This window comes from Gnatocerus cornutus, chromosome 10, assembly GCF_029298725.1.
Source record: "Gnatocerus cornutus isolate USDA-ARS CGAHR chromosome 10, icGnaCorn1.1, whole genome shotgun sequence".
Classification (NCBI taxonomy): domain Eukaryota; kingdom Metazoa; phylum Arthropoda; class Insecta; order Coleoptera; family Tenebrionidae; genus Gnatocerus; species Gnatocerus cornutus.
The window spans coordinates 4,214,403-4,492,503 of NC_142242.1; the positions used below are offsets into that span (position 1 = coordinate 4,214,403).

Below are 278,101 nucleotides of genomic sequence, written 5' to 3' on the forward strand. Positions count from 1 at the left end.
GACTCGTCCTGTCATGAATAATTATGAAGTACGTTCAAATTATTAAAGTTAATGTGATTAGATCGTTTATATTTTTTCGAATTTGTTTTTGATTTGTCAAAACCCGTTTTTTTATTCTATATTCTAACGTAAAGCATGTCTGCATCCAAAGCCATTAAGAAGAAAGTTACCTTGAAGTTTAGATCTTTCACATTTTGATAAACCGTTTGTACCCAGGTGTTAAAGTAAGAGTCAGCTTGTTGGACGTTTACAGTATTTTGTTGTGTTGTTTGTTATCACTTGTGCAGATTTTCTGTGAATTCTGATATTTTGAAAACTGTTTATTGATTTCCACAAAATCAGATGTGAGTGAGGAGTTACTAATGTTTCTTTGATCGCTAAGATATTTTTAGAGACAGCCCCTAACCAATTTATAGTACTCTTATAAGAAAGTTATAAAAAAGTGGAAGTAGAACTCGTGGGATGCGACGTTTCAGTAAATCTAATTTAAGTAAAACGTAATAAAATTTTATGTTTTTCCTGTGTCCTCTGCGCGAGAGATGTGGTATTCGTAATATTTGTCTTAATTTGAGCAATAGTGTTGAAAGAAGATTAGAAAAACGACGTGATTCGTACGGCCTCAAAGCATAAACGCAACAGGTCTAGTCTGGGGATGTAAAAGCCACGACGTCGCCGTCTTGTCTGTCGTGCAAGTTGACCGAGTCTTTTGCGAGTCGTTATTACAAATCTAAAAGTACAAGAACATTTTCGTTATAGATGTGAATTTGAGTGACAAGAGGCATACGCATGCGCAGTTGTCGCATCTTGTAACCAGGTGGCGCGCTCGCGAATCCCTGCATCCTGGAGCCACCCCCGCAACAACACTAGTTCTCTGTCGGCTTTGCAATCGCTCGGACGCGCCACCCCTGCAAGCAGACGCGGTCAAATTACGCTACGAAAAAGAGACTTTCCGAACTTTTTTCTTTCGAGTTGATTTTTGCAGATTAGACTACGATGGCTTTTCTGAATCAGTTTTAAGAAGGTTGCTAATTTTTCAAGTGGATGTGGACTGTTTATTATGTAAATTATGCGTAGGGGTAGCATGAATGTATCTTTGTTGTTGCTGCTGTTGGTTGTCGGAGATGCTGTCGGGCTCGACCTCCAGGCAAATATTAGACATAGTCGGTCTAGAATGAAGTTGTTGAGAGGTCGAAGACATGGGGAGGAAAATCATGATAATGTTACCTCCGATAATGTCTTGGAGGCTCCAATTATTACTAATAGTACCATCGTGGTGGAGGATGTGGGAAAAAGTAAGAAAAATAAGAGCAGTGAAGAGGCGGTCAATGGGACCAAGTCTGGACGGAAAGTGACCGTGGGATCGAACTTCAACAGCAGTTGGCAGCATGTGGATCGCAGCATGTTATACATGGGCGAACGGGCACTTAATCAAATCGATAACAAAAAGAAAAATAAGACTGTCAGTGGTAAAGAGAAGGAATCGAAGAAAGGAAGCCCTGGAGAGTCGCAAGGACACGACATAAACGCGCACGGTTCACTCGAAGAAGGAGATTTTGAAGAAGAGGTGGAAATATCATCGGAAAAGGCAGCCACCGAAAGTGCTCGCAGCGGCCACGTAGACATCGTTACTCGTTTTTTACGCATCGTGGAATCTCAGCATTTGTTGGGAGAGAACTGTACGGCCGGCACTGACTTGAACTTGGGTGAAGGAGTAGTTGATCGTTATGCACAAGAAAGATTTCGCGTTGAGGCGGATGTAGCCGTAAATAGGGCTAATATGTTGACTCGTATATGGAAATATGCCGACCCCGATGTCGTTATGTCAGAGTATTTATTACACGCTTCCGTTTTTTCTATGGTCGAGTTCGATAATGACATCTTTGCCGCGGGGAACTGCTATGACCAGTATCAGTACAAAGACTATTGGCTATTCTGCCCGTATGCTTATCGCTTGCCCGAAGGGACTATCCTTGTGAAAGATTTAGCCGTCGAGTACAAATATCTCAGCAACACATCCGAATGGTTTTACATCGCAAGAAAAAACGCCGAGAACGTCATCAGAAACTACAACCAATTCAGCAAAGGTAACATTTTTTAACAATTTCCAACGTCTAATAAAAATACAAATTCCATCTTTGAAAACACGTAATCAATTCTACAGATCTATTGGATTTCCAATCCACTGAAAAGTTATTTATATTAATTTGAATACTGCTGGTTTTGTTATAATTTCTACTAAAAACATTTTACTGCAAATTGCGTTTGATAACTCAGAACTAATGTTTCTAAAGACTGTTCGGAAAGATTTGGACTGATGTCGTTCAGTTGTCCGGAGATCAATATAAGGACCGGCTTACTGTGAGTTACAGCTAAGTCCTATTTAAATTTTATTGTAATCGACACCAATATTTTATACAAGCGGAATCACCCTATAAACATACCTTTCTTATAACATTTTCCATCCATCAAGGCGACTCTAATAACACCAAACTTATAAATAATTTACACATGTTTACGTCCGCGTTCTTTGAAATATAACGCCACTTATATCCATTCTTTTCCCTTAACAATAATTGAATTGTATTATTTTAATGCGAACCTAGACATACTCAGAAGTGAATTTACCAAAAAAATAAGAAAACACAGCGACCTAGATCTAACTGCGCTAGTTTTATAAAACATTATTAAGGTAAATTACTAAGGTAACTGTAGTTTAGTAACCTGAGTAGTTTATCGAAGTAAATTACTTCTATAATCGACCAATTTAATTTATGTTGCACTTATTGATTTTTAATTTTTCCATGGTAGCGATGCTAACGTTCATTTCCAAATTTTTGAAACGTTTTTGTATTGCTACGGAACCCGCATAAAACGCTAAATTTGGTTTTAATTTTCTTTAGTTTCGTCTGCATCTTATTAATTTAATTGCCGCCAATTTGTTCTCGCCCCGTCTAATTTAAAAGCTTCAAACTAGTCGGGTTATCTAAAATTGGGCTGTTAAAGAAGATGTGATAACGATAGAGTTGATTGTAGTTAGCACTATTAGGGTTTTTCCTTGGTAGTTTTGGCATGCGTGTAATGGAAATTCAAATTTGAATGGAAATTTTGGGCTTTAGTAACGATTTTCTTATGCAGAACGAGCCGCATCTATATTCATTCGGTTCGAAAACTGAACGGGTGTTTACGCTTAATGACAATATTATGGTTGCTGTAAATAAGATAAGGCGGCTATTAAAACATCGAAAAACAGTAAAAGTTTACGTTTTCATTCAAGCCCAAGTTATATTCAATCTCAATTAATATTTGTGTGATTTTTGGGTGTTTTTTATGTTTGATAGGCGAATTGCGTCGTTCACTTATGTCATCCATGGTTAATGCTTCGATCTTTAATCTTTCGGCAAAATTATTCCATGTTTTCGAGATTATATATTTTACACAGTTTGTTATATGTTTGAGAAAGCGAGTTCTTGTGGTTTTAAGATACACCGACTCGATAACTTTGAAATTTCTTTCTCCCAAACATCTTTTCAAATATGAATAACTTCCATTTTGGGCAGCGAAATAAATCAGCCGTGTTGCAAATCCAAACAAATCGTAAAATAAAACTTTGCCAATTTAAAGACTCTTAGATATTTGAGTTTTTTCTTGTTTATTTAGGCGGCAAAGTTCGTTCAGAGTCGAGAATATGTCTCAACAATTCATAACTAATTATCCTCTCTGATTTACGCCGAAACCCTAGCAATTAAGTAATCTTGTAACTTAAATGTTAACTGAAATATGCGGTAATCTAATAACGAGTCGTTACAAAAACACTTTGAAAATTCCTCCGTGAAGCCATATCAACGTAGATTCCCACATTCTTTCTTGATTTGATAATTGGAGACACTTGGTAGTCGGCATATGTAAATTGGCTTGAAATCGAAATCGGATAAGGGTGTGCATTATTTTAAATCGCGTTGAAGCATCTTCTCATTATCGCTTTGGCATACAAGGGAGTTTTTACAATGTTGGAAAATATCCGCAAAAAATAAAGCAATGAATAAAAAGTTATACAAAATGAGGCAAGCTGTTCTTAAACTTTTTTAATTGTTTTGACAAGCGTTAATAAAAACTAAATAAAGAATTCTGTTAGAAAAGTTACAATGGAGAGTAGTTCACAAAGAAATCTTGCGTGCTGTAAATATTGACTTTGCAATCAGTAATTTCTAGGCTTTAGTGGCTGTTACGAAAAGAAAATTTAATGTGGGCCAAGCATTTATCAAAGCACACTTCACTTTCAAACTAAATTAGAATCAAAAATACCATAATAACTACGGTCAGAAAATATCAAGAATCCAATGGTAGACACAAAGAATCTAAGAAATTGTCCTGATGATCTAATGCGCTCAAGGATGCAGTTAAGCTGAATTACTTATAATATTTGAATAACACTAGTTTTCAGCAGTTTTCGGTGAAAGAAGATAAGTAGCGTTTATAGAATTAGATTTTTTATCATTACTGATTTTCAGTTTCCATCCACTTTTCTTATAACATAACATAAAAAATACAGTAATGTACGCCTAATTCGTACCTTGAATAATCGGGCAATCTCTGCAATCGGACACATCCACTGTGTAAAGTTGATTGAACGAAATGTAGGCTTTGTACATATCGTGTCAAGTACAGCTGAATGAGTTTTTGAATTTTTGAAGTTTGAAAGGAAATATTGCGGAAACGGTAGCTCTCACACAATTTCCATCTATGACAAAAAGATGCGTCTTAAAAAGTACGATCCAAATAACAAAAAAAGTGTTGATTGCATTCCACCTCCTCTAAATCGAAATACTTTTTTATAGTTTATATTGAATAAAATTCAAACTAATTGAAAAAACTATAAGATATTACACATTCTCTAAATCTGCTTTTAATTCAAATTTGATATACAACATGTCAATTTAAAAAAAACCAAAAACTATCCCTAATTAATTTTTTTAAAATAGATACTTCAAATCTTGTGTAAACAATAAACGGAACATTTTCTTTAATTCTATAAAGCTAGCAATTTTTTTTCGGTATTGGTTGTGGATAAAAGCATGATGAAATTCGGTCATTTTCAAAACCTTTAGAATTAAGCGAATATTTTTGTTAATATAGTGCGCATATAATCTAATAGATTTTTTTTTAAGACTTGTGTGGTCACAAAGTTAATGGAATTTCCACCCGACCAAAAACTCGAATACTGCATCTTTGTTTGTTCGAATTCCAAACCCACCACTTTTTTACGAAATAGGGCATTATTATATCGTGCGTTTGAGTAAAATCTTGGGCTGGGAAGGCGTTGGAAACTAATCCTAAATAATGGCTACTTTTGTGTCCGATTATCCATACCTAAAAATTAAACGGATCTGCAGAATCAAAATTATGTCGAAAATTTAAAGAGACCCTTCGAATAATAATAATCGATGAAGACAAACATGTTAACATATTTTCCGCTTTCGGTGTTATATATATATTATATAAAATTAAAATTAAACGTTCCAACATATATGTAAACCAATTTCGAGCTTAAAAGCTTTATTGATGGTGGATGTTGATCAAACAATTTTACCGTTAATTGTTTATGAATTTGAAAAGCATTGTTTTTCACGTTACAAATAATACCATCAGACCATCGCATTCAATCGTAAGTGAACATTGAAAAATGTTTTTTAATTCCTTCACAAATAGAAATAAAATACATAACAACAGCTCCGGGAATACTATAAATGTTACATTAGTTTTCAAGACTGTTTTATCTTAAGCTTTCATCATCAATAAAAAAAATATTAAGACGAGTGTTTTCACTATAAAACTCTAATTCCACTATTATATTGTTCATGTTATTCGTATTAATTGAGTCTATCAAAAGTTTTCTAATCAGAACAATGTTTATTCAGCGTAAGTTTGGATTTATTTCTAGACCTTGTTAGTTCTAAAACGTATGAAGGCATTAATAAAATATTCCATTCCGTTTCTGAGACGAGATGAAATCATTTCATATTTTAAAACTTTATAACTAGATAAAAGGTGCAAGTGTAACGCGAAAAATTTATGACAAAATCTAGAGATTTATACATGGAATATCTTTGTCGTAAGTTGGAGATATCTCGCGAATAGTCTAGATTTGTATTATATTATCTTAACGAATCAAACTTCTAACTTTTGACGAGTAGCTAAAAACAATAAAAGTCCAATTTACCAAGTTAGTGTTTTTGCATTGAAATTTAAGTTAACGGGATTCGCTTGTGTTTACAACATCGAAAAAAATAGTATGTTTTAAATATGAAATGTAATTTGTGATTTATATACGATTGGAATTTAATTAGTGTCAAAATTTATATTGTTCTTAGTTTTTATTGACGGAAATTGCCATAATAACTAAATGGTTTTGCCTTTTTGAAAGCCGGCACAAATATTTGTTCAGTGGAATATTAGTAATCTATTTAGTTATTTCCTGATTGCCAAGGGGGAAAACACCAGCGTAGTATTGACATGTTCTGATAAAAGTTTCCCAGCAATTACTCGCTTCATGAATAAAACTTGTAATTATAAAAATGTGTCAACAATTTCAACGACTTTTTTTTTAAATAATTAGTCGCTTTGACGTGGTTGTTTAACGATGAAATAAATGAAAACAAAATGTAATATAGTAAGTTTTTAACTGTGCCGTTATAGATGATAAAGTCTTTGTAATCTTACCAGAGAAAAAATTATTGTAAACATTGTGACTGACAGCTGCGTCTACATTTCATTTCGCCATGTTCAAACTGAACAGCGATTGAGACATCTTAATAAGATTTGGTAAACATAATCTTTTCCCTCAAGGAACATTTTATTTTTGAGATTTCAAAAGTATTTTTCCAAACTGTATATTTTAGACATGTCAACGCCTTCCTTCCATTTTTATCGATTAACTTAAAAGAAATTCTTACGATTAGTACTGTTTTTTCTAATCAATAATGCTTGCGAAGATAGAAATCTTTACTCGGGTCAGGGAGCTTTAAAGGAAAAAATCATGCAATGCAAATCACACATTAAAATGCAAAGTAGAGACTTTCTAACTTATAAACACGTTAGAAGTAATTTTTTCTCTGTCAGTTTGTAATTTTATTTATGTTTTATACCTTTCGACAAAAAACTTAAGTAAGTATGCGACAATTCGTGTAGATGGAATTTGCATTAATGCTTCTTAAATGAGAATAATTAATCCGGAAAACTGTTGCAATTTATGAATTTAAATTGCAAATTCTTGTTATTACAATGCTGCTCCGGCTTGATTTTTTTCAGAGAACCGAATTAGGTTCACTTTTACTCGTCGGGCTGCTTCAAATAAAGCTGCTAATTTAAAAACAATCATAAATTGACTTCGAAACTTTTGACAATAATAACACTAGTCAACAAATTTTTAACGAAATTTGTACAAGAGCATTGGAAAGTTATTTCTAAAGTAGAATTTTCTCTTGATTGTAAATGCAAAACCCGTTTCGCTCCATCAGGTCCGGACTCGGAAATATTTGTAATTTTTGTTGACTACCCCACGTTTGTTGTTTTCAGTTTTGCTTAACAATTTAAAAATTCATGAAGCTTTATAATATGTATGTCAACTGAAGCATGCGCCAAGAAAGTTAGTTTTTGCCAAGATATTTGAGAAAAACTGATGAGAACTTTGAAAAATTGGTGACTTTTTTTGCATAGAACTCTTAAATTGATACTTTGATTTTGTATTGCAATACGGCATTATAAAGGTTGAGATCTCTGCTTTCTAACGCCGCGTTAAACAAGTTATTTTCTCTTGCCATTTAGAAGTTACATGACAAACAAAATAGAGTGATCTTCATAAAAAATTATGTTTTATTGACTTTCAAAGCTTTGGTAAAAATTTTAATTTGAATACCCACAAAATTGTAAATTATACACTAAAACAGCGTTTAGTTTGGGACATACATGTATTTTTTTAAAATCTTATTGAAAGTATCTATTTACCCTAGCGATGAGTTTTATAAATTGTTTAAAAACTTATTAAATTAGCTTTCCAAAATTTTGTCAAGCAGTCTTATAATTTTGCAAGTTTTCAAGAGAAGGTGAAGAAAATAAAATTTTGTACAGTAGAGTCTAAAAAAATATTTTTTAAAAAATATCTCTGAACCCGGCTCTAGAGCAAAACGAACTTTAGATTCAGAATTAGAAAACCATTCCACTTTAGAAATGATTTTGTATTTCTTCACTACAATAAATAGGTATAAACAATAATTTCTATATGGCCTATGTTGAAAATGATAGCAAATCATGGCTACGGGTTCTTTTATCTTTGAGAGTACACTGGTTGTTATATTCTTTTTTAGAAACTCTGTATTTTTTTTTTGATTAAATATTGAATTAAACGCCACACATTTCTGATACACTTGGTTAAATAAAATAGATGATAGCTACTTGATTTATTTATACCTACGCTTAGTTTTAAAAAATACCGTTTTAAATTCACGTGTTTGCATATTTTTATGATTTAATTACAATCCCAGCCATTTTGTTTTATAAAAATTACGGAATACTCTTTTGCTGTTATATAACTTTTTGATAAGATTTTTGCATATAATTAGACTTTTAGTTTATCAAACAAATTTACATTTTGCTTTTCACAACTTCCAAATGTTTGAAGAACTGGTTAAATTATTTTGAGGAAGAGAAAATACAGGAAGGCAGACCAGCAGAACGCGAAAAATAGACAAAAATAGGAGAATCTGCAGAGATTATTAAAAAAAAATGTAACGTGATAACAATTTAAAACGAGTACTGAACAACATAACTTATGTATTTTTAAGCAAGTTGCGTAGTGTTAATTATATTTCTTCTAAGGCGATAAACCTTTTTAAAACTTTGCTGTTTTGTGACCGGAAATTTATTACACATCGGTTGCGAAGATATATGACGCGGTGACGTATAATATAAGAGTATATCTGAAAAGTTTTTTATATTTACTACAGCATTATATTTATGAAAACAAACAGCTTCTTTATTTACAGTCTGATAAATTTTTCATGAATAATAAACTGGTGAACTGATTTATTCATGAAAGATGCAGTTTCTGAATACTAGTAGTAAACTAGAAATTGGAGATAATGTGGTTAATGAAGAAGGCCATTTTAGAGTTTATGTCTGTTTAAAGTTCCACTTGATATGAAATAAAATCATATTGTAGTGGCAACATAGTGTTAAAATGCGGCTGAAACACACTGAACCGCAGAGACAAGTGTGCACAGGCTTTGGACATTAAAAATGTCGAGATGAAAATGACACTGATTTGCAAGTCAAATTTTTTAATGTGCATTTCAATCTACGAATTCTTGTAGACCCTCATTCTGTATTAAACATTAAACATTAATTGTAACAAAAAATAAATTTACTGCTAATTAAAAAGACGTAGCTTTGTCACTAATTGCTCATTGTCCCAAAGAAAGTAAAATATTAGTTGCCAATAAAACATTAAATGCTATTATAAAAAGTTTCTTTTCTCTATATTCTTCATAACTTAATAAAATGACATAATTGGGCTCTTTAGTATTTTGCTCAGTGAAAATATATCCGCACTTGCATTAAAACTTTTATCGTCAAATTAAATTACGGTTTATTAGAACGCGCATAGCGCACTAAAATAACACAGAGGTAAGATTTCTATGTATATTTGTGCTTCAGAGTTTAAAAAAAAAGTAAAATGTTGGATTGGAATTTATGAGACCAAACTTCAAAAGAAAGCGCATTCTCCAAGAAAGAGAAAATCGTAGTTGGGAACTATTTGATAGTTTATGAGAGGAAGTTTCGATATGATGTCGCTCACAGAATTTTAATATGTTTGTTAGTAATTAAATACACTCTCAAGTTTTAATAAGAATTCGGTTCCAGGAAATAATTTTTGCGAGAGGTGTGAGCAGACTTTAAAATTTGCAGAGAAAGCGGTTTAACTAAATTATCTATATAAAGAATGAGATAAAATAGTGTGAAAAGTCATGTTGAGCTTTTGTACTACCTCTTCCTCCTAAAAGTGCTTCTCGTTTAGTTTTAAGACAGACAAATATATGCAAGTAGTTTAAAAGTCAGAAGTTTATGTTATATCATATCCCTAGATGTCGTTCTAGCACTTACTATCTACATAAAACATAATATCTGGATACTTAAAACTTAGCATATTAAGTATTTCACCACTTTTGAAAGTGTCTTTATACTGACGACTCTGTAAAGTGCATCGAGGTATGAAACTAGTTTTTGGTTATGACAGTTTTTAATAGTCAAAAACGTGTTTTATAGATCCTAGACAATATTGAAGCAGTTATTTTAATTGAATGGTCTCTACCACTTTTTTATTATTGTGGAGAGTTCTGTCGGAACGAGGCGAAAAATGTGATGAAGTTAATGGATTAGGGAGAAATTATCGTGATAACACCGAAACTTGTGCGAGTTGGACGTCAGACTTCAAGATACTTGTTCTCTTGATTGAGTTATGTTAGCTTTCAAGAAATATTTGCTGTCATTTTCAGGTGTTTTCACACCTGACTTAATTCTTGAGAAATCTACAAAGAAACTCTGTTGTTTATAAATGAAATACCAACTACTAAGACAATTCTGGGATGGATTGGCCATCTGCTCCCATAATGTCAAGCGAGATTAGTTGAGGAGCTGAACCATTAGAAACGGATATACTTTGACTTATCAAAAACTTAATACAACCTTCTTTTCTAAAGCACTTGCACGATATATTTAACTCAAGTTTTATTTACGACAGGTAGAAACACATTTCCCTCTAAATTTTCAATGCAACAACAGAAGGTACTATCGATTAGAGTTGTGTGGTGAAAAATTCGGAGCGATATTGATTCAACTAGAACAAAACGTAATTAATTACAGATTTTTAATTATTACACACGTGACTATTATTTCGTGCGTGAGCAAAAACATTTTCCAGAGCGATTTTTTTAATCTAGCATGATCTATAAGCAAAATGACAACCAAATCTGGTTAAACCTGTGTAGAGGATTTTTAAAAGGAACGTCAAGACAATTTTAAATGTACTCTTTGTTATATTTTTTGTCTCAGATTTAAGTGACAGGTCTTCCGGGCTAATTTGGTCTCGGAAAATCGATTTCAGATATCAATTCCTTGTTGTTGGCTCTTGCACCGATGTTGTTAAAGTTGCAGCTGAAATTAAATGTGCATTTCAGACTCGGATTTTATGAGCATGCAGTAATATTTTAGAATAATTTTAAATTAAAGGGATATACAGACACCATTAAGATTTTAGTTTTTTTTACACGGAAAAAGCTGTCTTAAAACAAACGTTTAACTTAATAGATTTTAAAGTGTTTTTAAGGGAGGAATATTAAAAAGCAGGAAATATACTTGATTTTTTTTCTGAACCTCCGGGCATTTTTTGAATATATTAAAGTAAAATAAACATCCTCTTTATGATCATAAATTTTCTACAGATTTGTACTTTCAGTTTATCGGTAACGCGGTTGTTATGTTATAATTATAGAACTAATGATTCGTTTAGATTTTTTTGTATTAAGTTCTTATAGTTAGCTATCCAATTTGATTTGTACAAAGAAACTTGAAAAAGTTTGAAGTTAAAACCTTTTATAATTGTATCCTCGGTTTTTAAAGGGTTGGCGAGTTTTGAAGCCATGGTCATGTTGTGGATGCATTATCATGCAAATTTTAAATCTATGTTCTTTCACTTTTTAGGTTTTCGATACATACAGACAATTTATGGCTCAGGTATTGGCTAGGAAGAAATATGACACTGTGACGTGTAGCACAATAGCAAATGTGAAAAGTTGAAGCGTTTATTTATGAATACTGATATCAATATTACAGTTTTTCGTTTGTAGCTTTAAAAAGAAATGTCTTTTAAATTTTATTTTGGTTTGTTGGTGAGTTAGTAAGATTTCGTTAGACCATTTGTTCTCACCGGACTTTTATTTGTGGACAGATAGAGTAGCACCGTAGAATCAACAAATGGGGCTATTAAATTAAACATGTGATTGTCGTCAAGATTACATTTGGGGAACCCAAAACTTTAGAGCTAGAAATTGTTATCAGAATGTGGGTTTTAGTTGTTTTACAACGGGCGTGTTTGCTTATAAAATGGTTTAAGCTTTGTGCCACAAGTAGCATAAATACGCCTTTATTTCCAATAAAAGGAATTTATATGAAACTGCTTCAGAGAGCAACGGTAAACGCTCCAAGAAATAATTGTTTGGATTAGATAGTTCCTTCTGTTGCCACTAAAACTGTAAAATCTTAAAATAAATTTTTCACACATAACGCCTCGATAAGTCCAACGCTTTTAAAACTAGTAAAAGCTCTTAATGGATAGATTTGATTAATGCAGCTTTTTATAGGAAGCTTGAGTGCACCATAAAAATATGATAACTTCTTTTGGTAAAGGAAATTCTAAATTAATTGGTGAAAGTAATAGAAATTTTTACTGCTTCCTTATAGACATTTAAATTAGCGTTGAGTTTAAAGTTAGTATATAAATGTCGCAATGAAATCATTTGGTTTATCGCCATATAAGGAAAACCACTGTAAGGGTTGTTGTGTTGCAATAAAATTGCCGCATTTATATGAAATTATTTATGCCCGTTTCGTCGTAATAATAAAATTAATGTCGTTCAGGAAATTACGTACACCCATTTAAACGTCTTTTGAATGTTGCAATAATTTAGCCACAGATACTCCTAGAAGATTGTAAGGGTTGGGGGTTAAAAATGTTATCGTCAGGAAATAAACATAAGGGCAAAATTATACCAATTCAAAACGACTAGTCGGAAACTATCGAAAAGCCATAAAGTAGTAAAAGTTAGGAGAAAGCTCGAGTAGAAGATCTTCATCGTAACAACGTTAAAGTTTATAATCTGTTGATATGAAATGAATTTAGTTTAGCATCTGAAACCAGAAGTTTAACTCAAGGTTTTACCGTTCAAACCATTTTCGCGCTCAGTTAGTGATCACGACTGTAACTTCTGAAACCTTTAAACTAAAAATTCTACACTTAACTAAATATGTTTCTAACATGCAATTTTTTCGCTAAACAAAATTTTTTGCTTCAACACTTTGCAAATCAATTTCTTTTATGTTACGTTTAATCGGTCGAAGAATTGTGAATGCTATTATTCCCGGTCTTCTTTCCTCCTGCCTGGCAGAGTCCCTATCACGTATGCATTTCTCTTTCATTCTGTTTCATTACTTTTATCTCTACACTGCACTTTTATCCTCCATAAATTGTATGTTTATCACCTGGCAACACTTTCTCTTGCCACTGCTCGTCATCATCAATCTTTTTTTACATAAAGTTTAAAGTTTTTTCATCTTTTCTTTAATAAATGTCACGATTTTTAACTTAATGTTCCTAGAATTTTAATGTTCTTTTTTCTCTGTTTAGCTAGTTTTCCATAATTTATGAATTTTCATTTTTTTTTGTTATTAGTTTTCTGTCTTAGCTTTAAAACTGAAAATAAAAATGAAGAAACCTCAGCGTTAATTTTTGTTTAAAATGGTGGACGATGCATTTGATTGTTTGATGTTTGCTTAAAGGACAAAATAAAGGTCAAATTAATAATAGCTTGAGTGTCCAAGGTGGTTTTTTGGGCGTTGATACATTGCGGACAGAAATAAACTTAAATCGTTGATTCTCTTATAGTGCTCGAGGTATCCTTACCATTTCCGTTCGTGCTGCGAGTTTGTAAAAATTTGAAAGCGTAAAAATGGTGGAAATTATTCTTTGTCACAGTTTCTTTGCTCAACGTATTCCATTACGAAGCATCAGTAGTCCAGCCGAGACCAGTGCCCCACTTTTCCTTCGCCATCCTGTATCTGATAATCCTGCAGAGTACTTCTGTTGTACTTATAATTGTGTTTACGGCCACAGTTTCGTCCTGCATTCTCACTGTTATTTATGCTGCGTATTTTCCCTCGTCTAAATTGTGATGAATTGGAGTTGGTAAAGTTCACAAGACGCAGATTAAGCATCTGTCAATATATCTGACCCAAATTTTTCCCAACAAGTCTGAAACTTAATTGTTATTAATTCACGAAGAAACCGCAGAAATAGGTTTAAATTATGAAACAATCATTATTTCACGCTATCAAGACCTGGCCGCTGCAAGGAAAGTAATAAATAATAACCCTTCCGCAATTACAAGTGCTGGGGCTGTTTCGAATTTATTGAGGTGTCGGATTACACGAATGTCAAAGTCGAAATTACAACTAATCTTTGATACGATCGGGAAACTCAATTTTAACTCTCGTCAAGTTGAGCCAAAAACTCGTAGCCGTTGTTCATGCCGCAGTGTTAAATTATGGACCACAAAATTATATCATATTTATATTAAAAGTCGCCTTTAAATTGACGTGTACAGAAAAATAAAAATGCCAAAATACTTTTTTTTAAAAGTGCAATGCAACGAGCTTTAAGTACTAACGTGCGTTCAAATAAATTCCTTGGCGCATTTGTTTTTGGTAAAAGTACACCGTTTGTAACAGAATAAAATTTAAAATTCTAACCAACACTTAAGAACGAACTATCAACAATTTATCGAATTTGTCATGCTTCCATTCTAGTCGATTTGCTGTGTATTTTGAGTCTTTTAAGTCCGCACTTGGCGCTTCGCTCTCAACCTCACTTTTGCTACTACCAAGATTCTCTTCGTTTGACTTGTCAAATTTTCAGCAAGTTGTCACTACATTTGTCAATGTACATTATAAAAAAGAAAAACTGTTAAAAGTTTTCAACGTTTCCTCAGCCTAGGTTTTTAGTTGAACGCACGATATTTTCTGTTACGGGTTTTATTTTTCTGTTTCAAAAGTCAACCTAGCATCTAAGTTGACACATAACCTTGATTTGCTAACAATTTTTAGTGATTTTTTTATTCTGACACCAATAATGGTGCTGAAATGAGCCTAAACTATTTCTAAATGATTTTTAATGATTTTTCATTTCAGCACAATTTTTGGTGTGTATATTCATAATACATCTCCAAAATTAACCTTGTAGTATGGTTGAACATCGATTTTTTTTCTAACTGTACCTATGACTTCTTTGCTAGCAGTGCAACTTTAAAAAAAAAGTGGTTAGCCCCTCTACGCTTCCGTAGAAGTGCTTCTCTTGTGTCATGATGTAAAATCCTTTTACATCTGATTGTCCCTTTCAGTCGCCAATGTCCTTAGATTTGACAATTTATTTTTTAGAGTGACTAAAATAACAAGTGTATTTTAGAATAGAAATATAGAAGTTTAAATGCATGACAATACACGAATTAAAGAATGAAATTGGTTTATCACCAATGTTTATTTAACAATTGGGTTACTAATAAGTCCCAGTATTAACCTAATCTGAATGTGAAAATGGCGCTTTCAATATCTAATTGCAGGTATTAAAATTTGTAAGCACGATTGGGTCCTCCGAATTGAGTAAATGAAAATAAAAACGTTATATACCGTCATTCGAACAAAATTTATGGAACTGACTCGGGATAAAATATGGTTTATTCAACATTCATGTTTAGTTTTTACATTAATTATCCACTACTAAATGCGCAAGTATTTACGATCCGTAATAACAATAAATCATTTTTTCTGACGCAGGAAAGTTGATTAATTAGAAATTTATTTCTAAACTTTCGTTCGTTAGTAGTCAGCTTTTAAGTTTTTCTCATTTATTCATATGAAAACCTCGGAACCTACTCATCCTACTTCTTCCTGCTTCAAAATAGCAGCCAGCAGGATGAACACTTTTAATTCCGGAAGTGAACGCAGTTTACTCCATTATGCGAGATGCCGTGCGTAACAGTTGGCTTTAATTGTTTTCAATAAAAGCAGATCCCTTTCTTGCTTATATTAATTGGTTTTAAACAACAAAATTTTGCGAAAAAAGTATGATTTTTAAAATGGATATAAATCAATGAGTTTTAAACGAGCTAAATGAACGTGGATGCGCTTAGACAAATTTGAACTTTTCAACTTTAATTTTGTGCATGGCAAAGAGAATAGGGTAATCAGATATCTGTCGATCTTTTAATACGCAACATTTCTGCTTGTTTTTAGTTCGCTTTTAACATTGCTGTAAAACGATTCATGAAAATTTTAGTTGACACTGCATCATTTCATTTTATTCTTTACCACAACAAAACTGTTTTTTGTTGACGGCGCTATTTGTATGCGCAAATAAAGTTCTTTTTGTTTTTAAGGGACAGAACTAAAAATGGAATACTTCAGGATCTAAAATGAAAATATCCAGACGTGATGACATGAACAAAATACATTTCGGTAGAAATGTTTGTCGCTTTTCATTATTAAAGTTGTTTGTGTACGTAGAAGAGTGGAGACATGTTCAAATTTATCGCGTATTTGAGGTAAAATCGAGAATTATAGCAAGTTTTAATATATATGACTTTATCTGATGGGACTATAAATTTTGTACGATTGTATTATCTCTGTATAAGGACTATACAACTCTATAAATATTAACCAAGACTCGTGGAGGATAAGACGCTTGATAAGACTTTTATTATTAAAAATAAAGATTTAGATTTATTTACTTGAGAAAATCTCAAAGACATTCGAATTGTGTCACAGTATTAAATTTTATACTTTATTGTGTCGAAATGATGTTTCAAGTTAAATATGAGTGTCATAATTTAAACCATTGGTCAGAAATGGCGATAAACTAGAATTGCCTTTATCCATCAAACTTGAAATATCACGGTGTTAAATGTTACAGTGGCAAATGTTTCCTGTTGATTTGATGAATGTGCGGTTTTATTACATTTTCCCGGTCGTAGCGTTATTAATTTATTTTAGCGACAAATATATAAAATTACACGTGGTCTTAAAAATTATAGTTGGTATTCTGTGGAGCGTTCAGTTACATGTCAACCCACATCACAAGTTAGTTTAGTTTAAACTAAAAATGTATTTCGTCTCAACTCTACAACATACATAATTTAATTGTCTGAGATTTCAACAAAGCCGTAACAGGAAGTTGATGACGTTATTATTTCCACTGTGTTATGCATTTTCAAAATGCGGGAGAGAGGGATTCGTTGCTTTCTCGCTGAAATGATTCGTATATGTGAAAATGTTTCACTGCACCTAACTAATTATGTATGCAGAAACTGGAGGATTCCGCTACTGAGACACTAATTTAAAGATTTGCGGACAGTTCGTTCCCGGCCAATTCGTCTCCCGGTTAATTCGTCTCCTTGAAAATTGGTTTCTGAAAGTTCGATTTGATTTCTATAATCTATTATTTGCACATTTGCGGCCATCCCTAAAATTGTCTTTAATTTGCAAATTTGTTTTTGTCATTGGTAGTTTAACTAGGTAGTATTTATTTTACCGTAATTGCGATTAACTAATGCGCTTATTTAAAGCTAATTTTTTATATGTTCTCTGTATCTGATTATTGAATGTTTTTCTCATATTACGAATTTACTACTTTTATGTGTCTTTTTACTGGGGTGTCCGCCGGACACGGTTAGTAGTAGTGTTGACGGCCTTCACGGCCGGCGAGTTCTTCCACAATCTTAAATCTTTAAATGCCTCTTGGCGATCTTCTTCAAGAAATCTCCAATGTGTGGGATCTTCAGATGGTTGTGAATTTGTTCGTTCTTCATGTTCCGTCATTGTGGGTCTAATGACAGATGTGTAAATACTGATTTTTAATTAATAATTAATTTTGGATTATATTTGAACTATAATGGCTTCAAATATTGCTAATGAAAATAATAAAATAGTGATAGAAAGTCGGAAAATGCTTTTTTTGAAAGTATAAGTGAAATTGTGAAGACTAAACTGAGACAAGTTAGTAGCAATACGAAAACTTCTATAAGAAGTATTTTTTAGGTCATATTATAAAAATAAAAATACTTTTTTTCTTAGCTACATTTGAATATGAATTGTTTTTTGATTGCAATGTTTTTCGCATTTTTATTTCATTTCAGTAAAACTGCAAATAAAAAAGTAATCTGCACTTTGCTGCGATTAAATCTTTAGGGAAATTACCATTTGTACAGTGCGAGTTAAATTTTGGCATTTGTTTCAATTATTTAAAAATTGTGAAAATTTATTATTTTTTGGTTGTAAATAGCTGAAATGTAAAGTAAATTGTTTTTTAAATCTTTAAAATAAATTTGATTTAGAGTTTTAAAATTTATAGTTACTGGTTTCGCGCTTGAAAGTTTCAATAGTGACAAAGCCGTGGAGCAGATTATGACATGACAGTGCTATACCAACCGCTAAACAAAAAAATTTCTAGTGTTCTTTTCAAGGCTTAGACTGCCAAATGTCGTTTTCCGGCTTATTTAAATGCTTCCAAACACGTTAATAAAGAACGACGAGGTAAAAACAACTATTTTAGGCCACCGTCCATTTTTAACGTTTTTGGAGACATGTAAATAGACCGGATAACGGCGTTTGGCGGCCTAGGCCTCCAAAAGGAAACTAGAAACTAGGAATTTTACTCAGACTTCCAAAGAGCATTTTTTGGCCTTGTGACCCAAATTACTTGAATATTGAAAGATGGATAAAAAAATGACATTTGTTTCATAAGGCTGAAAAATGTATTTTTGAAAATGCAAGGAAAATGTTGAAATCCGAGCATTTTCAAACAATTGTCGAGACGTGTGAAACACAAAATTTTGTGCGCCGATAAAAATAAATTAATAGTCATTTATTTTTACTTTTGGTATGAATTTAAACTTTTATTCACTCATTTCGAAATGTCACGTTTGACTGATGAATAAGTATCACAAATGTCATGAAAAATGACAAATATTATTGTCTATGGGCACGATTTTATAACTAGAATTATGGTCATACGAAATCGACGTCAAAACAAAAACTTTTCTAAAACAAAAAACGGTTTATTTAACGGTAACTCTAATTAATTAGTCATTAAAAAACGAAAAAAATATCTTGGAGACAGGAACAACATTATATAGACATTTTTGTTTTTGGATATTTTTAGTACGCACTACATATGCAAACGTTAACACTCTTTTGTAATGAGTCTGCAGCACTCTATTTACCGTTGTGCAGAAAATGTGTTGCGGTTTGTTGACAACTGAACTAAACTTGTTCAGGTTTGTGGCTAGCGATACAACTACTATAAACTCACTTTTATTACTTCGTAGAACATGGTTTAAAAATTTAGATTTTAAAGCGTATGAACGGGCAATTTTATCTCATGATTCTCATTGATTCCACTCCGGAACTCCTTCAGTTAGTAAGAAGTTTTTCTCCTGGCTAATTATCTGCTTAACTTTTGTTTATGTTAATTAAAAGGTAAAAAAGTTTTACCTCTTATAGAGAAAATGAGTACAAGTTCACGTATTAAGAATATCAGTTTCCGTTTTTAGATGACTCTCCTCACTAGAACTTTGAGAAACTAAAGTCATTTTTATGGTTTGAATGTTTGGCGCAAATTTCATTACTTTTCTTGTTCGAAAACTTGAAGGAAGGATGTGACAAGTTTTTTTTATAACATATGAGATAATGTTTGTAATTAAATATGATGTTAAGGGTCGAAAAACGTGCCTGCTTTTCAAAAGTTGTTTAAAAAATTCAAATAAATAAAATCTGTTTGTTTTGTTATTTTGAATGTTGTTTTCCCAATTACGGGATGTTTTACACTAATTAATGTTTAGTAGGAACTAAACAAAAATTGATTGTTTATTATTATTTCCAAATTAAATCGTTTTAAAAAACGGGACTAGTAAATTTTTAGATCATCGATCACCGTCAATAGAAGTATTTATTAACAAAAATTTTTGATGTAGGTAAACGTGGCCTTATGACAACCAGATTAATTATTAGATGTCTTTTTTTAACACGTGTTTGACAATAGTAGTGATGTCAGAATATTTAGATAACATATTTTCGTGTTCCATTTTTCATTTTACGAATCAAGTCTGAATAGCGTCTGCTTGCTCGTGACATGAAAGAAAGTTGCGGGTTTACGTTTGCGCTGTATATGTATACTTTTTAGTTTTAGTGTAAAATTTTCAGGTCACATTCAGCGTGTTTGAGTTCTTGATTTTTTTAAATTTTAACTTCTCTATTTTCAGTTAATTATAACTCGTTGGTCGGTTCGTAAAGCTCGCAATATGTGCTTTTTGGAAGTTTAATGTGGCAGATTGAATTTGCTTTATTAAGCTCCGGTTTTATTTCATTTTTGTTTAAACAAAGCTTGCCACAGTTGGTTAGCTTTTCTCACTAAAGAATATTGAATATTGAATGAGTTTCGATTTATTTTTAATTTGGGTTATTATACTTTGGGTAATTTCTGGAAGTTTTCACACAGATAACTTCCTCCTATGGGGAACCGGCATTGAAATATTTTGAATAAATTTCAATTATTGGCTAGCTGTCAAGGTGGAAAAATCCGCCGCTATTAAATCTGCCGGCAATTTGCATTTGTATCGTTTCATTTAATAACATTTCCGTTTTGCAGCAGTGAAATTGAATATTTGCGATTTCTTTGGTTTTGTAATTAAATTTGCAGTATAATTAGTTTTAAATTAAATGTTTGCTGAGAGCTCTTTTGATTTATTTTTAATCTGGCTTCTTATACAAGTGATGACTTCTGTGGACATTTGATCTAACATTTTTAGCTAATTGGCTGTCCTTTCGGCGTAATGTATTAAAGGTTTGGCCTAAAAACCCTCTGAAAATCTCTCAATTTCCTGTGAGCGTATATTAGTGTTCGTTGGGAAAAAGCAGCAGTAAAGAAATCCTCGTTATTATACTGTGGACTTGACCAAACTTATCAGACTTTTCTTTCACACGTTTTCAATGCAAAATCGATATCCCGATGCTTGTAAAAATACGATAATTAATGTTTTACACGCTCTCTAAAGCCGCGATGTGTGATGTCGTTTTTTAAAAAGTTTCTGATAAAAATTATTTACCAAGTCAAGCTTTCAAACTATTCCCGTGCTTTATAGTACAATCTAGAACAGGTGGTGCTGATAATTCAACTCTTAAGCTGAGTAATAAATCTCTAAACAACGTTCATGACATGCGTAATCTTGAAAAATAATCACGAACACTCATACACTTAAGAACATATCAATCTTATCATTCACTTTTTCCGATGGAACGCAAAATCGATCTAATGCCAAGTTATTGAAATTGAAATGCTTGTATCCAAATGTTAAAATTTCTCTTAAATATTGTAAATCTAAAGGTGATTTATCAGTTTTCTAAATTTCCCAACATTTCGTCTTATTTCAACTTGGAAAGCGAGAGAGAAGGAATTGTGATCTAAGATAATACAAATCAAGCTTGCAATAAACAGCAGGGCGATTCCACTTAACAACCGCAATTTGTATCAACGTTCCGAAGATTGATTGCCAAAATATTACAAAATATACCCTGGTAAGACTTTGATTGCTGCAGGGTTAAAGTCAGACAGCTGTGCTATTGAAAGCCTCACGAATAAATTTCAGAGACGTAAAGGTAATGGAAATAAATTTTTCTTGAAGTACTCAAAACTCTGTGTGTCTCTATCTTCAGACTTTAAGGCTTTCCACATTAAATTGAAATAAACGAAGTTTAATTTAAGTGTTACAGCGATATTTAAATATGTTTTGAGGGCAATTATTTTTTAGCCCTTAAGGGGATTCTGTTCGAAAGATAACGGTAACATTGAAAACACAAATCTCGGTCAACCGTAGCATAAAAATTATAACAAACTCTCGGGTCAATAAGACCCACATTTGAGTCATAAAAGATGTGGAAACATCAACACAACTTTCCTGCAGCGTTTCTAGGTTTCTATTTTTCACCGATTTGAAAGATTTGTTGGTTAAAATAGCCAAATCGTATATATTTATAACTAAAATATTCTAAATAAGTATGCAGATATAAATTGGAGTAAAGTATAGTATTTCCGACTATTATCAAAATGATACAATTTTTAATAATAATTAATTAACTTTTTAATATTTTTTTAATACAGGATAATTGAATTTTTGAATTCGGAATATGTAGATAAAGCGAATTCTTAGAAAAAAACGTGCGGGAAAAACGAAGGCAAAAACCGCATTTTTCTGTCAGAAGATTGAAAATTTCTAATCTCTGGCGATAACCTAAAACTTCAGTCGCTTCTAATTCAGTTACTTGTTGGGGTACGGAAAAAATTAGCATAGTTTTAGATTCTGCGTAAAATTCTGCGTGAAATGAGTACCCAGACAACTCAGGTTTGCTTCACAAATAAATTTTCCGAGGATTTTTATTTTTGGTCATTTTAAAGGAGCTCTTTTGGGGCCAATATCATTTTAAATTTCTTTGAGTTATACATATATCAATCAAACTCAAGATCTATCACCTGGCAAAATTTCATATTGTTAGGACAAGTAGTTTACTAGGGACAGACAGTCAAAACAACAAAAATTAAATTTTTTTTACGTTAACTTTTTTTTTTGAACAAAAACTTTTTATTTGGAATAAGTAGGACCGGATTGTTAGCAACACATCTGTCGTAGTTCCGGAGATATGGGGCCTAGCAAATTCCGGAATAAAAATTGCAAAAAAAATTTATTGCAAATTGATAAAAATTAAAATTTGAGTTAATTAATTGAGGATTATTGAAATTATTGAGTGTTCTTCAAAGGGCCTTGCTTTAATATGATAAAAAAGTAATTATAAAACTAAACAAAATCTTTAAAATAAAGCTTCTCTGTAGAATACTTACAGATTTCGTTTAAAAACATTAGCAAAAAAGTCCACTTGCTTCTAGAGATCTCTTTACATGCAATTCCCATAAGCGAAATTCCGCTGGACCTCTTTAATAAAGGTCGGGACAGTGATTCGTTCACATCCTACAGGAACTAGTGCAATACATTTTAGCATATAATTGGTTGACGTGTGTCCTAAATCATTCGTAAAACTGAAATAGCCAGAGGGCTGTGTGCAGAAATGATTTTACAAGCGTTTCGAACAGTTGCATAGTTTTGAAATCATTAAAGAAGTAAAAAATGAGCAGTGTTCGTTGTTATGATTTTTTGTCATGCATCTGTCGGGCGCTGAAACGTAGCTGAAATGGCTTCATAATAACAAAACGTGTTGCTGATTTTTTTGTTTAAAACGTTTTATGTCTGCGTTGAAAATATTAACGCCTGCTTTGTAGATGTGTCATAAGTTGAAGCTGGTGCCATAAATTTAATATAAATTGTAGTTTACAACTTGAATTTATTTCTCTATTAGCTATCGTGTTCCGGATCTTTCAGGATTTGTTCATACAATTCAATCTTAGCATTGCTATAAATCTTGTACGGCTCATTGTATATCGACCTGAGTTCACGACCGAATCTTAGGCTTGCTCTACTAATGTTCCAGTACATAAGAATGACATCCATCGTAACTAGTTGTCTTTCAAGATGCCATTTATAACAAAAAATGTTTTCATTGCTTTCGTGATTAGTGGTGATTAATAGCAAAATTTAATCAGTTTAATGATGTTCCGTGAAAGTTTCTAAGTCCATAAATTTGAAAGGCAATTTTTTCTATTTTTTTTATACGTCTTATAAATATTTGCATGGAGTCATTTTCCTAATCTTGAGAAGTTATTAATTAATCACCACTGTTTGTACGTCCTTTGACACTTTATCCTAAGATTCTGTAGAAACTTTTTGTTCCTTCGTCATCATTATTTATGATGCCTGAAGGGAGTTCTCCTTTGCACATGAAAATTATTCATGCAAATAAAGCAAAAAAATGTATGTAGAATAGAACTGTTTTGACCCACACACTATCAAAGGCAACAATGATAATTTGAATTACTGTGAAAAATGATGAAACGAGAAAAAGTTGCTGTCTAAACAACGTCTGTAATAAGGTGTTCTCTAATATTATCACAGCTCCTTCCAAGTTTCAGCTATCAGACATTTCGTGTCGATAAGTGAAAATGTATACAAAAAGTATACAAATTGCGCTTCCAAACCGCTGTGTATGCATGTTTATGCACATTAAAGGAGAAATTGATTGATGTTATTAATAATGTACCCACAGGCATTGGTTAAAAATAATTACACCAGCTCAAACCGGCAATTTTTCCGGGAAAATGGAAAGTTTAAAATTATAATAGACAGATTGTATTTAGTTGAGTTGAAGGGTGGTCTCTGGATACTCCACAAAGCTGGACTGAGCTCCGATACAGTTGTAGCACGTTTCTAGTTTTATTTCTTATTTTCCGTGTTGCAGAATTAAAGATGCCGGGGTTGCTTTTATAAATATTTTAAAAGTTGTTTTTTGGAGTGTTCAGTACGACTTTTTGGTTCCAAACCTCAATATTTATCTAAATTTCGTTTTTACATTATTTTCTTTATGTTCGATTTTCTTTTTCCTCCTGCTAAAGCCAAGAATTCGAATGAGCAGGAAATGGCACAGACACAGCTGTATGCAGGATGATTTGGTTGGCGGTTACCAAACTTCGAGAGTTGATGAAGGAGTTCAAAATAAGATATAAACTTTCAGATAAATATGTCGCCGCAAATGCGTATGTTAGTAGCTCTACTCAAATTACGCCGAGAGAATATAAAAATTTCATCTTAATATTTACCACGTCTAAGAAGTGTTGTTATGTACAGAAACCACAATCTCAATTTAGTTTTCACGCTATACCTATTTAAACTAGTTGTTTCGAGCGAATGGAATATTTTACGTGACTGAGTTCGAATGTCGGTGGCAATTACATTTTGATCGATTGTAATGACATAATACATATGTATGTTTTCTAAATAAAGATTCGAAATATGTGTATCATGGGTAATACTAGCATTCACTGTAGAGTTGCACAGGATTTTATTTCCTGAAATGAAATTACTATTAATGAGGTTTAGCACGGTGCGATTGTATTCTATCAATTCTATCAACACCCCACTTCTCCCAAGTCCTCCCACCACTTTCTCCGGAGGTGGGGAGAGTATTAATACCGCAACTCGCGTCATCATCTTTAGTTCATCCTAAGATTTGCACAATATGTAAATATCAATTTCTTCCATTTATGTGGAGTCTTTCCGTTGTTATAAGTTGAATTTAATAAATTATTTAGTAGCTGTGTTTGTGGATTTAGTTGGGATAGGTACCACTTTTTATCTTGCATATTTTGCGTCTAGTTTTGCAATTTTGTATGTTCTTCTTCGTTATATTAGCATCTTGTTATTGAGTTTAATATAAGGTGCTTTATTACTTTTTAATACTTGGTCCTATCTCGTTTCGGTAAGTCTTAGAGCATGTCAAAGCGTTTCCTAACAATCTCATTAACACCTTATTTCACGCGAAATTTATGAAAACAGTTTCTGGTGTCACGGTAAATGGATACCTGATTTTATAAATCAATTTTGTTGTTCAGAAGACTTCCATGGCCAGAAGATCAAGTTGGTATATTCTTTTAATACAACATAGGGATTTAAATTGAAATTGAAATATCCTACAAAAACCTCATTAACACGAGTTTATACCATGTTGCATTAGCAAAAAATTTACTATTATCCATAGCTAGAACTCTGAAGTTGTAATTTGTCAAAGATATTAGAGGCTTAAGATGTAACTGAGAAGTCTGTAGTACAATTCAACTGTGACCACTTTGAGTACATAGCGCGTGGTTGTCATACAAGCCACTATAAAACTTTAAATTTAATTAGTGCTGGAATCTTTTACAAAATGTTTACATGACGTGAAAGTCTTCGTCTCGATTTTCCACCGGTCTAGTTTCATGTATACAAAGAATCAAAGGCCAGATTAACGATTTTTTAGTCCCTACTAAATAATAAAATATTTGTTTTTTTTTGGGGAGACTGGGAGTGGTCCCCTGGCGACTGTGATGTGCGTCCATCGTTCAAAAGTTACCTGAACAAGGTTGCGCTAGAATTTGCTGAAACACGTGTTGGATTTCGTTTTTTATGTGAAATGACCGATACATATTCGGCTTGCGTTCCTTTCCGACATTTAAGGCATCTAATATTCTAAAGTAGGGGAGCTATAAGATTAAAATTGGTGGATCTATTCGCGAAGGAGTGTAATTCCAGGCGAGTTTTTTGTTTGATAAATGCCAAAAAACTGTTCTTGTAAGTATAACTATTTTAGCAGTTTTACAAACAGGGAAGCATTATTGGTATCAAAGACCTTATTTTGTACCATACTTTTTGTTCGAAATTTGTACTAGAGAGTGGAAACCCATTTCTAAAATAGAATTAACTTCTGATTCTAAATCCAAAACACGTTTTGCTTCATCAGGTCAGAACTCAGACATATTTGTAAAATAAGTTTTTTTGAGTATCCCGTATTAATTTAAAACTTAATATGTGTCAATAATTTAGATTTTTTTTAAGCAATGGCATTGTTTTTTTTATGAAATCGGCAAAAACTAAAAAAAAGTTTAAATTTTTTGAAAACTTTACAATGTTTTTTGTCTCGCAACTTTTAAACAATAAGAGATAGCAATGCATTTGTAAGTACGTCAAAAAGGTAATATCTCAGCCTTTTCTATGATGCATTACAATAAAAAACCGTTGTGAAAATTCTTGATTTATATGCAAAATTGCATATAAAAATTACTAAAAACTGCGGTTTTAGAGACGAAAACAGTTTTTCAAAAATATCATAGAAAATACCTATAGCGATGAGTTTTATAGGTCGTTGGAAATCCATCAAAAACACAGCCGAGCAATCTTGTAACTTTGCTAAGTTTTCAAGAAAAGTGAAGAAAATAAATTTTTGTACCATAGAACCTAAAAAAATATCTTTTCAAGAATATTTCTGTATCCGCAATTAATGAAGCAAATCGGACTTTGTTCTATGTTTACTTCATTCAGTTATGTTTTGAATTACAAAACTTGCTTCTGATTTGTTATATACCATTATTACTGCTTGTTTATATTTTGTTTAGAAACTTCTGCATCTAAATAGTATGAATGAGATGTAATTTATAATAAAACCTAATAATAAAGCGCTTTAAATTTTCTACCTAAGCGTATTATTGGTGATTTAGCCGCAGGAAACTTTATTTTTGATAAAGCGAATTACTCTACTCATTAAAGTTTATAGAAATTTGTTGTGTCCGATATGGTTAAAAAAAATTGAATTTTTCTACGTTTTAGTTGTGTTAATTTAAAATTTAATTTTATTAAGGTTTATTCTGTTAATTAACATAATTAAATAAGTGTCTATGGATTTTCCAGTGACTTGTCATTCGTTACTGATTAAAGTTTCGTCATCCGGTTTAACGAGGCACTTTACATTTAAATTTTTTATGGAGTTTGTTTAATTCTACAATCTGCATTCGTAAAAACATTTTCATTTATACATTTGTCCATACATAGTTAATGTTACAAATGCGCTCGTATGTAAATATAAGAGATACTCGCATAGTTAATTTTCCACGGTGTGAAAGCAATATCATTTTCGTGACAGTAAAGTGTGAAAATTCAAAGTGAAGCTTATATTTTAACAGGTTTTTATATTAAGATTATGTTCTCAGGTTGAACAGATTTGTGAAAATATTCCTGCGCGAATAATTGGAATAAAGTGTTATTAAATAATATTGATTTGTGATCAAGAGGTACTGGAAAGTGTAGGAAACGTGACCCTTAGCATATTACGATGAAATTCTATAAGCAAGTTTAAAGACGAAGCGAATATAGTCTAGATGTCAGCTTATTCACTCGAGTGCTTTAATCTCATTTATTGTGAATTCATGCTTTTGTGCGAAAATTCACTATTTAAATTTGTAATGCATGAGTCATCCTTACAAATATATTCATCAGTAAGAAGCCTAATGGGTATGCCGCAACTTTAGTATACAAAATGCATTTTTATTATATTAAATCAGACGTATTTATGTCTCTACAGTAGTAATTTATTAATTCTGATACATTTCTCCGGTTCAAATATTTAATCAGATTTGTTTCGCTCTGTGTGAAACTCGACAACATTGCGAATTTATGATTTCTGCTCTAATTAAGAAAAACAATCTTTACTGAATTTGCAGCTTATGATTATTATGCCCTTTTACCTTCTTAATGTTTTCCTAATTGAGTTAAATGTTTGGTGCAATTAGTTACTGTTGACAGCCACGAGCTTGATTTTCATTTTGATACGCTTGGGAAATAACATTCTCCACACATTTTTATTGTGACTATATTATTACAGTCGCTGCTACAAAAAGGCTCTAAAATATATGTATAAAATGTGTATTTTTTTATGTAAATTGACAGAACTGAGACAAAGCGATATGGAAGCGGAAAAGTCTTTGAAGGGCTCACCTTTTGACTCATAACTACCAGAATGTTTGTTAAATAATTGATAATACAATTCATTTTACATTTTACATGTGCGACGACATCAAAAGAATGTGAAATCTTGTTTTGACGAAATGCGGTGTCAGTTCTCACGCAACAATTTTATGTTCTAAAAAATTCAAGTTGTTAAGTTTAGTAAGGATTATAAATATGTCTGTAGCGAGCACTTTGTGTCGAGCGTCAGTTGACTCATTATTTTACAGATTTCGCAGAGCTTCCAATAATGCCATTTACTTTTCATTAATTTTGATGTTTACTTAATTTTGATACAAAGGCGGCTTTTGTAATTGAATAAACTTTGCTTATGTTAATCTTTTTACTTTTTCATGGATATAAATAAGCAAGATTCGGAAGTAAAATCCGTTTTTTTGCTGACTTTGAAATATGCAACCGGTACGTTTATAATCGGAACAAATTTCTTATATTAGAGATGATTTTTTGTTATAGAAGCGATATTGTAGGCAAAATTTATTGAGGTAGAGGCGATTTAACGGACCTTTCCTATTATCAGAGGAAATATTAATCTTATTTGATAAAAGGTTGATATATCAATATGGCCCAGACTGTAGTGGATTCTTAAAATCTAATAAATCAAACAAGACAAGGTAATAGAAAGATCGGATGCAGCGTTTGGACAGAATATTTTTGGTGGACTTTTCTAGACGTTGGATTTGACTCAAGGCTGGAAAAATACAGTCGATCAGATGACTTTATCGCTTGGAGAGAAAATCTGTCCCTTGGGTTTTAACAATATCAGTTTGTAAACAAGGTGTTGGTTTTCAAAGGATTTTGTAAAATGATTGCTTGTGTGGAAATTGAGGGTAATATTGGACGAGCCGCTCACTGTGCGGTCATTCTAAAGTCACAAAATATAAATACAAAATCAAGATTCAAACTGGTGCAAACAAAATCTCAGTGTCTATAACAGACACGAGTTTCCAGGAAAAATGTAGGCGAGGGTTTAGCGAAAATATTACATCAGGTATTTACATATTATCTTAGAAAGTATAGATTACTGTCAACAAAATACAACGCGTTTGAAACACTATAATTTGCATAACTACAGATTATTTTTGTGCCCCAATCAATTGACACAGATAAATGAACCAATTTGGTTTTGAAAATGTGCTACACTGGCTAAATTACCAGCAAGTAATTAATAGCTGCGCATCCAAACTTTGTTTATTTTACCTATTTTACAACGTTACTGCAACCAAATTTTAGCATTACGTTGACAGTGCCATTATTTATAATTAACATGATTTAAATACATTACTACTAAATCAGTGAACATCAAACACGTAAGATCGACCCGGAAATAAAATCTTTCTCGAAGTCGCTGAACGTCTGGAATAATACGTGAGAATCTTTTTGTGTAGATATGTTTATGCGAACATATTCTGTCACTTGTTATATTTTTTTCCTCCAGCGTGGCCTGGCTGAATACAGTTATGATAACCTTAATAACAGTAAAATACAAATCTCTGAGTTTCATTGGGGTTGTTTTTACCACACTTTTTTAAGGATGTCGGCAAGATTTAATTGAAAATTGTTTATTTCTATTTGATTTTTAAGGTTACTCGAACATACTGAAACCAACAATACAGAAATTTTAGATTTGATTTGCATTAGAACAAACACGGTTATGTTCCCAGACGGTAGCATTTCTTCGGTTGTATAAAAATAGCTTTTAGAAAGCTCTTAGCGTACGTTCCGGTTTAATGCTGAAATAATTCCTCTTCGACAGATAGTTTCCGAAAAACTTGATCTAGGGTTCGATTTTTTGAAAAAAAAGAACAAATCATTTTTAGTTACTAATGGAGTAGGTTTTCCCTTTTTATACATTTCGAACTCTGGCCGAAAGCTAATTTTTTATATCATGCACATGTCCCTTGCTCGGGATATTTGTTCATACAAAGAAAAGAAAAAAAACAATTGATGAAATATGGGGATTATATTTCATCCGGGGTAATATCTACATGTAGAACTCTTTTATTTGGATTCATTGATGAATTAATGGCACGGAAATGGCAGAATATCACATTCATGAATTTCAGGAGGTTTGATTGAGAGCAGTTGAAAGTTTTATGGAATAATAATCGTAACAAGGGCCATAATAAAATAATAAAAGTTCATGAAAACGGTTTCTATTATCGAAGTATTTATTTTACTTTTCGGGGATTATAAAAATCAAGAATACTTTAGTCGAAGTAGTTAAATATTCGTAAAGGAAGTCTCGTCGACTAATTGGATTTTAAAGATTTTAAAGTGTTGGTTATTACCTGCGAATTTAATTTACGTTAAGCTATCAGCACCACCAGGTAAAATAAACTTCGTTAATAAGAGTAGGATTTAGAATAGATTAAAGTCCATTGTCGTCATTATCTAAGAAAACTTTCAAACAGATTTGTCACAGCCAAAGATAATACATACACCTATACTGGAGAGCTGGTTTTATTCAGATAATATCCACTTAAAAATGCACTTTTATGTGAACCAACTTCTAAATATTTAATAAGCTTTGGTAACTCCTTATTGCAGACTATTTGAAATTCTATTCATTTCTGGGTAAAGTTTGCAATAAACCCAAGTTATTTCAAAAGAGATTTTGTGTAAAAAATTTAAACGTGTATTTTTATCATGACAGATTCTCCAATTTGATTCAAACACAATACACTGTAGAACAGTTGTTAAAATGCAGAAACGTTGGTTGCTTTCCACTTTAACTGAAACTATAACATCGAGATATAACTCAACCTGAATAAAATCCTTTAAAATAGCAATGCTGAACCGTTCTCAAAGTCTTTTCGCTCATAAAACTTTTGTAGTCGTTCAAATTGCTAGGTGTAAATTTGTAGAGGACTTTTCACTGAGGTCGAATATAAACAATAAAAAAACATAACACGTCTCAAATAAAGAAACAAAACATTATGAACAGTGAGAGTATAAGTACACCTTTAAATGTTCAGACGCAAGCAAAGTTTTGTTTTGAGGTCACATCAAAACTTTTACAAATAAAAAATAAATCTTGCGCAGGTAGTTTAAACCTAGTCTATAACTTTTCACTTCTCAAAGACGAGTTTTTAGGGTGCTTTCACGAACAACTTTCGGGTAGCTATTAGTGGGACACTAATTCGTCTTTGCATCCGACTAAAAAAATTCAAGCTTGCCCGGCTTTGACAGTTATTTGTGTTTTTTTATTTGTCACGCCAAGAGAAAGTGTTTTCTATATGAAATCAATATAAAATTTCAAGGTCAGGAATATTGGGTTTTCCATTTAATTTAGTATCGATGACTCGCCGATGGAGGCAATTTGAATTTACATAAAGTAAATTTAAGAACAGACCCTGTGGGATAATTAGGTTCTTATTTTTCTATTTATGTAGACCAACTGAAATATGGTAATATTTCATCTTTATTGAGCTTAAATTTTTAAGAATTTAATTAAAATTGACATCTTGCTAAAATGGCGCTTTCGCTCAAATTAAACATTTCATGTTACAATGCTTGCTTACCTTATCTGCATACCTGAAACTCTAAGGAAGTTGTTCAAAATACTTTTCTTTATGTTGAGGCTGTTGGCTCAACTGCGGCTTTACTTTACGTACTTTGTCATTACCGAATGAAAATATGTCACAAAATTTAGGATAATTTAGGATTCTTAGAATATTCAAATTAAATTTTATAATCGCTCTAAATTTTGCTTATTGTTAGATGTCCTTAAACTGTTTGCGGGTCTTGAACGATTTATATTTAAAATTCACACTTTTACATCCTTTAATTTCTCTAGAGTCTCAATTCTCCCAAATTAAAATAAAATGAAAAATGCATATATGCCCCAACTTTTGCATAAATCCGCTCTTCATACATAATAAAATAAAATCCCCTGGTCCACTTCACATTACATGAAAATGTCATTTATCTAACTTTAAATTGAAGCTTATTCAAGTGATTCCTCTACTTAAGCCACAATCTTTTTGTCACAGTAAAAGCTCTTTAAATTTGTTGAAATGTGAAGGAACGAACTTGAACAAAGTTATAATTATGAATTAATTTATAAAATGTTCTGAAGAAAAACTTTTTAGAACACGTTAAAGCGTGATACGGAAAATTGATTATACGGCTTTTCTGATTATAATTTGTCAAATTTAGGATTGTTTTCCTCACACCTTAAACAAGCAAGTGATCATTTACATGAAGCTGCAATAAAATTAAACGTGTTCGACAATTAAATCTCTACAACAGAGATCTCGTATGTGTTGGAATTGCGACGGGAAAATGAAGATTTCTTGTAAAGCGTGACCAAATCACTCAGATATTTTTCTTTTCAAGTACGGAAAGAAAATAGTTTTAAAGTAGGTATATTGAGCAGAAAAACTCATTTTTTACAATTTAAAGAAATTGTTGCAAGAACCTTTATTTCCGGGAATTTATGTATGCACAGTTGAAAATGAGGGCGTCGTAAATCAGAGCGGCAAAACATTTTTTTGAATCTCTATCATAAATTCTGGACACGTGAGATGGAAAAAGTTCACGTTAATATGAACTAGTATTGTTTTCAAATAACTTGTTTGTTTCGATGTGGTACTAGCGCTGAGTAAAGTAATATAATGACACTGAGAGCTCTCTTTTCAACATCTTTTTTCGATAAAAATTAAAGTACATATTCAATAAAATTCGAAGTAACAGAACGAAAGCTTGTAAACGACAGCTTGTGGAACCTTAAACTCTTGGAGTTAAAGTAGCTGAGTCTGCGATTTTAGAAAGCCAGTCTTGTGTTCAGTGGGTAGTTCTATCTCTGTATAACATGCCTTTGTTATTAAAGATCTCTTGAAGCGTAAAGTGTTTTAATTTTGAGAAATGAGACCAATCAGTTTTATGAATATTGATTCAGTTACTATTGAAATTGTCAAGAAAAAGACTTTTACCGTGCTTGACGTGGATTGAGGTCAATAAAACCCTGTAACGTACAGTTCCATCAAAGTAAAACAAAGAAAATAATTTGTTGGGATACAACGAGCCATTCGACACTTATTTAGCCGAAACATAATTTCCCAAGTTAATTGGTATTCACCTTGTGACTTTCGCCTCGCAACAAAAACTTACTTGGTATTTAGAGCGTTGTTTTTTCCCGAGGAAAGTTATGAAAATTATCCTATACGTGCACACTTTTTGTCTCATGAAGTCATGAATGTTACATCTCCTTGGAAAAAGCGCTATTTTACAAATATTTATATTTAAGTAAGCTGCAGGAATGTAGAAACCACAATGTGTGTAATATTGTTATGCTTTCCCTGTTCATGACATATTTATTATCTCCTCTTTTTGCTACTACACTATTTGTAAGATCTATTTACTCGCTCTTTCATATTAGAAAACTAAAATATAATAATGAAAGCTAAAAACTTTGGAAAATTCTGTAATAAAATTTGACGGCCTGTCGATGTCAAAGTTCCTAGATAATATAGTTTGCAACTTGACTACATTTGCGAATTTTGGTATTAAAATTTCTAGCAGCAAATTAAAAGTACGTGAAAAATGATGCATTATGCGCTAAGTTAATTAGGCGGACGTAACTTGCATACAACCTAAGAAAAATTGCTCAAAGAAAATTTAATTACAGATTCATATCATCACTCTGTAATTAATTATGGAAATGGTTTAATGTATTTAGGGCATGATTCCGAGAGTAAGATGATTGGACGATCGTAAAATGAGAGAAATTTAATAATTTTCCGTTAATAAAGGAAAAGTGTTTTAAGAGATAGAAATAGGGATTCTTTTAGCTTAGTTCTTTGGACACCAATGATTTCCACAAGATTGGATGGAAATTATTTCCTGGAGCTTAATAAAGTTTATATCAAAACCGTGTGGTAACATTTTTAAATTTGTCGCGAAAATTGATCTAAATGCACTTAACCAAATTATAAAACGTTATATGTTGAGCTTTTAATTAAGCTTTCGCATTAGGAGAATTAGAAGATTTACTTGTACGGATCAAGCAATGACCACCCTTGTTAGAATGCATGAGGTTTCATGTACTCACTAATTTTCAATGATCCTTTAGGATGTTTTCAAGGTGTGCTTAAATAGAGAAAACGTCCCGAGAGTTTACCTAAAAGATAGTTAGGAAAATAGATGACCTTTCAGCCACACTTTTGCTAATTGAAATAGTGAACGGGATACTCATCCGTGTTGTTTTGATGCTTGTTATTAATTATAGCGGTTTGTACGACTTGCGTAATTATGATGTTAGTCTTGAGGTGGTGCAAAGATGAAGAAAATCACATTAATCTTAGCATCGGCTTAGCTCCCTCTCTTGACTAAGCGCTCATTTAATATAATTAATTATCTTGAGGAGGAAAAAGATCAAAACAGTACGAATCTAATGAACGAATAAAAGTTCCAACATGCCACTTCATTTATGCGCAATAAAAATTACAGAAACTTTCACCAAACTACATATATTAAAGTAGAAAGAACTAAAAGCACCGAGAACGGAATATGTGATTGAAAAACGCAAAACGAATAACATTTTAGTATTGAAAGCGTACACAAAAACAGTTGCATTAAAAAACTTTGTAAAAAATTTACACGTTTTGTTGCGACGACATACGTCGACTAAAAAAATAGTCAAATGGTTTAATTATTTGGCAGAATTTTGCTCCGGCTGTCGTGGATGAGTCAAAATTGCAAGACTCAGCCATACGTACATATTATATGTTATTGAATCAATGAAAGCAACTCGTTTTCTCTGAAAATATGATTGATTGTTAAAGTTTGATTCCATATTTTTATTAATATTTTTTTCTTGGTTGAATTTAGTTAGTTTCATTTCAACTAAATCATGTCCAAATGAATTGATTTATGTTTATTGCGACCATTGCGACAATATGAATCCCACTTTGCACTTTTTGCCAGATCTGAGCGAACAACTTGGTATGTAATTCAGTATTAAGTTCCACTTAAACAAAAATCTAATTTATTTGAGAATTACTCTCAGCATGGTATTGATTGAATTTGCATTACCCAATCTGTGCGAAAACAGATTCTAGCTTGGAAAGATTTTATTGAGGTAGCGACACAGAGGTTTTATTAGTGTCAGTGAGATCAAGGCTATGAAGGTTACGTGTTGGATTTCCTATTGATTCGATCCAACCAGGTTTACACTTTAAAAATAGACTAGATCACGCTGTTTAATATCTATAATTGCTGTTCCGGACGGTAGAAACGCTGAAGAGGAAACAGATATCCTGTTTGGAAAATCTGGTGAAGTGTTTTTCCGAGTATTTCCTGAGATCCGTCCAAGCAAGGAAAGATATAATTAAGATCGTCAATTGATTTTCTGTCCAGACCAGAATGTGGGCTGAAATAAAACTCTGATTTTGAATAAATGTGGCAGAAAAATCCCAAGATCAAATATTTTTGTGTAATTGCAGTTGGGATAAAAACTCAGTTTCCACTTAAATTTATTTCATTCCTTTTCAAAATAATTTAACCCAACGCAATGCTTTGATTTACAGCGTCGTTTTAAGATCCGGACACTGAGCTCATTAGCTCGAAAATAAAAACTGTTCGAAATTTTTAGTACTTTCCTTTAACGTTTCGATAATAAAGTCCTAAACCATTTTACTAATATTATAGCGCACCTGATAATTTATTAATCCGAAAGTGAAGTTTATGGCGACGTTTAGGGTTGTATTAAACGATTATGTTCTTTCGAAACTCCGAATTAAGTTTGGCGTGTTTTTTTAACGAGTTAGTTTGTGATCTGAATAAAGAATCCACTTTAGCAAGGTTTTGTTTTTCATAATTAAAAAAGCGTGATGAGCATACTGATCTCGTTACAAATGAGAAAATCAAGTGGCGGAAATTTTTTAATCAAACTAAAGAACTGTTGACTAATCGCTTTAATGGGCTTAATACAAAATCAATTCGTTTAGGCTTATATTTATGAATTATTTCGTGGCGAAAACATCTTGAGCGAGAAATTCCAGCTTGTTCTTTTATTACAACAAAGATATATGCACGATATTTTAGTATTCTTTCTCTTTATAAAGTAGATAATACAAGATTTTATATAACATCCATTGTCGGCCCTACTATTTTACACCGAAATATCAAAGATTTTTTTATAACGGTATTATTCCATATATCCTTCTTTAAGTTATCAAGATATATGAAAAAGATCTTTTGATGTGACAATATAGCGTGGCTGCGATAAAAATAGAAAAACTTCATTTGTAAACAATTCTTGATCATGTAAAAACTCCTCATAAAACCAAATTGTTTCAGAGACATTTCAAACGAATCGTTCAACTGACAGGTATTTGATTATATTCATAGCTATTACATGTTTTTTCGAGCGAATTTATGCCGTGTAAATGATGAATGGTGTGGCGAGGGTCGATCGGACAAATTATAAACTCACACGAAGAAGTTATGTTAATCATAATTTTTGAAATTCGTGCAAAATCTTGAAAAGTTCACCGACGACATTAATAAGTGAGAAGATAATGTACTATTATTAATCACTTTCAGCAAGTCGGTCCTGAAATCTTTCTTTTTTGTTGTGTCTTTCGTGTGGGTAAGAAGTTGAGTTATTTTCTGAAGCATCTGAGAGTGAAGGATTAAATTAATACAATAACTTCAGTAATATATATTTCTAACAGCAACCAACTTAACATTTGTTTAATGTCGGACAGATTCGGTATTCTGCATCACTTCCTTTCCTAGTTATTTGTAGACTTAGCTATCACTGGAGACCCTTAATCTCTCTATTCTAACCTTCATTACCAACATGTTGGACAACATTAGAGTTGTCTCATTTTCTCAACTTTGAACAGTTAATTGAATTTAGGTAAGTGTGCGATAAGAATAATGATTGAGCAAATGTTTGTAAACAAGATCTGTGCGGAATAACTTGGGTCTAGTTATTGTAAATAATACCTGCCATTTACCGTACCCGGTATCCACGCATTGCTGAACATTCAAATTTTAGTTTTTTTCCTTCGTACTTCCAAATAAAATTCGGTTGATGGTGGATGATGCTTTAGCATATTCCTAATCTGTGAGCTGTTTTTGTTACTGCAGATGTGCCGTCCCAAAGCAATTTGATGGTCAAGTTTGCTTTTGGCACTTTTCATAAACAGGTAACTTTTTAAACAGTTTCAACGCAAAGCTACAAAACTTTTGAATTCTCTTCAGTGGATTTAAATTCATTTAAAATGCAGAGGTATTGTAGTCAATTGGAGAGTTCGAATAGAGAACAAAATTGTACATGAATTGGAAAAAATCCATTAGTAAAAATAAGACAACACTAAGTAGTCAGGAACGAAAATTTGACTGTATTTTTGGATGCACTAATATTTTCACATGGTCAAATTTTGGCATTTTAGACACATTTTTTGTTAAATAATAAATTTCTTGTTTAAATTCTTTGATTCTTTTTACTACTTTGGTTTCTACAAAATTTACAATGTTCTAAATGTCTTTTAACATCCTTTTGGATTTTTAAAAACTTCGAAGTTTTTGAAATTTAGAAATTATAAGCGTCGTTCAAAGGGTAATGGATTCAAAGAACAAAAACATTCCAAAAGAACCCACAAATTTGCTAGTTTCCAAATTTAGAAAAAATGATTGTTTATAAATCAAATACGAATTGTTTCCATGCTGTTTTAGAAGTTTCATTTATACTTTTTTTGCTTTCTGTGTCCAGTCTGCGGGCGAATTTTTGCTTAATTTAGTAATTATTCAGACATGAGAAACATTTAATTGTTTTTCTGTTACGCGGAAAGTATCGATCAGTGCGTGCAAATATCTTTGCTACAATCTGGGATATTGTTTGGTTACCTTTGACACAAAATGTTGGACAGAGACTGTGTTATTCAAATCGATTTAGTTTCCCTTGAATATTAGGTTTTTCGTTTTGAACTATTTCGTCTTATTACCATCATAATTACTTTCTTCCCTACCAGTCAATTGGCAATTATGAGTTGGAATGTGATTGTTTTACTTTAGTAGTTTGTCTGTTATATAATTAGCAGTTTTGTGAGTACTTACTACTAATTGTTTAATACTAAATGCAGGCTTTGTTTATATAAATAAACTGGTTTCTTGTTTTTGTTGAGAGCGGGAATAAAAAGGAAGTTGCAGAAAGGATTTAAGAGAGTTTTAAGGCATGGTGTTGATAGTTTAGTTTAGCATGTAAATATATATCGGTAATACGTATGCTCTGTGAACGTTTATGGTCCTATTTAAAGTTTGTGCTGACTGGCAGGATCCCAGTTAAATTTGAACCAAGCTCTGAAATCGTCTCTATATTTTCCACTTTGTTTTGACACGGACAGAATTTAAGGAACATTGAAAGAATCATTCTTGCAATAACTTAAATTCCTAAGTTCCACAAGGTGCTGGTAGATTTTGTCTTTTTAGCGACAAGAAAATGTATATTTAATTCCAACGAGCAATCTTGTATTTCTTATTGCCGAAACGAATAGTCCTTCAGGACCCTAACCCATTATACTAATGTTCTTCTTCTACTTATCAAAGGATCGATAAGATGACCCATTCTATCACACTCAAAAGTGTCCACTACCGAAAAATTACAATGTTGTACTTAATGGCCTTCATTTCTATTCTAACAACGCCGTAAAAATTAACTGCCTTTCTAATCTATCTTCGGAACTGCCATGACACTTAAAATGACTTTTGGCGTTTTCAAAGCCGATACTTGATAACAGTTTACAACCTGCCTTTCAGAATAAAAATGAAACTTTCATATCTTATAAAAGGAAATTGCAATGACGGCATAAATAGGCAACAGTTGCTTATTGAAAATCCTCTAATGTTGTCATCATGCTTTTACGACGATCTTAATGTTCATTTACATTGTATAACGTTAAATATTATTTTCAACAAGTTAGTGCTAACAGTGGAACGTTATATTATTTATTTTCTTTGAAAACAACAGATTCACTTCAAGCGCTGTACGCTGCTTATACATATTTCAAAATTCAAATTCTCTACGTTGTTGCTATCATAGAACAGTAAACACACAATTTCATGTTATTGAAGGTGTTTAAACAAACATTAAAAACAATTTTGTTTATGTTAAAAATTCAAACTCAAAAGTGATTTTATAAAATTCAATTTCAAATATTTTTCCAGTTTTCTTCTTTAAAAGACAGATTTCGTTACGTATCGCATTCGTTGTTGATTTACGCTGTCGGGAATAGTAGTTTCGACATTTTCTTAGTGCACTACACTGATTTTAGTAGTGGAATCTAGGTGGGTACTTCGTAATTCGGTGAAGTGACCAAGCCGCTTTAGGAAACGAGATATCTCTTTTAGGGTGAAACTTTAGATTTTAGTGGAAACTTTGCCTTCAACGTAATTTCGGTCCGTTTAACTTAAGATTGTGTTATTAACCAACAATTTTTAATAAAAGTTACAATTTTTAAAACTAAAAGAATTCTGATATGTGTATTAAATAAGAAAACATGCCGGAGAATTTCTCATAATTAGTGTGATCGAACATTGTTCAAGACTTTGCATGTAGTTTCTCCATCATAAAATCTTGGCATCTTGCCTGCTTATATGCAATTACTTTTTTAGATATATTAGCTTACCGATAAAATTTTTAAGCAAAACTGTAGTATTCAAGCATTACGGAAACAAGCGTGACTCGCGATCACGATTTATTGTAGCTTTTGGTTAATATTTGGGGCAAAAAAAGTAATAACTATGTAAAAAGTTTTACAAAGCTATGCCACAATGTTTTGCTGATTCTCTTGAATCACTTTATATTCGTAGCAGCTTTCGGCACTACTACGGTTTTGACAGTTATATAATTTGCAGTGTTAGTGGGATAAGCTTAAGTTTTTGCTGCATTCTATGTAACCGACAACCTGCGAGTATTCTCACATTAGTAATACTGATAATATTTACTTGTACTAAGTTTGAACTTGAACTGCAGTTCTATTATTGCAAAGTTTCCACAGAATAGCTAAAAAGATGGGCGAACTAATTGTCTGTAAATGTTCATATTGAGTCAAAAGTTGCTTTTTTTTAAGTTTCATGTAAAATTTGTCAAAGTTAAAACTACCCTTGTATAGAAATTCCGCTCCACATATTTCGATGACAGAATTTTGCGCCGAAATATGAAAGTTCTCATTTCTCTTGTCAATACTGCAACCGTGAAACGGAAAAATGTTTGAAACTATTCACAAAAGCATTGTTACATTTAATGCCAGAAATGCTATTTGTATCAGAACTTCTCCTAATTTTGAATGTAGGAATTTAATTGGTAGCATTAAGGTACATATCTTACTAATTTAATCGCTTTGTTGTGTCTATCAACACTGCACTTTAACACCTAATTAAATTTGTTGTCAGTAAAAACTGACAAACTTTGTAACATATGATGAATATTTTAGGGGTTAGAACGGATAAGAATATGAAGATTACGTCATCAATAAATAAACCGGAAATATTGTCCGTTGAGAATTTACCATAAAAAGCAATTTGGATCATCGTTTATACCGTGAAAAACTGTAATACAAAGTGAGATTACTTTAATCAAAAATATACGTTTACGTGCATTTCTTTTTGATAAGAAATTTCTCATTTCCATGGTTATTTACGCAAATGGATTGATTCACCAAATCTTTGATCTTTTAAGGAACGTTATATTATATACGGGAAATTGTAACTATTTACATTTAATATATACTTATTAATTAAACCATCATTTAATTTAATGCGTTTTTTATCTTTGTGCGATATTAAACTTATCACTCTGTTCTGTAACAGACTACAGTACAACCTCGATTTAAGTCTTTTATTTGTTCCTTTTTGGTCTCAAAATTTTTTCTCAAACTTGATTTTTCAGTTTTATTACTTATTTTTTGCACCTACCGTTACTCGTAAAATTTTAAATTTTAAGTTTTCTTGTATCAGAGCTGAAATAGAGATTGGTAGGTTTTCGATTTGTGTGTTTCTTGAAGTGCACGGATGATCGAGACACGGTTAATCGAGCGAATGTCCTTGCACGGATAATCCGAAACTTTCTTGTATATTAAACTTAAACACAAAATTTACGACTCGTTCAACGATATTAGAAGTGTTAAAAATGGCGGATGCGCCGGGTCAAGCAATTAAATAAAATATTTTTTGTACGCTCCTGAGAGCCGAGGTGTGTTTTGCTGCAATAAATTGTTTGTTTGCTAGTTGCTCGCTTAAAAAATAAATCACAGGAATACCAAGAATCCGTTAACAATGTTAATTAGAAATGTTATGAAAACACCAATCGTGGATGAATTCTGGTAATTCGATGTCGTAATAATTTGTCGACACATACAAACAAGTTTTTCCTTGATACAAGAGAAAATGAGATTTCGCTACAAAACAAAATGAAAAAATGGTAAGTATAAAGTAGTATGCATGCTTTGAGGTGCACTTGAAATTTGACTACATTCAGACACAGGCAGCGACTCTATAAAGTTCTTGTTTGAGAATGTTTAACCATTCGTATATAATCTTATAATAATTAATTAACTTCTGAATATAACTGCTTATTATGTGCCTTTAGGAAATTATCAGTCGATTTACACGTGAGGAAAATTGGCTGTAATTATGGAGTACCTCGCCCGGAGCTCTAAATAGTATACCACAGAGCACGTTTTACCTGCTCAACCACAACGTACAATTCGTACAGTTAAAACTGCAAATTTCCAAGAAATCACATGCAGTCAAACCAATAAAAAGCAAATTTTAATGACTTTGTGACAAGATTTTCTTCTGTCGCTTTCTATCGTCTGTTATTTAACAGGAAACCTCGGTTAACTAAACTCGATATATGTATGTGCATATCCTGCAAACTTAGTTGTGAAGCAAATTTCAACCAGCTCTTGTCAGAATGAAGCAGGAATTGGCCGTCCTTGAAGTTCACTTTAAGTTTGAAAGTATTATGAGATCGGTGCAGAGGAAACGTGAAATTGTAAGGAAAGCTCAATTTGGAATACTTTAAAATTTGTGTGCTAGCTGTAGATGCATCATTCTGTTAAAACCTTGTTTTATGGTAAAAAAGTTAAAAGCGCAAGGCGATCAATTTCAGGAAAATGGTTTTCTTCAATCTCGGCTCCCAAAGAAGTCTAATTAACACAAACGAAAATATGAAAACTAGTTAGTGGAACAAGTTTTCTGGTTTCTAGCAGCTATTGATTACTTTGTCTCTCCTTTCTGTTAATTGAATCCGGGCGTTCTTATTGTTACGAGTTTAGGTCAATACATTTATTCGTTCCGTTGAGAGTTATTGTTTCTTCAAAGACGATCAAATTAAGTTTTAACGACACACAGGTCTTGTTTTAGGAATTAACATCAATTTTCTTGTGTGTGCTCTTATCCGAGTTGACCCGTGCTTTTATCGCCATCCACCTTGGACAAAACTAAACGATGGTTGAATATCAATAAGTTCGATATCCGTAAAACCCTCGCAATGAAGTTGACGACTTTTGAATGTTATGTATCGCCAGTTGAAGTATTTTGACATTGCGTTAAACGTCCATATTGTTCAACTAGTTAACGTCACGTTTCTCTACAATGGAGCAACTAGCAACGTTATACAGAGATTACGTAGGTTTTGCTTAATAACACGTACATGCTTAGCAACTGATCTAACAACCCTGTCTTCATTTCAGAGAGCACGGAACACTAGAAAAAATTCTCGGTCTTAATCTAAATTAAAAAAAAAAACGAGCTTTCGCATTTTTATGATGAAATCATGATAAATATTTAGACAACTAAAATTAATTTAATTTGGAGCTGCCACCGCAAGTACACAAAATATAATTCGTATTCAATGCGGCGTTTGTGGGCCAGCAAATTTAATTAAGAATGTAGATATTGTTTTTACCAAAATTTAAAAACCTCACGTAATTTTGACAAAAGTATGCACCCCAAAATCAGCAGTGTAATTTGTAGCATTGCAAGCATACCTATTTCAACAAAGCACTTGTGCTTTTCGACATTATATTGTTGTTCAAATTGGATGACACCAATTTATCTCTGGGAATTTATATTTTGTTAATTCGGGCTTAGGTTAGAATCCATTAATTGTAAAGCAAAAGCGAGATCGCATTTAATAGCCTATCGATTACAACCCCTTTTATGATATATTGCCATTTATGCGAGTTTTTAGTGGAAAGAACTGTGCAAAAAGGAAGTTAAAGGTTAATAAAAAAATTAATTGCTTCCGGGAAGTGACGTATATTTTTGTGGATTGGTCATGTTCGGTTTTAATATTGTCAGGTGCAGCATATTTACTTCTTGTTTTGTCTTTAAGGCGAGCTAAATATGAACTAATATCCCTCCTGGGATGAGACGTAAAATATTTCCTTGTAGGTAAGACCAGAATTTTCTGAAAAATAAAAATATATTTTTCAAGCATAGTTGTTCAATATTGATTTATTGGGGAGACTATTATTAATTGAATATCGCTCATACCTCGTTATTCCTATTGTGCTCATCAATAGAGGGAATCACAAAAACATTCTAAGCGCACCATCGTAAAAAATGAATTAATTTTCCCTTCTTTCGAGCTCTGATGGAATTCTTGCTAAACAATAATCGCACATTTTATAAATACAAAAATGGAAGATTATGATCGCCTTTTATTTATATTATTGGATTAGAGAATAATGGTATGTGACTCAAACTTCTACAGACCCTTTTGTCTGATAAATAAAAGAAAATTTGAGAAAGAAAACACTTCGCAAATTAAGATACGAGTAAATAGTGTAAAAAATATAAATTGGAGGTGTTTTTAACGACGAAAAATAAAACAGACCGTTCTAGTTATTTTTTTGGTATTTATTGATTGTTTTTTGTTCCCAAGGATAAAGTCGCCAATTTATTTGTAATGTCGTTAATCGAACTAAGCCCAAATGAACTCAAACTTTTTACAAAGGTTGCTGCTTCTGTTCTCATTAATACAAGTGTGCAGGGTGAGTCAAACTTGGGTAGTCCTTGTGTAACACTTAAATAAATAATTATTTTATGATTTTAAAAAGGTGAAGTTATTTAATAAAATGCATATTTAAAAATTAATTTTAGCAGAAGTGCACTTTTTCTGCAGAGCCGCTTTGAACTTTATTTTAAACGCAATCCACCAAAAATTAAGTTCTGGCCATTTGTAACTCCTGAAAATTAAAGTTGTTTGTTTTTTACATTTAAGCATAAAATTCATTTTCGGTCAAATCAGGAAAAAACATTGATTAGTTATTAAACGTACCAAATTTTATCTTTATGTCTCGAAAGATAATGGTGCTATAACTGTTTGAGTCAGACACTACAACTTCAAAAATAAAAAAAAACATAACTTGCCAATGCTGCGATCAAAACTTTAAAACTTAAAACTCATCACTAATAGTGCATTTAGACAAAAAAAATATGCACTTCCGGCAACGGAAATTAGTTTTAAAATATGCATTTTATTTCGACATTTACATTTAACTTCTTAAAAATACAAAATAGTTATTTATAAAGCTACTTTTTACTGCTATTATTCAAATTATCCACTTCATCTTGTATGTAGAAGATTCTTTTAATATTGCAGCAAGGTCTGATAAAACCGAAATTATTGTATTCGTTAGACCAAAGTTTTATTGAATATTACTTCCAACTTATTTATCTCAATTTTACCCAGTTATTAAATCCAAGTTGCAAACTTTTTACACAAGAAAATACGTCATGCTTTATAACTTTATGTAACTTTGGAGCTTAGAAGGGTGCTGAAAATTTTAAAATTGAAAAAAACAGGTTTGTTGCTAAACTTTAAAGTCAGATATAATAATTGAAACATTTTAAGTCTCGGATTTGATCTTGGAGTTGACAGTCAATGTTTGCAAAACAGCATAATCACAATTTTTAGCCACGACGAACGCAAAACTAGTACCCTTTAATGTGTACCAATTAATATGCTAATATTTGCACACTAATGGTTCACAAAAATTATTACAATTCTGTGTTCGTACTCGGTAATAATATGCTGAACTTCGTGTGTGCTCTATTACAGGTTTAGATATGTTGTATACACACAACCGTATTTGATGTTAAATCCTTTGGAAGTCAAAATTGTGGCAACGTTGTAACAGATCTAGTTCAGAAATTATCGTTTGCATCAGTCTTGAAATTGCACTTTCTTTCCGTAATAAAAAAATGAATTTATACAGTGCACAAACTGTTGACTCGTCTGTTAATCCCATTAGTATCTGCTCATGTGCGTGGAGTGCACGCATCCTTGCACTTTAGAATGTATGCTGTTACTGGGTGCAGCTCTCATAACCGAGTACTGACGTTTCAGTTAACAATACCAATTGACAAAGGGATTCCTGCACAAGATTATCGTTTTTGGAATAACATTTCTTTGCTTTCTAGTTTCCTTAAGTTGAATTCATTTTCGTTTGTGATAAGTTGATTAGTCATGTCTTCTGATCCTTAAATTAGAATGTTCAAATACTTTAACAGACTTATCATAGCAAAAGAAAAACAAATTTTTTGTCAGAATCTAGAACCTTGTCAACTATAAGCGTATGCAAATATTCAAAATTTTATTTTTAAAATTAAAGACGATTTTGAGGGTGAACACAAGCATTGTGTACTTCAAATAATAAAAAGCTTTTGAACTGCAGAATACTGAAAAAATTAAATTTACAATACTCCAGACAGTCAGTGAAGCGATTGCAATTTATGCTGGTTACATCGATGCAAAACTTCACTTTATCATCGTCTAGAAATAACATATAATCTCAATTTTCTAATACTGTCACCATAATGTCACCTTATAATATTAAAATTAATGGCGTAATTTAGACATGAAACGGTTACAGAAGCGCGTCATAATTATATTAAGTGCAGGTTAGACAAACTAATAATTTAATAATAATGGTCAGTGAAATCTGTTAACATTTAAAGAATTATGGGTTCAAGGGTTGCGAGCTCGGTACTAAGTTCATTAGTTGTGAAATCTATTCGTGTCATAATTTATTGCTGGATTTTGTACTAATACTTGGGTTTTAATTAAAGCCTTCTCCAGATATTTCGCTTTTATTCGATCCAAATTAAAATCATAACTTAAACAAAATAACGGTTTTGCATTGTTTTCCATCTACTTTACATAGTTTTTGTTTAACTTTTCAATCACTTGTGCTTGGCTAAAGTAGCCAATAAGCTCATTCTGTCTCCATTTTTAGTTTTTTATTTACTTTCTAGAGTCTTGTTCGTTAATGAAAGCAAATCCCTTGTCTTTGGTATTTTAATAAGCGCTCTTTCTTGACATACAATATATTTCTAATTTTCTGAAAGCTGCAATCATTTTAATCGCTTTAATAAATTGTCGTTTTCGACGGAATTGAGGTCGGACGAACGCATTTTAGATGATTACCACAAGTTTTTATTGACATTGATTCATATCTAACATGAATCGCATTTACAAATGCATTAAATAGAACGTTTTACTTACACTGGTCAATAGCAGCAACCGAAGAAATTTTCGTTTTTATTTATGTATCTATTCATGCCTGTTCATGTTTAATGTAATTATAATTAATTAAAAATAATAACTCTCTTCCTATTTTTATGTGCATATTTACTTGACAATTAGAGCATATAATTTAGTTGTTTACAAAATCATTTAAAAGCACAAACAAAAAAGATTAGGGATTCTCTGTTGACCAGTGTTCTTCATGTTTACATTTGGATAGAGATGCTAAAGTTAGAAGACATCAATTTGTCGCCACAGCAATTCTAAACTCCACTGCCTCTTACAATTTGATTAATTAACTAATTGGCAAAGTGGACTGCCATTTCTATTGTAAATTAAATCCTGATTCTGCCCGTTTTACTCTAGAAATAAAAAGATGTTTCTTAAGATTATCACATAAATATCTATTTTTCCTGAATCGTATTTGCATTTAAAAAAATTCTAACTTTATTGTTAGAAGAAATTAAAGTAATAAATAAATAGTTTTGTGTTTTCTGTGCGACTAAAGAGTTTACACCTAAACCGTGTGTGGCAAGAGCATACGGGAATAATTATCATAAAAAGAAAACAATAACGAAAGAAGAAATAGAAAATAAAATTTTATTCCTCGTCGTAATAAATTCTGTTATATTTGGAGCGATTGTTTTATTAATTAGGTCCAGAAAATTTAACCACTAAAGAATTTTACTGAATGTTGGAGTAAATGAAAGGCAAGGAGAGTAAATTAAATTTCGTTTAAAACGAAAAACAATGACATACGGGACCACATTGAAATTGAAATTTGATTTAGAGTAAAATGAGTTTCTCATTAGTGGTTATATGAAAGTCTGTACGTGAAAAATGTTAAACAAATTTTTGTTCTAATTTGGAGCTGTTGCGAACCGTTGTGAGCGCAGACCTCATATGAAACAGCAGGGCTGTTTTTCAGTGTGTAATCGTGCGAAAGACGAACTTGCTTCTTTTCAACTTGATGTTGTTTTGCAAGTGGTGTGGTAAACTGTTAGTAGTTCCGGAAGCACGCACAAAAGGTAAAAATTGAGTTCTTCAATATTTGGCAAAATTGTGGGTTCGATAAAATCCTCTTTAAAAATGGATGCACTAATGTCTGCACAAAGCAGGGGCTTATTTATGGCTGCAGTCGTATGTATTAACCCTGAAATATTGGTTTTTCAGGCAATAAGCTTTTCTGTTTTATTTATTAAAATCTATCGCGAATGCACTTCTCGAACTTGGACCATCTGAACCCATCTGCTACTTAACATAATTGTGCTAACAAAGGTTTCGTGTTCCATTGTGGTTTGATTTCGTAGTCGGTTTGAAACTATTCTCTTTGTTAAACCTCCTTTCCAGTTCCAGGATTCAATTACCGTTATTAATATTACGCGTTTTATGTGTGAAACTACCGAATTCTTGTTTCGAGTCTGTTTACAATTTATCCGTTTATAAAACCATTAGAATGTGTCGAATAAGAATCAGTTAGTCTGACAGTTGAGAGTTTATCGAGGTCAATCGATTCAACTTCTGACCGCGGGTGTTCTAAACTACTTAATAACTTCCAAGGTATTCGTTTCAGTTAGAATTCCCTATCAAGTAGCTTGAGAGTACTTTGTTTCCTGTCCCAAATGGGCGTCCAGGAACTAAATTCAGACATTGTGAGTTTACATTTAAGCACTTATTTCCGAATCAAAGCCACCCTTCACTTGTTATAAATCAATTCCGAACTAGTAGTGCTTTTTTACTCCAAATTCAAAGCTTAAAGTCACAACTGTGTTTTCATTTGTCTCAAGTTTCTACGCAAAACTGTAATGCTGTGTGCTCAAACCAAAACAACAATTTAGGAAGCTTCATAAATAGTATTAACTTTGTCGTGTACAGGGTGTAATCAAAATGCGAGCCAACATTTTAACTAACAAATTTTAACTTGTTCAAATTTTGTCAAGGAAAACTTTGTTGGTTTCTTAAAACGGCAGTGTCCTATTCCTCTAATCCCAAACATGTTCAGTAGAGTTCGAAAAAAGAAAATTTTTATTTTGTAATTTTTAAGTTTTCAATTGTAATAGTAATTGTGTATGACGTCTAGATCCACCACTTAAAATATTCACACGCATTTGCAGTGCTTCTTAACCGAGGTGCCTGCAGGAAGGTATTTTTGGAGGTGCGGGAGAAGTCCCTAACAACATAAATTATTAAATATTATTTATTAAACTTTTATAACCTTTAAAAAGAATGAATAACAGGTAATCCGGGTGGGGTTTTGCCCCATTCGAATTTCAATTTTTTTGCAGAATCATTATCTACATCGGTGTCTAATATTGTGGTTAAAATGTTTTACTTCCAGAAGGCAAAACAGAATATGTGGTTTACAGGTCCGTCGCCAGTATTAAATCTCCTTATAACTCAGAGAACTTTCTGAATTTATTTCATCGGAAAATTCTTTTTCGGAAATCTCGCATTGACAAGCACTTGAGTTTGCATTATTTTAATAGAATATTTTAAAAAGCTAAACAATAAATACTTCACTGTACAAAAATAATATTATTTAATAAACATTTACTTTGTCATGAAAATTATTTGTAGTTTCTCACGAGTTTTCGGCGAGTTTCCCTTAAATCTTAACATGAGCGTGGCTAATCTGAGTTATGCGTCTGGGACAAACACTTGAGAGAGTGTGAGGGTGACCTCCATTGTTTTAAAATGCATTCAGTTTAGCCAAATGCGTTGTTTGCAGTACAACAATGTACGTAAAAAGTTGCAATTTAAAAGTGCAAGTAGGTGAGTGAACACTGAGCAATCAGCCTATCTGTTGGTGTGATAGTTTGTTGATGTGTGAATTGATGAACTATAATCCGAGTTGGCAAAAACATCAATTGGTGAGTCCTTTCCATTTATTTTGGTTGTCAAAGAGTTAAGATGACTCAGGGACTCATTCAAATCAAAGCAGATTTCATGTGTTAGTAAAAAATGTACTGTTCAATTCAATGGGTAAAAATGAAAGCTACGGCCAAAGTAAAATTAAAAAGTAGGACTAGTTTATGAAATTTTAATTGCCATTCTTGCCTAACGGTGAAAAAAAACAAAGTTTAGTGGCACTTTTTGGTGTTTGATCAACTATTAAGCGTGTGCAAAATTTGCAAATTTTTATCTTTAAAATAAAGACGATTTTAGTGGTGACCATAAATGTTGCCGGACCCTTTTATAAGCATGTGTTTTCTTTAATATCATTATCATATTAGGGACATATTAAGGTTCATTAAGAATCATTTTACAATATTAAAAACTCAAACAAAAATCGCGTCGTCCTTTCATCATTTCATATATTAAATGCGAAAACCCTCGCGAAAACCATTTTCTGATATTTTGCTGGAAAAGCGCTCAGCGAGGTAAATAATCTTAATTAGAATGTGACTGCGTGCAAGTTATACGTGGGCATTTGTATAATTTTCTGTAATATTTCACATTCATGCGTGGGTGACTTTATCTGATAATTACAAGACGGAGTACAAAAATGCATACGCTTATAAAATAAATTTAAATACTTTTGTGTCTCGACTAAATTAAAGGCCTTGTCATAAAATTATTTGATATTTCAGAGAATGTCTCGATACAAGACTTTAATTATTTAGGTAGTCGTTTCTCATTCTTGACGTGGAATTTTTTGGAATAAACTGCTTTGTAAAATTGGAAGCTTGTTGATTATCGCCTGTAGCAAATGTGTCTTGTTACAATCTGTAATCAGAATATGCTTTTGATGAAACAATTATAATTTTATTGTGCGTGCTTATAATTACGCTTAATTTTATTTCTCGGTTCAATTGAAGGACATATCCTGGCACAATATTGGAACTCTGAAATGTTAAATTAACTTCGTTGTGACGAGAACTGATTTAAGAAAATTCTTATCTAATTATAATCAAACGAAATTAGCTACTTAAACGCTTTTAATCATTAACGGTAATAAGAAAAGCAGAAATACTAACATTTTAGCTAAAAGCACGCTATAGTTACACAATTATTAAAGCATTGGCGACTGAATTCTATTCACTTAATTTTTAATAAAACTTGGTTTAGGACCAAACTTATAAGCTTTGTTTATTAACATGTAAAATTTAGACGTTAATTTGGGTTATAAATTATTCTCACTTGATTTCTAAAGTGGACAGAATAAAGACATGGTGACCGAAACCATTCATAAGTTTACCACGCCTAAACTGTGTTGATACGACGAGAAATGACGTTCAATTCATGATAAAAGATCTTGGTATTGGAATGAGCGACGGATTATTTATGAGCCAATAGCGGCGTATCATATATTTATGTATAAAGACCAGAATAAGTACATGAAAATACAAAAGATCTAAGGATTTCAGAGGATTGAATCTAGGTAATCGAAAAGATGTAGAAATTTAAAGAAAATGAATCATTTTAGGATAAGGCGAGAGTACAAAAGTTGAAACATCATATTTTTAGTAATTTGTTTTGCCTTTTTAATAGAAAAATGTAACACATAATTCCACACAAGACAATAAATTGATTTAAACTGCCATCACAAACAAAGCCCACCATTAATTTAAATGTCCACAATACCCGTCACTACAATATTACGTTTCATACAATAATAGCAAGTGTCCTGTTATTGCCAAGTTAGTTCGCCTGCTACGAATTCATCGAACTAACAACATCATTATAAACTTCCTGATTGAATAAACACTAGATTTACTCCTTGTAATTTTGTATTTATTAGCGGCGTTATTAGATCTGGCCAAATAAATATCGATAAACCTCAAACGTTCTGTAATTAATTAATTAATTATAACAACTGTACTTGAAAGAATAACACCCACAAGTACAAAAAAGTTTCTAACAAGAACTAATTTTCTAACAAAGTTTCACTAGAATTTCTATAAGCTTAATTAACACCCGGCATAGTAAATTTTAATTACTACATATATGAAAAGTTTAATAGACTTGATTCTGGAAGTAATTTGACATAAAATCATTAATTGTGACATGAAAAGTCTCATTATGCTCTTAAAATTTTGGCAAGAAATGTTCGCAAAAATAAACTCGTTTTTTTAAATTGGACAAGTAAATCTTCAATAAAACGCAACGAAAATAAAAGGTTCTAAACTCCATTCACGTTGGCCTACTTAGAGTTTCTAAGTGATTTAAAGTTTTTATGTTTTGTAGAATTTCTAAACGGGTCAGTTGTTTATCACATGGTTAAAATCAGTTGCTTCGTGCTACAGTTACAAAGAGTGATTACTTTAGTTTTAATCGATGTTTCATGATTGTCGTAATTATTAATATTATTATATACAGTTATCAATCAATCATTTGTAGAAATAAAATCGAACCACCTCTTTGGTTGTAAATTCGGGTACGAAAGAAATCTACATTTTGAAGGGTAAAGTCATAAATTGTAATATTTTCTCCCTTTACCATAGCAAAGTTTTCTCCTAGAAATATTTTATTAGTCGGAAAAGTTGTTGGTGTTTCCTTGTAGTATTTTTTCAAATATATGTCATCTTAAAATGGTAGTATCTGACATCTTGAGATTCTATTCAAAATGAAATTATACTTTTAAATAAGTCTTTATCGCGATCCTTGGCAGAAAAAATTGGGGAACAAGCGCAAATTGTTATTCAAACAAGTGGCTGCTGTTTATTTTTGTTTATGTATTGAACTGGAGTAACACCTCGTTTGAGCAAAACATCCCAAGCGTAAATTTTCTTTATTATTTGGAAACATATAACCTTGTGATCAACACCTGAAGTTTATTGCTTGTCGAAGTTTATAGTAGTTGTGTCATGGTTATAGAGATGAGTTTTCTTTGTCAAAATTCATGATAAAATTACAGAAATGTCGTTACTCGTGGTTAAACTTCTACAACAAATTTATAATGCTTCGCTACATTTAAAGAGCGTTGCATAAAGTAGTTGGGGATTATTTGCATATAAAATACTATTTGACCTAAATCAGAACCCTAATAAAACATTTAGTCACCTTCCTTTAAAACCCCAAATTATGATTCATTTATTTATATTTATGAATATGTAATCTTAAATCGGACAAGAACCCCAACTTTTGAGATCCTCTCAAGACAATCGAGCTAAGAAGACTAATTCTGTCATAATACAAACCACTGTCTAATTTTCGAATAAATCTTCCTAATCTGGGGCTAATATTCTCACCATTCACACCACTCAATCCGGAAATCCGGATTAATTTCAAGTTAGACACATAAAAATAAAACATTTTTTACATTCAACGCAAAAATAATTTTAATTAACTTTGTGATTACCTTGCTTTATTTTTTTTACTTCTTTAGCCAATTAGTTGCTTGAAAAGCTGACAATACGTCTTTAATAACAAGTATTTTTAATTGCCTCATCGATCAAAATTTGCAAACACTTTGGTTATAATCTTGAAATAATCCCGCTATTTTTTAAAATTACACAAAGATTTATAGCTTAATTTTGTACGTTGAGTCGCTACCAGAATAAACGTTAAAAGCGCCACTGGGGACAAAAGTTGAAGTGTTTTGGTGACAAAATGAGATTTTGAAAGTGTCTCGTGGAATAATGAACTGGTTATTGGTAATTATTTAGTATAATGGAAAAGTAAGAATGCAAGTCAACACTCAGAGTTTTTTTTACCCGGCGCATCCACCATTTTTAAACGCTCAAATTTAGTTTTAGTTGAATTTAGTAGAATAGTTTCTTCATTAATTGGAATCGGTATTTAAATATTTGACATTTTGATGAGATTACTTTAATATAAATCTGAGTGCAATTTGCACGGGAGGTTTCTGTCTCAAGAGAATTTCAGTTAATTTGTTCCAACTATGTATTTTTAAATTACATTGTATTTGTGGTTTTATTTACATTTTTACGTTTAGTGGTAAGTTTTTTATTTTGATTACTTCCGAGTACTTGGAATATCCGTCAAGTTTATGAGAACCATAAAATTTATAGAGAATACAAAACAGTCCGTGGAAAATTGATTTTTATGGAAACCGATATTCTAGAGTTTTTAAAAATACCAAATGTCGATCTTAATTTGAAAATTATTTATCAACTTTCGTTACTGCACGACATGAAAGGATAAAGTCCAGTACAACGTAAGGTTTTATTTTCCACAAGGATTTTCAGCGAAAAATTTATGTAACTGCAATAACAGAACTGCAGACATTTTAAAGAGAAATTGTGACCACAAGTATATCTAATCACTGTTTGAAAATTATGTATTGTTTCCGCAAGGGAGGCATTTACCGATATATTAAACCTTGTTGGAGGAAAAGTGAATAAGGAAATCGTCTTATATTATTACTTGTCTTGAACAACCTTCAAAATCTTATTTTCGAGTGAATTTTGATGGAATTAAAGTTCCTAAAGGGTTCTTATGTTGGAACAAACTCTATGGCCTAGCGCATTAAAGAGCTATATAGTTGATTTAACTCGAAAAAACTCAGTCGTGTGGATATTTTAAAACAGATACGATAGCCGCACACTGCATCGTAATAAAAATTTAATAATTTCGTATAGAAATTATAAATGCTGCTTCGGTCGCATTACATTCGCGGTTATAACGAGATAGAAAAAAACTGATTTTCAAAAATATGTCTGAATTAATATTCCCTTGAATTCAAGCCAACTCAGTGGAACTTTTTTAATCTAAATTCTTAACGTAAATCTAACACCGAGTCTGAAAATCATCGAATTTCGTTACCGACGCCTTTCATTTCATGCCTGATATTCCGGTAATAAATTATCGAAATTAATTTTGCGTTATTATATTTAGAAAGCTGTCACCTACTTGAGTTGAAAATGTTTGCTTCAGTTATGCAAACATGACGTAGTGTTTTATATAAACGAGTTTAATCTTAAGCACTACCTATCAATATCAACGCCTCCAGAATTTGCCGGCTGCTTTTAACTTGAGAAGGAAACGGAAAGGACGCGTTCTGGATTTTAGATTATAAATGGAGGTTCGCAGTATTAGAAGCACTTAAGCCACAAGACTATGCCTACCATAGCCTTACTGAACCAACATTACATTCTTTTCCAGCTCGGGCGCTTTCAGGGTGTTGGGTTACAGATGTCCTGGAATGAATCTTCTTGTCGCACTGACTATCAGACAATGACAAATTTCCTTGCTGCAATATTAAACTCACTAATAACTGCAACGAGCAAAATCAAAAATGCAGTGCAAAATATTCGGTTTGCTTGAATGGAAAGTGCACTTCAATTTAATTTATGTGGAATCTTCCGGTGAATGTATTTTTACAGGAACGTCTAATTTTTTATCCGGGCATTTTCAATTTGAATTTAATTAACTTGGCTTCTTTATCATCACTTTGCTCTCTTACAATAATTAATTTAACACTCTAAAGTTAATACATATCTGTTAATGAAACCACACTGCTTCACTGAACATACAGTTCAAATATTTTTGTACATTTATTTTAGTCTGACAGTTTAAAAGTAAATGGGTTTGGTTGTTTTTGTAAGAAACTTTTCACAAGGCGAAAAACATTACGTTTTGGTTGAATTTTCTTCAGAATAATTTATAAACTTTTCAGCGTGTCGTTCTCAACACATAAATCTTCCTGGACAGTGTCTAATCTGGCCACAACTCTGACATCAAAATTCGAAACGGATTGATTCGTTTGGATTTTTTTACGACTTCTCTTTATCGCGTGATATAAACAAAAGAGATGGTCGAATTCCTCCGCGATTTGACGCCGTGGCGACGCGTCTTAAAAATTAATTTTTAATAAAATAAAAAATACGATTTTGAGAGAAAGAATTGCGTTTCGATTGTGTGTAAATGATGTATGCGAAAAAATTAATTTGAATATGTAACTGCATCTCATGTTGATGTGATAAAACTGTGACTAGAAATTAACATCCTGAATCATAAATAACGTGGCGAACGACGGCGACAAAAGAACTCATAAATCAAAAATATTATCAGACTGGTATTGTGCTGCTAATGAAACAAAGCTTAATATTTAATTTAAAACAGATTTTAGATTTATGAATGACTTTTTGCTTTGAAAAGTGAAGTGACTGGTAATCCATTGTTCTAGTTGAACACTTAACATATCGTTCTATGGTTTACTTATTAATAAAGGCGTTAATTGCTAATGTGTCAAGTGATTTACATATCAGTAATTATTACCAAGGTATAATTACACAGTCAGACGATAGTTACCGCAACTCTGTGGAATAATAATAAACTAAGAGCTGATTACAGTAGAGGAACTTAGTTCCGATAAAAATGATATACCCGACTCACTATATTGTAAAAAGCGTCGAGCTATTGAATTTTAGCCGGTTTTTTAATTTATTTCTCAGTTAAATGTGACGATTAAAGCACACGTTTTTGTTTTCCCCTCGTGTATATTGGCCAGTTTTAAAAACTCTTCCGCTGAGTGTTCTTATTCTCTTTGTTTAAATTTTATTTTATAGCTTGAGTTTAAGAAAGCGACACTTGAAACCGCTTATACTTGAAGCGACAGCGTACAAAACGTTTATTTACAATGTTAAAACTACGAAAAAGTGCCGGAAACAGAAACAATAGCTATTTATCCTAGAGATGCGAATAAGCGGTAAAAGTAAGGATTTATGGGAAACACTCATGCTCATGAGAAACAAACCACTCATTTGTAGGACTTCCGTCTTGTCTCTGAGGAAATTATCTGTCATTATAGTAATGACATTTGCTTCGCTTTAGTAAACTGCGGTAATATTGTGATGTTTGAACGTAATTTGTAGCATGTATCGAGTTATTACAATTGTTGTCCCTTCTGTTGCACCACAAAAAGCATTTTTATGAGTTACGAGATACACAATTTTCTTTGAATGCTTCTGAAATGAGGGGGTAATAAAACTGCCGTGCTATATAAACATTTTGTAATAGAGACACAGTGTGAAAGAATACACATTCATATATAAAAACGCACAAGTTTTGTCTTAATACATTCTTTAAGTGCTCTTTTTATTATGCAGCAACTTTATTAAATTTTGGATTCGTTTATTTACACTTGGTTTCTGTAATAAATCCCATTTGATGAAATTTTTTGCGAATATTTTTAAATATGGGAAATATCACATTTTATTAAAAGCCTGGGAAACGGGATTATGCATATATTGAAATCCGGCTTCATTTTATAAAATATTAACTGTATACAGTGAATAAGTTAAGAATGAAGAATATAACCCCTCTGCGATTTTTATAAAAAATTTTCATCTTAGCCAACAGGCCAGAGTAAATAAACTATATCAAAAGTTTTCGAACCGCTTTTATGCCTTTATCGTTTTAATAATTTACTGTGAATGTGGTTATGACGGATCTAAATGCGACGCTAAGAAAAAACTTTAGTTCTACTGCTTTAGTTTTTTATTATTACCATAATGCGCTTGGTAATAAAATAGTTTTAACTATTGACTATTTCATAAAATATGACGCCACAATTTTTACCACTGTTTTGTCAACAAATTATAATTTAGATATTAGATCTACAAGCCATTATTTTAGAAGGTCAAATCTTAATTTTGTTGTAGTCGAGTTTCTAATTGTGATACTGAACGATTTTGTGTATTGGAAAACACAGATGGATATCGGACTAGTTTTGTAGTTTGAACTCTTTTATGATTTCGATGAATAATAATAACAGTCTTAATTATCAGCATAAAAATGTTTTTTAAAAGCTTTCATCGAATTGATTTTCCATTATAAACTGTAACATCGTAAAATCAAATAAAAACACATTCTCAGTTACCTTTGAAATCCAACAACGTGTGTTTAATTGTCACTTTGACAGCTGCCGATTCTGAGGTTATTAGATGAAAACTGCATAGAAATACAAAAAAACTAAAGCAAGAATACGTGTTGTGATTAACTTTTCATAAGAAAAGTTTTTGCAATATGATTCAAACATGACAACTTTGTGAAAATCTTTCTTTACAATTGTCACAAAATTTCCAGTTTGACGTCAAATTACTTGACATAAACAAAAGATTTTTTTTTCAATTAAAGACTTCACTTGAAATTTTCAATCCAACTGAGTTTTTTTATCGCACAATACAACATGTGACATTCTAAAAAACTATAATTAATCTGTTTTTATAGTATGTTTAATAGCAAGCAGGACTCAATGTACGGATAGTCGGACACGAAAGTAGCCTCCCGGTAGATTGGGCAAAAATCTCGATTATAGATAATATCTAGACTTCTATGTAATATTAACTTAAAACGCCAATCTATAAACATAAATATACAATGAATTCTAATGCAAAATATTAAAAAAAAAACATAAAATGCGAGTACAGACTATACAGGTAGAGGATAACTGAAAACTCCCCTAGAATGCAAAAAATATGTTAAAAAATCTTTGTTTTTGCGGTAGAACCAAAACAACATAAGAAAAACATTGCTGTACTGTGCATTTAATCATTTAAATTTCTTGTATTCCGTACATTGTTTTACACAACATCTTTTATGTCACAAATGCATTGAAACGTGAAGTAGTTGTACAAAAATCTTCAATTTCGCCATTATATTTTTACTTTTCAATTAATTATATCTTAAAACACAGAGAGTTTTGTTTTAACATTATTTTTGTGGTCTTCGGCATAATCTAATAATGCAGTGTCAAGGTGGTGCGCGATTTTTCAGACACTCTGTATACTATGTACATGGTCATTTAATAACATAATAATCCATAACATTATTTATTTTATTATTTTTACGGTAAAGTGCGGATTACATACATCAACATGGAATCAACTTTACACAATGGATGTGTCCGATTACAGAGGTTGCCCAATTATCCAAAGTGCAAATTAGGCATACATTACTGTACTTTGTAAAAGTTGAAACATTTAGGTTTGTGTCTGGGCACATGAATTTAAAAAGAATTATTATTACATAAGAGGTTTTAGGTGAGTTTTATTTCTTAATACGAGTTTTTTTGTGAGACGAGAAAAGTATTTCTGTTCTTAATATAATGTTGATTGTACTTTTATTTGATGTTTATAGCTTTCAGAGTATAACGTAAAGAATTTAGCTTGAAAGAAGTACAAACAATGGCTAAAATTATTTTTTGTATGTAGGTGGGTTAAATATTAAAGGAAAGTGTGTTCACAATAACATTTACCCGACAACGTTCCAATTGTAACTGAACAAAAGTTTCAATTTAATCTGAATCTCACAATAAATTTTATAGGTAGGAAAAATGAAATGTGTCTTGTGATTTTTTATAAAAGGGGAATCATAAAAGGCTGCGTTCTAAAAGCATAGTTTGTTATAGTCTATTTCAAGGCCCACAAAATTTATGGAAATTATGTGTTTAAAATGTATTTATTTGCAGCAATCCTATCACTATTTCCGTTATCTGTTTAATTTAATTAGGACACGTCGGAAAAATATATTTTGTTCCAATAATCCGGAGATCCCCATAAACCGCAGATAAGAAAAAACTAAAAATTAATCTCAAACGTGTGCATTGAAAATGCGGAGTACTTAAATAAACAATTATAATTTATATAAAAAACAAACAAAATGCCAACGAAATTTAAAACCTATACTAAGCGCGTGGAGTGCGATCTCTTTTTTGGGTCGTAAATTTTGTTGTTGTTTAAATTTTGGTTCTCAAAACATGCGTAGTTTCAGTTTTAAAGACGACAAATTTTACTGATATTTTTTTATAAAACACCTCAACAAAACTGTTTTTTTCAATTATCCGGAGTGCCAATTAAACGGAGTCGACTGTATAATTACAACCTATATAATTCAAACCGTGGTTGAAATTTGATGAAAATGGCGTGAAATGTTGGTTTTTGTATTTGTAGTTATGGAGTTATGAGCAGTGCTTCGCAAGATACTTAAAACAAGTCTTTTACATAAATATTCAAACTGGACGCGGGCCAAGCTTAAGGAATTTTGTTTTAAAATTTATATCACATACGAAATAGCAAGCGAAAACAGATTTAGCAGAGATTCATGAAAATGTTTACTAAATTAAACTCACGTGCAACAGCGTAAATGTAATTCGTAGTTGCTATTGTTTTGCCTAAATGAACTAAGTGTAGGGAATTTTAACCACACATTTTCGCTTGGAAGTGAAAATAAAAATTTCGGCATGTAAACGTCATGTAGTCTAAACTCTTCAACACTGTGGGTGAAATTAATCAAAATTCTTTGTCGGTTGTTGTTTATTTCTCCAGTTTAAAATTAAATTTCGAATTGAATGTGTGGTGTCTGGAATAAAAAATAACCTTAAAACAAGTAAAATCGAAATGTGGAAAAACGCAGCAAAGGCTTTTTTGACAAGCTGTGTTGTGGCGGTTGTTAGCTCCACCACTTGGCATGTAATCGATTAAGGCAAATGGGAGGTGGAGGCCTGCTAACTTTGTAGAAAGCTTCGTCACCCATCAGCAGCTGGTCACACACTTGCCCTGCGGATGTTGTAAAGAACTTCGACCGGAGTAGTTAATCTGAGAAGTGCTCAAGCGGGTGCATTTTGCAGATGCTGTTGCAGTAGCAATTGAGAAGATATCTGTTCGTTTGACGGAATATGTGTCTTTTGTAAGAAATATCTTGCAAGTATCGACTCAGTTAACAATTAGTTCGAAAAAAGCAAAACTCTGTCTTTTACTTTTATTTCAACGACTTTAAGGAAAGTCCAAATTTATACCTGCAAAGTAAACAGGAGTATGTTAAAATTTTGAGTTTGTTGTTTCTGCTTTCACTGAGCTCAGGGCGCCGATGAATTGTGGCTAAAGTTTGCGTATATTGTGATTTTGGGATAGCGTAGGCCTATGGTTATTCTTTGAATTCTGCGACCGTAAACCTCGGATATTGTGTTTGTGATAAATGAATTGGGGCAGAGATATTGCCCATAATTCATGTTTCGGATCCGTTGATTATTGTAGTTTATACAACTTAGAACCGAGTTTTGTGAAGTGTTAAAACGAAATTCAAACAAATTTCAATCATATTTAAAACTACATGGAAAAAGTAAATTAAAACCAAATATTTGCTTGCCAAGAAATATTTATTCAATTTCTATCTAATTAAAATTCAACCAGAAATTCCACAATAAAAATAAGCTACGATATTAATTTGACATTTCCGGATTTTCGGAGACTTCACGAAGACGAAAAATCGGTTATATTTGAATACGTACTGTTATTCTTTGCGTGAAATATTCAAAAGAGTGTAAACCCGCAAAGATTTTTGCTTAATTTAATTAAAACTCGACGAGCCATCAGTCAGAAGTTCTCAAAGTAAAAAACACATTTCAATTACATTCAAAGAGTTTTAATTATATTAAAGTCAGACCTGTGTTATTTATAAATCCTGTTACGTAAAAAGATGATCTAGGGACAAAGATAAATAAAAAGATAATAACTTTAATTAATTCCAACTTTCTTCGGGAAACACTGACAGAAACGCATACGTCAGCTTCCGCTAAAGTCACATTGATTTGTTATTAAAAAAGTTTTGAGGAACAATTATGTCTTTGGATGTAATTAGTTTCCTATAAAACGACACTTTTAAAACCGTTAATATCACTTTTATTGCGTAATAAACTTAAAAGTGATCAGCTCCCTAAGTTTAAATTGAAGATTTCTATAAAAATAAACTTTAAGTTTCAAAGAAATTGATATTTATGAAGGGGAAGTGAACATTTACCGGGATATCAAATTTTACTTTACAATTTTCAGCGTAAAATAGCCACATTAATATTTCCTTTATAGAAGTTTGTGAGTTGATTGAATGACTTGTACCATTCGAAGGCTTAATTTATTGTAAAATATCACATCAAAAGTTCCCCCTACAAAAACATTTCAAAGGCTATTACGCAAGATTTATGCCAGATTAAGCGTTCAAAGGCTTTCGATATTCAGAGACTCGCATCCTCTATTTTCTATTTTCAAATGGTCAAATCAAATATTTGTAAAAAAGCAGGTTTTACTTTGATGATTTATTTACAGGGTCTTTGACAATCACTGACATCCTAATACGAGAATTATTTAAGTTCCTGCTCACAATTTAAAATCACAGGAAGAAAATCTCATATCTGATTTTAATTTCTTCCGGGTTCGGATTTTTATGCCTTTGATATTATACATGCGATTCAATTTTTGGGGTCCCGTCTTGTTAAATCGTGTTTAGCGATATATCGAACATATTTTTCAATTGAACTGAACCTGAATAAAATTTCAGAATAACGCGAAAATGAATGGATAAGAAATCTGTTTGTTTTGTGGGTTATCCTTCATAACGTCCTCTGAATAAAATATTTTCTGAAAAGTGAGCTTAGGCCACGCGATGTCATTCCATTCTTGATCTGAGCAGAGTTCCGCTTTTAGGATTTTTAAGCAGCTGCTTGAGAATTGCAGATCTTAAGACTGTTTGAGCGAAGAAAGAGTCATGATCTTTTATTTTGTATAAAAGATGGTTTTAGAAAAACATTTACATTTCGCATAAAATTTGCAAGGCTAATTTACTGAGTATGCACGTGCTTAAGATCTGTTGAAACTGTCACAGAAGACAAAGTCTTAATTAAAATAAAGACAGTTAGGTCTTTTACGTTGAAATGTTCATTACATTAGGTTGCTCTTATATTATGCAACAAAGAACCATGATACGAAAATAACACGCTCGTCGTTCTCAGGTTGCATTCTATGCTTTCAGCTCCATTGCAGTACGAGCTGTGAAATTTATTGCATTAAAAATTATCTTTATCTGTCTACACTGTACAAAACTTAGAAAAATATTGTGTTACAAACGTGCCATTCCATATTAAATGTACCGTAAATTTGATATGAAAATCGAGATGTTTTGTTCTTGAACAGAATGAGAAAATTGTTAAACGAACTAAACGAATAACATCCACTTTTTTACTTTTTTTAAATGTTAAAATATTACTATATTTCGCTTGTAATTACCTCGAGTTTATTCCAATAAATGAACAACAAGTAACATAGTAACAGACTAATCAAGCGACAAAGAACTTTTATGCAAAGACCACATCCACTGCCGGTAGCGGAAAATGTTTACATATTTTAAAACTATCGAATGAAATTTCATGAGTTTGTGCACTGCGTATTATGGTAAAATATGTTTTTCATAAAAATTTCAATTTACTGGATTTTTCTTTTTGTCAACACCAGATATTAAAAGTTAGTTAGTTGGAAAGGTAAATTATGTTTCTCCAATAACGACGCAAAAATTTATATTTCTATAAATTAAAATAATTTAACATTAACCCGAGTCTAAAGCTCTTTCTAATTTAGTGGAAAGCACGTTTTAGGGCTCACTGAAATTGTTGTTGAAATTACAAGAAAAATTTATTACCCTGAAAATATTTGTGTGTGCAGTTATAATAATAATTAGTGGAGATGAGAGTTTACGAAAAATACATTTTTGTATGTAGGTACACATTTTATAATTCTAAAATATTGTTTTAAATAACTCACAATTTTAAAACATCCAGCTGATTATATCCGCCAGATATTCAGTGTTGCAAAAACAATTGAATTAGTTCTGCTGAAGGAATTAATAGTTAATATTATGTGTAAATGATGATGATAGAAACGGGCATCCGGAATTTCCTGCTTGAATTATTATTACATATTAATTCCTTTGAAGCATTTGCTTAAAATTGAATATTGTAATAATCACAAGATATTAAGAAAAGAATATGTGGTGACGCTGGTTTGTTTTAAGTTTGAAGAATTTCATTGTCAACATTATTACCTATTGTAGCGTTAGTTGGAAAGACTTATGAAACCGATAAGAAACACTTGCTGAAATCATAAACATAGTTCAATAATTTATCTTCTTATAGCGTCTCGACGCAACCAAGCGCCATAGCAAATAATACAAATCCGCAAATCCTCTAGTCTATTCGTTCAAACCTAATCACTTCGAATTATTGCTTCCTCACATAGCCACGGAAAATTACAACCTAATGTCGGAGTAAACATGCAGGAATTCAAACAATTCCGTTTGAACCCTTCTCTTTTGCAATTACCACAAAGAAAGTAATTTTTCCTAGTAACCCAGAAAGGAGATGACCCATATTCGGTCCAAGTGCCAAATGTTTCATTTTCAGTTCTCCCTCAACAGGCGAGAAAACCAATAAAACTTTATATCTACTTACTAAAAATCAATTCTAATTTGCGATTGCTTTATTAATTAATCAGTGACATCAACTTTGATTAGACGACGGAGAAAAATTCATTACGGTATTTCATTCCGGACTGCGGTCTAAATTTAATTTCAAGGATGACGGAACAAACAATAAATAATGATTTTGTTCGTTGCTGCAAGAGAATATCGTACCAAGGAAAGTTTAACGAGGAGAATTATTCTTACCACTAATAATTTACTAGTCAACAACGACGAAATTTGTACTGGAGCAGTGGAAAGTCATTTCTAAAGTAGAATTGCCACCTGATTCTGAATCCGAAGCTCCTTTTGCTTCATCATGTCAGAACTTCACTTTTCTTTTTTCAACAACCTGTAAGATCATGAAACTATAATACATCATTGCAAAGTTAATTTTTTTAAAAACTTCTTAGTATTTTTTGTTCTGTAATATCTAAACGATAGGATAGGCGTTAAAAAGGCAATATCTCAGTTTTTTAATTCTGAATTTTAATAAAAAATTGATGTAATAATTAAACTCTTGAGAGACATAAATGCAAAATTACATATAAAAATCATAAAAAAATATATAAGCTCAATTTTTCAAAAATATTATGGGAAGTACTAACTCTAACAATAAGTTTTAGTAGAACGAACATAAGAAAAAACATTTTCAGGAATATATCTGAGAATATTTCTTTTAAAAAATTTGTTGACTAATGTAGTAACTGTACGTCAAATAATCCATGGCCACATATTTCTTGTAGTTTTCAACAGAGCCAAAGTACAAATTGAAACAACTGTTACTGACACTACACGGGGTAGGTTACTGCATGCAAACTACTAAATCACTTAAATCGGTTGATATTGTTTCTGATATACTAACAACTTCTTTTAGTTGCTAGGAAGTCGAGGTCATTAACATGTTTTGCTCTAATCTAAATAGGTAAAATTTTATACTTCTTTTAGTAACATACTCTGTCTTGTAAAAATACTTTATGTTGAATGCACGCGCGGGTTTCATATTCGTTGTGGATTTTACGACAGTTCAATACATTTATATAAAACTCATAAATAATCCTAAAAAGTAACATGTACACTTTACGACTAGTGTTGAAAAAAGTTTGGATTTTTCAGCATTTATCAACCCTCGGTGTTTAATAATGTAGATAATCGAGTATCCTAGTCACGGCATCAAATGCAAAGAATTGGAAATCGAATGAATCCTGAACGTCCTGGTGCTTTTTTCAGGTGCGCTTATTATCCTTGCAGATGTTAAGGTTACAAGGATGCTAATTTATAGGCACGAAAAAAATAACAGATAAGCGTAGGACGAAGAAACTTGTTTGGTTGAACTTTCACTACACAATACTATAAGAGCTGATTTTTTCCGTAAAAAATCCGTTCATAAATAACAAAGATATTGAGTCCGAAAGTCAATATTTTCCTTCCAAATTTAGCTCTTCTTTACGTTTGTTTAAAAATAATCTATAAGAGAAATAATTTTCCTATAGGTATATTTTCTGAAGCCGTCTGTTAATTTATTACTTTCTTAGAAGAGGTACGCGATGTGCACAGACTTGAGCGGATATTAAACATCTATTATTTTGTACGTGTTGTATGAAACTCGGGTTATAACCATTTAACCGGATTGCCTGAAGATTCCATGTTTGGAATTTGGAAAGCTTCACGAGAATAATTGTAATATTCCTATTGCATACCCGAAATGTGAGCACCTTAAGTTAAATCTTGTAATTAAACTGGGAGAGCTTGGTTTTTTAATAGAGCTTTTATAAATTAGATTTATTGATATGTGGTTGCAGTGCCGGATTTAGCTAAATTCATTCAAACTTTGAATCAAATAAGACAAGTTAATAGTGGAGAAATACAAGATTATAATTATAACTTGTTGTTTAATGCTTACAAACTTAATTGTTGCGCCAACTTTAAGCACTTACTTATTAAACTTCGTATTATTTTATCAACACAGTCTTTGTTGATTAATAATAAGTTTCTAACCAGTGTAGAAGTGAGCATTTTATGACGTTAAAAGTGTCCACATTAACTATGATGACCGTTTTTTGTTAGTTAATTGGTTCTTGTTTCTAACTAAATATAATAAGTATTCGTAAAGAATTTGCCCCCCCCCCCGTATTTTAATTGAAACCTGTCTACTTCAATCATAACGACAAAAATAAATATTTCAACTAAAAATGCCATAAAATTACTTTTCGAATTAACATAAATTGAGTGGCATTGATGATTCAATGAATGAAATTTTAATTTTAATTACATCATTGTTGCATTAACTAGTTTCTGTACTTTGGTAGTGAAATAATTAATTCCGAGCTTTAGTAATAGCGGTCAGGGTATTGCAAGTTTTTGCATCAGTTTGTAGTCCAAGTGACATTATAATGTAGGAAGGAGCACGAAAGAAAATTCGTAACTTTGTCTTGTTTTATGGGAATTCAGATCCAAAGAAAACGGCCAAATTTAAAACAGCAGAAATGTCGGTGGGGCGTAGCATAAACATTATAACAATTCCTGGGACCATCAAAGCTCATTTTTGGGCGACAACACCCCCCTCATAGAAGAAGCAGAAGCAAAAACCCAACTTGCGCTTTCAGAAGGTTTCTATTTTTAAATAAATTGGAGGTATTTGATTTTTTCTTTATTTCTGACTGAATGAAGCAACTATTTAATATAGGAATCAAACTGAATTTTGAATTCGGGATATGTAAGACAAGATTCTTAGCCACAAAATTACAAAAGAAAAACTATCGGAAATTTCAATCGGTTTTAATTCAGTTATTTGTACAGGAATTATGTTTTAAGGTTTCGATTCTGCGTGAAATTCTTCGTAAAATGAGTAGCCTTATGCTACATATTGGTTGAAATAAATTTTCTGAAGGTCTTTTTTGGATGATTTTCTAAAAACTGTTTTAGGACAAAGTAGAAGTCTTTGAGTTATATGTCAATCTAAATAGCAGCTTGAAATCTATCATGTCGCTAAACTTCAGATCGGTTGGATGTACGATTAAAAATAGCAGATGTTTTCGATTTTGCGTGAAATTGTGCGTAAAATAACTTAAGTTAGATTCACAAATAAGCAAGAATAGAATTTTTGAATTCAGGATATGCAAGACAGGATTTTTAACAATAAAAGTGGGGGAGAAGCGATGGCAAACATTACTTAGGATTATTGAGACCGTGGCGGTCAGAAATCTTTGAAATTAAGCAATGAGATTTTGCATGAAGCTTACTTCAAGTGTTCAGCAGGAGGCCAATTTTTAAGAAAATTGGAAAAGCATTTTTTTATATTAATTTGAGAAAAATTTATTTAAAAAAAACATCACAAAATTCCGCTTAGTTCTCGACATATATTATTAGAAGTTTATAATGCAATTTTCATAAGCAAATTAGGACTGGAATCTCCTTATAGTCTCTTAAATTCTCACATATTTTAACACAATTAATTAAAAATTGAATGAGTATTTCTCCTTTTTGTTTTATGCATAGGTCGGCTCTTGATTCTCCGACAACAGTTTAAGCTGCCGTTGAAAATATTTTTATTCCGAAAATTTCGAGCGTACTTGTATAATTCAGAAAGCAAACATATCGCGAGTTTCCGACGAAAGCTGTGCTTCTGGCAGCACGAAATTACGTCCTATTAGATTTATATTTATATTTGATTTTCTTGTTCGGCATTGTATGATTAAATTTTGACTGAAATTAGAAAAGTCCGTGAAAAGTTCGTTCGAAATTTGGAAATAATGTGATTCACGAACTAATAACAATTGAAAAGCAAACTTTGAGACGGTTCTAAACGAACAGTTAAATTTTCTCTTGTCAGGTCAGAAAAGTGAACTATTAAGTTTTTTCGCTCTTATATTTTTCTGTCTGCGAAAAACGAGTAAATTCTTATATGAAAGCTTAGAATTGACTTGCTGCGACCACAACTTTCGCTCGCTTTGATGTCTTTGAAACGAATCGCTTTCATGTGATTTTTAAGTAGTTCATTTACCACGAATGATGGCTCTATAGTACCTACACATTTCTGCTAGAGCGTTCCAGGGATTAAACCAAACTTTTTAATTAGTCATTTACAACTTCGATTGCGATTTTTTTCTAAGTGTAACAGCTAAATGCTCTTATTTAAAAATTAAAAAGTGTGAAACTTTTAAGAGCTTAAAACTTGATGAAGAAGTTCTTAACAATGTAAGCGAAAATTATAGTCTTGATACCCTCTAAGCGATTTGTACCAAATATCTTTTTGTAACAATCATGCTTTCTAGGTATTATGCTTAAATTAATTAGAAATTGTTGAATCTTCATGCAAGTTGCGGGTTCAAAGTTTCCAAGACAGAGACGTAGAGAACTAACGCCAATAAGAACAACGAAAGTAGCTAATTTTATTAGTACTTGAACTGTTCTTGTGAGATGTAGTGAATAAGTTTTGTTTTGTCGCAATAAAATCTTAAGTAATTCGTGGTATTTATAATTATTACCTGTCAGGCAACGCTACAGAGGATCCAGGGTAAAGGCAGAACAATAGATTCATTTGATTCCATGTTTATTACATACATAACTCCGTTATGAACTCTACGTAATCAAAACAATTCCAGAATTAATTTCGGTGATATTGTCATCCAGAATCAATATTATCATGTCACTAGAGATATTTACAACGACTTTTAATTCCGCTATTGTGCTTTTATTAAAAAAGAATTAATTCAGAATCAAACTTAGTTCCAGTACTTGTGGTAAGTTTCACTATCTGCGTCCCTACTCAATAAATTACTAAATTTTGATCAATAACACTGTTTCTGGTAACTGCTGCCGCAAACCACACTCCCTTGAAGGTTTATGAAATTAATACATCTGCCTCGCTAGCATATCAGAGGCTTACCTCTGAAATTACCTCCTAATGTTACAAATGTTCATAGATAAACTTGTAGTGGCTACTTTGTACACCGGTTGCAGTTTGTTTTCATGATTGATTGATTATGTCCGTACAGAATTATTACTGGATACTTGTACACGTGGTTTGGAAACACTTGTAGGCACCTCTAAAATTGTCTTTAATTTTCAGGATAACATTTAGAAAATTTGCATACGCTTATATTTGACTAAGCTTTATAATCGGATGCATAAAAATGTCTTTTATCACCGATAGTTTTAGCGTCGCGACGCCTTAAAAATGTAATTTTTAGCGATTTTGAAGGGTTTGTGACACCAATCGCTATTTTTTTTAATATAACATAATACATATATAATATATATAATATATACATAATATAATATATAATTTAATGTAACATTTCTACTTTTATTTTAGATTTTATTTAAATTGGCTTCGTCCAAATTGGAAATTACGTGTACACCAAACTGTCACAAATGTCGTCTATCCTTTAGATTGTAACAAAATTGTTATTTGGCGGAAATTATCGCTTTTAAATGTTGATTAAGGATGTCTAGTTGTTTCCAAAAATTGAAACATACTCGCGTTAATCAAAATTGACTTTTATCCGAATGATTGAAGTGACTTGTGAAAATTGTTTATTAAATGTATTATATTATATATTATATATTTAGTTATTATTATGATTTTGAAATCTAACTTGAAGAAACGTTTTTTTTTTAATTTGAAACGTTATTTGCATAAGATTTCAAATAAAAACTGCGATAATTTTATCACTGTTATCTTGAAAAGAATTCGAATTAGCTGATGTTTTTACAAAAACATCCATTATACTTCTTAGGCGTCGCGACGCCAAACTAGCGGTAATAAAGAACACAATTTTGCATCAGACACTGGAGTTTAATGTAAATTTGCGAATATTTATCTTTCCAATGAAAGACGATTTTGGGGGTGTCCATAAACGTTGCCAAATTCTGTATATACCTACAATTAAATTTTACTTTTTTTACTTTACTTTTAATGATCAGAAATCCTGGTCACAGCACCAAATTCAAAGAATCAAGGAATTGATGAATGGTCATTAATGGATTTCCTCGACATATAAATATAATGTACCTCTTAATGCTTAAACTTGATGTGGCTATTTTGTAAACTGAGGGCTGTTTATTCTGATGATTGATTGATTATACCCGTACAGAATTCATGTTGTACAAGTTTACAATTGAAATTACTATATGTGACAACATTTGTAATATGAAAAATAAACAATACCCGTGTGATCAGTTCTGATAAGATTAAATGTATGTTGAACAAGCGTTGGACAGGAAGAGGATTAAATTTTAAGCACGATGACATCACATTTTGAATGGTTGAATACCTTCGAAACAACAGGATTCGGAAAAAATAGATTTCATATATGAAAAGGGAAACATAACGCAAACAATAGTAAAACACGGAAGCACACTGGTTTTATGAATGTGTGTGTTTCTTGATCGTAAACACTTTACGGCTGCCATTTTCACCACTTGGGTGTTGTCTGATTTAATGCTTCGCACTTTAGTCGTAAAAACTATACACAAAAATTCGGATTTTTGATATTAGCCAAGCCAAACTCTCTTAATGACAAAAGCTCAGGGCGCTTTATGTCGAAATAGTGTCACTTTTTCCAATCTTAAGATTCCTATTATTCATTATCACGATAAATCAACACGAGATCCCCGTCTTCAGCGTAGTATAACAAAGAGTTACTATTATTTATAAAATAATAGGGGAAGGCAGATTGCCTCCGGACTTACCCCGGAACAGCGAAAAGGCAGGAATAACGCCACCGGAATCGAATCGAAAATTCTAGAGAAGAAATTCCACCGGATTTATAAGCGTCACAAAGATTGCGGGGTCAGTAGACGGCCATTTAGCGTACCTTATTTATTGACGCTTTAATGACACCAAAATTAAGCAAGAGCTTAAGTGACGGTTGGGGGATGAAATTAATTGGGGCGTGTTTCTTTATTATCTAGATAGTTTCATAGTCTGGATAAATGGTGGATGCGTCCAGTTAGTACCTATAGCAGCGCGGAAGTTTATATACTAGTTCTTTCCGTAGAAATTAATATTGCTGATGTTGCTGTAAATTCTAATGTTTCATAAAAGCGTGATGCAACGCGCTACTGCTTTGAAACTGAAACACATTTAATTATTAACTCATATATCTGAATTGTTCAATCTGCCAGTGTTTTCTGTTCAATAACTGATCAAAATGATAGCTTATTTGTGGGTGTTCAATTGAAAATAACTGTTTTTGATGGATTTATTTTTTAGGCGGTGTTGCATAAAAATCTTTACTAAAGGAAAAAATAGAGTACGACTCTGTTGTAGTAACAACAGTGTTTACACGTTTGGTTCTCCGATTATGTTTTAAATAATAAAATTTTCGTTACTTTTTTGGTGGATTTATTATATATTTAGGCGGTGTCGCAAAGAAACTTATACCAAAGTTTCTATACGAGACTAAGTAAAGGTTGAGAGAACAACGAAAATTTTCCATTTGAATACTGTCAACAATTATTGTTTATATATCTTCTCTGCTTATATTTGGGCTTACATTAATCCTTGCCGCGACAAGCGATTTTCTCTAAAGATGATGTAACTTTAGAAGGCTGTTTATGACTTTGCAGAGATTCTTTAGCTTTTACCTGTATCTTAATATTAGTGAAGAAGCAAACTTTAGTCAAATTTGAAAACTCCAAAACGATTAATCGACTCTTACAAGAACCCGAGTGTCAAAAGCAAAGTTTTCGTAACTCTGTGTTAACAAGTTCTCAACTGCCGTCGATCAATAACAATATTTAAGAGAAATCTATCATTTAATCTCCGGTGATTTGTTTAGTTTGTTTTTTTTTGTGGTACATAAATCTATTTTGTCTGTCTGCGCGCGCTTTATTGTAGTATTAAAGCAATTATTGTAGAAGTTTCAACTTACCAAGTTTACCTCTTCTCAGCTGCGAAACAATTAAATTGCAAATGCAGTGAATGATAGAGAATTTATTCCCTGGTCGTGGCTTTTTATTTCCGGTCATATCTTGGCATTTTTCGTGATTTACTTGGCAGTTGCAAATTTTATTTGGCTGTTCAGTTATCGTTATAAATTTTCATTGATCTATGAAGTTTTTGTTTTATTCAGAGCACGTCCACTTCACTTCACATTCTGATCATGGAACAGTCTAAGATAAAGCTTCTTGTTATTATTTTTGCTCGTTTTAATGGAGACGCCAGCAAAAAATCTTTTAATCGAATTATTATCGAGCATTTTTGGCTATTTTTCAACACGCTGTTGTCTGCATTATAAAAAGCAATTTCTGTGTTGGCATATTTTGACCGTTTCTTAAATTAATCGTTGAATTTTGTTCGGTCTCGACCTGATTTCAGGATGTTCAATAGAGTGAGTCCATCGGGTCTAAATAGGATGTGGCGTCCTAAAGAAACATCCTGTTTAAAGATTGGAAATTTTCTGGAGAAAATTGGCTATTAGCTGCAAACATTTTCTGTGTTAAGCATAACGGCTATTTCTATAAATTCAATTTTTACTGGAGATTCTTTACAAGTTGGATCTTTAATACAATCAAAAAACCATTCAATAAGTCCAAAACAAATTAACTGTAGATTTTGATTACAATAATGTCAATAGAAGAGCCTGTTAAAACTGCACTGTCTTTCTGCAGCATGGTCTTTACTGATATGAAATAGATCGAGCAGTTTCCGCCTATTTAGCAGTTATTAACGCAGTGTAACTTAAATCCTAATTTGGGTGTGACCTTTGTAATCCTGGGAATTTAGAGCTATGGGCTTTGCCTGTCAGATTCACTATTTGCCATCGCACTCCTTTCTAGGATTATATAGCTTCTCGAGCTTGTAAAACTGCCAGATACGTATTGCCAAAATCTCTTCGAAATATCTAAATATCTATCAACATTAAAACTTGAAATGCAACATTTTATTTTGTTAAATTATCGTTATCACACTTTCATGTTATCTTACGACTTTATTTTACGGCTTTAATGGTATTGCGTGCACGTTTCCATCGATACGAACATATTCGAGTTGCTAATCAAGCAATAATTCTAGGCGTAAGTAAAAACCTTTTTTTATTTAAATTTAGATGATTACAAAACGAGACTACACGAGTTTAGAATGTAGAACATGGATTAAACAAGTTTATTCAAACGCAAGAAATACTATTTATCTTCATAATACTTAATTTAAACGTACTTGATGTCAACCTTACATTTTTCTTGAGTAAATTTGCCAAAGTGAAAACGTCAGCGTTCTCTGATAGAAGTGCAGGCAAAACGAAATTCAGAGTTTATTTAAGTCAGAAATTTGACAAAAGTAATTATATGGGCTTTTTACAAAACAATTGCAAAGTCAGAAGCTCAGTCGTTTTTCCAGCGTCCTTTCTATTTTAAGAGAAAGTATTTGAACAAGCCATCGACTCATTCAATCAATATTCCAAAAAAAATTAATGCGTTGACTTGAAACACAATGAAAAATATATTTTCGTACCAATTGACATTGTAATTGTTATAATCAATTGGGTCACGTTGTATATTTATTTTATTTTGAATGGTAAAATTTACCTTGCGTGAAGAAAATATAATTTAAATTAATTCAAACTTTATTTATGATCTAACGGTACTGATTCAATTGCCGATCAATAAATTTATGCGCTTTATACAGCGATATAAACCGGTGAATTTCAACGTGAGAAATGATCAAATTTTAGAACTCCTAAAAAACTAAATTAAATTTTTCTGAAGGAGAGAAACTTGTCAGCGTTTGTTAGGGTGCTTGAACAACAAAATTGCATTTTGCAGGTTTAAAACGAATTTTCTGAGAAATATTAATTTTTAAAAGAAATAAACAAATCAGTTTTGTATGAATTGGTTCGTTAGTCATATTTATAGCTTAGAGCATTGCTCTAGGAAAAATGTATTTAAACTGCTCCGAATTTATTATTTTAAATTATATGTATCGGTGCAATTGTTTTCTCGACACTGTACTGAAGTTGACACATTTCTATTATTCAATGCGTAAAGTACAATAAGCTGGAATTAAAAACAAACATATAGGCTAATAATAGGCTAATGAAACATAAATTTGGAGTTTAACGCTATTAATTCATAGTAAAAACAAAAATGTAATAATTGAAAGCGATTAGAAACTACAGAGAACCAACTGCAAAAAGCAATCAAGGGAAAATAGAGAATGTGTAGAACGTGAAACGTTTTCGGGGTATGTGACAATTTATTAACTCAATTTATAAATTTAAAAGAAATCAAGAAATTTCATGTTTTCAAAACATTTGCAAAAGATAAAATGAATGTAAAATACCAAGAAAAACCAAAGAATGAACCAAAAAAAAATAAAAAAGAAAATACCAGTTTGCATAATTTTGTCTTAATTTCTAAGAAATTGTGTGCTGAAAGGTGAACCGAAACAAAGCCGCGTACCATTTTTTATGTTCCTTTAAAGCACAGTTCTTTAGTCCTTCGTCAAAAATAAAACGTAAGTAGGTACGCTAGGAATGCCTTATCATTCTCCAAGTTTTATGCATTCCAACTTTGGCCAGTACATTCCTCTTTGTGAATTTTTCACAAGTTCTTGAAAGATCACGTCACAGAGCGGTATTACTTTCAATGTGCCCTTTAGTTTAAGAGAGAGAACCTTTTCTGTTATTTAATTGAACGCAGGAAAACAGCATGGCGAATGATATACAAAAGGAAACTTTGAGATCCTCTTAATTTAACTGCAACTGAAATTATGCTTATCACACGTGAAAAGGCAATAAAGTTTGATGAGGATTTCTGCAGATGGCGGGATGATGACGCTTGGATGATGTCAGAATTAACGAAAAGCAATCATAAAATTAATTACTTTTAAATCCATAGGGTTTAGCAGAGGGGGAATTTTTAAACAGGATAGTTGCATCTTGGTTGGTACCTAATCACGTAAATGTTTACATATAATCAAGAATTGCCTTCCTGACCGTGCCTTCTAATCAACGCTTAACCTATATCAATGTTACTTTAACAATTAATTGAGCTAATATTAGCTTAATTCAAAGAGGAAGTCGGGTGCAATATTTCGAACGTTTTACGACAAAATTTCTAGAGATTTTAATGTCGCACTAATACGACCTGAATTGGTTATATGACTCTGTTTCTCATGTAAATTTAGCCATTCGAGAAGCTCAAACTTGTCCACATAAAACGAACAAATCGGAGCTTGTTCCAGGCATCTTATTGAAATCTGGTAGTTCTCTCGATATATTTTTATCGAAAGAAATGCGCTTAATGATTCAGAGGGTTCATCCAACGTGACAACCCTTGTCTCATTACACATATATAGGGGTGCAGAAATGGGTATGCAATTCTGTGTTGGGATAAACCACTAACTAGTGTTTTAGTACGTGAAAGCGTAATACTATGCTTTTAATTTGCGCACAGGATTTAGAATAATTCACATTTAACATGCAAATCGAAATGGGAAATATAGGATTTAAGGATTTACTACGCATTCACAGAAATAGTTAGCTTCTTCAAGACCACGCCGTGTGAATTTAATATTTTTTTACCTTATTGTACATTTTTATTAACACTTAAAACTGTCTTAATAATTTGGAAGCTATGTCTACTCGACTTATTTTGGTAAAACCACTTTTTCTTGGTAACACGCTTAGTGAACATTTAACTTTTTAAATCGATTCGGCACAGTTGTTGCGTGACGCTTATTTAATACATACATAACCATTAATCATAAAACATATATCGCGGAAAATGAGATATATGTGTAAGTTATGTTATTGACTTGATTTGAATACTAACCACTGCGTAGTTCAGAGATTTTAGTTTTAGTTTCTCAACAACACACAACAACAAATTGCCATTTTTTTCAAGAGAAAAAAATATTGAACTACTTCTCTTAATAAAAATCTTTATTAAAGCTTGATGAGCTACAAGAATAAAGAACAAATCAATAAAAAACAAGAATCATCAAGTGTGAAATTGTGACTCAAGTCATTGAAGCCGCCCATTTAAGAAACACGCAGAAAATTTCAAGATGTTTCAAGAAACCGCTGTCATAGTGCATAAAGATGAGTCTATTATAAATATTGCTTAAAATTTTCTAAACAAAATGTGTCTCATTGCAAACACTAGTTTTTTTTAAATACAGGGTTTTAGCAACGCTTGTGGACACCTGCAAAATTGTATTTTTTATCACAGATAGTTTTGGCGTCACAACGCCTTAAAATTGTAATTAATTTTATTTTAAATGTTTTAAAATTTAAGGGAAACATGTTTTTATCAAGTTAGTTTCCAAATTCATTATACCAAACTGTCAACATCTTATGTTATAAAAGTCATATGTTCTTTAGTTTGCTATAGATTGTTGCTTAACGATTTATAGTGCTCAAACTGTAAAACATACCCCAGTTAATCAAAATTGATAATGAATGAAAATTTGATGTAAGTTTAGATTGCAACTGGTTCGTAACGATTTTGAAAAATAACTTGATGAAGCAGCGTTTTTAGTTAAATTTTAAAACACAATTTGCATAATATTTAAAATAAAAACTGGGAAATTTTAATCACAGTTATGTTGAAAAGAATTTGAATAAGCGAGTGTTTCCGTGAAAACTTAAAAATTGACAAACATTTCCTTTCTTAGGCGTCGCGATGCCAATGTAACGGTAATAAAATGCAAATTTTTGCGTCAGTTTTATTTGTAACATTTTTAATTAAAAATATGTAACAGCTTAAACAAAATTTATAAACATCCCATTATAACAATTCTAAACATTACATTGAAACGAATTTAAACAATCCACTCTATCAGACTATTACATAAAAGTAATTCTTTTATAATAAATATATATTACTTTCATTTGTTTGTCTCAAAAAATTTTCTTAATCTTAATTTTAGCTGATTTAAGAGTTATGATTGTTTTCATTGCAAAAAATTATTTTAAAAAAGTATTCTGTGAACATTACGATGCTTTAGAAACAAAAATTTTAACTAACAATTTTTTTTCTCTACATTGACTTAAATGTCACTAAACTACACCAACTATTGCTCGTAAAGTTTTTAATTTAAAATTTCTTAAATGAAAGCAATAATACGAAGTACTAGGCTTTTAACTTTGTGCAGGATAATCGAAGCACGGTTAATCGAGCGAACACCTTTGCACGGATAATCCGCACCCGGATATGTTGTATATAAAACTTAAACACAAAATTCAACTGTTCTACTACATATGGGATATGAACACAATATCGCACTCGTGCTACGTTATTAAATGAGTTAAAAATAGTGGCTGCGCCGGGTCAAGCAATTATATAAAAAAAAATTGTACTGAGAGCGGAGCTGTGTTTTACTGCAGTAAAATGTTTGTTTGCTAGTTACTCGATTAAACAATAAATCAGAGGGATACCAAGAGTCCGTTAATAATGTTAATTAGCATTATTAAGCACCAAGCCTCATGAATTCTGTTTTTTTTCCTACATTGAATTAAACTTTACTAAACTACATCCACTGGTTGTTGCTAGTGAAATTTTAAATTTCAAGATTTTTTATTAATTTAAAAATTAAATAAATTGAATAACAACAAACTTGATCTTCATTAAAGCGCAAGAATTAGGATTTTTTTTTATTTATGTAGCTATATCATTTATTTAGTTTAAAAAAAGTTTTTACATTTTCACCAAATAGTACATTGCAGTACAAAATATGCAACAGAAATCATAACTGTTGAGGGCCTTTTTTTTGCTTTTCTTTAAATCCTCTAAATTTTTGTTTTTGATGTCCTTTCAATTTTTAAGTTTTTAAACCAAAGTTGATTGCTATCAGTCCACTGTCCTGTGTAAATTTTTGAAAGATGTAAATCAAGCTTTAAATTTTTTACTGAGAAAATTAGGAGAAAGTTGAATGTAGTTAATTGAAGTTTTGGCAAACTTAGGCAGAACGATTAGCTTCTACCATGTCACAGTTGCATGAAAGTCAAACGCTTTTGCTGCTAACTGTTATCAATAGAAGTAGGGGTACTGCCAACTTTTCTTTTTAATGAGTGGACTTATAGTAATAAACGGTTTCAATCCTTTCATGATTGAAATTTCATTCTTATTTATACCTATTCTTATTGTTTTTAAAATTGTTTAAAATCCGTTTTTATCGAGTTCAAATGAAAAACTTAAGTTGTCTATAATCTTTATTAAAATATAAGGTAATAATAGAATCTCATATGCACTTGCCCATCTATTTAAATTGGTAACGATGCATATACTAAATAATGACGAATGTGTCAAACTAATTATTATAATAAACATGAACAGAATATGAATAAAATACGAGACTGTTTTAATATTTTATAACTGGAACATCACATATAAGATCGTATTTTACAGAGCCGACTTTAAATTCTTAAAGTTGATAAGTTTATAACAATGAAAATAATTGGACCATACCTTGCTTTCGCTGTAAAGTACAGTGAAATGTTTCGATATGAAATTTACGACTTCAGCAGGTCGATGTGTTTTATTATATATATTGTAAAATAGTGAAAAGTAATGTAAACCGTGGAGTATAAACATTAGAATAAGCGAATTCTTGACTTTGTGGAAAAGGTTTATTGCTTTTAGACGTATATTCTTTGTCTTAGAGTACAACACGAAATAAAATGTAAGCTGTAAAAGTGGAAGCAAGGTGTTTTGTGGTTTGTTTTTATTATCAGAACATCACAAGTTAAGATTTACGTATTTTATAAAGCTAAAATTCGCAATTGTTGGTTCTGTCAATATCGATGTTTTTACCTATAAGACTTTATTAGAAAAATCGAGTCTACGGCCAGGACGACTTAGTTTCTCTTTGGGCTTGTTATTTATCATAAAATTTACTATGACACGTCAACAATTTGTAGTGAGCTTTAAATTTGAAACAGGTGCTTTGTTGCAGGTTACAATACATACACATACAATGAAAGCGCTCACACGGAGAGAGTCCCAGACGAGATTTTGTCAGTGCGTTACGAAGACGGAAAATGGTCAAAACCCTACTACGACTGTGGTGGCGGAAACATCTGGATGCTCACTTACACAGTTCCGTTTTTTGGATATCAGAACAATACCTACTACTTCAAGTGAGTGTTTCCTTCCGCTTTGTTTTCGTAATTAAATGTCATTCGTCTGCAAAAAATCTGCACGAGTTGTGCTTATTAACACAATATTTGTATCCATACTGAGTAGAATTCTCCCCGGTAATTTGCATACGGTTTCAGCTAACTTCATATTTGTCTGCTCACGTACCTCTTAAACACCAGAGATTTCAATGATACTTGTATGATAATTGTCTCATGTAATGTCTTAAATTTGTGGAACACTTACTATGCGGTTAACGATGCTACTATCTTCAAAGTACACATATTTAAGCGACATTCTCGTTTCATTGCGTTATAAATATTTTAAGCAAAGTGCAGTCTTAGATCGCATACACCGAACTTTAAAGTAAAGTCAAAAACTACTTTAATTGCTTTCAAATTTATCCCACCAGCACATCATTAAATTGTCGTAAAAATTTCCAATTCTATAATTAGCTGCGGTTATTAAAATTATAATTTTAAAAGATTTGTTATGATGTGATATGACATACTCATAATCGTAATCATAACTTTCTAGCTATGTCTATCAGTTGATCAATTTGGCATTTATTTCTAAAATGGTTTTACTTGAAGCAAGAAGTAACAGTGTAAACTGACAGTACAGAATCTTCTCCGAGCGAGAATTGTTCCAGCACTCATAAAATTCAGGAATGTTGAAGTCTCCAACAATGAATAGTTGAGAATAAACTACTTCAAATAATCAAATAAAGCTACATATAAGTTTGAAAACCTCTGCCATCAAAACTCTAATTACTGAGTTTCTGAATATTTCACTACAAAAGTTGAAACATTAACGTTGGCATTTTCACTTTAGTAATAAGATTTCAGATTTCTAAATGTCAGTGTTCCAGATTTTTTGAAATGCAGCAATGTTTAACATTATAAAACATCTAAAGTTGTTGTAGGGTAATTATTGTCCTTAAAAAGATCTTAAATGCTTAAAATCCTCCTAATTTCTTTAAAACCTTCACCTTCACAAACTTCACCAAATTTAATGGAAAGACTTTAAAATGCTCAAATCAAATAATTTATTTATGTATAAAATGTTGAAAGAAGGAAATAAATTGAAGAGAATATAAAAGTAATTTAAAGTAAGTAAGTAAGAGTAATTTAAAACAAAAAAGTACGGCGATGATGCGTCAAGCTATTGGCACATTTTTTTTTTCGAGTCTTTATTTTGGTGCTTTGGGACATAACCTGGAAGTTTTTATGTGTTGTCGTTGAAATTTGTAAAGGTAACTATATATTTCTGTATTTGTGTAAAATTTAGCAATTTTAATTTTAAAAATATACAAAATTTTGTATTAAAATTCGTTACTTTAAAAGTTTATATACTTGATCGACGAAATTTTAGGAGGTTACTGATTTAGATTTGTTCATCACGTGTGTCAAATTACAAATTGATTGTGTCGAAAACACAAAGTTTATACATTTTGTAACTTTGATAAATAAAATTTTATATTAAAATCCGTAATTTTGGAAGTTTTCATTCTTCATCAATAAAATTTAGAGAGGTTTCAGATTCGTGCATCAAGTGTGCCAAATTACAAATTAATCATGTGAAAAAAAGAATTTAAAAATTTTTATTTTTAAAAATATACACAATTTTGAATTAAAATTCGTATTTTTAGAAGTTTTCATACTTCTACAAAATTGTGTATTAATATTCATAACTTTAAAAGTTTTTATACTTCATCAATGAAATTTGGAAAGCTACTGTTTTGGATTTGGAGATTTGGATAACAACTGTACTGATTTACAAATGGATAAAGGAAAAAAAAAACAGAAATTTGAAATTTTAATTTTCCAAAATTTACACAATTTTGTGTTAAAATTCGTAGTTTTCAAAGCTTTCATTTTTTATCGATGAAATTTCTAGAGGTTATATTTCTGCTTTCTTTATCAACTGTGCCAAATTACAAACTGTTTGAATTAAAAAAGCAGAATTTAAAAATTTACTGTTAAAATTTGTAACTTTGAAAGTTTTCATGCATTAATTAATAGTTTGGGGTGGATGATACCACATATAAATTTCCGACAGGATCAACATGGCAAAAGTAGAATAAATCGTTGCAATACGTAATGCAGTAATGCGGTAATAGTGCACGATGGAAATTTAATTTGATTGATTAAAATTTAACTGCGATTTTCTATCAGACGAGATATTAAACTGTAAGCAGCTCAGCGCATTTTTTGTCAGGGACGAGATGGCTCGGTTTTCCATTTATGTAAAAAGTCGCAAATCATTAATAAAATTGAATTTTGGTGGACAACTGCGCTTTTTAATGACTCATATATCTACAAATAACATGTGTAATTTCAAGTTTAATGCAATTTTTCCGTTTTACGCTGGCGGGTATCTGCAGTTTATTAAAATGCATTGAAAAATGTCAGTTGTAGCGGAGATAGGTTATGTTATTTATCAAAAATTTTTGTATACAGGTGTCGATTTAGTTCGATTTAAAGTATAGTGATGAATCGATAACGTCTAGCTTCGGAATGTGAGCATTTTATCTGTTAGGCGAAGCACAATTATCCGTACACACGAGCGCATTGTTGCTTTGACAGAGCCAGACGGATTTGGAAAGCATCCGAATGGTATAAAGCGGATACGCGACGTTCATCAGTAGACAGAACATACTTTGTAAGGACCAACGGTCCTCGCAACAACAAATCAGACAACTATAGCACTCATTTAGACCCACACCATTATATTATACCTCAATTTATGTTTCTGACACTTTCATTTGCTCTACTTAGGCTTTTGTTTGAGGTGTAAATATCGAAAAAAAACTCTCTAAGGATGTCAAAGAAACTGCATTTTTGGACGAAAATCAAAACTAAGACAAATTGATTGAATGGCTCCTAAGAAACCGTTTCCCTTCAGATTTAGTTAGGATTATTAATGTTACTTTACAAGAGATTTATTCTTCAATTAAAGTTATTATTTCTTTCGCTCCCTCAGGGTTTGTAGGGATTGGAATTCTGCGTGAATAGAAACTTTCGTCACATATACTACGATTCTCAGTGAACATTCAAATGCAGATTTTACAGTTAGTTAAACTTCCTTTTTTCATAACTTTGTCTTGATATCATAATTTGTTTAACCTTTTAAAATGTTTTTCTCTCAATCTCAAGTATTTTTTGACATGAAAAGACTGACTACGGTTAAAACCTAATTATAGTTAGAAGAAATCTTCTTATTTTTTGATGCGGATATTGCTTTCAGGATTAAGCAGACCTTTCAACTCTACAGAGAGATAAAATGACCATTAGTCCGGAAAATAATCCTCGCCAAAATAACTAGTTAAACTGCAAACCGAATCGGATGTGAAGTAACTTTGTGCTACATGGTTATCCTTTAAGAAAAAATAAATCAATCATCCCAAAGAAGCAAAAAACGGTAATGCGGAATTAATTAGTTTCGTGCTAAACTTCAAGAGCTGGGATAATTGCACCTTTGGAGTCACTCTTTGGCTTGCACTTCAAGTATGCTTCTCATTTGGTAGTAAAGTAATTATCAAATTGTTCGATCTGGCTGTCAGAGCTTTTGTAAATTCTAAGCAGGTTGCTGTAGATAATTCAAATTCTTAACTAGCATAGTTTAATAAGTAGCACACATTTCACGCTCATGCCTAATTTCACAAACAACTCAGAAATTTATCAAAGTTATTGTTCGAAAAAATCATTTCTCATCCCGTTGTGTCAATAAAAATAAATTCGAGAATGCGACAGCCGTAATTTGGTTCCGATTGCACATGAATTGATCATCAATAATAATACATGTTCTTTTTCAAAACGAGTATTACCGCTCGTTTTCTCTCTACAAAAGCAAAGAAAATTCCATCCGAATTTCGTTAAGACATCAGCAACGTTCAGTAATAATAAAATCAAGTGAAAAGAAGCAGAAGCAGACACTAGGTTTTCAATTTGCCGATAATAACAAGCCCCTTTTTCTTAAAAATAACGTTCGATCTCTGTTTTAAATCAAGATTAATGACAGCATTGTGTTTCAAATAATGGAAAAGATTTATAAATAGGAGCGTCTACATTTATGTTTAGGAACCTACATCAATAGACTAATTGATTGGATATTTATTTTTACCACCAAAATACTTGATTACATGTTATTGTCGTCGACTGTCTGAGCAATACCTCGTAAATGTCTTTTAAATTATAAATCAATATTTACCTTTATGAGATTCGAGATGTTAAACCCAAATTGCTTATTTGATATTTGATAGTGCTTTTAATTAACACAAAATGTTACACCAATGTAGGAAAATTAAATAAGAAGAAATTATTTAACTGATATAATTATCTGACATCTACACTGAATTCCATACTTTTTCCTTTTGAGTGTTATTGGCATCTATAGAAACATAAATTTGCGAAAGTGTCACTGAAACATTTTTAGAAACTTTGCTTTTATTTTTTCCGAACCATTTCTTTTTATTAATGTGCGTCTTTTTATTGTCAATTTCATCTGTTGCAAAAACAACGAATCTCCTGGAAAAACAAGATAAGAAGTAAACAATCACATTATCGCCTATCGCAAAAAGATACTTGCAAAACAATTATCTGATTTATTATTTCCAATATTTTATTGTTATTCCATTACAGGTAAGTCTATATCAGATATCTGAGATAAAATGGTGGATGCGCTGGGCGAGGTCAATAAAATTCATTTTTATTTTTTATCTGTTGGTAGCCGCGCTTGATAATTTAATAATCGTATAGAAAATTTAAATAATTTAGAAAGTTAATGCTTTTAAACCAACACAGTTCGTAGAATTCAAAGGTTTGTTCCATATTTAGCGCTTTTCATGTCTATCTAGTTCAGTAATTTACAATAATTAGTTGTTTTTTTCTTCTTTGTAATGAGAAACCTAATTTAAGTCATTATGTTGTTGGCTCATATTTCGGTGCTTTATTTTCCTGTAATTAGCACAATTGCCCGATTTGAAACCAATTATAATTTGATTTCAATCAATGCGAATTAATGCTGACAAATCCCAGTTAATTTGAATTGATCAAAGTGTTTCAACTCGAAAATTTACAATCGATTTTGGTTACGTTAGCTTTAAAAGTCGCGTGTTTTACAGTAAAATTTTAGTGTCACGATAAAAGCAGTTAATAAATCTTCAAAACTGAGTGTTGACAAACGTGGGATTTACCTGCTGGTTAAATTTGCTTTGTTTTAATTGCTGCAAAGTTCGGTGTATTTTTTAAAGTGAATCTTATTTTTCTTCTTGCTCCTAAAACAGATTTTCAGGCTTTGGTTTTATTTCTTTTGTATTGTAATATTTAGGACTTTCACTTCATCTGATGATTGACGATAACATCGGCTTTTCTTTGAGCCTGATTTGTTTTTGCAATTCTAATTTATTGTGGAAAAATCTGTGATTTATCTAGAACTTGCTGATTAACAGAGCTTATAAAACTCTGTTTGAAGTTATGATAAAAAATACATATACTCTAAAAGCTAAATTAATTAATTTATGAAAAGCTGATATTGACGAGGCACCCGCGAGCGAAAGAGAAGTTTCAGCAGTGAAAAAAAAAACTGTAAAGCTTATTTTAACTGAAAAGCTCGTGTTTCACAACACTGCTGTGTAATTAGCCTTGCCATTGAATTTATATTTATTATTAAATTTACATGTTTAGAGCTAATTTTAATATAGAAACTCTAATATGACAGGACACTTAAATGACTTAACTTTGAAAATATAAATTAAATTTGATGTTTTTACGTCAGTCACCTAATTAATTATTAAAGAATGACTTTGCAGGAAGAGAGAACAAAACAATCATAATAAAGTTGTTTAACAGACCGACAAAATGAATTATATTATAACAAAACAACGGTACCTACTAATATCATTGTTAAAATAAATTGTTCGGGAGCATAAACGAGAATGCGAAAGTCAATGGTCTGAAAAAATGACGTCTCGTTTTATGTAATAATCAAAAATCTATTTACCAAAATTTATCTACTGTAAAATTAAGAAATAAACTTGAGGTGTGAAATATTTTCATGCAACAGGACCTCGAAAATATAGAGATTTAAAATTCCATTTTCCGTTACCTAATAAATTATATACACGATATCTGAAATTTATTGTTATTTCTCACACGGGTAATTACCTACTACATAATTAAGCGCTGTGAAAGCCAAAAGCCTCATTAAATAGAACGAAAAAAAAATGGTAGAGGTAATTTACTCCCCGAAAAATATATGTGAGAAGTTTGCATGAATACTCAACAAACTTGAATACAAATTAGATAAAATGCACGTCTGAACTGACCTTTACCGCATGAAAAAGGTTAATTTACTGTAGGGAGTTAGAGCGGGACTACATTTTTCTCCAAAGCCCACATTTTAGTGCAAAACAGGTAAATATGGGTTGTTTTCTATAGTTCAAAACCGTAATTTGTGGCACTAAGTTTGAAAAAACTAAACCTTAATTTGATATAATTATAGTTTTTATACTAAAGTGAAGGTTCTAACATAGAACCAATTTTTTTCTTGTCAATTATTTCATACACGCATAGTGAAAATAGTAACAAATTTTTAAATAGAGTAAACATTAACAGTGTCTGATTTACAAACTGTTAGCTCATAGGAAACGGATAATTATTCCGCATTAACCTAGATAATGAGCCAGGATCAATAACGCAGCTTATTCAAGGTTTTCAGACTTTTTTGTGAATTAAAAGCGCATCTTCGCTATTTGATCCATACATTAAATGCACGGAATTCAACAGTTTTGTGATTTTTTAACGGATTTAATACTAGCATTAATTTATTTAAAGATGTTTTAGATTACATTAATATTTTGCATCTTTTTGCATAGTATAGCTTTCAGATTTACACTATTTTGTGTTGGTTCTTAAAGCTCAGAGTAATTTAAAAAAAAATCATAGAATCTGTTTTTGAGACGAGATTACCAGATTTTCTATCTTATAACTTATAACCTTATTCCATTAAGAATGGACAAATAGCTCTTTTTAAAAATTTTCTTGAGTCATCCATGCTTTGACCACATTGACTACCTGCTGTAATAATGTGAAATGTGTGCTTTTATCCTAAGTTACACATAAAGAATGTTATTTCCATTAGCGCCGAGAAGCAGTGTTTTCCATTCGGAAAGTGTTGAATTTGCTCTTGAATGAAAACTATTGATTGAATAATAATAGCAAGTAAATTAAAGTTGCGGACTGATGCGCGTATGATATTTACATAACAAGCTCGTGATTTGTCGGTTTTTGTTAAAATTTCCACAATGACTTCAAAATGGAAAACCATTCGATATTTTCTGTTTTAATGCATTCAAGCTCTTTGCTCTAATCAATTTGAAATTTAAAGAACGGAAAATCAATAAGGTTTTACGACTTTTGCTCCATTCTTCATATCGTATGCAGCCGATGCTCTGTTCCATTAGCATCAAATTGAATTAGTTTAATGTAATTCAAAAAGGGATTACGTGTGCAATGTTAAGAAGATATCATATTTCAGCTGCTTTAAAACGCAACAATGACAATGTTATAATAAGAAATCATAATTAGAATTTCCCTCTCAGACATTTTTTATGGTAATAACGTTTTCTTATGCGGCTTTCGTTTTATTTAAGACAGACAAATTTGCTTTTTTACTAACTGAATTAATTTAATACCAAATCAAGCTTTTCGGTAAAAATGGCTAACCCGTTCATGAAAGAAGCCCCAGGCTGCGAGATAAAAATTACATTTTGTTGGATCAAGTCATTGTCGCATTCTTCGCAGCGTTTTTCCATTATTTAAATCGTTGAATCCCAAAAAAATATATTTAATTTGTAAAAGTACCGGCGTATTTCGTTTCCGCAATATTTTCGTATACTTCCTTCCACCAGTTTTATTTATTTTGTTCCTTAGAAAATGTATTTTTATTCCGTTAGAATACATTTAGGTATTGATTCTGTAATTCCAACCGATGTTTGGAATAAATTAATACCTCAAGAAAAGCTCGCTGCAGCAAAAAACTGAACGCAAGAAAAAATTAAATTACATTATTGTGAATATTCTTTCAAAGTTGCTTTTCATATAATTGGCATCACAAAAGCTATAGAAATAAGAATGCGGTTTGTCTTTGTAGAAAAATTTTTCTTTTCAACACGAGGTGCTAATACTAATGTCAATGTAGCATCTCCGCTTTAGTGTGGTCAAAAGCGACTAAATTTTTTCAGCATTCTTTCCAGCAGCGTATTTCTGTGATATTTGCCGGTGTATTTACGTGGGAGTGAAAAGTAAACGAGTATTTATCGAAAAGGCGCAGTTTTGAGAAAGGTACAATTTCCGAAATCTGAAAATCACTAAGCCTACCCCTCGTACGTGCTCTATTAGTTTCTTCCTTCTATATCAGTTTCTGCGATTATTGACATTCCTTTCGTTCCTACTTTGTATTTCTCGCGAATATCCAAACTGGTCTATTTAACATGGATTAGAAAATCAACTCAGGTATAGTTCAGCTTTTTTCGAAACCTTTCGGACCAAACCTTTATTCTATTAAAGCATTCATAAACGTAAAATAGATGCAATTTTGTTGTATTTAACGCTACAAATATCAGAGAAATGTGTCTAACCTAATTTACGTGTTGGCTTTACTTTATTAAGTTGGAGGAATGAAATTGTTTATTAGAAAGACTTTTTTTATGTAATTAACTAACAAACAAAAATTAACTGCTAGCGGAACTAGAATTCGGATTTAATTATGCTTTATTGTTCTTGCGAATAAGTTGACAGTGAGATCGTGGATAGAAGATATCAGAATGAAATAAATGTAGTTCAAGTCAAAAACATTTCAAAGAAAACATTTAAATTTTAATGACTTGCCTGTAGTGGCTGACTTGATTTAACAAAAGTAAAATTATCCAAATTCTTTTCTTCGTTATGATATTAGCTTCCATTCTTTAGGTTATCTTTTAAACTTTGTAGCAAACAACGTGAATTATCCGAGAGCTTAACATTCTACTTACATTGATTTCTGTTAGCGTGTAATTTTCAGTACTAAAGATCTTTGTTGACAGAAACTTTCCACAATTAATATAGAGGTTCATTCACAATTTAATTTTGAACATAAAAGTTGAAAACTTCCCACTTTATTTACACCTAAAAAGATCTTCCAGAAGGTTTATTTTTTGTGTCGAAACTTGTAAAGTTACAAAGAATAGATTGTTCTATCAATTAATTTAAAGTAAACACGCCCATGTAAATATGGTACCCCGTGGTGCATTATATTATCATCATGATTGATGATCTCCACTAAATAATTTCTCGCAACCCTGGCTACAAAATTACACATTTCTCTATTAAAATTGACTGTGGTGATTGAAAGCTCGCAAACCACATTTCCTATTGAAACATGTAATAAGGACAAATGGTCCAAAACGATCATTTACTAACGATCATGTTTACTTTCATTTTGTGATTATGAGTTAATTTTTGTCATAGTAAAATCAGAGTTGTCATGAATTTGCTACGATTAGCATACATTTGGCTCACACCGGAACCTAAAAACTTCGACATTTCATGCCAATTAAGTGTTCGGAAAACAGATGTGCAACCGCAGTTATTTTGCTAGCGGCTCTGCAAATTCAAATTTGTAGCAGACTCTGTTTACACTTGATTTGATGCCTAATGATACAGAAACCTCAAAGAGTACATTAGTGCTCAAAATAGCGAAGCAACTGGGCCTCTTTAATGCGTACATTACATTATTATGTAAACCTGATAACACGGGTCTCGGAAGGCTATGATTATGTCAAAACACAAAAGCGTGGCAACAAGTGAGAAATTTTTAGCTAATTTTTAGGACTATCAGACGTTTTACCCGTAAACTTGGAACTGAGTTTTCACTTTTCCATTTTTAACATTGGGCGCGTGATTACGACTGTTCATTTTATCAAAGTGTGACTAATTACAATTTAGGATTTCAGAACTTCGGGAAAATTTTATACGGATATTATTTCGCAGCATTGAAAAATACGACGAGTTGTTGTAGGATATTCTGCCCTGATTTCTATTTTCAACTTCTGATGTGATTCTAAGAATTTTTCTTTTTTTATTTTTGTAATGAACTAAGAACTGGGAAGCTCATCAAAAACATTCCGTGAATGCTTCTAAATCTGCAATATAATAATTTAGTTTTAATGTCTTTTAATTGCAGTAATTGCATTTTCTACAAAGTCTGCTCTTTATTTATTGGGGTGTTAAATTATATGTTAAAAATAGAGCAGTGCTCCAGAAATGAAAACAAACATAATGAATTCAGTTCCCGCAGAAGGGAAATGAAATAAATCATGTTGGTCAAGCCATTTCACACGATCTGTTTCTGGCAACGTGCATGTTGAAATGAGCTACTAAGTCGTATTTGTTCATTTATTTTCCACATGTTAACCAATTTGTCAAAGCTGTGTGGTGTGTACATAAATTAATTACTTAAAGTCTAAACACTGTAGAGAATTCTGTTTACCTAAGTTAACAATTAATTATATATGTACATACTTGTTTACCTATCTAGAAAATGTGCGGAAGCTTTTGTGTATGTAAGTAATGCATTTGAAAATCTTCTAAACTGTGTTCGATTAAAGAAGACGTCTCAAATTTGACAATCACGCAATTTAAACTTTATAATGCTCGGTTCGTGTTTGAGCACCTAACCACATTATCAAGAGATTAACGATTAGATGAAAGCACCGATCTCATGGAATCCCCGCTTTCGTTTCATACTAAAAGTGATGCAAATTGTTTTTTACGTCTCCGGAAAACCGATAAATAAATAAAAACTTTAAGATGATGCAAGTTTGCCACTTTCTTTATTGATCATGCCATAAAGTTTATTGCTAGGGACTTTTAGAGATGATTTCTTTGATTAAGTCATTTTACAAAAGTAACAGTCGAACAAAAATGTCTTGAAATAGAACGCTAACAAGCGATAACGACAATACAAGGATCAACGTAAATAAAATTGGATTCTTTTACTTTTGATACAAGTCGCTTATTTTATTGACACAACAGTTTCCGTAACATTGATTTAGGATTTGGAAATTTAACTTAGTTTTATCTAATTTCAAACGCCACAACCAGTACTCAAATTTTAAATAACAGATTTGTTGTTAATAGTTGCGCAGTTATTTCCAATCAGTACACTATCCAGTATCGTTAACAAATTCATAAACCGATAAATTTATTTTTAGATTAAGCCTAAAATTAAACGTGCATTGTAAAACATCATTAGTATCATTACTGCTAAAACCAATTTTGTTTGATGTGAACTAGGATGATCCATATTTTCAATCTCAGTGATTTACTAACTAAAGAATACACCAATTTCGTATACAATTGTTTGGATAACAGCGAACACAAATTGTAATTTAAAAATGCTTTTTTGCATGGACGTTCTGTTTGGAGAGGTCACAAATATACGGTAGTCGAAATAAATGAAAACTGGCTTTAAAGAAGATAATTAATTAAAATAGATAGATGACAATTTTTTTAGAAATCGAAAATAATTGGAATCGACAGGAAACTGCATTTAATTTCAAATAGCTGTGTAAAATTGTGAAATAAAAGTTCAATTACGTCTTTCTGTACGTGATATCCCAATTACTGTTTGCAACAAGCTGTGTGAAAAAACTTTAAACGCAATTATCTTAATTGCGCCTGAAATGTTAAATACCGACAAATTTACTCCAACGAAAGAAGAAATAAATCACTCCTAATAAAACGAGATTTTTGTAACTTTCTCAACAAGGCGAATGTCGTGGAATTAAAAACAGCAATCTTCTGATCAAACTATTAGTCTATTTTCAGAACCTGGGATTACTCTTATCTAAAAATTTTCGCTTGGGGATGAGATCGATATGTTTGGTTGTTGAATTGTCTCATTTCTCAGCTAGTGTAAAGTTATCGGTCAGAATTCAATCAGTGGAATCGTAGATAAAAGAAGAAAGTTTTATATTTCGTAACACGATTTATTTTCACATTAAATTTTTAATAGCTGATGGTCTGTTTTTCTTTTCGATTTTATAGTCGGTTATGAACACGAGTACTTTTACTAAACGAAAATGCAATATTGTGAAATGGAGTAACTCAGACTTATTCCAAACCGTTAAATTTTACGTTTGCTAGAGAATACCTAGGAACAAAGTTTATTTTACTATATTAGTAGATGTCTAGAAAAAGCTTGTAAATAAAAACTCGTAAAAAATATTACACCTGTGCAGTGGTTCTTTGTTTACAAATAACTTTAAGATCCTGATTTGAAATAGATCGAATTCGAAATAAGTTGCTGTTGGATCAGATGTTTGAAAAGCGAGACGAGGATTACAAATTGTGCTATTATAATACGTAGGGAAATTGAAAGCTCGGCTGTTGACGTATTTTGGAAGAGACTATTTTTTCTGAATGTGCTTTTGTCGCAAAAATACATTTTTCATTTTGTGTCAAAATAACATTTTAAAAATGAACAAGTCTCGTCTCAACACATTCATTTTCACGTTAAATGTGTAGGTTTTGAACTTACAACCGCTTGTTACAGAATTTTACCCTCGTTACTTATTTCTGTCGGTTTTTGAAGGAGTTTATTTCAGAGTAAGAACGTGCCCTTTTCGTCTTTTCGTCGCAATATTTAAAGTTTTAACAGCTGCCACTCGGCTTCGAATTACGAACTTTTTGAACCCCTTTTATTTAAAACAGTGTCAAATTAAGGACGCTTTAACATTAATAATTTCTAATTTTAAGTTCGTTGAGTGCATTTCTCACCTTGGATAACATGCGCTGTAAACAGTTCTGTCATTTTGGGATTAAGAGCATTTCTGTCGATTCTCCACAAATGATTAATAATGATTACGTTTGGCCTGAGAGGTTAACAATGTGGTTAACCGTAGACACATTGATCACATTGACGCAAGTTCGCAAATGACAGTTTCAAATGGTTTATCCCTTTGAATCAGCATTAATAGGGTTGATTTTTATGAATGCTATTTTCAGTTGAGGACAATTTTATGGAAATAGCGAGTGCACAACGGAATATAACGCTTCATCGATAAAATCTAACCATTTAGAGACCAACTGTGCTGATATAGTGAGCTCGAAAATGCAATCAATATTTTCGAATCGTACGCAGATCAAGAAACACAATACTTATCAGCTTATCACAACTTGGTGACAAACGTCACGTTAATAAAACACGAAAATAACTAAAACTCCAACATCGTTATTCTCGCAAGAAAGTGGATATCACGCCACTGTAGGAGCCATTTTATTATTCCTGACGTCTTGGAAGTATTAGCTGACAATAGAAAACTATTTTTATTATTGATGCATCTCTGTTTGTCGTTAAACTTCGCCGTACAGTAGCAATATATCAAGAAATTTATCATTTTTCTTCGATTCAATATTTATTGTCGTATGAAGCAAATTTTGAGCCTTTTAAACAAATGGAGTTTACTGCTTCGCGTGCCATCTTTCATAAAATGTAACAACGATGCTTCTTGAAATAATTTTGAATGTAGCGTCTTGAATATATTAAAGTTTTTTCAGGTTAGGTGGAATAGAATTGTCTTTTGATCGTAGAGAGCCCTAGGCAATCCCTATATTGAGACGGGATCATCAACAATGCGAGACGAATTCCTGAAATTTGCGCTGCTTTTATTGGACGAAGAATGTTTGCTTAACAAATGAAATTTCAACTTTCAAAATGGATATTAATTACTTCATTGCTCTTTTCAAAATATAAGTATTCTTCATTCGTGGTAAAAAATATACCAAATACAACTTTATAAAAGGACATATGTGGAGGATTCTCGGTTATAATTAAAAAGCGTTTATCCCGTGCATGTTTAAATTACTAGGTACCCATATTGCAAGTTAAGTCTAGAATTTAAGGATTTGGATAAATAAACCTGTTCGTGTGAATTTAGTCTGTTCAAAAATGTTGAGATAATCTGCTTTTGTTTGCTCCGATCAATTAAGGTAATGTTTGCATTGTTACCAACTTATCTTAACAATTTGCGCTAAATGGAACACATTAAAGCATTAAAAGCGCGGAAGTGCTAAAAATACGAGTAAATTTTGTTTCAAGTTTTGTTATTGTTTCCGTTTACTTGCATGTTTGAAGTATATAATTCGTTTTTTTGGAATTAGATTATATGTTTTTTTTATTGTAATTTTAGTGCCCGGTCGATAATGTTTTACGATCTTTAGAGGAGTTGATGTGGGGCACCTAAAAGTTGCATTAGCTGCGAGTTATTCGGCCATAAAGTGACATCCACAGCGATGATAGCTCCGGTCAGCCACTGAAACAATCATGTTAAAACACAATTCCCAACTAACTCAAATGACTCATTACACTGACCTCTATATATACCAAAATCTAACCAGCATGTCTCTATTTCAGGGGAACTAGTGGAATTGATATAGATCTGCGGCGAGTAGATATCGACCAATGTCCATTGCCTAAGGGAAGCACACAACTCAATATTTTTGCAGCTTCAGACAAATGCAAAAAGCGAACCACTGAAGTAAGTTTTACATCTTTTTCTTACATGTCTTTGCATTCATTTTTTAAATTTGCGACAGTGATGTTAGTATGCAAGCGTGAGCTTCAAGACTATTCCCAGGATATAAAATATCTTTATAAGAAGAATTTCTTGTGTGAAAGCAGAACTGGAAATGTTACATGTACAGCTGTCTGATTAACCCATGATGTCGATACTTGCTTTCACTATTACATTGATGGACTGAGCTTTCAGGGTATAAATTTTCAACCGGTGTCACTGAACACGAATACATTCAATAACTATCAGCTTTTTAGCTCTCAGTGTAACTCGAAATCGAACCCATTTGCACTAATAAACAAGGGAGTTGAGAAACTGACAAAAATTTATGAAGCTTAACGACCAACCGGAAACTTGTCAGCTTTGGTACTTAATCTGCTACCGCTTTACATTATCAGCTTGAATTATGGCTCGCTAATAACATCTTTTTATCCGAGTGCTTCTGAATTAGCTACGGAATTTTCTTGTTTCTTGTTCAATAGAAACTTGAAAAAACTGTTAACTATCTCAGTTGCTCAACAAAAATTATATGAAACTTCAAGGAGGTTAATCACACTAATTAAAGCACCAGTTTGGTTGACATTACTGCTACTATTTATGCTAACAAAAAGCTTCAACTATTATGTAACAGACCTTGATGGACATGTGGGCATTATGCTGAGTTATCGTCAATGTATATACTATATACATATATCTGTACTATATACCTACATATACGTATAATGTCAACCCGCAGACAGAGTGTTTAGTACATACGAACGGAAATGTTTACGTTTGCTCCTGGAGCCAGCATCTGTATTTGAATGTTACGTTATGTTTAATACCACCAACGTGCAATGTACATAAAATTACATTAATAATTATTTACACAAATCCCTTTTAATTTAATTAAAATGCAAATTAAATTGTTTAAAAAAAAAACAATTGAACTCAAAATTTGTTAATTGCATGTGGTGAGCCGTTTTATTAATTATTTTAATGGATTTTATAAACTACGTTGTGAACTGCCTTTTTTATTTTATAACTTTAATTTAATTATTGCTAATTACTATTAAATTAGTAAAAGACGGAATGATAAACTATTACACCTTTTCATCAGGAAGAAAATCTGTAAGTTCTTATTCCGCTATTCAGCTCATAATTAAAATGTTTTGAGGAAATTTATTAGAGAATGTAAATTTGTCTGCTACAATTAATAACCGGAATTAACTTGTTCGAGTGTTTACTTAATAATCACAAACTTCAATGTGTTGGGTTTTAAAAGCACAAATGTAGTCTTTGAAGATTTGCAAAATGAAGTCAATAAATTATTTATTACAGAGGGAAGCGTGGATTTTATTTGACACATTAAAAACATCCTCGATATTGCAAAAAAAACAATACGAATATAAATTTGTGCTTTTGAACATTATTTCTTAGCTGATTCGCTTAAAAAATCTTTGTCTCGTTCGGATTAAAATGTGTATAATGAAACAGTCAGAAGTTCCAATTAGAATTGCCTGTTATAACTTCTCTTTCAAGTAATTAAAAGATTATAAACAAAATCCAGACCAAATCTGGGGGATTAGGATAAATTCCTTATTATTTTTAACTCTGTTTTTAATGAATATAGATTTTATTTGAAGTCGATTTATACAGGGTGATAGAAAAAGACGCTCATGTTACCTCTCATGTTGCAGCTTACACTTTCCTGAGTCCAAAAATGAAAACCAAAACAAAATTTGGGCTTTTTTTAACTAAGAAACTTGCTCTTATAAAGGATCAAACTTTATTTAGATTTTTTTTAACAATTTTATTGTTAGACATTATATTTTTTACAGTTAATGATATTCTGTATCAAAAAATGACAAAAAGTGCTTTAAAATGTTGCAAACTGTATAGTTCTTCGTATTAGTTGCTTAGTTACATAGGCTGCCGAATTTTTTATTAGAAATTGCCAATTTTTATCTTTAAAAAAAATCCTTCTTGTAAAAAGTAATAGGGTTAGATTAATTTTGCTTAGATTTCTGAGATAGTTTAACAGAAAAGGACATAGTACTGTCAGTACAGACTTGACACTACTTTCACTTATTGGCGCTTTTTTTATCACCCTGTATATGTAAAAAAATATATGCGTTAACTTGTGCAATAAGTTTTGGGATTTAAAATTTTTTGTTTTAGCCTAATTCTTATGACAATCGTTTATCTAAAAATCTGAAAAACGGGAGCTTTTAGAAACTTAAACAAAAAAAAAATCTAATATTGCGATAGGTGAATTTAAGAATCTTAGAATGAAGTCGAGGTGAATCTAGGAGACTCAAAATCCATAAAAATCTAAACATGCAACATTAAAGAGAATTTTTTTGGTTTCCTTCTTCAGATATGACATGAGTAATAATAAAATGTTTACAACTGGTTGTTGCTGCTATGAATAGAAATGCCATTATTGTACATTTTTCAATTTAAACCCTCTTTTGCTTTGAATGTAAAACTGTTCATCTTTTTTGTACAGGATCAGACATAATTCTTTATTTGAATACTTACGAATAAACGGCAAAGAAAGATTTAAAATGAGTGTTGAAGTTTTTTTTTAATTCGTTTTTAATAAGAGAACACTGCAGTTTTAATGATTAATAAATTCATCCCGTGGTTTCCTTCGGGAGCGACAAATTAAAAAAAGCGTATTACTTTCTGCAAATCAAGAAATTAAATAAGGGATGTTTTTAAACAAGGTGAAATGTGTCGAGTGATCCCTTGAATCTAATCAATAAAATAGGGTAGTTTTTGAGGAGGGTTTTTCCTGTCGATGTCAGGAAAGGCGACAATGATCTTTACGACGTACTTTAAAATATAAACCAGAAACACGCAACAAAGAAAAAGCGTCAGAGAAGTTAACATAATCTAACAAAATTAAAGGGTGGATTTGCAGAATTACACCAGAAAAACACGAACAGCTCTCTACAATAATTATTATTAGGGCCTAGACCGGAAATCTAAAGACGCGATCAATCTTTGGAACAAAAAAAAGGATCAGGCAATAGATTTTGAGGGTCTGTGATAAAAAATCTAGCAAGTCCGATTCTTTATTTTAATTAACGAACAAAAAATTGTACTATTTAGGAGCACTTAGGACGAAATATATTTTACATTAGAACAGGATCATTTAGTCTTCAATAGATTTCCATGAAGGGCACCTTTCGGAAATCCGTTTGTTGGTCGATCGCTAATGTAATTGTGCATTGCCATTTGGGTAGGAATGCAGCGAATATATTTAGTTGCATTAAGCGCATTTCAGATATGTAGATTATTTCCTCTCATATGTTGTGACAAAGTCGTGACATCGATTAATCACTTTAATTATGTCATTTATCAACTCAAATCACTAACCATTATCTTACTGTGTAGAGGACCTTATTAACGGGACGAACTTGTCGTCATAACACAAAGCTCAAACAATAGTTACAACGTGGTTAAACAAGTTAGATTAAAACCAGCTTGTAGTTCTCTCTTAGTCACTTAGAACTAGATCTGTGTTTCGAACATCGAAATCTTTTTATTTCTTATAATCAATTTCTCTCAGCACGTACCAAACAAATTAAGAGGTACACTGAGCTTTTTCCAAAGTCCAAACTCAGAAAAATCAATTACGTAATTAACTCAACCAGACTCATCGACCCTAAATTGATCGATGACAATTTCAAATTTACAATTAAATGATTTTGAGCTTGTAATTGGTTGTGATGCACTGAAGGCACGTCGACGGTTGACATATGTATGAAATATACATCATCATGCTTAAATGGAATAATTAAACAGACTAATAAGCACTGCGTTATATTTTGCTTTTTTACAATCATTGAGAGAAATTCATGATGTCGTTCTACATTCATTTTAGAATAGTTTTTGTAGTTATAAGAGATTTGTTACTTTTATGAAACATCGTAACTCTAGACACGTTACTGTCATTCAATCATTTTGATGGGCTTTATTTTATACTGTACTATTAATAATGAAAATGCATGAAAGATGAGTATCTCGTGGTTAAAGCCACATCGCTAACGCATGTCATAGATCAAACGCTGACTGTAATTCTATTTTTAAAGGGGTGAAATATTTTCTAAAAATGATAATTTATTGTTTGTTCGTCTGTCTCTGAACTCAATGGACTCGATATCAAAATGTTTGAAGAATAAGACCAATTATTTCATTCAATTAGATGTAAAATGTAGATTCAAAATTGCAATTGTTGTCAATAAAAAATTAACACAACAAAATACAGGCCAGAACTCATGACCCATGCAGCAAAGAAGGGTGCCGACAGCAATACAGATCGTATATTTCAAATTAAAAATTGATTAAGTGACAATTAGTGACATATTTAGCGCAGTTTCTAGTTATTTTTCTTGTATTCCTGGAGGTGTACGTTCATCAGATTCTTAACTGATTTTTTTCTATTAATATTTAATTACAATTGGGGCAAACCGCATCTCAATATCTCAAATAGTTTCCGAAATATTTAACTTACAAAAAATGAGGAAAAATGAAAATCAACTTTCCGAAATTTTGATCGGCCACACCTCAGTTATTTGTTAACGGATCTGAATTTAAATCCCAGATTTGGAATCTGCGTAAATTTCTGCGTTCACTGATGTATAATAACTCAAGTTTACTCTAAAAAACAAGCGAGATATCGACATGAGAAGTTTGGCCATAGTCATGAATTTTTGCGAAAATTTGCAAATTTCGACTATTGGAAAATCTAAAAACTATTTCTTATGTAAAAAATAGCGAGAAAAACGATGCCGCAAACCGCATTCCAATATCTGAAATAGTTTTCGAGATATCGAGCATGAATTGTTTGGAACCTTCAAAAATATGGCCATCTGGCGACAACCCAAAAATTCAAACGGCCATAACTCAGTTATTTGTTGTCGGATCTGAATTTAAATTCCAGATTTGGATTCAGCGTGAGATTCTGCGTAAAATGAGTCAAAATTTATTGAGTTTGCCTACGAAATAAAGAAAGCATTGACCAAAAACTGTTTGGAAGTGGTCATTTTGGGGTGATTTTTAATCACTATTTTTAATGTAAAAACGACGTTTAATACCTTTGTATTATATATCATTCGAAAGAGGAGCTCAAAATCTATCTACTGGCTAAATTTGAGATCGATCGGACAAAAAGTTTACAAGCTATGGCCAAAAATAAAAAAAATGAAAAATTTTCATCGTTTGAGTCGCAATTTTTTTTCGCGAAAAATCGACTATTGAATTTTAGGCTTTTGAGAACGTTTTCTAACGTAAAATGAGCCGAGAAAAAGAATGGCGCGAACCGCATCTCAATATCTGAAATAGTTTCCGAGATATCGAGCACGAATTGTTTTGAACCTTTAAAAATTTGGCTCTTTGGCGACAACCCAAAAATTCAAACGACCATAACTCAGTTATTTGTTGACGAAAATTAAAAATTCTTATGTTTTTGGATTCAGCGTGACATTCTGCGTAAAATGAGACCTAAATTTGTTGAGTTTGCTTAATAAATAAACGAGGCATTGACCAAAAACGGTTTTAAAGACGTCATATTTGGGTGATTTTCAATCAATGTTTTGAAAATGAAAACGACATTTAATAGCTTTGAATTATACATCAGTCGAAAGAGGAGCTCGAAATCTATCTCTTGGCCAAATTTGAGATCAATCGGACAAATAGTTTACGAGTTATGACCAATATTAAAAAAATTGAAAAATTTTTATCGATTGAGTCGGATTTTTTTTTTGCGAAAAATCGACTACCGAATTTTGGGTTTTTGATAACATTTTCTAACGTAAAATAAGCCGAGAAAAAGAATGGCGCAAACCGCATCTCAATATCTCAAATAGTTTCTGATATATTTAACTTTAAAAATTACGAAAAATGAGGAAAAATGACAATCAACTTTTCGAAACTTTGATCGGCCATACCTCAGTTATTTGTTGTCGGATCTGAATTTAAATTCCAGATTTGGAATCTACGAAAAATTCTGCGTACACTGATGTATAATAACTTAAGTTTACTCGAAAAAATAAGCGAGATGTCGTAGAAAAAGTATAATACGCAACGCGAAGGTAAGGCCAATTACGCACTTGTGAAATTATTGCACTTGGCTCGTGCACAATTGCTTCACTGCGGGCGTAATTGACTATTTACCATTCTTGTTGCGTAATATACTATTATTGTAAATATTTTTTTGTTATTATTAATTTACACTATAATTTAAAAAACACGAAAGTCTTAAATATTTCTCAATGCAAGACGTTCGTAAATTAAAAAATATTTTTGCCCCAATAAATAAAAAAATAGTCAACTTCCGATAACAACAATAAATAAATAACTTACTTTTTTTAGTCTGCATCCTATTTACAATTTTTTGTAATTATAATTAAACATTAATACATCAAGTCTAAACCGATCAAACCTCTTGCTCTCACAGTGCGATATGTTACCTCATACAACGCTGACAAATCACATTCTTTTAGGAGAGCAATCGAATTCCCATTATTAAAAATTAACTTGAGGCAAGACGATTATGAGAAAGAGTGAGGATGATAATAATATTTGCGATCGATATAATAGTATATTTTAAACATGTCTGTTAAAAAAGTACCCTAAAATAAGTTCTAGATTTTTTACAATAAAAACTACGAACGTCGTCTTTTTGACTTTGCCGAATATAAAATAATAATGAAAATTATATTTTATAATTAAGTTTTGTGAAGATAATTTTTTTTAACTTTATTGTGGAAAATCTAGCTCTATTCTCCTCTATATTGCTCAGCTTTATAATGCAACATTTGACCGAGCTTTTGTCTAGAGAATAGTTGTACTCATTCATTGTAATTTTATCAAACCGAAGCAAAGAGATATGAAGCTCTCTCTAGTTCAGAACAGATTTGCATGCAGTGGACAAAGGCACAATTGTTGAGATATGATTATTAAATTCGCATATTACTACTTGAAAATGTCATTTTCGTGTTATGGTGTGATTATTGTGTTTCAAGATTGAATTTTGGTTTTTACCTGAATTTGCCGATAAAAATTTTCGATTGGTTGGTTCGATCCAATTTTTTTTTGATACATCGAGTTTTGGGTAGAAGCAGGAAATGGGGCTAACATTTCAGTGAACCAGTCTAATTCGTTTTTCCGTTGTATACTCTGATATTGAATTAGTTGGTCATGGTATGACTTTCAGCGTGCGAACAATGGTGCGAACGAAAACTCGGTTGAGGGTATATTGCCTGTATTGTGCCTCGATAAAGAAAAATTGTAGAGAACATAAATGAGCGGCTTAATGGGACTATTCGCCGTTGTCGTTCCACCGTCGGCCGATTCGCTCTGATATTCTCACAATCGGTGGAGCTCGTCTCACAAAGAAAACATAAATAAATGGAATGACACATAAAACTGTCACTAAGCAGGAATGAAGGCATGATATTCATAGTCGGAATCTGCCCAGAAAAATTGCCATTTTAGAAAACACGTTTATGGGGTCGAGAATTGCAAATTTGTCGGAAAGTGAAACTCCATCATTTAATTTCCGTTTACGGGTATAATGGAGTGATTATTGATTCCAACTGAAAGAGACAATTTTGTAAAAATGTCGATGTTATATAAGTTGCGAGCAAAAATTGCTGTATTCATTAATTTAGTTTCAAGTGATAAATTGTTTGTTGGAGACTGCTTTTTGTTTGTGGGTTATTAAGTAAACAATTCGGGTTAATTAACGCAAAATCAGTAAAATTTAAGAGCCTCAAATATGTTGACTGAACTCTCTTCTCTCACTTACGTCTTTTTACCAAAATCCCACGCTTAAGATTGGTTAAGCTGTGTTTCCGGAATTGCAGCAGTTGTAATTGTGTGGTTGGCGAAATTGTCCTCTATAAGTCGATGGAAATGAAAGCTGATTATTAAGCAGCGGTACTGAAGTGAAGTCAAATTGTTCTCAATCCAATTTAGATGGGATGTCCTTCAGTTTTCAGTTGCGTGATTTCTGTTTGGTTAACAGATTCCAAGATTAGAATTATTTTTGAACAACTAACCAACCAATTAACCCAGTTACAGAACGTCAACAAATAACAAATATATATATCATCACCACAAAAATAAGCAACTAGGGTAACAACCCCCAAAACCCGCAAATAATTAATTAAAATTTGCAGGTCAGTCTTGTGTAATTTCTCCGCTAAATAAATAACTAAATAATTACTTTAACTAATGAATGAAAAGCTCTACCCCTAAATTAATGACAACAACGGATTACGGCCGTTTTCAATTTTAGAAAGTAAAGCCGAGGGAATAAATGGTGACATTTTTACATATTCTCTCGGCTTTGAAAATCATATGCTAACTCCTGGGTTAGTCATCGCGAATTGTTGAAAAAATAAATGTTTGAACAAGATAACTAGCAAAAATTTATTTCAGTGTGTGCCGCTATCAGGATTGGGCTTCAGGCGAGGTAGCTACAAGTGCGTTTGCAAACGTGGTTTTTTCTTCCCGGACACTAAAGCAGAAAGACGCTACTATAATGGAACTGTAATCGAAGAGGAATATGAAAAGCTCATGCTGGTGAGGATTTTGCTGTTGATGCTGTAAAATATTGGCTTTGTTTGTTTATCTGAAATTTGACACTGCGATATTTCGCCAAGTTATCTGTCTAACTTCACATCGATATTCGCGAGATTGATATTTCCGGGTTAGGGAATCGAGAGGCTTTCGCACCTGAGAGTGTCAAAATCTTAAGCAAAAATCTACTTTCATGATGATTTTTCAGCAATTTAGCAGAAAACAATTAAATTACTTCGGCGCATTCACCATTTTTACTATAAATAGTTTGTAATGTATTATAATTGTATCATAAAACTCCGAAAAGTTTGGAATGAAACCATAACTATTACTGTCTGTCATTTAATGGTACGAAGTATTGATAAAGAGAATATCACTCTTTCGGCGGCGAACATGAAACTGCAACTAATTAAAATATAATGAATGTTATTCCGATCGAAGAAAGCGGGAGTCTGAGTTTTCCGCCAATAGTTCGTTGTACTTTTTATTGGTCGTAGCTTTTATCGGACTAAAAAATTTTAATTAGGGTAAAACCTTTGTACTGCAGTGCTTTTGACCGGTTGTAATTGATGCATTGTTGTCAGGAACTGATGCAATTTGTTGATAAACCGACAATAGGCACATGAATAATGTTAAATGGTCAACAACGTAATAAATTTTGACATTTGTAGTAACTGTACCTATTTAAACTTTGTTCTTTTTTCGTTGATGTCTTTTCAAGACAAATCTCTTGAAAGTTTTCGACCCTCCTTTAATTTATTTTAAAGTTTCTTTAGTTTATTTTTTCTGATCGAATCCAAGCTTTAGTCGATTTTTTTTCTCATAGTAAATAGCTTTGTTACCTAGATAGCGTCGCGTGATTACACAAAAAAATAAACAAAGGTCAATAAATTACATTTCCTACTAAATCCATATTAATTCGGAAGATAGAAGTAAATTGAACCAATCGATTTCTACGATAAGCGAAAATTAACATTATTGATTTAGAAGGGAAGTAGATATTATGATTTAACGGCAAAGTTTGAATGTACTTCTAAAAAAAGTGTAGAAACTTTCAGATGAACCAATCTTTGCTTCCAATTTGTCATCTTGTCTCGCATGGGTAGCCGGATATATTAAACGTGTGAATAATAGTATAGTAAAATAAAGATTTATTTGCCCGCTGAGGGTTTATATCGGATCAAGTAGTCTTGAAATTAAGCCAGATTGTAAATCAATTTCACTAATTAAAAAACAAGATCAAATAAAACGGTGCGTTAATTTGAAAAATAAATATGCTAATGCAGTGAATAATATTTGAGTAAATCACTGAATAGTGAGATTTATTCTACATTATTTTTCACTAAAGTGTGTTTGTATAATTCAACAGGGTGAAACCAGTCAGTACGCAAAAACAGGAATTTTCGAATGTCTCTCTTGCGCCGAAGGATGCGAATTCTGTGAGGACGACCGACCATGTGTGGTTTCTCTCAACTGGGTAATGCGGACGGTGATTCTCGTCCTTTCCTGTGTCATCATCTGCTGTTTACCCATTGTTGTCATTTTCACCTGGAAATATGGCAACGTAAAGGTAATCATTCAAATCTTCTGCCACAAATAATTATAACAAAAGGAAAGCGGTTTCGTCCACAGTCAATTTCTCATAATCTAAACTTCCCTGAAAAAAAGACCAAGATCATGATTTGTGTGCCTGAAATATTACATTTTAGACCTGCTCTCTTAAATCCTCAAAAAGGAATTATTTTGAAAGAAATACTTTCAGATTGATTTATTAAGGTGTGTGTCTTTCTGATACGACAGGAAAGCTTTGTAAAATTACCCACAATTCATACGATTTCGAACTATTTAGAATTTTATTTTCACACACAATTGAACGACAATCGAACGGCAGATTCAACCTCGGATTTTTTATACACATGATTTACTTGATTTCAACTTGCCATTGTAAAGGATACTCATAAACTATTTGTAGTAGAGTCTACAATATTAATAAAAGATCGAGCTACAACAAGTACAAAACTTACCGGGGTATAAATAAAATACTACTGCAAATTTATGAACCAGAACGAAGTTAAAGTTCACGTGTTATTAAATGATTTTATAACTGCAAAGCAAATGTGTTTGAAGTTTCCGAAATTCTTGGTTGTTTATTTTTTAAATCTACTAAACGGACTTTCATCAGAACGTCTGACGCTGTGATTATACAAATGCTCAAATAACCATAACCAGTGTTATTAAATCGATAAAAATTTTGCAACTTTTGTAATGTTTCTCTAATTATTCATGAAATAAAATATTCATAATTTTAATACAAATACACATAGTTGAAACTGTGTTCATGCAAACAACGATTCAAACTTTAACAGCTAGTCCGTAAAGCGATTTTAATTTTAATTTATTTGACGTTTTTAAAAACAAAATAAATAATGTAATCGTGTTTGCTTAAATCGGATATTAAATTTTGACAGAAAAATAGAAAGAACTGTACACAATTTTCAATGTTTAATTTATTCCGTTTTCATCTCAATCATGAGCTTATTATTGATAATAATCAAATTAGCGTCTGAGTTTAAAATATAACTCGCGTTTTGCAAAGTAAAATTTTGCGTGTTATTAAATGATTTTAAAATAGAAACGCAGAAAGTGTTTGAGCTTCTGAACAGGAGCTTTCACAATTTTATTGTTTTGATGTTTCTTTTTCTGATGGATTTTATTCAGTGCTGAAGCTAGTTTTCCCGTTGTGCATATTTTCTCAAGTTACTTTTGATTAAGATAATTTGAGATAAAAGGGTTTGTTCATTACGAGGGCTTCGATTGTAGACCTAAGCTCGTTGTAAGTCAAGCTGCTTGAATTAAATTAACAGCTCGTTCCCTGTAATATATTAAATAATTCAAGAGACAAAATTAGGATTTTATAATATTGACGCTCGTACTTAAGATAACAATTATAGTAAACGAAGGACAATGAGGATCAACAAATCTGAAATTTTTATGTTTACTAATTCAGATTGTTCAAATATTTCCGTATTGATGGAGTAATTATTTGTTTGTACAAGCTGTGAATGCATACCGATTAAACACTGCAGATATTGATTGAAGAACTTGATGGATTTGGGATGATTTTCCTTGCTTCTCATTGACAACACGAACTTTTATTATATTGTCTCCAAAGGGATTTGGTGGTTTTCTCAAGTCGGTCTCTACAGACCTTCGACTTATTTCCCTAAGATCCTCTAACGTGTAACGACAATGGCATTTCCAAATTAACTTGCCCAATACGTTCGCATTCACAGCCGCAAATGTAATAGCTTTAACTTTTTAAATTCAACATTTGTTAGGCATTTTTATTTTATTTGCCCGACTGTAAACGGAAACTAGGAGTTGCACGTAATTGAAAGTTCCAGGAAGACGAAACCAACGTCACAGAAAAACTGCTGGAACTTTATGTTTTAGACAGTAATCCCCATATGAATTTTTATACTTAAAATTATCTGAGTTGAATAAGATTCAGTCGTTACGTTTTTCGAAATATTCACCTTTATACTTTGAGTTCCGGTAAATTAAATGTGAACTTTTAACAACTTAGTGTAATGGTGCTTTTAAAACTCGGAAATTTGCTAGTCATTACATTATGAATAATTTCTGGTAAAAACGACTTAGGAGCGACGCAAAATAGGTTTCCATGCAGACAATTTGGAAACAAACGTATCGTTTCTAGTAGCTTTCAATGTATTTTATGATGTGTAAACATATTGAATTGAGCCGAAGTGTCGAAAGAGCAGAAAACTTAAATGTGTTCGAGCACTTATGTCCGGTTCAGCTTCCTTATCGAGTTATAGGGGAACAAAGATTACATTGTTGGCGAGCGAAAACTAATTTATTTTGAACAAAAATTTAAGAGACGTATCTTTGAAACGCATTCAGAAATTGAACAATAGCATCCCAATTATTCAAAATATAATTATTACGTCTCATAATTTTAGATCTTGTTCAAAACGATTTTCCTGGAATTTTAGTGCAGGTTACATATTTGCTTTCGGTTTTACAACCCCAGAAGAGCGCTCCTCTTTATGTCTTGGGCAATTTGAACGCTGTTCATCTTTATCATCGGTTTAGTACATCTACTTCACAGAAATAGTACATAGCGTTTAAGCCTTGTTTTGTTTGGAAACGAGTTCGAAACTTGCAACCAGCTTGTATGTTGCCTTGCAGACTACCGTGGATATTATTGGCTGGGAAAATATTCCCCCAAAAAATTATGTTACTGTACGTTACAAGAATCAACCCTTATTATGTAGTTACTAAATTAATTCTGTTTGCGGTGATGAATAGACAGTGAATTGTGAAAATGACATCACGGTTCCACCCGCATTCTCTTGGCACTGTTGGCACCAATTCTTTTTATTTATGAATTATTCTTGGAATCATTATTAAGAAACTAAAACCAAAACAAACTGTCTGAACAGAATTATGTGAGAACATTAAAATAAAATATTTTTGAGGCTCATTTTATGTGATCGCAACTCTTTCTTGCTGATTCCGAATCTGTCAGGATTTTCAGACATACAAATAGAAAAATGTTTAAAATATTGTGTGTCCTAGAGAGATTTCAATTTTCCAGTTTGTGGACAAAAGTTGCAACAGGATCAGTTTGTTTTTCTACAAGTTGATAGATAACATTGGAAAACACATAACTTTAATAAGTTACAGTTCGCCCCAAACAAAATGTTATTAAGATATACATACATTTTCTTGTTATAAAATTTCATTGATTTAGCATTATTAGAATTATTATCAATACAAACTGCAGATTATTTTCTGATTAAAAAAGATTTCTACTGACTGGTTCAATACGAAGCTATTGAAGTTTGATTAGCTCTAAATATTTATTTTTTACTTTTTTTTTCTAGGTTGTACGTGCCGCAAGCCCTGTTCTGCTCTGTTTTATAACTTTAGGAGCCTTCCTTATCTATTGCACGGTATGTAAATTGTTGCGTTATTTTATACTGAGCTAAATTAGTATTTTTTTTCAGATGATTGTGATGTACCCTCGTCCTAATATGTATACTTGCATTGCGAGAGTATGGCTGCGAGAAATTGGTTTTTCGTTAACTTATGGTGCTTTGATGCTCAAGACATGGCGGTAAGCAGTTATTTTTAACAAAAAGAAATTCAAAAAGATAAAAGTTAGAAATATGCTTTTCATAATGAATTCAGAAGTTGGGAAGTTGTAATTAATTAAAATCAGAAAAAGTGAAGTAGCGCTAACATAAATGAGAATCCTTTTAGACAAAAGTTAGTAACCTCTTAGGATATCTCGGAAAATACATAATAATGCTTTATTTTCTTGCAATTTTTGGTTTTGGTGAAGATGACACGCTTGGAAATAAATGCATTTAGATGAGTCGCTAATTTATGTATATTAGCAGAAGTTTAGTCCGCCGTGTTAAAACCACCTATTCTTATCTTTCAGAATTTCCGTCATCTTCCGAGTTCGCTCTGCTAAGGCCGTCAAGATTACGGACATGAACTTGCTAAAGCGGCTTGGTGTTATAGTAGCCATTTTTACAGTTTTCCTGGCCATCCGAACTCTCGTTGCTCCACCCGTTGTCATCGTAGGACGAACTGCCGATGACCTTAAGGCTTATTTGTGTCGCACTGACTGGTGGGACCATTCGTTCACAACATGTAAGCTGTGACGATTACGAATTAACCTTTGCATGATAAACGTAATCCTAAATCCTCCTTTCTACTACCCCCATACTTCCAAACTCTCCTAATTACTAGACCATTGGCTCCGAATAAAGCCACTTTAATTACCTGTTGATTTCATACTTTAGAACGTAATGAAATGATTTATAAACACAGCGTTAAATTTACTTCTTTTTATGCTCTCAGTGGAAGTTATGTTTCTGGTCTGGGGGATACGACTCTGCATCGTCGTACGAAAAGCTCCATCCGAGTTTAATGAAAGTCGCTTCATTTCCATGGCCATTTATAATGAATTCCTTCTGTCAGTGTTTCTAAATATATCAATGTAAGTACGCAATTTTTCTGATACACACACCAGTCTCACTCCATCGTATAATTCGAATTAACAGTTAAAAACGACATTCAAATTTTCTGTTTTAATTTAAAGCTCATCACGTAAAAAATTTAAATCACCCTGCAGTGTTTTTCAACGTAATAATTTTTTTAAAGCATATTAATATTCTCATATTTTCACATTCCAATTTTTACGTAAGCGCTTAGGTTGAATAAAAATGACTTTTTAGAGACATTGCAGTGTTCCATTTGTTAGTCTTCTTTGAAGTTATCACAAAATATAAGAAGATTACGCAAAAAAAACTCTTAGAAACTACAGAATTTTTTTCTACAATTTTAAATAACATATTGGAAGCATGTAATAAAGTTCGCTGGCATAAAATTGCAAGGATATCGAAACGAATTCACAATTCTTGATAAAGATGATCACATTTTATGAAGAAGATGAGGAGCTTTCCCATATAGGTATACGTACAAAAAAGCCGGTATATCAAAACTCTATTAAATGTTTGGAACGTATGAGCAAAATGCAGCAATTTTACTGCTCTGCCATAAAAGTAAATACATCTAACTTAAATATCCCGTTCGCCAGTCGGAGAAATGAAGACAAGTCCAACAGAAATCGCATTGAACTCATAGGTGAAATTTGACGATTAATAGAATTTGTCACCTAGTTATCTCTGTGATTTTTCCTCGCCATAGTTTTATGAAGCATTTACAACCAAAGCTTTATTACAGAATTTTATGTAAAAATAAAACTTACGCTTTTTTATTATCGTGCTTTAAAATTGTGGTTCAATTTATATTCTGGGAAAAATATAATTTTGTTCTTTGTGGCGACAGTTTTAACACCTCTAGCCACGAATATTTCTTCATTTATCGCCTTTGTCTGATTTTTTAATTAAATTCAGATATGAGAGCCACGTGAATGTAATAAATATTGCAAATTAGTTCGAATGGGTGCGTTCGAGTTCAGCTTGTTGCCTATCAAGTTGAAGCTTCAACAATGCATTAAAGAAGATATTCAAAATGCAGTTAATTTCCACCGATAACTTGCAATAAAATTAGACTTTGTTTAGTTTTTTTCTAGTTATCTACTTTGCGTTTCTTTCTGTAAATCCGTCACATTTCAAGCTTTAATTCAAGACGTAATCTTGTGAGAAAGATGCGCAGCATTTATGATTCAATTATAACTCGGTGTTCTGAGAACATTTAATTTTATTTTTCAAAGTATTGGAGAGTTAGTCCATTAGTTCATTTTAAATTCGGAAAGTTTACCGCACTTTACAGATCCCTCTGGATGTCCTGTCGTACCGGTTTAGACATGCTGTCCTGGGGATCACTTTACAATCTTATCTCCATATAAATTCACTGATCTGCAAAGTAAAGTCAGTAAAGTTCAGTCTGGTTGGGATTTTCAATATAAAATGCAAATTTCCTGTTATATATGCACGTTGTTTTCCGGGTTTTATTATATCGCGTCAATATTGTTTATAATTACGAATTGTTTGTTAAGCGTTGACAATCAAGTTGATTACATTTCACGTATTTTCTAAGAGAAAGGTCTAAGATCTTATGAATTTACACTTTCTCTAGATTTTATTAAAATTCAAATGATGTTATTGTTTGTTTAGGTTGTTCCTGCAAAAGCCGGCTAACCCAGATCTACTCTACATTATTTTCTTCTGTCATACGCAGCTCACCGTGACATTACTTCTGTGCCTCATATTTGGAAGCAAGGTACGGTAGAACTTATTCTAAAGTCTGATCATTTTATTTGTTGTTTAACATATTCAATTGTGCCAAGAACAAAATCTACAGCCCCACTTAATCCCCATGCTTTAATAATATAATGAATCTTGTGAGCAGAATGTTTAATGAATATACACTTAACAAGACAACAACCATTAATCACTAAATACGTGTTCTAAATCCTTAAATTACATGAAGTTGCATCTAATATTGTCAATCGTGATGCCACTACAAATATGCAATGTCTAAGAAAAACCCTCGAATTTTCGTGACAGTTTATTACTACTACTTTGTCAATGGATAGAGTTGCATTCTACGTACAACAAGAGAGGAAAACTACTTAGATTCAGTTTAAATTTCATTATTCTCTAGCGGGAAATACATTGGTTGTGCTTTATGTTCGCTGCTGCTAGAATAATTTAAATGAGTTGATCTAACTCAACTGCTGTCAGCAGGATCACGAAGGGAGGGCGACGGGATTCATTTTTAAAATAGTTTTGTTAAAACCATAAATTATTAGTTTCAAAGTTTTGAAAGACAAAATTACGCAAACAACGATCGATTTCTCTGTCCATTAGTAGCCTCCTGAATATTGTGGATTTTTAAGGTTTACATTGTTACATGTTTTATTAGCCGAATTTTATTTAGATTATTTTAAAAATTCGACATAATGCAGACAGACTGTGATTTATTTATTTTTTTAAAAGTAAAGGCAACTTTTTCAATCTGCACATGTAAAAATGGAGGAATAAAAAGGACATTAATGAATATGTATACATGATCAAGTTTAATAAAATTAAAACAGCACAAATTTCATTCGATGTAGCGTCTGAGCATGAGCTGAACAAAAAACTAAATGGGCTAAAGCGAATTGAAAGAAGTTTTTACAGATTATCTACATCTAAAAAGTATAATGAAGAAATTTAAAAGAATGTAAAAAGAATCACAAGTATCTATGAAATTTAAACAGATTTAGACTATTAAGAGAGAATCTGTCATAGTTTTTTCGCACTTTTTTTCGCAATTATGAAGCACCAAAAATTTTGAAAAAAATATTAACGGAAATAGATGTAGGTACGTTGCAAATTGAAAAAAATCGAATATTTGAATTATGGTTATATAAGATTGTATTCTTTTAATAACAAAACTTTTAGAAAACGATGGATGGCAAAAATAATCCAGCATTATTGATTTGATGGTAGTCAGTTGGTAGTGGTAGTTCTAGTGGTGTTATTTTTGACGAACCTTATAAGGGAAAACTACGAAGTAAGAGACAGCAAATTAAAAAATTCTTTTGTTTTAACACTGTCAGTTTTACAGTTTCAAAAAGATTGTGAAGACTTTACAACTTTCATTCAAAATAAAAAATAATCAAAAAATTTCTTACAAAATACAAAAATAACTTTACATTCCAATCTCTATTAGTAAAAACATATGAAACGTATTCCAACTATCACATTTATTGGAAAGTAATAAAATTTAATTTTAACTTCGAAATTTATGTATTTGACAAAACAGATCATAAATCAGATGTTTTGTCTATGAGCATTTCAATCAAAGTAGTGAAAGTTCTAATGTATTGGCGACATCCGAACTCAGTCAAAAACTTTTCCAGGTTCTCATACTGCAAAGGATTTCTTTGGTGAACTACAGAGCTTTGAAATCTACAATACATTTAAAGTTGATTAATCAGTTCTCCTTTTCGTGAAAGTTGAACAACTCCAGTGAAACTTCTCTAATATATCGAAAATAAATTATTTTAAACAACGTAATCATTCGATTTTCCCCAAAAAAATTCTAAGTATTTTAAATATGTTCACAGCTAGGAAATTATCGCTCCGCATTCTTGGAATAAATTTGTGCAACGAAATAAAAAACTTGTGATATTTACGTATCAAAATTAATTTCGTGGTCAGTTTTGTCGGGAGTTTGGTCATCACACAGCTTTACAATGATTAATTTCAGGAATTTGCATTGAAACGGAAAACTTTATGTGTAGATGAATTTCCATACTGTGCCGGGAAAGAAAACATTTCCATAAATTCGACGGTTTCTAGTATGTTTGTCGGTGCACAATACTGATGACTTCTCACAACTGATTGAATGAAGAGGTTTCCTGACAGTAATAAAGTATATTGGAGAAAATGGGCACCTCGAGTTTCGTTCAGAAAAACAATTTTCGTTGGGATGAGAACATTGTTTTACGGAAGCAAAAATACTAATGCGTTCACGATAACTTTTTTAACTTCCTCCAATACTGTGCTGTTTATTTAGTATATATCACGGATGAAAATAAGATTCTCATTAAAGGGATTTTGTGTGATCAGAAGTCGAGAAGACAAAGTAATAAATTACTTCTGGACTATCTGTTGGCAGTCTCCTTCACATGCTACTTCTGCCTCAAGAAATCACATACGAAATGAAAGAATTTTGAGATTATGACAGCAATATTAAACTCTTTCATCGCTCTTTTGTCTCCAATAAACGCAGATTTTTTATTAAAATCTGAAGAGGCGAAATTTTCAGTTGTAGTTATTATTACAAATAAAGCTCAGTTCTTCAACGTTTTCTTTCATGTTCAGACATTTAATATACCGTTTTTTGCACAGAATTTTAGATTTCACAGATGTTTAGAAAAAATAGAAATCATATTAGAACAGTTAATGATTTTATTACTTTTATCTGTTAGTTTTCACACCGAAAAAATTTCGCCTTTTGAATAACAAAATATGCTAAAAGGAACTGAGCCACTTGAAAGTATCGCTCGGAAATTTTAGTCTTTACATGTTTATTAGCTGCAATTACGGATTTTCTCAACAGAAAGGTGTAACTGTTTCTCTAATTAAATGTTACGTTCGTGTTGTAATGTAATTGAAGCTCTCTTATTTCCGTACATTTCTGTAGAAACTTACTAAGGGTTTGTCCTCCTCCATTTAAGAACTGAAGGATTTAGATGCGATTTGAAAACTACGAAAATTGAATAGGACGCTACTGAACTACAGCTACAGTGGTTACTTTCAGAGTTGTGTAGTAAATTAGGTTTAAGGTATCCAAGGTTTGAACAGTTAAAACCAATTCGTGAAATCGTTTTCTACTGATAAAATCTTCTGCTAATACACAAGACGGAACATAGATATAATTTCTCATTTAATTTACATACATGGATAATTTAGAACTAAGAAAGTTTTAACCTAAATTGGGATAATTTAAATTAACATTTTGATTAAAATTAGTTTATCAGTTTCAGTGGGAAGATTACAGCTTAAGGTGGGCTCGCATTTTTCAGTGTTCAGCTATTTGTTACAATAAATTTGTGTCTGCTTATTTATGTCATTTAAAATTAACATATTGTCTGTAAAACGTGTATTTCAATCTGTTTTTAAACTGTCAGTTCGAATCACTTTTTTCATTGTTTTTTTGTGGTAGCGGGAAACTTTAGTTTTAAGTTGATCGAATCAAAAATTGTGTATCGTAAAAATATTTGGATATATGTATATTATTTTGATTGGTTGTTTTTTTGTTTTTTCTCAGGCTTATATGGTGTTTAAGAACCATGACCAAAGCGACGACAGCTCTGGGATGATGTCAAAGACGCCGACTTCAAAATTTCTGGGGAAAGCGCGTGCTGGGAATTCGCAATATACGAGTACGAACTCGTCGGCCGGTGGTTTGGAATATTCGAAATATTCAGAGCAAGATGTCCAGGAAGAGTTTTTACGTCTGTACACTCAACTGGAACTTCTAAAAGAGAAAAACATGCGCATCGGCAACCGTCATTTGGCTTCTAAAATCAAAGCAATGCAAGACGCCGCTCGAAGCCACGACCACGTCCAGTCGGAAAATCCATCCAGATCTACCGGAAAATTGAACAACACCTTGGACGTAGTTCCCGAAAAATCCGGCAATGAAACGACTGAAGAAGAGACTCCTGTTAAAATAAAAAGGCAGAGTGTTTCGTTCGCGTCGGAAGCTGACGCCAGTGGCGGCAGTGCCGCTAAGGATAATAATAGTTGTAATAAGATTGTAGAGGAAGCGACGCCAGGAGGCACCGCCTCCATTGAGCTCAAGAGTCGCGATGAAAGGAATGAAAGTCCTGTAAATGACCGCAACGGTAGATATTTAAAGTCTGGACATGCCCGGACACACGCCATTGTTATAAATCTTGACGATAAAAGCCGATTCACGGAGGAGGTGACGGTTTAATATTATCATTATGTACCTGACAATTAAATCAAATAAGATTATCTTCTGACTGCGATTACAGCAGCTGACACGAGCCCCGTCATTTGCCGTAATTAATATTCAGAGCGCTTTTATAATTTTTATGCTTATTTTCGTTATCCTATGTGGATGTTTGCCATTTCGCTAAGCTTAGACATATCTTTCTACAATAATTGTTATTATTATAAAGTTTTTATACCCAAGTCTTTCCGAAGGAAATCGTCATTTCTAGTTAAGATTTATATGTAAATAAATAATAAAACATGTACTACTATAATATAAATATGTATATGTATATATCATCGATGATTACACAGCAATCATCCATCTCTTATTGTTGTGTAAGTATTAACGTTAAGCCCCAGTTGTTGTGTAATCTCGTCATATTCAATAAATGCTCAAAAACAATTGATTTTTATTCACCCATCTCAACTAAATTACTACCTTTCTCGTAGTTGTCATTAAACATCAAACGATCAAATTACAAACTTTTTCTAGTTTAAAAAAAGTAATAAAATTAAATTCCTTTAAACAATTAACTGGCAATGACAGGGTATAATAATAAGCCTGAGAATTGAAAATTTTCCCGGTAATAACTTTTCCAACATATGTCTGTGTTAGACATTTTATTAAAAAAATATAAATTATTTTTTAGAACCTCACACAAAAGTAAACACTTTGATAAAGTAATTACTTTTATTTCGCACCTGTTAAAATGCTGATTTGTGTCAATTCACAAAAGGTAAGTTGTTCGTAAACTCGTAAACAAAACAAACCGTTTTAAAACTGTTTAATAAGATGTAAAAATATTTTTCCTTCTACGTTTCAACAAGGTGTCAACTCGCGCTAGGCGCAAATTAGATACAAGGTGTAAATCATAAATGTAAACAAGAGATTACGTCTGTCCAAACAATATATATTTGTAAACAAATGTACACAGAATCATACTAAATTAGCGTTTTATATAAGAAGTTACTTGAATACGGTAGATTAAAAAAATGGCAAAAACTCACTGAAAATTTTGATAAATCTGATGGTTGCAACAATAATTGATTCACAAGGCGTAAAGTAATGATTTCTGTTGAGTTAGATTTGCGATCGGGATCACTGTGGCATGATAAAAAATGAAAATATGTGACAAAGACAAACGAAAAGTAAACTACTATTAGACTATTATTAGACTACTATTAGACTACTACTACTATACCCTTGTAGCTGCGCCAGAAAGTGCGCAGGTAGCTTAAGCATGGGAATTAAGTTGGTCAAACATTAGTAGTAGTAGAACTGCCCAGCAGCAATGCCAATTATTGGGCAGTGTAAAAAAAAAAGAAGAAAATTACCAAATATAAATTAAAGAAGAAATAGAATTAAACGATAACCCAAAAAAAAAAAAATAAATCACAAATTCTGAAAATGCTCGTATGAAATTTGCAAAAGAAGTGCGAGTCTATCATGAAACAAAGTAAAGTAAAGTGCTCTATGTTACTCGAATCTATGAGATAAAAGGCAAAACGAGAATATTTTAAACGTTTTCTCCAATGCACCAATAAGTGTACAATTGTATGTTTTCAGCGCAAGAATTTTGATATTACTACCGAAAACTAAAGATTTTTTCAGTAAACTTGACAAAACAAATTCCACGAAATTTCCAGTCTTTGTTCAACTGGAAACGATATCAATTAGTTGAAAGCTGAGGCAAACAACCATTCGCTCTTAAATTAATAAAATAGCTGAAATATTTGAAATTAAACGCTAACAGAGTGTGTTCAGTGATGAATGAGTTATACATGTTTCTACACCAAGTTAAGTCGGTCGGAATTTCAATAATTCTAAATTTTTCCACAAAAAATCGGGTCGCATTTTGAACGTACCTTTTCGAAGAACATGTCAACTATGGCGTGGTTAAATTTGTTTTAGAACAGTTTTCATTCGTTTCCAAACAAATTTAACTTCAACTTTCCCTTTTGCGTCTTTATTAAGCGATGTCCAGATGTAATTTATTTTAAATTGATGGTTTTCTTTTTGAATGTTTCGTAAAATGAGCTCGCAAATTTTGTCTTCTGTACTTAGTTTAAAGGAAAATAAAATTTCTAAATTTCGTTGAATGACCATTGCGAAAAGGTTGAGGTAATAAGATCGAGTCTTGTTAGTTCATTCTTATTGTTACTCATTACAACTTTGCTTTTGTACCAACTTTCGGCTCATTTACATAATCTGCATATTTACAGTAATTTATTTTAATGGCGTTATTATCCAAGGGAACTTGGATAATACAGGGTTCTTTGACAGTTTCGAAACACTCTTTGATCTTTACAAATATAAGCGTTAAATAGCAATATGCTCACGATTACTTCAGAAATTTCAATTAAAAGAGTCATAGTTTTTAGTTTTATTTGACAAAGAAATTTAGAGAGTTAGAGTTAATTAAGAACACCCACGGTATCGCAAAACAAATTACATTTCTGCGAGTTTATTGATGAACACCCGATAATGTTTAATGCGTAATTAATTTTCTATATAATTTGTTACCAATGACTAATTATGTGCAAATTGTATTATATTCATGCACACCAAATGGATTTCCATAATTAAAATAATTAATTAATTCGCACGTTACGAAAACTGTTTATACACCTTTTACATTAATAAAACTTTATTTTATCGTCGTTTCAGCATTAACATGTATGAAGAAAATATTATTATTATTAAAATGAAGCTTTCATTATAGGGCTACAAATTCAACAATCTCAATCTCGTAACTTTCAGCAGGATGTCGTCGCCGGTTATACTGCGACAAAAACGTGTAAAAGCTAACGAATTGCCACAAAAAACTTTATAGGTTTACCTAGGGCAACTGGAGAATGAAAAAGGGAATAGAAATTTTGCCATCTATATTCTGACATATGAATTCCGAGATTTATTAGCGTGGTAATAACCTGCACTACAATGTTTTGTTATCAGACAATGTATTGTTTTAGTTTAGTAGAAATTTTGATAATAAACGTGCGTGCTTCTCCCCACAGTTTTATAAAAACAGCGACATACTATTAAAGTCGGGTTTTCATCGTACAAACTAAGCTGCTTATTTATTTTGCGAGGTACGCGAAACCGTTCCAACTCGTCATTTAGTTTTCAGAGTGTTTGTCTTGTAGGGACTTTCAAAATGACTTCTTTTGGTTCACCAGCATTATGAATCCTGAATCTAAATTGCTTGACCTCCAAAATTGCCAAACTTATTTTGTTTATTTAATTTTTCCGATAAAATCGTTGATTGCAGGAAATATATTTTCAATTTTATGTATTGATAATATAATGAATTTGTTATCTCCTGATTTATCCCAATGGAAAGTTTCCGCTGAAAATCGAAACAGGGTAATTTAATTTAAGACGAGATGACGAAAGGAAATAACGCCCAATCTTTGTTATATAATGAAAAAAACATATTTCTACTTACAACGTTACAATTTTTGACCACAACCTACCTTAAATTTACAAAGAATTTCCCTGAGATTACTTTTATCTAAAATGACAAAAGATTAGTTTTTGATGTATTAAGTACCTGAACTTTACCCTAAAGATAAGACGTACTTTATCTCTGTCAAATTTTATTGCTGTGAGTTTGAAGACGCTTTAAAAATATATTATTCACATTCCATTGGAAAATTCCAGTATGAAAAAGTTGGTTTAAAAAATAGCCAAGAATTAAAAACCCGAATTATTTTTTCCGTACAATTTAATTATGCATTTTTCATCTTTAAAAACTTATCTTTCTCTTCAGTTTTCAGAAATAACAAGTAACAAAATATTTGGTCTAAATTCGGTCCAAAAATAGTTTAAACTAGAATGTAGAAAAAATCGATTTTATCCGGAGCAAATAAACAACACATTTTAACACTGTTTCAAAGAGATAACGAATCTTTGAAATGAATGCACAGGAATGTTTAATTTATTGCCGAAACGCCACATGCATTTTAAAAAGAAAATAGTCTAAACAGAATTAAACAATTAAACACTATTATATATACAGGGTGATTTTAAAATAGCGGCGGAAAAAATCCATTACAGCTTATTGTAAAAGAAAAAAGTTGGCAGGTTTCGTTTTTTAAATTGCTGTCCCAGTTTTAAGAAAAAAATAAAAGAAAATGTTTCCAATTTTTATGCTACGCGAATGATTACTAAGATTACTAAGGTTACTATGCATTATTAACGAACAAAATGCTTTGCGTTGTTGTTGTTATTTTGTGGCGCTGAGTGATGCCAGGATTTTGGAATTTTTGCCTTTATCTTCAAATTAATAAAAATCACCGAAAACGTCTTCTACATAATTCCGTAAAGTCGTGATTTTTTTTCCGCTTCTATTTCAAAATCACCCTGTATAATGCCAATATTTTTTACATTATTAATAACTGAATAAGTCTGGAAACTTCATATACTGTCTAGTTCGGTTTAATTGCTTTTAAATTGAGTTATCAAAGTATGTTTTTATACAATGCCTTGAAAATATTTAATAAACTCGTAATATTTTTACAAATTTATGTGTTTGGTTGAAACGAAAGCTCTTTATGATTAATTAATTTTACAAAACGTTCGATAAGCACAAAAAAAATCAATTTAATTTCACACAAAGAGAAAAATTAATTTCGAACAAAGCAGAATAGGCTGGCAACAGTTTAATTGTACACTATTCATCGATCCTTAATCGGTTAATCCTAAAAACAACTTTGAATTGTTGATCTTGAAAGATAAGTTGACTTGAAACTATAAATGGCAATCACGAAATTATTGAGTGACTGGTAGAGTAAACTAAAATAATACTTTGAAAACGAAGGATTCATGTTATCTGCATTAAGCAGGAACAAGAACGATTAATCATATTTGTAACGTGATTTCCACATTATCTGATCAAATGTCACTTTACAAGACATTTGTAGTCGGTGAGCTTGAATGGAGGTATCAAGAGACCGTTTCTACTTTTCTTTTCTTTTTATTTTACTAACTATGAGATAACTTATGCTAAAGAAATCGCAGGCTGCATTGTATCAACTCCCTGGACGGAACACCAAGTCGTGCAAAACTTCTCTCAAGAGGAGAATTTAAATGAAATGTTTCCACTATTTAGAATGTCCTGTGTTTTCAACGGAACGCTGCAGTTTAATTCAAATAGATAATGTGTTCAATAGTTTGAATTTAATTCCACATTGATTGTTCGTTGAATTGCATAGAAATTGAAAAAGTGTGTCTGAGTGTAAATGCACAAGGATCTAATTAAGTCGTCTTAATTTCCTTCAACAAGTTGTCTATTTTGACTTGTTTATTACCTCATTTTGGTAATTGGTTTTATTTGGTAATGGAGTGCGATTTTAATAGAACTCTCTTTACGTCAAGTGTGAGTCTGGTGTTGGTTTAAATAATATTATTAAAGATGTTTAACGTTTATTTCGTAGAAGCATTAGCCTTGGGGAAGTAAGTACTCCAAACTTGGGGAATAACCCAATTAGGAGTTGTCTTTGATAAATCTACTCACGAGAGTTGAAAATTTTAATTGAAGGAAGCCACCAATAAAACGTAAACAAACTTGTGTTGGTGCAAAATACAGAGTCTTGATTACAATAATAAATAATAATGATCTGATCGAAGTCTCCTAGTTCATGGAAAAATACAAATCGGAAATGTCGCGCTAGAAAGAAAACGAGAACGTCACTAGTTCAATACGCTATTGCTCATAATATAACATGAATATTCATGAATTCTCGAACCTTTCTGTTAATACCCAAGCACGCGTTCGAAATCGTGAACCAAAGTGAATCTCTACAATTCTTTAATAATAAATTAATTATAAATGAATAAACTATCAAACACATGCTCTCCATGAAGCCACGTAAGTAGTCCACTCATTTTCTTTATATCCAGTTTTTATATGTTATATTATCACGTGAGTGATAATTTTTTCTATAATCAGAGCAGCAAAATAGGTACCTATCAATAAACACTTCACTTCGATAACGCTGTAATAGAACTCCTATCGCATTTATATAATCAGTAGATGACTTTATTTGTGACTGAAATGATGTGAAATTCTGTTACGGTTTTCGTAATGATAGAAAGTTAGAAAGTTGCCTGTTCCAAAATATTCCGCAGAAATCTGTTAAACGAGTGTTGTGCTAAGTCGTAAAATCGTTACAGAAGTGTAGTCTTCTTGTTAAAACAAATCAATAATTTCGTGGTTGTTCCTCTGGTACGTAGATGGCGGAGGAAACTCTGCAAAAGGCCCAAATAACTTGAAATCCCATAATTCGATCATTTTGAACTTTGATCAAGAGAAAAAGTCGTCAATGAAAACCGAGACATTAAACACAATTATTTTGTGATTTGTACACACAATCTTCGGGCACAATCCGCCACAGCGCCAGCGTCGTCATAATTCAAAGGCAAATTATAAATCATATTGTCGGCTCTTATAGTGAGAAATAATGCAGAAACAATGTTACTGGGGATAGTGAATTGACAGATCATTAATAACAGTAGGGCCATAACTTTAACATACATAGCGAGGGGCGAGTTTTTTTGCCTGTTTCTTATAAATGGCATTGTTTCCAAATTAAATATATGTAGCACGAATTCTGAAATTAATCACAGCTAATGTACCCCGTGCCGTTAAAATTTAATTGGATGAATTAAAAATTTTCATTTTACTACTTTTATGACCGTTATGTGATAAGGTAAGTTGATTAAGTGTATATCATGTGATCCTCTCACAATATGTGATTTATGTTATTAGTACGAAGTTACCCTGTACTGAACTTGCCGTCACGATGAAACCTGAAACTGAAGTTCCCGATGGAGGATGGGGTTGGGCAGTTGTTACCGGAACTGCTATAATAAATGTAAGTTGAAAACTTCTGATTTTTTATTCTCGCCGGAAAAATCTCTATTATAATTACACTTTCCACGAGGGGTTTTTACGACGAAGATTAATTTAAACAGTGTCATATATTATGCAATTGATTTGTTTTACGATTGTGATAACATCTGGATTAACAGATCATTCAAAATGTAATGTTTGCTATAATTGTTCATGCGGATGGCTCGTGGAAAACTGTTACAAGATTACAACCACCAAGTGCATAAATGTGATGATAATACAACAAAATATACCTTTTATTCGCATACATGTTTACGAGGTTGTCTGTCCACATTTGTCCAGTAAATTCTGTGGAAAGCAAATATGATAATAATGAACATTTTAAATTAAACTGTGGAACTGGTATTTATTTAAACTGATTTGATTAGTGATTACAAACTAGTGTTTATATTTAGTACTTCTCAAACCTGCTCGTATCATTGTCCATTTTAATAATAATGCAACCGCTTTAAATAAGTTTTTAATAAATCCTTCAGTTTTGATTCCAAATAAATATTTATATTTCTTGTTATTCTATGTATAGATAAGTAAATATGATTATATTAAATGATTTTTTAATGGACATTAAAGTATTTTCAAAACTTTGCCAAACTGATAAGATGTGTTTTTATTGTTTAAGAAGTCATCACTTATGTTTTGGCTAAAACTGTTATTATCATAACAAAAATTGCAAGTTTAGAACACGGAAACGGAAATATTTAATTTCTCTATAGTTAGTTGATTATACATATATTTTTTGTTTGTTTTAATATGGAAACAAAATAATATCTATAACTTCACAAAATAAGCTAAATTTTTTATTCGTATCTTTCATAGTAAGAAAATATCTACTTAATTAAGAAAGATAAGCTAAAGCACATTATAAAAGTGAAATAATTTGAGTTTTATACATTTATGGGCGTGCAAAAGCAAACAAATAAGTATTTTCTTCTTCTGAAAAAGTATCCATCACTCCATCCTTGTAACGGAAGAGGATATTGTAGAACAAGGGTTCGAATATGTTATGCAAAACACGATAAGTAACTCTATAAAAAAGTGAAATTTTCATTTTAGTGTTGCCATCTCATTGTGATTCAGTAAAACCTCGACACATTTTCGAGCAAGTGTTTACCAGGTACGAGTGTTCTTCACGAGCGGACTATTATGTTTACTTTGCGGTTGTTTTGGTAGTGTTGCAGATTTATAAAATTTTGATTTTTTCAGGTGTTCAATCAATCTCTCCTGTCAATGTTCGGTTTGATTTTTGGTTCAACTTTGGAAAGTATCGCTGGAACGACAGGAGTAACGACAGTAATGAGTGTAAACGTTACTGTCAGTAATTTCTCAGGATTGTTAATAAGTCCACTATCTAAGTATTTTAGTACAAAACAAATTACTCAAATTGGAGTGTTATTGGTGTCAGCAGGATTGGCGATGTCAACTTACACAAAAAGCTATGCAAGAGTTACTTTTGGATACGGTGTACTAACAGGTATTTATTTATCTTTAATAGTCTTCAGAATGCTTATTTTCGTTTGTTAGACGTTTAGTGTGTTCTTTGAAGATGTAGCCCTCAAACGTTCTTACGTATTTCCAAGTTCCTTAATACTTAATAATGAGAAGTATTGTATCTAAAATTACGAGTTTGTTACAAAGCTTGTTAATCCTTCTTAAGAATTGTACATAGTCGAATAAATGTGCATAAGAAGCCGTCCTTTTGCCTGTTCAATTGAAGGATTAAAATTACATCACCACAGATATCTCTGTGATAATTGCAACTGATATTGCATGTAAATCATAATTAATTAGCAGCTTAATCTTTAAACTACACGTGTGCTTACTTTATCTTTAAGTCGGAAATTACATCTAAAACAAATATTTTTGCTCAGGTGGTTCTTGACACTGCATCAAACGTCACGCTGCAATAATACAAAATTGAAAACATTGCGGTTGTGTTAAACAAATACTCGGTTTTGTTTTGTTGTCAAATTTAAAGCAGTATTTATTTTATTTACATTTTTTCCGACAACTAGTAATTATCGTTGTATTTATGTTACCTTGTTACACAAATGAAATGTAAACCTAATAATGGTTATTTAAGCCGGACAGCAGTTTACGTGTTTATCTTCAAAATAATAAATAAAAAATATGAATTGATTAGTTTTGTAGTCATATTGATTTGTTATTTTGATTTGTTGTGCATAAATTGGCCTCAAGACCGTATTAAAACGAATGGAACGGCCAGGCTTAATAATTTTGTGTCATTTTAGGTTTGGGCTTGGGCCTGATAGCATCGTCAACCTTTTTAATTATAAATTCATATTTTAAAAGGAACAAAAGTCAAGCCGTGGGTCTGTCCATGGCGGGGACTAGCATGGGTCAAATGGGCATGCCACCCGTCGTAGCTCATTTAATCCAACATTATAGTTTTGATGGTACTATTTTAATTCTGTCTGGTTTGAGCTTGCACGGTTTGATAGGATCAATGTTCTTCCATGTAAGTTAGTTAGTAATTGTATTTGTATTTTTGACGGAGTTTATTAATAGCCTGTTAGTAAGCACATGTTACCAAGGAACAGACCGAAAACAAAGAGCTTCTTCTCACGGCTCCGCGACAGGATTAGTTGTCGCAGAAACCGAAACTCTGTTGTTATAGAAAATAATCTTCCTCTCAATGGGAATCATTTTGAAGTACAGAATAAATATGCCAATAACAATATAGATAGAGAAGCAAATTTAATTAAAACAGAAGTAGAAAATAAAGAGACTGTGATATGTAATGAATACAGCGTGGAGAATGAAAAGGTTGATATTATCAATGAAAGTCAAAGAGAAGGTGTTGATGAAGGTGTGTCTAATAATTTAGAAACCAAGCAGGCTGACAAATTTCACTCTTCTGCATCTGACAACGAAAACAACGAAGTAGAGGAAGAAAGGATGCTAGGTAAGCTTTATTTTATTTACTTAGAAATTTTTGAAAGTCGTATTTATTAATCAAACTTTTCCTATAACCGGAAGTTTTAACGCGTAACATCGTATTTGTACCAATTTTGTCGGCTTAAAACGCATCCGCACGAAAATCGCGTTTTAGATGCTGAAAAATTCAACGCATAGCTAATAAAAAATATTCATGAATATCCTGCATAAAAAAGAAGTAAACCTGTTCCATTACTAGAGTCACACTCACATCTCATGTTTCTGAAATCTCTTGTAAATATACAAATTGACAGCTTTTTTTGAGATGTTAAGACGTTAGTTCGGGATGTAAGCGCGAAACAGATCCCATTTCGTTTGTTAATAAAATAGGGGTATAGTGGTTTAAAAGAAAAACTTTTGCTCGTAAAGAACTCCTCTCACATTCAAAGCCATTGTTTACAAGAACTATAAATTTCGTCAAATTATTGAGCTAGATTTTACTTGTTTTGTATTCTGCTCTTTCAAGGCATTCGCACGGCTTTTTCACAGTAAATTTTCATACATGCATTCAAAAGTTAATTTCACCGCCAAGAACAGGATGGATTTGCAGCAAATTTTATTTCCTTTTATTTTAACAAAATTGTTGATTCTTTTTCTTTTTCAGAATCGAATAAGCTTGTAAACGAACAAGAAACTAAACAACCAAAATCGTGGTGGCAAAAAACCATCGGCCTTTTTGATCTTCACATTTTACTCGATGCAGTTTTTGTCCACATTATGGTCGGACTTTCTTTTGCTTACACCACCAGTGTTTCATTTAGCACATTTTTTCCTCTTTTCTTGACAGAAGACTTGGATTTAACTATTATTGATGCTTCAACTTGTATGTCAGTTTTGTCCTTCGTCGATTTTATCGGACGAATATTAGTGCCAATTATCACGAAACGACTGAATGTTACACATAGAACCATTTTTATCATCGGCTCATTCTTCCTGGCCATCAGTCGATCATGTAAGTATTCTTTGTTTCTTAATTAAGGGCAAGTCTGAATATAATGATATCTTATCAGCAAAATACGTCAGGCTTGGAAATTTTGTTTGGAATTGTGGTTTCGATAAAAATCGAACAACATGTTTAAAAATTTCGAGTGTACTATTTTGTTGATCAATTGGAATTTACATTGAAATTGGCTCTTGTTGCCAACTTACTACATATTTTATATACAGGGTGAGTCAAGCTTGCGTAGTCTTTCTGTGACGCTGTAAATAACTACTATTTTTAAGAAAATGAATTTAGATGTCTGAATAAAATGCATATTTTAAAATTAATTTCACTTGTCACAGATGCACCATTTTTGCAGAATCGCATAATTATTTGTTCTTTAAATGCAACCTACCACTTTAAGTAAACTGTGTTTTTTCTCTTAATTTGATCAGAAATTAATTTTATGCTTAAATGTAAAAAATAAGCTGTAAATTTTTAGTGTAATGAACTTTTTATATTTTCGTCATTTTTTTGTCTTAACCTTTGCGTGAGTAGAATAGACTAGTTTTGAGATATTTCATGAATTTATGGTATTGATCAAGAACCTCCAACTTACCGAGAAAGACCAAAAATTGGATCACTCAAACTGTTAAAACAATAATAGAAATACTTTGCGAAATGTAGCCATTAATTTATTTTTAAGAAAGATTGGATTTGGCGTTCATTGAGCTGGTGGCTTATCGAACATTTAACTTAATTTTGTTTCATTCTCTTAATTCATAGAATTTTTTAATAACAAATCATATAATTAAAAAAAAATGATTTTGTTATTATTATATTATTTATTATATTATTAACAGAAGCCATAAGGAATCTTAGGATTTAACTTGAACTACTAATTTTAAAGCTACAAGTATAAAATTTGGGGAAATTGCTATTCTTGACTTGTTTTTGAAAGAACAAATTTATACTTACATAAAAATGACGAATATGAGAAATTTTTGTGTTTAAAAGAATACAAAAATTGTTAACATGTTTTTTATTTTTCGGCCTATCGTTTCGTAGTTTTAAAGCTATCGAGATGAAATTTGATGAAGTCGCTATTCTTGGCTTATTTTTTGACTGAGTTAAAGTACATAATTATAGAGCAAAAAAGACAAATTTTAGAAATTTTTGTTTTGAAGTCGCGCGATTGTAAAACATGTAATTTTAATGCTATCGAAGTGAAATTTGGGGAAGTTGCTATTCTTAGCTTGCTTCTCAACCGTGCTAGTGGATAGAATGTTGAACCAAGTAGACTAATTTAAGAAACATTTTTATTAAAACGTGTAATTTTGGTGGTGTTAATGCACCAAAGAAGAGTGTCTATTTTAAACTTGTTTTTCAACTGTGCCAAAGTAAAAAATTGTAGAACAAAAAACATAAATTTAAAGAATTTTTATTCTTGCAGATGTAAGATTGGTTACTGAACGTGTCAAGTTTTGTCCTAATAATCTCAAAAGACAATAATGATGCTGAACATTTTTAAGTCTGATATATTTTTTGTGCCTTGATCTTTTTTTACTTTATTCAGTCTTATAATCTTACAACCTTTTGAATTGTAAACCTAGTCGTGCGACAATAATTCCAATGTCACAAACAAGAACAAATCGGAATACATCAAAAGACACAGAATAAAAAAGTGTCCGGAAGAGGTTTTGTGTGGAGAAAACTGTTTTTTTTTATAGTGGCCTTAGATAAAATGTAAAATAGTTATTCATAAAACGTCACAGATGACTAACCCTGTATATGTAATGTTGTAAAAACAAAGTGTGAGAGATATATGCTGGCCGAGTATATTTCCAACGTCTGTTAGCAGAAATTAAAACCGATTGAGAATTTTTTCTGGTGAGAAACGTTGAGCGAATATTCCAGTCTATCTAATACAATTATCCAATATAAGTAAGTTTCGTAATTATCACATAAAACTCTTTCAGTGTTAGTTCTTCAGACTACGTTCCCGATGTTAATTATTTTCTCGGCCGTTTGTGGCTTAGCCAGAGCGGCAACAGTTATCAACCAAAATCTTGTTATCGCAGAATACTCTAAAGAGGCGCACGTTTCATCCGCCGTGGGCCTTAACATGGTTTGTAAAGGAATTTTCGTCCTCACCATCGGTAGACTTCTAGGTAAGAATCTGTTTTTTTAAAATCTGTTTTTTCATTTTTGTTATTTTAGGAATGTATAAAGATTCAGCTCATAATTTCGCCGGATGTATTCACATTATAAATATTATGTCAATGGGCGTAGTCGTGTCTTGGACAACGGAACTAATTATAAAATGGACGTGTCGAAGAAAAATTTCCACGTGATAAACCAGTCAGTATTGTAAATTTCGTAGCATTAGTTTGTTGGCGTTTTGTTGTTTAATAAAGATTTGTTTTTAATTTATTTGATTTTAATAAACTAAATTGAGTCGATGGTTGGTTAAAAAATTACAGCCGATGTTTATTTTAAGCACAATGAATAAAACATTTTTGTTTTGTCGGTATGCTCTCAAACCCTGCAATGACAACACGTTGTTTAAACTGGCTTGCGGCTAAAACTCTAATCAAACAGTGTCCGTTGCGGCGTTGCTTTAAAAATTCTAATTTATTGAACTCTCAAACAACTATTGATAGAATTTATCTTTGTGAAAACGTAACTTTAAAATAAAAGTTGAGATTAAAAGCGGTTTGGACAGGACAGAAATATACTGCAGATGATGTCTCCAAACTTTTGTAATAGGGGAGCGGTCTCGAGGTTTTTATCAAAATTTTGTGTATACAATTTGGAATAACTATTGATTTGCTTAGATTTCTTCAGACTTCCGAGTAGGTCAGTGTCGATATGTGAGCTATCACTATTTATGTTCTGTGCGTGCTGGTAAGATACAACCTTAATCTTAATTTTTATCGTATGAATTATGAAAGAGAACTTAATTACAGTTATAAGGATTACGTTTTCAAGCTCAGTCTTAAGTCACTTAATCTCGACATTAAAGCGCTTGCCGTAAAATATGGTAATCGTAGATTCGAAGTCTTTCTGTCATAATAAAAAACAGTATTACCAACCCAAACTGGAAATAACTCATTTTTGACTTGAACGAAATCCAAATCCATTTCTATAATAACTTATAAAAAGAGCGGTTATCGGAAGCAGCCAAAACTGCTTGATGATTTTTGGCACTTTTAACATATCTCGAAACACGTTTCCTAATATTACAGTTCTAAAATATTGCCACCAATGAAATACAGCTTGAAATGGATGAAAATATATTTTATGTGCTGAAAGTGAACTAACAGTTGGAAAAATGTCGTAGATATAAAAAGACATTTTGAACAACTACAAGCAGGATATTCCTTTAGCGATTTGTCTTTTCGAGCTGAAATTGCCATATGTTTGCATAAGCATTCCCTCAGCCATCCTCATCACCAAAGTGCGACATATTTTATTAATTGAGCTTTACTTGATTAAAGCTAATATCGCAAATCATCAAAATAGAGATGCTTTCATCTGAAAATTACAGATTCCAAAGCTCATAAGTTGTTACTTTAAAGAAAATGGTCATTGCTAAATAAAGCTAGTCTAGATATAATATATAGCTACATATCGGAACAACAAAAATATTGTGATAAAATTTAGCACTTATTATCCTTATCCTTGTGCTTTAACTGTAACTTTAAATTTTTGAGATACATGTTAATGCTATAAATAAATGTGCATAGAAATAAAGAAATCAACGTCCGAAAGCAAAATAACAGAAAAATAACACATTTTAATTGCAACGAGTACCACATTATTTATCAGTAATTTGATTAAGAAATGTAAATTTTTATATTTCGGTATTAAAATAACTTTATTCTATTTTCAAGAATCGTACTAGAAGTAGGTTCATTTTTAAACAATTTTTGGTGACTTTCATTGTGACACCAATAATCGTGCTGAAATCACAAATTACTAAAAATCGTTTAAGAATAGCTCATTTCAGCACGTTTTTTGGTGTCTGAATAAAAATTACTAAAAATTGTTAAAGAATGAAGGTTATGTGCCAATTAAGATGTTAGTTTGACTTTTAAAACAAAATTTAAAATAAAAGCCGCAATATAGAAAATAGTATCTAAAACTCGTTGCAGAAGGCAATTCCAGCATTCGTTCATTCAGCGCATGCTAGAATATAGACCAATCTGCAGTTTGTTTTAGGATACACTATTTTGTGTAGTTTGAACAGTCTTCGTCAAATTCAAATAATCTCGATGAAGAACTTTGTCGATTTTAACTTAGATTTGCAACACAACAAGTTCTCTTAAAATCAGCCTAATAATTTAAATTTTGAAACCAAAACAAATTCTTGTTTAATGAACAAACATTATTAATAAATTAACAAATGATTTGCCACTTTATAAATGAATAATAGTCTGGAAAATAATTTAGTAGTCTATACAGAACGATTCATGAAATTTGACAACTCCGGCGAACGTTAAATGCAACTAAATATACAATTTTCCAGAGCAAGTTGAAACCTTTATTCAATTATTGTATTTTATTTATTATGGAATTTGAACGCCTTTGTATCATCTAACATTTCTTTTTTCGTTAAGTTTCTAAATAACTCTAAAAATAGCTAAGTATTTATGAAATAAGAGGCAAAAGTAATTCATTTTAGCATTATTAGACTAACCATCGAGTCAAAGACAAAATGGATCAACACGTCGTGATAAAGGCGTTTTTGCCTCGTGTTTCGTACTAGATTGTTTCTTATTCAGTAAAATGCATTAAAATAATGTTTTGACACACTTTCTTATGTCAGATTTTGACAGTTTTTTTATAATTTGTGACAAGATAAACGTCATTTTGTAAATGAAATCCTGTTTAAAATGGTATTATTTTGCTACTGAATTTGGAAAAATAATTTAAAATTAATTAAATAAATTAGGTTTTGCTTAAATGAACAATAATCATGTCAAGTGATAAAATGAAGTACTGCGTCTAGTTGCAAAAATAAATATTTTATGTTGAATGTAATCTAAGAATGGAAGTGTTCATTTCATATTCATGTACCTATTACATTTTTGTTGAATTATAGATTATGGTCTATGTCTTTACATTTTTGTAGTTTTTGATAAAGGCTATTTAGGTTTGATGAGAAATGAGAAAACTACAGTAAATTCACATTTCTTTATGAAGATACATATAAATAATGTATTACTGGTTGAGAGACTTGTTTTTCTAACAGTTCAACTTTTCTTTAAAAAAATATAATGGCATCTCTAGGCTTGCGTTTTAATATGTACTTGTTTTTTATTTGAGCGGAAAATTGAGTCTTTAATTTTAGTTTAGACAGAAATCACGTCAATCAAAGAGAAATATCGAATTTTGACCAAACTATTTACGACTAAATCCCAAGATAATGCTGTTTTCAATTTACAAGCAAAGAAAATCAATACGAAATATTTCAGTCTCAGTATAAATACAATCCACACCCTAAAAGTTGTAAAACATGTAATTATTAAAATCCTCATTGGTTTCACTTCGATGTGATAAAATAATGAAATTTTGTTATGGCTTTATTTCTGGTAGCTGTTTGTGTTCGCAGATCCTGTCATTTCATTAAGTAAACTTTGATTTCGTTGTCGTTACGTGGGTGATACCATAAATCTGAAAGGTGGTAACAGTTCTGTGGTTTAGCCTGTTAGCTAAGTTTCTCCATTATGTATTAGATTTACTCAAATCTAAAAACTTTCAGAGTCTGTATGTTGATGTCCGCTATTTATTTACATGCAAACCAAGTTTCACAGTATTCAAAGTTCAGCTTAGTTCATCGATACAAATTTGATTTAGACAAAGATGAGAAATAAATAACAAATTAACTCAACGAAAATATTTTATTTGTACAGACTAAACATTTACGTTTACAGAACAGAACTCGGTTATTGTATACTCTTAGAATATTCAATTTTCTGTTTGTGGAATCGCTAAACTTTTGCTTTTTAGACAAATTGCTTGTAATATTTGAGGAACGGTGTTAAACTAAATTAGTGTTAATTGAGTAGCAACAAATTTACCTGCTGTGTTAAAGCCCTTTTATCGTAAAGTAGCTTCAATTGATGGATTGAACTGCTTAAACATCATTTAGCCTAGGCCGCATTTAGATGAATTTATCTTGTCTGACTGGGCTTAACAACAGTCAGTTCATAACGCTACGTCTCTGGAAACGTTATAAAAAAGTACCTCCATCTTTGTGAAAGGTCTAATTTTGAGATATTATTCATACACTTTGGGTGTTGAGGTAAACCTTGATGATATAGCTTTACGGCACTGAATTTCAGGATTTTCGCTTTTATGTTGTGATGAGGCTGCAACGAATCCAAAAAATCGAACCACTGAACATTCAAAGAAAAACATGCAAATATCTTTTCTATTTTTTATTGCAGGACGTGTTGGGAAATATTTTGGGATGTTTGGATGATTAATGAAAGTAAATATTTTATCCAGTATAACTAATGTAATAAGTTGTCTAAATACGTTGTGTACGAAATTAATTGTAATATTATTTAGTTGATTAATGGAACTATTTTTAGATGCGCTTAAAAGTTAATGGTCTTTGTAAAGTTAGCTTTTTTGATTGCAGCACATAGAAGAAAGCATTTGATTAAGAATCAATCAGTTGAGAGTTATGTGGCATGACCCGAGTTTGGAGAGTTGCCAGAAGCAAAAGGTCTTTAATTGAGAATAAAAGTGTTTAAATTTATTTTAAAAAAAGTTTGTTTTAATTAGGTAGATGTTCTAATTGCCGTTAAGTATTAAAGGGTCATATTTAACTATGCAGTTTATCTAGTGCGAAAAGTTAAGCACATTAATTCTTAAAATCAATACGGATCGCAACTAAGCAGAAGTAGAAGATAAATTCGCATCTCGCGACTTTTCTTAAAACGGATGAGATGAAGTTTGAAATTACGTTGCGATAAACTATGTTGTGAGGCAAATGATATTAATATTTATAAAATGATCAAATTTTCTTCCCTAATAAAGGTCTGTATAAACTTTTAATGTTTCCTCCTCATCGTCCGTGGCGGTATCTTGAAAATACAATTTTGTTTCGGTAAAAGTTTACTTTGTATATCGTTCTTTGTGTGGTGCAATATTAGGTCTAAAATAAGTGCTTATTCTGTAATATTTTATGCTCTTCTGTAGCTACGTATTATTATATGCAGAAATGTTGGTTAAGCCGAAGATTGAAATAATTTCCTAGAAATGGAAAAAAACATTTTGATTCAAAGTTAGGCACGCGAATTGCTTGTTAAAAATAATTAAATTTACGTAGTTGTAGCGTTCGAATTAAACGGGGTAGAAACGCTATTCTGCATGTATGCAAGAAAATTGCTTTCAGGTGGCGCTTATACAGTTTGGGGAATTGACACCCGATGCATGGAATTAAATTTAATAGAAAGTGGGGGACACCGAGCGAGAAAGAGATTCTTGCATTCTTTCATTCTCACACACATCAAGAAACATGAATTTTCGGTGAGTCCAAGACCGATTAATGGACAAATAGATGAGCGCAACAAAGAAAACCATAATTGCCATTGGAGCGAGGAAGATAAAAATAATTTACCCCCATCAGCGCGAATGCATGCGTCGTGGCATTGTTTTATCATTTTTGGCAAGACGAGGTGTTAACATGATTGCTCCTTTAGTAATTCTTCGCTATTAGAGGGATTTGGTCCTTCGAATGCAAAATGCAACAATTTTATTTTTTTATGAGTAATGATAGGCATTGTATTTCTCAATGAATTTGAGTTACAATTTTCGAGAACTTTGTCGCTAGGATGCATTGAGGGGAGTAATGCCACCCACTGACACTACTCCTCTCCCACTTCTTATTAAAATTGTTCCCATTCATCGGGTATCAATTCCCCAAACTGTATATGATGGTGGCAAAGACGCCAGTGTGTCCACATAAGTCGCCTAATCTCACTACAGAAGCGAGTTGTTTGAGAATACAAACTCCGGAATTAGTAAAAGAAAAATTGCGACTTGTATTGTAAATGAACGTGAACAGCCCAGTTTTCTGTTTAAAGATGCATCTCGCGTGCGAGAGCTCTCCTCCAATCTCGAGAATATATACATACAAGCCTTGAGCAGTAAACACAATTAGCGTTTGTTTTCAACATTCTAATAAATCGGATTTGCACTCCTATTTTGCAGATAAATAATATGCTTCCAAATTTTCTTCTTTTTTATATCGTCATTAAAATCCCTTTGCTCACAACCCCTACATCATACTGATAATAACTCTGTTGCATCTTTTTTATTTCCTCTCGACTTCGCATTTCCAATACCGAACATATTTTACCAATTTTGACGGCATAAGACGAAAGGTAAAATAATGTGTTCAACTATACACCGTATAAAAGTAAGAAACATGTGAACTGGTTTGTCTTGAATAAATTATACGTTTAAGTACTTTGTAAAGTCAGATGCGGGCTGATAAATCAATAATTATTTACTAGTAAGTCTATCAATTCCAGTAATTGACTTTATTGGTTCTGACATGCAAACGCAAATAAATACCTTAAAGTAGACAGTTGTTTTTTATATTTCATATAAGCAACTTAAGATAATTAAGTGATCATTAGAAGTTGCAACAAATTGGAATTAGCTCCATCTAAAATAATTAAGCATCACATGGACAGTCGTTAACAATTTAAATAGGAGAACTTTATAAGGAATCTACTAAATCTGAATGCTAATGAAGAATTTATATTCTAGTTTCTAGTTCTGAATTTTTAGAAATCTGCAGGATCACACTTAACAAATGCGAAAAACAACTTTGAAATATTTACGATAACGAAAGGTCTAAATAGTGCTGGTATTTAATTCTACTAATAATCACCGTAGAGAGTAACTTTTTTTAAAGGATTTGTTAAAATTTGCATAATTAATTTCGAAACTAGTTAGTTTAGTGGTTGTTTTTGGACTTGAGAGTTTCTGGTACAACAAGGTTAATCAATTTATAGTTTGTAAAAATATTTTTGTTTCGAAGTAGCGCACTGGAAATCAATAAATTACATTTTGAACTTTGTAGTATACATGACTATTAATGCTTTCATGCGAGTTGCTTTAAAAATTGATATCTTACAATGTTCAATTAAAGTATGTAGTACAGTAATGTATGACTAATCGGACACAAAAGTTGCCAGCCTTCAGTCGGATTACCCAAAAATCTCGATTGTGCGATAAAAAAAAACTCATACTTAGTTTGCTTTTCTTTCTGTCAAGTAATTTGACATTGTCAAACTGAGAATTTTGTGATAATTTAATTGAAAGATTTTCACAAGGCCGTTATGTTTGAATCGTATTGCAAAATGTTCTCTTATGATAAATTAATCACAACATGTACTCTTGCTTTCCATTTTTTGCTTGTTAAAACCGTTTTCACCTAATAATCTCAAAATTGGCAGCTGTCAAAGTGGCAATTAAAAACACACTATGGAATTCCAAAGGTAACTGAAATGAGTTTTTATTTAATTGTTCGATACAAGGTGAGTCTCATAACGAACTGCAACTGCAACACAAAATACACATTTCATAGACATCGTTTTGTAAATGGTATTTCTATAAAACTTACAAATATATTTAGACGAAATAAACGGTTGAGGTAATCAAAGTTAATACATTGTTCAGTTTTTTGGAAATATTTTGGTATCTAATAACTAGTAGAAGATGCATTCTGTGTTGCGTTTCTAAATCGTTAGGGCCCTGTTATTAGACGACACACCTTGTACATTAAACAATAATATTTTTTATTTTAAAATAAACTTTACTCAATGGATCTTTCTGATTGCAGAAGTTGTTCGATTATCCAAGGTGCGAATTAAGCGTTCATTATGTATTTCAAAATATTTGAACGACTCTACTGCTTATTTGTGAAATCAATGTCTGTCAAGTATTCAGATTTATTATCGACGTTCGATGTATTTAACTGTTATTCAAAATTTTGCAATTCAATCACGCTGCACTTTTTCCATTTTATTTGTTTTAAAAATCACTTGAACTTTCATTATATTTTCAAGAGTTGATGGTTTTTGTCTGTTAGTGACTGTCAACAAAATCCCACAAGGGCCAACAAAAGCTGTCTACATAGTATGTACATGTATAGGTATTTGCAAACCGGGAAAATATTCGCTTGAAATTTGTGTTCAACTTGGGAAAACCGCAACGGAAATGTTTGGAACAATTAAAATGTGCTTAACAAGTACGATTTATGAGTTTATAAATATTTTACTATAATATATGCACGTGATAAAAAGTGTCTGTTTCTAATTATTTTTCGCGAAAGTGTTGGAGAAAACTACATTCAACGTGGTATTTGTTCGTTTTGATTGTTTAATTTTATGAATCTTTTGTGTTGGTTGTAACAGTGTAAGAAAACATAAAACATGATTTGCAGCGCTTGAATAATTCAGGCAATTTTTTCGCTTTTAAAAAGCCCATGCATTTGCTACAATTTCCGTTATTCCTTTTATATTAGTTACAAATGAAATTGCGTAATTGGGCCTCTGAAAATTGCATCATTAAAATGTTAAAAACAATGCAAGAGTTCAAACTCGGGCTATATCGGGCCGACGACGTTTTGTTTTAGAGCCTAAGGGGCATTTACAAGTATAATCAATATTGAAACGATTCTTTGTCGCAAATTACTTTAAGTCTTTTAAAATTTTCATCAAAACATGCTTTCATCGTATTAAAAATTCTTTTTGAATATCGAACGAAAATATAAAAACTAGCTGAAATTTCATTTTCGTGAAGTTGAAGCTGACACTTTAAATGCTATAAAAAACTTAGCAGATTAACCAAGAAAATTAACTCGACATCATAAAGATTAACGTGGTAAATAAATTTAATAAATGAAACGCGAACATTTTCAGGGGTGTTTTGATGAAAATACTAATAATTTATTACTTCTTATGTATCCATTTAATATAATTAACGAGTTTACGTAAATGTATTACACTTTATATTTTAGGTTTAATTAGGAACGAAGACGATTTAATTGAGAACGGATTCTGGACAAATTTAAAATTTAAATTACGTGTTCATGTACCTATTGCAGCCACCGACCGCGCCAACTTTATCTCGGCCGGCGTCTTTAAAACCTGAAAAGCTTTTATACTTTACACAAAACAACAAATAAAAATGTAATCACAGAAAATATAAAAAATATGACATGGGTTAAGTGGTAACAGCATGCAATTGCCTTAAAATAGGTCAAGTCAAAAATTAACTACCAACAGTTTTAGAGATAAAATTTTCTATTTTCCGCTAGACGCAAATGCATATTTTTACACGTCGTGGTTTTTATTCAATGGAGAACAGAACATCTCATTATTTGAAAATAAATCCACACTTTTTTATTATAGAAGTTGTTCCCGACTTTGTTAACTTTTATTTCTTTACCAAAAGTTTGCCTTCCCGTATTTTGATGAGTTGGTTTTACTTTTAAAACGTTAATTAATTTCTGTTCTCTTTTTATAAACTCTTAATGCGATTTCACCGATACAATTCGGTCATGTCCATTTGATTTTTTTATAAAATATTTTCTGCGAAAACGAGCAGGTTAATATTGGTCGCCTGTTTTCAGTTCATGAGAAAGCAACACATGTGGTCGTTCGACCATCACCCATAATAATTAACGCTTCATAAGGGTACATAATACAATCAAATGTTTAGACCAATAGAAAAAACCTAAGACTTTTTAGCATTGTAATACTGTTAATTTTAATAGGACGATTTGGTGGAAAACCAATTATAAAAAGGCCATCCCTTCAGCTTTATCGCACTTTAAGGTGGACTATTGAACATAAAAGTACAACTAAAATAGAATTCATTACCCAGCAAAAATTCTTGTTAAAAACGAAGATATTAAGCACGTCTATACTGAATAATGGACCGTTTAATGTATTAAAAGCAGTGCTCTGTTAATATTGTACGCTTTGAAACGAACTTGTAAATGCTTGATGGAGGTTTTGTTTTGTTAGCATGTCTTAACTTACGACTAAATTAGTTTCTGTACACAATCTTTGAATTGTGTCAAGTTAACTTTGATTGAATGAAAAAAAGAGTAAATATTTCCGCTTACCTTTGTCCGTAATGATGTTTCCGGTAGGAGAATCGATATTCTAAACTCACAACAAATCAGTTTCATTTTACAAATTTCTGGAAAGTGTTCCATCACGAGGTTGTATGTGAATGAAACAAGTCTAAAAATGATCATTTATTCATAAAGCGATACTGCTCGCGTAAAAATTGTAAGCTCTGTGTCGCACTGTGAATAATATGTTCTAGCAGCTATATAAACTCATCCAGATGTGATAAGTTAATTGTGAATGCAAGCGAAAATGATTTTTCAAAGGACTAAATTGAAGCAAAAGGCAATAAAAGGTAAACACAATTAAGTCCGCAATTTTTTGGAAATTTAACTTTCAATTAAAAATAATTTGGTGGTATAAAATTGTGTTGTACCAAAAGCCAGATATTTTATGGATGTGGAAGTTAATGGTTCTTAAAAGTCACAGAGGAATTTAGTGGGAGCACGTCAGTAGCACAAATAAAAATTTATTGTATTAAAGTAAAGAAAATAGTTGTTAAATTGGGCCGAATCTTATATATTTATGGGGTTGGTTGAGAATTCAGAAAAGTGTTCAGATCCCAGGTGTTATCGTACTGGAGAGCCGCCAGCACGGCCGCTAGCCGCAGTCACACGTCCTATTCAGCACACATTTCAGAGTAAATGTAGCTGAGAAATTGGTAAAGAACGACCCATCTTTATAGATCACGGAGCTATTGTTCGGGGCCCTGCAGCCAGCGAGGTTTGCCGATTAACGATTAATGTATTGAGACACGCGGCATTGTCACGGACTTTCTCCGTCAATGAATGAGCCGCTATTAAATATGGCGAGTTGAAAAGCGGGAATTGTCATCTTGATATACGCCGCATTATGCACGCCCAAACCAGGCTCATTGTCCATGTTCCGTTCTTCTGTCATTCCATCTTCCTGGCCAATTACAGATTCTTCAAAATGTGATGTTTTCCTCGCTACTTCTCGATCTCTAGCCATTTCCGGACCGACAAATGCTCCTATAAATAGCATAGACGAGAAACAATGAACTGGAGATTTTAGTTTTTTAATTTCAACTGCGATATTTTTTAAGACACACAATCCTGAGATCTTTTCAACCTCTCAAAGCTATAAAGTCAAGAGGATAATCTTCGCAATTTTCTGAGAAAACTCTTTGTACACAGAACCATGACAAAATGAATTCTTATTTTTTCAAATCGTGATAATCAATGATTTCAAGGCGCTTTATGATCTCGAGAAAGAACAAACTGAACACAACTTATACTCTTTGACGCGTTTAAGTAAATTCATAAATAAAAAGTTCCTCGGGAAACCCATGTTTTAGTTACGCTTACGATTATATCCGTACATAGAAAATATTTATATTTTCATCTCGAAAGAAATAGGAGAAGGTTTAAGCGATTATACTTATTGTTTTTTTAAAGAATGAAAGAAGCACTTACCTTAGTAAGAAGGATATAACTCATACTCATATTGAAGAGGTCGCTAATGGCATAATCGAGACAAGTGTTAACTCCTATTCATGGTTGCATACCAAGTGACACTAATAATCATTAATCAGTGTGACGTGTGCTCGAAATGCTGTTCGAGTAGTGGATGAAGTGCATATCTGTGGCTGTCTCGGTAAATCAGTAAAGTGATGTTTTTTCTTAGATTCGGGTGATTAAATTTTGTTAGATAGTTTGCATAGAGCGAAAATATGCGAGATCATTTGTCGGACTGTGCAAATTATAGAATTTCTCGCTTCACGCAATGGAGCCTTCTCAATTAGCAGCAATTTGTCTAAATAGCTGTAGTAAGTCTAGACAGATGGATGGACTCGACTGGAGAATGAACGTGTAAACTGGCATAAAATTACAACCACTTACCAAGGAATATACGAGGACTTATCGTATTTATTTGCATGACTCAAATTTCAGAATAACATATAATTAATACATTTCAGCAAACAACTGGTTTAACATATTTATATGATATTTTCGTAATACCTAGACTGCCTAAGTTTCTTACGAGTCTAATTTATTTGACATATATTATAAGGCAACATACTGTATGGTCTCTTCGGCCGCACTTACCGCGGACCAGCTACGTTAAGTTTACCATACACGATTAGACTATACAATCAAAACCACACATGAAACTGGGTTTTGAAATAAAAACGGTCAATAATCGGGAACAAAGGAATGAAACGTTATTGTCACTACATAAATGCGTCGAAAACAGCGGGTCGTCATATCCTAAGAAGGAGCAGGAGAAGCGACGATAGCATGGGGACCAGAAAGCAAGAACATCTTCCCGACGTCGACGCCGCCGACTCGACGGGAACGTGGTTCTCGTGAGCGTTGGTCAGATGCCCCCGGGGGCCTCCGGGGGTGGTGTGGCTTGACCCCCGACCTCGCTCTAACACGCTGTTAGACAGTTCTTCGTCCTGTTCACGCTCCGCAGACCCGAACTGCTCGTTGTAGTCCTCCTCGTCCAGCGAGAGGCTGTACACCCGCGTCGGACCCGGAATTTCTGCAAAACACAGCAACATGGGGTCTTACATAATGCAATTTTACTCCAAAAATTAAGAAATACTTATCAAATTAATTCGATTAATGCCAAGAATGTACATAATGTGAAAAATCCAGATTCACAGATTTCATGGTATGTTGGCCATTTTCCACCCTTTAATTATAGCATTTAAAAAGTAATTATAGTTGTTTGCTAAAATTCATTTACGTGTAGGAATGGTATTTTAACATATAATGCCAAACCCTTTCATAAAAATGGTGACATTGGTATTGATTTTGCCCCCATTTGCATCATTTATTGAAAAAACTCACATATGCATAAATAGGTTTTACTGATTGATATTATGCTCAAAAACTACTTTTTTATTCGTTTTGTTTTTTGTTGTGGGGCGATCAATCTTTATAATTTCTAAACGACAGTAATAATAACAGTGTTAAATATTTTTCCATATTTTCGCTCACATTATAATGGACTCGCCCACATTAAAATTTCATGGTTTGAATCAACGGATCATACAAATAAAACTAGTATGCTTGATTCAAGACATTAAAATGTTGTTTCCTGAAAATTTTCAAAGTGTTGTAAAACTTGAGTATTTGACTTATGAAAGTGCTGCCCACGGTGCCTACTACATATTCTAACAAAGAAGGGAATGGTAAAAACCTTTCAAACTTGAATTTAGAACTTGAGAGTAAATTTCACTTTCATGAGTGCAGTTATTCGACATGATATAAAGTTCCGAAAGTCAATAAATTAAACCTCTTAATTGGTTAGTTCATTTTTAAAGCAGTTGATATTTAAAGCCGTCGCTTATGAACTTAGCTGCGTTTATGAATGGATGAAGTTCACACTTTGCTTGAAACCCCATAGAGAGAATAATTAAAGGTGTTTACTTAGAGCAATACGTGGTAGCTTCCAGACTGCATTTTCACAATGTGGGATTTTGAAAATTGGCCACTTTACTAAAGATGTTTAAAAATTCATGCAGAAACACGTCTTCACAACACTGAATTCATGTTTGATGCTCATGCTTTGAAACATGGATCCAAACAGATTTAGCTTAAAACCCTAAAAGTACTCAAATTTAATTTACAACTATAACTTTGTTTATTTGACTTTAGTGGTAATTACGTAGTGGCTGCAAAATGATCATCAATTTTACATGACTTTCGTTGTTGCAAATTCTGTTAGAGTAAAAATGAAATTAAGATCATTTTATTGCTCCTGTATTGATTATTCATGATTTTCATATGTGTGTACATTAATTTATTCTTTATTTGAAAATGTTATTACGCGGAAGTATGTTTTGCTGTTAGATTGATGTGTTTTAGGTAAAAATAATATCATTTGTGGAAATGTGATTGATGGAGTGAGTGTATAAAAATGTTTTGCATACTGATAAGTGGCTGTCCATATAAATGTCAATGAGCTATTTATTGTTTGAAAAAAAGATTTAGAAATGAACATATTTTCGTATGGCTTTATAATGGAGTGTTGGTTAACCTACACAAATCATTTGAGTTAATTTAGGGATTATCTAACTGGTGCGTAGATTAACGGGTTCAACAATTATTAGTATCCAATATATAATTTGAAACGTGCCGCACTGTGCAATTCTCTTGACATATTGGACGGTATCACAATAATTCTGTAAACAGGAAAAGGTGTATCGGTTTATGTCGTTATCGGGGATAATGAATCAGTCGAGTTTCCAAGCTCTAATGAAATTTCCCCAGTTAGAGTGTTTTATAAATAGTTAACATCTACAGTAAAGCTGCACTGTCTAACACAACTAACACATGACTGTAAACCCCTATTAATTAAGTTAGAAAATCTCACATTCGCAGTGTGTGCAAAATAGACAAAAAGCTACCCTAAGCTCGTGTTACCAAAAGATCTACAATGGCGCTATTTAAATTACACATTGTCAATTTGAATTTGATCTAATTAACCATATAAAACTTACCGTAAAGTCGAATGTTGCTTTCGACTTCGCCAAGAGAGTTCTTAGCGATGCACCTGTAAGATCCTGCGTCTTCCTTTTGTAAGTTTCTGACAATTACCGTCATCCTGACTTCAAAAAGCGACTTGCTGACAAATTGAACGTCGTATTTATAACTCTGTATCACCATCTCACCTGTAAAACGACAGTTGACGGTCAGTCCATTACAGAGATGACCCGTGATAAAGACGGTCGATAGATTCTGGACAGGAGTGGCCTGTACTAAACTGATAATGGGTCTGGATATGCTGAGCTTTAGCTTCCTGCACATGATTAATGAAACTGCTACTTAATTCTATCCTGTTAATTCTTAATGCGTCACGTCCGGGCTGATGCTTGCGATATGACCGTTCCGCTGTTGTCGGTTACGCATCAAACCCTTAATTTCGGTAATTGATCTTATGCTGAATTCTCTTGACGGGATTTATAAATTCCGCCTAAGAAGTCATTTATCACTCGCAAATGCCCCGGCATCAACTGCATCTAGACTCATTTTTTTTAAAGCTCTGCATGCACCAACAAATGAATTTTCCTCCCTTCACGCCAACGAAACCAGAAAAAACGACTCTTCATCAAATTCGGCTAGGGAATTTCAAATTTTGTTTAGCGTAAATTTACCTCAAAATATCCGTTTCATTGAAACATTATTAACTTACGTTTTCCCTTAGCACACTTTGCAGGATATTCAGAATATCGAAAGCTCACCAAAACCAAAAGAACTTGCGCGACAATATCAATTTTAATGAATAGTTAATCTCAACTAACTTTTACAAACCAAGTTGGATTTTTCGTTAAAATCGACCTAAATCTTCCATAACTAAAGTTGATTACAGCTTTAACGGCACATTTCTCTTAGTGTATTAAGGAGAATGAAATTGTTTTATTGTGTGAGTGTATATCATGCGTTCTAACTTATAAGTGGCATATATTTAAATAATTAACTTAGTTTAGCACGTTGGGAAGTAGCGAGTAGTTGGCAAGTTAGAAATGAAGTTAGACGTACCGGTATCTCGCACCCAGTAGTTGATGGATTTAGGGGAAGCCTCTACATAACACTCTAATGTCACATCAGTTCCCAATGGCGCTCCCACCAATTGATTCGGTACTTGTATTACCGGATGGACTGAAACAATCCGGAATGTTAACACAACAACATGACGACATGTGTTCCGATTGCATCATTCAGACCTGAGCTCAAATTTAATCAGCCCAAAATAGCCCCTGGCTGTCACCCTCACCGAAAAACAATGTAGATATTAGTAAATAACACTACTCTTAATCGATAATCCCGCTCAGATTAGTCGTTAATGATTAATGAAGAAGAACAGACGGACGTATTTAATATTGACAAAAACAAGGAAGAATTCATCATATTATTATTTAATCCTATTACTAATATAATTAGTAATTGCGAATCTAACGGGCCTTTATTTTACCATTTTAAATATTTACCATTGGCAGTGATAAATAAATAATAAGTACAAATGCTTCATTAACGACAAATGCATTATATCATACATTAATGTTTTTGCTAATGGAATTAGCATATTTATCAAAAGCCTGGACGTTATATCATAAGCGGATTTATAGAAACTATATGTACCTACTGACACAAACTTCACTTCATAATTCATATGCTAAGCTATTATTATTTAAGTCCAATTATGTTCAAACATGATACTAAATATTTTGTTTTATTGTGTCTAAAAATATTTTATAGAATATTTCAGTTTGAAAGTTGTAATGAAATGAGAACGACGGGAGTTGAGGATTCACGAATCTGATTAACTGTAAATGTAAAAGACAATTTATATCTAAGAAGTCTTGAATTCTCTGATTTTTTGTTTAGATTTAGATGAAAATTATCTAGTGTTTATTTATAAACATAATATATTAAAGCGGTAGCAATAAATCCTACTTGAATTAATTTAAGCAGTAAGTTTATTATTGTACACTAAGTACAATGCAGCCCATTTGTTGAGTTTCCTCTCAGAGCTACAAAGATCAATGGTATTATATGCATTTGCAATTACAGGATATGCAGTCTGCCAAATACCAGATTTGAGAATGAGTTTTGCAAGTCAATTGTCTTATCTTTATTGACACATTACTTCGAATAGATTAAGAACTTTATATTTGTGCAAATTGAGAGAGTATTTACTTATCTAGAGCTCGGAGTGCGGATATGGTTCAGTTTGCGATTTTTATTTTTGTATGTTTATGTGCTTCGGTCGTATTCTCCGATAGCAGAATAAAATAAGTTTGTATAAGTGAGAGAAAAGGTCCGTTTTCGCGAGATTCGGTAACAAAGCTCCTCTACTAATAGGCACGCATAGTTAAAAGTTTGTAATTTATGCTGTTAGGGCAAATTTGGTCAATATTTGGAGTGTTAAAATTTTGAGGGTAGGTCTGGCTGATGCAGAATAACCCAATAGTATTTTGCAAACGACACACTTACAATTTACATTGACCATAATCCTCTTGCTAACGGTCGGAGGAACTCCGTTTGAAGCTATGCACATATATGCGCCCATTTCAGAACGCGATATCTTCACAAGAAGTAACACTTCCCCTTGATACGAGGAAACTGAAACACATACACTACAATAAGCTTCGTAAAAGTGGCTTTCAATATCAAGCTCGGTTAGTCTTGTTCGGTCATCCTGGAATTTTACAAGCTGTGGATGGGATGTGACAAATTGAGCATCGACATTGTTCCAGCTTGTATCTCACCGTTATCAGTAGTCTGAAGACGTGCATCTTTACGATCCCGCCACTCGCATCTGTAATTCTGCTAACACTTGAAGATTGTGAAATCACGCTCTATAAAATGAATGGAAAAATCCACCTTTAAAATATCACAGTTCCACTCGCGTTACACAAAAATCATTCATGATACATTCCCAGTCATTCCGATACGTTTTTCCTTCTACCGCGTGATTTATCATACTAACGATTTCCTCTATATGTCTATTTTTCATAACAAACACTGAGTATAACGTCCTTGCATTACACACAATAACCAAACAAACAAAGCTTCAAATGTCAGTAAAAAGACGATGCGGGAACTCCTAAGAATAAAAGAAATTCAAAAATCACATCCATTTTTTTTTTGTTTTGTGCAATAACTACAAATTCTCTGGAAAAACAATACAGTAATGTATGTTTAATTCGCACCTTAGATAATCAGACACATTCATTGTGTAAAGTTGTTCTCATAAGCGGACACGTTGTTGTCCGTAATCCGCACTTTACCGAAAAATATGTAATTGTTTCTGAAATCTACTAAATGCAAAAAGCGGTGGAAAAATAAATTAATTTTTAATGAAATAAAGAAGTAAGTATATGACACTGCATTATTAGCCCACACCATGGACCACCGAAAAAATGTTAAACAAACTTTCTTACAGTTTTTTCAAGACATGGATTGAAGAATAAAAATGTAATGTCGAAATTGTGGATTTCTGTGCAACTTATTTCACGTACTAATGCATTTATGATGTAAAAGACATTGTGTAAAACGACGTGGTGCATAAAACATGTTAAGAGTCTTACGAAAAAGCCCTAAAAATTGATAACATTTTTGAATGAGCAACAGCAATTAAATATAAATGTGGCATCGGTCATATAAAACAACAATATGTACAAGAAAATTTAATTTAATTATTGAGTGCACAGCTCTGCAATTTTGACTATTTTCCTTATTTCGCTTTAGTTTTGCCCCAAAAATAAAAACTGTGATTTTAACATTTTTTTTGTATTCAGTTATCCTTCTCTAAGGTAGTGCGAGACGTTCCGGACAGTCTGTATATGTAGTCGTATTTTTTATCTTATTTTTTTAATATTTTGCATCAAAATACATATATTTCCAATCTAATATTACAGAAAAATATGTAGATAATATCAACACATCGACAAAATGTATTTTTTTCTAATAGTTCGGAGGTCTGGTTTATACCGGATGTTAGAATTAAACTCAAAGACAAACATGTTTTTTTCTAATTTTGACCAAAAATTTCTATTTTGACTCAAGTGTACTTTGTCTTATGTTTTTCATTTACTGAGCATAGCGCAAACGACAAGGGCGTCAATCAACAAAGAGTTCCTTCATTCTTTTCCTTAATTTTTCTATATAAAGAAGTGCTTTTGAAAAACGCCGATTAAATTGATTAGAATGCGGTTTAATTGTATTTAAAAGTTCCAGTTTTAAAAAATTCTTAATCCGAGAAATTTTCAAACCGACACAAAAAACGTGTAGATACACAGCATTCTGTCCCGATTATCTGATGTTTTGTCTAATAAAAAGGACAAATTTTACTTATGTATGATAAACCGTTTTAATGGGACATTTTTTTCTCAATAAAACGGTTGTCCCAAATATCCGAACCTCTAATTAAGCCGAATCGACTGTATTTTACGTTTATATATTGCTGTTTCATAGTTATTGATGTACCAAGTACAGTGATTTTATATCGAAAAAGCCTGAGATTACGAGGCGAGCGAGCAACAGGCAAGTTTGATAAAAACACTTTACTGACGTGTTGCATACAAAGTTTTATTGCCAATCGACAACAGTTGGTGGCATATCTAGGGTAGTTTTGTTGGACTTTTTTGAAATTTTGGGAGTGTACATTCTTCAACTTTTTCACTCATTATTTTCTGTTACTATAGTTACAATTGGCACCAAATGCATCTACTTTTATTTAAGATGTTAAACACATACCTCGTTTAAAACGTTTCTTCAAAACATGCATTTTCTTATTTACATGAAAATTTTGAATTTGCGGCAGGTAAACATTTTTATTAAACAAGTACAATAAAGTTAATGTTTGCTTCCGAAGATCACTATGGTAATACATCGCTTTCTAGACAGTCAGCGATAAACAATTTTACATAGATTGTACATTACCGTATTTGCAACTGTTTATGCCGTCAATAAATAAAGTTGTAATTTTTTGTTTGTGCAACAATATACATATAGAAATTAGGACTTTATTATCGTCGCAGTACAAAATCTTAAGAGTGTAGAATAACGTTCCAGTCCTATAAACATGAAATTGCCGTCAGCTAAAAGTCTATAATTTGGTTAGAGAACAGTGATTCACTTAAACAAATAGCACACGAAATGTAAACGTATATAATGTTTGTCATAAGTCATAAGTTCATAACTCGTTGAGTAAAGGTTTATTTTATGTATGCGCGTCATAACGAGCAACAAAAACGACTGGCCCTTATCCAGAAAGTCGTAATATTTCGAAAAAAAACTTGTTACTGTATATAAACACAAAGATGACCGCAGCTTTGAAAAGAAATAGTCACATTTTCCTTTTAACAATCACCTTCACGTTCGATATCGGTTGCTGCTTGAGGCCGCTTCCATTGATCTTAGCAAAGCAATATACTTAGGGTGGCACAATAATAGGTATTGTAAGATTCAAAAAAGGGATCTTGAGTATTCTCAGGAGCGCAATAGCTTTAGGCAATAACACGTCGATCGGTTAATATGAACAAATACAACCGTCCCATACGTGTTATTATTTTCAAAAGCTCTAGTCTTTTTCGTTTAACTTTGATTTAAAAATTAATACCTCCTTCAAAGTATAAGCTTTTTATTAAGTGATCACGTCAAAAGATTTCAATATGTCGGGATTAACGGACTTATGTAGCTGAGATTCGATAAAGAAATCGGTTACCTTTAGTGCGAGCTCCCGAGGGTTCTCTTATTATAATATCGCTGCCATCTTCACGACGCCATTGTACATGTGGTTCTGGGTGTCCCCTTGCTCGGCAAGTCAACTTTACAGTTCCACCTTCGGGTACCATTACGTCTCCAGATGTCTCTTCGGGAATAAAATCCGGAGGAACGACGACATCCAAAAAGCCGAGCTATAACACTTCATAATGTAACAATTTTTGCCAACACGAATTAAAATTCCCTAAGCACAACTTGACATCTCACTTTTTCACCACTTCTCACGTTTGAATTGCAACTATGTCAACAAATGCAATATATTTAAACGCCATTATGGAGATAATGCAATAATAAATAAACCCAGTTGCAAAAGCAAACCAACACAAATATATGTATATAGATCAATTTTTGTCATCATCTACTGTGCACAAACATGAATTTGAATAAAGCGGTTCATTACAATAATGGTGTTGTATTAGAGAATAATGTTTAAATTAACTCATGATTCTATTTAAAACACAATACTATCTACGATTAGCACGAACAACTAACTAAACCAAAGCATATGAAAACAAGAAGTAGAGCTTTAATCACTACGCAAAAATTTGAAACAAGGATTTTATTATTGATAATCAATTAATTAATAAATAGCACAATTGACCGTCTAACGCGATAGCTGATCGGATGTAGTAGTATGGTTTTCCCATATTATCCCCCGAAAAGACCTCTTATACCCTGCGCCGCAAAATTAACGTAAAATTTGAAAACGTTATTTAAAAAAAATATTTTTTTTCCGAACTAGTCCCTAGCACATACTTATTAAAGCAATTTGGATAAATTAAAGTCAAAACTTTAAAAAAAAAATTAACATTTTTTTCAAAAAATTGCAACATTCAAAACAGTTTAATGTAGTCTTAATAATTTGGCTAAAATAGTAATGCAAGGGAGTCAAATAGTTTTGATAGCTGTTCATGCAATTCTAATAAAAATAAAGCAAATATATGCACAGTAATCGACATAAAATATGAATTTTGGACTAAAACTTGGTGTAAAAATCTAAAATTTGATTTTGAGTAACTTGTTAATTTTCAACGCGAAGCAAATTATGGAAAAATAACAGAAGACTGTTATTATAAATTTACAATGTTGTAAGTAAAACTAATAGATTCGCCTTGAGAAGTTTTATAAGTGTGATAAGTGATTGACACTTATTTCTAGTTAATTTTAAATAGTCGTCGATTTAAAACTATATAAAAATTCTTTGCTATTTCCCAAAGATATAATTTACTTTAAAATTATAATATCTGTAAGTATAACAATAAATTGTTAATATGTTCCACAATGTTTCCAGTTCTTGCTACAAAGGTATCATCCTTGTTCTTATTATCAGTTGTTTTGAAAAACATGACTAGATAGGTAACTTGTGCACAACGCTTTTATGATTTCGTATTAATTCTAAAATAGCAAGAGTAACATTAAATCACAAGGCGTGAAGTAATAATTTTTGTCCAGTCAGATTTGCAATCGAGATCACTGTGAATTGCTGTGATTTTTACCACCGAATACTGATAACAGTATTGTTCGTGGTATACAGTCAATTAAATTTCTGACTTCTAAGTTAGCGATTTTTTGCCACATTTGCGTTAAATCAGTTAATGTAACCGTTAGTTCTAAAAGGATTGCAGAATGCTGCTGCATCACTTTAATTTGCATCTTTGTATTGTCTTGTAAATGTTCTATCAAATTAAAGTTCTGTTAAGTTAATGTAAATCGTCAATAATTTTTTAAAACTACTTTTAAAATGGGTAAATCGATTTTGTAATAATATTTCGGGGCAGTATATATGTGGGCAAATGTAATGCATCAATAAAACAAAAACGCTTGTATGAACTACTCTTTAATAAAAATATATAATTAGCCAACAAAAAAATACATATAATCCGCTATAGAATATTTATAATTTGAGTGACTAAAAAAATATAAATCCAGTTACGACTTTAAATTTAATTAATTCTGATTGAAAAATGTTCCATTAATTTTAAATCTACGCTTGTATTAATAAATCTACTTTTGCTATTAGTTTAAGTAAAAGCTTTAGCTTCACGTGGTTTTCTAAATGTATGACTTGGAACAAGAATGCATGTTCATACTATGTTGTACATCAAAATTTCCTTTAAAAGTTTTGTAGTATCTGAAATAAATTTGTAAATCTGCTGATTCTAGAGTTTCGTATTCAAACAAAGCTTGTTATCTTGAGTTTTAAGCAAGCATAAAGAGACCCTTTTCATTTAACATTTTTGCGACGTATAACAAGATTGAAGGAAAATTCTATTTTCTCCCATTAAATCATGGTAATTGCCATTTAAAGTTAGCCAATTTGAACATCTGTTAGTATTTTGATTTCATGGAGATGTAATTTAAATATTTTTTTGTTTATCGGTGTTTATTAAAAAAGAGGTTTTCACTGTTCATTCTGACGTTATTAAATCGGTTAAAACAATTTCTTTTTTTGAGGAAGTGTGATGTCTCGAAGAAAATTAGTTTTTCGCTTCGATCAATAGAATGAAGTTATCGTCAACGTCAAGTTTTCGCTAACATGTTCGACTATATTTTTTAATTTTGTAATAAATTATTGCGGTGGCAGTTTTTGCGATCACAAAAAGAGCGGCGAGTGAAAATATTAGAAATTTTGGGTTGAGTGAAATAAAAAGGGTTGAACCGTAATTATAAAAAATTAACGTATCCTTTGGGCGTACATTATTAGGGTAAATTTTTCTTATGCCGAGGGCTTTTGTTTCACTAGTTTACTTTGGTAAGTAAAGTAGGGTAGCGAAATGAGTTATAATACTCCACCTTTTTGTGTTGGGTCTCATTATTCAAATATTCTCTTCACGCCAAATACTTAAATGCATTAGCATCTAAAAACATGTTAAGTAACTCCCTACAAGGAGATAATGTTAACTACGACATTTATTATATTCGCTAAATGTGATTTGCAACAACAAGAAAAGCTCTGCGTACTGAAGCACGAAACTTTTCCCCTTGTAACACGTTTAAACTAATAAAAAATACAATTAAACCTTCTCGTGTTAAAAAAGATCGTTTTATTTCGCCCACCGGGGGGTGCAATTAAGCCACATCTAAAACCATAACTTAGATGATGAGTATTTTGTTGGATATCCGCTTCGGTATTTTCTTTTAATACAATCTGCAAACGGACAAAAACGTGGTTTTGCATTTCACAATGAGAAACAGCACCTGCGAGACGCACAAATTTTCATCCCGAATTTATGTTGTTACACAACTTGTAATGAATACGAGTTTCGTCTGTTACATATTCTAAAAAATACAAGACAAGTATAAACATCAAAACCGAATAAAAAGACCGCACCAATTAACGCTAATATGATCAATATTGGAAACAACGTGTTTCAACCACCATTAATAAATGACCAATCGGGAAAACTAAATTTTCAACACTCAAACAATGCATTACAATAAATGTCGATTTTTTATTTTATGGCGATTTATTAGAAGAATTTATCTCTTGAACTGTTGGAAATAAACAATATTTTAACTAACAATCAATTAATCTTAAAGTATTTTAAATATTTATGAGCAAACACCCTGCAAAAAATTGACGGGTTAACAGATAGTGTTGAAAAACAAGTTCACTCTGTTCATCCTATCACGCTTTCGTATCTGAAACCATTTCATGTGCTTTTGAAAATCGGTTGTATTTGTTTAGATTGTTTTTGTAATTATGAACGCGTAACTAATGCTCGTATTAATTTATTATCAGTTAATATGATTTTATTTCCCTATTGTTGTTATAATTAACAAATGTAATCATCCAAAAACTGATAAAATTCCATTCACAAGGCGTCCTTGTAACAAGCTATAATAATAGATGTAGGTAAGTTAATTTATAGTTGTGCGTCGATTGCTGGAGTTTGGTGGTCAGTGCACTGATTGGCTTAGGGTGTCAAGTCTCGGTGGTCTCTACCCTTTCATTATGCATGTAACTCGACTACGAGTTCAATGTTTGCTAGACACATGCGAATTGGAAACCACTAAATATTAAGAACGCTCAAAAATGAGCGGTAATGTATTTTAGAACCGACAGCTCCTCATTTGTGACGAAGCTTCTTGGGAGTGTTTTTTGTAAAATCGATATAAGAATCTTGATGACAGTTTAAAAGAACCGCATTGTTGGATGATGTGTTGTTTTCACTGTGCCATTATTAAAAATGAAATTTTATTATAAAATTATAATACACCAACAAACAATAGTAGTCTCATCAATATGTTTTAAAATAATCCAGTCAATTCCTGTCGTTAAAATAATTTATATTTATGTGGAATAATTTGGTGGATGCGCCGGCGAATTACCGAGGTCCTCGGGAAATATTTTAATAAGCAAAACAATGAAAACGATCACTTCACAAAAAACAATCTCTTTGTTAATTATTATTCGTTCTTGCTGCCTCTTTTCTCTTAATTAATTTTAATGCTTGGATTGAAGAGTTAAATTAACAAGATCAAACGAACTTACCAAGTGAAGTTCGATCTTGATTATGCTATCATCTTGCACAACGACATCATTAGAATATAGGTAGTACCCCCATTCTCTCCATAACACGCACGATATTTAAAGTAAGCAAATTCAAAACTCCCGCCACCTACCCTGTTGGTAGGCCTGCTTACTGGCGGTTCTGTCATTATTTTAAAGTCTTCGATGTCGCAACTTGGGAAGATCAGGGTTGCATCTTTTTGAAGATGCAAAGGGTGGGAGTGATGTCGTTGTGCAAGATGATAGCATAATCAAGATCGAACTTCACTTGGTAAGTTCGTTTGATCTTGTTAATTATGCCACTCATCTTGCACTTCGACATCATTAGAATATAGGTAGATGTTTAAAGTACGTTGCGACTCGACTTTTATTTATTCCATTCTCAATTTAAAACTGGAATAAATATCGGTAAACGTAAAAGATGAAAATAAACTATGTCAGTGTCTCCAATGACAAGGCTAACCTAATATAAACGTATATTAGGGATAATTTAAAACAACCTTAGCAAAAGGACCACATCTATTTTACATAATAGAACGGTTATAATGCCGCACACAACGGATTTTTGGACCATCCTAAGAATAGTCCTTTCCTAAAGGCTCTTGCGGCATTTGCCGAGAAAATAGAGGCGTCAACACCTGCTGTTTCCAAAACATCCTTTATGGCTCGACTAATTGTAGCGAAAGAGGCATTCTTTTGGAAAGTTGGAAAAAGACGAAAACAAAACGTCTTATCTTCTCCGTTTGGTGAAGTGCAAGCTTCAATGTTAAAAAACAGAGAGATATGTCTGCGTTTAATGAAATTGTGCGAAGGTGTGCTAAGGCAACACTGAGGTCCAAACTTTATCCTACTTGGGACTTGATGACCTCAAGTGATAGATATGCTTAAAAAAAAAATTTAATCCTGTGATCCTCACCTAATTTAGGTGTAAAAAGAAAGGCCAAAGCCGAATTGAAACTGTTAAGACTCCCGTACGAAAATCCGTCTTAAATTCGTATGTCAGAAAGGACAAAACATTGTCTACTGATTTCACTATAACGTTTAACGCAAAAGTGGCTCCGTGACTACATTTCTTCCACGTCACGCCATTGTTTGTATGTTGAACTGGAAATAGAAGCTACCATTTTGTTAATGCAAGTATCCCTCTGGACTCCTAAACAGCCATGGCATTATTTAAAGAGCTTGCATAAGAAGCAAAGATCCATAGTTCTGCTGCTCACAAAATTGTGAATCCTTCTGGATAATTTAGAAAGTAATGGAAATTGAATACCACCCATCCTATTTATATTAACAGCGGCGGTGGCGTTGTCAAGCCTTAATAAATTTTTGCATGACGTGATTCGGAAGCTAACCACCTTAGACCAAAAGGTGCTAGGAATTCAAGATAATGGAAGTGACACTTCTTTTTCTTCATCCAATGTCTAAACGCCCATTGATTTCCATTTACAACTCACCAGCCGGTCCACGAGGCATCAGAGTAAGTCTCAGTTGAAAAGTCAAACGACTTTATTTGACAGTCTGATAGAGAAACTTTAAGCTGCCACTTAAGATAATCTTCTGTTAAAGAGGGAGATAAACAACATGCGAGCGTCATATTTATCTCAAAATTGTTGAAGGGCTAAACCTTCGCTCTTTCCATGTACCTTGTATTAAGCCAGCCATACTGTACAGCTGAACAGACGGGTGTAAAATCTAGTATATTCTCTAATTGTGCAAGAAAGTTTCTTTGAAAACTCTAGCTCTAACTTTGATCCTCTTTTCCGGTTGCAACTCTACAGTCATTCGTTCCGAATTCAAAAGAATTCCTAAAATTTTCACGACCTTGCAAGATGGACTTGATTTTTTAATATTAATTAGAAATCTGAAAGATTCTAGCAGTCTTGGAGATACCAGAGCAAGATTCATCGTGTCATTAAAGAGCAATAAGTCATCTTATTATAAAACTGACAAAGAACAACAAGTTTTTAACTTGTTGAACAGCTAAGAAGCCAACGCTAACCTAAAGGGTAAAGGCGAATATTCATAGTTTTCCATTTAAACAAAAGCGAAGAAATCGCCTATCAGTGTGAATAATCAAACAAAGAAATATGCAACCATTAGATCAATTGAAGCTAAGAAGCAACTTAGGGCAAAGGCCTAATGCTTAAGTGTTTTAAATTTAAAATTCGTCGCTGAGAACCATTAGGCTTACAGACTGTAAAACAGTAGTAACGAATTGTACTTCAACTGGTTTGGTTTACTTGGTTATAAATTTATAACACCCTTCTTTAGTAACATTAACTGCGACCTAAGTCGCTTGATTTTCTGAGACAGACATCAATCTTTCAGCAGAAGATGACCTTGGTGTGGAAGATTAACAAAAAAAAAAGGATTTTAAAACCCCAAATCAACGACAAATTTGTCTAGTTGCTGGTGATGGACTGTCAAGCATCAATAAAAGACTGCAATCGTTCGGCAAATCTTACAGTGGAGGCCGCCACTGCTAATCTCAAACTTCTGTGACTGGTCTTCTGTGGTTCGGATCGTTTAAGTTGTGTTTTCTTGGGTAAAAATTCTTCGTCCATTTCTGATTGGTGCGCCCAAACGGGATGACCAGTGCTGGTATGAACCTCGGCAGTTTTAAGGACGCCTTGACAAAGTCAGATCCCTTGGAGAGGCCGTCTTTCCAAGTGTTTTTGTTTCCTAAAAGTCGTTCTTCAAGATTATTGCCAAAAAAGGGAACGAGATTCGACTTTTTAACGTTTGAGAATTAATTCTAGACGGAAAGCAGATTTGAGTGTGATATACATTTGCCAAAAGGCAAGCTGCATCCGATAATCATCCTATAATCTGCACATCATTGTCGCCCCCCCCTCCTTTTGCAAAAGGTGGTATAAAACCGTTTGATATTGAAGAGGGCCGCCTCATCTGAACTTGAAGTCCAGCTTAACGAGTGTCGCGATAGATTACCCATTCAGGGACAGAGACGACTGATTCTGGATTGAATTTTTGCGCGTTGAACAAAGGACAATTACCATCCAATGGGTATTTGGGACCAAAGTGGAGCGAGATACAGAAGGCCAACCTTGTGTTAGAATAGAGGCCCAACGCGCCGACAAATTTGCATGAACAGGATCACCTATCGTTGACGCCCCAACTGGAATCTGCACAACAACTTCTTGCTCTAAACAGGCGCATCCTCGGGCTCACCTCATCCGTTAGGATAGTCTCAGTAACGTACCGCAACCAGCAGGACAACCTGCAGTTGTAACGCAATTCTCTACAAGAAAGCAACTCTGAAGAAGATAATCTCAGTAACGTAAAACGTACTCCGCAATCAGCAGGGAAATCACCAATTTTGCAGCGCATTTCTCCATAAGAAGAAAGCGCAACGTGAAGAAAGGTCACCTCAGACAACGCTGCAAGGTCATACAAAAAACGTACACTGCAACCAATAAGAACACCTGCAAGTTGCAACGTAATTCTCCATCAGAAGAAAGCGCAATTGCGTTCATTCAAGGCCAAGGAAGTCCGAATATTCCTGAAAATGCTGCAACTCCTCTTTTTCTAGGCGATGAATTTTCTGATCGAGTTCGCTGTTCTCTCTCGTTCCTGTGAACGGACTGCAACTCGAACTGTGGCCACGATGTCTACTGGAAAAGTATACGCTAAAGTACACCTCAAACAACAAGATATACTGCAGTTGTAATGCAATTCTCCATAAGAAGAAAGCGCAATTGTGTTCTTTCTCAGTTTCTAGGCGATGAAATTTCTGATCGAGTTTGCTGTTTTCTCTGGCCCTTGGGGACGGACTGCAACTCGAACTGCGGCCACGATGTCTACTGGAAAGGTATACGCTAAAGTACACCTCAAACAACAAGATATACTGCAGTTGTAATGCAATTCTCCATAAGAAGAAAGCGCAATTGTGTTCTTTCTCAGTTTCTAGGCGATGAAATTTCTGATCGAGTTTGCTGTTTTCTCTGGCCCTTGGGGACGGACTGCAACTCGAACTGCGGCCACGATGTCTACTGGAAAGGTATACGCTAAAGTACACCGCAACCAACAGGATAAACTGCAAGTTGCAACGCAAATCTCCATAAGAAGAAAGCGCAATTGTGTTCTTTCTCAGTTTCTAGGCGATGAGATTTCTGATCGAGTTCGCTGTTCTCTCTGGCCCTTGGGGACGGACTGCAACTCGAACTGCGGCCACGATGTCTACTGAAAAGGTATACGCTAAAGTACACCGCAACCAACAGGATAAACTGCAGTTGCAACGGAAATTTCTGATCGAGTTCGCAGTTCTCTCTGGCTCCTGGGGACGGACTGCAGCTCGAACTGTGGCCACGATGTCTACTGGAAAGGTATACGCTAAAGTACACCGCAATCAACAGGATAAACTGCAGTTGCAATTGTTCTTTCTGGGACGAGCCTGGAGTCAAGAAAGTCCGAAGAGTGTCGTCAAATTCCTGAAGACGCCGCGGTGACGCCGCAACATAACCTCATTTTCTAGGTGATGAAATTTCTGACCAAGTTCGCTGTGCTCTCTCGCTCCTGGGGACGGACTGCAACTCGAACTGTGGTCACGATGTCTTCTTTTACGATATTTTCCCATTGCCTAACGTTTGTTGGCTAATTTCTTCAAAACTCGGGAAAAAAACGTGAACGTGTTATGGCACGAAAAAGAAGAATGACAGAACCGCCAGTAAGCAGGCCTACCAACAGGGTAGGTGGCGGGAGTTTTGAATTTGCTTACTTTAAATATCGTGCGTGTTATGGAGAGAATGGGGGTACTACCTATATTCTAATGATGTCGAAGTGCAAGATGAGTGGCATAATAACTAAGTAGAGACTCAATATACATATATAATTTTAACTAAATCTGTAGTAAAACAGAAACTGCAAGCTAGATATATTATGAACACAAAAGGAACAAAAACGTTTCGCTGCTTGTAACCTCTTGGTGGTTCTCTTCAAAACTCGATGTCTTCCGCGATGAGTTATAATTAACTAAGAAATCTCAAAAGTAGTGAAAAAGTGAGTTTCAAGTATCAAGAATTTCTCTGGCCTTTAAAAATGTAGCTACTGCACTCTAGTTTCTAAATCAATAAATTATATTGTTTACTACAAGTTAAGAATACAGTGTCAACTGTTCTTCAGAAGATCCAGTGTCGTCTTGAACTGAAAATAGTAAAAACAAGTTGTATATTGCATGCTTGCTATTAAAGAATTCTAATCTTCTAAAACACCTCTGCTAGACAATACCGAAAGTGTCATAAACACGGTTGTTTGTTATTTTCCGGTTGAAAGTTACTGAAAATAATTTCGTATTAATTCAAATTAAGTTGTAAAGTCATAAAGAGGTTGCAAGACTAAGACATAAACTGCCACCTCTTAATAATAAGGATTTACATCAAGAACAATATAATTGAACTTTATAATGAAATTCTGAGTTACCTCTCATTTGGTTTTTAAAAATTAGTGTAATTTCCAAATTATAATCGCTTTGTTTTGAGCTTTTATCTTCAGTTTTACTTTTGTTAAGTTATGGATTAGAATAACGGCTTTGAGATATTTTAGACTGCGGTCTTGTTCAGCAAAAGTGAATTAGTATCGGACGCTATCCTTTGTTTTAGATGATTAATAAGCTTGTCAGTAAATGTTTTACTCCCTGTTACTTTAATTCAATTTAAGTCTTCATTTAAATAGATGGGATCTAAAGTGTGGCGTCGACCAAAGAAGGAATAAAGTAGGTGAAAGTTTTTTTTCAAGACTGGGACTAATGAAAATTTACCATAATATAACAAGACTTTATGAATGGTGTACGAGCACAATGACCCTTTAATAAATAAAATCTGTTAACAATATTTATAAAATTTCATAAAGATAATATACATATCAGGTTTGTGCACCCGTGGAACTAATTTGCTTTGATTAAATTAAATTTTCAAAATCCATACACTTGCATCGAGAGCAGGTTGAGTGTTAAAACGGTGGGACTGAAATATTCAAAATGGTTTTATTAAATAAATAACGGCGCAAGTTTCATCAAGTTTGTTATCACAATAAGAAGCATCTGGCTTCCTCTTGTTTGCATTAACGATGTTTATGTCAGCAGCGGTTAATTTAGTGATGAGGAAAAATGAGAGAAGTGCCGCCCCAGACGAGGTGTCAATGGTTGCAACTCACCTGACTTTTCATTGGATCAGTGTTAATTTGACACATGTATTGTCCTCTGTCCTCCTCTTGCACGCTTTTGATGTGAAGATTCCATGTGGTGTGGTCGTTATGAGACACCGATACTCGGGGGTTGTGTGTGATCACGTGGTCGTGGATCGCTTGGATCGCCTTGGTGTCGGCCTTCACCCATCCCACCTGTGCAGACATATGTCAACCCTACTTGTTATGCGCGAGTAGTCGAAGGGCCATCTGTGGCGCTTGTGGATCACTCGCAAAGAGCATGGAAACAAAGCAAATGAAATATCAATACACTCACAGATATTGAAAGCTTTAGACCGCACTAGGTACAAATGGAACGCCGAAAGGAATCAATAAAGCCTTTATTATATGTCACATATTACCGGTTAAACTTTTACGATCGCCTTAAAAAAGAGAAATTTTATCAACAGACTTGTCCGGTTTTCACTTGTGTCTAATTAATACAACAAATTTTAATTGTATTGATATCCCGTGTGAGCGACGTTTTCTGAACAAAGTTTCAAATAGTTTCTCCACATATACCTTATAATAAGAGTTGATATTGCATTCTGGCGGCAATTTGGTACTAATGTTATTCCAGTTCAGTGTGTTATTTCAAATAGGTTAAATGATTGAGATAAGTGAAAAAGAAAAACGTGCCAAAATCGAAACTATGCGACAACTCATCTCAAACTGTTTTAATTACCAAAATTAGAACGTATCTTTACAGTAAAACACTCTATAAACTGGAGATAGTATACTTAAGTTTATATTCCACCATTCATAAAATTTTGACCCTACAATGTTAATTTGAACAAAACACTTTGAGTTTTAGTGCGGTATGTTTCCTCGTCATTATTATTTTCATATATTGGCAAACAGCGTTCGTTTTTCCATGGCTATTTTATGAAGGCGACAGTGAGCAGCAAAAGAGAAATATTTATCATCGATTGAACGTGTGCCCGATTGTATATGTAGCAATAAGTAACCTACAACTACGTGAGTTCTACCAAATGTAGATATAAATAATAGAAATTCCGTTTAAAGAAAATTTATTTAATATTCCTATTTAGAATATTTGCCAAGCGTGTTTCCCCACAAAGATACTGCTGTTCTACAATTACATTTGCAAATGTATTTTCTAACACGAAAACGTAAACCAGACACGACGCCTCGCCAAACTCAGACTGTTGAAGCGTCCCAAATCACTTATTTTGCACCCGAAACACCGCGTGGCTGATATTACAGTCACACCGACTAAATATTAAAAATATAAACTAACAACATAAATCATCTCGAAGCCGCAACCGTAAAAGAACGTTTTAAAAATGTCACCCCACGTAGCTACATTGTCACCACATTAAATCCAAGAATATTTCACGAGAAACAATTAGCGAAAAACTACATTTCTATTTAACTCACAGACCATCTTCTAATTTCATCAGACGAATCAATATCAATTTTTATTATTCCTTTTATAATTGAACTGAGCTGTTCCGAATACCCCAATATTGAATAACAGCCACAGAAAATTAATGATTGCGTTTCGAAACACCTGCAGCTTTATTTTTCTATTAATTTTTTCAAATAGTGTTGAACTGATCTTTGGAGGGCGGTGCTTATACTAATTGCTAGTTAAAAAAATGATCTGGAAAATGAAACAACCCACATCATTAAAAATATACGAGTTTTTACAAAATTTACAAAGGGAATGAATATATTGTTTAATAATAATAACTAAGCCTAACAAATTTGTTTACCCTGCGAGATTAAAGCAAATTCTGCTAATCTGCAAAAAATATTCCTTTGTTTCTTTCTAGAAATGTTGCAACAAAATAATTATTTTCTCTTAAAGTCATAGTTAGTTATACAGGGGTGAAACCTCCCTAAAGTGTAGCAATAAGAGAGTGACATTTATTATGCCAAGTTTCAACACAGGGTCGTTTGCCTCCTGAGCATAGTAAATAATAGCCTGGATTGGAAATTCAAATCCAAGAACATTATTTAGTTCACACTATCAAATATTTGGTTGCCCACGTTCTAAAAAAACAATTAGATATTTCGGGTTGTTCGTTTTCTTCACATCCACTTCCTTCATATTTATAAAATATATTCCGCTTCCGGTTTGTGAAAGCAACGGATTTTAATAAATAATGACTGTTGTATATAAGTCTGAAAAAATAGCAAACTTACTTTGTAAGATGACACGCTTAGTTTAGCAGGAAATTAATACTAATCGAAAGGCGAGTCATTAAGAATAAGTTTACTGTTTATTATTGTGTTGAAGTGAAATTTATTAATTATTTCTGCAAAAAAAAGCGAAAAAATTTTATAAATGAGTTTGTCTCAAAAGTTCATTTATCAAGTTTCCTGAATTTGCGTTATGTGCATAACTTCTTATGTTTATACTCTCATTAAGGCTGGCATAATTCAAACTGTCATCTGCATTTTACTTGCTACCAAATTACTGGTAATTTAAAGCATTTTATTTCGTCTTTCCACCGATATATAAAACGTATATCCCTCATTAAGGGATTTTTAAATATCGTTTGGGAGCACGTCATTTTACGGGTTATCACTTATAAAGCTGATCGTAAAATATGTCTAAATTAAGAAGCGTTTGGGTTTTATTTGCTGCAAAACAAAATTTCGTAATTATTACAACGCGTTATGGTTTTAATTATGACCAAAATGCAAATTTGGTGGATGCGCCGGGACAGTTTGATTTAGATAATTCTCAGGCATTTTTCTGTAATAATTGACTTCTATTTAACAACAATAAAACTTGAAATTAATAAAACAAAGAAAACAACAGTTATAGATTCAATCACGTAGCGGTCGACGTATTACATTTCTAAATCCGTTTACAGATCGTCAACAACGATATCCAATATTTGTTAAACTCGGAACATTGTACATGATATTTCCGGCAACCACGTAATTTACAAATGAAATTTCTATTTATTTAACCAAAAAACTGCAGAATGCCATCTTGTTTTATAGCCTAGATTAGAAAAGTTGAGCGAGTTTAATTTTAAATAAACACAATGATAATAATAAAACAGTTAAAAGAGCTTCGTTTTAATTTGATATGTGTTGATTTAATTTGAAAAATAAAAATGTGTACTATACCCGGTCATTAATCATTCCTTGCATTTCTCGAAAATCTAAAACAATACATTTCCACTTTGGTATTACAATGCTTTGCGTTATTACTGAAAGAAGACTAAATTCATCAAACGTTTGAAGCAGACTTAATATTTTCGGTTTAATCGTATTATGATTAACCACAACTCTGGTTGTATTCTCGAGACATTTTTACGGATTTTCTATATTGAGCGGCGGGAATACATTTCTGATAATGTTTTTATTGAAAATTATGATTCTGTGAATAGCGTATTTTTTCAACTGCTGTTTTCAGAAGGAGCTGAGCTTTTTGAGAAAATTGTGTCGGAGCAACCTACACAAACAAAAGAAACTCGTCTGATGGCGATTGAAAAATGTCGGGTCAGTTTTGATTGCAAGATTAGAAGGGTCGAGGTTTGTTGAATGTTGTATTTAGCAATTAATAGGTTTGTACGTGACAATTTAGCAGTGAGCGATACAGAAAGGGCGAGCGGTTACAATGTGTTGATCTAATGATGATGACATAGATTCGATGGTAGGTAGCGTGTGGTGTTTGTTTTGCAGCGCGTGTTGCGCGTTCAAGGCTTTAATTCGGAGCTTATTTGCATGTGATGTGTTTGGAGTGAGTGATCTGAGGTGCCTTGATAGCGGCCAGAACCGGTTTGGGCTCTGAAAGCAGCCGTTGGAGCCCAAACTGAAGCCATCGGTCACGAGCACGACCTATACCTTGCAGCTGTGTGTATTATAAATGATCCCAAGTTTGTGGCGCTTTTCGGCTATTTGTCATATCTGCACTATTATTACATCCGTCGAGCTGCGTGCCGTTGCCGTTGTGCTGCTCTTCATCAATCCGGACATCTGATGGGGCACAGATGCGCGTCCGACGCGGTCGGGCACTGCCCGATCTACCCTAAACGACAACGATATCACCCAACTACGCCCTTACATGCTGTTATTATCATTATTCAAAAACGTGGCTTGCTGCGATGGCTCTCGACCTCTATCGAGTTCATATATAATTTATAGATGCCGGACAGCGAATGATCTGCAAATGTATAGTAATGGGTAGACGCGTTGTTTTTAGTGGCCAGCAACAGGTAGAAGGTTTGGAGAGCACTCATGAAGTCAATTTATCAGAAGCAGCCTCACTCGCTGCCCGCCTAGCCACGTCGCATGCTCGACATTTTCAATTATTTGTTCTTTCGCTACAGATAACTTCCTTCGACAAATATAATTTCACATGATCACTTCATTTTTTTCACCAATATTAACTGAAATTCAAGACTAAACTTCAATGCTGCCCACTGTTAGTTCGAGTAAAACACACTTTTTTCGATCTATTTTTACTAAAATATTCCCTAAAGGAGAAGCAATATTGTTCTAATTACAACACACATTTTGTTCTTTTGTTGGCAGTGATATTCCAATTGTCCAGTCTGGCCCATTTTTAATGCTCAATGAGTCAATGATCTGATTGATCTTGTCTTGAAAGTTTAAAAGTTCTGGCAAATGTCTCAACATTTTACGTGTTCGAAAGCAATGGATATGTCACTCATTTCAAGTATTTGTTAGTAAATGTCCAAGTGAGCATCAGAAAGAGACTTATACAACTTATCCTTAATTGCTCAAATTCCTAGAATTATTCTTTCAATTAAATTTTCTTTATAAAGGTTTCCTGTAAAGGGAGTCTATTTTTATTGTTATATTGAATAGGAAGCACACATATCTACTGAAATCAAAGGTAAGAATTATTAGAAAAATATAATAACAAACAAACAAAGTAAATGCGACCTATTGACTGCATTTTTGAAGCTTTAGCAATGAAATGATTCGCAACTATACTTAAATGGTACATTTGTTGGTGCAGTTTCTTTGATGATAAACATCTTTTTACGTAAACATAGAGATCAGCCCTCTAAGGGTATTAAAATTCAAACACAAACACGCGCACAAACAGGAATTTGTAATTCCTTTAATATTTTAACCCGGCGGGATGTCCTCATTGGCATTGTTGTACGGTGTATTGATTTTAAACCAAAAGCAAGCTCTTTAGAATGATGATACCAATAAAAAAATATATGAACCAGAAAGTGTGCGATTCCCACTGGCCCCTAGGAACATTTGCTCAATTTTTAATGGAGCTACCTCGATTGTTTCTAAGTCAAAAAACTGTCAGAATAAGATGGTTTAAGGAGGAGGAGAATTTTGTAATTACGATATTTTGTATGGTGTCATATTTTATCGTAAGCCCGGTATGAAAATTATCAGCAATAAAAGAGACTTAGCCGCGCATATAAAAGAATTTTTATTGGAATTGTTGGTGGCGTTAAACTGTGGATAAAGGAAATAAAATTGGCAATTTTATGGTCGTAGTAGCAGCACCTAGGATAATTAGTTTTGAATTATGAAGTGTTTTGTTATTTCGCAAACTGTATGTTGTGTTGTAGTGTTTAATTATGTCAGCTTTAAAGTTTAGAGAATTAATGAAACAGATGGAAATAGAAGGAACTGATAGTGAAGAGGGGTTTGAGAACTTACCCTGTATCCTCCCAAATGGTGGACAAGACATCGGAAAGTGGCATCTCGTCCCATGGGAATGGTCAGATTAACAATGGGTTCTGCAAATTCGGGTTGAAAGGCCGCTCCTGTCGACAAAGACCGGCGTTAATATAAGAGTCAACAATTATAAGAAAGAAGATATTTAAATAAGTTTAACATAAAAATCACATTTCAATGCGACCCCATTTCTGATGTAGAGGATTGAAAGACGTAATGTCTTAATAGAAAAACCTCTGACAGCCTAAGGCTAATCCTTTAACTTATTAAAACTTGAGTTAAAACAGTTTGTCGTGTCTCGGGGACTCGCGGCGTGTACGGACAGCCGCCTTCGCTTGCGGTTCGAGAACTCTTTCAAATTAACTCACTTCAACCAGCCGTCACTCTTCCAATATTCTTTTCTAGTCCCGGGGAGGGATTAACAAAAACATGCAAATTTATATTAAAATAAGATAGGAAAGTTTTATAGCTAAGTAACCCCATGATTGAATCTTTAAACCTTAAAATGGTCGACCCTCTGGGATATGAGTTTAGGCCATTTGAGCACACTATGAGCATTTACTGAAATCGTCAGACCTTAAAGCGATAAGTAACGAACGTATGGTACTCGTTCGCAACGGACCTGCTATAACTTGCTATTGCTGTTTTAGTATTATTGCGAAGCTGACTCTCTCTGGCTACTTCCGACTAAGATTCTATTCAACTAATTCAGCTAAACAGTACTTTATTATTCGACCCACCCTTTGTTTTCAGTTTATTGCTTTAAATAAAATGACCCCAAACCGACAATTATCAAAACCGCCACCAGCTTCACAAATTAACAAATTTTTATACAGTTCTCCTCGCACAAATTTCCTGTTTAATCTCATTATCGATCAACCACACAATTTTCTTTTATATGCGACTGTTTTTCTTTGAAGAACTGTGATCAAACGTTTCTGATGTATTCACTTCGTCTGTGTACAAAGTTGGACCTCGACGATTTTTACCTCAATTATAATTAAAGACATCTATGAAGATTAATGCTTAGAGCAATGTTTAATTCTTCCTTATTCATAAATACGCACACAAACTTTAAATAACAATTTTTACAAACTTGGCCAAGTTAAGGACAATTATTTATCCTGGCTACATTTTTAACGCCCGATTAGGGAAATACGCAGATAGTTTGGCAAGAGTTCAAGTCGCCATACTGAAGAGGTCTATAAATGAATAAACAAATTTTGATAAAACTAACGTCGCTTAAATTGAAACGATGCCACTAAAGCCATTATGAAAATAGCAAGTGTTTTTAAATACGAAATTTTCGTGGATATAATTTCAATTTTTAATAATGTATTTTCAACGGCAAAAACAATTCGCCCACGTTGTTATTTTGACATGTGATCACGGATCGATCGAGAAAAAATATAAATACTGTTTTCGTATTTTACAGATTCTAGTAGAGTTTTTGGTACTGTTTGTTATTTTGGTGGATGCGTCGGGTTAGCGATAGGAAAAATAAGGTAAGTCAGTTTTTAGCTGAGTAATAAATTTAATTAGTTTGATGAACATTGTTTGCAAGTTCCTGTTTGTTTATTTTAAAACTTTAATACTTTAATATTTATATGTACTTTGAGAAAGGCATTAGAAATTTTCCTGTTGGCGAAGTTTTTGAATGAAGAGTTTATAGAGTTTTAATTCTTGATATTTGAAATGGAAAAGCGATAATTTGCACACGTTGCTATAATATACGAGTATAGTTAAGTGAAGGAAAAATGTAAATACAATTTGCGAATTTAAACTGATCCTATAACAGTAGCTAAATCCGCTGATTGCATTTTTCGTCGACAAAAATGGGTATTTCGGTAACAAAGTTAGGAACTACGTAGTGATTCTCTTTTTACTTTTCAGATAATGAGAGTTTGAAGAATTGTAATCGAATTTAATCGTCAAGTACACAACTGCTTAGTATCGGTGATGTGGTGTGAGAGTAATTAGAGAACAAATTATTCTCTTTTTAATTGAGTTTGTCAATAGTGGGTTTCCGAGTTTGATGAGCAATTAAAATTGAACATAATTCTGTAATTTATATAAAACGCTTGTGAAAGTGAGATTTAAATTGGCATCACATAGGAAAAATATATAAAAAAATATTAGTCTCAGCTCGGAGTGTAGTTATGAAGTTTGTTTGAAAGTGGCTGAAATAATATAAGCACGTAGGAATCTACTTTGGAAGAGAATTAAACATCCATATTTAAAGGGAAATTCGTGGAGAAGGCAGGAAGCGTGAAAGAGAATTCAGATTTATAGTGAGTCGTATGTTTGGAAATGTCCTTTTAACTTAATAAACGTTTCTAAACATCGATAATAATTTTTCCTATTGATTCATTCAAGTGCAAGAAGCTTATGTTGAACGTGTAATTAGTGGGGTAGTGAATTTACATAATTGCAGAAGCGAGGGCATTATGAACAGGTAAAGTTGTGCCAATAATTTATAGTGACAACAATAACACCTGCTGCAATCGACAATGCTTCACGTCTTGCCCGAGAGGCCTAAACGTTTACTACCTACTCTAATTTACTGTCGCTCCGAGTGTTGCCAGGGCGGTACTGGATACTTTATACACCATTAGATATATAAATACGAAGGCACTCTGCATTCTTACGCCATTCGCAGTGTGAATCAAACAATCTCCCTCCGATATCCAATCTCATCAGCACACTTTTACCGTTCTAATCTCGCCAATCAATCTCTGATACACTTGCCGACTCATTTAACCGTTCCGGATTCTCATATTCACCTTCCAAATACACCAAACCAAATAAACAACGCCCAAGAAAACTCTTATCAGAGCCAGTCAAATTAAACGGACCCTATTTTTTACTTTTATTTATAGCACGTGTTTGCATGCTCCAATAAACGTAATCAATTTAATATTGAAATCAGTTTCTTCGAACTTCTTTATGCCACACCCACAACAAATATTTATAATTGTTTGTTTTTTTTCACCTCCACTTCAAGCATCCTTTGAACGCTTCGGCAATATAATTTAATAATGTATTGTCGCATTTCGAAATTTATGATCGTAGCGTGGAACACTTGCAAAGAACATGTTTGAACTAGTTTTGTATATTCGTTTAATTTTTATAGGCGTCAAAGATAAAACACAATACGGTAGTATCTATATAGCAAAGACGACGAAACTCAAGTGTTCTTTTGACGACTTTCCATATACTACTCTTATCAGCGCAAGTCAAATAGAAAAATGGATTTCATTGTTTGCAATACTGAAAGGTAAATTGCAGGAGAAGAAACGGTTTTATTGTTGCATCTTTCGCTATAAAACTTATAACGAAATCTCGGCGATAATTTTAAAATTTAAACTTGTTTTAAAGCGATTGCAACTGATTTGTTGTTCTGTGGACAAATAGTGTAAGATGGCATTCGTTAGAGGGTTCAGATTATAAGTTTGCAAACATCGAAAGTTGTAGATGATTGTGAACGATTTATACGTTCATTCTAATCCTAAATTTATCTAACATCAGCAGTGTAAGCACATCGCAATTGTAACTCTCGGTCGGCACCTGATGGTGCGCATTGCCGCATCACCACATCCTGTTTCACTATTTCATGCGCGCTGCGAGCATGGGAAATATTGCATTATACATGTACAGCCCTAATATTTACAGCAGAACACCTTCTGGCGGTCGCTTACCATCTGGGCGAAGATAATAAATAGATATGACATTTCGTATTGTGGTATTGGTTCTTATCAAAGAAAAAATGAGAAGAATTGGTAATGTACGAAGAAAATCTCTCAGCTATTTTTTAGCGTTGACGATTATTGGCCTGCCAACGATGTAAATAAGGGCTGAAGTCGGTGGTTAAGAGGGCCATCGTGTTTTACATACTATTAAGATTGGAGAAGTTTCCTTCTTTAGGGGCTGTGTTCTAAAACCGGCAGTACCTAAATTATTTCCAACGACACTGTTAGGGATGTTCTCATTATTTGACAAAATTTCCCACTAAAACCAAACTTAACTAAATTGACCAGTTCCTTTAATTTCGTCTTCGTTCTTATTTACAAAAATTATATTTAAATATATTATGACTCATCGCGCATTTTTTCCATTCTCTCGAGCCTAGGAAACTCGACTAAATTACCAAAGAAAAAGAAATGAAGACCGCATTTACGAGATACTTTGCGGTATGTATATAACAGATGATTTATTTTCAAAAAATTCACGAAACGTCTGCGTTATTTCAACTGAAAATTGCTAATTTTTCTTCGACTCGGGATACGAAAATGTTTACTTTTCGAAATTAAATAACCAAAATATCTTCACGTATACGTAAATCATTCGACTCAGATCCTACAATTAACTGTTTACTTTAAAAGCTTGGTATTATTGTTTGTTAGCATAAATTTCCTCGAAAAATATTTCTAAGGAGTAACTGTATTGACTCAAAAAAATTGCCACGCTTGTATTGTTTGCTCATTATTTCAGTATTATTCTGAATAAACTTGCCTCAGCATGATAATTATGACAACTACCAGACTATTTTCTCCACTACAAAGTAAAGAGAAATGCAGATATAATACTCTTCATGTTTTACATTCCAACGTTTTATTTTGATTTAAGCTCGAGTCTACTTCACGACGCAGCACAGTAAAATTCGGGTATCTATCATTAACATACCAATTCTATCGTCGTTTGAAAATAATAGAGTTAGCTTCGTAAGTTTATATTATTTTTAACACAATTTATAATAACGTTTAAACTGGATTAAAGTTTCTTCCAAACCGGTCCTTTAAAGAAGGAGTGAAAAAGTGAAATAATAATTTAATTATTGATGAGGAGTTAATGTAAATGATGGTGAAAAATCGATAGCAGAAACGGCCGCTAAATCACTGCTAAAGTCGTGGAGAAAATTTGTGGTACTGATTCTGCGTTGGGTCGAATTTCTATGTAAATTATCCTGAAGCTGAAATGGGCTTGAACATTGAGGGTGATATTTATATCTTAATAAGATGAGCTCAATCGAGAACACATTGCAATAAAATTTAATAAAATTCGCGTACTTACTCAAGTACGGGAGGGTGAAAAGGGTTTTTGCTTTCGGCAAACCGAACGGAGAAGGATCCCTAGATAATGCTCTGATGATAATGCATGACGGCGAGTCAGGGACTTGGACAAAGTGATTTCGTGTGAAAGCTTTGCCGTCGTCAAAGGCAAACATGCACTAAGCGTCGTTTTACATCAAATTTAATTTTTTGATAAACTGCACATAGATCTAAAATAATCGTGCAGTACAATATATGCACATTTATAATAATTTTTTAAATTAAAGTGTGTTTTCGAACAACTCTTACATTAATATTATTGAATTTAGAACAACTTCTTTGTTATTTGTTTGTGAGCTTGGCGCATCCACCATTTTTATGGCTGTCAGATTTGATTTTGTTTCTCTAAGCGAGTTAAAAGTCAATAGTGAAATGCATGAATAATTTCTTTTAAGCTTGCTTCACCACAAAACATTAATAACGTCATTGTTGCACCACAAATTTATAGATGTTTGTTTGCATTTACGAAGTTGATAAATTAAACTCGGAAATGATCTTTCATTAATTCACTTCGACAGACAAACTCAAGTTTCTTGACGAAAGTCTAGTATTCTATTACTAAGAAAATATAAAGATTAAGCGTTAAAAATAGAAGGAAGTTTTAATTAACACTTAATCTAAAATTCTAATCACACATCATCAAAATACGTCGCAACCTGCAGTAATTGACATTTGCGTTATATTGAAATGCAGATTGTTTTGTGTTATCGAAGTTTTGGAACCTGTAATAGTCAAAAAACTGTAGGCAATTAATTACAGCAAACTTAGCTGAACCGCAAGTCTACACACCAACTATACCTACGTGAAATTCAAACTTGTTAAAGTCAAGTTAAAGTGAACACGTGAATTTCATTACAACCTTAATAAAGCTTTGATATGTCTTAAAGGGGCTTTACTTCTACTTTAAATGTTATAAAAAAAATACTATAAGATTGTTATTGATCTTATTTATTCTTTCCTGGAGTTTGGTTTTTATATGGTACAGTTCTGATCATACAATTCCATATTTATGTTTCTCCTTATGTATGTGACAAATAAATTAAGATGAGTGGCGTCTCCAGGAGATTTTTTAATGTAACTGCCAAATTTGCATTCATATTTGTATGACAACGCAAAGTAATCAAAAAATATTATAAAAAAATAAATTTTTGCAGAAAAGACCAAAACCGCATTGTATAAGAGCGAGGAAAAAAAATCTTTGTATTTGTATCATTTTTGAAATTTAAGAATTCAATTTTTTTTTAAATTCGGTTTCATGGCACTCTGGCCACATATCAGATTGGTAGAACAAATCATAGTTTACAAGAGATGGTCAAATAGAAAACAAAAATTCAAAACTTTTCATCGTTTAAGTCAATTTTTCTTTCAAAAAAAATTTATTTAAAATTCGAGAAAAGTAACTACATTCTAAGCAAAAGTAGACAGTACGAGGTAGACGATGGTGCAAACCGCATTTTTCTATCTGACGTAGTTCCTGAAATATGGTGCAATGAACATTGTAGGACTTCAAAAGTTTTGCTCTGACGATAACCCAAAATTTAAATTGTTTCTACTTCAGTTTTTTGTTGGTAAAAAATTAGCACAGTTTTGGATTTTGCGTGAAATTCTGCCTTAAATGAGCATCAATAACTTAAGTTTGCTCCAGAAATAAACGAGATAGTGACCGAATTAGGTTTTTAGAGAAGTCTTTTAGAGGTCGTTTTTAAAGAACTTAAAACAACGTTTAAGGCATTTGAATTTATGCATCAATCGAAAGAGGAGCTTGAAATATAGTCCAAATAAAACAACTTTTGAATTTTAGATAAGTCACACCGCATTCTAAGCAAAAACAGTGCGGAAAAACAGTTGAAGTTCCGTATATCTAGAACATTAAAAAAATTTGAAACTTAAAATTCACTATATAAAACTTCAATCGCTTTTAATTCAATTACTTGTTAACTTACGTTAAAAATACAAAATGTTTTGGATTTTGCGTCAGATTCTGCGTAAAATGTGCAAATAACTTAATTTTGCACCACAAAGAAGCGAGATGTAGTCCGAAATAGACATCATTACACATATTTGATTCAAAATATTTTTTTCAAACAAATTAAATTTTTGAATCCGGGATTTGTAGCACCGGATTCATAACAACAAAAGCGCAAAATAAACGAGATAAGAAAAACCACAGCGTAAATCGGATATTTCTGTTTGTTTCAGTTCCGGAGATATTCAGCTTTAAATATGCAGGAAATTCGAAAAAGTCACATTTTTTGTTGGACTGTTGAATTAAAGTTATATTGATTTGATCTCAAAAACTTGCTTCTCTTTTTAAATTCGAGATCAAAATTTAAAACCTCACGATTAAACAGAAACTAGTGTAACTGATAATAATGATTTTCAGACGTTTCATACTGTTGAAAAGGATTAATTTACAATGACTTAAATATACTAATCAAATAATAATAATATTAATAATATTAACATTGTTTTGCAGATTCTGTTAATAAACGCACGTCAATTAACACACTTCGTAATTTACTTATGAAAATATTTGATTACGAAATTTTCTTTTAAATTGAAATCTTACTAAATTGCTGTGAACTTATAATTAATATCCATCTACACTCGTGTTATTTGAGTTTCATTAAGTGAGAGCTTTATTAAATAACATTAGGGAAATTAAAAAGAAAAATCTAACAATTTACTGAAACAATATTTTTTTTCAATTTAAGTAAATGATGTGCGTTTTGCGGTTAGGTGGAAATTGTATGTTTAGCAGGAGTTATGAAATATTTATGAAAACATACATTAGCATAAATTACACTGGAAAATGTTCTCTGATGAAAAAAAAAAGTGATTTTCGTTTTTTAATATCATGTGTTAAGGTTTAAGGTCGTGAGTAAAGCGTGTGAACTGTAAAGTTTTATTTTTATTGTTGAAAGAGTTGGTAGAAAATAGGCGGATAATGTAAGGTTTGTGTTCGTATAATAAGATGTTTGGGTGAGAGGATTTACAGTAGAAGTAATAAACATGTCGCGTCAGAATTATTAATGTAATTAAGGTTTAAGAGCGGTAGAAAATTTAATATTAGCGACAATGGTTCAATTTGTAGTTATTATTTAAGAGGATAATTTCGGCAACGATTGCGAAGAAAAGATAATAAGAGTGAAGTGGCTGACACTTTTGTGAAGCAACTGAAAAATCATATAATTTGACGGATAATTAATTTTTAATGTAAACGGCTTCCTTGGAAGAAACGGCGACTGGAAATTATAATATCTGAGCAATATTTCAACAGTGGGGCCATTTTGCGGATTTAATTACATTATTGAAGTGTCATGTGCTACGTTCTTGATAAATGCAGAGAAGAGAGCGGTCTGAGAACGCTCCAGACGTTGCCTAGCGTCGATCGCTTGCGGAATTATTAAGACCAAATGATAATTCATTAGAATGGGACGCCCACCCGACCCCTGACAGACCGAGCGTCACATTTGTCGGCTTCTTTATCTGCATTAGAATGGCTAGAATAAGAAATTAAGCCACTCAGCTTAATAAGTGACATTTCGTTGAATATGCAAACTGTTCAACTTGCCCGATCATTTGTCCACGATAAATTGAAACTTACATAAACCCTGACTAGGGTCGCTTCCACCTGATGTACACACCTCAAATGCTGCTACTTAACCCTGTCTTCAAACTTACTCTCTCAGCTATTCGCCTCTTATAACGCCCATTAGGTAGGGGAGACGTGGAAATGGCAACGTTCTACTACAGCCACATTTTTAAAATGTACACTGACGTTCTTGAATTAAAACCCTAACGAAATTAACGGGAAAGCGTTCAGACGCTCATCGGATAAAACAAAAAACCGTATTTGTCTTCAGAAGGAACCTCATTAAATTTCACTCGACAATTGCCCACCACCAATGTGAAATTAAACTCTGTTTTCCATCACACAATTATTTCGACTCGATAACATAGGATTTTAACTTGCAATGAGTTCCTGTAAAAGATTAATATTATATACTTTCAGTGATTTATCAAATCATTTCAATTATTACAGCTCAAAGCACCGCGATAAAAAGCGTAACAAGCTTTTACATAATTTTTTATTTAAGATGTATTCACGTTCCAGATATACACAATATTGCTTCTTTCAATATTCATAGTTCAATTAAATGTGGCCTAAATATTTTCAATATAGCTACACGGATTTTATTTAGTAATAAAAAAATAAAAATTGGTAATGTAGAGAACAATGAAAATGTTTACAGAACTGTTTAGGTTCCTAGTTATACGACGTATTCAGAATATAGTAAAATATTATTGTAGATCATATAACACCGAGATTATATTTTCATATAGTCTGCAAGTAGAAACAAATTTTAAATAGAATGATTAAATCAGCATTTTTTATTCATTGCAACAATGCAGTGTTTGTATTTTAGCACAGTAATTGACGATGTCAGTTTTAAAATAGAATTATTTTCTACGTCTGTATCGACTATTTAAAACAGTGCAAAACTAAAAACACTAAATTAACTTGCGGTTTAATTTATTTGTAAATTCAATTTTAAGCTTGCCATTATAGAAGTTGCAGTAGTTATATTTTGTTTGAATTTGAATCTTAAGTGTAAATTTCTGTGATTTCATTCTATGATTTACGGAAAACTAGTTAAGTAATCCGGCGCATCCTCCGTTTATGCTACTGTCAATGTATGTACAATATTTTAACCAGGAATTTCCGTGTTGGTGAAAGGGACAAAATAAATCCGTTGAATAAGGGATGACGAAAACGAGTTAAAGGATTACTTCGATTGGCAATTTTAATTCTGAGATTAGACAAAGTCTTTGCAAAAAGTCAGAAATTAATTTCATTTTGCTGCTCTCTACAAACTTCAAAGCTAACTAAGAAGACATGAAACGTAATCCGCATGTGGTTGTTAATGTCAAAATGAAAACAGAAGTTTATTATTATTTGCTTCGAGAGTTTTAGCATTTGTCATTGTTGTCACGGATATAAAATAAATTATTACATGTGTGCTTACTAGACGTAACATTTTAAAGTAGACAATAAATATTACGATCGATTGGCTTTCTCGTGGGATTAAATAAACTTTATTACAGTTGATAACAGCGATTATCGGTCTTGGATTTTTCAGTGACTCTTGGTAATTCTAACTTTGTAAAATATTCAAAGTTTTTACGAATCCGCTTGCAAGTTTCTTTGAAAAATATTGGTTTATTTTCATCGAGAAGTTGGTAGAAGTCAACGAAATATTTATGAACATACATGTTAAAGATTTAGATTTTTTCTTTCACAAACGTCAACTTGAACTGTCCAGTGAGAACAGAAATATCGTTTACATGGATAAAAAACGTAAGAGAATGTTTGATACTAATAAAGAAATTAGTGTTAAAAGTGTGCAGAACCGCAAATTTAATTTGTATTTACTTAGCTAATTAATTTTTACTTAATGTTGACTTTAGGCGATTTGTGAAATTTAGTAGTGTACAAAGCGTGGAAAGAATATTTGCCATGGTCGGCATCACGTACTCGATTTTCAAGACTACTTCACCTTAAAGATAAATAAGTTAGCTAATCGCACCAAAGTTACGCGTACGTCCTATTGTATAGCGGACAAATGGATAATGAAGTCCCTAGCAGTAACCCTGCTGCAGGTTTCTACGAATCAACGACATACTAAAAGTAACTATAAAACAGCTATTATTTGCCTCCCCTGACCACGTAGTTTCGATAAACAAAACTGGAGAAACGGCTGGACTGCGTTTATTTATTATCGTTGCGCCAGCAGCTTCTCAACGGATCCGTTAAATTAGTTCCTACGATAAACTGTGAATTTTCATTATCAAATTTTGATAAGGATTCACTTTAACTTTTGATATTAAGCACTTCCGCTGTACGGAGAATAAATCTTACCAACTGCATATAATACTCGACCACACTCTCAACTCTGTCTTTTATAAGTAATTTCTTGGTCGACACCATTTATCTGATCCAAGTTTTAAATTAATAAAGATATACTACATCGCTCGACGACATTCGGATCTTGAATATCTTAACTTTGTTTTCATATTTAGACTTCTAATTAACACAGATTTCTTACATTTAGATCTTTGGGTTCTCACAGAAGGAATCTATTTACTGTTTAGATAATCTTGGACTTTCACAATCTGATCTAGCTAGATTAGATTGAACAACTTTCTCTACGCTCTTTCTCGTCTTAATCAAAAGTTGTATTCACCCAATGTTACGTTAAGTCTCAAATGGAGTTGATTATTATCGAAAACACCGAAAACTTGTCACAATTATAACATTTACATAAAATTCACCCTAAACTTTAGCCAGTGTTGGTCAAGTCTACTTCAAGTGTTGGTCAAACTTAGTCCAAAGCATGTCAAGCAGTAGAAGTTTATGGCATTTGTAACCGCTTGGAAATGATCTAAATCCGCCTTAAGACTGACAATATTTGTGCAAACCGCAACTTGTTATCTTCTAAGAATTTGTCATTAGAAAAGCAAATTTTACTCTTTTCTTTAGCTTTCACTGCTCGGTTATGGTAGCTTGTTAATACGTAGCAACGAGTGATATAAAACACGACTGTTGAAAATTTATTTTGGAGAACCTAGGCGTCCTAAGCTGTAATAAATCCATCGTAAAAGATTTTAAAGTTAACGACACTGATAAAGAGTTTATTCCTATAAAATATAGAAAAGTGTAAAACATCCTGTTTAAAAGGTAATTTCATTTTATGCAAGAATTAGTACTTACTATCCAAAATTGATTTTTTGTGTAAAAAAAAAGTTTTTAATATTTTAGACTTTGCTTTCTAGTTTCAGTTTTCCTCAATTATTTGTTCTGCTCATTAGGGTTAATTATAAAACTTATGTAGCTACTGCGTCTAAGTTTAGCTGTTTAAAGAGTTTTTGGGTAAAGGTTCAATAGATAATAAAGCTCTGGAAAATATACAGTGTGGTAAGATATTCAATAATTTTAAATTGAACGTCAACGCCTTGGGCACTTTTATTGAATGGAACAGTTTTCGTAGCATAATTGCAAAATAGTAGACGGGGATTGTTAGTAAGATTGTCAATTTTTAAGACATGGAAAGCTGAAAATCGTTGAAACATAAAACAGTTAAAAAGAATCTTTTATAATTTTAATGATCTGAACTTTTGATAACAATATATCGTGTAAAATAGATCTTATTTACTACGCAAGATTTTAAAACAACTAGACTAACACACAATTAACTTAAACTACAATAATGTTCGAATAATAGAAAACGAACGTTTGTTTTCCCTTCGTCGGATTAGCCAAAAATTCCGATTATCGATGTCATCTAGACTTCTGTAACATTATTAAAATACTAATACATATATACTAAGGCTTATTGCTATCAATCCACTCTCCTGTGTCAATTTTCAAAAATTGTTGACTGTATATAAAGCTTTCAATAATTATTTAGGGAGAAAATTAAGGAAAAATTGAATGTAAGCGACTGTTGAGATTAATATTGTCAAAGTTGGGTGTTTCAACATCTCATATTAATTAAGAATTAATTAACGACTGGCCCCAAAAGAGATATTTAACTTGCGCATGACGATTAGCTTCCACGCATGTTACGGTTGGGTTAAGATCAAACGCTTTTACCAAGTGTCACCCATAAAATTTGCTAGAGATGTCACGTAGAAAAAACCTGTGAATATTTTTTAACGCATTCACTTTTATTTGAGCGGCACACAGAAAAAAGGCCATTTGTTAAAAAAAAAAACACATTCTCAATTTTTGTGATAGAATTTAAACAACATAAGAAAAACAATCAACATTGGTGAACTGTGGACTCAATAATTTACATTTTTTGTATTCTGAGCCATGGTTACGTTGTTATTGCATTGTTTCATATAAACGTTAACAATTTTCAGACATTTTTCGTAGGATTCTTAAGATTTTTTATGCAGCACGTTGTTTTATACAATGTCTTTTATATCACAAATGCATTGGAACGTGAAATAGTTGCACAGAAATCCTCAATTTCGGCATTAACCTGTATGTCCGAGTGTTCCGCGGACTGCTGAACATAGGGAAATAACATGAGAAGCTTCAAATTAGATTTGCTTAATGGCGGATTGTCCTCTAGACAATTCTTATTCAAAGAGCAATTTTTAGAATTCTGTTATTACGGCGTTAGTAAAAAAATTTAATTATAAAATGTAAAATTTCAAATTTCCCGCTTAAAATTTTGAAAGTTGTGCGACTGCGCAATGAAGATCTGTCAGTGCGTAACGTCGCTTTTACCTACAAACTAACCTTTTTATTGCAAATAGCCTTTTCAAAACAATTTTATGGTGTGTTTTTCCTCGATAATATCCACGCACAAGTCAATTTAAACAGTAAGATTGGTTTAGAAAATTTCGTGACAGCTCTTTAATTTTCAGTACCACCTACTTCAAAATATCGGGTGAGAAATTCGGAATATTACATTTTCGACTCAATAAAGCCACAACACTGAATCCTAAAAATTGCTCTCGGAATAAGAATTTCGACTCACTATTTTATTTGGAGGTTTTTAAAATTATATCTATCTACTCCTGAGTTAACTTCTTAACTATTTTTTTGCCGAATACATCTTAGAACAAGTTTTCCAAAGGTAGTCCGGATTACGGATATCAACATGTCTGATTAGGGAATTAACATTAGATTGTTCGATTATTCAAGGTGGAAATTAGGCGGACATTACTATACTAGCACTATTCTAAATTCAACTATAAACTGGAAATTGTTAAAATTTGAAACTATCGTTAAATATTTTTGGTTTTTGAAATTATACATAACATTATTTATAGTTACTTTTCAGCTACTGATTTTTAGTTGTCCATTTAGATTTCTGAGTCTTCGACTTCTTTGGATGAGATAATCAGGTTTCCCTGCAATTTGTAAATGTGTTGCGTAAATTTTAGTAGCTGTATTTTCCGGAGAGGGAAGTTGTGTTTGGGAGTGTTTTTGCCGCAGTGGTTTGATATGGTGTTAATATAACGAATGCAATTGTTGTAATTGGTGTAGTGTTGGTAATTAGATGTTTTGTGCTTTGGAGTGGCTTGCGTAGATTGTAACATTGTAAGTTATCTGTGTAAAGTGTTCCATGTCGTTTTTGTCCGAGGATAGCTAATAAAGAGCGTGGCAAATTTGCGTTTATATGGGGGGCTGGTTGGGTACGAGTGTTATAAATGAAAATAGCAGTGAGATTAAGAGTGATATAATTAATGTGTTTAAATTGGAACCATAAAATATTAATCAAAATTAAAGCATTAAACTGTAATTTGGTGAAACTAAATTGGGTTTTGGAAATGAGTTCATTAGTAAAGTAGTTTGAATCGTTTCTAGTACGAGTTTGTCTCCCGATTGCGTTATCGTTATTAGAAATGAACTTCACAAAACTAGCTTAGGCATTAGCGACTCGACGATGGCAGCGTGCTCTGTTAACGCCTGTTGAAAACTCCTCGACCGGAAGTGCGTTATGGCACAGAATGCTTCTGCCATCCCATCCTGCTCTGAGCATACAAATGGGGACACTCGCAGTCGGGCTTGTTAAAAACCAAACATATTGCTTCATAAACATAATTTTACGCAATTTGCTGCCGCTAACACGACCGTTTTAACCAAACTCCATAATGATATACTCGCCGCCCGGAATTCCATTAGTCTAACTTACAACAAAAGATGCTAGAATAAATGTTTTTCGGAATAATAGTGCTAGTTGCCGAGTTGTCGGCTTTACTCGGGGAAGCATCCGTCTCAAGGGTGGGATGTTAATAAGGAGGGTAACTAGCTACTAGCTAGTAGCTACATCACGGCCACAGTGGATTGCGACCCACCATTTCCCTGCATTCTCATTCGGGATAGCCGCCGTTTGCTCACCAGACCAAATAATATAACCTACGCGACGCAAATACTGCAATTGCGATCTTCGATTTACTGTCACATTTGTCACACATATTAACCACATTAAAAACCACACTGTCCTAACCACATGCTGCTAGGTAATATTCGTAAAACAAGACCGACTTTCACGTTTTACTAACTGTATCATCGAATTACAGCCACATTTGAGACACTGAGAAAACACTATTCATGCTTTCATTGTTATTTGCAATTTTCCACTCTCTACATTTTTAAATATAATCAAATATACAATATTTTCCAAACTGCATATTTACAAAATCCGTTGTTAATTGAAACCATAAAATTCGTCCAATTTTCATCAACATATCGCATTTGTACAAGAGCAAAATCGAATTATTTGTAAAAAACCTCTCAAAGTGCAAATAACACTTTAAAATTGTTTTAATGAAGCGAATTTGTATATATCACTAAAACAGATAATTCAATTATTTGGTGAAAACTCGCGATAGAAAAATACAGGCAGCTACGAAAAACCCTTTTAAGCTCCCATCAACTTCTCAAACACCGACAGCTGCAACACCAAACATAGTTTGTTAGAAATAATTAATGCTTTAATTTTTCAACTTGAAACCGATTTTGATCAATGCAAAAATAGAATGTCTCTCTGTTCATCGAGTAATTGCCAATGTGAACATGTTAACAGAGTAAACAATGAATAGCGCGGCACAAACTCTATCCAATATTGGATTATTTTTACATGGAAATTTTGATTTGTTTTGATCACATTTGTAAGATTAGGATCTGTTACAAATAAATATGATTGTCAAGCACTTTGTTGTTCTATTAATATAAATTTTATTACATAATTACTGCAGTTCGAGAATTTTCATGTCCGTACTTAGTGAGAGATTTTAGAATTACTGGTTTATTAAAATTTATTAAAATTATTGTCTGCAATTCCATAATAAAATATGAAATGATCTTTGAAAATTGTCGTTAATTCTTTTTTCGCATGTAGAGAAAAGATCGTAAAAATTTAAGTAAAACTAAACAGACTTTTCTGTGCACAGATGGCTTTTGCTGTTCAAATGCAGACACGACAGTTTCCATTAATACTTTGTAAGTTCTACTGTCAATAATAATTTTGCCTTCAATGATAGCATTAAAGTTTTTAGTAAAATCTCATGAAATATTTAGAATTTAAAACATCGATTTGCGATAATTTTGCTTCAAAATACCGGAGTATAAATTGTGCGTGGCATATGTTATCGAAAGATAATTAAATTATTTAAGATTGCTTTCAGACGAGTTTTGAAGCAAGATAAGAACTGCTGCAAGGGCGAAATATTAAAGAGAGTGTCGAGCAAACCTGTGGGGAAATAAATATTTTTTGGTAATTTAGCAGGCATTATTGTATGAATGAAATTGTCTGTATAACAGCAGTAAGGCTGAGAAATTTTGTGCGTCGTTAAAGTGATGTTAATCGTAAACGTGTAAGCGAAATCTTAGAAAACGAGTAAGTATTTTCGCTGTTTCTCGAAGGTACAAACAGTGCGAACTTTGTTTAAATGGTTAACAAATGATGTTAGGATAACAACTGCGAGGGATTACAAGACTGCTATTTTCAAGGAAGAACAATTAATAATGGATGCTTGGAAATAATTGCTGTTGACTTAGCAAATTATAAAATGATAGCTTTTTTAATAAGTGCTGTGATATGTCAACACGGGAAAGTCGACGAATCTCTGCGTTATTCTCTCTGGAGTTAAACTGATAGAAATTAATAATTCAAACTCAAAAATGTATGATCACGCTAAAGCCTTAGTAAAGGTAAAACTCCAAAACCAAAATAGCAAAATGCAGACTAAAATCTAGTTCTAGAACCTTTAAAGTAAAAAAATAGTTGCAGAATTTTTCGATTTGGGTCTAGGTTAGGTTATAAACTGTAATAGAAATAATTTGGCAAATTAAAGATTATTTTGAAAATTTTAGATCAAGAATAGGTAATAAAATGTAGCAAAAAAAAATTGAAGAACCGTCAGGCTTTCACTATTAAAAAATAAATCAAACAGACTGATTTCTGAGCCCATTACTATGAGGCGTGTACAAAAAAAATAAATTTTAAAATATAATATTACTATACATAGTATAAAGAATAACAGTTTTGATATGATGTTTTTTTTACATAATATTAAAAAAAAGAAAAATAAAGCAATTTTTTATAACAGTAATAAAAACTCATAAAATAGTGAATTGTATTTTTTAATGTAATAATAAATAATGTAGTTCTGATAAATAAAACTTTTGTTGTGTACGTTCGTCGATTGGTGGCGCTTAGTGCACGAAAATGGCAACCCTGTGAGCTGTATTTAGAAACAATATTATTGAAGTAACAAATTATTGATTAATTGTTGATTTTATTCACCCCTGCTGACCCTGGTTTTTGACAAGTTTGAATTTCTACCTATTTTGCCAGCTTCTGTATCAATGCATTGCAATGATTTCCAAAATATCAAAATAACAAACCATAATAGAACCGAAATATGCATCTGTATATTGAAATTTATCATAACTATAACCTCATATAAGAAATATAAAAAAAAAACAGATTGAAGCAGATGTCAGAGATGTCAAAAATTTCCCATGATTTCAAAGCCGGGGATAATTTTGTAGTTCTGGTATATTAAGTTAGGTTAGTTTTTGCCCTTTTTTTGGAAACTGGACCTGCTAGATGGTTTATTTACAGCAACCGCTAGTTACCATTGCCGTTTTATAGGATAACATTAATTTTAAGTGATTTACATTTAAATTGAGATAAATAAAATTAATAATTTTAGGAACAGGGTGTGTCTGCAATGTGCAATCAAAATACACCTTTTTAGTTATTCCGGTTTTAAATTTCATCAAAATAGGTTCATAAATAACAAAGTTATTGGACTGGAAAGTCGTAGATGAACCACTTTGTAAAACTAAACTCTTCAGCCATTTTCAAAATAAAATCCTGCTGAAAAGGCCAAAAGCCTCACCAGCAGCCAATTAATTTGTAACATCTTAAGAACTCACACAAACTTAGACAAAAACGTATTTTGTCTTGACTTGCCAATTTCAAAATAAAATTATACGTCTATATTGTATTGCGTGGAACGTTTTGTCATATATTTAAAATTTGGAATTATAAAACATGCGTATTTCTTTCTTGAATCTCTTCATTGTGTCCACAATCCTTTACTCAACATTACCAAGTACCACATATTCTCCTTGGACTTTAAGAAAAATTTTTTGGTCTTTGTTCAGAGGGTTTCATCAATTCCTTGTATTTATCTGATTCTTATCCACTACAAAATTTTCTATTTGGTTTTGCACTGTTATGGAAATTAAAGATTGATTATCCCTAGAACTATCACTTTCAAAAATTCTACATTTGTAAATCTTTGCTTTTGCTAAATATTCGATAAGATTTTGTAAACACCCCCATAATTCTTTATCTCTTATAAGACGTGTCATTTTTAGTTTTATCAACCACAATTACGAACTAAACAATATTTTATTTGAAAGTCCTCCATTTTTGTGACGATTTTATGACAAGTATTTAAGGAAAATATTGTAAATATTTAACGGTCAATCTAACCGCAATGGTACTTCTCTCTAGTCGTTATTGGATTCTACTGGCTAGGTAAAACAGGTCTTCATAATTGAAAGCATATTTTAAGAAGTTTTAAAATCTTAACTTTATAAGAATAATTTTTGGAAACTAGGCGCTCTTAAATATCGAAAGCGGTGAATTTGACCGTTTTGGTAGTTCAAGTGTTTTAAGATATAATTAAAAATAGTTTTGTGTTAATTCCATGCGATGCATAAAAATGAGATCTAAGAAGTGATGGAAGAGTTTTAAATTTTGAACAAGAGAAATAATTGGTGTTGGCAGAGTAAATTATGAAAAGATAGCTTTTTTAATAAGCGATATGATATGTCAACATGGAAAGGTCGTGAAGTAACTCCATTTGGCGGTGATATTCTCCACGGAATCATGGTCGTTGTGCGCAGAAAGACTACTTAGAACGGAACACAATACACACAGGTATGATTTTCCTTTCGTGAGAGCGGATATATGCAAGCCAAACTCGACACAGCCGGCACGACCATAACGCGCCAAAGTGCTCTTTGTCATCTATAAAACAGAGAGACAGCTGGCCCAGCTCAACTTATCCAAGCTGCCTTACCTGCACGGATCGCGAATCGCGGAATGCCTCCTGGAATTGTAGTCAAATCTCGACATTTAAATAACTATGAATAAATGTGAATAATAAATATAGAGCGTCGTATACGTCGTAGGAGCGACCGCAGGTAATAAAGTGGCGAAGAGAAAGCGGGTGACCCCGACGAGGGGATGTCAGCGTTATCGCCTGCCAGAGCGATGGAAGCGCAGCACTCTGACAGCTTTACTAATAGAAAATGGCTTAAATCAATGCAGTCGTAGTCATCAGTCAGAAATGATTATCCTAAAACGACATTTGGTGTTAGTCTGAGTCAGCATCCGTGTTCGTTAGCGTTCACGACGCCTGATTGAAGCAGAACTCGGTCATTCCTCAAGAGTATGTGCGACTTCTGAAATCCAGTCAGCTGTTACAACGAAAATGCAAAACCGACTCATATAAACTTATTAAAAACTTGTGCAACACTGCGGTTTTTTATTGAGAGATAAAACGAAGCGGAAAGTTGCTCGAGGGTCCATAAGAAACTATATAGTAGGTTTGCTTGGTTCAAAAACATTTTTGTGCTGAAAACTTAACGCGACAATATCTAAAGTGAGTGGATTCCATCGCCTGGGGTGAGATCAAACTCGGCACGCAAATATCAAGGTGCCTTGAGCTGGTTAAAATATGGCCTTATATAGGGTACTTCAAAACCCGCATAAAAATAATAAAGTCTGAAAAAATGTAAAACTGCACAACTCTCACAGAGTTGAAAGTGACGCGTCTCAATAACAGTCAAATCTCTAGATTTGTAGTTTCTTGCTGACCAAGCAATGTTGCGTTCACTGTAGACATGTGCATTACAAGAGGTTTGACTGTAGTTGAAAATTGACCAAACCTATCGGCGCGTAACGTCTAACGGGCACATAATGAAATCTGAAATTGCGCTTCGTTCTCTGGAGTCTCGTCTGCTTAAAGATAATCCCACTGCACAAAACAACACAATGGGCATTAAAAATTATAGTGCTACTTCTTTTTGTACGTTCCGAGAAAACTAGTTACAATATAAGCCGTCTTTGTTGATCGCGTTTCTATTCTTGTTTTTCGATTAGCCATGCTTTTATCCTCCCTCGAAGAGGCATTTTCGCGTCAGACACTACTTCTTCACTACAAGCCGCAAGTACCGCTGAATATTTACATAATATTACTTTATCTAACGATAACGATTATGTTTGCTGTGGTTTTTAGCCGAGCAGAATCTGGTATGTCAATACCATTAGTCGACGGAATGACAACCACCACTCATTGGATTCACAAATATCGACTCCAAGCAACTCCCTTCGTCTTCATGAAACGGATTAAGACGTGCATAGCTGTGTTCCCAAAGTGCATTTTACGCGAACGTGTTATTCAACTTGTTGAGTATTTCGCGCGTAAAAACGGCCATCAGTTCGGCCTGCTTGTACAGACGTGACTCTAACTTTGGCAATCACACGACCACATTAATCATATGCCGCCGGACGGAGCTTACTTTTAACTCACTTTATCAACAATGTGAAGCTGCTTCCATGCTTTGCTCTTTTACGACTCGGATATTATATAGATTCTCTAACTATCGCATTCTTCAATTTCATCTCCACCGGCGAATTACACAATAAAACCTTGAAATTAACTCATCCAACTCTCTCCCATCTCCTAGCATTAACATCATTACTAATTAGACAATTTTTGCTCTCCCTTTATCAGAGACTCCAACATGTAATATACTGCCCTCACGATTTACATAAAAGACGCTTTGTTAACATGGTTAAGCAAAAACATGTGGCGTTAACCGCAAACGTACCGCGTGGTTGATTTGTTTTCGTTACTTCCTACATGCGAAAATAACAAAATTTTACTTTTTTCATGCCTCACGCTAAAAATACAATCAAGCTAAAAACTAAAAACATTACTCACTGTCCTTTTATACAACATCCACCGTGACAAAGTACAGTGCTGCGTTCGCAAAATATTCTATAATACATTATCAGTATTAAGAAATCCAACCATAGTTCCCGTGAAATACACCGCAGCATTTACTTTTTCTACTCTTTTCCTCTGCCATCGCGCTTTCAATTTCACGACTCATATTTGCTAAATTTATTGTCACACCGATTTTCGATTTTTTAAATTAATTTATTTACCGACTTTTGTTTCGCCCATTTAGAATGACATATAATTAAGTTTATCCTCGGATGTTTGTAGTCCTCAGTTTCAAGCGTGGAGCAGATTGCATAAAGTTATCGCTCTCCTGCTTGAAAAATTTGATTTATTTTTCTTTACGCGCGAATTAAATTCTCTAAACTGAGATCTACTAAATTGAGCTTGAAATAAGTTCAGATCTTTCTGTACTATTTTATGTTAAATGAGAAATTTTTCCTAAAATCTGGTTACTTTTTTATGAAAATGGAATACGGGAGAGCGTTGCGTGGTGACTGGGAGTTCCAGTATTTATTATGAAGGTGATTTTAGTTTATCTGGTAAATAATGCCAAAGGGAAGATAGAAAATTAGGAAACGACTAAATGTACCATAAATAAGCAATCGATATTGGAAAGCTGGATAAGATTGAAGGACTTCCGCATAGATAGGAGCGTGGAACCTGTAGAAGAATGAATCTTGTAAGACGTAAGCAATACCGTTACAGCACAGCTTGTTTTCGTGCAAGTTTTAATGAAGACAGTTTAAATAATGGAGAGAGATAAAAGGGTTTTGGAGGTGAGTGCGCATGCAAATAAGACGAAAGTGGTGAGCAATACTTTGCCAATAAACCACAACACGAAGATCAATGCTGAAGCGTCGGATCATAATGTCCTTTTTTAATTAGCCTTCCAAATGTTCTTCTAATAACACTGATGGACTTATACATTACATATATTACAATTAAAGACTATGCAAAGAAATGTTGCGAGATTAATAGCTTGCAATTTGTTGCTGGGCTAGGTGAGGTCGGTGCCGGAGGTTAGCCCATAATAACTTCACTTCCAAGCACACGGGTTCACGCCGATATTTATGTTGGGGATCGTGACATCGCATTTGTCTTGGACGCTACGGTTGGGCCAATAGGATCAGCATCGCGGTATGGGCCGTTGATAGCACTTTTATGCTTGAGCAGCACATTCAATTAAAAGAGAACAAAATGATATTCGTTTATTAGCGTTTATTGGCCCAGAGCTCACAAAACCAAGAAAAGCGAAGACTTCAACACCTTGATTGTTTGTTTTAATTAAATTGATCAAGTTTCTGTGGCATTTTATATTCGCGCGTCATTTTTGATTCCATTAAATAGCTATTTCTGTACCCAATGAAAATATAAAATCGATTTTAACAATAGTTAAATTTTATGCAGTGTTTAAAGCTATTTTATAAGCCTCCGGACAATTATCAAAATAAGATTAATATTTAACAATTTCATTTACCTTTAATAAAAATATGTAAATTAATAATTATTAAATAAAGTGATTTGTTAAATATTATTGAAACAATCATCTATTTAACATTAAACTCTTGTTTTCAACTGAATTTGAGTATTATTTAAGGTACTACTTTTTTAGGTCATGAATAGGAATGTTTTATTAGTAATAAGGCAATGAATTGAAAGGTTGAATAAAGAAAAATATTGATATCTTGGTTAGGAGAGATAGTTTAGTGTGTCACGTCAACAGGAAGTCAGCAAGGACATTTATTTGAAGTGTATATTCCCTTGCGTTAATTTAGAAGAGATACGTTCCGTGAAATTCGCAAGAGAGTATTATGTGATAAGCTAAGACCACGAAGTTTGCACTGTCTTATCTTTGAAGCGAATGTCAGTTCTGTGTACTGACACTAGTTATTTGGCTATCACAAACTCAAGCTGTTTGCCACAATTATTCCCACCATTTGTGGATAAGCGCCGAAGAGTTGATGAATAAAGCGAGAGGCTAAATCTTGGTACAGAAAGGGTTTGAGTGTTGGACTTACCTAAGACGACGATGAAGTCGATGGCGAGGAGTGCGGCTAGGGGCAGCCGAGGGGCAGAAGGCGACCCCCGGGTCATTCTCACATTTCCCGCGTCAGTCTGAAACAAGGCTCACATTGATATTGATATCTGGATGGCGGCACCCGGCGCGGTACTAACAGCGGAAACCTCATTAGCCTCGCACCGCAGACTGTTGCCGCCTCCGCCGGCCACCCATCGTCTTTGCTTCATTGCTTCTCTGATATAAATTATCCGTGCATCTCGGCTAATAGCGAGCAAGGCGCATCGCGGATTGTCGTTAAGGGCCACCCGCGCCACAGCCTTTCCCTAACGAGATATGCTCAAATTATGCCACGAACAGGGAACATCAACATTCAGCCACGCTACCAAAAATCCGGTCATCCTTAATGACCAATGAATTAAGAAAGCATTCCGCTCTTAAGCAACCCTAATGGCATTGTTATAGTCGGGAATAATTTATCATTGTCTTTGATTTGCCAACGCCGAATGGCGGTAAACGGCTGCCGTTAACAGACCCGGACGCTTCCAATTCCGTACTCCCCACATCTCAAAGGTGACATTTTTATTTTACTACCCATATTATTTTCATTTCAGCATAAAAACGAACAACCTTAACCTACACTTTACGGAAACTCGTAAATCTATAGACCAACCTCAGGCTTAGGTACTCACCAAAAGTACCATCTCAACACATAAAGAAACGAATTAAAAGGATAAAAAACGAATGAATAAACTCAACAAGACGCACCGAAAGCACAAAATTCACTTACCAACAGGTGAGTGTTAACTACAATGACATGTGTTGTGCTTAAAGAAATCCCTCGAAAATTTGCAACATTTGTATGTACAAGATCCGTCACTTCCAAAATCGTCTTTAATTGTAAAATTTAAAAATTTGCTAACGTTTAGTAAAAACGTCAGTTTAATGTGTTAAAATATCTCAGCTGTTATTTTAGAGATTTTGTTTAATTGTGTTTAAAATTTGAGAATAATAGTATAATATTATACGAGCACGTTTTGAGGCCTCATATTTGAGGTTGAGTTTGCAACACGAGCGAGCTTGCAAGCGAGTGGAGTAAATCAACGGAGTGAATAAAAGCCATGACATGCGAGTGTAATAGTATGCTTTATCTACAACCGCAATAAAGTAGACACAAACCTTGGATTTTTTCGGCAAGAGATTTAGGGTTACTACTATCATCCATGTTGATACACTTTTCTTCTTTAAAATACACAAAAACTCTAGAAAATTTTTAGTTCAAAATAGAATATGAGAGTTTTTTTCATTGAGAACTAGGATAAATTGATGAGGCATTGCATTATAGAAATGGTTTTCAGCCCGCGATAAATTTATAACTGCACGGGTTCCAACAAATAATTAAATGGTCGTATATAAAAATGTTTTATCAAGTTTATTTCCAAATTCATAATGTCAAAATTAGAAACTACTTTTACACCAAATTGTCAACATCTCGTGTCTTACATGTCAAATGTATGTCCTTTAGTTTGTTTTAGATTGTACAAAAGTGTTGTTACTTGGTTAAATTGTTGCTTTTTTGATGTTGATTAACGACTAAAAAGGCCGGTTTACACAAAAATTTAATTTGACGATTGCTGACGTTTGATTGGCGAATTAAAGATTTAATTTAGCTTCTATAAAGTGGTTCCAAGTGTTCAAAAAGTGAAACACGCCCACGGTAATCAAAATTGAATTTCATGTAAATAAATGAAGTGACTTGTGAAAATTTGGTGTAAAGGTAGCTTGCAACTGCCCCGTCGTGATTTTGAAAAACTTGATAAAACAGCGTTCTTTTTTTCAAATTTTAAACATAATTTGTATTAAATTTAAATTAAACACTGAAATATTTTATTCACAGTTATGTTGAAAATAATTTGAAATAGCGAGTGTTTCCACAAAAACTCAAAAACTGCCTAAACATTACACTTCTTAAGAGTCGCGACGCCAAACTAAGGATTATAAAAAAACAAATTTTTGTGGCAGATTCTGGAACTTGATCAACTATTAACGTATGCGTGTCTATAAGTATTGCAAGACCCTGTACATAAGGACAAAATGGATGTAAATGAAAATTCTTTTAATTTCCCAGCTTAGGAAACCTGCAAGTTCATTCACAGTCTGATCCTTTTATCGTATGAAAAAGACAACTCTCCAGATTCTTTTACCTATTTCCGCTGAATTTTCCAAATACAAAGATATATTTGTTTCAAGTCGTTAGAATGGGAAAATCAAGATCAAAGGTTTTGGTATTCTTATTATTCTCATTATCTTATGCCTTCTGAATGAAAATATTGTGATACTAGGAACAAAAAAATCGTTTGTATGGAAATTCTTTGACAATTTGACAAACAAACTTTGTACACGTGCACGCACAGATCTCTTAATAGGAATGAGCATCTAGAAAGATTTCTTATTTCATATTTCCCTGGATTATATCGAAGAAAAGTGAGACACAAGATTAAAAAAGTATTTTTGTAGTTAGTTTGTTCGGGGAGAATTTGATACAGTTGCAAATTAGCACGTAAGTAGTCGACTCTTTTTGCCTCTCACGATAAGAGCTCCTTACTTACGACTGCTCCAACAAATTTACATACGTTTGCCACAACTCTGATAACTTACACGAATTAGGAGTCTCATGATATACCTGTGCCCTAACAAAAACACTAACTATGTTACATCAACTCCACGTATGCATGAGTAGATATCTAAGCATTTAAAATATCTTTGAATTACATGAAATCTGATTTATACGTGGGTGTTTGCTTAAAAAATTTCCATGGAAACAATATAGAGGGTACGTAATAAAATATCTGTCTACACCAATCCTGCCTCAAGTCATTTTACCTCGCGTAGAACAATCAGAGTTATTAAAATCAAATATGTATAAATTAAATCTGAAAAAGACACTTGTTATTAATTTTACAAAGGCAAAGTGATGTGGAAGATCAAAAATTTAGAAAAGTACACAAAGTAAAGCTTCATTTTTGAGATGTAAGCAGAGATGATCACATACCAAAAATATCAAAGACTACAGACACCGAAATATAAATTAATTCACGTGTAAATCTCTCATGTTACACTCCGATAATTCTTCAAAAGAATAGAAACGATTTATTTGAAATGTTATCCTTGTTTATAATCATACTTCACCAGTTGCTTTGCCTTCTAGATTCATTAAAAAAAGAAAATCTGTAATCATGTGAAGATATCACGTAGCTTAAAGAGAGTTTTTTGCGAGTAAATTGTGCACACATCTCCGCGTAATCAATTAAAGAAACACCTCGTGTAGACTTGCTGAAGACATTTCCACCCTCCTCTAATAATCTACAACCCACAATCTACGGTGCACTTACTAAAGCAGAGTAATTCTATTTCGTCAGAATCAAATAATCGACAAGATTTCGAAACGAAATTATTTAAATCTACTACCTGAGCTGAGACGGAATGGAATATAAACGTGTTATGTTAATTGCCAACATTAAAATTAATTTTTCAACGTATCACCTATTAACTATGCTATACAGAAGGATGCATTATAAGGTGCATGAATAATAAAACGCGGATTTACAGTCTTAATAATTTCAGGTTGTTTTACCTTGTTAGTTATTTATACTTAAGAACATTGAGAATTTCTGAACAAACATAACTACGCTGTGTATCATCATAACATTAATGGAAATATGTTACAACACAGAAAATTGAACCGAAATTATCGTCTTGCTTTTATCTCTTTTTTACAACGCTGTAATAAAGCTTGATCGTCTTGGGTCAAATAAAAATTATATGTTTATATAATAGTGTCTTCTACTTAATCAAAACCCTCATCCGTTTAAAAAAAAAGTACAAAAATAATTTGAATGATAAATTTAACGTATGTGCTGAAAAGTGGGGTTCTAATTTGCATGTTTTATAGAGTGAATACTAAATTTAATTATATCTCTAACTAAATTTCTCTAACTTCTAAGAGTAGTTGGAGCATATATGTATCGTCTTTCAAATAGACAAATCCTAATTGAATGCCACCTTTTGCTGTAATCCTTAAATCTATGCATTTTTTGTACAAAGTATAAATTAACAGAAAGTGGTGAGTAAGCAGTGTAAAATTCTTTTATTAAAATTTTTTGTTTCAAATGAGAAGAAACTAATATAGTAATATACGAATAATCGGACACAAAAGTTGCCAGTTAAACATCCCGATTATAGATATCATTTAGAATTCTATGTATGTAATATGATTGAAACACCAATATCCAGAGTGTTTTGAAAATGCATGTACAAAACAGTTCTGTGATATTCTAGACAAAGTATGAAGTATGAAAAACCAATTTTTAAATCAAAAATTGACAACGTAGAATTAATCCGTACTTTCTACACCACTGTGAAAAACGCGCATGGAATGACTTGTTTCCTAAAGCAACCAGCAACTCTATTTTTTGTTCACTTTTAAATCAATGGCGCACAAGCGATTTTATTACAATTTTTGTGTAATTTTATCTCGAAAACCAAAAGACTTTCACCAAATTTTTTTTCTCTTAATAGGCTCAATTTGTGACAACAAATTACCACACTCTTTTTGTACATGCATTTCAAAAACAGTTTGTATAAACATAAAACTTTTTTGCATTTTACAAGAGTACAATTTTTTTTCCTTTAAGGTGGTATTTTTTATGTTGTTTTTTTTTAATCTTTTGCATTAGAATACATACAGTGGATCCCAGAACGCCCGCCCGCAAATTCTCCATCAAAATTTGAGATGATTTTTGAATCGCACAAAGTCCAGGCATTTAAATCACAAGCATTTTAAGTTGATCAATCACAGCGCATCTGCGTGTAATACAAGGAAAAATTGGTGATGATAACTTAGCAACTTAAAGTGCTTCTAACTCTAAAATTACAAATCCCTGGACATTGTACGATACCAAAATCATCTCAGATTTCAATTGACAATTTCCCATTATAGGAAAATGCGAGCGTTCTTGGACATCCTGTGAATCCTTTTCTAAAACGCAAAGTAATTTTAAAAAAATCTCAAGCTATAATGTTGCGGTAGACCTAAAATAAAATGTGTGTAACTGTGCACTTAAAAATTATTTTTTTTTTTTGTATTCAATGTGTCCGATTATCCAAGGAGCGAATTAGGCATACATTATATACTGTATTAACAAAAGTTAATCACAAATAACATAAATAATCTGGAGAAGACACAAAATGTCGTAAACTTTAATAATTGTTGAAGATATTGGCACAAAATGACTTTAGTAGAACAAGGAGAAGAGTTGGAACAGTTAACAGTCTGGACTCTGGAGTTTTATCGCACGATATTTCCATTACTGTTAGATGTGTTATCACGGTGTGTTAGTGATGAGGTTGAGAAAACTGAGTTGCCTGCTACGAATATTAATCTACCGAGAGAAGCATGGAGTAAAAAGTTTTGAAAATGAGTTCGCTTTAAACACTAAACTAAAATACTTATTAAATTAGACAAATCTTTGTGGAATGATAAATAAAACCTCTCGGAGATAAAGATTTTTTCGTGGCTTTTAGCAAGGGAGCAATTTTCACTCTGTATCCTTGCATCGAAAGTTCGGTAAGTTTGCGTTGGAGAAAAATAAGGTGTCGGTGAAAATTTTGTTTAGAGGATCTAATCTGGTGAAATATTTGATAAGTTTGTTGTGTAGAAATAAGTTGTGTGCCGTTATGTGATATGTGAATATAAGTAAACGGGGGTGGTTCGACGCAGAGCTTAAATGGGCTTGTTGGGGCGACATAGGCCAGGTCTTGGAACGCAGCTAGAAAACTCATCCGCCGCAATTACTGTCGCCTCGTACCGCAAATGTGTAGGTCGTAAACGTAAAACGCGATTTGTCACCGCGCGTTGTACGGCACAGGTAATGAAACGCGCATGGATATAGGGTCTTCAGAAACCAATATCTTCCGATGAAGATCTCTCAATCTCGACAAATCTGCATGTGTAGACATAACTTCTTCACCCTAATTCCTATTTACTTCGGTTGGGAGCTTTGTTCGGTGACAAGTTTTATCTCTCAGATGGCGATGTTGTGTTATATTCAATATCGGTTGCGGATCGTCATACCCATTACTCAGTAGCTGCAACCGAGTAAGATAGCCCTCGGCACAAATCTCAATATGTGCTCCTGATTTACGTTCTATGCGAACTGTGCCTTCAACGACTGATTGCTGATATGGAACAATGCGCCATCACCAACCGCGGATGCCAGACTATGCCGTCACATTTCCTTCAACTAATTTTTAATTGAAAACTTTCCACTTTCGATCGGATTTTATAATGGATTACGCTTTTTAAATTTGAAGGGTCAAATATTTAGCATGAGGAATAGGGCGCTCTGACAGATATCAAATTTTTCATTTCAATTCCCTTCATTCACTTTGTCACGATAAATAAAAGAATTACTTAAAGAACAAATAGAAAGCCCGACTGTCAGATATTAGTTGAAGAATTAAAAGTTCAACTGTTGTCAGCTGCTCGTGTCGCGATAACCCAAAGCTTAAGGAACAGAACCGACTCCACCGACGACAACACGTGTGACACCCACAAAACACAAAATCACCCCCATTTTTACACCCCATCATCCCACATTAACCTAAGCTCTACTCCAAACGCAAAGCAGATCATCTTTGCATATTCCATTCACATTCTATTTTCCAATACACTCTAAAAATAAAAATCTAATCAATTTAAAAATCTTACAATTTTACTTTTACAAGAAGATTGCAATTCATTAAATGCCCATTATTATTACAATTTTGTTGCATTTTTCCTGCTCTTATTACTTCGAATACAGATAAATCTAACGATTTCGATGAATTAAATTTCCTAGAATTGTCATTTCGAGAAGTTTTCGTGAATCTAGAGAACTAAATATAAAAAACTACTCGGCTAGTGCACCATCTGCACGTTTTGTCACCAGAAATATGTTGGTTTTGTAGATTTATCCATAAAAGCAAAGTTTGAACAAGTTTATTTTCGACAAAGTTAATAGTTAAAATCGCCCACAAAATTACTTTAGCTAGGTGTATAATTTCTAAACATCTAAAGGGAATTTCTGATCAGTCAATATCAACAATTTGTGGCAAACGCATTAAATTCGTCCAGATAAAGGTTTGTATGGAAATGGGTAAGATTTCATCAGCCACCGAATTATAATATATAATAACAAGGAAAAACACCGAAAAGAAAGAGTTTTAATTGTCTCTTTGAAAAATATAACAATAGATAGAATAGATGAAGAATAAAACAAAGGGTGAATGAAGAAACTTTACGATATTAAAATACGAGGTATTATTCCACTTTTATCCAAATAAAGCTGAAATTTTATGAACAAATAAACAAGCAACATCAAGAACCAGCTACTGCAACAATTTTTAATCATCTCTCCAATACCTTGAATAAGAGAAACACCTTTTTTTGTACAACAGCCCTGACCCGCACTCTTAATAAAACTGTTTTTAATAAAATTACAGCGCCATTTTATTATCATAATTCCTATATTAAGCAGCAGCACATTAATCAGACCTAATAACCAACATAATGAACTAAATCAAAATTAATACAGGTAATACGTCACTTGACAACCAACCAACTTTTGTAGTGTCCGATGTATGATGTGGGTCTACATTAATTGAATAATTAGTATCGTTTTGATCTAATCAAATAAAATCAAAAGATAATCAAAACATTGCAATCAAGCTTGAGGCACTTTTCACTAATTATTAGGTATTGCCCATCAAAGTTATTGTGGCACTACCTGTCAATCATTAATTGCAATTTGCGTTTCATAACGCTAATAACAACAAGAAGAACAAACATTGCTACACTAAATATTAGAAACACTCTCATGCGCTGAAAATAGTTTATAGTTTGTACATTTGAAATGAGAACATCTGACTTTCTACTAAAAAAGACAGTTTGTGATAATTAACGCTTTTCAGACAATCTTAAAGTTGATTTCAATCATTTTTAAATCGAGAAACGTGGTAAATCTCTAATCAAAGATTTTAGATGAGGGACTTCTTTAAGTAATCAATAAAGAGTTGTGTATTGGAAAGGCAAATTAAGGAACCCGCGATTTCAATTTGAATTCTCATTAGCAAAACAGCGAATTTTTGACACATATTTGATGTAAGCTAGAATTGAGAAAATCGTAATTAAAAGTGTAGTCACCCGGGAATAATAAATAAACGTAACCGCAAAAATAAATGTTTGTCGATAGAATTCGAGTAAAACCCCGAAATGCACAATTTATGTACGAAAATATTCTAGAAAGACGTCGACAATTTTTATTCGATTGACCTAAACAACGCGGTCAGTATTAGTAAAGAGACAAGGGCTGAAAACGAGTGGTCAAAGTGTGTAAAGTGAATAATTAATTGGAAATGGATGAAAGTGTATTCAAACAGTAGTTTTCGACTTTCGTGGCTAATCGTATTTTCCGGCCGTGAAAAATTGTGTATCAAATATTGATGGTGGCTTTTCAGAGCTTTTCAGAAGGAATAAATATTAAATCTCTGTTGGTTTGAAAAGTTTAGACGAAATGAATTTATAAAACCAGGAAATTGATCGAGACAAATAAAACTGGCGTACACCTTGACGTTTCCCCTTTCTTTAATTTGTAAAGTGAGTTTACAAATATCCTCCTTACAACAAAAGCGAGGCCCTTAAATTTAATCTCGCTAATTTAATTGGTAGTTATTAATTAATAGGTATTTATTTATTGGAATGAAAGCTAATAATCTTTTGAGTGAAGAGTATTTACTGTGGGCGACAAAAAAATCATAAATATGGGAAATCCTCAGAATTAGAAGGAAACCAATGTTGATTAATGTTTTGCTGTTCATTGTCCGTTTGTAGATTTAAGCCAGGCTAGCCACAATAATTTATTACAAAATTGACACATATAAAGGACATGTGGAATTTTAGGAAAGGTGTGGTTTTGATGATCCCTTGATTGGAAGCGAAAATTTCGATTGTTGAAGCAAAGGATGCAGTTTTCTCTTAAAGAGTGGCGTCACTCACCTTGCGAATCTAAGAAAGTTTGAGAAAACACTTGAGGGCTCGTCGTTCCAAGTTGCGGTTATTATCAGGTCGATTTGGCAATATTGGCTAATTAGTTTCAATTAAGCTTTGTTTTTTCTTTGGTCGTTGGTTCTGCACTCGGGATTAGTTTTTACGAGTTTTGCTGTCTGTGCGAAAAATTGTTTGAACAATTTGGACGTGTTTGCGGTGGGTGCTTAGCGCTTAATTGGTCAGGACGTTAATATATTTGCGAATTTGTATGTATGTCTGGCGCGCAAAAGTTGTTCTCTAATTTAATTTCGCGATACACAAAGTTTGGAAAGTTTGAGCAAGCAGCAAGAGAACGAAATCCGACGTCGCAAATGAGCTAAACATCGCACGAATAATGCGTCCAGCTGATATGCAAGTGTCCCTTTACTTACTGAAGATGAATAGTTAGAAACGTGGACGGCCGACGTGTGGTTGATCGGCGGCAAGACTACAGCAGACGCAGCTGTTAGCAACGCGCTGCGACGGAAACTGGAGGCTGCAAGCGCTTCTATGCCATTTCTAAATGATGGGGGCAGAGCGCATGCGGAGCTCTTCTTCTTCGCCGCCTCCCGATGAATGGCCGTTAATTGCAGACGAGATGCTCTCTGCACTTGGCCAGTCACAGAGTTAATCAGTTGATAAGGCATCCGGGAGCGCTCCCTCTTATCATATATCAAGCCACTAATGCCTCGGCCCGCCGCCACCTTGGGACACGTCGCATCAACACCTCGTGGATGTTAAAACTCATTAACACGGCGCCCAGAACGGGTCGACGATGCTTGATCTATTTTTCACAATGGGAATAACCGCTGCCCCTTTATCACTGTTTACGACGCCGCCACTACCGCCGCTTCCACGAAACGACATACCTGAAACAATTTGCGAATCTCATCATACACATACGGCACACTCTGCTCACTCGACTACAAAACGATTTCTCTTCACCAATTTTTCTTTACCTTATAATACACCCCCGAAAAAGCCACGACTTCTTTCAATTTACATCTATAAATACATCATTTATTTTCCAATTCCACTTTAAACTTAAACCGCAAAACCTTTGAACTAATTAGTCACCCACATTAAATACCAGCTTTGATTTTTTGAAACCTTACTCATTTAATTACAACGAAAATACCGTTTTTCTTTAAATACATAATTTCCCTTTCCTAAAACGGTCAGTTTTAATGTACTGGTTTAAAAACAAATGTAAAAATGGTGGATGCGCCGGGAAAATTTAATGTAATTTGGTGCGTGCTAAAATTAGTGCGTGTTTACGTAAAGTGATTCTATTGGTGTAAAATGAAGTTTGTTAGAACATGAGGGAGAAGATAATTCGTTTGAAGCAATTCAGAAATGATAACTAATAACGATATGGGTCGAATGAAGCTGTTGAGGTGGTAATTAAGGTAGTTGTGGCAGTTGGGACGGTGATAAAGGTTGATTTAGTTGAAGAGGCGTTGATAATATTAAGGTGGCCTGTGGGTAATCGTAGAGTAAAGTGGTGAAGTTAGGTAGAGAATCCTTGCGCCCATGTCAGTTTGACGACGTCCGCCGGGTTGGTACCTTTAAGAAAGAAGAAAGCACACGGCTAGCGAAAGGAGCCGAGCCACAGACGACCCAGAGATTTACGAGTATGGCTTTTCTGTAATGGAGTTTCCATGCTTCGACGTAGTTTTATGTGGCTGGCCGCTATATAATGTGCAGAGATTGCCTCACTAGTGCACCTAAGGTGTTGCCCGCGGCTGTTGCGTCAGACGAAGCTTGTTTGTAGAGCCCCGATTGTTCGCGATTTAATATTGGAGGATCAACGCTTCTAAACCCTGACGCATTGCTATAGTAAGCGAACACTATAAAGTGATTGTGCGGCGGTTACGGCGGCCACAATATGTGACGAGATCTCTAGGTGGAAAAGGTGCTACTACCCCCACCGTTTCCCCGTTTGTAAATCACGAAGCCGCGACCACCTCGTCCGGCAACGGTTATAAATCTGCCAAATGCACACGTCGGTCAGTTTCGCACCATCTCGCATTACACTAGCCGATGCCTTCCAAACCGCAACTATAAATCCTGCTGTGACCAAAAACACGACCTGCTTAAAACTCGTCATAATTACATAGTCATCGCCTCCAGTTCGCTTTATATTCAAATGTTTTAGAATATATACGCTCTGGAATCACTCCGTAAAGTTTGTTCATCAAATACCACGGGAGCGTATGCTTCAAATCCTATAGCATAAATGTATTATGTATATTTAGCCAAAAAAGAAGATATGTGCCAACATGCAAGAAATAACAACCACCTAGTTCCAACTGGGTTTAACTGACGATAATTGAAAACGCAGGTAATTAAAGCTAACTGAACACGGCGACACTGACGTCATGGAATAACTACAAACTATAAAGTTAATTAGCTGTTGTTAGAACTTTGTAAACAACGCTAATATTTCATATGGTCAATCACATTGTCTTGTATGGGAAACCGACACAATAATCCAACACATAAATTTCAGTCAATACGACTGCTCATTATTTTCACTACCATTTTAACCCAAACAGACATTTGCTTCTCCGACATTCTTTCGTCACATTCGATAATGTAAACATTAGATTCAACTCTGTCAACTAACTTTTCCTTATCAGAGCTTTACGCGACCTCAGATTTATAGTAGCCTATAGAATATTCAATCTCATTACCCAGGTACTAGACACTATAATTATATGGTTTAGAACTGTACTCTAAATAAACTAAAATTAATATTACATATAACACGTAACGACGAAAGTCTTTACATAACGACGTTTGTGGAATAATGTAATTTCGCAACGTCTTTAGCTATAATGCACACGTAAATAAGTTATGAATATGATCTAGATATACACACAAATTCTACCGCATCCAAAATGTCTCTATTAGTTTCTTTTTTCTATTATACCAAATTATCCTCCTGCTATGCTTTTAGTAAGTCTGTATCAAACATATTAATATATTAATGACATTGTTTATGTTAATTTAAAATCCCTCGACTGGATTTTGTTTGTCTAAATCCGCCGATCGTGCTAAAAAGCTAAAACTCCGCATAAGCAACAGCAGAACCACATACAACACTTGCATTTTCATTTTGAGTTTGTGTTTGCGTGTAATCCAATATATCCATCCAGACATCGGTAAATTAAAAAAAGTTTACCCCTAAATATTTACTTAAGTTTGGAAAAAAAATTACCGATAAATTTATCTAGGTCTTACGAAGGAAGAAAAGTTCCTATGAACCTGGGCCCTAAGTAATTTCCTGAGGGAGCTCCCACCCTTATACAATGCACTGTCTCACTTTTATTCAATATTATATGGTTTCAAAGAAATAAACGCGGTATCTGTATAAGTTTCTCGAATATTTTGGGACGTAATAGTTTGAAAATTATATTTTCTTGTTTCTTTCGGGTTACACATCACTCTTTCTAGAGCCTATAACCATTTTCGCAGAATTAAATGAAGATTTAACGGACCTCTTCCAGAGTTTTTGTCGTAATAATGGAAATGAACAACTTGCTCCTTGCACAGAAATGGCTAAAATTATGAATAAATTAAATAAATGATTAACTTTAAAGTAACACAAATTAACAGCTTCAACTTCCTGAATGACGAGACTTGTTTAAATCTTAAATACAAATATCAGATTTTGTTCATGTATTTCAATAGGAATAAATTCACACAAAGGATTCGTTTAAACGACTGGATTTAACTTTGACAAAAACAGCTTTAGAGGCTATAAATCCTAATTAAAAAACACCTTTTAACTTGTTGGATCATTTACTACACTGCCATTTTTCGATGTGGGCTCCAAACCAAACCAATGTTTGTTGTGTATCTTGTCACTTCAGACTTGAAAGCGAAAATATTACGTTATAATCAAAGCCACACACGAAAAAAATACCTTTAACGGTTTATTGCGAGGTGAACGCGTGTTAACGACAATTCCAAAGCATGAATTTTGGTTTTAAAATTGCTGATGTATGGCGATTTTCTTTCTGAGTAAGTATTATAAAATTATTCATGGGCGCTGAAAAGAATATTTTTTCCTGACGGAAAACTGTTTTTAATTATTTTCAGTAAACTTTTGTTGTAAAAATTCGTTTTCAAATAAAATTCACATAAAGCGCGCCAACATCATTTGTTCTCAATAACCTAAAAATAACAATAAAACTAACAAACAAAAACAATTTTATTTTCAAACAATCTGTTGCATAAACCCTGCTTTTTGTTTGCTTGTTAAATTACACTAGTCAACAAATTTCGTGGAAAGTTTTTAAAGTGAAGTGGCTTCCTAATTCTGAATCTGTCCGTTTTGCTCTATCAGGTCTGGATTCGAAGATATTCTTGAAAAATATTTTTTTAGGTTTTACTGTATACTTTTCCAAGTTGGGACTCGTTATTATGGCCCTGCAATAACGATTACCGCAAACATTATCAGTGGTTTCAAGGTTGTAAAGAACCCTGCCATAAATTATTTCCTAGGTAGTCCGAGAGATCTCAAACCAGGAAGGGCTGACATTTTCTAATTTATTTCTGATTTCTTTTTAAAATTTAGCAAATATAATAAATCCTAACACTACTTAGTAAAATTGGTACATATATTTATAAAAATTAAAAGAAAATATTTAGGGTTTAGTGTCACGGATAGCTTTGGCACCAAACGCAAGTTTTGTGTCCGGTGCGGTTCTGGTCGAACCCTAGTGATGAGCTGCAACCGCACTTTATGGTCTGCATTGTGAAGAAATTTAACTTTTACACAAAGAAGCACCCTCATAAAAACGAGTCTCAAATTGGAAAAGTATACTAGGTAAATTTATTTTCTTTAGTTTTTCTTGAAAACTTGCAAAGTTATGGGATTGCTCGACCGTATTTTGGAATAGTATATTACGTAACGTGTAGGGTAAGAAACGTATTACGCACGAGCGAAAAAATTGTAAGCATGAGAAGTCAGCTGAGTGCAATAATTTGCTAGTGCATGTAAGTCGCTTTACCCTCGAGTAGCGTACTATACTTTTTCTACGATCGCGGTAAAAACTACAATAAACTTCAATCAAACCCTTTCATTTATTATCCGTGTTATTATAGTAGTAAGAGCTACTGATGTCGCACATTTTCAAGTTGATAAACTAGTTAAACCAAAAAGTGACAAATTGTGCTCAGGTCACCGTTTGCAACTCAACGTTTCAAACTCATCGCCCATGAGTGGCCAAACATTCAAAAATTGTGAAAGCCACTTTACTGCGCATCTATCGCTCTCGCCATGCTAAAACGCACAAGCTGTATAGAATTCCCAGTTTCTTAAGGTTATATTGCTTAAGCTATTGTTGTGGAGTCATTCCTCTTTCAATAGGCGAAATTATCCAAACTACCCCCATCATAAATTAAAAACGCTTGCCTGGCTACCTACTTTACATTTGGCTGTTTCCCCGGATTACAGCAGGCCTTTGATTTACAAGCGTCCCCATCATTTTAACAATGGTACAAATTATGGTGGGTGGCTACCTCTTAAACGAAGTTAAATAGGTTTATGGAGGCCATATAACCTTATTCCACTGGGAATACAATACTTCATTTCAATCTTTAGCGAGGTCCAAAGGTCGAACCATAAAAAAACAATGCCATTGTTTAAAAAATAATTTCTAGACACATTAGGTTTTAAAGTGACTTAAATGCTAATGCTAACTATGATGATGAAGAGTTTTTAATTCTGATGGATTAAAAAAAATTAGAAGGTGGAAATCGTTAAAAGGAATTGTTCAGATTATTTTATGAAACACGATGAGTAACTAAATATTAAACAAAAATACTTGCTAATCTGTTGCATCTTTACTTAAACTTTTTTTTTGGCCAATCTGGTAACAGTAACCGATGAAGATATTATCATTTTTACGAAAATTTTATTTAGATTAATACGAAAACGTCTTCAAATTTATTTAGATCATGAAGAACTTGAGCAACAACATTTTAACAGTTGCTGCAAATTTTTCATCTTTAATCTTTTATTCCGATCCGTGAAATATTTTAGAAACGCCAAATTTATCGAAAAACTACAATTGTGTGAACATTCAAATTAAAATTTTCACAAAATTTTTGAAAGATAACAAGACTGGATTTTTTCTATAAACATTACTCCATATTCTTTGTTATTTAACTTCTAAATGGCAAGAGATATATAACAACTTATTTTACGCCGCGTTAGAAAGAAGAAATCTCAATTATAAGTATAAATTTAGAAATTTTATGTAAAAAAGTGTCTACAAATTTTTTGAAATTTTCATTAGTTATTCTAAACTAACTCTCCAAACGATAGTTTAATTAGCAACTCATTTACTAACAGTTCCAATAACATATTATAGTTTCATAATTTTCCAAGTTGTTAAACAAAACTAAAAAAAGGAAAGTGAACACGGGATACTCAATGTGATGGAGCACAATGGGGCTTTGGCTTTAGAATCAGGAAGCACTTCTACTTTAGAAATGAGTTTTCAATGCTCCATTACTAATTTTGTTCAAAAATTGTTGTCCAGTGTTATTTATTGCTGTGAGTTCGTACTAGAATTGCACATTGATTTATAGTGTTCTTTCATTTTGATGTGTGCGTATCATAACGTTTTAAAGTGATTTTTTTTATAATTTATAATTTATAATTTATAAGAATAAGAGAAAAAAATTCTATTTATAGAGAATGAGTGGGATTTCGTTAAAATTTGAAACGGTGGAGAAGACAAAGGTGCGGATAACTGCGGGGGCGGTAAAAATTGACGTGTATTTGAAAAATGTTATCAATCTTGTGTTGGAAGTTAAAGTGTGGCTTCAGCTCGTGGGCTCCGAAGGCTTAAAATTCAGTTCGGTCTCATAATTGCCGTTTTATTGGTGAGCCACATGGGATATTTTTTGGGGGAGGTCAGCTAAAAAGTGGTCGTATGTTAATTTTGAATTGAATGGGTGACATGTCGCATTGAGCGTGGCTTAGCCGTCTCGGTCAGTGTGTTGCATTTGGTAATGGCAATGATTCCGACGCATGAATATTGGTGCTCCTTAGGGCATTAGTACATATCGGTGGCAGGAGTGATTGCATCGGTGGCGGCGGCGGACAGCGCACCCAACACCCGCAGTTATTGATGCCTGCAACTAGCGCGAATCACATCATGAATGCCGAATTTCCCCAGTGGGCAATATCTCTGATGGACTGCGGATTCGGTGTTATATTGTTCGAAGCGTGGCCACATACGCGTCTGCAAAGGACCGATCATGTTGTAATAGCTTGCTGCTATTAGGAAACACATTCTCCATTTTCTCTATTGCCACCAAGGAAACGTTACCATCAATATCACATAAAAGTGACGTTTCTCCACCTCTTTATTACCGCAAATCGTCCATACCTCTCTATAAAATACTTCCACTTTTCACATCAATCATAAACAGTCGAGGATAAAGTAAACAAATCGCCAATAAACGAGTCGAGTGCTTACAAGAACACATTTTGTAATTATCCAAAATAACTCTTAACAAAATAAACACAGATGCACCGATTTTAATTTGAAAAGACTACAAAGCAAAAATTACACTGCACTGCAGCTGCATATTAACACATTTCGATACAAGAACCACTACTTTAACTCGAATCATCTCTGTCTATATTGCACTGATTTCGATCCACACCGGATTTCTTTTTCAAAAAAAATAAATGATAGCAAATTGTGTCATCCGCTCCATTAACTTGAACAACAAAAAAACACTACTTTTGTGATCATTCATTTTATGAAGCAAAATTGATTCTGCACCGTTAGAACACTTTACACATAACGGTCACCGCCACACGAGCGGACACAGACTTAAAAAAAAGTCAAATCATTAAGCAAAAAATTCGGTATGAAGATCACATAAATGAAGTTACATATTCTAACATGTGTTCTGGAGCTCTTACATATTCATGCGGCTAATTGATTCTATTTATGAGAGATAATAAAGTTAGTTTAACACGGCTTTGTGTTGTAAAGCATCACGTATTACTGAAGCAAATTTACACGTGTCAAAGTAGAAAAAAAATTAAACTGGAGTTATGGAAAATGTATTTTTATTGAGCTTTGTGCCTACAAATTTTTGTATTTTTTCGTGAAAGTGCGTACAGCTGATCAATTTCCCAGACTAGATCAAGTCGTTAATTTAGTTGTCTTCGACGGTAAATCATCTCTCCGAGTACGGCATATCTGCGCGAACTATAATTTTCTGTGATAAAGTACATAGGCGTTTGCCGTAATAAGTACAATACAACAGAGTATAATAACCCAATTTCCTAATACAAACATATAGATTTTCTTATCCGACGGCACATTATATAATTGTTTTTAATCAGTTTGATTTAGTAGAGGCCTTTTGATTTATCCTCTGTAATTTCATCTGAAAATCTAATTTAAATACGGTATGGCGAGAACGAAGAAGGGTCTCTTATTAAATTACAATCTTTAAAGTACCCACATTTTTGAATACACGAATATTTCATTTTCGGACTATCATAGTGTGAGTTCTATTTTATGACTTAGCAACAGAGAAAAATTAATTAACAACACAAATATTTGTTTTAGACGAGTCCAAGCTACAACTTTAATCAGTAGAAACACTGAGTAAATAATTTTAAACAATGCGCTGAATTTGTACAATTTCAGCGAAATTAAAAGCAACTCAAGAAGCAGACAAAAATCAAATTTAACGAAAACTTGGCTATTGCCTATTCGATGACAAGTGAAAGATGTTCCAAATAAAAATTTATCGGTAGCTTGTTAGTTTAGGTGGAGTGATGCGGTTTACACTGTTGTTCCAGCCGCATCCAACTGTACACCTGATGCCCGGAAATTTTCCGGAAAAGCTTCTACCGACAATTTTATTTTTGCCAGTTGATTCGAACAAAAAAAGAACAGCGGATTTCATCCGTTCAAAATTATTTCCATATTAACGACGTTTTTCACATTGTGACAAAAAATTGTAACTCTGTATCCGCTAAATAATAATACATACTTGAGGATAAAGCTTGGACATGGCGATAAAACAAAACTACGTTTCTTGATATTATATTTTTAATAATCCATTGTTTGTTACCGTTGATACAACGTTTTTTAGAAGCGATGAAAACTTGTGCTTATTGCTTATAGCTTTATAAAATCAAAACAAGAAAGCTGAAACACTTTAAGAGAGATCGATAAAATGTGTCTCATATAAAAACGGTCAAGCTTGTAAATCTTCGCGACGGTAAACTCCACCAATAAAAGTAATGAAATTAGCTACTACAAAATTTATCATCATTTGATGATTTAAAAGAATACCATAATTAAAGTAATAACTGAAAAAGCCTCTTATCATCCTCGACGACATTTGTCTTGAACTCAATAAAAAAAACAGGGAATTTATCCTTCTCTGGTATTTCATCCGCGAATTGCCTCAATATTTCAAAATATTTGTAATTGCTTTTTCTGTATTCCAGAATTTTTTTCATTTTTCTTCATTATAATACAATAATTCTTGAAAATTGTTAAAATACGTGCTTCAAATAATAAACAGACTTGCCTGTTATTGATAAACAAGGTAGATCTAGGGAGATATCATCAAAATATTTAGTTTTTAGTGTAGATTCCGAAGTAAAAAACGAGCCACGAGGGCTGGTGGAGAGATGGCGAAACCATCAGTTAGCACAGGAACAAACCAGGACGACATTCTTGGATTTGATATTAGAGATTCCTGCTTCGAGCTTTAGAGTTTTAAAGGATTCTGTTCAGTGATCGCTTACAGAAAATTCAAGTTCAGAGAAACGCAAGAACTTATCGGAGCATTTAAAACAATTTTGTTCCGTTCACTCAGAAATTTCTCCGATATTTTTGTGAGTGATGTGCTCATAGACTCGTGTGAAAATCCCCAATTTAAGCAAATTGGTTTTGTCCTGGCGAAATATTTATTGGTTTAATTCAACAAGCTAATAATTACTCAGCACTGTTTACCGAGTAATCCAAAAATCTTATGAAAATCCTGTTTATTTAAATCAGGGCAACGAAGACCCGTTTAGGAATGTGCCAGGAATGAGCGAAGTCGACTGTGAACTTTAGATTGTAATCATAATTGGTACGATCGTTGTCTAAATAGCACCCTTGGGATAAAAACTGCTTACAATATTTGTAATCCCGAGAAGTTAAACAACGACGAAGCAAATGTACCCAATGATTTATTAAAATCATAAATGAGTTTGATAAAAAATTGAACCGATATTTTATTGAGCGGAACTCGAAATGTTGCGAAAATTAGAGTTGACACAGCTATGGAGATATTTTATGCATAACGTGATGCATGCGAGCTGGCAAAATATGAATTTAAAATTGTAGCATCAAATTGAATTTGTTAGATAAATGATGCAATATACCAGGAATGATAGGTCTTTGGAGTGAATCGGTGGGACTAAGATTTCATCCCAGAGGACAACGCATTTTTCTATATAAATTATCAAAGGAAAATGTAATGTTATTTTTACAGTAGAATCTCGATTATCTGTGCGAGGTGCTAGAAGTGGAAATTTACAAACTAAATTAACTAAATTTTCAGCCTGAAATACAATCAACACAGTTTTTAAAGAAAACATTCTTGCCTGAAATTCTGCGTGTAATAAATGTCAAGTTATATATCGAGCTAGTTTTAATAGAAAAACATTTATTCAAAAAAAAAATAATTTCTTAAGCTAAAGATATGTAAGATCGGATTCTAGCAACAAAGGGACAAGAAAAACTATGGCGAAAACCATATCAGTCGTAATTTCTGAGACATAGAGCACCGATATTTTCGTTTGGCAACTACTTAAAATTTTAAACCCTTCTTTTTTCTTAAAAAAAAACTGTACGCACTGGACTTCTTCTATGTTGATATTCCAATTCAGGGCACTTGAATTAATAGAAATTCATTAAAATTGGTCATGGAGGCATTTTTTTGTATTGAAATTTTTAACATTTGTTGATCAGTTAAAATTTATTCTGAACTATTACCCCTTTCAAATTCGTATTTTATTGGTTTTTATCGTGTATAAGTTTTCGACTTTTACGACCTCCATAATAGGTCAGTATAATCAGGATTTAGTTAAATGTTTTTTTACAGAGTTTTTTCTCTATCAAATCCGATGAAGTTGAAAATGAGTGGAGCTAGATAATAATAGAAACGAATATGTAATAGTAGTTTTAGAGAAAACTGTTGGAACTATTGTTTAAGAATACTTCGAATTCTTGTACTGAATGTAAAATACACACATAAATTTTACTTTGTAGTCATAATTAAACAAAATTTCAGCTTATTTCGTTTTTCGAAGGCTACAACCCGATTATCTCTTGTTAGAAGTAATCAAGAATAAAATCCTAATCCGATAGATTGTTTTCAACAATAAATCGTGTTTTGTGAATCTTCCGTCACATTTAGAAAAATATTTTCTTTATTTCAATTCGATTTGATTTTTAAAGTGTGTAAAAATTCAGTAACTATGTATCGTGTCTTGTGACATAGAGTGACATAAGAGTCTTTCGGAAAGAGGATATTTCCTGTTGGTTCGGAAGTGTGGTATTTGCGAGGACAGTAAAAGCCTTCATAAGAGAGTGAAATACGACATCCCACACATGAAAATTATGCAACTATATATGTAAGTGAAAATGTGGAAAAATTGAAATTTGGGTCGGGATATTTTATGTTTCTTTAAGAGCAGTACGAGACTAGGCAGACAAGTTAGCGGTCAATGAAATTTATACCTAAAATGTTGAAAGTAAATTTATGCAGAATCAATTTTAAACTTCGTTTTAAGTTACACGTGAGGGCGAAAAATAAGCGACAAGCTGTTTATGATCAAGTGTGAAGACGGATGAGTGTAAAAAATTATTACTTTTAAAATTTGAATATCGAACAAAGGGGAACATTCCTTTCGTGTTTTGTCATAAAAATTTTGACTTTTAGCGTCAAGCTTAACCACTCCAATTTTTCCTGAATAACGCTGTCAGTGTCCTGTCATATCTTTTCAACGCTTATTCGACAAATGGGGACTTTCATTAAAACGCCATGTATCTGTTTATCCCTTTCCATATAATTCCACTGTCGCAAATTGAATCCGATAACTATCATCCCCTGCGTGAAAAATCCAGATTTATCTCCTTTTAAATTTATGACACTGATTCTTTAACCTAAGAACACATTATGCTATCCTTGAAAGCAATTATCTAGATTCCTAAACTCGTGCAAATATTTATTACGTTTTAATAGTCGGAGTGGCTAAGAATTTATTTATTTTGTATGAGAATCATCTTAAAGTACTATATTATGTCCTACTGCAAGTTCTGCTCTTTGTGTTTATTCTCGACGTCGTATTGTGTATTCGGGGCACAAATAAAAGCGATTTATGAAATTGACATTATCTTTTGCAGGACGAAAAAATTTAATATTATTAAATATTAAGCTAGTTCATGCTCGTTCCAGTCACCAAACACGAGTAATCTGAATTATTAAGACACAGCACTTAATCGAAAAGATTCATTTCCCGCCAACGATTCAACAGTTTACTTTTTCTCGATCATCTCTCAAAACGTTATAATTTGATGTCTATTCAGGGCGTGTTTTATACCTTCAAAGTGACTCAAGCACGATAAATTGTGTGATAGAAGCATGTAATAAATACCATGCAAACTCGCACATTCGAGATTGAGCTCCACTTCTACTTCAATATGTTGAAGAATTTACGCATTTCCAAATAGTTGGCATTCCACAATAGGTGTACTTACCATATTGTTTTCTATTATAGATTTATTACCCACAAAAGCTAATAATGGGTAAATTAAATCATGTGTTTGTTGCTGAAATCTGCTTTATGCCTCTTAGAAATTCAATTCTGATAGCTACTTTTATATTCGGTTTATAGTTCGTGTAATGTGTGACATAAAGGTGTGCAATAGAACAGACCACAGACCACAAAAGCATACCTGGGACAACTAACTGCCTTGAGTAGAATAGGTACTACAAAACAAACCGAAGAGTCGCAGGAAGGGTAGCGGCCGCAACCCTTGAAAACTATTTAATGCACCATAAAAACAACGTTTTATTCTAGAAATGACCTACAAAGTTGTGCCCCACTTTGGAAACAAACAACTTTTTGTGTTTTTGTTACATTGGAAAGGACTACGGCTCAGTAGAATTCCATCGAGACATTTAACTGGAGTTCGGACCTTGGCAGAACAAGACATTTTATTTATTAATCCAATAATATAATTTATGATAGTCATAATCGTAGCGCCGATATTAGAGATTTCCTTCGTAACCGCATCTGTTGTAGATATTGATATAGATATTGACCGAAATAGATTTTCAGAACTCGTTTGCAGGTCATATTTACGAATTTTTTCGGGACTAAAACGACGTACAATGGTTTCATATTATATACCAATCGACAGAGCAGTTTGTAATCTACCAACGGGCTAAATGTCAGATCGGTAAGTCAAGTAATTTACAAATGCGGTCAAGAAACGAAAAAATCAAATTTTCCATCGTTTGAGTCGCAAAAATGTTTTTCGAAAAAATATTATTTTTGATTAGAAAACTGATATACATATGTTTACTCTCTTTATATTATTATACATATACCAATCGAAAGAGCAGCTTGAGATCTATCGACTAGCCAAATGTCAAATCGCTAGGTCAAGTAGTTTACGAATGGCGATCAATAAACGAAAAATTCAATTTTTTCTATCGCAAAAACATTTTTTGAAATAAATTAATTTTTGACCACAAGATAAATGATTATTAACACATAATGCAAGAAAAATAATCGGCGAAAACCGCATCTCTCTCTATCTGTCATAGTTCCGGAGACATGGAACACCAAAAATTCCGAAACTTGAAATTTACTATTTTCGTAATCCAGCGATTTTTAGACATACAAGATTTTTTTTCTGCGTGAAATATATATTATATATATAACAGGGTGTTATGGAAATGAGTACACAAAATTAAACTGGTAAGAGAACTCACTATATGCAACAACTTTTCTTAACAAAAAAAAATCCAAAATGCGTTCGTTTTCAAATTAAAAATCGATGAAAATTTGCTGTGAAAAGCGTTACTCGCCTATGCATTAAAAGGATACTAACCTTCGTCTATGCGACAAAAACTATTGCTTCATAAAAACGAGTAGTTACATCAGGTTGATACTTTGTCGCTCATTTGTTTGTAGTGTATCACGAAAACCCAATTGAACAATTTGTTTATAAAAATTATTCAAAATGCCGTTCTTCACTGTTAATGCATGCCTGAATTCTCCGCGTCATTGAAGTTGGTGTTCTCACAATTATCGCTGGGTTTTAGGGAATTGTTTCATCCCCAGCATTCACACGTTCACTTAATTTTTCCACTGAATTCACGGGGTTCGCATACACCAACTCTTTCATATGTAACCACAAGAAAAAATCGCAGAGATTGAAGTCTGGCGAACGAGGGGGCCACAACACTGGTTCATTTCTACTTATCCACTTGTTTTCAAAGTGCACATTTAGCCATTGGGACACGAGTACTGTACAGACGCTTTACCCCGACCTTCCCCATAGAGAAGCATCATATCCGTGTATTCCATGTTGGTATAAACCATTTTGTACCACCTTTTGCACTTTAAGAACGATCTGATAACTTTGACACTGTGAAAATTCACAACAAACTGAGCGTTTTTAATTAAATTACAGCTGATCAGTCGTTTTTATGACAAAAAATTGTGATAAGGTTTAAGTCAAAAAACCTCCTCGTTGCAGAAATGAAAGTGAATTTGTTTAGAGATATCGAACGGTTGGTCAAATTAAGGGCGAAAAAAAGCGAAAATTAAAATGCGTTTACGGAAAAAATTATCTAGAAAAGTTGTACATCTTGATACGTTCTAACCGGTTAAATTTTGTGTATTTAATTTCATAACCTGTTATGATTTTTTTGAATACAATTTTTGTAAATTCCTAAAATGTTTTACTTTATGTTAAATTTAATGTGTAGTTCTAAACACCACCGCAAATTAATTTAGAATGGTCATTAATAAAGTGTTTTACAAGTGAACTGATAACGCAGAGTATTTTTATGCTTTTTTGTTCTTTAATTTTATAGCAATTCAATGGTAGGTGAGCGACTCGTCAAAATGTAGGGGGGAAAAATTAGTTTAAAAACATGCGATTTCAAAAAAAAATTATTAAGAAAAGTTGTTGCAAATGGTGAGTTCTTTCACCAAATTAATTTTGTGTACTCATTTCCATAACACCCTGTATATATTTAATAATTTTTTTCAAGACAAAAACGACGTTTCATGTCTCTTATTAGTTGAAATGACGATTATCCAACAGAAATGACTAAACTAGAATTGTGTTTTATTTATAAACGTATGTACAGCACACACATTTGCGGAGTCTGTTGTCACAGGGCGCACCTAATTGCATTCACAGGACATTCATTAATGTGTTTACTTTCTTAGTTTCCTGTCATTAACTTCGATTTCCAGAACAAACAAAACGCGTTGATCAAAATTTTGTTGCATAGTTTAAAATAGAGCTTTCGCGAATACATGTTATTGCGGTTTTAATGTAAAGGAAAAACAATACCACACCGAGTTAACTCAAGGACTTTGCATTAATGAGAATTGTTTTAGGAACGCGATTAAGTTATCTATGGAAGTAATTATTGGCCTATTTCTGTTAATTGTTTTTGGAGGTGGAGCTGAAATAATTTTCTCGAGATATACGTCAATTTTCTGTATTAGGAGAGTCAAACGTTAAAATAAATCCGACCAACATAATTCATTGAAATTTTAACCGTTACGTGTTTTATTGGGTTAGGTTACAGTACATAAATATAAAGCTTCCTTTAATGTTAGAATGGCACAATATAAAAGCGCATTAAGATTGATTACATTCGGAAGAGCAAAATTTATTGGCCAGTTTCAAGGGAAATCCTGTTTATTATGATGTAAAGTTGAATTTTCCGGGAACGCTTCTCTCCTTATTTCAACACTAACATGTGGCGCATTATTTATTTCTGCTTGAAAAATTTATATAAAATTCATTTATAAAATTCATAATTTACTTAGTAATCAATTATCTCGTTTTCGGCCCAGAACCTCAACAGATTTCAAACAGAAAAAGACACATTTCCTCCAGCGACATTGTTTTCCAAAACTGAAAATTCTGTTAATGCAGATTTCATTCAAGTGTCTACGTAATCAAATTCAAAGCGCGAACAGAATGACACTGCATATCCGCGACCGATTATTAGTCTTTTACCTAACTTTTGTGTTCGGTACATAACGGATATAATATTTTTCATAAAACTTTTATGATTTTCATAAAACTTCACTGCGATTTCAATCTCACTCGACAAGGGCCGAAGCTTTTTATGCACTGTTGCCAATCGAATTTCAATAAATACAACATGTTCGGTCATAATTTTTGTTATTCATTTTCCTTCGGCATTATTGACGTAATGACACTTTGTTCTGAGTTGCTGCTCAACCGTCTGGAGATAGAAAGTCTTAGCTGCTAAATTTAAAATCTAAAGAAAACTGCAAAGAAACAATTTTGATCTGCTGAATGTCTTGGAGCTTTTCTTTTTTTGCGCTGTTTTCAATTGAGAGTAATGAGAAATATTCAAAACAATATTTGAAATATGCAAAATAATAAATCAAAAACGTGTTTGGAATATTTTTGGACTATATACCAATCGAAAGAGTGGCTTGGGATCTATCAACTGGCCAAATATCAGATAGTTAGTTCAAGCAATTCACAAGTAGCGGTCAAAAAACAAAGAAAAATCTTGTTTGAGTCGCAAAAATAATTTTTGAAAAAAATTGATTTTTTAAATGTAGATAAGTGATAAAAACTTCCAGACAAATAATCTGCAAAAGCCACATTTTTCTTACTTCGTAGTTACCGAGATATGGATCACCGAAAATTCCGCAATTAAAATTTATTATCGAAAACTTCAAATCTTTAAATTCAGTAATTTTTTGACAGACAAATATTTTGAGCGCAGTTGCGAATTTCACGTGAAATTCTGCGTTAAATGAGCACAAATAACGTCTGGAAATAAAAAGTTTTTACTCCTAAATCTAATCTAATTTTAAGAAATTTTAATTAAACTACATAGAAACAGTTTTTGATCTGTTGCAATGTCTTGAAGCGTTTGTTTCTTCTGTGCTCTCTGAAAGTGTTAAAAATAATAAAAACAATATTTGGAATATGCAAAATAATAAATCAGAAACGTGTTTGGAATGTTGGAACAATTTTTGTGTAAAATTGGAATAATCGTGGTGTAGAATTTATTACTAGGAATCGTCTGTCAGCAATTTCTTTCCTGTTAATTATTATTTAATCACTTGGTTTCCGCTTATTAAAATTCAGCACGGTTTCTAAATGGAGTCGAGTAAATTATAATATAATCCCAATATTCAGTAATTCTCAATCGTTTATTTGGTAGGAGAGAGGAGAACCACATCTAAATTTCTGTATTTAATGCTAAACTGTCATCCATGAAATCCGTGATTCTATTAATTTACTAGTTTGAACTTCTAGTACTTGATCTATATCTATTTCGTTTAGACTATTGTCGCATTAACTATTAAGTTCCAGAGTAAATTGTAATTAACGAACTACAATGCCGTAAAATTGATCATTCCGGACGGCGCTATTCAATAAATACTTGTTTGCCTAGCAAACACTCTAAATTGATTTGCAAATTAACATTGATTGTTTTTTGTGATTGGTCGGATAAGTACATTTTGTCGTTGCTGTATCACCGATTTGAAAATGAAATTAATTGTCGTTTAATAACTGTGACATGATCCCACATATGTCCAGGATTACAAGCGGAGTTTTACACGTTATCGCATTAAATGTTGGCGGTATGATAAAGTATTAAGCGGTGAGCAGGTAATGTCAAAATGAAACATTAGCAATAAGGGATGTTTGTATAAAAAACAATTCGTTTAAGCCCAGATTAACCTTCGTAGCCTGTGCAACGTAACAAATGCCTCTTGTTGACTATAAAACACGTTTGTACTCTCTAAACTCGTAAATTCGGTATTATGAAACGGTAGAGAGCAGCTTCGATTTCTTAAAATGTCATTCTTTACGAAACAGGTGACAAAATTGGGTAGTAGCGTAAAACCAACAAGTTACTAGACCACGGTGACTGAGGACGCCGTCTAAAAACAACACAGAAACTGTTTTATGCTATTAAAACCATTATCATCGGATGGAATATTACTGTTCACATGTAATAACGCTGACTTTGTTATTTCTCTGTAATCCTCTCATTTTTATGTTTGCAGTTCGTGCACCGGTATAGTTGTAGCCGAGCTTCTTGTGGGTGTGCAGGTCTGATTCTCATCGATTTTGTCCTTTATTTCGTTCTTCATACGTTTTCTTCATTTTTCCTTGTAAAACTCACATTAACACCGCATTATTTTATGTTTATCGTTATCTCTTCTTGTTTTTCCCATTTTTTCCTTGCTAACATTCAAAAGACCATATTATTATTCGACTTTGTATACCGAGCACATGCAAAATTACCTCTTGCACATGAATACTGAATACAGTGTTTGCAGTGTAGATTCAATCACTAGTTCCAACTGATTTGTAGTTGCGTGTACATGCAAGTTATAGTTTTACAAACTTGTCACGTTATGTATGTGCAATGAAAATGGATAAATTAGCCCAAACTAACGCGTTCAATCAATAAGCAAATATAATTTTACACATTCAATATCGGCTTTCTAATTCACCGTATCCATATAACATCAACATTTTTTACAAACAGAAAACTTTGGCGCATGTCTTTGAAGAAATTATCATATAAATCAATACAGGGACGTACTCAATGAATTGTCTGCAAACTAGTAACCTTTACTAATTGAGTCACTATTTTCAACTCAATCTCATTATCTCTTAGTCAGGTCCGGACTTGCTGCTACAGAATTCTTGGAGCAAAAAATACTGAAACTTAATTACTAGAGTTCGGACAAAGTATTCAGACTAATTCGGTCCTGGACATATAAGAGCGCGATCAGACCTCCACCTTATCAATAGCTTATTATTACTACTTACTTTAAACTTTTCTTTTCTTTTGCATTTGTCAGATTCATAAATTTTTTGGATTTTATTTTCTCCCACCATTGTAACCCCCTCTCTCTTCCGGCTTTGGTCCGGTAGAGGGGAGACCCTATAAATTACGCAGCTCATGCCACCATTATCAGTTTATCCTCTGCTTTGCACGATAAGTTTTACTATGTTCCAGATTTTACCCTTCGTTGCTGTTGCTTCTGTGGCTATGCCAAAAGTTGCACTCCCTGTGGAAATGTGGATCACCATCCTGAGGTAAGTGTTTATTTTTAAAAATGTTATTATTTGTATATTAATATTTTATTTTATTACAGATTGTTAGATCCTACATCTCTAGTCGCTGCCATTCGAGCCAATGGTTTATGGAAAAGAATCAGTATCGGCGATCCTGTTCTTAGAAGAACTATTCGTGCCCAAATTATCCTAGAACGTGAAAGAAGACAACAGGAAACTTTAAATCCTGGATTGTTGATGACGATTTCGAGAGAAGGACCGTCGAAAATTTTTGGCTCCGGAAATGGACAAAAAAGTGTTTCACGGCGACCTCTGTCTGATGTACAACCTGTTCCTAGAGAGTTCCAAAGAGAGAAGAAAAAACGACAAGTGATCAGGACGAAAAAGTGTAGTGAAAGGACTAAACCTTATAAATCTGTTCGTTGTTAAATAATTTATTTTAATAAAAGTTTTAAGTTTAATTTTTTGTTTCGATTTTTTTTCTTCATATAATTTAATATTTACAAAAAACACATTTTTTTTCATTTCTCTAATAACTACTAATGGCAAACATTCTCGATCTAAGAATTAAAAAAACTGGTACCAACACAAGGATAACGTACTGTAGAAGTAAAGAACTAAAATTCCTTGAAGCAGAAACAAAAAAAATAAAGCAGTATTTTAGAAGATTTACTAAATGAAGACAAACAACAGTAAATAAAAAAAATAGAAGCAAATATAGACAATGAGCAAGAAGTCACCAAACAATTAAACAGAGCAAGTAATCAAAAGCAGATTAAGAAGATATAAAGCACAAATAATGTGAAAATACTAAAAAGGCCTCAAGGTAAGAAGATCAAATATTTTTACTGAAGACCATTTAAAATATTTGCTACAAATAATATCTGAGTTTGCACATGTTCTTTATCGACTTTAGCCAAGCATACAATTCGATTATCTGTGAAAAATTGTATTATGTGCTAAAGAATCTAAAAATTCAAGAAAAAATGATTCGCGAAAATAACACTAAAGAATACAAAAACTAAAGTAACGATAAAAGAAAGAACCCTAGAATAAAAAAGAAAGTAGGACAAGGTGACTGTCAACAGATCTCTTTAACTTCATGTTGGAAGCAATTACACAAGAAAGTAAAATACAGTACAAATTTATTTATCATCACAGGCAACAATGGATAGCGTGCGCAGAGGATCTGGTCATTTTTACAAGATCAAAAAAAGAACTGAAAAACAGCTTCAAGAAATTGGAACAAGTAGCAACAACATATAGGCTAAAGATAAACAAACATATAACGAAATACATGGAAATGGAAACAAACACTTTAGAGATCGCAAATTACATCAAAACTAAAAACAAAAAACAAAAAATACAATATTTTAAAAGTTGTCGAATTGAAGCTTAAATAGAAAATAATTATTTCTTCAACTAAAAATTGTCTATTATAAATATAATTGTTAAGTTAATTAATTAAGTTTATTTTATTCGAACTCTAGATCATTCATTTGCAAAATGTATAATCCACTGATCGTAATTCAATTACGAAAGAAACCCTAATTAAACAATTTTAATTTATTGAGGAGTTAAACTTTAATGTAAAATTTTAAAACATAACATTTGTACTATGTGCAAGTATTGTAAATTAAATCTGAGACTTACAGTTTTTACAGAACGAATATTTTTTACTTGTTAGGTTTCCATAAAATTTAATTAGATATTGCATAATTTAGAATTTAGAAATTTATTTTAAATTTGTGATTCAAGCAAAACACATTTTATCTTCATAGCTATAAAACAATCGTTTCTCCCACCGCTGCTGCCCCCACCATTTTTCCTCTCCCACTCTCTTTTTGCGTGTTGGTCGAGTGGTGGGGAGCCTCTATAAATTACGCAGCACGCGGCACCATCGTCAGTTTATCCTCTGCTTAGCACGATAAGTTTAACCATGTTCCAGATTTTACCCTTCGTTGCTGCTGCGTCTTTGGCCATGCCAAAAGTTGCGCTTCCTGTGGAAATGTGGATCACCATCTTGAGGTAAGTGTTAATGTTAAAAATTTTGTTATTTGTATACTAATATTTTAATTTGTTACAGATTGTTGGATCCTACCTCTCTGCTAACTGCTATTCGGACCAATGGTTTTTGGAAGAGAATCAGTGTCAGCGATCCTGTTCTTAGAAGAACTATTCGTGCACAGATTTTCCTGGAACGTAAAAGAAGACAACAGGAAACTTTAAATCCTGGATTGTTGATGACGATTTCGAGAGAAAGACCGTCGAAAATTTTTGGCTCCGGAAATGGACAAAAAAGTGTTTCACGCCGACCTCTGTCTGAAGTACAACCTGTTCCTAGGGAATTCCAAAGAGAGAAGAAAGGACGACAAGGAGTGATCAGGACGAAAAAGTGTAGTGAAAGGACTAAACCTTATAAATCTGTTCGTTGTTAAGACATATTAATTTTAAATAAAAACTAAAAAACGTAATGATTTTTTTATTTGTTTTGGTTTGAGAAAATTTCTATTTTAAATAGGTCGGTGGGGTGCTTTGTATACATGTGTCTGCTGCTATAGTCTTGAATAAATAATCAGTCAAGATAGGAAGGTTTGAAAGTTTGTCAATAATTTTCAGTGAATTTTAAAGACTTTCTTAAAGATTTTATTGGGAAAAATTGCCCAAAAAATAAAGGCTTTTCAAAATAACGTACATATTAAAGGTAAAAGGAAGAGAAAAACCACTTCTGAAATGGTTTAAGAAAAAAAAAATAGTATTCCAATATCTGGACCCGCATTATTATGTAAAGCAGATATTTTCGCACGACTTTAAAAAAAAACAATGTTTGGAATTTTATTTATTATTAATTTATTTTAGGGCGCCCCTTTTCCGGTAAATCCGCATCTGTGTCTCAGATAACTGTGACAGAATGAATAAACTGTTTAGCCAGAATTAAGAAAAAGCCATAAAAATGGTCAGATGTTTATTGCCAATGAAACCCTCTTATTCTTTAAGGTAACTTCTAACAAAAGCTTTAAATTCAAAGGTGAAAAATGTTAAGGTGGCCAAATGTAAAAGATCAGACTTGCGGTTTTAGTCCTAGAAAATATGACCGGACGTCTAAGAAGAAATTGCTTATTTATTGTCCATTTAATACGACGTCCGGATATTTGACGGCCCTTGGATGTTGTTATAAGCGACATCTACTGTAATAGTTTATGTATTTAAGTTTATTTTACTCAAATTCCAGATCATTTATTTGCGAAATAATTATAATCCACAAAATGTAATTTCATTATACAGGAAACTCCATTTAAACAATTTTAATTTATTGGGGAATTAACCATTAAAAGTTAAAGTTAATTCTCTATTTGTATTATGTGGTTCCATTGTCAATTCAGTTTGAGACTTATAGTGTTCATAGGGCAAATATTTTTCACTTGTTAAGTTTCCATAAAATTGGGTTTTGCTGGACAATGCATGATTTGTTTTTTTTTTCTCAAATAGCAATTTATTTTGAACTAGCTTCTTAAAATTTGTGTTCAAGCAAAACACATTTTATTTTCATATTATTTTCCTACCTTTGCTTCCCCCACCTACTTACCGCTTTTGTTCATCCCCTCTCTCTCTCTCTCTCCATCCATGCGTGTCGGTTCAGTGGTGGGGAGCCTCTATAAATTACGCAGCACGCGGCACCATCGTCAGTTTATCCTCTGCTTAGCACGATAAGTTTAACCATGTTCCAGATTTTACCCTTCGTTGCTGCTGCGTCTTTGGCCATGCCAAAAATTGCGCTTCCTGTGGAAATGTGGATCACCATCCTGAGGTAAGTGTTAATTTTTTAAAATTTTGTTTTTTGATACTAATATTTTAATTTGTTACAGATTGTTGGATCCTACATCTCTGCTCACTGCTATTCGGACCAATGGTTTTTGGAAGAGGATCAGTGTCAGCGATCCGGTTCTTAGAAGAACTATTCGTGCACAGATTTTGTTGGAACGGAAAAGAAGACAACAGGAAACTTTAAATTCTGGATTGTTGATGACGATTTCGAGAGAAGGACCGTCGAAAATTTTTGGCTCCGGAAATGGACAAAAAAGTGTTTCACGGCGACCTCTGTCTGTTCCTAGGGAATTCCAAAGAGAGAAAGGACGACAAGGAGTGATCAGGACGAAAAAGTGTAGTGTAGTGTAGGACTAAACCTTATAAATCTGTTCGTTGTTAAGACTAGTTAATTTTAAATAAAAACTTTTAATATTTACTTTGGTTGTTTTTTTGATAGGTCGAATAAATAACAAAGAATGTAAGAAAGTAATAAGTTCGTTTATAAGATATTTTAAATACGTACTATTTTATTAAAATAATATATACTTTTTCGAATTTGCCGCTTTAATAGGTCCATTAAAGTACTCAATTTGAAGTCGTTTATAAGTATCTATAAAAGAACTCAAAGTAGGAAATTTTGTTTTTTAAGAATTGGCAGAACTAATTAGTCTGGCTGTCACCTGTTTCTTGTCAAGTTCTTGGTCAATTCGGATTTTACGATTCGTGTTTAATAAATTGCTGCGTGAATAAAAAATGTAACAACATAATTGAATTGTCCTTTGCGGCCAACAATAATTGTACCTAAATATACTATATATGAATACTGGCTGTGAGGTTAGGTTACGTTATGTCAAAATTCAGTGACTGAGAAACTCAATAAATGTCAAATTTTAAATTGAATTCGAAAATCAAGTAGCAGGTCGGGGTTACAAAACCATTACCAATCGTGTAAAACGAAAAGTCTTAGAATTGGAATATTTAAATTGTTTATTAAAAAAAGGGTGCAAACTCGAAAAAATAATATAAAGGACTTGTTTTATAATGGCATTGGTGCACTCGCCCCATACAAAACTCGCCTACGGCTCGTTTTGTACACCGGAAACTCGTGCACCAAATTGGCCATTATAAAACACGTTCTTTAATATACTATTATGCAGTCCGGTCATTTATTGGAAAATAAAAGCTAACGTCAATTCTTGAATTTGTTATGTGGTTCCATGGAAGATTAAGAGATTTATAGTTTCTACATAGAGATTATTTCTCACTTGTTATATTTTCAGAAAACTTGTTGACACTGGTCGTTGCAGGATTTTGAAAGAAGCCCAGTTCATTTTTGACATTTCTGACTTTGGAAATGAACACATAAGCACGACGGTTTCTGACTGTTGTACATCTTGTTTCTAGAGAGTTTTAAAAAGAGAAGAAAAGACGACAAGGAGTGATCAAGACAAAAAAGTGAAAGAGCAAATAAATTTTTATAATAAAATTAAGTTTTAATGTTTTCATTTTTTTATCAATAATAATTACCTCGGATGAGTTCCGATGTTTACAAAAAATAAATTTCCTTCTACTTCTGTGTTAACTAATGACGAGTATTCTAGATTTAATGTTGAAATATACACAGTTTTATCACATGTGGTTTTTACTTTCAGTGTGTCGTCAATTTGTTTTATTTCTTGTTTGAAGTTGTAAATTAAAGTGGTGTTTGTGTTTGCCGCATAACCCGATTGGTGGCAACTGGAATGAGCGAGACAATTTTTAATAAGAGCAAATAAATAGACTTTGTTGGAGTATTTAGTGTGGTTTAGACCCATTACTGCTGAAGCCATCCCAACATCGATCGTTCCTCAGTCTATGCAGCTGCAACGCGAAGTTTTATTTTTTTATTTTAATAGTTAGTGACACTGATTGTGAAAAGTTTTCTTTAAGAAAAGCGTCCGCTGTTTGTTCTAGTCCTTGCAATTGAGAAAATGAAATTGAAGAGGTAGCAAACGGGCCCGCTTTAAGTATGTAGATGGGTAATAGAAAATAATTATTTTGGGGCGGAGGGGTCGGATGCGTGATTGGAATTCCATTGCATCAACAGTTTAATACATGGTTATGATCGATATTAACGAGTATGCCATAGAATTAAATAATGGGCGTGTATGTATGTGGCGACCGTTAGATAAGCTACAACCACAATGTTTTGCCTTTAGCCATATGTTTATTCACTATCATGTGGTCTCCGTGGAATGCTTTTCATCTGAACTTAAGGCATAGTTCCCAAATGCCGCGCTCAGCGCGGAATGTCATATACTGTTCGAAGCTCAACTCCCTCCTGTGTCCTCTGTTTGCGTCCGCACTAAACTTTCCACTTACTCAAAAGTAGACTATCTCATCGGTCCATTGCCAACTCCATTCAATACCACCTAGATCCAATTGTAAAAGTGTATCCTTTAATTACAAATATTGCCATACTCAACGAGAACGAAAACTTTTCTTACCTGTCAAAGAATTTTACACAATTGATCCCGCGCCTGAATTTTAAATTGTTATTTTTATGTTATGCACAGAATATATAAAATGATAAGTAAATTAAAAATTCTTGTGGAACCATATTTTGTAATTATATCTAAAATTGGGTTTTTCAGGCGTGCAAAAAATTGCGCACATAGCAATTTTTGCAACAGAGACAGTTTAGCGGGTTCAGTCCGTTGCAGGAATTAAGCGTAAATTCGTAGAAAATCGATAAAATATTTATTAAGTTTGCTGTAGAATGAACAAGGCGACAAACAAGAGGGCCAGTATTAAAGTATTTTAGGCAATTAATTTGATTCTGCATTAAACGGTGTAGATGTCATTTTGAGATAAATCTCATGATAAATTACAAAATTCTGTTTTCTTGGCGTTCAGTAGAAATACGCAGATCCAAAGTTTGTTTATTTGAGCGAAATAAATTACATACTTTTGAACGGAACTGGAAGATCAGCTGCAAAAATTAGAACTTTGTTGAAATTAGTAGAATTTTGGTCGTTACGAGTGACTAAGTTTTAAGTCTTAAATAAATTACATGTTATCGTCTGCTTTGTAGTATATTGTCTGCCTTCGAGTCCACAATCTAAGTAAACAAACAGAATTAAGACTTTTGTTCACCTGTTATAAGCTGGTGAAAGCGGCTGAAACAGATCATTCTCGGTGTTTATTTCCCATCCTTTCTGCTCCTTCGACTTTTATTATTGCGATCTTTCCCAAATCAAAATATTTAAATTAGAATCTAACCTATAAATTGTTCATTTTTTCACAAATTAAAACGAATTTATACGCAGTAAAAACTGTAATTTCAGACAAGGAAGTATAAAAATTACAACATCGTAATCAAAATGAAAATGACCGATGTGAATGCCAGGCTAAGCCGTAAAAGCAACATCTTGATTACGCGATATTGCAAAGAAATATAATAAAAATTTAATGCCGGATTCTTAAACTTTTACCACTGAAAAATGGAAAACGAAACCGCGTGAGCTTCCATCGTAATTAATTCACTCTGCTAAAAGCAAACGTTAGACAGAAATGTTTTTTTATTACAAAAAGACGAGTGAAAACTGGGACAATTCAGAATTAATAATTTCTATAGAGAATGCGACTGCAGGAATGCGATTGTGCGCTTGTCACGAAGGGCCGAGAAATACAGCAGCAAACAAATGTATTTTATCTCTACACAATCGCCCTTCAAGTACTTCGGTGTATACGAAAATAAGTTTAAAATGTGCTGTAGGGTTCGAATAGAAATAAGAGGGAGCCGAAGTGCCATTTGCTAAATTTCAGCTTTAGCATTCTATAGCTTCTTGACGACCCTAGTAAAGGCTTATCGATGATGAATATAATGGAACTCTCAGAACTTTTACACGACCTCACTTAATAAAAGACTGAATCACAAATCGTTACTGACTTTTATCCACCAACATACGTACATTGAAAGGAATTAATTTTCTCCACAATAAACCGCTTTAATAATAATTAACAAAAGTTACTTGACAAAACTCATTTTTTAACAATAATAATAAAATACGTTAAACATTAAAGGTTTTTTCGCAGTATTTGCATCAAAGTTAACTTAAATATGAGTTCAGGGTAAACATTATTACAGTTGAAAACTTACAAATTGTAGTCTTAAAAAAAAAAATTAAATTTAAATTTTTATTTTTGAAATCGCAATTTATTTCAAATTTGTGATTCAAGCAAAACACATATTATCTTCATAGCTATAAAACAATCGTTTCTCCCACCGCTGCTGCCCCCACCATTTTATCGCATGTTTCTATCCACCACCTCTCCCCCTCTCTTTATGCGTGTTGGTCTAGTGGTGGGGAGCCTCTATAAATTACGCAGCACGCGGCACCATCGTCAGTTTATCCTCTGCTTTGCACGATAAGTTTAACCATGTTCCAGATTTTACCCTTCGTTGCTGCTGCGTCTTTGGCCATGCCAAAAGTTGCGCTTCCTGTGGAAATGTGGATCACCATCCTGAGGTAAGTGTTAATGTTAAAAATTTTGTTATTTGTATACTAATATTTTAATTTGTTACAGATTGTTGGATCCTACATCTCTGCTCACTGCTATTCGGACCAATGGTTTTTGGAAGAGAATTAGTGTCAGGGATCCGGTTCTTAGAAGAACTATTCGTGCACAGATTCTCCTGGAACGTGAAAGAAGACAACAGGAAACTTTAAATCCTGGATTGTTGATGACGATTTCGAGAGAAAAACCGTCAACAATTTTCGGCTCCAGAAATGGACAGAAAAGTGTTTCACGCCGACCTCTGTCTGAAGTACAACCTGTTCCTAGGGAATTCCAAAGAGAGAAGAAAGGACGACAAGGAGTGATCAGGACGAAAAAGTGTAGTGAAAGGACTAAACCTTATAAATCTGTTCGTTGTTAAGACATATTAATTTTAAATAAAAACTAAAAAAACGTAATGATTTTTTTAATTGTTTTGGTTTGAGGAAATTTCTATTTTAGAATAGAATAGGTCGGTGGGGTGCTTTGTATACATGTGTCTGCTGCTATAGTCTTGAATAAATAATCAGGTTTTTTTTATTTTTATCGATGATAACATAGAACATATCGAAAGAAAATTCTAAAGAATTTAAGAAAGTTAGGAAGATTTGAAAGTTAAAAATTTTCAGTGAATTTTAAAGATTTTATTGGGAAAAATTGCCCAAAATATAGAGGCTTTTCAAAATAACGTACGTATTAAAGGTGGTATAAGCCTTAAATTCAAGGGTGAAAAATGTTAAGGTGGCCAAATGTCAAAGATCAGACTTGCGGCTTTAGTTCTAGAAAATATGACCGGACGTCTAAGAAGAAATTGCTTATTTATTGTCCATTTAATACGACGTCCGGATATTTGACGGCTCTTGGATGTTGTTATAAGCGACTTCTACTGTAATAGTTTATATAATTAAGTTTATTTTACTGAAATTCCAGATCATTTATTTGCGAAATAACTATAATCCACAAAATGTAATTTCATTATACAGGAAACTCCATTTAAACAATTTTAATTTATTGGGGAATTAACCATTAAAAGCTAAAGTTAATTCTCCATTTGTATTATGTGGTTCCATTGTCGATTTAGTTTGAGACTTATAGTGTTTATAGGGCAAATATTTTTCACTTGTTAAGTTTCCATAAAATTGGGTTGTGCTGGACAATGCATGATTTGTTTTTTTTTCTTATAAAGCAATTTATTTTGAACTAGTTTCTTAAAATTTGTGTTTAAGCAAAACACATTTTATTTTCATATTATTTTCCCACCTCTCCTTCCCCCACCTACTTACCGCTTTTGTTCATCCCCTCTCTCTCTCTCTCCATCCATGCGTGTCGGTTCAGTGGTGGGGAGCCTCTATAAATTACGCAGCACGCGGCACCATCGTCAGTTTATCCTCTGCTTAGCACGATAAGTTTAACCATGTTCCAGATTTTACCCTTCGTTGCTGCTGCTTCTTTGGCTATGCCAAAAGTTGGGCTCCCTGTGGAAATGTGGATCACCATCCTGAGGTAAGTGTTTATTTTTAAAAATGTTATTATTTGTAATACTAATATTTTATTTTATTACAGATTGTTAGATCCTACATCTCTACTTGCTGCCATTCGCGCCAATGGTTTATGGAAAAGAATCAGTCTCAGCGATTCTGTTCTTAGAAGAACTATCCGTGCCCAAATTCTCCTGGAACGTAAAAGAAGACAACAGGAAACTTTAAATCCTGGATTGTTGATGACGATTTCGAGAGAAGGACCGTCGAAAATTTTTGGCTCCGGAAATGGACAAAAAAGTGTTTCACGCCGACCTCTGTCTGAAGTACAACCTGTTCCTGGGGAATTCCAAAGAGAACGGAAAGGACGACAAGGAGTAATCAGGACGAAAAAGTGTAGTGAAAGGACTAAACCTTATAAATCTGTTCGTTGTTAAGACATATTAATTTTAAATAAAAACTAAAAAAACGTAATGATTTTTTTTATTTGTCTTGGTTTAAGGAAATTTCTTTTTTAAATAGGTCGGTGGGGTGCTTTGTATGCATGTGTCTGCCGCTATAGTCTTGAATAAATAATCAGTTCTTTTTATTTTTATCGACGTCTAAAGAATTTAAGAAAGTTAGGAAAGTTTAAAAGTTTGTCAATAATTTCCAGTGAATTTTAAAGACTTTCTTAGAGAAACGTTCAGAAGTATTGATACACAATTTTAATCAACATTCAACCAGTAATAACGCAGATATATTTTCCTCTTTAATAAGATATGCCGTGGCTAATTTCCAGTAGAAAATTTGTCAGATGACCTGTTGCATTTTTCCGAGAAGTTACACGCTTCGGTGGATATTTAATTACGAGGTAGAAGATAACAAAGCATTTTTAGAAGTTTTCCATTTATATGCGATTTAATTTTACATTCTTTCAAGTTGATGTAACTGTTTTAAAGCAGGTTCGTTAAGTTCGATTTGGTAAATAAATTTTATGCAAGAAGTGGAGCGTTTTTTTAAGAGAGGGTTTATAGCGTCTTAATTGGAGTGCTGGTGGTGTTTGGTAAGCGATTTCTTGGCGACATATACAGCGATTAAGGCTGTGGAGTAAACAGAAGCAAGCTATCGTAGCATATTTCTGTGCTAGCAAATGGAGTTATCTTATGTCATCAACTACCTGCAAACAAAGATGATAAACAAAGCGGATCCGGATAATATACTCGTCATGATTTACGTGCGGAGTGCTTCCAACACTCTGCTATACATCATTATTATTTAATAGAAGAGTTAATTTTATAAGTGCAGCTGGATAAGTTTCACTGTTCTCCGGCAATTATTGAATACGGGAGAAAATTCTGCTCGCGAATAGTTCGTATTATTTATTACTGAATGAGCAGCTACTGGCTCTACTGTATCCAGAGTTAGTTCTGCTCACCCACTTTGACACGTTTTAAAGCCGCATCACGTAAATTTTGCATAATTTTAATATTATCACTGATCCTTGGTACATATTTCCCTATAGCAGCGTTTTACTTCCAAGGCTTCGGACATCGCTGGAATTTTATCTCACCTACAAACACCTTCTTTCTGAAACACATTGTCTCTGACTTAATTCCATATAAAACACAAAAGATGCACTTGCTGCAATTATACTGCACCAGAGGTAAACTTTTTATTGTTATTTCTGCAGCTAAGGAAGCTAAATCATTTAAGTGAGACGTTCTTTAAAGTAGGAAATTGTAATTTGTGTTAAATAGAAGATTTTCTCGAACTTTGTTGAATTTAGTTTCAAGTCTAAACCTAAACTTATTGGAGGCGGAATGTGCAACTTCAAAATAATTAAACAGCAAGCTCCAAGCATTATTGACTGACATCTAAATAGAACATATGCATCTAAAAATATATTGTTGCACTTTAATAGTTAACTTTACACTATGGTCTAACATACGCTGCTGCTTTTAGTATCGGAATGTATGTTTTATCTTCCGGAATGCTCCCATTTTGATTGCTGTTGTCTCTAACTTCATTACTAAAGGATAAAGTGGAAACACTAAACTTCATAAAGATCTAACTTCTACGGTGCGTTTCACTTATGAACTTTAACTATACGCCAACTTTGCTTTGGATATTAGCAAGGTTTAGCATATTATTCTCAAACGCGTAAATATTTCATAATATTTTAACGCTCGCTTTATCTCTATAACAACACTGAAATATTCGTTTGTATACTAATACTCATTCTAAAATCTAAATACATTTTTACGCATTGGATCTTTACTAAGCTATACAACTGACAAATTGTTTTTAGGCTTTACTTTACATTACACATAGGCATTTCATTAGCCGTAAATTTTAACTTTTTACTTCAGTCTGATTACTCAAATATTATCAAATTTTTTAAATTTAAATTTTTATATTTTTTAGTTGGCATTTTTTCAATTTTTATTTATTTCTTTTATGTTTCTCAGACTTAGATTCTTAATTTATTCATTTATTTCAAAATTGTTTTTTATACCTATAAAACAACCGTTTTCATCATCGGTCCTGCCCCCACCACCTTACCGCTTCTGTCTATCTTGTCCACTGTATCCCCCCTCTCTCTCGCGTGTAGGTCCAGTGGTGGGAAATCTCTATAAATTACGCAGCTCATGGCACTATCGTCAGTTTATCCTCTGCTTTGTGCACGATAAGTTTAACCATGTTCCAGATTTTACCCTTCGTTGTTGCTGCTTCTTTGGCTATGCCAAAAGTTGCGCTCCCTGTGGAAATGTGGATCACCATTCTGAGGTAAGTGTTTATTTTTTAAAATTTTGTTATTTGTATACTAATATTTTATTTTATTACAGATTATTAGATCCTACATCTCTACTCGCTGCCATTCGAGCCAATGGTTTATGGAAAAGAATCAGTCTCAGCGATCCTGTTCTTAGAAGAACTATCCGTGGCCAAATTCTCTTGGAACGTGAAAGAAGACAACAGGAAACTTTAAATCCTGGATTGTTGATGACGATTTCGAGAGAAGGACCGTCAAAAATTTTCGGCTCTAGAAATGGACAGAAAAGTGTTTCACGCCGACCTCTGTCTGAAGTACAACCTGTTCCTAGGGAGTTCCAGAGAGAGAAGAAAGAACGACAAGGAGTGATCAGGACGAAAAAGTGTAGTGAAAGGACTAAACCTTATAAATCTGTTCGTTGTTAAGACAAATTAATTTTAAATAAAAACTAAAAAAGATGATGATTTGTTTTTAATTATTTGTCGATATGGTCAGTTATTTTTAATCAAAGACTAAAAAATTTTAGAAACTTGCGACACCTGTTTGTTGCTAAACATTTTTTTAATACAATTTTAAAAGCATTGTACTATTTTATTATTATAAAAGATCGTAAGAGCTCAAAAAGGAAATAATTGACTCTGGGCTAAAAATTTTAATTTATGCATATTGTCGTCTAAATGAACGTCAACGGCTATGTCAATCGCGAAATTAATATCCACAGTAATGTAAGTTAATTAAACAAGAAACAGTAATTAACAATTTTAATTTATTGGAGAATTAAACCTTTAAAGGCTAAAGTTAATTCTCTCTTATTTGTATTATGTGGTTCTATTGATAATTAAGTCTGAGACTTATAGTTTCCGCACAGTGAATATTTCGCTTGTGTTCAAATTGAGTTGAACATTTGGTGATGCTGCAATGATAGCGGATGATTTGAAATTTCGAACGAATCTAAGGACATGAATAGTGTTTAGATAAAAAAAATCCTTGCTGAATGCAGTTGTAAACAGTGGCGTTAATTGTGAATTGTGGCTAAATGGAAAAGGAGTGTCGGCGCCACAATTTATGAACCAGCGTTTTGAGAGTTATTTGTTGAATAGTGTGAATGTTTGATAAAAAAATTACTCGTGTGAGAGAGTGATACACATAGCGAATTCAGCTAACAAACTGTGACTATTGACACCTAGTCAGCAGGTCCGAGGAAGTCAGTGGAATGGAAAGAAACTAAAGATTTTGATTTATTTGAGTGTAAGAGGAAGAAGCGATAACGCAATTTGATAACATGAGCAAAATTAGATGTTTCACTTCGAACTTTGTAAAGAATTAATAGGGAAGGAATGAATTAACATACCTTATTAAATACAAAGATAAGTTAGTGGAAGTTATCTTAGAGTGGTGGAAAGTTTTCGGGTTCTACCTCAAAGATACACGAACTAGGGACTTCTCAGAGTGCAATCTCCAAACCAACAATTCCGAGTCGAAGTACATTGCGTGGAAACATTGATGCTGACCGCTGAGCTCAGATTACAATAGTATTTCAATTGTTGCAAACGTGCATGGTTTATTCAGAGATTAACCAAAATTAGGGGATTTCCGAGTTAAATCGTCATCGAAACAAACTTATGGCAATCGAGTTCTCATCTGCTTCTTATATACATTTAACACATCAAAGAAATTGTCTTCTTTACGAGAAATCCGATTAGAAATAAAGAGTCACAGTTTAATTTTCCAAAGTGGAATCTAATTCTCAGTATCTTGACTTGACCCACTTAATACATTGCTTTTTACGAGAAAGCTACCAAAACCCTCGCTAACAAAACCCGTGATTTTAAACAGCAATTACCGATAAATACTACGACACGCATCGATGACAATATCAACGTTTCTTACTTCAGTCTTTTATAAGACTCCACGATGAGTGGATGGCTAATTTTACTCAACATTTATATCTTTTTGATCTCTTTAACGCAAACCCTCAATGAAACTAATTCCGTCCGCGCTTTTAAACGCTCTTTTAAAATCGGTAATCATGAAATTTTTAAAGTTGAGATATCCTTAGGCGATTCGAAGGTATTTAAAACAATTCGTTTCATTTCTTTTAAAAACAAACATAAAATAGTTTTCTGCACCAGGATGATGGCTTTTTCATGCGACAGTTTAGAGGAATGTCGGAAAACTACAAATGGGTAAGTTACGTTTTTCATTTAAATTACTTCCGCACTCTCGCGGAATTTCTGTTTGTCTTTCTACTATTCCGATTATCACATATATTCTCACCAACGTGTAATTGACTATTTATAATTTTATCCAAAAAAAAAAATGTTTTAGTTAGATTTTAGCAAAATAACATAAACTCACTTTTACAAAAGTAGCGCTGAGAAATCCTTTGCTACTTTGCCTATATCTTATGGACTAATGTATCGATTCTTCGTTGCGTCGCACATTTTATTATCACAAATACAACGCTATTAATGGCTCATCCGAATAATACATTTATTACAGCTATTCCATGATAACAGACAGGACATTAGGACAAAAATTATTTGTTAATTTTGCACCTTTTACGAATATATTTGTCATAATGAACAAAATAAAATATACAAATTTTTGTAAATCGAAAACATTTTTATAATTGACCCATGAAAGGTTTACATACTTCTGTCGGCAACAATAAAAAAAATTAAAATGATAACGGACGGGACACAATATAACCCTCTTTTATAATTAACCATTAACCATTAAAAACAGAACAAATATGAAACTTAACAGATTAGGTAATACGTTTGGATAATATTTATTTAGTATTAACAAGTTGAAAGCGAGGATTTTGCTTCTTTAGCACTAAGGAATATTATTTCCAGATTTTACAATTTTTTTCTGAGCACACAAAAACTCTACTTTCTTTCAAAGCTTTGGTCAATGATTGAGGACATTTATGAGGAAATATTACTTTTTTGTTTTGCTCTTTTTTTAGCTTCAGTCGGTACATTCTTTTACGTTAAGCTGCTTTTGTTTGTTTAATTTTATATAAAATCGAATTTTTGAGTAAAAAAAACTTCTTTCTTTAAGTTTGCTTTGGGCGCCCTTTTTAATGTACTGTCTAGTTTGATACGTTAGCGATAACGACTTTTTGCTTTACGAACTATTTTTTGTGTTCTACCTTTAAGTCCATACCTAGCTAACATAAATGAAAAAGGATGAGATATGTAAAATTCGTGAATTAAAAGTGTTGAAAAAAAAATAAAATTATGTTAACAGACGAGACAAATTTACAAAATTTAAATTATTTTCTTGTTATCATTTCATCTTTAAGTGATTAAAATTTTGAAAAAAAAACTATTACATCGGTCGACACAATTTTTGGGTCTGGCTTCTGAATGCCAAATTTTGTTTTTTTCTACGTTACCAACACAGGGAAAAAGATTTTTTTATTCAAAGTTTGCTTTTGTAAAACCAGAGCAATTTTTCGATTTTTTTGATTGAATTTTTATAAATTTATTATTATTAAGATTTTTTTTGCTGTCTTTTTAATTCAAGAATAATAGCATACAAATTCAAAATAATAAAAAATCAATTCCAAAAATAAATATTTAGTGATTTTCTTTTGCTTGTATGAGAATTAAGATGAATTAGGAATTATTTTGATAATTTTTCTGTATAATAGTAACAGTTATTGAATATTTAAGTTACAAAAATATTAATATGTTCTTAAGTATTTTTTAAGTAAACACAGGCCAAATAAGGTACCCAATGTTTATATTGATTCCGGATTAGAAAGTTAAAATAGGCTTCATAATCTTCCCAATGCTTTAAACTTGTTGCCAAAGAAATGTTTTGCTTTATACTTTAATAAATTTATCGCAAATAAAACAGAATGTATCAATATATTATTTACACTATCTTGACGCCATTTTCTAATTCAGTTATACCCAAAAACGAATTTTACAACAATGATAGGCAAGTAAACACTCACTACTCTGTAATATGCAATTTGCTACCGTTTTGATCAATGTACTGCTCGTAAAATCAATGAAAATTTTCAAAACTTATTTATTGATGTAAAACGCTTGGATTGGATATTTTAGTGTTTTTTGATGTCCAGCATCAGAATATATGCATTAGAACCTAGAAAAAATGTGTTATTTAAAGAAAATAGAACATGAAATTCTTTTAAAAGTAAAACTGTGCTAATATTTTTAACTTTTACGTGTTTTTGATAACGGATGGGATATAAATGGAATGGAAGTGTAAAACTAGCAAATTAAACTAGCATATTTACTTTTTGTGACAAATGTTGGCACAACTAATTAATAATAAATTAATACACTTCTTAATAAATAATATTACAATGTTTTGTCACTGTCAACGTCAAACAAATTAGCATACACTTAAATTTGAATAAATTTATTCCAAAAAATATTGGCCACATTTTACATATTTTAACGCAATTATCACACACAATGTTTGATATACCTATGTTAAAACATAAACCTTTAAGCACAATATCTATTACACATATTGTAAAATCATAATGTAGAAATTTATCGCCAAAGTAGTTTCCGTTATGAAATTTTGTAGCAACTAAATTTATAAGGAAATGTTTATAATTTGCCAACAAAAAAATTATGACTAGAAAACTTTAGTTAATCTATGCATACCAATTCTTTTGATAAATACAATTTACTTTCCCCGGTTGTGTTTCCTGTCAATAATGCTAAGAACAACGAAGAATAAATTGTTCGGAAACTGACAGTTTAGATGATAGTCGTCCGTGAACGGAAGACATAGATTTCTATAATGAACATAAGTTTAGAAATTAATAATATGTTTATTTTTAGGTGTTCACTATTTCAATATGTTCTTAAAAAAAAATTTTTTTTTCAAATTTGAGATGCAAATTGTTAGAATTTCGATGAACTCCTCGTAATGGAAAATGTTTTATTTATTATTACACGTAAACAAACGCACACATTTTTTATTCAAACTGTCAATAATCGTCAATGTGTTCGAGCCAGAATTACCTATTTCAATTGTTAATTTTTTTCCACAATGAACAAAACAATAATATACACTAACAAATGATGTTTATTTGAACATTTGTACAACATGGATTACTCATTGTTTGTAACAATAACAATACTCGAAACTAGATCCATTTTTTAGGCGCGGTTTTTTATTTTGTAAATAACGTGTCCTGAAAATTTCCCCAAAGCTAGTTACGATCCTTTTTATATTGGGTAAATCGGAATCGTCGATTTATAGATTTTTTTTGCTAAGAGACAATCAAACCATCTATCAAAACAATACAATCGTTGCCTGGGGAATGATCCAATTTTCGTAAAGAACGTCTTATAGACACACATCAACGGAGAATTCACCAAAAGTTCCAACTCCCTCTTTCACGTCACGCCGGATAACATCTTACCTACAAAAAGAACGACTAATTTTTGCTTCCTTGTCTTTATTGTGTAATTTATTAATTTTTCATTGGCCAGCTTCGTCAACTTTTCTAACTTCTGTTTTTGGTTGCATAAAAACGAGGGAAGTTTGATCCCAGGATCAAGACCGACTGAATAAAAACAATGTTAGCACATAGATCAGCTTTGCCCATAAAATACGCTTCTTGCGTCGTTTTTTGTGAAGCTCTTGTATAATCAAAGTCTAAAAATGTCACCAAAACATATAACACTGATATTGTCGTAAATTGTGCGGAGTACTTAAAAAGTAATTTATTGAAACTTTATCACGTTTTGATATAACATTGTGACACTGTTGCGTGTAAGTTATATTTTTAGAATGATATGAAAAATCCGTAATAGTCATAAAATAGTGTTTTTAACAAGCTGTTCTACAATAAACTTTAAAGCTTCATAAAATATAACAATTTCATTTGAGTTTACGATTTTTAGTGGAGATGCCCACGGTCACAAAATTCGGATATAATGTGCGCAATCATAAATACCGTAATTAATTGAACATTAGAACTGTAACACAAACTAGGAACTGACATTGTTGTTTTTAGTGTCATTCTTTCGTCAATGTGGTTTGAGTGTTTAGTTATAATTATCAAAGATACGCTTGTTTATATAACAAACTTTCTTTCCATAAAGTTTAGTTTTGAAGTTTCCGTTTTACTGTATTGTAACAATACAATTATACAACTGCAACAAGTTTGTATTGTGTAACAATTTTATCGATACATAGTTGTGAGAACTTTTTAAAGAAGGCTTACTGCGTTAAATTATTATTCTCTTAGTAGCAGTTATTGAATTTGCAACCGTCTTGACGTCGGCTTTTGTATTTTAATTTGGCGTCAAAGTAACGATATTAACTCAATAAGTATTGATTGCTGTTGAGTTTCACCTCTAATAAATTAAGTGAAATAACCGTTCTAAGATGAAATGAATACAATAAATCATGCATTAGCCTTTGTCTGCTTAAGCGGCGGAGTTTTGTTTGATATATTTGAATAACTTGTAGAATATCGCAGTGTTATAAACGAGTTGCTGAAGTAATAACACCTGGTGTGTATAATAAGAATGTCATTGCTAAGATACTTGCAGCAGCTCTTTTAAAACCTAATCTCAACTTTTATCGATTACCTCATATAAAACTTTGTAATTAATTGCAAGCTAGTCGGTTGCAACTAGGGAAACAGTTTCCATCTTTAAAGTTTTTAAAATCTAGATTTATTAGTTTAATAATTCAAACCGATATTTCATGACAAACACTGGTATAAAATCGAATTATTCAAATTGACTGGACGCAGCTAAAATTAGTTTAATTATTATTCAACTTGTGTCTAAACTAGCTATAAATTGCAATTTGGAACGCTTAATATAGGAATAATATGTTGTCAATTATTGGCCTCATTTACAATAGTAATGTGCATCGATCAAAATTAGATAACATTGCAACACGTGATGTTTGTCCAAAATACCAAACCAAACAATTTGTCAAATTGGAGTCTGTCGAAGAAATCACGTCTAGCTAGAACGGTCTTGGCTCAATTACCACCTAGTTAACCGACTTAATTAATTACTATTAAGGTAACTAGATCCAGTTTGTTGTTTGAAGTGTAGATATATTCAATGTCACGAAGTCACTGAGAGTAGAAAAGAAACCAAGATAATCTGAAGAGTAAAGCCGAAAAGCACAACAAACCTTCGGGACAATGACACTTTTAAAAGGGACAATGTACTCCACTTAATTATTCTTTTAATCATTCTCGCCTCAAAGATTTTCTTGTTCCGCACGATTCCGAGCTAAATAGCTTGATACACAATTTGCTAAAAATCACCAAAATCACTCCGGGGAAATTAAATTACCGCAATTAATACGCATCTTAGTTAAATGCCTAATTGTCAGAGTACACAAGCATTATTGTGCCAACACGCTCGGAGTTCTTTCAAACATTTAAAATAAGTCGCGTCGACAATTTGAACAGCATACATCGCAAAAAAAATAACACATCATAATTTTGTACTAATTCTGTGCTAATTTGTTTTGCAATTCTTGAATTCTGTGCTTTTATCGTTTTCAAGATATTTAAAAAGCAAAAATGATGCTCAAACTTGAACGCTGACTATCATATGTCATGAAAAATTAATCAAACTGGTCGAATAATTTTATGCTAGTTCTGTACTAATTTATGTTGCAATTTCTAATTTCTGTGCTTCTTTGATTTTCTAGTTATTTCAAAAACATACATATGTGCAGGAGCGTCATGAATCACAAAACAGATGGCGTAAATGCCATAATTTTGTGCTACAAATTTTAAATTCGGTGCTCTTTTTTTTCTCGATACAGAGTTAATCAGCTAAAATGACCAACGTGCGTCCTAGTAAAAAGCAACCCAACATACAGACATTAATGAATTCTAAATTCTAAAGATTATTTTCATGTCAAACTAAGTGTGCAAAAATCTAAAAAAAATTAATCTAAGCTGTTATTGATATTAATGAGAAAAACAGTAATTCTATTTGAAGCCTGCCATTCAATTGTCAATTTACCCAAAAATAGGGTTTCTTTGGATTTGGATTGTATGATGCCAAATCTAGATAATGTTCTAGTGCAAGTGGTTTTTTGCTACATTTGAAAATTAACAAAAAATTGTAAGTGCCAAATAAGCCGAACTAGCAAAAATCTGGGTAAAAATCAAATTATAGACCAAGGCACGTAGAAAAAAGCTCTTCAAAAGGGTTCAAGAAATAGCAGTTCTTCAAGTTTATTTTTTGGTATAACTCAAAAACGAAAAAAGCACAGTTTTTGAAGATTGCAGCGTCAATCAGTTTGATTAAATTTTATAACACATTATAATACTCAAGGTCAAGTTTAAGCATAATTTTTGTTTTTCAAATTTATAATCCGAATACGTAAAGAACACAGAATTCAGACGTATCATGCTCTCTTTGTGTTCATCATTTCGATATAAAAAAAATTGACAATTTGCGTATATTTATTACAAATATTTTAATTGTTATTAATATTTTACAGGCACACAAATGCTGTTACATACATATGTATTTTCCGCTTGATGTGTAGATTATGATCTAGATATTTTAACTGTATTGATTAATATTAATACTGTATTTGCTGATCAAATAGAGTTTAATCGTAATGGTTGAAATGGCGCAATAGGTTTAGAAACAAATATTTGATTTTATGAAATAAAAGTGTAATAGAGTGAAGAAAATGAGCCGTGTCGTAGAATTATTAGCCAGCAGTCTTTCTCGATTTCTGGTGACGGTTTGTTTGTGATTCATTGTTTCGTAAGAATATGAAGAAAACTGTCTCAGGGAAAAAACTTCTTGCTCGTTACTGGTCGAGTACACAAGCAATTAAGAATCAGTGAATTTGACAAGAATGGCTTGTCAGTGGCATGTTGCGCTGGCACGGACGTTTGAAAGCGCTCCAAACAACGCCCTACACTCTTTCTGGCAGTAGACTAACAGTTTATCTCATGCGTGCCAATTCATGAAAATATAAATAAGCTCACAACCGGTCAAATTGGCGGTTTATCGACATCTTCATATTGACGTTGGGAGACATTATGACACTAAGCCAGCTCGTATATGTTTTAGCGAGTAGTGAAAAGCGGCAGAAGAACAGGATTACTGCTGTATAGGCTGAGGATCCTTCCTTGATGTTTATAACGAAAGCCTGTCAGCGGCTGTTGGATGACGGGCTGCGATTTCTCACTGTCAGACCACCTTATCCAAATTGCGCTAGTCCACTACAATTCACGGCAGCTCTAAATGATGCCGCGTGACCGGAATGTGTTTGGGCATTTCGACTGCTGAGTTCTGCTCTCTCTAAATAACATTCATTACAATAATACGACACAAACGAACAATTTACTCCGAATCTCTTTGAAGATACACATTTTCTGAATATCTGACTTCATAATTGTCCTTTAAAATACATACCTACAAGCACACATGTAAATATACGTTATTAAAAGTCGCCATTGTTAGCTTCACCCTCGAGCATCAAATACAAAATTCCCACTCACTCACAGCCGCACTTATTTGGCTTATATCCGCTAAAAGGCGGTCTCCAAATTGATGAAAATTCTACTCCGCAATCAGACCCACCACACATTTTCAAGCTTTGCCTGAACAAAGCCCTTTACAAAATCATTTGTCATAATCTACTACGGATCTTTAACATATTACAAAGAGGAAAAGCAAATAATTGATTCAAACCTGATACTAAAACACAATTAATATCAACAGGCTTTTAATCATACTAGTCTGCTTCGCCACACAACAAAAATATTTTTTGTTTATTTATACAGAAACATTTGTTACTCTTCTCACGTACTGTTGAAATCTCCAAATTTTTGTAATTTTGATTTAACAATTATTATAAAAGCAATGTGTTCGTTTATTTAAAATTGTGTTTGATATAAACTGAAAACAAAAGTTTATATGTGCTCATAGAAGGGATATAAAATATATTTTGTGGATAAAGCAGGTAAGGTGCTTTGTTAAAATGAGATCATAAGGAAAATCGATATTACTAAGAAGTGCAGGTCTTTTTAAAGAATTTATGTAGGTTTTTGGCTTATAAGCTTCCGAGATTGAGATGAATCAGTTTGAGTAATTTTTTTTTGTGACGGAACGTGATGGATTTTTAGTGCAATATTGTATTGTGTATTCATTGCACAACTTGTGAAAAGATCGAATCAAGATTAGTTGTGGGTGGACAAGTTTAAAATAGTGATTTGAGCGAAAATAATAAATACGTGTAAAAGAAGGGTTGTTTTTGTAAGTAAATTAGGGCGCGCGGAGACTGGATTGGTGCCAGTAGAAGAGAGGTTTAATTTAGTTTATGGGTGAGTAAAAAGTTTCAGAATAATCCGCTTTGGCGGAGGTGCCTTAATATGGGTAAGAATGCTTTAAAGTTAGGTAGACGGCGGCGGGTTACTTGTAGCTATCACTTTTTTGAACGTCTGTAATAATTACAGTTGAGGCAGAAGAAAGAGAGAGGCGTTGGCCGTAATGCGGCGGAGAGGACTCAGAAGCTGGAAATCCTACTCTAGTCGTATTTGTCCGCTACGCCGAGTTTTCAATCAAGTTCACTTGATGCCCGTAACCAGGGGTGTAACACTTGCGATCTTCCGTTTTTGAGTGACACTTTTTCTCTTAAATAGAAAAAGACTTGCAGTGCTCGTATTGAAATCTAAACAGCAGAATGCTTTTGAAGTAAAGATTCTTGAGATACGATCGGAGCAAAATCCGACCGCGACAACAAAGGAAAGAGGGACACCCCTGGTAGACGTTCTCTGATCCCTTCGCTAGACGCGAAATCCCACAGTCCGCCAGTGCGCCGTATAATAAAATGATTACATCACTTCATTGAACAGTAACGATGGCTTTCAACCGCTGTTTGTGTCCGGTTCCGCCTAGATGCTAATTGCCTTTAATGACCGGCTTTTAATGCTAATTGCAAAATGAGTAGTTATAACCGCAAGTTGTACCTCGTTTCTTAATTCAATCACCATTATTCTGAATAACTAACTAGTTTAGAGAGCACGACGCGATGACGAACTACTCCAACCGAGAGCGGTGATTCTAACAGCGATAGCATCGGCTATTGCCGACATAGAACGCAGGGCACAAATTGGCAAGCAAAGGGCATTGTAAAGTTTTGGTTTGGGTTAATGAGAATATGCTATTAAGTTGGATAATTGCTCGGCGATATTGATCTGATGAGTTAGTGGTGTGGCGGCCGATAGGCTGACAGGAACTGCTATTAATAACAAAGGAGTTATTGGATCTGTACATTAGCCGTAATAGAGTAGCATCAGAACCTTGCGCAATGAAATCCTTTCGAATTTATCTGCCGATTTCAGCTTTTATTGCTTCTTTCAAGGAGGGGAAACACGCGACCGTCACTGACTTCACCATTTCCTATCTTGCTGTTGTGCTCACAACACGCGATATGGCCTCACTTTCGCGCCTATACCAAGTCAATTTTCTATATATGAGTGGCGAAATGCTCCATCGGACCGCTTAGAACACACCAAACATCTAATCGATACTTTTTCCTTATTCACCTTTCATTATCCAAAAGCGAAATTTGCTATTCAGACACTTGATAAAACAATCAAATTTCTATTATTGCGACTGCTTAAGTAGCTGCTTAATGTACCCTGAAATAATTCTACGCTTAATGAACCTTATCACAAATTCTTTATCCGCTTATTACATAGTAATTTTCGTTTTTTAAAAGAAATCGGGACCGTATGATAGTATTTATAAATACATTTTCGAAATTTTTCTTTCTATGACATCTCTCGTTTATTTCACGACCATACAAAATTTTTCAAAATTTTTGAGTATGTCATATTTTACATTCTTCGCAAAGATAATACAGTGCAACCTCGATAGTCCGAACTAGTTAAAACCGAAGCAATCCGGTTTATCAAAACGTCCGTATAACCGAATAATATTACTACCTAGTCTGGTCATAAGTTTTGTCCCAACATTTTATTATTTTTTTAACATCTAAGTAAGCGTTGAAAACAAATGAAGTTATGTCATTTAATTTCCTGTCATTGCTGAATACAAAAGTATCAATAGTTTTCTGATTGATTGTTGAATAAAGATGAATTGGGATAAAAAAGAAGATTGTGTTTCCGTCATTGCGTTACACAGGTGTGGGCACTCTGCACCAGCGATGTTCAAATTACTGAAAAATTTGAAAATCACCCAGAAATTTGTTTATAGCACCATCAAGCGTTACAATGAAGTCTCCTCTACTGCTGACAAGCCACGCTCGGGTCGACCTCGAACTACTCGAACACCAGCAGTCATAAAAACTGTTGGAGCTCGTATTCACTGAAATCCAAAACGAAAGCAGAAGTTGATGGCTATGCTAATCGAACTCAGTCAAATCAAATTAAGTTTGACACATCACAAACCCGTGATAGTTACCTTTGAAACAATAGCATGTCATGTAGTAACATTTTGCCATTGAACAATCTCGTTTTAGTTGTGTAAAAAGTGTCTTTAATGCATTTTAAACGCCTATTCATTCATAACGTGTTTTAATAAAACACAAATAATTAAATTAAGCCTCCTGACCCCCTCTTGATTCTACGCTCACTAAATTTTATAGCGCATCCACCATTTTTCGTAGTAAATTGTCAGAGATGAGTAAACTGTTTATGGTTGTATGTGAAAAATCGTCTCTAGATTAAATCTTAAAATTGTATGTGTGTTGTTCCATCGTATGAAAAAGAGTATCGAGTTAGTGCGAACAAACAAATCGGATCGAATCGATACTTTTTGCTTGTCAAATCTGTTCAGTAATGTGCTTTATTAGATCAGCTAGCTGAAAACGGTGCATTCCAAACTAGATTCAGGAACAGGAACGGCTAAACAAATATACTCCGTTTCCCAAGAACAAAAATGCGATAAAATACATGTAACCGACCAAAATCTCCGCTATCAGCGTTACTGACTGTCGGGAATATATCATGTACACTTCACGCGCACATGTAAAGTGATATAGAATTGAAAGTTGCAAAAAGCTTACTCATAACAAATGAAGCATTTTCCAACTGATATTTGAAATAAAACTATAAATCTCAGTGAAAGATTTCTGTGCTCTAAAATAGCCGACTAGAATTCTTGATGGGGACGAAAGTAGTTTTCAAACTGCAATTGCCGTTTATATTTTCATTATAGATCTGTAATAATTTCGCTCCCTCGATAGTGTATCGTGCTGCAGGTGCTTGTTTCGAACTTAATTAAACTGCGTGCATTTTTCACTTAGAATGACAAGCAATTTTTCTTATCTGAATTTTCCATTTGGTTTGATTTTCGGAAAAATAGGAAGCTAGATAATTTGAGGAATAAACAAATACTATATATATGCAAAACAGCAAAACAGCAAAACAGATTTCTACGTGCTCTGGTGTTATTTTCCGAGTAATGAGCCACTGTACTTAACAGACAACCGGGAAGCCCGAACGGTGATTGATGAAGTCCGTAAATGTAGACTTGGAATTGTCGGTTGAATGGCGGAGACCTCTCGAGACTCGGTCCATTGCTCTGATACTGGAATATACAAGATTTACGTATGCATATTAACTTGTTCACACTTTTGATGGCTAATATTTGCTGTGCAAATTTTGTTTGCTGTGGATACAAGGACGAAGGAAGCTCTGATCCGTTTAATACATCAATCAAGACCAGTCATACATTATAAACGCAGTGAATATTGGACACGTCCGCCAAGGCTCAAATACCCTAACTTTTTAGTTGTACTCGGCACTTATAATAACGGTCAGATAAATCATTTGCCAAACGGAACCCCATTCCATAAATCCGCACATCACGCAGTCGATAAACATCACGATATAATAGAGTTCAACTCAAAAAAGGGGGAAGAATAACGTACGAATCGAGGGGTAATAATTTTATTTTCTGTGGCGAGTTGGCGTCAGTGCGGATATGAAAGTAGCCTGCGGCTTTCCCCGAATTTGACTGACCCATTCTACGCTTCAGTTCGATGTTCTGTCTAATGAAGATTTTATTTTTTATTTCTACTTGGGATACTTTCATTTGATGCAGCTATGACATAACCCGACCGCATACTAGAGAGTTTCTATTTAGTTTACACGACTGCCTAAAGGCTGTATGGGTCGCTTTGTCTCCGTTTACTTCTCCTGATATTTAACTTGATACCGCAAACCTACCGCCAAACCGCAAACAGTATTTGGAAACAGTAACCATTTAAAATATTCTATTCTAGTAGTCATTCCGGCTTCTTTTCAGCGTTCGCGCCGGGGGGCGAAAACTAACGCGTTGGGATACAGTTGGAGTCATTATAATCATTTTATGGGACTATTTCAAGTATTTTTCATCAAGAATATCTAGATGAACAGCTAACTGAAAGAAGCAACAGGAGCCGCGGGTCGAGAGGGGTCAGATGTTGGCGCACGCCTGCTACCAACAGCACGCGACTGTGCGGCGGGTTACAGCCACATTTGCAGGCAAGCTCCCCAAGAGCAAACCTGTGCCTACAGTGCCAAAGCTTTCGGTGAATTGTGTTGTGCTTTTAGGTAAGCTCTTATCTCGCTTCAACCAGCTGTATTCTTTAACGCGCTATTATTCTCCCACATAGCGTGTACATTTCATTTTAGCACACGCAACATAAAGTTCTCCAAAGTGCAAGTTATGGTCCAAATCTACTTACGCTCTGTTTCGAATAAATTAGATGTTTTTTTTCCGGGATTAGCTACGAAAAATATGGAGAGATTCCTCTGCCAAAAGCATGATATTCTAAAACCGTAAACAGAATTTATTTTTTAAAAGTGCGCATATGAACATTAGTTTCCCGCAAACAAAAGGAAACGAGCAGGAATAATTACCGCCAACAAAAGAACCCTCAAATAAATCGCATATTGCATAGTTTGCATTTATCTGCATTGTTTGAGTTATTTCTGGCCGGATCGCAGGCATTCTTTTTTTTCCGATATCGAGTTGCAGTTTCAAAGTTTAGTGTGATAGTGGCACGATAATATTGTGCGATGTTTATAGGTGAATGTGCGAGACATATTTGTGCTTTTGTACTTAATACCACAAAAATGCAATCTCGTTGGGGGCCAACACGAAACATTTGTCGAATTAAGCGTTTTCTACATTCTTGATTCAGCGAACCGGAAATTCCATATGCACATTCCATCATCACTGGGAAGTCTTCAACTCGCGATTAATGCGGGTTTTTAATTGTTCGCAAGTCTGTACATGATTTTCTAAAACAAAGCGGCCATCATTCAAGCTCGGAGTGTGATATTTCTTTTTGTTATTTGCGATACGCGCTACTAGTACATAATTGGATATGCATTAAAATGATAGTGAAGAAATTTGCGACGGAGAATACAAATATCGATCTGTTACTTTACTAATAATTTGATGATATACTCGGGCGTATTTATTTATTAAATTAGGTTCTAGTTTATGTAAACTCAATCTGGGTAGTAATTTGTTTTGAAAGTTTTAAGTGTCGTTATTCAGTTGCGCGATTTTAGAATTCCCAAAGTGTGTTGTTTTTGCTCGACAATAAGGAAGGCTATTTTCTTCGAATGTCGTATCCGTATTAAATGCGGGCTACCCGGGCGCTATAGGGCACAACTGGCTGCCAAAGCGTACTTTTATTAGGCTATTAATAAATTATAGCAACAGGCGGAGCAAGCCAGGAAGCCTATTGTTCATACATTAACTCAAGTAGCATCTTGGCTTGACGTAATAATGAGATTCAGGCTGATATGGCAATAGGATTTAGCTAAATAGAGGTGATCAATCACCGCACGGCGTGTCACTGCATTGACTGTGGGATAGCGAACGGTGCGGTTCAGCACCTGAGCCTCGTACCGCGTTCACCGCATGAATATGCATGCGCCGGCCACACACACATGCTGGTGATGTATCACCTACAAGCCCACGTCACTTCCTGCCCACTATAATCAATTACTTGCGTAGATGAACATGTTACTTCGGCAACATGTATGAAAAGCTGCCATAAACACCGACGTCAAATGCAGCCAACTCCAGCGGCGACAAAACGCGAGCCGAACGCGTCGAGAGGTGGCTGTTGACAATCGGATCCGATGCTCGATGACTTGCTCGGGTCGAGCCAGACCTTGCCTCTCACGAGAAACGAGAATTTCTACGCAATTCACTAGAAATTAATTCTTTCTTTACTTCTACACTTATAGTCTGTAGCTGCTACACATGCACACTCTGCAACTCCAAATCGTGGAAGCGTCAGAGAGTTCACGTGAATTTGTAACATGACACTTTTTGCTTTCGTAGCTTTTAATTAAAAGACGGGTAAAAACAACGCAAAGACTAAAACAACAGGTCCACCTAAAAATCGAAAAGAGTACCTCATGCATCTTGTCAAGGTCCACTACTATGCAATTTATAAAAATAATTTCTAAGAAAGTTAATCATTTTATCAGTTTCAGTGGAATATCGACGAAATACTTCATTTAATAAAAAATTTCACAAACTCCTTTAACTAGATCAGTTGTTTAAATTCGTAACTTTGCGAAAATGATTCATCCAAAGCAATAAAATCTGCTTCTCAAAAATTAGATCTGCTAAAAGTTTGTCAATTTGGTCGAACGGGCGCTTATTGATTTCAGCATTTACGAGTACATATTTAATTGTTTTCCGACCGCAGTGAATTTTCAGTAACATGGAGTGAGATTTGTCTTGGAGAGTTGAAAAGTTTCTTTCATGTTTGGGCGAATTACGAGCGTTTGGTTGTCTGTCCAGCGTGCGACTCGGCCTGCGAGTTGGAGAGTCTTGGGCTTATGGCAAGCATCTCGTCGGTTCTACCTTTAAGACACATTCGCTAATTGATGAGCGTGGCGGCTGAAGCCTAATCATCAATCAAAGTGCGCTGCGCATGACGGCCGCGTGACAAGACTGGCTAATATCGAGAAAACCTCATTGGATCCAACTAGCACTTTCAATAAATCAGCATTAAGTTTGGGTCAACAGGGTCAGTGCACCACCTTTGTCGATTGAGAAAAATGCGCCACAATGTTTTCGGAAAGTAAAGGAGGAGTTCAAAGACGGCGATAGTGCGGTAGCTTAGCGATTTATTCCAATAGTGCCGTCGATAGCAAGCATTCGTAGTCAACGAACTGGCGTAATGGAATTACTTGGCTGCTTCTAACTAGCCAAGTCTCTAAGTGGACGCCATCAAAGGGACCACACTTCATTTCTTTACCTTACATGTTAACTACCGGTATTGATTTATTCTGGTTCAATCTTAAAGGAACAAAGTAACCGTGGTACGACGCAATTTTCCAGAATGGTTCCATGGCAATTATTATCGGAAAAAAACAGACGCAAAAACATCATGCAGTCGACTGCCCCCGTCAAGCAGAAAAAGCAACAGTCAACAAACGAGTAAATGATGGCCTCACTAACAGTCAGTTGACATATTAGCGGTATTTTATCGCGCAACGGTCAGTCTGAAAGCAAATTTGAAAACAAATAGAAATGGCGGTGGTGCGCTAAATATTAGTAGTCTGCAGAGAAAGCAGGACAGGCAGGAAGCAATTGCCAGGATCATTAATTTAAAAGCTACATATTGGGGTGTTTTTGTGGTGTACTGCTGACTGTTGTCTGGAGATGGCACTGTGATAGAACACGACACAGTGAAAATGGATGAGAGTGCGCTACAGCTGACCGGTGAACGCGAAACGCGAAATACGAAACGTCTACGTTCAACTTGGAGACGGATTTCGCTTCTTACCAGCTACTACTTACTCGACACCCAAACTGCAATTTACGACTCGTTCCTAAACGTTTTTATTGTTTACTGTCTTATACTGGGGTTTCATTTGAATAATCGACCCTTCTCTTCATTATTTACAACATTGATCAATACCCTTATCAGTGTTTGCTCGTGCATTGTGTCTCCGTTATAAGTCATGACCATAAGATCCTATCGGCTTATTGTGCTCCTTTATACCGTTGTCGGATACCGACCTATAGACCATACAAACACGTTCAATTGCATCGTATGCAATATTGAAATAGCCCCTCGAACTTGTCTGTTTTTACTCTTTTCCCTTTCTGCCTCGTATCTCTATTTACAAAACCGCTGTTGATTTCTGGAAAAGATGCATTCTCTTCCATGGCCTTCTGTGGGAATGTAGTGTGATTAAAAGACGGAAATTGTTCTGCGGCGCCAATTTATCTATGTCACAGCGAAGGTTTAGAAACGATGTTCTTGCATCGCACACTGCCATTCTATTCAATTGAATATCTTCTTTAAAACTAAACATCAACCGAATTCTTTTTTCCGTTACTCAACAAAACACTCAACAAAACTCATCGTAATAATGCCCCAAAACTAAATCCTCGCCTCATCCTACAAAACAATGCCATAAAAACATAATGAAATTATGCAAGAAACGCGCATTATTCAATACGGGGGATGTTCATTAGTCTTACCCTCGAGCTTTTTGACGTTTTTAATTCACTCATCACAGACGAGACGCTGCTCCTTTTACCGAAACCGATAGACATAAGTCACTCACTCTACTATTAAATATTCCTTTACTAAATAATAATTTAATTCTCATGCCACACCACACTTCCGCTTTCTCACTTAATTCGGCTCTAAAAACACTCCGTTTTATAAGTATTTTTAGATTGTCTTTGGCCCGACCTTTTGCATAACAAATATACAATAACCTCTTATTACCAGTTTTTATTTGTACATGGAAAACACGCCTATATGTAGTTCAAAACTCCACTCACTGGAAAACCCAGTCTATGCTCAAAATTTCAAAACTCGAACAAAGCTAAATTTTGTGCTAACGCAACAACAAACAAACAACTTCTTTGTATGGTCAGAGGCGCAATCAACATTGCAGTGGCAGAAATGTTTTTCGCTTTATAATAAAAATAAGTTACTCGTTTCATTAGTATATTGCAGTTTTGTACGAAAAGAGGCACTGTCAAAAAAAGCCGAATTGCTAGAAAAAAAACAGTGACTTTCTGATTTGATTGGCTTTATTCTATGTTCAAATACCATACTAAAACAAGTCTTATTCATAAACTATTTTTGGTGACTTTCATTCTGACACCAATAACCGTGCTAGAATGTGAAAGCCACTAAAAATCTTTTAAAAAATAAGACATTCTTAAGTACGATTTTTGGTGTCTAAAAATTACTAAAACTTGTTGAGCAATGAAAATTAGAAGCTAATTTGGATGCTTGGTTGGCTTTTGAAGCAAAATTTGAAATAAAAGCCGTATATAGAAAATAGCATCTAAATCTCATTCGTTCGGTTCATACTCTATTATAGGCCATTATGCAACTCGTTTTAGAATACCCAACTTTGTGTAGTTTGGGCATTCCTCGCAAATTCAAATAGTTTTGATGAAAAATTTTGTCTATTTTAACTCAAATTTGCAACACAATCAATTCGTTTGAAATCAGCCCAATACTTTAAATTTTGAATTTGAAACAAGTTTGCCATTTTAGGAATGAATAGTCGTCTGGAAAATAGTTTAGTAGTCTAAACAGAGCGATTCATGAAATTTGACGACTCTGGCGAACGTTAAATGCAAATTGATTAATTTTTAGTTTATTAATTATGTTGTACATAGTCACTTGACATTTCTTGGTAGTCAAATTTCTTGATACTTCTAAAGAACATTCTAAAAAACTAAACAAAATTCCAAAAGTTTTAAAATTTTCGTCTAATGTAGAAGTAAAAAGCGAATTTCAGCATTGTAGAAGGTCCGAAACTTACTTAAAAAAATTGAACGCGATTTTTTTCTTTACTGTGTGAATAAAATTAGAGAAAAATGCTCATTTAATATAAAAAAAGCATTTTTTTATGTACATATTGTTAAATTTTTAGTTTTTTGCCATGTGGAAAATTCTGATCTTCGCTATTTTGTTACCTGAGTACATAAACAAACATTACATACAGGGTCCGGCAATACTTATGTTAATTTAATTAATTTGGTATTTGTGGCAATAAATTAAAGATTATAGTCATTTGTCTCAATTTTTTAGCTAAAAAAGCGAGTTTATTTTCTGAAAATGCAATTGTTTTTTGACATTGTCACTTCTTAAAAGTATGTTGGGTCCTCAATACTTCTGTAGTTTTGTTCGAATCTAGATTTCAAAATTTGAAAAACCTCTACCGAAAAACTCTACATGAAAACTAATTGCCTAGAAACTTTAAGCTTTCATCACGATTTTCATTCTCACCATTTCTAACCACATAAATACACACTACATATACCGTGAATATATTCCGCATCAATATCGCTAGTTCTGTATTACTGCTTACAGTCAATGTGCTTTGCTAATATTACCCAACTAAACTTTGCAGTCTATCAGAGCAGTCAGTAGAAATTATGCTTAATAAATATTAAGACGGAAACTGAAGTTCCTTTTCATATCAACATTTTTAGCTCCATTATTAAGAGCGATTTCAGTGTAACCTAGTTTCGTGCTTCATTTTGATAGCCTTCTGCATATTTTTTTAACCAGTTCAAGTAAAAGATATTAATAAAGTCACGGAACTCAATACACTTTCTGGCAGTTATTAACTTCTCATAAAAGCTAATTAATTTCAAGATAATTTCAACCGCTAATTGTCACTGCATGAAACTGCAAGACTGAATTTTTCCAGACTCAGCTGTGCAATATATTTTTTATTTATGAAACGACGTACACACAACACATCAAATATCAAATAATTTCGAGCAAATGTTCAATTCGCGCCGGATGGCAGTCAATTCCGTGTTGGCGAAAACAAGTAATGGTACGTTTAAATTTGGATTAATTAAATTTGGAGAGTACAATAGCGTAAATGTTTTTTTTTAAGAATTGTTTTATTGTGATGACGTGTGTACAAAAGCCTGTTCTGACTCTTGTGATAAATGGCAATCGATTGAGAGTAGTAAACGGAAATTTGCTGAGTGGAATTAACCAAACATGACAAAAAACTTTGGAGTAAGCTTTCAAGAATTCGGAAATTTGCATAACGATTTTATTAAATGACGATTATCTTGTAAAATGACGAGTAAAAATTTTAATGAAAATGGTGGAAGCTTAATTAAATTCTTTATTCACGTACTCAACTATTGGTCATTAAATGATTGAAACAAGATAGGAAATTTTGCTAAACAATGCAAACAGTTTTTTCGGTTGAATTTCGTTCAGCTCGGCTAAAACCTAAAGAAAACATGTCGAACCTACTTTATGTGAGCAATTTTCATTTAAGAGAGCAGTACGTCTGAAAATAGGTATTACTTTAAGATTAACTGTAGTCGTAGTGGAATTGCTTCTTCGAAAATACGACTGGCTAACAGGATAACAATGAACAGTTAGTGGTTAGAAACCACGTTATATATGCCCAAATAACAAAAACCATCAAAACCCTATAAATTTTTCAACATTTACGATACACTTCATTGGGCTCAGAGACATTAAATAGTTTGAAATATTGTTTTCAACTCAACACAAAAATAACGCAAATACAAAGCACAAAACATTAGCTGTTTTAATTCGAATATTGATTTAAATTAAAGGCAGGGCCAATAAAATCGTTTGAATGTTTAGGCAGATTTTAATAAAATCCTTATTTCCAGTATCGAAAAATTTGTGGTTTTGCTGAAATTCAAATTTTACTGCACGCTCATTTTTAATGGAAATATCACACGCGCAAGCGTGATTTTCGATATCCGACCGGCTCATTCTCACGATTTTTTACGACTTTCAAACGAATTTATTGGACTACATTCAGACAAAATGTACGACCACAATTATCGCATTTTTGTAGTCTCCCATCTGTTATTAGTCTTCTTATCAATATTAATGTCTATTCACTCTTCTATTAAGCTCGTAACGATGCCGAACGTCTGTCTAAAGAAATGAACTTTTAATTATTCTGTATTTGTATTTATATTTTTCTATATCTTTGAACTTTTATATTGAATATAAAATTTGAAATGGCGTTTGATTGACGTGACGTCGACACAGGCATTAGCTAATGGCGGTTAAATAGTTAAAGATCTCTCTCTCATTTACGTGGATGAGTTTGAATCGAATAACACATGTGTCAAACTAAAGATAAAATTATCAACATTAATCTAACAAGTAAACAGTATTAAGTTTAATTAATAAGTTAATAAGCACGTTCGAATGCATGCTTGCCTTGAGAAAATGAATTTCGTGGAAATTCGTGTTTCTAAAGTTGTAAGCAGTGAAACTGCAAGCTGAATACAAAATTGTTAAATGTCCTGTGCTGTATTATACCTAGAAAGTTAGAATATTTTCCTAATTGGTTATTTCTAATTTCGCTCGTGGTTGCAACACAAAATTGCAACACACTCTTGAGAAATTCATGATACGATTCACATTTACTGTATTTCATGTGAAAAATTGATAAATTTTATTAAATGCTCAGCAGATTGTAAAACTCTTCAAATTGACGCTTCTAGGTTAAAAAAATTCGCGTTAACGCGCTCGACACGTTAAGCGAATTAATTCATGTGCTTTAACAAACATACACCTAAAATTTACATTTTAAAATTCACTCTGTAATAAACGTAATTCTTCTGCATAGCTGCGTGGAACACTATCAGGAAGATGTAAATTTACTTTAATCAGATTTTAAATTTCCGTTGTAAGCTACCGTAAATGTAAAAGATTTGTCACAAATACTTAGTTCTAAGCATATTTCTAAAGTGGATGTATACGGAAGTATTCTCAGCCCGTTCGCATTTTACGGCCAATCTCCGACACGAACAATTTTCTGCATAATTTGCCTGTTTCTATAATTCAAAGTGAAGCTATGCTTTAATACAACCTACACATTCACTTGTACAAATTTTAAAGCATTTATTCGAATCATAACAAAACTACTTTTATCTATTAAACTTCACACATTGTTTGATTCCGGATTATCCTTACCTCAGCAACTTTTAAAATTAAAAGACAAAAACGCGTAATCTGACTGGCAGTATGCAAGATATGAGTTATTGATTTAAAACGTGTCAAAGCGAGTGTTTTTGCAACGTGGAAATATATTAAAGAAACGAAAGAAAGGTTTAGTCTACACGTTTGCTCACATTCAGTTTTTAAATTTAATTGTTTATTATTGGTAACCCGGCGCATCCACCATTATTAATATTTGCAAAAAATTAATAGTGAATGCTAACACAAAAATTTCCATAATAAACTTAAAGCATTTCAGGGTACAAACTTGATAACTTATTTAGAGTAACCCCAGAATCCAATAACGCGAGCTAACTTTTATTCAAAGCTTAAAAAATCGCCGGGAATTTTTAAACGTTGTATTAATTGGCCGTCTGAACTGGTAAGACAAAATATCTTTTTTCTCCTTATCTTGGTATAATACATATGACTTTCACAACAAGTTCCGCTAAAACCGGATTGGTGCTTGTTGATTTAGAGCGCTTAGAAAGGTTACCCTTTGTTATCTAACATTTCAGTGATTGATGACACAATGATTGATCTCAAGGAAAGCTTAAAACTCTAGCCCTTATCTCAAATTGTAGCTTAACATATCAGCTTTATACATGAAAAAAGTCAATTTTCACAGTACAAACATATTACGAAAGTTTAGTGTCATAAGGATTACACTTTCAGAAAGTTCGTGTTTTTATTTACTTGTAATTTGGAATTTTAACTTTATATTCAATTCTCGTTAATCTATAATTTAATAACATGTGAAATGTATAATTTCGCAACGATCCGCGAGTTGAATAGTTAAAATATTTGTGTAGTTCAATTCACATTTTAGTATAATTTACCTAATGAATTAATTCCATTGTTGTTAGTTTTTGGAAATAACTTATCGTAGTTGCATTCTAACTATTTCTGCAGCTTTTCAGATCCGATTTCCGAAATACAATTGAACGTATAACCATTGCGATTCGGTTATCTGCTGTTTCCCTTATCTCTTAAACGAATGATGGCGATTTTCTAATAGTTGAAAACAACGTGAGATGTATTCTAACAGAGACGCCTTTACAAAATATGTTTTTTTTAAAGAATTGTTTCAAACGTTTTTTTCGTTAATTGTTATTCCGAAAATCACAAACCGATACTTTCATTCCTATATTTGATCCTGTTTGTTCAGTCTGTCGATATTGGTATCAATTTAACTTCAAAGCATCAAAAATATTAATTGAAACACTGGCCCATCAAATGTAAAAGCATTTTCTATTGGTAAAGAGTTTTTTGCGTACTTGCGTAACAGCACCGCGCAAACCTGAAAAGTTTATCTTTGATTTCATCTGTTTTAGTGTAATTTTAATCAATCGTTTTATTCTGTTGTAATATTTGATATACATTGAAAGTGTAGAGAGATAGCGAAAACCCTACATAGTTCCTACAACTTTAGAGGGCTGACCTTAGCACATTACGTACACATAACTCATCGATCTGTAAAATTTTGATAGCTTTAGATTTATACGCACACGGTATCTAATTAAAACTACATATAACCACCAAAACTACCACCCACATTAAATCGCTTTTTCCCGAAATAGCATTCATTAATAAAATGTTTTATTCATTGTAGAATATAAACTCCACCACAAACTCTCAATTATGATTTAAACGAACTGAAGTTCTTGTATCTTTGATGCCGAGGAGCTATTAATTGCTATCACTTATACTCGTCATAGTTAAATTGATGGCGGATGCGCTTCACGCTTCAGAAAATTGAGACGCTTCGCTCTGAAGCTGTGATACATTTTAGCTATTTTATTTTTAGAAACCAACAGCGATTTAGGATAAAAAATAAATAACTTCTTCGAACATGTTACAATTAATTTATCTTGATTGTGAGTAATTGCTTCGGAACTTTCGCTTTCTTATTGATGCTCTCAAACTAAATAAACTATTGAAAATTGGTTAAAACCACGAAAAATTATACTTTCAGCGCAAAAAAATACTTTTTGTGGTTAGTTGGATGTATTTATTTCGCACTAAATTGAAATCAGCGTAATGGATAGATCACCAACAAGTACGTCTCTTCGACCTCATTCAAGTCTTAGCTACTGGAATTTCGATTGAAATAAATACGACGAATATGTACCGAAAAACCTAGAAATGTTTTGTAATTATAGCATCCTCAATTTTTTGTCAGTGAGCAGACAGTGAAAAAGAAAATAAAAAAGTGTTTTTTATTTTTGTTGAAACATAGGGATTACGGTAAAAATAAAAATCAATCAATTCGCTAAAAGCAGCCAAGTTGATGCATGATTTTTTTTCATGAATTAATCACTAAAAGTAGGTAGGACTAAAAAGGATTACGAGCCATATGGTGAATTATCAGTGACAAAATCTCATTTGAAAATGTGGATACCAGTATTGTCAGACCATTAATGGAAGTTTTAAGCCCAATATTTATCGCAAAATACACGGATGTGTGTGTACTGTGTTTTTGTGATAATTCTGAACTTTTTGTTGTTAAGAGAGAGGTTTTTAGTTGGGAATTAAATCTAAAAAATGGTGCATCTCTGTTTTAAGCATCTCTAGGGTTTTAAAAAAATCCGCATGTGTAGCAGGCAGTGAATAAATAACAAAAGTAGAGAGATCAAGAATTTCGAAAGCTAATATTGACTTATTTGTACCTAACAGAGTACAAATGGCTCCGTTGGGAAACGATTTAAACACCATTTCTCAAATTACCTTAAAAACGTTGTTCCAGTGTTTTGCACAGTGGAATTTTTAAGATATTAGCTTCAGTCGTATCTCGCAATTAGTTAATTACCAAGTTGAGCATAACCTCCTTGGGCAATTTTTGTTGAAAAGTGCTTGTCAAGCAGAGTAAGGCTTTAATAATTTTGCGGTTACTTTAAGAATAATGTGTCCTCGAGCGTTATCCATTGAGAGAGTTTTCAATTACAAGTCCGAAGTCGCTGTTGCGAATTTGTCGGTGTGGTATAGAATTTTCGGGGTGATCTATATTTAATGAATGCGTCGGGGTCGTGTGGTATATTTATGGGAATTTTATTTGATTCGCGTTGAAGGAGTGGAATTATGGTTTAGAAAGCGGATATTTTGGAAAGGAATATTGTGCGAAAATATAATATAACGGCAGTGGTATAATTCTTAGGGAAATAGCCGCTATGACGAGGCTGGGAACATTCACGCATACGCATATGAAATTTGCCACGGAGTGCAAAGCCATAAAATAGCAGTAATTCCTGATACGCTCTGCAAATTTAGTGCTACTGCAATTCAGAACGCTCTCATTTTAATAAACCCCACATATTCGTATTCATATTGCGTAAATTATTTAGAATGTACTCAACAAAGTTTATAATGTGCATGGCGTATATCTGACAGCATAAGGCGCTACGTCACGTCGAGACTGTAGACGGTAGATTGGAACCACCCCAACACCTGCGGCACTCGGTTACTGCCGAACAATTGAAGCCATCCCTTTATTGTTATAGTTAACCCATGCACCCTACGCTTTCTTGCCCGGATTTAAAATCTAAATCCCATTCTGGAGATGTCATAAAGCAAAGCGTTTAGTATAGGAATTTATTATACGAGTAAAAATGCTTATATTCACCCAGTGATTTGTTCGCAGGTTCCAGAATGGTGGAGATCGGTGCAACGTTGGACGGAATCGAAGATGCGAGTCTTAAATAGGCAGTGTGCGCGTCAGCTTCACAATATGACAGCCACGCAAGCAACTTTCCTTTTTTGCACTCTCTTGCAGGCCATTCTTACAGAAGGTAAAACTCATAACTACTCCGATTTGGCTCTTTCATTTTCCTCCATTTTCCAATATTGGTTTTGCTAAATTAACAACCAGACGATTCTATGATCAACCCTCGCACCGACTTCATCCACACTTTTTACACCAATTGCTAGATTACAACTTCCCCAATCACCCTCGAACCTTAATGTTTCTCTCACAGACGCTCCCCCAAATTCAATATTTTCACGAATTAGCTTTATACCGCACAAGCTACTTTGCTAATTCGTTTAACGGGATCTTCAACATGTGACCTTGTTTTTACACGCCCAAATTGCTCAAATGCATATTTAGTATCACTCATTATTAAACCAAAGTCTTTATTATTATATTAAAATAGCAGAGCAGCCATGAATGCAAATCAAAATCGTTTCCTTCTAAGAGTGTCCCATCTATTCCAAGCTCGCATTTCTGAACTTTAACCGGATAATACGAGCGCCAGATTCTACGATGCTAAAATTCACTTTGGTAAATCTGCAGAAAAAATCCTATGCGACATAACAAACCAATTCAAAAATGCAGACTCTACTTTTCTTTTATCAACTTCCACACCTACAACAAAACTGCTTACAGACTCAAAAATCTAAAAAAATCTGCATTTCCATAGGCTAAACACTTTTTTCTTCAATTTCAATTAAACAAACTTTCTGCCATCTCCCAAAACACCTTTAATTTCAAATGCATATGTATATTACGTAAATTTACGTATTGATTTTACATTGTAATGCATCATTAAAAAGAATGAAATTTTGTCTTTTTGGCGTTCTATCAAACGCATTGCAAGTCCGTGGACAAAGAACAGTATAGAATTTTTCAGAACAAAACTTATTGTTAAGTGTTGGCAATCAATGAATTTATTTGCTTTTCTAATACAATCCTGGCCTGAAAAACATTTAAAACCGAAATGACCCACAGAGTATTTTATATGTGAACAAGAGGCGGTTTTTCGGCAGGAATTGAGGACACACCCACCACTTAGAATTAATTGATTTCATCATTAAATTTCAGTTTGTTTTCAGCTTCAAATGTGATTTGTAACGTTTAAATGAAATTTTAATTTGCTGTGAAATGTAAAAATGTAAAGCAATGATAAAAGTGTAACCACTAAGCTAAAATAGGAAATAATTTCACGTAGATTATTTTTCTACCAACAGCGATAAAAGCGATCGTCAAAAGCTTCAGGTTAATTGTTATTACTAATACGATCACTAATTTATTAGTACTAAATACAAAACATGAACGTACATGATAACGAGCAAACCAAATTTTGTTTTATATTTTCATTGGAATTAATTGGCCATTTTCAATCTGATTAAATGAACACAATAAAATAATAAAAGCGAATATTAAATTTATGGATTTCACGTTCAGCTCTGAAATTAACCAGTTAGTCCTTGTGTTTTAATAGCGTTTAAATTGTCATTTTTATATTTATCGTCGTCACAAGTTGAAGACAATTCCAATTGCGACGCGAAAATGAATTCAGTCTTACGATTTGGGGAAGAATCTCTTAGAATGAAATGTCAAAATGTAACAATTCTTTGGGCACATTAGACATTTAGGTTGCTTTTTTCAGTGACAGAGTAAGAGCGTCAGATTTGTTTCCGAAGTTCGAAATATGCTGAAAGTCGTTCTTTCCCTAGATATTCGGACGTAACAATTTTCTTTCTGTTTCCACGATAAAACCCCGTCTTAAATACCTCATTCACACCAGTGATTTAGGTCGAAAAGCTATGAAAATAAGGCGCATCTGTTACCAGTTTGCCGATGTTCGCTTCCAACCCATGCAGTTTGCAAACGACATTTAACGTTGAAATAAGTGTGAGTGTTTTTAGTTAAATCGGATTAGTCCTACAACTTAGTAAGAGAATGGTATAACCTAATGTCGGATGATTTTCTAAACATGGCAATTTGAAGGAAGTTAATTTGGAGCTTATCTTTCGACAACCACGTTTCTCCTGTAGTGCGACTTCTTAGTCAGGTACTCTAGGTCTCGCACATGATATGTTCACAATGTCAATTGTCTCTCTCTGATAGTATAGTCTTGTTTAGGAAACTGTTACTATAATTAACACAAAGGATTACTTGCCTCCGTGAGCGAACTTGTAATAATTAGGTTTCGTCGAAGATCAACTATTGAAGGGAAAAATCAATTCAATCAAAAAAACAATTAGATAAAAATTCATGATGAGAATCAGAACCGTTCAACAAGCAATCTTACACAGCCAATTATCACACTAATCGGCAGTTGTGTTCAAGCCCTCGTTTGTTATGAGATCAGTGCGTGGGTTGCTTTTGTATTCCTACCACAAGAGATACACTAACTTTAATGATGTCCCCTTCTATGTTGACAATAGGAAAATATTGTCATATCTAACTAAAATTCAACAGTTTGCCATTAACTTGCACATTCCTTAAACAAAGACCTTTCTTCGAGCCCCATAAACTCTTGCTGCTAAAATAATTAATACTGAAAGCGATCAACTCAGTTCAGCAAGAAATTTGTTATCCCATCCTCATAATTGAGAAAAACTAACCTACCCAACGTTAATAAACTCCTCAAACTAAATTTACTGCACAAATACGAATTCTTTGCTCTCAAATTAAAAATCGACCGTTCTGTTTACTTGCCGAACGGTCTTGTTTTTAATTTTTTCTTGTTTCAATTGACAGCCGAGAAAAAATGAAGCGTGAAGAGAAACAATACTTCACCCGAGTCTACGCGTTCCACAAAAAATGCGAATTCTAACACCTCAAATGATTTTAAATTTTATGCTTCATTACATTCACTATTCTACATATCTATTCGCTGCACTTTGTATAATTTGATTTAAATCCTTTGAAAGTTTTTTATTGCGTGAAGTTGCAAACAGGTTAGGTCGAACCTTTTCAAGATTTTCCCAGTTTGTACTTACCGACAAATAATTGAATAACAGACTTTACAAGTTTACAATTGTTTAACAAGATTTCGCTGCAGAAACATCTTATAATAAATAAAACTTAACTTAAATATCTCTAAATTTAGTATGGCGGTATTAATAAAAATAGCTTTTTTAGTACGAGCCCGAAAATTGGATGAGTTATGATATTAATTTGGATAAATTAGGTTTGGTTTGTTTTAATCAAGCTTTAGAAGTTGGAACGCTGAAAGCGCTGTGGTTGCTGATTTCTTTGTTTGATTTAAGCTAACGAACTTGTGGTTAGAAGTGGATGAATTTGTGAGGTGGCGTGACATCATTTTCAATATTAAATCAAGTCGTATGTTTGTTAAAAAAGTAGTTTTGATATTGATGGCTGCGGCTATTTGATTGATGTTGATGGATGATTTAACGGTAAAGAATGAAAATATGAAATTGTGGCGTTGTAGGAAGTTGTAGGTGGTGACAGAGATGGCGAGGGTTTTGTTTATGCTGTAATTTCGCGGTTGCGTTGGGGTTGTCGGAAGTAGGAACATTCTTCTTTGTTTGACTGAACCGTTAGATATTTGTTGAACAATTGTATTTAATTCAAAAACAGCGACTACCTAAGCTCTGTAGTCCCGGCATTGAGCATTTGGAGTTTAATGACGCGAGACAATGACATAGTCTTCGTTTATTAAGAACCGTAACACCGCTTGTTCGAGGGGGGTTAGTGAATAGCTACGAGTGTCTTAATCCGCCAGTAAATTGAGTCTCGGTTAAGTTCCGGCTAGCGACTCGAACACTGTATGTGCGGCTCATGGAACTGTATTGTACACACGTCTGGCAGCTCAATTTGAGCGCGCACTGGCCCATAAATGTCAGATATAAACGCCGAACAGGTTTACATCGTATTAAAAAGAGCCGTTGAAGAAGGTCGGAGTAGCGCTGATTGCGGACTCTTCTTGCTAATCTCTGGCAACATATGCGCCACCAACTGCAAAATGGAAAGTTAAGGAGCTTAGTTATCGCTCTTGGTCCATTTATCTGCATGACCTCTGTAGCGTGAGCCACTGAATAACATCAAATTAGTCAAACGGAGAATGCGGGGTGCTATCAGCTGCCTCCATGCTCAATGCGCCGCCTCAGAATTGGGCCGTGTCGGTTGCAGGCTGCAGGCACACCACTAACAAAACACACATCCATTGTTCGCTCTACATTGCACCCATTGTAGCATCGACAAATAACATTTCTTCAAGTTAACGCGCTTAGACAAAACGATACCACTCTCGATCTGATTTCTACTTAACAAAAACAAATACCGAAAACTTTCGCCATTTCCATACATCCGCACGAGAATCAATTCGAAACTATATTTTCATCGAGATTACAAGCTCCGGTTTACAGATACCTCATGTAGAATCGCTCAAAACACAAAACGAACAACATTTGATTCCAATATTGAATGCAATCTTGGCTGCGTTGTCGATTTCATCTTACTAACTTCTCAGACTGATAAACATAATACATGTTACCTAAACTTTATTAAATATTTTTTGAATTATTATAGATTTTTCAATTACCAAACTTTACTCATAATGTCTTAAGATATTATATTTAATGAATTACTTGGCAACTTACCTAAATTGTTACCTCCTCCATATTCCAATATTCCAGCAGTTGAAAAACCAACGTCCAACACTACAAATTATTTGTTGTTTGGAAATCAAGACGAGTTTTGTTCAATATCATACAAAACTTTCAACAATGCGTGGGGCGATATTCATTTAAAACTAAATTTATTATTACATTACTCTGAATAAAATAGTTAATTTAAATCTGAACAGTAGTGAGGAAGGAATGAAAGAAAGGAATGTTCTAGTTATTGTTGTAGTGAAATGACTTTTAATAAATGTTTTAACAGATTTTATTGGCTGACCCTTTGTAAAATATAGGTTAAAAATCCTACTAAATCCACTCTCGGCTCGACCAAAATATCAATGCGGATAAATCGAGCGCTCATCTGCAGCCTCTAAAAAGAACCCTCCCGACCACATAAAACTAATTTGACTACACAATTGCTATAACTCGATGTAAACTAAGATGATATTGAAGTTCACTGTCTCATAAAATGTGGTTCCTCTATTGACTGCAACGTCCAACAAAACGAGGAGCGCATTTAAAAGTCGCGCACCCACTTGTCTGACTACGGCAGTGTAATTGAATTATTTCTCGGTCTAGGCGCTTGAATGGAAAAATGCTTGTTTTTGATAAATTCTCGGTGAATGGGGAAAAAATTGGGCGTTTCTGGAAGGGAGTGTACTGGATGCGATCGGCCGCCATGACTGTGGCTCTGCGTTAAAGTCCCGGCTAATCCCGGATTAGCAATGTTGGAGTAGCTGCAATACTAATTTGTTGATTCTACTACGGCGACAGTGAATTATTATTGGGAGCGCTCACATGTGCTAGTAGACAGCATACCATGCTGAACGCGTTGAATGTATTGTGGACGGCAACTCGTAAACCTTCACCCCAACCCTTATACTGCCTCTAGAATCGTATAGCCATTGATCAGTGATGTCCTAAACCTAAAATGCACCTATTCACATTCTTAAGGTTCTCAAATAAACAAAAACCCATCAGATTGCCGCAGGCCCGACGCGGATATTTTAGGAATTTAATATTATCTAACAAAACATGTTGCTGTCTATATAAAATTTTCCTTTTCTTTGTTTAATAATTATTAGCTTATATTAGACACTGATAAATAATAAAAATGCCAACAAAGCAACAACTTTACTTATTAAACATAATTAGAGCACCATTGCAGAATTATGCAAATAACAAAATCCGGACTTGATCTGCGGATTGCTGAAACAAGGGGTTAATTCGCATAACTTCCTTAAGAATTAAATTAATAGCTTCTTGTTCTGAGCCAACTCTACACTGTTGATTGCTCAAACGACTTTTTACGTTCTCAAGACAAATATCTGAAATTATTAAAGGATTACTTTCAAACCACTGATCAACTCTCCGCCCTCAGCTATAAACTGTATTTTATTGTTTGTCAAATAAAGCTAGTCTTGCTTTCGGAAACTACGTTGTTTTTACAATATACCGTGTCCTACTTATAAACTTCTCGATAATTTAACATTTCCAAGACAGTCAAGACAATCTGTAAATTTTTCCATATCAAACTAATTATTATCGTGGTAGTGAAACAGCTGCTTATTTATCATTAATTATGTGTATATAGGTATATTAGATTTTCTGACGTCTTTCGTGTCCCGGCGCATCCACCATTTTATACTCTTCAATTAAGGAATCACATGTTTGTTTTTTTTGTGTTGTAACAAACAACGAGTCAACTTTTAGCAAATGGAATGAATTTGTATCCCAGCATATTCAATGAAAGGTAATTTAAACAGTTTAATTCGGTTCGGTCTGCTGCAACCGATTGCGAATTATATTTGTGTCGTTTATTGGTTGAAAGAGTTAAGATGATAAGTATTGGAAATTGTGGATTATTTTTAAACTGTGGATGCTCATTTCTCTATAACCTCTCAGCTTGTATTAGCAATTCAGTGATTGCAAGAGGCAATTGATGTGAATGTCTCTTTTGTGCAGTGAAGTAAAATTTATACTCGTTCTAAGCTTCTTCCAGTGGTGGTTGAAAACTATTTTCGGTAGGAAACGAATCACATGAAAATAAGAGAATAATGACATGGGAATTTCGATAAAAATGTCAGTAGTGAGAGGAGTTTTGTGTGGAATTCTTGTTTACGTGTTATAAGATTTGTAAAGGCATATTAAATAAGGGACGAGTTTATATTAATTTCAGTGAATTTTGAAATGGTTATATGTGGTTGCTGACCTGGCCTTCTCTCAGTTCTACTCACGCGCGCGGCTGACACTGTATCCAAATTCATTGCAGATTTTCAGCTTGTCGGCTCTAGAGAATGGAAGGCTTGAGTGCTGCGCCATTCGCTGGGAATGATGATAGAGTTAAAGAAATAATAGGGATTTGCCTCTTCGTCCAATTCTGAAATCAATATAGCTTTAAAACTAAACGTGCAGTTCTTTTTAGGAAAATATCTATAGCTGCATTGTAATTATTTATAGAAATAGATTCGGCGACGGTCTTTTATCTAAGTACAATGAGTCGGGGAGAATTTATTTGTTTCGCAATTTCGGTGTTCACAATTGAAAACAATGGAGAGTATGAAATCGGCGTTCGTATAGCAACACTGGCAGCAACAAATTCGGCATCTCGTTCAAGCATGACAAACGCTAAACGAGACTGTATAACCAGAGCTTTTCACAGACTACTCAGTTGAATGATTTTGCGATTTACTGTGCCAGAAGTGACGTTTTCCGTGAGTGACGGGACGACAAGGGTGTATGCGAAGCGATACAGTAGGGCGGCATAGCTTGAATGGTATCAGACCTTGTTGTTTAAACCACATCTGCGAAGTTAGTTGCACACGAGCCGATAGCGACCATTCACTAACACCGTTTCCTCCACAGACGTCCGCCCTTGTGTAGGTTCGCCACCTGCAAGATCCCACTATACTGCGAGTTAAATATTTAATAAGCAGCATTCCAATGTAAATCAGTCTCATTTACAGAATGTGACATTTAGAGTATTTGAATTCTTATGTTGCGCGACGATTCTGCACGCCGAACACGTCCGCAGCTCGCTTTCAGCAGAATATTCTCTTGAATATCTTTAGTTTCACTTCACTTATCGCGTTGGCAAGTCTATGCAGTTATCTTTCGTTTTGTTACAGGTCAGATGGCCGACCAGCCAGAACCCGAGTTCTTGGGCCCTCTTGAAAATCACACCGTCACGCAAGGCCGCGATGTCTATTTCACGTGCGTTGTTAATCACCTGTCGTCTTATAAGGTAAAAACTCGGAAACGTCGGTTGTGGCTGACTCAAACACATCTTTCTTTCTTTTTACGACGACAAACAACCGTACACGCCATCGGTTAACATATTACTTGCGATCGGAACTGACACTGACGACGCTCTGGTCCATAGACTAAATATTTAACTGTCAAATTCGCCTACACTAGTCGGAACAATCCACAAAAAGCACACTCCAGATAATTTCAATTCGATAAAACCAGACACCAAAGAAAATGAGTCGAAAAATGATTTCATCAAACATCCCATTTCAGTCACCAGTAGGACATATACGCGTTGATTGCATTGTGTTACTACTCCCGGAGGTAACACAAAGACGCCCAATCAGATGTGCAACTCACACTTATTGAGTTTGTTACGTACTACTTTCAAAACCAACTCTGTTCGTAATAAAATCAGTGAGTATACCTTCCCTGAAGCCTCAAGCATTCAGCGCGTTCGCCAAATACCGTAAATGGAATTATATAGAAAAGTCCGCGACGAATTTATCCGATCAGACGCGTTTAAAGGCAAATATCCGTACCTAAATACAGAAGTTCGCCGACTTTCAGGTAGCATGGATCAAGTCGGATACCAAAGCGATTCTAGCAATTCATACTCATATGGTAGCCCAAAATCCCAGGCTTTCCGTGACACATAATGGACACAACACTTGGATGTTGCATGTTTCGAACGTACAAAAGAACGACTCCGGGACTTATATGTGTCAAATCAACACGGACCCCATGAGAAGTCAGGTACGAACGACCACCTCATCTCTTATCACACACCAAACATTACTTCCACTTCTAGATGGGAAACTTGGAAGTTGTCATTCCTCCTGATATTCTTAACGACAACGAATCTACTCAAGGTTCGGGTGTTGCTGTTGAAGGTGGTACTATTACTCTTCGATGTCACGCCACTGGAGTTCCTGAACCAACTGTTGTTTGGAAACGAGAAGGTGGCGAGAAAATTGTTTTGCGGCACGATGGAATTAGAGAAAAACAAGGTAACAAACTTTATGCCACAAATTTTACATTAGCTTTTAGTCAATCATACATGTGATTAAACAATATTAGAATTCCGAAAGTGTCAGAACCTAAAAGTTTGAACAAGTCCGTAAGAAGTTGTTAATCTATGCACGAACAAGCTGGCGTGTAATACGCTATTGACAACTGCTCCATTCTTCTTCAAGACGCGACTGGTTTATGTGTTGAATTGTAACTTCCTTTCAAATCTCGGCATGCGAAGTAACCGCACTGAAAAATGATAAAAATTAATCATTATAAAGAGACCGCCGTACATCAGTGCCGTCATAATAGATTTCAAAACCGAGTCAACATATTTTTACTGATCAAAAAATAAACGAATGGGAATTGAAATTGTTGGCTTATCGTAATAATTAATAATGTTCACTCTCTTGACTTCATTCGGAACAAAAAACAAATTAAAACATATGAATCTGTATCTAACAGATTAATTGCAGGAGGCCGCAGGAGACTAATTTAGTAGTTCAAAAAAGAGTATTGTCTGTATTGAATTTCTGAAGGGGATGTGAGCTTGCGGCGTTTTATTGACGTATCTCTGAAAAAAACTAATTGATCAACTCCTGGCAATTTGTTTAAACATTAAAGAGACGAAAAAATGTGTCAAAACTTTAGGAAGTTGAGATAATTTCTTGTAAAGCACAAGTAAGTAAAGTCTTGTTTGACAAAATAATGATTAATGATGTGGAGTTGGAGAAAAATAGATTTTCGTTGTGATGATGTTAAACTAGAGTGGTGGGAAAAATAAGGGCATTTTGGACATTTCCCGTGTGCCCGTATATAAATTTTAGGAGGGATTACGTTGTCTTGAGATACAGTATGATTTTTGTGGCTTACCGGCACCTCGTGGTATATGACGGCTCATTGGAAGTAGGAGCAGACGTGGTGTCTTAGACATAATCCAGATTCGTGCCAAATCCCGATTTGCATTATGTCTCCGAACATGTGCAATGAAAAATTCAAGTAACTCATAGTATTGGTAGCTCCTACAAGTCTCGCACGACTGCATTTTGCTCCCGATAAATCTCGTCTCATTTAAAATTCAAATTGTCCATTATCTCCAGGAGTCTCGGTAATATGATCCAGGTGTATTGAGATTCATGTGCGTGTCCAGACATCGACTGAGCCCATTCTAGCGATTTTCTTTTCAGTATTATTAATTTTCGGAATGATTGTTCTGCAGAGCGAACGTACGTTTCATCAAACAGAACAAGCATTGCGAGTGGCATTTATATCCGCTAGCGCTTGAGAACCCAACTAAACATTTGTCTTTATTCTTCCAATTGGTTGGATGGTGACCGCGACGATTCGCAGCCGGCAATGGCTCACGCTGGCCTAGCTCGACATTATTTCTTGGCATTTTGAAATATCGCGACGTATGGGGCGTACATTTCATATACGTGTATAAGGCTGTGTTTGACTTTTCCAAATATATTGACTATGTATTTATCTCGGATATAACAACGCATACGCACTCATTTGCAGCCATTCCGCAGTTCAGTGGAGAGACACTGACGTTGACGAATGTACAACGCACTGATATGGGGCCTTACTTATGCATTGCAAGCAACGGAGTACCCCCATCTGTCATTAAACGATTGATTGTCAAAGTTCACTGTAAGTGACCTCTCCGAATCAGCACGTTTTCCCGCATTAACTTCGTATTTTGCAGTTCATCCGCTGATTAAAGTATCGAATCAGTTGGTTGCCGCCCCCGTTGCACGTGACGTTGCCATACAATGTTACGTTGAAGCATCCCCTAAAGCCATGAACCACTGGATGCGGAATACCGGTAAGCGCGTCTCCCGAGGGTCTAGCTTAACCAACACAAAGTCATATATAGTGTATTACTGGACACAGGCCGATACCTACACATTTCAAATTATACGCTACACTCCCATTTCTTCACTCACTTCATATATCACAGCTTAAACCTAATTCATGACCATGCCCTTCTCATATTTTAAGCTTTTTGATCCTACACTCTTCTAGGGGAAAAGCTTATTCCTAGCGACAAATACGTCATTGAAGAAGTCCCGATTAACGAGTACTCCTTATACATGAATCTGACAATACGTAGCTTAGAGAAACGGGACTTTGGCGGATACACCTGCAGCTCATCCAACGCCTTAGGCAAAGCGGAAGGTTCCGTACGACTGCAAGGTAACCTTACATCATCCCACCATCGGCCTCTACATAAAATTACTTTCCAGAGCGGCAAATCATCATCAAATCCACCAGCACGGCCAGCACTCCACGCTACATTGAAACGAAACCTCGCAAACCACCGAACAAAGAAAAACAAAAGAAATACAAGCAACCGAAGAAGAAAGAAAGTGGTGATAGCAAAAGCGAAGAAGATCAAGAAATGACCACGCTGTTGTTACCTGAAGTTAAAACTCAATCGCCTTCGCAGATGTCGGTACCAAGTGCTAGTCGATCTCCTCCTTGGAACCATCTTCATCGAAACACGGCGGTTGGTTTGCCTTTCGAGACATCTTGTTGTTATACTTTTATTGGATTTGTTATGTTTCGATTGTACACTGTATATAGAGAAATTGTTTAATTTTTATTTCACTTAGACGAATATTCGGAGGAAACAAAAGGCATTCCTAACCCAATTATAATATTGATTCCACATATAAGTTTAAGTACTCCCAAATTAGCAAGATTTTATCAGGCAAATGTCTTCCTTGTACATTTTGAACTCACTCTGAGTTTCATATCACCATGTCTTCCCATTTGCGATTGTTAGTAATAACTTACTTTCTCATTCAGTCAGACCGAGTTATTTTTAGCTTTATAACTTTGTACCGACAACCATATCCATTGCCACTGTTTTTTTTTCACGTCACCAAGAAACAATACGGAATTTATATGACAATATCCCTATAGGTACTTAAAAATGAAGGACAATAGCCTTTTTTTAAATATATACAATATAATGTAAGGACAACTGGGTTCCGTATATTTTTTTGAAAATACAACGATCGTTTTAACGTTTAGTAATAAAATCCTTCATGTCTTCCGAATGAAAACTATACATATTTGTGATTTATCATTTTTTATACACATTTGGTGGTATATTAAATCATATTTACATATTGTATACAATGTATTAGGTAATAAATCAAACAAGAACATCACTTTATTATTGTAACTGGCAATATGTACGTTACAGTTTTTGTTATTTATTTTACTAGAAAATATATTTTATTTACTCTGGGCTGTTATTACGTCATTTTTTTATACACATATAAACGAATTACCAAAGAGTAATTTTGTAATTAAAAAGAACAATCATAATATTGTTTGTCTAGAGTAGAATATATATAAAATGAACTGTTATGAGACTTTGTTATTATGTATTTAATTGGTGTAATGTATAAATAAATACATATACCTTACCTCATGCAAGTGAAACTTGTATATTGATGACAATAATATAATTCAATAAATCATTTATATAATTGAATTGATTTTATTGCTCTCTCTCGCCAACAAGAAATATACAAATTACAATTATTCACTTTGTTCAACACTACACAAGTATATTTCCAAGTAACTAGAGGGCGACACCTTAAGTTCACAGCATTCTAGAGCTTTCAATTTAAGCGCCCTCTTCATGCGAGATGACGAACTTTAAAAGCTTTTCTCCGTCCAGTTTGTAATTTTCTCCTTCTATGGTTTCCTTTATTTTTTTTTCAGGTATTCAATTTTTCACTGCCATCTTTGTGAATAATTTATCTACGATGAAAGGGATCAACAAAATTATTTAGTCAATTCATGTTCCTGGTGGGTAAAGAAAGTTGAGTTACATTAATTTCATGAGCGCGCCTGAAAAAATGACTTTGAGCGTCCGGAAGATGAGCAAAAGAGCTTTAATACTAGAGATGCTTAAAGTAAATTGTACAAATAGAATTATTAATATCAGCAAATGAATATCACAGAACAAGATAAAAGCGTGTGCGTGCTCGTTCTAAACATGTAAAGTACTAAATTATAGATACGAAGCATATTTTAGAAACTTTCAAGTCATCTTATGGAGCATAACTTTGTACACTTTCATCTCAGTTCTGGTAACCTCATTATACAATTTAATCAAATATTTGCTCGTGTTTTGACCTGATCGATTTAGTTCGATCTGATTGATTAAGTGCAATTGTGCAACCATTGTTCTCATGTGCAAACAGATTTCAATCAGAAGATTACACCGCGTTAGATTCTCGTAGCGCCGTTAACTTACATTGTAAATTAAAAAATTAATCAACTTTGCATACTTTTCTAAACAATGTAAAGCAAAGGGCTCTTTTAAAGCATTTATGAATTCCCGATCGTTTCGAAAGATATTTAGAGTAGGTATAGCTGTAGAGTTTTATATAGTTTATAGGAGGATAAAGTAACGGAAAGCCCCAGACATTTTATTGTCGGCAAATTTCCGACTTTTCAGATAACAAAATACTCACCTCAGCAAATGTAGTTCATTGCTCCCGATAAATAGCAAAATTTTAATAAACGACAAAACATTGGTGCGTTTTAGTTTTAGTGCGTGCTGAAAAGAGATCTAGTTGAGAGAGTAAAGTAACTTGAAGGAACGTAAATTCTTTATAACCTTTTTAAGAGGATTTTTGCACCTTTGCACAAATTCCGGAAAGATTGCTACTATATTCATCAATATTCTTTTTCAATATTTTGTTGGGAATTCGGAAGCGTGCATAGATTCTAAAGAATATTGCGTTTGTTAAGAATTATTTCTAGTACTGGGATGAACTCCCCTGTGAAATAAGTAAGTGATATTGGAATGAAAAACGTGTCGTAAAATGATTCTGTTAAGTGTCTTTTATAAATTAAAAAGGCAACATTAATTTTGTATATTTACATCTCGGTATAATTCTTTGAACTTGAATGAAATGGTGTAAAAAATGTGGTAATTATCGTAATGACGGCTTACTGCAAATTAGCGTCAGCTTTAATTACAGTTAAAAAATCAACAGCACTGATAATTGTTCCATGAACTATGCAAATGAAATTTAATTTGGTTTTGTGGTGGAAAAATTAAGAAACAATGAAAACTAATCTAGCGTAAATGAATGAGTAGACGGCGAGAACTCGAAAGAAATTGGAAACAAAAGTGTTTTAAAGTGCAATAGCTTTCAAAGTTGTGAAGCTAGCAGAAGATTCTCAAATGTAATTAGTATAACAGAAAAACATTCTTTTTGAACTTTCACTTGTTTTTATTGGAATATTTTTGGTGTGAGCAAATAGTGTTAAATTCTTTGAAATACGGTTATTTTTGACACAGTTTGGTGTACACAGGAGAATATTAAATAGACAGGCTCTCACGGTGTCGTTTTCTCGAAAGCTTTGCAAAGACTCTTCGACTTCAAAAAGCTGGAAGTGTGAATAAAGCACTAAAACATTTTGAATTATAAAAACGATTACTCAAGAGCAGATTTCTCGTGCTTAGTTTACATTTACAAGTTCCTCGAGAGGAAGACACTCTACTTTTCCTCACTTGTGGTAAATATAGCGTGTGTAATGTAATTTATCTTGCAAAGTGAGATTATTGTCTCGCGACAATGCCTGTGTGTTGACGATAGGCGTGAGTAATTAGTAAATTGACGTTAATATTGGGTTAAACGAGAGCATGTTACGTAATCCTTTGATGATAACAAATGGAAAATGTGTACAATTACACCTTAGAATTGTTAAACAGGAAAACAATTAGGGTAACTTCGGGACAGACGTTGAAACAAGAAACTATTAATCATCTTCTGGGAGTTTGTAGAACGAGAAGATTCTTTGACGGTGGAAAGGTCGCAGAAGATAATTGGTAGACAGGCGGCGGAATACGCGTGTCGTGCTTGGATTTCCGATGCATGCTACCCCAGGCTGTAACCCAGATGGGACAATAGCTGTAAAATTGAAACTTAATGAGGTGTGAACAGTTGAAATTGATATTTAAAAGAGCCAAGATAATCTAGACTTGAACAGCAATCTGATTTAAGAAATAGTCTACTCCATAATGAGCGCAGTCTCAGGCTTTCGTTATTCAAATCAATGGCTCGCTAAATTATAATGGTGATATATACCGTTCTGATTTATTGTAGTTTAGAGACGTTTTCGCTGTGCAAGATGCCAATCAGTTCAACAACAGAATAAACTTCTCTTATAAATTACTCTACCAATGCATGTACATCTGCTTATGCTAAAATCATAACAATTTTTAATTGGTGTGCAACATTATACCAGTTTTGCTTGAATTGTATATGAAAAATGTCGCCTCAATTTATTGATTTGCGCCTAAAATTATAAAACATCTGAAGTTTATTTTTAACGCCGAATATTTTGATGAAAATCAGCTCATTTTGTAGACGCTGCAGACAGTTCTATTGTTAATATAAACATGACATGTTATGTGTTTATTTCTAAATTTTATTTTGTGGCTAAACCGGTAGTAGGTGTGTGGAGTTTTAAATTTTTAACGATATTTTTATCGTACATTGTTTACATATGTGGTGACATCCGAGAGTAATTTATTGGGAAATAATTCTAATGGATACTATTTAAACGTTTAATTCATTTTTTTGCCTCGTTGGTCAACAGTAAAAACGCATTTTTCTGGGCTATAATTTATTAATTTGATGACAAAATCAGAAATAATTAATAACATGTTTCGTGCGGGGTATGATTTCAGCGAGTCATAAACCGAAATGAATGGAAGATTATATCGTTATCCTGCTCGCTTGCAATGTCTTGTCGTTCCCGTGTCGGGATTAGGGATGGCGCAATGGTGCATTTATTTCAAAGCCTCCAACAAAATTTTAATATCACTAAATTTTCCCAGCTCAAAACTGCATTTCTTTTCTTTATGAATCACAAATTTCTGAGACGAATTGCAGTTTGATAAAGTAATATTGTTCTCGATATTAAAAGGAAATTTCGTCAATCATTGCTCAACAAATGCGAACACGACACTCAATCCTCATCACAATATAGCACGAACCGGAAAACCAACCGATCTTCATGGAACGACGTTTCAGACAAGGGCTCCCTTTGTGAAATTTAATTTTCAGTTGAGGGTAAAAAAACCCTAAAATGTAATTCTTCACCCATATATAAGACTACCACAGTCAGTGAATGTGTTGCCAATCTCCATTCCACTTCCATTAGAGTGGGACAACCGAAATCCAAATTTTCCTCGAAAACATAATAAAATCAATCTTCTCACCTGAACATGTTGAAGCTAATGTAATGGAAAAGAAAATCATCAAGAACTTACACAAAACTTTTATAAAGCAATCACCGTCCTGTTTAAACGACAGTTAATACATACGACCATATAATTATATAATATGGCTCAGTTTATTCCGGTTATTACCTTTCTCCCTCGTTATCCTCATTTCCACCGGAATTCTGTGTTTGTTTATGTCAGACTCCTCTGCAATAGTTGTTTTTTACTCATTGTTGTAATTTTGTTGATTAAAGCATTTTTTCACTCTTTTAAATTTTGCTCCAATTTCACTAAAAAACACAGTCGTCACCAGAGCTTTGATAAAAAATTTAAAATCACACATCCAAATCTCCGAATCATTTATGTATGTCCTCTGGAAGACATGTTACACAATTACTGCCTTAGTCACATTAAGGATTTTTACATGCAATAATAACAACAGCTACATATTAATAGAATATTTTTTATAACTGTACGAACATCTGGTGGCAAATATTGCAAATTAAAAATATTTTTTGTAGCTGTTTTGTTGCGAGAACAAATCCAGAGTTTAATAGTCGCAGTTGTGATACTCCCATAAATAAGTTAGGGAGGTTGAAATCACAACATCTCCATTGATCCAATACTGTTCGTCTGAATTGGGGGGTGGTGAACTTATTGTGCATTCGGATTTACATCACTTTACTGAAATCCAACATCGGGCTGATACAAAGTGATTCGTTCCCTACACAGCCGTTTAATTTTTTTATCAACGTTTATCCAGAGATCTCCGAAGACACGTAAAAAGATCAGTGATTACCCCAGTGGCAAGTTTAAAAATACAAATCTGACACTTTATGAAGAATGACAGATTGGGGTTGAGATAGTTAGGTCTCTGGTAGATGTTAGTTAAAATCCATATTGACTGGTGAAAACTATGTGCAGAATGTAGATAACATTTATTAAATCCAAAAACAAGTAGGAAGTTGGTGTGGGTAGACAAGAAGGGTTGTGGGGCAGCGAATTGCAAACCAGGGGGCGAGGGATGCTCTTAATAAGTACACTGGAATTATGAAGAATTTTCAGCAACGCATTCTCTTGCGTTCTTCCGTTGAGGCTCTACGTCGAGCGAGCTCATCATGTTGTACCGTAAATCTGCATTTATAAACAAATTATCTCAGATATGTGAATAAATGCACAAAGGAATGTAGATTCGCGCCGATATTAAACCACCTGCAAAGTCGAATTCGTTCAGATGAATCACATAAGTGTTGCTGTAATAGCAGTTTCGTTCTCTCTCAGCTCAGCAGAGATTCGTCCGTTTGTCGTAGTATCGGCCGCAGGGCAATAGCGTACCATCATTCGCATGCCAGAACAGGGCCTGGAAATTTAATTTTGAATCGCATTATTTCTGCCCGTTACAAGACAATAAATCGATGCTGGTTTGTTTGTAAATCCTGCGAGGCCACGGCCGTGCCACCCATTCCACCCCAGAACTGCACAGACCGCGTGTCGACAGTCTGCCCCCTCCGTCGCGATTTCTTATTAAAGCACTGCGACCAAATTACCAAAATTACCCCGAAAAATCCAACGCATTTATTGGAACTTATGCCAATCGAAGCTAATTTGACAAATAAACCTGCCAATTAAAATGGAATGGATTTTGGAATACTACTCACGGGCATGGGACATTCTGTACTTTTAATTATTTATTCTAAGAACGAGAGTGTTGTTATAAATGACAGCAGATTGTGTAACAAATCATTTCCTAATAATTCAAACTGTACCGAGTAGTAGAGAAACCGCAGTTGTAACTTCTATTATGATTTATCGTATTACTACTAACTGTTGTTATGAAGTGGTTTCCTCCCTTCGAGTAGTACACGACGCAAGATTTTATACAATTTCTTGTGTCAAATTTGTAAACAAAAATCATTTCAAAAATGATGTGTAAAATGTTATCAAATTTTAACATTTTTTTGACTTCACGCATTCTCAATTATACAATAAACACGACTTAACAAATGTAATAGTTTCAAAGTTACCAATTGTAGAATGATTTAAAAATGGAACTTTTCTTAGTACCCTTCGATCATTACTTTGTAATTCCGTAATCAATTTAATCTGGTTTTGTACGGTTTAATAAAGCAAAAATCTGTCGTGGTTTCTGACATACAAGGTTATCGCATATGGTGAGTTCTATTATAGTAAATCCAGCGAGTAAATAGGATGATTTGAATTGTATGGCATGAAACATGGCAACTTGAAATACTCTAGAATTTTCCGTCTTTTTGAGGATATTAATCTCGATTTAAGTTGGTTATGCAACTACGCCTTCTCGCCTTTTTTAGAAATTTGTCAATGATTTGACATTCACTGACATTCGTCATTCTTGACCACTTTAAGATCCACTTTTTGCACTGTTCCTTGAGTTTTGTTGGTAAAATAGTGTCTAATTACTAGTTTTTCAGTTTTTCTCTTGTGCAAATTGTCTTTTGCAAGTTTCATGAGGAGTAGATTCAAAATCTGTTGGTCAACTTGACCGAAGTTTCCTACTTAGAATGTTGATAATAAAAGATTTGTAACAACTGGACTGCTAATAAAGTTTTGTGTGCCTCTCGATTTCCTGGCGGAAGGACTTACCTGATACACAGCTTTAAAGTGTGTAAAAATTGAGGGTTTTTGAGGTTTCCTCTACGTTACCAAATTAATGACAAAACACCGAATTAGTTAGTTTGTTAATTCCCTTTCTATAATCAAGTAATAGAAGCCATTTTTATAGCAGTAAATTTAGTAAAAATAATGAATTTGGAAATTAGCATCATGACAACTATTAAAATTGGCGGTTGTTGGTACTAGTTTTTATCGCGCAGATTTGGTTAGAAAACTGTCATCTATTTATTCATTGGACAGAGTATACCATTTTAATTTTACGCACTCATTTCCATAACACCCTGTAGAATTTGCACGCCTCTGTCATTAACGTATATCATCAAACAATTCTATTGCATCAAGTTTTTAAGTAGGTACTCCCAAAGTAAATTGCAGATCATTGCTATCAGTTTACTCTTCTTGGTAAATTTTCGAGAATACTTGGGTGTAAATCAGGCTTTTAATGCTTTAGGGAGAAAAATAGGAAAATATTGAATGTAGCGAGGTTAAGATTAACACGTTGTCAAAATTGAGTGTATTAATTAATAAATTAATTAAAAAATGTAAAAGGAAGATTTCAATAGAGATTTAACAAGTTTTGGTAATCTTGCGCAGGACGATTAGCGTTTACGCATCTCACAGTTGCGTCAAAGTCATACGCTTTTGCTGCCAACTGTTACCGATCAAAATGGCTAGAAGTTGTTGCCAACTTAACTTTTTAATAAGTAGACTGATAGAAATAAGCAGTAGTATATTTCTAACATTAAGTATTAACTAAGTATTTATGAAATTAGAGACAAAAGTAATTTTTATCACTAGATGAGCTGTTGACCATTGAGTCAAGAACGAAATAGGCAAACACGTAGAGCGATAAAGACACTTTTTCCTCATATTTCGTACTAAATTGTTTCTTATGCAGTAAATAAAAAGACAGACATTAAAATAAAGATTTGATATATTTTCTTATGACAGGTTTTTGTAACTAGTGACACTATTCTGTCATTTTGTAACTGAATTTAAAGAAATAAATTTAAATTAATTAAATAAGTGGCGTTTTGCCTCGATAAATTGGTACTTATTTATTACATTTTTCTTGAATTATAGATTATGGTTTATCTGTCTCCATTTTTTTAGTTTTCTCTAAAGGTTTTTAAGGTTAATGAGAAATGTTAAAACTACACAAAATTTATATCAATATTCACATAAATATCGTATTACTGGTCGCATTTAAAGTCCGTTTTTTTCTAGCAGTGCCACTTTGAAAAAAATACTTGGCCCCTTGACGTTTCCGTAGTTCGGGATCTAACAAATTCAAATTTCAAATCCGTAGGACAAGTAGTGTACAAGATGTGATTAAAAAATATCATCGTTTGAGTTGTAAAATATCATGCAGTTAACAAAAAACTTATTCTTTGTTTGCGTTTTGAAATTTCAAGTCATGTCTTTGATGGAAAAACAGTTTTTGTTTCAGTCAAGTAATTTGACGTTGCCAATTTGTAGAAATTTTAATGAAAAATGTTCCAACACGTCGAAATTGAGATTGTATTGCAGAATGTACTCTTATCACAACACATACTTTTGCTTTCTATTTATTTGCATTTCAAAACAATTCCCATTTAATAACCTCAAAATTGGCAGCTGTCAAAGTAATTAAGGATCGCTCGATATTTTTTCGAAAAAATCGACCATTGAATTATCGAAATAATGTGCAATTGACGATGAGAAAGAATGAATGTTTGAATGGTCGGCGTGTTGGGCTAAAAGCGGGCAGTCTAGAGGTCAGGAAGGCAGGAAAGAGTCCTAATGGATCCAAGCAGAACCGGATGCCCTCTCCGACAGATGTAATTCTAATGAGCGAGCGGCATGCTACTAAACTCGGGCTGAATGGTTGATATCCGCCTGGTCCATTACCAAATACAAATCGAAGGCATGCGACTCAACAGGTAAAGGCGTACGACAGGATGCTTCCTTCCTGCGAATGACAAACTGCGACTTCAAGCCACAGGCCACGTATCGAACAACTTATAAGTTGATTTGAAACATCTCGTTACACACAAAACCTGCCACAAACCAAGTTTCCAAACTAGAATTTATTGTCGTGTGTAGGTATCGCGATAACCATTTTAAATGTGCATCTCGAGACTTGGCCAGACAGACAACTGCACGTTATTATGTCCTGGAATCACAAAATCCGTTCGCGTCTTGCATATAAAATGTTAACGAATATTTAGATAGTGGAATGTGTGTAGTAGAGAATTGGAGGCAAATGACTTCGCAATCTTGACGGTCGGCAAATGGATGAGAACTCGCATGCAAACGTCCCGTACGCTTAATATATGGGAATGCTACATTGTTTCCTTCCAATTCTCATGGATCCCACGTTCGCAAGAAACTAAACGATATAGTTAGTTGTCTTCCAATACATAGCAAATTTTCGCAATTTACTCATTTTACCGATACTCTGTTGACAAAATGTTCCTCTTTTCTCGACCCACATTTTTATACAAAGAAATTTCATCCACAAATCATAGGTCTGCTACAAAGTTACAAAAACACGCCAGAATATTCCAGATTTCGACTAAAAGCCACACTAGTCTCCATCAATACGCAAGATTGCAGTTTTTGTCCACTCGGAAAAATTGCTTTCTTGAAACATGCGCAACCAGAAGCTTTATCGATATATCTAATCATTGGGTGTGTGTATGCAAATTTCTGCCAAGTGTTAAATTAAATCGGAAATAAATTTGAAGCTCAATTATTCTCAGTTTCTTTAACTTCTTTAAACAAGTCGAATTTGCTGTGAGAAAGTTGAAATAGTTCAAGTCCTCTTTTGAAGTTTATGTTGTTCTTTCCAGAATAAAGCTGCAGCTGTGCTTTCTAATTTTGTTCGTCTGATCAGAACATAATATATAAATCACGGAGTAAATAATGTCTGGAAATGTTAACTTAATTGTGTTGAAATAATGCACTTTTGATTGCCTTCGTTTTTAATTTTGTTCATTTACAAACACTAAATCCTTGTGAGGCGAAAACACAATTAATTTCACCAAGGTAGATTTTAAAACTGGACTTACAATAAAATACAGATGAAGGCTATAACTTTGAGAGTAAGTTCCATTTTTAGTTGTAAAACATACAGATTTACGAAATCGTGAAATCGTTGTAAAAGAAATGATACATTTGGATAATGTCGTAGAAGAACAAAGGAAAATACTTCGTTTTAATTATGAGTTGCTCTGACACATTTTAGGGTTGAACGTCTTGGAAAAGAAACTGTAGGCTTTCACATTCTTAATTAAAATTTAGTTCAAAAATTAATATTTTGTCACTCTCAACTATCATCCTTAAAACAATTAAGTGGAGTTTTTTCATTTTTTCTTGTCGTCGGGTAGAATGGGAGTATTGATTTCTGGACTCTCAACAAAGTTAGACACGAGCATATTTACAAATAGCCGGTATTAATAAAAGAGGGTCTGCGTTGACAAATTCAGTGAAGCACATCATGTGAATGTTATATTTACACACTTCTGGCCCAATATCGAGTCGTATGAGGTATTATATCGGACTAAGTCTTGTCAATGTTGTCACGCTTAAGGACAAAGGAAGAGGCATTCATAGGCAAATGGAATAATTCAAACGGAGAAGATATTACTATTGTCTAATAATTTATCGGCTTAGACGCCGCCGATGACGTAGATACCGAGAATCCATAAATGAAAAAACTACTCTTTCCCCCAAACGCAAGATGTGTAAATTTCCTTATTTCATTTCAGTTATTTTTCTGGTCATGACATTCAATTAAAACAATAGAACTTAATTATAAAATACGACCTGTCGTGGCTCGCGGTTTTTATTCGTTTGTTGTGTGCAAATGCAAAGTAACCACGCTTTCTTTCATTAATTTACTAATTACTTTACCAAGTCTCAATTTTACGATAACAATAACTCACTGAGCTATTAATATTTTTTAATGTTGTCTTCTGCGACGCCACTTCACACCGAAAAATCCCAATCGATGCCTTAACGAGATACTGCCTTTTAATGAAAGCACAGATCTATTTAGGTACATCAGAAATGTGCCAGGAATGCACAATGAGGACAGCAGTTAGTGGCTTTAGTGATAAGAAACTTTGAAAAAGCCACCCTAGCTCTTTCCTTGTTTCTACATCAGTCCACAAAAAAATCACATTTCAACCAATTCTCCCGACTTCAAAGACGCCAAAAATTTAACGAGAAAATCCAAATTTTACAATTA

The 278,101-nt window shown here is 33.1% G+C and overlaps 10 protein-coding genes across 12 annotated transcripts; 9 read left to right on the forward strand and 1 right to left on the reverse strand.

Annotated features, from left to right (window-relative positions):
• The first annotated feature begins 871 nt into the window (after positions 1-871).
• Positions 872-114,941, forward strand: LOC148167279 (metabotropic glycine receptor). The gene is made up of 11 exons (XM_088047351.1): positions 872-2,084; positions 79,004-79,187; positions 93,643-93,766; positions 102,239-102,382; positions 103,749-103,949; positions 107,290-107,358; positions 107,413-107,522; positions 107,853-108,067; positions 108,278-108,416; positions 110,059-110,164; positions 113,708-114,941. Exons 1-11 carry the CDS (start codon positions 1,067-1,069, stop codon positions 114,377-114,379), a joined length of 2,982 nt encoding a protein of 993 aa, XP_087903477.1. The 5' UTR covers positions 872-1,066; the 3' UTR covers positions 114,380-114,941.
• Positions 114,942-120,153: 5,212 nt separating this feature from the next.
• Positions 120,154-127,625, forward strand: LOC148167280 (uncharacterized). Its single transcript, XM_088048085.1, has 8 exons — positions 120,154-121,116; positions 121,176-121,281; positions 122,523-122,790; positions 123,569-123,795; positions 123,846-124,242; positions 124,879-125,226; positions 127,176-127,367; positions 127,417-127,625. The coding sequence occupies exons 2-8, from the start codon at positions 121,210-121,212 to the stop codon at positions 127,548-127,550; spliced, it is 1,638 nt and encodes a 545-aa protein (XP_087904211.1). The 5' UTR covers positions 120,154-121,116; positions 121,176-121,209; the 3' UTR covers positions 127,551-127,625.
• An 11,612-nt stretch (positions 127,626-139,237) lies between these two features.
• LOC148167281 (lachesin-like) lies at positions 139,238-196,805 on the reverse strand. Of its 3 annotated transcripts, none has more exons than XM_088047736.1 (9): positions 196,722-196,805; positions 187,207-187,303; positions 163,983-164,089; positions 158,310-158,495; positions 147,570-147,762; positions 144,335-144,463; positions 142,880-142,999; positions 141,841-142,011; positions 139,238-139,874 (listed from the first exon to the last, which is right to left on the reverse strand). In XM_088047736.1, the coding sequence occupies exons 2-9, from the start codon at positions 187,280-187,282 to the stop codon at positions 139,591-139,593; spliced, it is 1,266 nt and encodes a 421-aa protein (XP_087903862.1). In that variant the 5' UTR covers positions 187,283-187,303; positions 196,722-196,805; the 3' UTR covers positions 139,238-139,590. The 3 variants fall into 3 exon arrangements, with proteins under 3 accessions (XP_087903862.1, XP_087903861.1, XP_087903860.1); XM_088047735.1 differs by lacking the exon at positions 196,722-196,805 and adding an exon at positions 196,300-196,692; XM_088047734.1 differs by lacking the exon at positions 196,722-196,805 and adding an exon at positions 187,364-187,434.
• Positions 196,806-214,713: 17,908 nt separating this feature from the next.
• LOC148167282 (uncharacterized) lies at positions 214,714-216,161 on the forward strand. The gene is made up of 3 exons (XM_088046895.1): positions 214,714-214,754; positions 215,674-215,753; positions 215,813-216,161. Exons 2-3 carry the CDS (start codon positions 215,707-215,709, stop codon positions 216,159-216,161), a joined length of 396 nt encoding a protein of 131 aa, XP_087903021.1. The 5' UTR covers positions 214,714-214,754; positions 215,674-215,706.
• Positions 216,162-217,669: 1,508 nt separating this feature from the next.
• On the forward strand, positions 217,670-218,170 carry LOC148167283 (uncharacterized). The gene is made up of 2 exons (XM_088046896.1): positions 217,670-217,760; positions 217,819-218,170. Exons 1-2 carry the CDS (start codon positions 217,672-217,674, stop codon positions 218,168-218,170), a joined length of 441 nt encoding a protein of 146 aa, XP_087903022.1. The 5' UTR covers positions 217,670-217,671.
• A 1,281-nt stretch (positions 218,171-219,451) lies between these two features.
• LOC148167284 (uncharacterized) lies at positions 219,452-219,908 on the forward strand. The gene is made up of 2 exons (XM_088046897.1): positions 219,452-219,540; positions 219,599-219,908. Exons 1-2 carry the CDS (start codon positions 219,452-219,454, stop codon positions 219,906-219,908), a joined length of 399 nt encoding a protein of 132 aa, XP_087903023.1.
• Positions 219,909-223,959: 4,051 nt separating this feature from the next.
• LOC148167285 (uncharacterized) lies at positions 223,960-224,460 on the forward strand. Its single transcript, XM_088046899.1, has 2 exons — positions 223,960-224,050; positions 224,109-224,460. The coding sequence occupies exons 1-2, from the start codon at positions 223,962-223,964 to the stop codon at positions 224,458-224,460; spliced, it is 441 nt and encodes a 146-aa protein (XP_087903025.1). The 5' UTR covers positions 223,960-223,961.
• Positions 224,461-225,492: 1,032 nt separating this feature from the next.
• LOC148167286 (uncharacterized) lies at positions 225,493-225,993 on the forward strand. The gene is made up of 2 exons (XM_088046900.1): positions 225,493-225,581; positions 225,642-225,993. Exons 1-2 carry the CDS (start codon positions 225,493-225,495, stop codon positions 225,991-225,993), a joined length of 441 nt encoding a protein of 146 aa, XP_087903026.1.
• A 2,243-nt stretch (positions 225,994-228,236) lies between these two features.
• On the forward strand, positions 228,237-228,736 carry LOC148167287 (uncharacterized). The gene is made up of 2 exons (XM_088046901.1): positions 228,237-228,325; positions 228,385-228,736. Exons 1-2 carry the CDS (start codon positions 228,237-228,239, stop codon positions 228,734-228,736), a joined length of 441 nt encoding a protein of 146 aa, XP_087903027.1.
• Positions 228,737-228,988: 252 nt separating this feature from the next.
• LOC148167288 (lachesin-like) lies at positions 228,989-266,560 on the forward strand. Its single transcript, XM_088046902.1, has 9 exons — positions 228,989-229,036; positions 254,956-255,103; positions 262,814-262,929; positions 263,505-263,690; positions 263,746-263,944; positions 265,467-265,598; positions 265,654-265,773; positions 265,974-266,144; positions 266,195-266,560. The coding sequence occupies exons 1-9, from the start codon at positions 228,989-228,991 to the stop codon at positions 266,545-266,547; spliced, it is 1,473 nt and encodes a 490-aa protein (XP_087903028.1). The 3' UTR covers positions 266,548-266,560.
• The last annotated feature ends 11,541 nt before the right edge of the window (positions 266,561-278,101 follow it).

Bases quoted from the DNA above. Each gene is read 5' to 3' on its own strand.
- LOC148167279 (XM_088047351.1), top strand. From the start codon at position 1,067: ATGCGTAGGGGTAGCATGAATGTATCTTTGTTGTTGCTGCTGTTGGTT. The intron at 107,523-107,852 runs GTAAGCAGTTAT...CTTATCTTTCAG, and splicing joins TTGATGCTCAAGACATGGCG to AATTTCCGTCATCTTCCGAG. The intron at 108,417-110,058 runs GTAAGTACGCAA...TTGTTTGTTTAG, and splicing joins GTGTTTCTAAATATATCAAT to GTTGTTCCTGCAAAAGCCGG.
- LOC148167280 (XM_088048085.1), top strand. From the start codon at position 121,210: ATGAAACCTGAAACTGAAGTTCCCGATGGAGGATGGGGTTGGGCAGTT. The intron at 122,791-123,568 runs GTATTTATTTAT...GTGTCATTTTAG, and splicing joins TGGATACGGTGTACTAACAG to GTTTGGGCTTGGGCCTGATA. The intron at 123,796-123,845 runs GTAAGTTAGTTA...GTTTATTAATAG, and splicing joins TAGGATCAATGTTCTTCCAT to CCTGTTAGTAAGCACATGTT.
- LOC148167281 (XM_088047736.1), bottom strand. From the start codon at position 187,282: ATGACCCGGGGGTCGCCTTCTGCCCCTCGGCTGCCCCTAGCCGCACTC. The intron at 164,090-187,206 runs GTAAGTCCAACA...CTTTGTCGACAG, and splicing joins CGACTTCATCGTCGTCTTAG to GAGCGGCCTTTCAACCCGAA. The intron at 139,875-141,840 runs GTAAGTTTTATA...TGTGTTTTGCAG, and splicing joins AAGCAACATTCGACTTTACG to AAATTCCGGGTCCGACGCGG.
- LOC148167282 (XM_088046895.1), top strand. From the start codon at position 215,707: ATGCCAAAAGTTGCACTCCCTGTGGAAATGTGGATCACCATCCTGAG. The intron at 215,754-215,812 runs GTAAGTGTTTAT...ATTTTATTACAG, and splicing joins ATGTGGATCACCATCCTGAG to ATTGTTAGATCCTACATCTC.
- LOC148167283 (XM_088046896.1), top strand. From the start codon at position 217,672: ATGTTCCAGATTTTACCCTTCGTTGCTGCTGCGTCTTTGGCCATGCCA. The intron at 217,761-217,818 runs GTAAGTGTTAAT...AATTTGTTACAG, and splicing joins ATGTGGATCACCATCTTGAG to ATTGTTGGATCCTACCTCTC.
- LOC148167284 (XM_088046897.1), top strand. From the start codon at position 219,452: ATGTTCCAGATTTTACCCTTCGTTGCTGCTGCGTCTTTGGCCATGCCA. The intron at 219,541-219,598 runs GTAAGTGTTAAT...AATTTGTTACAG, and splicing joins ATGTGGATCACCATCCTGAG to ATTGTTGGATCCTACATCTC.
- LOC148167285 (XM_088046899.1), top strand. From the start codon at position 223,962: ATGTTCCAGATTTTACCCTTCGTTGCTGCTGCGTCTTTGGCCATGCCA. The intron at 224,051-224,108 runs GTAAGTGTTAAT...AATTTGTTACAG, and splicing joins ATGTGGATCACCATCCTGAG to ATTGTTGGATCCTACATCTC.
- LOC148167286 (XM_088046900.1), top strand. From the start codon at position 225,493: ATGTTCCAGATTTTACCCTTCGTTGCTGCTGCTTCTTTGGCTATGCCA. The intron at 225,582-225,641 runs GTAAGTGTTTAT...ATTTTATTACAG, and splicing joins ATGTGGATCACCATCCTGAG to ATTGTTAGATCCTACATCTC.
- LOC148167287 (XM_088046901.1), top strand. From the start codon at position 228,237: ATGTTCCAGATTTTACCCTTCGTTGTTGCTGCTTCTTTGGCTATGCCA. The intron at 228,326-228,384 runs GTAAGTGTTTAT...ATTTTATTACAG, and splicing joins ATGTGGATCACCATTCTGAG to ATTATTAGATCCTACATCTC.
- LOC148167288 (XM_088046902.1), top strand. From the start codon at position 228,989: ATGAACGTCAACGGCTATGTCAATCGCGAAATTAATATCCACAGTAAT. The intron at 229,037-254,955 runs GTAAGTTAATTA...ATTTGTTCGCAG, and splicing joins AAATTAATATCCACAGTAAT to GTTCCAGAATGGTGGAGATC. The intron at 265,599-265,653 runs GTAAGTGACCTC...CGTATTTTGCAG, and splicing joins ATTGATTGTCAAAGTTCACT to TTCATCCGCTGATTAAAGTA.